At 40.8% G+C, this 288358-nt stretch overlaps 2 protein-coding genes and 1 pseudogene across 2 annotated transcripts in view; 2 read left to right on the forward strand and 1 right to left on the reverse strand.

The window, feature by feature from the left end:
* The first annotated feature begins 10956 nt into the window (after positions 1 to 10956).
* sntg2 (syntrophin, gamma 2) lies at positions 10957 to 232171 on the forward strand. The gene is made up of 16 exons (XM_080193249.1): positions 10957 to 11130; positions 40216 to 40272; positions 40372 to 40429; positions 59350 to 59393; positions 59512 to 59553; positions 61626 to 61713; positions 65673 to 65764; positions 108527 to 108654; positions 145674 to 145803; positions 149167 to 149205; positions 152416 to 152532; positions 175471 to 175542; positions 178163 to 178372; positions 215257 to 215349; positions 226949 to 227059; positions 232040 to 232171. Exons 1-16 carry the CDS (start codon positions 10957 to 10959, stop codon positions 232169 to 232171), a joined length of 1587 nt encoding a protein of 528 aa, XP_080049375.1.
* On the reverse strand, positions 98347 to 98602 carry LOC145345434 (large ribosomal subunit protein eL28 pseudogene; annotated as a pseudogene).
* A 50757-nt stretch (positions 232172 to 282928) lies between the features above and the next one.
* tpo (thyroid peroxidase) overlaps positions 282929 to 288358 on the forward strand; it is an 80723-nt gene continuing 75293 nt past the window's right edge. Inside the window, exons 1-2 of the mRNA XM_080193176.1 lie at positions 282929 to 282942; positions 283053 to 283195. Of these exons, the coding sequence (XP_080049302.1) occupies positions 282929 to 282942; positions 283053 to 283195 (157 nt within the window). The remainder of the gene's footprint in view (positions 282943 to 283052; positions 283196 to 288358) is intronic.

Here is a 288358-nt window from a genome sequence, read left to right on the forward strand (position 1 = left end):
GCTTTTCATCCTATTTTTGTAAGCAACGGATAGGAGGCAATGAACTGTAAAATGTTGGCATTGTTAAAACCTGATGTTACTTTAAAAGGAACTTAACTTAGAAACACTTACAGATTGAAGGTACTACTTATTTTCATAAGAAGCTACAGCTGCACAAATTGCAGTTTAAAGACAACAAAATATTCTTTGTGGGTGTGAAAATAAAAGGCTAATTATTGAATTGCCTACAGAAGGATTGGAAATGGATAACACAGTGCAGAAGAAGAGACTGATAGAAATTTCTGAGAGAAGATTATGTTAACTGGGTTCAATAAAGAGTGGTCAGAAGGGACACAGGTGGGATGCAGACTGTGGCGGTTACCAGCTTAGCCAGATGTTCTGCTTCTGTCCTGTAAATTCTGTGTAATCCTGCGTGGAATGTAGAACAAGAAATATATAGGGAACTGCAGAAAAAAAACATAGGCAGAGTTAATATGCCATTTTAAACACTTGTCCCATGTATCTTTTCCATTGACTTGATGTCAATTTTGTCTCATTACATCCCAATGAAAAGGATCATGGAGTGTTTTGCTGCATTAAAGATGCTGTATAAATGCAAGTTGTTGCCATATTTTACCTTACAAATATATTCTATTAATAGCTCAGGCATATGATTTGCAGTATATTCAAATAATTTGAAATTTTCTGATATTGTACATTGTATGAATTGTTAACTTGCAGTAAGGAGTAAGTTGGTGCATAGTTTCTTGATTTTTTTTTACATAAACTTAAATTGCTCCTACACTTAAAGTATTTTACCTTTGTTGCAATAATAATATTTTCCATCTCTTTTTAATTGATATTTCTGAATACTTCATTGAAAGATTGTTGTCATGATTTATATTTTTTGGTTTAGAATTATTTTCAAAGAATTAAGAGTTGTAAAGTGTTTGAAGCCTATGTTATTGATGCTCTTTTTATGGTTCAGATATTTATATGGTCAGAAAAGAAGATTTATCAATGATTTCATTTTTAAACCGTTCCACACATGTCAATATTACTGTGGAGTTCATTGGTTCAGTACGTAATTTGTACTGGGTAAATGGGTATTGGAGGACCATAAATTGGCATGGGGACTTCAAGGGCCCATGGGTGTGGGTAGAAGTGAGTTGACATGGTGGGAGAATGGGGAGCAGGGAGGGGGTATGGCTAAGACCTTTTGAACGTGCCTTCCTGAATCCTCTGAAGCACAAGACATAGAGCATCTGGCCTGACTCCATGAAAATTGGATGGCTAGGAGATGCCTACCCTTGCAATGGAGTACACCAAGTTCGGGGTACGGAGTGCTGGCTCATTGCGTGCAATCTTACTTCATGCCAGTGAAAACTCAGGATGTCAGGAATGAAGATGGGAATCCAAGAATCAGATCACATCCTTCTGGCATTTTTAAATGACTCAGGAGTCATTTTGAATCTGTGGAAAGCCAGACCACAAACGTTGAACCACAGGAGGAAAAATACACTCTTTCTGTTGCAACCTTGGCTTGCATTGGTGAAAATATTTTCTCTTGTGTATGGGTGGAAATCTGTGATAGAACCTACTGAGAATTCTGAGGTGTTCTAAATCTATTGTCTGAGCTTTCTGTTGGCAAAGGTGTTCATTGATTTCTGATTACTACTTCATAGTTATTAACATACAGAAAGAAAAGAAACACTATTAATATAATTAAATTATTTATTGTATGCATTTTATTATAGGCTTTATTGACTTCTGTTCAATTTGGCAATAATCTTTTTCCAACACTTGCTCCTTAGTATCACAAAGTACTTCACATATCTTGAGCTATTAGGACAAATACTTTGAATAGGCTTTGTATCAATTTGTGTTATTGTTACAAAATACAAGCGATAGAAATTCTAAATGAGCTACAATGGTGCAGCAACCAATATTTTTTTGCTGATTCACTACTACCCATTTTGCATTGCCATTCAATACCAAGTTAACCCCTGAAAGCAAATTATTTCGTTCAAAGTGAAAGGTTAGTTATAAAGCATGTCTTTGAACAGTAACTTAAGAAAGTGACAGAAGACGCAACTTTAGCTTTAAATTCCCCTCTAAGTTGGAAAGTTTTTAAATTTAAATCACTGTGCTCATTTCCAAGTCTCTCATTTCTTCCAAGCTCACATTTTCGTCTGAGAGGGGATGGAAAAAGCAGGTAACCAGATGTCAGGAAATCTCTGAACATAAGCAGGATAGTCGACAAAAAATATTAGATTATGTCATGTAATAACAAACAATTTTATGTAAATCTCTAAAACTAAATAATTATGACACCACAGTATAACAAAATTGAATCAATTTTAAAGCAAATAGAGATGGCTGGAGCTTTCTAAATAACTCAATAATTGTGTATTACAGGAACATATAAATGTATATACATGTTTGTATTATGTTTTGCTATGATGGCAGGTGAATGTGAATATTACGATTTGTCTTCACCAAAGGTCATATTACTCTAAGGTCAGTATAGCGTGTATACCCTTAGAACCAAGAAATTGAAAACACTGGAATCAGTGAGATTGAAAATTATCTACTGTCAAATGTTAAGATTGCTTGTTTTTCTTTTGGCTAGACTGAAATTGGCTTTATGTTTTGTCATTTGTTTTCAGTGACCCTTTGAGGTGAACAGCTCCTATCTCAAAGCTGCTGTTTCAATATATTATTGACTGAGCTTTGTGCGAGTTTGGTCTTTCTGCTAGAATTACTTGATATAGATCTTGGCTTGTGGGCAATTACCCAGGCAGCAAGTGGAGTTGCTGCACTTGGACCCATTTAATGTGCTGAAGGTATAGAGCAGTGACTAGACCAAGAAAAGAGATGCATAGATCATTCTTATGTACTAATAGCCATAGGCACATTGGAACCACTATTCGTCTAAACTTTCAACATATGTTTGCTTGATGGATAAACTAGTGATATTGGAAATTATAGTCTTTCCAATAGCTAAATTTGGTTCTTTTAAAAAAATGTCTGAAGTTTTAATCACTTCCAATATTACTGTGCTGGATTTGAAATAATAAATATCTCATGCAAGATTAAATTTACATTAAGAAAGCATGGGGACTGCAGACTCAAACTTATTAAAGGAAGTACAGCGCTAAAGTTATGCATTGATATATTTGTATTACTTTCCATTAAAAATATGGATTGTAGTACAATTTTTGTTACCAAAACAAAATCAATAAATAGTTTAGATGGTTAGTTGTCATGTCTGGACAATGTTTTAATATTGGGTTAAACCATGTAAATCTCATTGGACAATAGGCATGGTATCAAACTGAACAGACTTGCATTTGGTCTTGGGCAGCACCAATTCCCTGTCACACTTCAGGATGTAGTTTTAATATATCTTCAGAGATTTTCTAATTACAACAGTGTTACAATGTTGGTTGATAATGAGAGATTGCTAATTACTGGTATTAGAAATCATGACTTTTCCTTGCCTTGTAATTTCGCAGAGAACCGAAAAGTCATGATTTCTAATCCAAGTAACTCATCCCTTGCGGAATCACAGAATTGTTATAGTACTGAAGGAGGCCGTTTGGCCTGTGTCTGCACTAGGTCTGCAAATGAGCATCAAGGCTGAGTGCCATTTCCCTATTTTTCCACTCCCCCGTTCTCCCCCTGTCCTCCCATAGCTCTGCACACCATTTCTATTCAAATAATCATCAACTGCCTCTTGAATGCCTTGATTGAGCCTAACTCCACCATACCTTCAGGCAGTGCATTCCAGACCTAAACCACTGGCTGTGTGAGATTTTTTTTCACACAACACATTTGCTTCTTTTGCAAATCACTTTAAATCTGTGCCTTCTCAATCTTGATCCTTTGACAAGTCAAACAACTTTTCCCTATCCACTCTGTCCAGCTCCCTCATCATTTAAACATCTCTATCAAATCTGCTCTCAAAGTTCTTCTCTCTAAGGAGAATAGTCTCAATTTCTCCAGTTTATCCTCGTATCTGAAGTTTCTCATCCCTAGAAACATTCTTGTAAACCTCATCTGCACTTTATCCAATGTGCTTCTGTCCTCCCTAGATTATGGTGCCCAGAGCTGTACACAGTATTCCCGCTGAGGTTTAACTAGTGCAGTGTACAAGTTTAGCATATCCTCCTTACTCTTACTTTGTGTCCCTATTTATAAAGCCCGGAAGACTGAGTGCGATCTTATCACGCCTGTTCAACCATGTACCTGCTGCAGTGAAGATGGAGAATTTGGCGACAAGCCAAATCTCTGTTCACTGCAATAGGGTGGGAAAATCCCGCTGGCATAGATTGGAATTTTCTGAAAGTTTGTGTTTTATTAACTATTCTCGCCGCCCAGATCCCTCTGCCCTTGTACCCCTTTAAGAAATTTATCCCTTTTTTATTGTCATTCTATGTTCTTCCTACCAAAATGCATCAACTCACACTTCACACTGAATTTCATCTACCACCTATCTCCTTACTCCACCAATTTGTCTGTTCTTTTTAAGTTCTAAACTGAGCTCTTCACAATTTACAATGCTTCTAAGTTTTGTGTCATCCACAAATTTTGAAATTGGCCCTTGCATACCATGATATAAATCATTAATACTTTTCCAAGAAAACAGTGACTGGACCAGGTAGCGAGTTTAGCTGGCCAGTAAGGGCATCATCATAGTTAGCACTGCTGCCTCAGCACCAGGGACCAGGATTCAATTCTGACCTTGGGTGACTGTCTAGTGTGGAGTTTCCACATTCTCCCTGTGTCAGCATGGGTTTCCTCCCACAGTCCAAAGATGTGTGGGTTAGGTTGATTGGCCATGTTAAATTGCCCCTTAGTATCTGGGGGATTAGCAGGGTAAATGCATGCAATTATGGAAATAAGGCCTGGTTGGAATAGTTGTTAAATCAGGCTTGATGGACCAAATGACCTCTTTCTGCAATGTAGGGAATTTATGATTCTTTGTAAAGCAATGGTCCCAATGTCGAACCCTGGGGAACACCACTAAAACCTGTCAACAGTAGTTAACTGTTTTAAAAAAAAAACCATCTATGATAAAATCTAATAGGTCCTTGTATGATGTGTTGAATTTTCTTCAAATAAAAAAAATCAAGTCTTCCAACCAGGAAGAAGCAGTGGGGGATTTCCATGTTGATAGAATCTGCCTGCAGGTTATAAATGAAGTGAGACTGGCCAATTTGAATGGAACACCAATTATGGCTATCAAAGGACAAGGCTGCATGACAATGGAGATATCAGCCAGCTACGAACACGAACAAGAATGTAGGGTATGGTCTGTAAGTTGAGTAGAGAACCTTTTTATAAAGGTCAATAGGAAAGCTAGCAGGGCCTGGGGCTTTGCCACTTTGCATTAACTTAATACATTTTGGTATCCAGACACAAACGACTGTCTAAATCTCTGCTCATTTCCACATCCAAGGCTGAAATGTTCAAATTAGTTAAAAAGGCAGTCATTGTCTGACAGGGATTCAGCATTGTTATAAAAGTTACTATAAAAAGAAGCAAAAGTTGAATTAATATCAGAGGGGTCTGTAATAAGATTCTGGGAGGAGTCATAGAGCTGGGAGAAGCAGACTGGTGTCTGAGTTGGTAGATCAGAAGGTGGCCAGCTTCGTCTCCATATTCATAAAACATCCCCCTTGATGCTCAGCTTTATTTGTGGAGACTAAGTCAAATTGAGTCTGAAGTTTCCCTCTGACTGTAAATAACTCAGGATTAGGGTGTAACGGATATTGATGGTCTACTTCTAAAATTGAGTCTGCCAGCTCTTGTTTTAATATTCTTTGTTTGATACTATGCATTGTAAGAAATTATGTTCCCCTGGAGACACTAATGTGGTGGTAGAATCAGACTTATTTGTCCTGATTAAAAACACTTACGTTGGTGAATATAAATTTATAGAACACAGCACAGTACAGGTCCTTCAGCTCTCGAAGTTGTGCCGAGCTACGTCTGAACCTAAGATCAAGCTATCCCACTCCCTATCATTCTGTTGTGCTCCATGTGCCTATCCAATAACCAGCTGAATGTTCCTAAAGTGTTGCTGTACTTGCGCAGGGATATTTTGGCCTTGGAGGGAGTGCAGAGGAGGTTCACTAGGCTGATACCGGAGATGAGGGGGTAGGACTATGAAGAGAGGCTGAATAGACTGGGTTTGTACTCGTTGGAGTTTAGAAGGATGAGGGGGGATCTTATAGAGACGTATAAGATAACTAAGGGGGTGGACAGGGTAGAGGTGGAGAGATTCTTCCTGCTCAGAAAGGACAGCAGGACGAGAGGGCACAGCCTCAAGATAAGGCGGGGTGGGGGCGGGGGGTGCAATTTAGAACGGAGTTGAGGAGGAACTTCTTCACTCAAAGGGTGGTGAATCTCTGGAATTCTCTGCCCGTTGATGTGGTGGAGGCTACCTCGCTAAATATATTTAAGACACGGGTAGATAGATTTCTGATAGACAATGGAATTAAGGGTTATGGGGAGAAAGCGGGAAAGTGGAACTGAGCCACTTCAGATCAGCCATGATCTTATTGAATGGCGGGGCAGGCTCGAAGGGCTAGATGGCCTACTCCTGCTCCTATTGCTTATGTTCTTATGTCCGACTCCACTATCACAGCAGGCAGTGCATTCCACACCCCAACCACTCTGGGTAAAGAACTTACCTCTGACATCCCTCCCATATCTCCCACCATGAACCTTATAGTTATGCTCCCTAGTAACAGCGACATCCACTGAGGAAATGGTCTCTGAGCGTCCACTCTATCTATCCCCCTCATCATCTTACAAGCTTCTATTACGTCGCCTCTCATCCTCCTCTGCTCTAAAGGGAAAAGCCCCATTTCCCTCAACCTTTCCTCATAAGACCTACCCTCCAAACCACGTAGCATCCAGGTAAATCTCCTCTGCACTCTCTCCAATGCTTCCACATCCTTCTTATAGTGAGGTGACCAGAACTGCACACAATATTCCAGATGTGGTCTCACCAAGGTCCTGTATAGTTGCAGCATAACCCCATGACTCTTAAACTCAAACCCCCTGTTAATAAACACTAACACATGATAAGCCTTCTTCATGGCTTTATCCACTTGAGTGGCAACCTTCAGCGATCTATGGATATGAACCCAAAGATTTCTCTTCCTCCACATTCCTCAGAGCCCTACCGTTGACCCTATAATTCACATTCAAGTTTGTCCTATCAAAATGAATCACCTCGCACTTTTGTAAAAACCTTTATCAGATAGTAAAGTTGTGCTAAATCTCCATGGGGAGAAGAGCTTTGGAAGTAGGTTAGCAGGATTAGTAGGATTACCTGGGGTTATGAGATAGGACCTGAGTAAGATGCTCTGTCAGAGAGTTGGTGCAGACTTGATGGGCCGAATGGCCACCTCCCTCATTGTTGGGATTCTATGATTCTAAACTCCATAAATCTCATTGGACAATATTATCAAATTGTAGGAACTTGCTTCTGATCTTAAACAGCATCGATTCCCTGTCACCCAGCAACAAGCAGTTTTGATATATCTTCAGAGATTTCTAACTACAACAGTGTTGCCATGGCATAAAACCAGACTGCTGGTACATAAACAAGACAATTGCAATGAAAATTGATGAAGCATAGGAACCAGGTGAGATGCATCCATGTACAATGAAAGTGAGAATGGAAATGGCAGGGGAACAAGCCATAATCTTCCAGCCTTCTTCAGACTTAGGAAGTGCCAGAGAATTGCAAATGTTACGTCCTTGCTCTACAATTACAGCTCCAGCAATTACAGGCCAGTCAGTTTAACATCAACAGGGGGCAAGCTTCTAGAGGCAATTATTTGGGATGAAATTAGCAGTCACGTAGAAAAAATTGGGTTGATTATTAAGAGCCAGCATGGATTTATAAAGGGAAAATTGTGTTTAACTTGCTGGGGGACTTCTGGCTGAGCAATGCAGAGGAAGCATATGAGATGTTTCTCCTGAAAATACTTTTACAATGTAATTTTCACTACACCATTATATTTTTTATTTATTACTGCAAAAGCTAACTTAAACACTCAGGCACCAAGTCTACTTAAGCATGTCTAAGACTTTAAAGCGTACAAAGGGAAATAAAATTGTAAGATAAGGCGATGCCTGCCAAGATGGCTTCAGCTAAGATGGCAACCAGCTCTCCCACACCTCTGATAGCTAAAACTCTGAGTAAAATTCTTGTCACCGAGCTCAACAAATCCCAACAAAGTTTGGTTCTGGAATGGAAAATGCATTAGGAGATAAGCTGGATCCAATTTGATTCTTCCTTGACCAATTTGATTCTTCCAGCTGTGGATTCTCCCACTAATACGCTGGCCAATATTGGACCAGTCTCTCGGATCACAGCAATAGGATCTGTCCACTAGAGTTCCAGCGGATACAGCCATTAAACAGTGTGTCACCACAGGCCAACATCAATGACTTGCAAAATTAGTCAAGATGACAAACCTACATTTTGTCGGATACCAGAGGGGACCAAGGGCTGAAGCCCAACACAATTTATATCAATTTTATTTAGAGAGAGGAGATTTTCCCCTTACCTGGAGCAAGACAGAGCCTGTCAACCCAAAATTTGCCTGCGCAATCTCACATGAGCCATGTACGTTTCCATCACTACAAGGAGGAGGCGTTTATTCTTCAGTGGGTGAAGGAACATCACAATTTCACTTATGGTCAAGATTTACAGGGGCATGAGTGCAGATCTGGAAAGGAAGGAAGCAAGCAGTATCTATCATCAAGTCCACACTGCACAAGAAAGGAGTAAGCTTTAGGTTAATCCACCTTGCCTGTTTCTGCATCACACTCGAAGGGAGAAGATCACTTCTTTGACACACAGGAGGCAGATTCTTCCCTTCAGTGGAACAGATTAAATTCTTGACTAACTGAAAATAGTGACCAATGGAGACGTTCAAACACAAGATGACACAAAACAACGCCAAAAGCTTATCCTCATGGATAGCTCAGCAAATAGCATTGCCAATTCACCTAGCCTGCACACCTTTGTTTTTGATTTGATTTCTTATTGTCACATCTATTGGCATACAGTAAAAGTTATTGTTTCTCGTGTGCTGTACAGACAAAGCATACTATTCATCGAGAAGGAAAGGAGAGAGTGCAAAACGTAGCGTGACAGTCATAGCTAGGGTGTGGAGAAAAATGAACTTAATGCAAGGCAGGTCGATCCAAAAGTCTGACAGCAGGGAAGAAGCTATTCTTGTGTCGATTGGTATGTAACCTCAGACGTTTATATCTTTTTCCCAACAGAAGGTGGAAGAAAGAATGTCTGGAGTGTGTGGATCCTTAATTATGCTGGCTGCTTTTCTGGAGGCAGTGGGAAGTGTAGACAGAGTTAATTGGTAGGAGACTGGTTTGAATGATGGACTAGGCTTTGTTCACGACCCTTAATTGTTTAATTGTTAATTATTATTTAATCCAATATTTAAAACATTGTCCAAGCTGGCTGGTAATCAGCTAAACTATTTAAAGGTTTTGTTTCAGTAATGTTGCACTACCATCCAAATTTACAATGGGAAGGTGATGACATTAGCCAACTAGTCACCATTTTTCCTCCCTTCTTCTGTCCGCCTCTCTTACAGGATTGATCCTATAGAGCTCTTGGCCTACCTCAGGCGTTCTGTCCCTCTGAAGACAAATGGAACTCTCACAAGCTGAGCAGTGGCATGAGTTCTGTCAAAATCCAAGTGAATGTCGTAGATCAGCATTAGAGAAAGCCTTTTTACTCCTAGAACTATGATTACCTTCCTGAAAGAATTTTTTTTTCTCTGGTCGGGAGGTAACGATGTTTATAGTTCCCAGACATCTGAAGCACACCACAGGATTGGTGTGGCACCATTCCAGTTTTGCTGCCATCCTTATGTCCTGACGAGCACAGGCCAACCTTCCCCTTAGGTGATAGGGTCTACACCTATGTTTTTATGTGGAGGGGATGCCACTCAATGATATTTCAGCTCCCCATCCATGGATGCTCAAGAATTCCATTTGTCTGGCTGCCCCTCTCTCTTGTAATTTTGAGAAAATCAAGATATTCTGACTCCCATATTGATTGCAATTATTGTTGTTCAGGTGTTTCTTTGTGTATCGCAATTTTTAAACAACGGTGCAGAATGTTGTCCTGGCTTTAGTTTGGCTGCTGCTCATTATACTGGAGGAATATAATAGGCATCTTAAACCCAAACAGTGAATAACCTTCTTCGTTGGGCATAGAAATTCAACATTCCCCCAGGTCAGAGACCCATTACATCCAATTTCCACCCCTCTACACGACGCTCCCATTACCTGGGTCATTCACATTTGATGTAGGTCCTTTGCAAGCTATGTAAAAAGGTGAAGGGAAGGTGTTCCCAGCCAAGCAGCTGACTCTCTTTCTTAGCTTATATTGTAGCTTCTGGCTGGGCCCCCATAATGCAAGTGAGTCAGGGTTCGGTGAGGCAAAGATCAGCAAGTGCAATCTGCTTTGTGGTTATAAGTGGACAAACCAGTAGACTCTAAATTTCATCCTTTGATTTTACTGATTTTGATCTCAACCAGTACAGCATTGGTGTACCTGGATATGTGAAGGTGCCAATGAGCCAATGTTTGTACCGATAATCATTGTATGATCAATTCTGGAAATTGTGTCATATGTAAGGTGAGCACAGTACCATTGTGAAAAGCTCCATTTCCAACAGCCTGTATTAAAACTATACAGATTGTCTGGATTCAGGTGTGAAGAATGGCACTCAGTGAAGTGCTGCCAATGTCTGTACTCTCAGCACTATTACAGCCCAATGAGGCTAACCACTTTCGGAGGGCAAGGGAGAAAACTGGGATAAATTCATTTCCAAATCATGTGAATTGGAAAAGTGGGAATGAACAACAGTTGTGTTTTGTTAGCAAGATTATAAAATGATTATAACATATGTGATGTTTTACAAACAAAATCACTTCTTTGTTTTACAGACGAAGACTGGGATAGCACGTCTTTTTGATGAGGAGTCTGAAAATGCCTATGACATCCGACTAAAGCTATCAAAAGATGTTATAACAATTCAAAAGCAAGATGTTATTTGTGTCAGTGGAAGTGATTCTGATTCAAATGTAAGTAGTTTATTTTGATGCCAAATGCTTTGAAGCTATGTGTTCTCAAATGAACTAAATGAGGAAATAAAGACTGTAACAATTGTTTAAGTACGAACCTGCCCTCCAGACTGATGACAAATATTTCCCTCGCCCTGCTGTCTGTAAGGCCCAATATGAAATTAGTTCAAACAATGTTAATCCAACTTCCAGTGAGCATTGACCAGTGTTAATCGGCACTAAATTTTGACCAAAGAATAGCTGCAGTGCAAAATATGCAGGTTAGGTTGATGGGCCAGGCTAAATTGATCCTGGAATTGCTGGGTGCTCTTGATAAATGTCTGAAGTTCAACAAGTTCCACTTTCCAGCACCGTCGTATTGAAAGCAAAAGAAAACATTAATTATGTGCTAAAACATTATCTGCTCCCTGAATGTATAATTGAGTACATCTTCTTTCTTGGTATTAATAATATTAAGAATCGAGGAAACTGATCAATGTTATATTCATTGGATTTAAGTACCTAGTAATCATAGACCAATTAATATAATGGAAAATGAACAATCAAGTTGAAATGGATGAGAGTTATGAGTTGACATGTGAGGCAGATATTCTCCGTTCATTATTTGTAGCAGTGTTGCAATAATGCACAATGTATTTTGAATTTCATAAGTTCTGAACTGATGAAATTTCCCCTACCCGGAGCCTATTTAAAGCAAATAAATGGTCGCGCAAAGAGAGCAATCAGTTATAGTTAAAGTTGTTCTGACAGAAGATTCATTGCGCCAGAATTGATAGAATGTTTAATTCCTGACTAAATAATGTGTCATTCAGGCTAGATCATGCAAGCAATTGGCCAACTCTGTTTGGTCAGTACTTGGTGAGATCACTGCTGGACTTCCACCTTCAAGGAAGAAACTCTGATACTGCCTGAATGGGTAGCCTTGCGCTATTCCATCATCGACTGATATTGATGATGGTTCTGTTTTGTTTATGAAGTATCCTTTTGTCTGAACGACAATGGAGAGTCGTGCTGAGAATTAATGGAGTAAAAAATAGACTAGGAGCTCGCACAAGTCCTCTGGTGTTACTAATGATGAGAACTAATAACTGTAGCTAAAGATTAGTGTCCTTGTCATGTGAGAGTAAAATGAATAAGTGCAATGGGAGAGGAAAGAGGAACAGGATTCACCTTTGATTAAGCCAATTAATCAAGCTGGTTGAATTCTATCTCTGAAACTTGGGAAGTGCGAAGCCCTGTAGTTTGTTTTTTAAGGCAGTATTTTTTGGTAAGCTTTCCTTGCTCTGTAATTTGGACAGCTGTGGCTAAGATAAATGTGGCACTAACAAAGTTGATTTATGTCCTGGTGAACTGCTGGAAATGCCAATAGCAGAGAGGGAGGCTAGTGAGATGTTTGTATTCCACAGTACAGGGTAAATATCACTTTAGTTGTTACTGACTTAAGTGAAAAGTCTTTCAGTGCCTGGAGCTCTCTGTCTTCAGCTAACTTTTGTGAAAACACAGACTGAGAACAAAAGAATGTTCCGCTTTACTTTTTCATTGACCTTTTGTCTCAAATTAGTGTGAAAAAATATAACCCCTACCATTAAAGACCAAGATTGCCATGTAAATCTGAAGAAAATCTAACTGACAAAACCAATGGAGAAACTTGTGAGATAATTGCAGAAAATGAACTGTTGTTCTGAGTGTGTCAAACTAACCAAACTATTAAAACTTCACTTAATTGCGCAATTAATAGATTTTTTTTTCCCTGTTTAGCTTAAATGAGTATAATCATCACAGTATCTGTGGTCATTATTTTTTTCTGAGAAGTGTTGACAGCCCATGTAGATTATGCACATTCATTATTTGAGGTCACAGTCGTCTGCTTGTATATTAAACCCATTATACAAAGAACCCCCAGCTTTTGTCGCGACACTACAGACTTCCTACTGAAACTCAGCACACACGGAGCAGTTGAACCAGGGACACTCCTCGTCACAATGGATGTCTCAGCGCTCTACACCAACATCCCCCACGACGATGGCATTGCTGCGACTGCCTCAGTACTCAATGCTGACAACTGCCAGTTTCCAGATGCAATTTTACAACTCATCCGCTTTATCCTGGACCACAATGTCTTCACCTTCAACAACCAGTTTTTCATCCAGACACATGGAACAGCCATGGGGACCAAATTTGCACCTCAATATGCCAACATCTTCATGCACAGGTTCGAACAAGACTTCTTCACTGCACAGAATCTTCAACCAATGCTATACACTAGATACATCGATGACATTTTCTTCCTTTGGCCTCATGGTGAACAATCACTGAAACAACTATATGATGATATCAACAAATTCCACCCCACCATCAGACTCACCATGGACTATTCCCCAGAATCAGTTGCATTCTTGGACACACGCATCTCCATTAAGGACGGTCACCTCAGCACCTCACTGTACCGCAAGCCCACAGACAATCTCACAATGCTCCACTTCTCCAGTTTCCACCCTAAACATGTTAAAGAAGCCATTCCCTATGGACAAGCCCTCCGTATACACAGGATTTGCTCAGATAAGGAGGATCATGACAGACACCTCCAGACCCTGAAAGATGCCCTCATAAGAATAGGATACGGTGCTCGACTCATAGATCAGCAGTTCCGATGCGCCACAGCGAAAAACCGCACCGATCTCCTCAGAAGGCAAACACGGGACACAGTGGACAGAGTACCCTTCGTCGTCCAGTACTTCCCCGGAGCGGAGAAGCTACGACATCTTCTCCGGAGTCTTCAACATATCATTGATGAAGACGAACATCTCGCCAGGGCTATCCCCACACCCCCACTTCTTGCTTTCAGACAACCACACAACCTCAAACAGACCATTGTTCGCAGCAAACTACCCAGCCTTCAGGAGAACAGTGACCACAATACCACACAACCCTGCCACAGCAACCTCTGCAAGACATGCCGGATCATCGACATGGATACCATCATCACACGTGAGAATACCATCCACCAGGTACATGGTAAATACTCTTGCAACTCGGCCAACATTGTCTACCTGATACATTGCAAGAAAGGATGTCCCGAAGCATGGTACATTGGGGAGACCAGGCAGACGCTACGACAACGGATGAATGAACATCGCTCGACAGTCACCAGGCAAGACTGTTCCCTTCCTGTTGGCGAACACTTCAGTGGTCACGGGCATTCAGCCTCTGACCTTCGGGTAAGCATTCTCCAAGGCGGCCTTCACGACACACGACAGTGCAGAGTCGCTGAACAGAGACTGATAACCAAGTTCCGCACACATGAGGACGGTCTCAACAGGGATCTTGGGTTCATGTCGCACTATCTGTAACCCCCGTGACTTGCCTGGGTTTGCAGAACCTCACTTACTGTACTGTCTGGAGACAATACACATCTCTTTAAACTGTGATCAGTGCTCCTTCCACTCACATTATCAGCCACTTCAGGTCTTGAACAGCAGGTTAGGTGTAAGGATTCGCATTCTAATCAGTAATCTCTAAACTGTCTGTGCTTTATAAGCTCTGTCTGAGGCCAGAACTCTCCATTCACCTGACGAAGGGACTAACCCCGAAAGCTTGTGAGTATATTATCAAATAAATAGGTTGGACTAAAACCTGGTGTTGTCAGACTTTTTACTGTATATTACAGGCCATAACATTAGAGCGGTAATCACAGTTAGATTGCCACTTCAATCGTATTCCCTTTTAGTAAAATGCAGCCATACCTTTCTCATCTGACCTTCCAACTTGAACCGGGTGAGAATAATGCAGTGCAATGTCCAGGAAACCAGGGAGTCAGATGAAAGAAAGACATGCCTCCTTTCTCATGGTACTAGCTGGCATAAAGCAGGTATGTTTAAAGGTCCAGCTACTTGAGAAGCCATAGGGAAGGTCAGTTAAAAGGATTGAGTCAGCACGGGTAGGGAGGGGTGTAGGAAATTCATGGGGTGGGGGATAGGATGGTCAGTGGAAAGGGCATAGTGTGGTCGTCGGGGCTGGGGATGGTTGGATGATCGGGAATTAGCCAGTGAGGATAGTCAATGGAGTGGGGGGGGAGGGTCTGTCTTAGGAGTCAGGGTGTAGATGGGATTGTGGAAATCTGGTGAGGTGAGGGATAATGGAGCAGATGGGAGAATTCTCAGGGTGGGTTGTGGTAGTTGGGAGGTTGGGAAGGCAATCGGGAGTTGAGGGTGCAGTGGGGTGGTTAGGGTAGTCAACCGCAGTTCAGGAGCTAAAAAGTTATTCAGGGTGGTGGGGGATTGTGAAGAGGGTAGTCGGGGGTAGGAGAGTTGAGGATGGTAGTTGGCAGGATGGTGGGAGTAGGTGGGAATGGGGGAGGTGGTCCAGAGGGTACTATGAGGGTTGAAGGAACACAAGGATTGAGGGATAGTTGGATAATTGCCCAACTGAAGTTTGAATTTCCAGTAATATTTGCATTGCAACGGCCAGGTTAGAAGGTATGTGCAGTTTGACGAGCCCCACTATTCCCGAGGTAAAACATCATTACTTTAAAATTCACTCTCACAAATAGCCAATTATTTACCTTTGCTGCTATTAGACCCAAAATAAGAAACTTTAACTAAGCTTTGTTCAATAAACTCTGATTTATTATAAAACAAAACTTTTTTAAAAAAAAAGTTGCCATAATTGGTTAATGGACAATTATACTCTGGAAGTATAACTATCTGTCCCTGCACACACCACGTACAGTTGTGTGCCCAGACACAGGCACACAAACACAAACATGCACGCGCACACGCAGGCCACAGTCAAATGGAGGTTGCTACAGAAATTGACTTTGGTGAGTAGGCTTTATAAAGGATAAAGTTTGCAAGGTTTTGATGCTGTTGCTCTGCAGTTCCATCTTGTGAAGACAAGTCACTGGTAACAGTAAATGTCTGGAGGTTCTCTCCAATGGAGCTTCAGAGCTAGATCAATTTTTCCTGTCTCAGTTTTACAGGTTTCCAAATGCAGACAAGTTATAATCAAATAAGGATTTCATGGCTGCAGGTTGATAACAACAATATACTTAATTTCAGATTCTGAGTTTAAATCTCATCCTGTCAAGTGATTTCCAGGAAACCATCAAGCCTTTCTTTTTAAGCCATTTTTTTCCATAATGATTAAGACAATTGTAATGAAAACAAACAAACATCTCTCTCCCTCGCCCACCGCCCACCCCCCACCCCCACCACCAGCCCCCTCTCCCCTCCTCAAGAGCCATGGTGATCAGAGAGCTGAAATCAGGTGATTTCCTAGAAAAGGTATGCTTGTTGACAGTCCGTGGTGAACTTATGATCTTTTCAAAAAAAAATCCAAGTGTCCAAATGATGCAATGTTCTTCCAAACTTTAAATAGAAAATACAGTTGGTGAAGATATGATTTTCCCAACAGCTTGTAATCCTCGTGTGCAGACCTCTGGGGCAGGGGAGAGGTCTTTCAGTTACCTCCTGAGTATGATGCACTGGGGAGCACAAGTATTAGATCGATGTGTATCTACTGCTGAGAACAAAAGGCAGGAATTGAAGTTCTGGCATTTTAGGGTAGTGCCACAGCAGTCAAGCTATTCTCAACTGCTAAAATAATTGATGCTGTGAATCTTTAAAAAATAGTTTTCATCAAATCCTAAAAAGAATTTAACAGAAGATTAGATTTCAAAAAGGCAAGTGGGTGTACCAGTTACAGGAACTGTTTGTTCTTGTTTCAATTCATCTTTGATTTAAGCCAACTAATTTATTTTAATTCCCTTTCCTCATCGGCTTTAGCAGTGGGAGAGAGTTTCTCCAGCATTGGAACCTGTTTCGGTCCAACGCTAGCTTAATCCTCATTTTTCATCCGCCTCCCTTTTGCAAAGTTCAGATGGAGTGGTGGACATGAAAGCAACACAGAAGCAGTTTATTGTGACACAAGTTAATCTGACTAATCACCAGTATTGATTACGATAGTTAATTCTTCTGCCACTCAGGTTGTTTCAATCATTCATAGGATTGCTGGTTAGGCAAGAATTTATTGCTCATTCTTTGTTGTCTGAGAAACTGATGGTGGGGGTTTCTTCTTAAATTGCCACATATGGTGAGCGTATTCTTTGTGAAGTGTTTTGATCCAATGAGGGGCTTTCTCGGCCACAGCAGAAGCTCATCAACTAGAAAAGACACTTTGTTTTATACAATGTAACATGTTATGGTCATTTCTTTGATATTGACGCTGTTTTTTTTATAGCCAAATAATTTTAAGCTGAATTCAAATTCTCAAACCACTGATAGGATTTGAACTCCTGTTCTCTGTATTTTCAGAGCTATAACATAAGCATTACAGTATGGTGCCTGTATTTAACATGAATGATGCAGTTTGCAAGGAATTACTACTTTGAAGAGAGTGATTACATGGCTCAATGATAGAGTTTCCACTGTCGCAACAAAAGGTTGTGGTCAACACCTCACACTTAAGGCACTTGACTATATATGCTATAGGCTGAATAATCAGTGCGTAGCTGAAGCAATACTAAAGGTGTGTCTTCTTTCAAGTGAGACATTTAGTTTAGTTCAGACCAGCCAAATTAGATTTTGCCAGTAAAGACCTATTTGAATGATGATACACAATAATTTCATCCTTCCTGATCCTCCACGAACTGAAATTAATTGTCTGCATTTTCAACAGCAATCATTGAGCTCTATTTTTAACAGGAAGAGAATTCAAGACCATCTCATCTTTTAATTTGAAGAGACTGACGGGCCAAAAAGTGTTTATGAATTCCAACATTCCCTCCATAAGGTATTTGGACCTCATGGCACTATTTTGAAGGTTAAACCTCACCAATTTAGAGCTGGCAAATGGAAAACAGGCATCCAGGGCAACCCGCTGATTTCAACCTGCCGCAGCTTGCAGGCCTAAATAAAGGCAGATTGCTGGATGGGGTCGTCTACTTCAAGAGGGGAGAGAGTGTCAGCGGAGGCAAGTAAATTGTTAATTCAGGAACCTTGGGCTGCCTGGCCACTAATTTTGTAGACTCAGCAAAATGGTGATTGCAGGAAAGGGACAGTACACATTTTCCTGCAATTTTCAAGAAGCTACCATCTCATTTCTAACATCCCAGGCAGGAAGCTTCAGAATATCCCCCTTAGCATCACTTCACAATTTTTGAGAAGTAATTCCTTTTTTTTGCTAATGAAACTGTATTTTGTAATTGGGCAAAACTGATGAGACTACTCCATATTATTACATCAAAACAGTTAAACATCACGAGTAAGATTGCCCTATTTTCCACAATTCCATACTATTGGCTCTGTCCTGACAGATTTAAAAGTGTCAACATTATTGCTCAATGCGCAAGGACAATTGAATGTGTGAAGATGAGACGATCGTGAATGGAAAGGAAAATGAGAAAATAGTCGAACAGCTGTCTTTTATACTTTTTTACTGAAGTAAAACCTCCAAAGATGCTTTTAGAGAGGGATATGAATATAAACCGAATAGGAATCGGAGAAGAGATTAGCAAGGCTTTCAGTGATCAAAGGATTTATCAAGCAGGTCAATGTGAATTACTCTTATTACAAAATTGACAGATGTTAGATTTTATAGAAAAGGAGAACAAAGGAAGATTGAAACTGGTGGAGAATGAAATTTCTGAGAGACAGATATTAAATGTTTCCCAGTGAATTTGATAAGGGGAAAAAGCTGTGTCACTGCCAAATGTGACATAATTTCTCAAAACATGAAAGCAATATTTTCTGTACTTAGAATAATTACAGTCTTGTAATTAGTTTGATATTTATTCATTGCTGCTGCTTCAATTTGTTCACTCATTAATATGCTATCTGCAGCTTTTGAAAAGTGTTATTGGCCAGAAAGCATACATGGGAATTGCTTCAAACAGTAATATTCTTATTTTGAACATCTTTCAAGATTATTTGAATTCAAATTTGACTAAGAAAGAAAAAGTATGGAATTAAAAGCTAGACTCATTAATTATGTCTTTGGGAAAAGGTTAGAGTCCAGCATAAAGGATGCAATAGCAGATCATTTAGAAACACATAATCAATGGAGAGGTGATGGCCGAGTGGTAATATCGCTAGGCTATTAATCCAGAAATTCAGCTAGTTCTGGGGACCCAGGTTCAAATCCAGCCATGGCAGATGGTGGAATTTGAATTCAATAAAAAAAAACTGGAATCAAGAATCTACTGATAATCGTCAGGAAAATCCATCTGGTTCACTAATGTCCTTTAGGAAAGGAAGTCTGGCCTCTGTGATTGGCCGTAAGTACTGGCCAGCCAGCAACACCCAAGTCCCATGAGTGAATAAGAAAAAAATCAAGCAAAGTTAGCATGGATTCAAGGAGGAGAAATCAGGCCTGACAAATGTATTTGAATAATTTGTAGGGGAAATGAGCAGGATAGATAAAGGAGAACCAATTGAACCAGAATATTTGAATTTAAAAAAAAAATTTGCTAAGATACCGTAGATGTTGGATAGTATATTAGATGGATAGGGGATTGGCTAACTGTTAGAAGACAGAGTTAGGCATTCTCAGGATGGTAACCTGTAACTAGTGGGTGCCAAAGGGATCTGCTTTGGCGCCACAATTATTTACAATATATATTAATGACTTGGATGAGAAAAGTGAGTGTAATGTTGCCAAGTTTGTGGTTTACACAAACTAGATGAGAAGGCAAGTGATAAGGATAACAGAGTTTACAGAGGGATATAGACAGATTAAGTGGGTGGGCAAAAACTTGATGGATGGAATATAGTGCGGGTAAATGTGTCAGGTGACGAAGGGGCTAACCCCGAAAGCTTGCGAGTATATTATCAAATAAATAGGTTGGACTAAAACCTGGTGTTGTCAGACTTTTTACTGTGTTTACGCCAGTCCAACGCCGGCATACCCACATCATACTGACTCAGAGCCAGAGATGTAAGCCAGTATGGATAAATTTTCTACAGCTTGTGACAACTTTGGACTCACCATCAACATTAAAAAGACCGAGGTCATGCACCAGCCTGCTCCTCATGCACTGTACACAGAACCCATGATCACAATCAAAGGGCAGAAACTACAGGCAGTGGACCAGTTCTCTTATCTTGGCAGCACCCTCTCCCAAGCAGTGACTATTGATACAGAAGTTAACTGCAGAATAACAAAGGCAAGTTCTGCTTTCGGTAGACTGCGTTCCACTGTATGGGAACGTCGAGGAATCAGCCCAGCAACAAAACTGAAGGTCTACAGCGCCGCAGTACTCACTACCTGCCTGTATGCCTGTGAAGTGTAGACTGTGTATTGAAAGTATGCAAGACAGCTCAATTGTTTCCACGTGACTTGTCAACGCAGAATATTAGGCATCAGATGACAAGACAAAGTACCAAACACTGAAGTTCTCTGTAGAGCAAGTTTACCATCAGTCCACACACTGCTGATGAGAGCGCAGACCCGGTGGGCAGGTCATGTCATCTGTATGTCAGACGAGTGTATACCCAAGCAGCTCCTTTTTGGGGAGCTCTCTGCTGGAAGATGCTCACAATGAGGGCAGAAGAAACGTTTCAAAGACATACTCAAGGCCTCCCTGAAGTTGCTTGACATAGGCACGACCACCTGGGAAATGCTGGCACAAAACCGCCCTATCTGGCACTGCCTCATCCACAAAGGCTGTCAAGCTTACAAAGTAAGTTGTATTGCTGAAGCACAACTTAAGTGCAAGCTACGCAAGTCCAGAGCCACCAGCGCAACAACTACAGTGTCTACACAAGTCTGTCCAGTATGTGCCAGGACATTCCGTGCCTGAATTGGCCTGATCAGTCACATTCGGACACACCGCAACCGGCCTCAAAATGACTAATGGTGTCAAGGTCCTCATTGATGACGATGGACGAACAACAGCCTAGATGTGATTCCAGACCAATCGCAATGCGGCTGACTTTTAAATGCTCTCTCAAATGGCCTAGCAAGCCACACAATTGTATCAAACCACTAGAAATTCTAAAAGGAATAAAACCAGACAAACCACCCGGCATCAACTGAGGCACCAGAAATGACAACAGCAAATTAACCCTGTCGACCCTGCAAAATCTTCCTTGCAAATATCTGGGGATTTGTGACTGGGGATTTGTGGCAACATGGTGGCACAGTGGTCAGCATTGCTGGCTCATAATACCAAGGATCCAGGTTCAATTCCTGTCTTAGATCACTGTCTGTGCGGAGTCTGCATATTCTCCCTGTGTCTGCATGGGTTTCTTCCAGATGCTCCGGTTTCTTCCACAGTCCAAAGTTGTGTGAGTTTGGTGCACTGACATTGTTAAATTCTCCCTCAGTGTACTTGAATAGGCGCCAGAGTGTGGCAACTAGGGGATTTTCACAGTAACTTCAGCCTATGTGTGACATTAACAAATAAATAAAAAATTGGGAAAGCTGTCTCACAGGCTAGTCAAGTAATAGCTTGACACTCACTGAACCATATCTTACAATGTCACATCACTATCACCATCCCTGGGGATGTCCTCGCTCACCAGAGCTGCAAGCCGTCACCCTCCAACCTCCCTTCATTGCCTTCAGTCCCTTCTCCTATCCCTGCCTTGGGCAGCCTTGATCCTCCCATTATTATCCTTGAACAACTGTCACCCATCACCTACCATCTAGTACCCATGATTCTCGCCCCTCGTTACCTTCCAACTACCTGCCATCACCCTCCTCTGACCTTCTCCAGACAAAAAAAGGACCTCCTACTCGTTTCGATTGCACCTTGAAGACTGCCTTGCCTGCTTCTTGCCACCTTTGACCATTTGTGAAAGTAAAGGCATGCATTTCACATTTGTTCTTGACTTAATCACAAAGATATCATTTAATCTGGTGTGTTTTGATGATATAGCAATCGGTTCCTGCCACTTGCTGCTGGGATCCCAGATCCAGCTCTAAGCTGCTGCAGACTTGTGTTGAAGATTTCATCCTGACACCGGGAAGCTGACATTTTGCTTCCTGCCAATCAAGTTCCCCCACCTGCATTGTTTGTAGTCTTCAGCAACACTATTATATTCTGTCCACAGATATTAGAGCAGCCCAGTTTTCTCCCTCAGTCCAAAAGATGTGCTAGTTAGATGGATTGGCAATGGTAAATTCTCCCTCAGTGGTATCTGAACAGGTGCCGAAGTTTGGCAGCGAGGGGATTTTCACAGAAACTTCATTGCAGTGTTAATGTAAGCCTACTTGTAACACTGATAAATAAACTTAAATATGTTGTTCTAAACTTTTATAAAACATATGCTCTTCCTCAGCCAGAAGCACTTTGTCAGGCAGTCACATACATTAGTGATGTTATTGGTTCTGATATGATTCCTTTTGGAAACAGGTACAGCACTAGTCACCTGCATGTTCAACTCAGTGTGTTGCACATGGCCATGTACGTGTTCATATTAGCACCAAACACTTCTCTCCAGCCTGACCTTTTTGATTGAAAACTATTTTAACTGGGTAAATTGGGCTTTTCATCGCACTTATGAAGAAGTTTTGGTGGTGGTGATGAAGCAGTTCTGAGGTAATTGACAGTCTCTGTGCCATAGAACTCCTACAATACAGAAGGAGCTATTTCGCCCATTGAATCTATACAGACCACAATTCCACACAGACACCATTCCCGTTTTTTCAGGCCTCTAACCCTATAAATTAGTCCAGAGAGGATACCCGATTCTCTACACTAGTAGAGAATCCCACCCTCCCACCTCCTCTAACCTAATTATAAGTGTGGGGAATTTTTTTTTATATTTTTTACTTTTTTTTGCTGTTACCTGTTACAGGGATGGCAGTTCGGGCAGTGTGCTGCATCTCCTGTGGGATGTATGTGGTGAGGGAATCCAGTAGTGTTTCAGGGGATTTTACTTGTAGGAAGTGTCTTAGATTGAAGCTTCTGGAGGAGCGTGTTAAGGAGCTGGAGGTGGTATTAGATGAGCTCCGCATAATTCGTGAGGCAGAGAGAGACATTGATAGGAGTTTTAAGGAAATAGTCACTCCTAGTAATCAGTCTTGGGTCAATGTCAAGAGGAGGGGAAAGAAGCATGTGGGAGGAGAATCCCCTGGGGTTGTTCCCCTCCAAAATAGGTTTTCGGTCCTGGAGGCTACAGTTGAGGAAGCATCAACTGGGGATAGCCAAAGGGAGCAGGACTCTGGGGGTGAGCCTATTGTAAAAGCTCAGGTGTCTAGGGGATGCAAGAGATTGGGCCTCGTGATTGGGGACTCTACAGTTAAAGGGACGGATAGGAGAGTTGGTAGTAAGGGTAGGGATTCAGGGCTGGTGTGTTGCCTACCAGGGGCTGGGGTCCGGGATGTGTCAGAGAGGATATTCAAGACTCTTAGGGGAGAGGGTGATCAACCCCAAGTTATAATTCATGTGGGGACACATGACATAGGGAGGCTAAGGGAAGGGGATATTAAGCAGAGTTTCATGGAGTTGGGATGGAAACTAAAGGCCAAGTCAAACAGAGTGGTTATCTCTGGACTCTTGCCTGTGCCACGGGATAGTTTAGAGAGGAATAGGGAGAGGGAAAGTTTGAACTTGTGGCTGAGGGGATGGTGCAGGAGGGAGGGGTTTAATTACTTGAGCAATTGGGGCTCATTCTGGGGAAGATGGGATCTCTATAAGAGTGATGGTATACATCTGAACCAGAGGGGAACAAATATCCTGGGGGGTAAATTTGTGAAGGCTATGCGGAGTGGTTTAAACTGATTCAGAGGGGGGGTGGGATCCTGGGTAGAGGGGGTGAAAGTGAGGGGGGCATAGAAGGGGATGGCATTGCACGGCATTGTGAGGGTGGGGCGGAGCGAGGTTTGAAATGTATATACTTTAACGCGAGGAGTATTCGCAATAAAGTGGATGAACTTGCAGCGTGGACCAGTACCTGGGACTTTGATGTTGTGGCCATTTCAGAGACGTGGATAGAGCAGGGTCAGGAATGGATGTTGCAGGTGCCGGGGTACAAGTGCTTTAGTCGGAGTAGAGAAGGAGGTAGAAGGGGGGGTGGAGTAGCATTATTGGTCAAGGACTATATCACAGTGTCAGAGAGGAAGTTTAATGAGGATTTGTCTGTTGAGGTAGTATGGGCAGAAATTAGAAATAGGAGAGGAGAGGTCACCCTGTTGGGAGTCTTTTATAGACCTCCAAAAAGTTCTAGAGAGGTTGAGGAAAGGATTGCAGAGACGATCCTGGTTAGGAGTGAAAGTAATAGGGTAATTGTTATGGGGGATTTTAACTTTACTAACATTGATTGGAATAGCTATAGCTCTAGCTCGTTAGAGGGGTCAGTTTTTGTTCAAAGTGTGCAGGAAGGTTTTTTAACTCAATATGTAGATAGGCCAACTAGAGGTGAGGCTATATTGGACTTGGTGCTGGGAAATGAGCCAGACCAGGTGCTAGACTTGGAAGTTGGTGTGCTTTTTGGTGATAGTGACCACAATTCGGTTACGTTCACCTTAGTGATGGAAAGGGATAGGCATGAACCTCGGGTCAGTAGTTTTAGCTGGGGGAAGGGTAATTATGAGGCCATTAGGAGAGAATTAGGAAGCATTGGTTGGACTAGGAGATTACAGGGACTAGGAACGTCTGAAATGTGGAGTTTTTTCAAGGAGCAGCTACTGTGGGTCTGTGATAGGTATGTCCCTGTCAGGCAAGGAGGAATTGGTAGGGCTAGAGAACCATGGTGCACAAAAAAAGTTGATTTGTTGGTTAGGAAGAAGAAGGAGGCTTATGTTCGGATGAGGCTTGAGGGCTCGGGTAGTGCAGTAGAAAGCTTTAGATTGGCTAGGAGGGAGTTGAAGAGGGAGTTAAGAAGGGCTAGAAGAGGGCATGAGATGACTTTGGCTGATAGGATTAAGGAGAATCCTAAGGCGTTCTATAGGTATGTCAAGAATAGAAGGTTGGTCAGGGCAAGATTAGGGCCAGTTACAGACAGTAGGGGGAAGTTGTGTGTGGAACCGGAAGAGATTGGAGAGGCATTAAACCATTATTTCTCTTCGGTGTTCACGCAGGACGATATGAATGTAGCTGAGGAGGTCACTGGGGTGAAGGGGTGTAAAATAGAAAGTATTGTAGTTGATACAGAGGATGTGTTGGATATTCTAGATGGGTTGAAAATAGATAAGTCCCCTGGTCCAGACGGGATTTACCCTAGGATTCTATGGGAGGCAAGAGAGGTGATTGCAGAGCCACTGGCTCTGATCTTCAGGTCGTCGTTGGTCTCTGGTATAGTACCGGAAGATTGGAGGACAGCGAATGTTGTCCCATTGTTTAAGAAGGGGAGCAGAGACTTCCCTGGGAATTATAGACCAGTGAGTCTTACTTCTGTAGTGGACAAGGTTTTAGAAAGAATTATTAGGGATAGGATTTATAGTTATTTGGAGAGTAATGAATTGATTAGAGATAGTCAGCATGGTTTTGTAGCGGGAAGGTCATGCCTTACTAACCTTATTGAGTTCTTTGAGAAGGTGACCAAAGAGGTGGATAGGGGTAAGGCAGTAGATGTGGTATATATGGATTTTAGTAAGGCGTTTGATAAGGTTCACCATGGTATGCTTCTGCAGAAAATGCAGATGTATGGGATTGGTGGTAATTTAGGTACTTGGATCAGGAATTGGTTAGCAGATAGGAGACAGAGGGTGGTGGTTGATGGTAATTATTCATCATGGAGTTCGGTTACGAGTGGTGTGCCTCAGGGATCTGTTTTGGGGCCACTGCTGTTCGTAATCTTTATTAATGATCTGGATGAGGGTATAGTTGGGTGGATTAGTAAGTTTGCTGATGACACCAAAGTCGGAGGTGTGGTAGATTGTGAGGAAGGGTGTCGAAGTTTGCAGGGTGACTTGGACAGGTTGCAGAGCTGGGCCGCGAGGTGGCGGATGGAGTTTAATGCGGAGAAGTGTGAGGTAATCCATTTCGGTAGGAATAACAGATGTGTTGAGTATAGGGCTAACGGGAGGACTTTGAATAGAGTGGAGGAGCAGAGGGATCTAGGTGTAGGTGTACATAGATCCCTGAAAGTTGGGAATCAAGTAGATAAGGTTGTTAAGAAGGCGTACGGTGTCTTGGCGTTTATTGGTAGGGGGATTGAATTTAGGAGTCGCAGCGTCATGTTGCAACTGTACACAACTCTGGTGCGGCCGCACTTGGAGTACTGTGTGCAGTTCTGGTCCCCACATTACAGGAAGGATGTGGAGGCTTTGGAGAGGGTGCAGAGGAGGTTTACCAGGATGTTGCCTGGTATGCAGGGGAGGTCCTATGAGGAGAGACTGAGGGATTTGGGGCTGTTTTCACTGGAAAGAAGGCGGCTAAGAGGGGATCTTATAGAAACATATAAGATGATTAGAGGTTTAGATAGGGTGGATGGTGATAGCCTGTTTCCTCGGATGGAGAAATCTAGCACGAGGGGGCATGGCTTTAAATTAAGGGGGGGTAGTTATAGGACGGATGTCAGGGGCAGATTCTTTACCCAGAGGGTGGTGAGGGACTGGAATGCCCTGCCTGCTGCAGTTGTAAATGCGCCTAGTTTGGGGGCGTTTAAGGGATTGGTGGATAGGTTTATGGACGAAAAGGGATTGGTTTAGATTAGTGGGTCAATGTTTTTTTTTTAAAAATAAGACTGGTCGGCGCAACATTGTGGGCCGAAGGGCCTGTTCCGCGCTGTAATGTTCTATGTTACCCCACACATTTACCTTGCTAATCCCCCTGACACTAACGGTCAATTTAGCATGGAAAATCACCTAATCCAGACATCTTTGGACTATGGGAGGAAACTGGAGCTCCAGAAGAAAACCCACACAGATACAGGGAGAAAGTACAAACATATAGTCAGTGACCCAAAGCTGAAATTGAACCTGGATTCCTGGTGTTGTGAGGCGAGCAGTGCTAACTGCTCAGCACTCTGACTGGTGGGTAAGGCAACACAGCACTAGGCACAATGCAACTGTGCCATCCCATAGTGAGCGTTGGCTTATTTCTAGAGTACTGAATTCTTCAGTACTCTAGAAATTTGTACTTCAGTACCGGAACACCTGGAGGAAACCCACACAGACACAGGGAGAACATGCAAGTACCTTTATCGAAAAGAGTGAGAGAGATCAGTTTTTGTAATGCCAGATGGGCTTTATAGGTTCAAAGTTATGCCATTGGGAATGAAGAATTAATAAGCCACATTTCAAAGATCTAACAAACAAAGTTATCACTGAATGACTGCTGTTTATATATCCAGTTATTCAGCTTCCATGAAAAATATCCCACCAGCTTTTCAATTCGTGTTTCATCTTCTTGTAACAACGATAGCACCAACACTCACATCACTAGTCAATTTAAATTGTTTGGCGTATTTAGATACTGCTAAAATCGGAGTAGTCACCGACACAGTGGGATATTTTTCACGGCAGTTGAGTAATTGTGCTGGCGGCTTTCAGTCATGAGGAGCATTTACTACATCTAAAAGGACTGTTTGATCAACTGTGGTTAAATAAATTTATGAAGGCAAAAGTTACATAGTTAGGCACATCATTGGACATAGTCAGATGCTCCCACAAGACATGAAGGTAAAAGCCATTGCAAAATTCCCAGTGCCACAACACAACCAGAAGTTTTGAAATTTCAGGCACCAAGGGTTTTTACAGAAAATTTGTACCAAATTTTAAATGTTTGGTTTGCTTCACTGACTGAACTATTAAAAAGGGACAAGAAACTTTAATGAATGTCAGAGTGCCAGAATGCACTCAACAATTTCAAAACTGTGTTGGCAACAGCCCCAGTTTTAGCAGCACCTAATTATGCCAAGCAATTTAAATTGGCTAATAATGTGAGTGTCGGTGCTGTTATTACAAGAAGATGAAACAAGAATTGAAAAGCTGGTGGGATATTTTTCACAGAAGCTGAATACACATCAGAAAAAATACTCCACCAATGAGAGAAATTTTAAGTCTGCTTTTAACATTGCAGCGTTTTGAAGTTTATGTTGCAAACAATTCTTCAAAGCAGTTGTTTACACAGATCACAATCATTTGACATTTTTTAAGAAACATTTTGAGATTGAAATGCTCGACTAGTCAGATAGCATTTGTTATTGTAGCTATTGAACTTACAGATTATATACATCTGGGTGGGAAAATCTGATTGCTGAAGTGTTGTCGAGAATTTAAATTTCAAAGAAGATTGGACCTTTTAATATCTGGGGAATGGACTGAAATGAACTTGATTGATACAGCAGACTTGTCTATATTGTCATGTCAATGCATGCATCTTATTTTGTAATACTTTAGTGTGTATAGTAATAGTAACTAATGTGAAATGGGTTGAGGAAAGGAAACTGTATTTTATCATTATGACAATTAATTTTCCCTTAGGGTGGAGATGTGAAGAAATACTCAATTTTTCAATATTTTCCCAAGATCATTGTGGTATTCTGTGAAATAGAGTGTGTGTGTGTGTGTGTGTGTGTGTGTGTGTGTGTGTGTGTGTGTGTGTGTGTGTGTGTGTGTCAATAGCTTGAAATACAGAATATTGACCATAAGTTTTAGGACATCAACAAAGGGCTGGGTGTGAAAGCAAATAATTTAGAGGGGAGATGAGCAGAGCTAAGATGGAGGACCTGTGGGCAGTCTGAATAAAAATTTACATTAGGAGATGAGGGAGATTTAGCTTTTATATTTCAAATGATACATGCACAACTGATATATTGTGAGAGTAGATAGAGCAAAGCAGGAAGTTTACTTTTACCTGAGAAGTAATTGGCATGACATGAGAGACCTGTACATTCTGAGAAAATGAACTTCTAAAGGAATGTGAAACAGTAAAGTTAAAGATTTTAAAAAAATGTATTTAAAGAGATGTTGAAGACAGAAGGTAGACCCTGAAGCAGTGTAAACTGGAAACAGCAGCTTTTGCCATTCTTTGAGAAAAAGTGTTTGTGTCTGCAAGCTTTGATTCATGTTTTAGCTCCCAACATTGGATGTTTGAGAGAGAGAGAGTAGACTGTGTATGATGTCCTCTATAGCAACAGCAGATTTGTGGTTGTATTATTGAAAATGGTTATAGATTAAAATCTGAGGATTGTTGCTAAAATGGATGCTTAGCTCTGAGTTAATTAGGCAGAAATATTTTGGGAAATGTTTTGTAGAAGTACTGTAGAACTGTGTAAATGTAATGTGTCTTTAATTTTAAAAGTTTAAATTTACATTTTTAAAATCTTCACAAATGGTTGAATGTTCTTTTTTCTTGACATAACATACAAATTGCAAATGGTTGTGATAGCACGTTCAAGTGTTCTTTTGGGATTTGGGCGACCTTCAACTTGTCACCTGCCATAACACTAAGCTAAATAACCTGCATCAGATTTTTCCTTCACTTTGCACTCTTGTCTGTTGCTCGTCATAGTGCATCAGCAGTGGTGTGCATATATTTTTTCAGCAGATTTAAATTTGAGGTTTTAATTTTGTAGTCTGGTTATTATTCTTTGTATTCATTAATATCAGTCTTTTAAGAAGTAGAGAAATTAAGGTTTCCTTTAATATTAACTATATTTTGGAAAACTTAAGCAAATTTATTGCTAAATTGTCAGTGGTCAATGAGCTTATCTCATCTCCATATCAGCTAATGTTGGTCATAAATATTGCCATCAATTGCCCTATATTTGCATTAGTGCAGCTTCTATACAGCCTGTAATTCAGAATCATAGAAATTCAGAATTACCTGCTGCATGAACCCTCACACTACATGTTTCCAAATGACTGGTTCTATTTGGTCACCTTAAACATGTTTGAAACTGTCCTTCTGAAGGACATGTTTGGTAGTACAGAGCTTGTATATTATTTAAAAAGAGAGACATGTCAAAGCTTTCCATCTTGCACTCATCAGGACACTTTGCAAGAATGCCAGTGTGAGGGGAAATCAACTTAGATAAGAAAATGCTGATTGGTTGGACTCTGGCAGAGATGATGCCATAGAGAATGCCCCAGTTGATGGTGACTGACAGCTGCCAGGCATTGTTTGAAATTTAAACTAGGCAGCTTGACCTTGACTGGTCAAGACATCACCCCTGGGGAATGAATCAGTGATTGGTTGTCAGTTATTTGTTTAACTGAAACTAGTGCAATGTGTACACTGGGAAAGAGCACCATAGTGGGGCTAATTGGATAGCTCTATAACTTTACAAGCCAAATAACTTCCTTCTGTGTTGTTTCATTCTACAGCACTTCTGTGCAAAACCTTTCAGTTTGGACACCAAACTGAGGCACAGACTGCTCTTTCAAATGGATGTATAGGATCCTATCCCATTTCCTGAGGACCACAGAAGAAAGTCTCCAGTATACTGGCCAATGTTTAACTCTTAGCCAATACTAAGAAAACAGATTGTCTATAAATTTAACTCATTGCTATTGTGGGACCTTGTGCACACAATTTGGTATTTAGGTCGACAAATATCAATGACTTCCTGTTGGTTTAATTCTTTGAGTTAATCTTCCATTCTTGTAGGTTGCATTTTCATTCTTCCCCTGCATGAGTATGTTACTGAAATGATCTGTTTATTCATCACGACCTGATAATCCACTGGCAAACAAATTCATGCTTGAACTAATTTCGCGTAAATTGTTAGATTTGCCGTGTAATTTTAATCCTTTTAAGTAGCTTTTATCCAGAGCGAATTCTCATAAGCACTCAGACTTAAAATTGACTTTACATCTTTTGAAGCTTTCATAAATAATAACTTGTATTTAGTGCTCTTACACACATCTTTGGCATACACATTCCTTTCACTGGAATGTCTGATCTCGAGTTGCCTGTCCATTTTATTTTGGCCAACTGCAAATCTGCTTTTTACTACAGTCACTTGTAATCCGGTTCAGATATCATATTCACCCGTATAACACTTCTTACACATTATTGGAACTGTTTTATTCACTGCTAATGATACTATCTAATCTGTGTCATTTTTATTTTAATATACTACGTTGATGTAAAGTTCCTTAGGTGGCTTGTTCCATTGCATCATCTTGCAAAATGATTGCATTTGCCACCTTTAATGTCACATTGTCCACATAATATTTTCTCCCTCAGTTTCTATGATGTGTTTTAGATTTCTCATTTCAATGTTTTTTAATCTCTTATTTTAAATTATAAAATCATAGAATCCCTATAGTATGAAGGAGATCATTTGGCTAACAACCATTCCACCAAGGCCCTATCCCCATAACCCCATGTGTTTACCCTGCTGTTTCCCCTGACAATGAGGGGCAATTTAACATGGCTAATTAATCTAATCTAACCTGCACATCTTTGGAGTGTGGGAGAAAACCAAAGCACCCAGAGGAAATTCATGCAGACATCATGAGAATGTGCAAACTATACAACTGTGCAGCCAGACAATTCCATTTTCCTTTTTCCCATGGCCCTTTGCCCTCAACTTTCATGGTTTCTGTTGTCTTTCAATACATTGTTTGTGTGTCACATCAAGTCTTGATCCAAAAGCAACTTTTTGTTTTGAGACATTCCATCTTAGCATTGTTGTTAGTTATTGTTAGTTCATTAAATTCCTGTCTTTTACAGTGCCTCCTTGATTTTGTTGCATTCCAGCCAGTGGTTTCTCTCATATCCAGTTCTTCCATTCATTCATCATATTCAGGCAGCACGGTAGCACAGTGGTTAGCACCGCTGCTTCACAGCTCCAGGTTCGCTTCCCGACTCAGGTCACTGTCTGTGTGGAATTTGCACATTCTCTTCGTGTCTGTGTGGGTTTCCTCCAGGTACTCCAGTTTCCTCCCACAGTCTACAGGTGTGCAGGTTAGGTTGATTTGGCCATCCTAAAAAATTGCCCCTAATGTCCAGAGTTGCGTGGATTAGAGGGATTAGTGGGTATAATATTAAGGGAAATGGGGGTAGGGCCTGAGTGGGATTGTGTTTGGTGCAGACTCGGGCTAAAGGGCCTCTTTCTGCACTGAAGGGTTCTATGATTCTATGATATTATGTTTAGAATTGCCATATCTCCCAAACTTATTCATATTATATCCAGTGCTAGATTCCTGCCTTCCTCACAGCTGATATCATTATAAATATTTAGTATCTTTTCAATAATATGTCAAGAAATGGATGATTTCAAATATTCACGTTTCTTTTCAGGTCCTAGTTCTGTCAGAAATCAGTTGACAGCATCATTCAAGCCTTTCTGATCTTCTGCAAGATATCTCATCGTTTAACTTTGAAGAACATGTCGCTATTTCTTTATTTAACACTTTGCCAGCATGAAGCTAACTTTTCTAACTTTTCTAACTTTCACTTAGTGATTCATAATTCACTGTATTTTTCTCTCACAAACCATGACAGGAAAGGGATAATATGAAGATTAGAATATTATATACAAGAGTTCTTTGCTTACTGATTTCTGCATACTGTCTGTGGGATGAAGGGGAGGGGTGGGTGGAGATGGCTTTAGTATGACTTCAGCCCCCTCAATGAACAGCAAGTCCCACCCTCAGTCTGACTGATCAGTGGCTCTTGAAATTCTGACAAAGTTCAAGGTGGGTGAAATGGCTGCCTTTTATATACCGGGTCCCCAAGAATGGTCTGCCTACCTGTCCTATGCCATCCATGTTGTGGCGTGGGCTGTATAGTCTACTGGTCAACTGGCTTGGCAATGAGTTCAGTTGACTTTAATTATTTATTTATGTATGACTGTTGAGCTGTAGAGTTCAGCACCTGTCCACCTATCGTATTACAGAAGATCTCTTGGGGTTGTGGGCTGGACACCTTTCATTTTTTTTTATGTGCCCCTCCCTATTGAAGACATGTCCAGAGTGGGAGTACCATAAAACCCAGCCCAAGTAATAGTAAAACACTGAAAAGAGGCTACACCACCCATTGAGTTTGACCGTACTTCAGTCATAGGGGCCTGAGGCCAACAATGGAAGTAAGAAAAATCATTCTACTTCAATATTCTTTCATAGATGGAAGGTCACTGACACTTCTGTCCAATTTCTGCATTAAATGCACATTTAAGTTCTGCTGCTGAACTCTTTTTCAAATGGAGCTGCATGAATATCAATTTAATAAGATGATTGAAGGTTGGTAGGATAAGTATGGGCATGGAGAATGATTGCATTCACATTGAATTAAATCAATTAGATTAACAAATTTAAAGAATTGCCAGTCAATATATGCTGTAGTAGCAAATATGAAGCATTGGGCAATATGTATGTATATTAACAAAAATCAGAAGGGATTGAACACAAATATTTGACCAGTTATTAACAATACTTTACATATTGTTAAGGCTTAATAGGGTGTTTTTAAAGCCTTTGTGTATTAAAATCTACATAACACACCAATCTTAATCCTTAGAATTGGTATGAAAAATCCCTCAAAGACCCTGTTTACATGAATTTAAGTGAGAATATACAAGCATGTTAAATTGCATACTTCATTCACCAACGTATACTGTTCCAAAGGACTGAGTTATGAAAGCTAGAACTCTGGAGTCTGTAACAGATTGGAAACACATTATGATCTGCAGTGGGTTTTACCATAACTCTTTAACTGAGCCATGGCCTGAGTGCTCCATTTCTGGCTTTCCTGATCTATCACAAAGGGTGGGCAGGGTGAAGTGTGACTCAAAGATAATTTTTTTGTTCAGTTCAAGGGACCTTAGTGGTATTTCCCCCCACCCCCCGGCACTGAGACTCTTACCAGGAGATGCTGCTGAGCGATCTGAGAGACTAAAATAAGGTGAGGACTACCACCCAAATCAAGCGGGGATGAATGGTAGTGACCGATGAACTCAAGAGCAGGAGCTAAGATCTCAAACCTGGGGTCAGAGGACAAAAATAGATAGCATGTCACTTGCAGCAAACCAGCCCTGCTGAGATGGAGGAGGGATGGGGCAGGAGGTGGTACTAGAGTGAAGGATGTGCCCTGCAATGGTGGGAACTATATTGATCTTTCTCAGTGTGTGACCATCAGGTTCATAAAGGAAGAAATTGTTCGAGGAGGTTATTACTTGGATACTAATTTAAACACACTCCAATCATTCCAGTTTGTGATTTAGCAAAAACAGGAGCCAACTCTTAATTTATTCAACAATCTCTCTTTATTTAACATTTCAGGTACTAACTCAAACTTAAAAACAATTCCAACACTTTTTTGCTGAACTTTAACTCTTGTTATTTAACTGAAAATAGATACTAATGGGTTTTAGAACTAGCCAAAGTCTATCTCTGATGTGGAATCTACCTTTGCAGTCTTCTCTAAAGAAGTTCCTTCACAGCTCACTTCTTGCGATAGTGGATCTCCATGGAATTATCACTGAAGACAAAGGCTGCACATGTCTTTTATCTACAAGTTATTTCACATCCTTCCAGAGGATTCTCTGATATCCAGCCAATTGTGTAACTGGAAACTGATCACATGAGTTGAACAGCCAACGAAATTACTTGTAAACAACATAATTATGCTTAATTCAGATTGCATGTAAAACCCATTAACTCGATGCCATCAGGTCTACCCCAGAGTAACTAATTTTCCATTTTTGATCAATGCAGGAAGCTTCAGATCACAGTTCCCAGGCCAGGTCATGACTCAGAGCAATTTTATAACCTGCATATGATTTTAATTACAATGTGACCAAAAATCCCAGCATCCTTAACCCTTGGTTAGAATAACCATTTTAAAGCCAATATTGCTATTATTGTAATTAAAATCATTATTCTAGTCCTTCTTTCTGCATCTACAAGGTTCACACATCAACAGTGAGTTGTCTTGAGAGCCTGAACTCCCTAAGACAGTGAGACTCCAACATACACAGAGAATTGATCCTCCAATGGTAGACAACCACTGGGATTTTCTGGTTCCCACCAAAGTCACTGCATTTTTGACTCTGTCCAAATTTTCAGTTGCTGCTGTCGGTGGTTCCACCATGGCCAAGTCTAGAAAATACCAGCCCATGTGTTAGGGATCTTGCCTCCTTCGTGCTGAATCGCAATAACTACCTCCTCTGTCCTGTGGAGTGTATGCATTGCCTCTGTCTTTATCAGGGACTTGTGCTTATTGTATTGGTATAATAGACTGCAGTGCTAGGAAAAGGTATCTGCTATTCTTGATGATATTGATGCTACTAATACTACCCTCCCTATCCTCCCACCCTCTTAATCCTCATCAGAAATCCAGCAAAAGCTGCTCCTATGTTGCAGTGAGATCTGACAGCAAGGGAGTGCAGATGAAGGAGTGTGAAATGCATGTAAACTGACATCCATGAAGTTTGAAATTACCTGTCAAACTGTGAAAACAAACATTCAGAAGAAATGTTGAGTGTACCAGGCTCTAACCTAGAAAAATTGCTCTTCGGTTTCATGTTCACTTCTTGAAGAGGATCCAGCCATCCCATTTGATACACAATAATCCCCCCACTGCTCTCTCTTGCCTGTTTGCTCCTGTCAGGTTTTACACAGTTGCTGAATTTTAAACACTGGCACTGGAAGAATCTGATAACATAAATAATTTAACTGAGATCCAGAGGGATTCCCCTACCACTCTGCCTCTCTCCCCCGACCCCTTCATCCTCTGCTCCTGTCTCAGTGAAACCTAGCAGAAGGTGGGGATATCAGACTTCTGACAACAGCCCTTCATCCAGATCCCAGTCCCCCTCTCACTGCCACCCTCTTTCCCCATCTTTCCCTTGGCTTTTAAAATGCTGCCAACCATCTAGATTTAATAGTTTTTGCTCATATCAATTTTCTGTGACAGCATATTTACTGCTCTTCTAAGGTTTTCAAATATGAATTCACCTTCGATTTGTTGTCAGATACCACCCAAGTGAGCTATACAATTTTTCATTCATCAATCTTGGGTCGTCTCTAACTTTTAACCCTTTAGCAAGTATGGGGGTACAATGGCACAATAGTTAGCATTGCTGCCTCACAGTGCCAGGGACCAGGTTCGACTCCTAGCTTATGTCACTGTCTGCGCAGAGTCTGCAACTTCTCCAATGTGTGTGTGTGTTTCCTCCGGGTGCACTGGCTTCTTCCCACAATCTGGAAGATGTGCTGGTTGGGTGCATTGGCAATGCTAAATTCTCTATCACTGTACTTGAACGGGCACTAGAGTGTGGCAACTGATTTTCACAGCAACTTCATTGCTGTGTTAATGTAAGCCTACTTGTGACACTAATAAATAAACTTATCAGCCATCCCTTTTCTTCCTCTTTGTCTTTGTTTTAAAAGTTCTGTTAACCTTGATTTCTAAATATTTCTTGCAAGATGTGTGTGGTCAAACTGTCCTGTGTTTCATGATACTTGGCCCAGGAACGTCAGATGCATCTCCAATCAATGCAGAAAATTCTGTTTTTGCAAAGTTGTTTTTGAATTAGAGAATGTTGGATAAAATTGTAGAAATATTTATGACTTTTAATCATTTAAAATTTGTGCACACTATACCAACTGTTCAGATTTTTTGAAAATTCCCTAATTAAGCATAAAATTAAGCATAACATTTACGCAAGACTGTAAAGGATTTTATTCTCTCTACTGCACAAATTATTGCAGTGCACTTTTTAAAATATTTGAAGTGAAGCTTTACTTTAGGAATGAAATAAATTTTGATCAAGATCAATATTGGACCATTCTATTGTCCTGCTATTAAAAACATAATTATGATCATATCAAATCCACAATGGCTAGCACTGCTGCTTCACAGCGCTACGGATGCAGGTTTGAATACTGGCTTGAGTCACTGTTTGTGTAGTGTCTGCACATTCTGCTCGTGAATGCCTGGGTTTCCTCTGGGTACCCTGGTTTCCTCCCACAGTCTGAAAGATGTGCTGGTTAGGTGCATTGGCCATGTTAAACTCTCCCTTAGTGTGCCTGAACAGGCATTGGAGTGTGGTGACTAGGGGATTTTCACAGTAGCTTCATTACAGTGTTAATGTCAGCCTACTTGTGCCACTAATAAATAAATTTTAAACATTTAAAATGACCCAGAAGTAAGAGAGTGTCGGTTGCATTCACAGGGTATCCAGTTTTTGTACATTTATGATTGGTATAGCCAGTCGTTTCAAAAAAAAAGCAGCAGTCCATCTTTGAGATAGAGAAGCTGTACGCGCAGAATGTATGTTGCTGACTCCCTCTCACCATAGACACAATTATAGAAGGCAAAGTGTGCATCCTTCATGTATTCTGACATCAATAATCAGTAAACCATTCTGATGTGACTGGACTTTAATATACAAGGACTGTAAATGTCTAGATGCAGCAGACACTCTCTCATAATGGATATCTTGTCTACCAGTGTCATCCAGGTGTGGGAATGAATAAAACATTAGTGTATTTGATTAATGCATTGTTACAACATGCCCATTTAATGCTCCTGAATATCACCTTTTCGGATAATGGCATTCCTTTTTTCACCAGTTTGTTGGATCATGTTGAATAGCTGTCATTCTTTCACTCTTTTGGAACTGATTACTTTTCACTGAAGTAATTATTTTTCCAATGATCTTGTGTAGAAATCAGCCAGAGGACAGTATATAGATGTAACACATACTAAATGTTGCCTGTATCAAAGATTTGTTGACAAGCCTCCCACTGGGAATTTTTTTTTGCTGTTTCAATTTCCAAAAACGTAACAACCATTGTGTTTGTCTTTCTTACGTAATGCGGCCTGATCTTTATTTGTGATAAAAGTTACCTTGTCTGCTTTTTATGACTTGTTTCATAAATTTTGATCGTACTGTTATTAAATTCCATCCTTTTTTGAAAGTGTGTGATTGAGAAAGCTTATTAGAGGGAGGAAAACAGCGCAAACAGGAATTGGCTTCTATTCTTTCTCCCTTCTCTCTGACTAAGGGTGTAAGCAGATAGCCTGCTCTCAGTCCAGAGTGATTTGATGTTCATGTTTGTAGGGAAGCACATACTATCCATTCAGTACAGTTTTATATTGACAACAGAGTGATTGAGATTTTATTTATTGAATTTCATCATTGATGGCATTCTCCAATCATTCTATCATGTTGGCTGGGTGGCTCAGTTCCACTAAAAGCTCACTTTGTTAACATTTCACTGACAGGGGATGCAGTGTTCAATTGTTTGATTTATGAGAGTTAGGTAACTCTATATCCTATATTCACTGTGCTTTATGGGATAAGCTTGGATGCGAACTTAGAAAAGTGAACAAACGGTAGAAAGAGCTGGAAGCTAGAACTGGGGCAGTACGGTGGCAAAAGGGTCAGCAGTGCTGCCTCACACAGCCAGGGACCCGGGTTCAATTCCTAGCTTGGGTCAGTGTCTGTGTAGTGTTTGCACATTCTTCCCATGGGTTTCTCTGGGTGCTCCAGTTTCCTCTAACAGTCTGAAAGTCAGGCTCGATAGGCCAAATTACCACCACCTGTACGATAGGGATTCTATGATTCTACATCAAATGTACCATTTTGCACAATAAAAGATTATAGGCCAAGCTAAATTCTCCTTCAATGTACCTGAACAGATGTTGGAGTGTGGCAACTCGGAGTTTCACAATAACTTTATCACAGTGTTAATGTAAGTCTACTTTTACACTAAAGCATGGTGAATAAAACCTGTCACACACGTAGAAACTAGTGTCATCTCTACATGGATCTGAGAGATACACAATATACACCAGTGGACACCAAATAAGCAGCTCAGCTTCAGCTCCACTCTGGTGAAATACCAGGCCAACTGAGTCAGCAGCAAATGAGTTTAAGAGGATGGGGGGAGAGAAGGTGGGACAATGTGATGTAGAGAGACTGGAGAGGCAACTCCTTGCGTTAATCTTGTGGAACCTAGAGGAATATTCTTCTGGATCTTGCAAAAATTTTAAAAACTACCATCGTTGGTCATCTTCAGCTGTCCCACCATATAACTCTAGGTCAATGCCTCATAAATTGGGGATCAGTGTCCGGGGGCAGCACGGTGACACAGTGGTTAGCATTGGTGCCTCATAGAGCCAGGGACCCCAGTTCGATTCCCGGCTTGCGTCACTGTGTGGAGTTTGCACATTCTCCCTGTATTTCCTCTGGGTGCTCGGGTTATCTCCCACGCTCCAAAGATGTGCGACTTAGATTGATTGGACATGTTAGTTAGCCATCAAAATTTTAGGGGTTTGGCAGGGTAACTGTGTGGGGTTATGGGAATAAGGTGGGATTGTTGTCAGTGCAGGCTCGATAGGCCAATTTACCACCTCCTATACGGTAGGGATTCTATGATTCTACATCAAATGTACCATTTTGCACAATAAAAGAACCAAGTGCCTGAAACAAGTGGATGCTCTGGCTTCCCAAGGTTAGATCCTTTCCCAGAGAGGAGCAAAGCAATGTATTTCTTTTCCTCCAACTTTCAGGACACTGTTCTCATCATGTTCCCAGTTTCAGGAAAAATTACCCAGCAGAACTATAAGCACGGAGCATTCTGGGGGGAAAAAGGTTAACTCCTGATTATTGACTGCCACAGAGCACTGGAGTGTTATGTGTACTCTATTATACTCTTAAAATTTACATTAGTAGCTGGGAAGTTTCATAAGTACAGAGAAAATCTAGAAATATATCTGCTCTGAAACAATGTGTGTAGCGCAGGTTTGATCTTTGCACATAAGCATCCTCACTTCGAGCCATCAGCTCCAGATCAAGTCACCTAATTTTATTTTCCTGTCTACCTTGGCTTGGATATTTAATTCACAACATTTTTCAAAACTTATGTGTTGATTATTTGCAGTAGTTCTGATGTGTGGCATAGTAAGGAATAAAAGCAGAATATGTTGCTTGTGTACATGATGAAGCTGGCCTATGCCAATGGTGTGAATTTGCAGCTGATTTTTCATTGTGCCAGTCATTACATTCCAGTGACACTTTAACTTTAAAACAGAGGTGACACTGATGCTAGGAAACAACTCCAAAAAAAAGTGTTTGCAGTAGCATTCTGTCCACTTCATTTGAATAGGATTGGGCAAGGTGAAAAATTGGCCATTGGTACCATTCCATTCTCATGCTGCTGACACAGGCCAGTTTCACCTACATTATCTTTTCTCCTAACAATACTAAATTTAGTGTTTGTACACTTTTTTTAAAGCACAGAACTGTTACACTTCGCAGACAGCCTGTTGGTGGAATGGGTTTAAGTATTAAGGTAAGTGCCATCCCCTGTGTCATATGTTTTACAATGATAGCATTCTGTGTTAATGTGTGTAATGGCTTCTCATTGTGCGCTCTGTGTGTGTGTTTTTAGGGAGGTGCTGAACACGGTGTGCCGGTTGTCATATCAAAAATCTTTAAAGATCAAGCAGGTAAATCACGCAAACCCTTGTGGAAGCAACAGTTTTCTCTTCTGCGTTTCTCTTTAAACAAAACATTGATTTTTGTCCACGTGTTTGAGTTTGTGTGCGCCAGAGTGAAAGATAAAATGCATTCTAATCCTGCCGAGGCTCACTAAGTGAAGGATAGTTCACGTGGGCAGCAAATTGGGATTCAAAGCACTGCTGTGGTGATGAGAATCATTCTCCATCATAGTTAGGGTAATCCAGAGATGACCTTTAACTTGATTGACTAAGAAATACATCATTTACATTTTGTCCTCCTGCCGTTATGTTCTCTAATAATGGAAACCTCAAGAATTATATTAGCCACTTGTTCCTAATCCCTCTAGCAGGATGCCAATCAAAACAGATTTTTTAAAATCATTTTCTAACCAATAAAATGAACCCTTTTTCATAAACAGCTTGGATATCCCATGGTATTTGTTTATAGTAGTGTATTTGTATCTCATCTATTACTCTCCCATTTATAAATGGTTGTGTTAAAAGTTGAATCAATTGATGAAATTACAATAAAAACATGCTTTGGAATAGCGCTTTTTCTAACAAGAAATCTGAACATGACTATATTTTCAGGTATCATTGCAGTAACATTCACATGCTTCGTATAATCCAGTCCATTAACCCGTCTACATTTAATTAAACATTTATGCTACATAAATACACCAGGAACTATAATTAGAAAAACTCATTTATTGCCAGGGAAGTATTCTATCATTATAAGGGACATTTTCTTCCAGTCCAATATGCATATAAATAAACTGCTTCCATAAATTTTCAGCTTCAAAAGACTGATCCATTTATTGTTCAGCTCAACATGTCAGTTTAATACCTCATTAATCACCAGTTATTCAAGTATAACATCAGCAGCAGTGCTCATTCAAGCTGTTCTTCTGAAAATAATGAATTGCCAAGTCCCTCTTTGTGATATAACCCACTCCAGCCAACTTATGTTTATCCAATATATAAATAATCTGAGGCTCATTTCGTGTAGTCCATGAACAGAGAGGGACATTATATTTTACACACTTCTGGCAGGAAATTGTGAGGAGTCAGTGAGTTATTCAAGTGGGTCGAGTGATATAAAAATAATGGCGCAAGTCAGGAAAGGAAAGTAAATGAAATGGTCAGCTTTCTAATTTATTTTATTTTTCACCTGACTCACGCTCTGATCTCTCTGTCCATGTATTCCCACAAGTGTAGGTGACCAGACACCCACTCATCTCCAACCTATTTATCAGCTTCCCTTAAGTTCTTTCCCTATTGTTTCATTCAAAATTCAATGTGCTTAATTATTTGAAAAATATCAAAAGAGATTATGGAAGTGCAGTGTCTCTCTCTCTCTCTCTCTCTCTCCTCTCGCTCTCTATGCTTTACGAGCTTATACACAAGTTTTGTTTTTGGCTCCAAAATAAAGGCTTCAAGTGATTACTTGCTGCTTGATTGGCACCACATCCACTCCCTCCACCACTGACGCTCAGTAGCAAAATAGTAACTATTTACAAGGTGCACTGCAGCAATTCATCAAAGATCCAAAGTTTTTTGAAGGGATAACCAAGAAGGTGGATGAGGGCAGTGCAGTTGATGTTGTCTACATGGACTTCAGCAAGGCCTTTGACAAGGTACCGCAAGGTAGGTTGTCGCATAAGGTTAAATCTCTCAGGATCCAGGGTGAGTAGCCAAACAGATACAAAATTGGCTTGGTTACAGAAGACAACGGATGGTTGTAGAGGGTTATTTTTCAAACTGGAGACCTGTGACCATGGTGTGCCTCAGGGATTAATGCTGGATCCACTGCTATTTGTCATTTATATTAATGATTTGGATGAGAATTTAGGAGGCATGGTTAGTAAGTTTGCAGAGACACCAAGATTGGTGACATAGTGGACAGTGAAGAAGCTTATCTAGGATTGCAACGTGATCTTGACCAATTGAGCCAGTGGGATGACAAATGGAGTTTAGTTTAGGTAAATGCGAGGTGATGCATTTTGGTAGATCAAACCTTGGCAGGACTTACTCAGTTTATGATAGGGCACTGAGGAGAGTTATATAACAAAGAGATCTAGGGGTATATGTTCATAGCTCCTTGAAAGTGGAGTCCACGGTGGACAGAATGGTGAAGAAGGTGTTTGGCATGCTTGATTTCATCAGTCAGAACATTGAACCCAGGAGTTGGGACCTCTTATTGGAGTTGTGCAAAACATTGGTAAGGCCCCACTTGGAATATTGTGTCCAGTTCTGGTCACCTTATTATAAAAAGGATAAAGGATTAAACTAGAAAGAGAGCAGAAAAGATTTGCTAGGATGATATCAGGACTTAATGATTTGACTTATAAGGAGAGGCTGGATAGACTGGGACGTGATCTTAGGGAGGTTTATAAAATAATGAGGGGCATAGATCAGCTCAATAATCGATATCCTTTTCCACAGGTAGGGGAACCTAAAACTAGAGGGCATAGCTTTAAGGTGAGGGGGAGAGATACAAAAGGGTCCAGAGGGGCAAATTTTCACACACAGGGTAGTGAGTGTCTGGAACAAGCTGCCAGAGGTAGTAGTAGAGGCGGGTACAATTTTTCTTTTAAAAAGCATTTAGACAGTGAGGGATATGGGCCAAACGTGGACAATCGGGACAAGCTTAGTTGCTTCTTAAAAAAAAAAAGGCAGCATGGACAAGTTGTGCTGAAGGGCCTGTTGACATGCTGTAAACATCTATGACTCTATCCTTAGCATCTTCCAAATCTACAGCCACTTCCATCCAGAAGGATAAGGGCAGCAGTTACATGGGAACACCATCACGTGCAAGTTTCCCTCCAAGTCAGTCACCATCCTGACTTGGGAATATATCGCCATTCCTTCACAGTCACTGGATCAAAATCCTGGAATTCTCTCCCTAACGGGATTGTGGGTCAATGCACAGCACATGGACAACAGCAATTCAAGAAGGCAGTTCATCACCACCTTCTCAAGGGCAACTTGGGATGGGCAAATCCCAGCCAATGACACCCATGTTCCACAAATGAATAAAAAATATGTGATAGAATGAAGAAAGATTGAGATAAAATTCAACATCTCAAAAGGTGCAGAATAGGCAGTACAAGATCCGTCATATATTTTACATTGCTCCACCTTTAACTTAAATAGAAAACCATTCTAAAAAAAAAACAAAATCTTTCATGGGAATTGTGTATCACTGAATCAGGACAATGTTTTTGCCCATCCTTAATTGTCTTTGAGAAGGTGATGGTGAGCTGCAGCTTTGATCCGCCGTGCTCCATGTTGGTGTATGTAGGAACACCAATTTGCTTTTAGGAAAAGAGTTCCAGGATATTGATCCAGTGACAGTAAAGCAGTAGCATTATAGTTCCAAGTCAGGATGGCACGTGGCATTGGAGGGAAATTATCAGGTGGTGGTGTTCCCATTAATCTTCTGCTCTTGTATTTCTAGGTGATAGAGTTTTGAAAGGTGCTGTTGAAGGAGCATTGGTGACTTCTTGCAGTGTATCTTGGAAATGGGATACATTGCCACCACTATGCATCAGTACAGGAGTGAGTGAACATTGAAAGTGGTGGATGAGGTGCTAGTCAAGTGGGTTGCATTGACCTGGATGGTGTTGAGCTTCTTCAGCACTGTTGGAGCGTCAGCAGTGGCAATGCCATTAGTTGTCAAGGGGAAATGGCAGGCAGCCAATCCAATATTGCTTTTGTATGCCCTTGCCTAACACCTCTGTCTTTCTCCCTATCTCTCCACATAAGATCCCAGCCTTTCTTGCTCTCTTAACTCCCAGATTATTCCTACCTCCCCACCCTCATGATTCTCAGTCTCTCTGTTCTTGCTTGTTCTCTCTGGAGATTCATAATCATATACTCAATTCTCCTCTTTAAAAAAAAAGTTACCATCAATAGAGCTTTTGAGAATCGTCCAATTCTTCAAACTGATTTGAAGTAAAACTACTGAGTTAAGTTTCTAAAATTTAAATATAAATGTTTAATTGGACAAGTTTACTGAGCTGTGCTCCTGCAGCCTTGGGCATTAGGCTGTACTTTCTCCAATTGCACTACACGAATTTGAGCGATATTGGTGTTCAGAGTATGACGGGTCCAGACAAAGCAAGTAAACAGAAATTGGTTCTATTGGTGGAAGGTTCAGGATCTCAAGAGCACAATGTAAGGTGAATAGAAAATGAATTAAACATTACATGAGGAATTTTTTTTTAATGTAGTGAATAGCTGGGATCTGGAATTCACTGCTTGGAAGTGTAGCAGGGAATAATTCAATCATAGTTTTGAATTATCTGAAGAAAAAGTATTTGTAGGTCTCTAGGGAGAAGATGGAGGAGTGAGGCTGGCTGAATTGATATTGCAGAGAAATAGCACAGAATACAAATGGCCAACTGGCCTCCTCCTTTGTTTCGATGATTCCAGACTGAGTGTCCAAATTGTGCAATGATAGTGCAGCAAGTTTACATTGCAGTTTTCCTCATCAATATGAACAAAAGAGATGGAGAAATGTTGATAGGATATATTAGAAAATCAAAGAACATATATATAAAGCACTAAAAATCTATCAAGGATATGCTATTTTTTGATCTAATTTACAGTTTTAAAAAGTACATTACAATTCAAGTCACTTGGTGCAATAACATTAATCATAATGGTAAGTGTGCACAGAGAATGACCTGAAACCCAACTATTCCACAACCACTGCCTCTTCGTAGAGTAATTGAATATAATAGGACAGGACTAGATCATTTGGACAAGGTGTGTTTATCCATGAGTGTTCGGGCGCCAACTAGAATCCCAAGGTATATTATGAAACAATTTTTCCAGTTCAGCATAAATGTGAGAAAAAAATGTTTAGCCTCAGGTAATTCCTCTAACAAACGGGATTTTAAAAAAAAATCAAAACAAGCTTTACTCATAATGATACTTAAATATAACCCTAACAAAATGAATCAGCTTATATCTTAACCATTGAACAATGAAAATAAATAACTTTTAATTTCTAACTTATCATCATTTCAGTTCCAATTCAGCAGTGTTCCTCTTATAGACTGGAAACATCCTTTAAATGTAGTTAGCAACCCCAGATATAGTTTCTCTGACTTGGGTAGCAACTATGAAGGTCCTGGAGAGAACTTGCAGACAGATATTTCAGAGAGAGAGAGAAAAGATTTCTGTTTTTTAACAGCCCCCTCCTGTTTTCCAGCATTTGCTGCATCCCTTCCAGACAAACCAGCCCCATGTAACAAAACACACAATCTTAAAGTGGTCTCCCTTAAACATTAAATGTATTAATGGCGCAGCAGCATCATCACATGAGACAATTCATCTAACTCCACTGCTGCTCACATCCTATATGTTTAATATTTCCCTTGTTCAAGAAAAATTCCAACTTTCTTTTTAAATAGTTTGTGCAATGTGATTCAACAACAGTTTTTGACAAAGCATTCATATTCTAGCCACTTTGCAAGAAGACATTCTAACCTCCCCTCAAATTCAAGGTCTTTCTGCTCCTTGGCTCTATTTAAAATCTTCCAGGATGTGTGAATTCACATTTAGCAATATTGAATTGCATCTGCCATTTCTGTCTGTCAATCTGGCTAACTAAACTACAATTTTCTGCAATGTCACAATCCTCACCTCAGCTTTACAATCTCAGTTTCAATTTGATGTGCAATCCGATTTGTTGCTTCAATGAATTTTGATATTGTTCTTTTAATCCCTGACTGACACCATCTCCCTGGTCCTGCACTCCACCCTGGAACCACTAGGTAACAAAGACACCTATGTCAAGCCCCTATTTATTGACGACAGCTCAGCTTCGTCATCATTATTCCCTTCGTCATTATTATTGCCCTTAAAACTCATCTCCAAACTCTGTGGCTTGGACCTCAGCTCCTCTATCTGCGACTTGATCCTGAACTTCCTAACTCTCAGACCACAATCAGAAGGATAGGCAACAACACCTCCTCCACAATCATCCTCAACACTCGTGCCCCACAAGGCTGTGTTCCCAGCCCCGTACTATACTCTTATACCTATGACAACATGGCCAAATTCCCCTCCATTTTCATTTTCAAGATTGCTGATGACACCATTGTAGTGGGACAGATCTCAAACAATGATGAGACAGAGTACAGGAATGAGATAGACAATCTGATAAGTGTAGGAGACAATGTAGGAGAACATGCCCCTGTCTACATCCGATGACAAAATAGAAATGGTTGAGAACTTCAAGTTTTTAGGTGTCCAGATCACCAACAACCTTGTGTGGCTCCCTCCCATGCCAACTCTATAATTAAGAAAGCCCATCAATACCACTACTTTCTGAGAAGAATAAGGAAATTTGGCATGTCAGCTACAACTCTCCAACTTTTACAGATGCACCATAGAAAGCATTCTTTCTGATTGTATCACAGCTTGGCTCCTGCTCTACCCACGACGCAAAGAACTACAAAAGTTTGTGAATGTAGCCCGATCCATCATTTGTAGTTCCCATCCATTGATTCTGTCTACACTTCCCACTGCATTGGTAAAGCAGCCAGCATAATTAAGGACTCCACGCATCCCTGACATTCTCTCTTCCACCTTCTTCTGTCGGGAAAAAGGTACAAAAGTTTGAGGTCACATATAAAACCGACTCAAGGACAGCTTCTTCCCTGCTGCTGTCAGACTTTCGAATGGACTTGCCTTGCATTAGGTTGATCTTTCTCTACACTCTAGCTATGACTGGAACACTACATTCTGCACTCCTTTCCCTCTCTATGAATGTTATAACGCAAGAAACAATACTTTTCATTATACTAATATATGTGTCAATAATAAATCAAATCAAAGCCTTGATCATTTAAAGTTCTGGTGTAAACCACGACAAAGCTTCACGTGCTTATGCAGACAGGATCCTTTTGCTCTGCTTTTTCTACATGAGAAAAGCTTCTTTACCATTGACCGCAGCCTTTCATGTGCCTTTATTTTCGCATGTCTTATGTGATACCTCTTTCAATTTAAATTGGGTTAATTAGCTTACAGTTTCCTGGTATATTTTTTGAATAATTAAATTACATTTTCCACTCTGCAAATTTCTGACGTAGCTTTTCTTTCCACAGAATTGTTTCCAGCATTTCTTTGCTAGCTCCCCCTGCTTTATAAACCAATCATTCTCTATAGTTGGTCCACATTATATTTGGTAACTTTAATGATGTCTCTCATCACCAATAACTACTCTACATCATCTTTGCTGGTCTGATGATATCTACATCCCCTGTGACTAGAGACACTCTTTACTTCTTTAGCATTATCACCATTCCTCAATCTTCACAAGAAGTTTGTCGTCTTCTCTTTGCAACCTTATCCTTTTGACTTTTTTGTTGCTTATAATTTTTTATGCTTTCTCCCATGCGCCTTGTTAATCTTTCCAATCTCACTTTTTCTAACTTTACTGCATTCATTACATTTAGTTTGAATTTATTTATTTATTTCAGCCCTCCAAGGGGTTCCTTTTTTAGCTTCACATTTAACTTGACTCCTATTCAGCCAGGGAACTGAATTGACAGTGATCTTCTTGAATAATTCTAGTTTCTTTTCATCCACTTATCTATATAGAAGATGATTTCAGGTAATAAATGCACCATGATGTTGGTTCTGGATGTGCTTTGTACCTATTCTAGCCATTCTCTAGTAATTAAACATAGAAACTAGAAGCAGGAAAAGGCCATTTGGCCCTTCAAGCTTGCTCTGCCATTCACTCTGATGGTGATTGATCATCAAATTCAACATCCCGATCTCTTTCTCCTCCTCCCCCCTCAAAGTTTCAACGAGATCCCCTCTCATTCTTCTAAATTCCAGTGAATACAATCCTAACTGACTTAGTCTATCCTCATGTGACATTGTGGTTTAACATTAAAATAATTTTCTAGGTTAACCTTTCAAATTCTGTTCAGTATCGAATATATTCTGGAAGTACCTAATTCTGCTGTTCTGAGAGCTGGAGTCTAAGGGAAGAATTTTGTTGGTTGAGTGGATGGCCTGACATTGGTCAGAAATAGATCTTCTATGGGTGACCAGTGGGCATTCCATCTGAATTGTACAGGCAGCCACCCTCCTTCAGAAAGTAGCCAGTAACTAGGAGCAGATGGGCAGTGCTGAGGCAGACAAGGGCTCTGCAGCCTATGGAAGTGAAACAATAGTGTAAAAAATTGAGCATCTCAGTACTGCAGGGGGAACCTCCCCAGAGACGCTGTTGGGCCACGGGAACTACCTTCCCTACCAATGACTTCCCTCACACCTCTTGACTTTTGATACATAGGAAAACCTCCTCCCCACTCTGGGCTGTCAGTGGGAGGCCTCCTCCATTTAACAGGTGGCCTATATGATAGGAGGTCAACCCTGACAGCCTTGTAAAATGACCCTTAATAGGTCATTTCCATATTAAATTCATTGACTGACTCCTTGTGATGAACTGAATTGACAGTGATCTTGAATAATGCCACATTTTTTTCATCCACTTATCTATTCAGAATACAATTGCAGGTAATGAATGCTTCCTGACTTTGGTTCCTGACATGCCTTGTATTTATTCTAGCTGTTCTCTAGTAATTGTGACTTAACGTGATATCATTTTCATTATTAACCTTTTCTGTTCCTTTCAATAGCTAATATGATTCGAAAATCCCTCATCATTTTGCTGTTTTGAGAATTGGAGTCTAAGGCCTGAAATGTGTCTACCCCATTCCAGTACCACAGTTGATCAAGATTCTCCTGATCCACCATGGCTTCTTGCAATTTTATTGGCTCCATTTCACCTCCTGAGGGGCCAGTAAAATTCTGCTTGAACTTTACTAACTTTCCCTCAATGTAGTCCTCTGACACTGAGTGTGGCTTTTGACTGCTTTCTGTACAGTTTCCAAGATTTGGACTCTTTCCTTGTGCCTCTGTGACTACAGTTAAATACACTACTCAAGTTGTAATGAGACCACAGCATTATAAAGCTGCACATGATCACTTCAGAGTTATACTCTGATGATTTTGCTGTATCACTGAGTATTCTGTTTGTTTTGTGGCTGTTGTGTAATAACTGGCATTGGCAACTACTTAGCTTATTTTTATTTCCAGCGCTCTGTTAGCTGCTGTCCTAACCAGTTCAGCATCATTCATTGAAGAAGTATATTCTCTATTTTTCTTTGAGTACCCCACCATTGTTTAATAGTGGATACAAGTTGCCATGGATTTGTCCACTTGCATGCCCTTTAAGTTCTTTTTGTAGTATCCTGGTTTCTTCACCAGACGTAGTGGCTTCCCTAATTTAGTTCTATCTTTAAAGACGATCAACGTCCATTTCATTTATAAGTCCAGCTCATTTAGAATCCATATAGACTTCAACATCAATTTGTAAAGCATTTCACTCAGTAGATCTCCCCAGTCCAATTTCACTGCTCGAACTAGTTCCCACTACTACATCTCTTTCAGTCAATATCTTGTGAACATCCACATTGTGCCTTGATTCCCTAGTAACTTGACCTCATTCATTATTTTTCATGCAAGGTATTATCAAAAGCTTTCTTGATGGTAGTTGCAACACATCACTGATCTTTGGATGCCACTGGCTTATGTCAATTAGGAAGTTTGACGAGACGCAATCTACCCTTTTGCCCCATCATGGGCTATCATTTACTATTGGCGATTTAGTTCCCTAAAATCAATTTAATTGTATTAATGATATTGTTGTAAGGTTAATCAGCCTGTTGTTGTCTATGTTAAATAAAAGACTCACAATACCAGGTTTATGTTTTAGCACAAGCCTGATGATGTTTGTTGTCTATGTTTCCATCCTTGTGGATTTATTTGCTTTTGAGGCTTTTAAGCCTGTCTAAGATCCCCTTGCAAGTCATATTTAAAATCATGAAGTTTAGCTTAGATTTGACATGATGGTATCATGACTAATCAATAATTCCAAAAAGTAATCCATGTATCTGTTATATAGTTTTAGTTCATGCTTAGTTTCAACCAATTTGCATCCATAAAGAATTTCAGTTGATAACCACTATTATGCTAAAATAATTTAATTTGCTTTCAAGAGCTATAGTGCTGACTTGTTTCCTCATTCTATCCAATTACCTTGTTTTTTTTTTACTTTTCCTGAAGGTACTTTGGCTCTTCCTGAAGGTTTCTTTTCATCTGCTCAGGTTTAATAAACTTGGTTCAATTAATTATTCAACTTTCTATCCACTTGTTAATTCTCTTGGGGTCCTGTTTGTTGAGGGTCATCAGAGCTATAAAATTAATCCTACTTTTCTCTTCCCACAGATGCTGCCTGACCTGGTGTGTGCTGCATGCATTTTCTGATTTTTGGTTTTGTTTGCTTCCATTATTATTATATTGGGCATGCTCATTAACATCTCCTTTAAAGATATTCAATTTGTTCTCAGTAGAGAACAATGGGTTTTCCTGTGTATTAACCCCACCCAAATATGGTTTAAACCTTCCCTGCTGTCCCTGAAAGTGTTCTATTATATAATCGCATAGCTAAGCTCAAAGTATCTCAGTTCATGTGAAAATTGGTCATGTTATTGGTGTTAACATTCAGGGATGCTACTGCAGTTTGTTCTATTAGTTATTTTGGTCACTTGCCATTACCAAGTCACAGTATGAGTTGCTTCAAGTCAACTAACTTCCCTTTAGATTTTTGATGAGATAATTGAAAGGGTAGGTGAGAATAATGCAATTGATGTTTGTACATGGTCTTCCAAAAGGTATTTTATATTGTGCCACAACAGACTGGTGTGCATACTTAGAACTCTTTGATTCAAAGAGACAGCAGCATCATGTACATGAAATGAACTGACAGGAAACAAAGGGTAGTGAATGGTTGTTCTTCAGACTAGAACAAGATTTATAGCAGGTTCTCCGGACTTCTGTTCTTCCTGAAATTTATTGATTGTGTAGGCTTTAGTGTACAGGGCACAATTTAAAAATTTACAGATGACACAAAACTTGGAAATATTGTGAACTGTGATGAGGCCAGCATTTAACTTCAAAAGGATGTCGATGTCTGGGTGGAACAGGCAGACAAGTGGCAGATAAAATTTAAAGTGTGATGTGATTCATTTTGTTTGGAAGAACAAAGAAAGGCGGGATTAAATAAAGGGTACAATTCTGAAGGAGCATGGGAGCACAGGAACCTGGGGTACATGTGCATAAATCATTGAAAAGCGGCACAGTAGTTAGTAAGAGCTTGATAAATAGAAACGCAAAGTACAGAAGTAAGGAAGTTAGGATAAACTTACATAAAACACTGGTTTACCCTCAACTGAAGTATTGCATCCAGTTCTGGGCTCTACAGAAAGGATTTGAAGACATTAGAGATGGTACAGAAAGATTAATGAGAATAGTTCCAGGGTTGAGGAATTTAAATTATAAAGATTAGAGACGCTGAGGCTCTCCTCAGAGAAGAGAAAGCTGAGAGGAAATTTGATAGACGTATTCAAAATGATGAAAGGTCATTTAGAAACCATTTCTATTAGTGAAATAATGGAAATCCAGAGGCCAACAATTTAGGGTGATTAACAAAAGCAGCAATGGGGACATGAGGAAAGACTTATTTAGGTAATGAGTCGTTAGTATCTGGAATGGTTTGTCTGAAATTGTAATGGAGGCCAATCTATATAATTTAAATTCCTCAACCCTGGAACTATTCTCATTAATCTTTCTGTACCATCTCTAATGTCATCAAATCCTTCCTGTAGTGCCCAGAACTGAACGCAATACTTCAGTTGAGGGTAAATCAGTGTTTTATCATAACTTCCTTACTTATGCACTTTATGCTTCTATTTATCAAGCTCTTACTACCTACTCTGCCACCTTTCAATGATTTATGCACCTGTACCCCAGGTTCCTGTGCTCTAGCGCTCCTTCAGAATTGTGCCTTTATTTAATCCCTCCTCTTTGTTCCTCCAAACAAAATGAATCACGTCACACTTTAAATTTAATCTGCCGCTTGCCTGCCTATTCTACCCAGCCATCGACCTCCTTTTGAAGTTAAATGCTGATCTCATCACAGTTCACAATATTTCCAAGTTTTGAGTCATCTGTAAATTTTTAAATTTAGTGTAGTGAAGGCCAATCCAAAAATGATTTTCAAAAGAGACTCGGATTGAACTGTGGTCAGACTTCCAGGGGGCCAGTAAAGGCACTAAAGGCCAAATGGCCTCTTCAGTGCTATAAACATTCCATGATTCTGTAATTCTCATTTCAGCTACTGAACTAATTTAATTCTTATGGCCATTACTGTCCAAAATGCATATCAAAAAAGAATGAAACTGCCTAACAAGAACAGCACCTGGGCAGAGAATATAGTCTGGAGTGAGCTTTAAGTGCATAAAATACATTGGGAAAATCCCATTCGAGCTTTCCTTTTGTTAATTACATGTTAAGGGTAAATTCACAGACCTTGGGGCGATTCTTCCAAAAAAAATAAATGCACCACAGGAAGGAAAATGTCCCATTTTCCCGCATAGTTTTTAATGTGCTCCACAGAGTGCTGCAGGAAGATTTACGCTGGTTAGTGTGGGCAGGGCCTCATCTCGCTGGATTGGCCAGAATTGAGTGACTACCCATGCGCCGGGGAGATAGGCACATGCACGCTGCAAACCCCCCCCCCCCCCCCCCCCCCCACCCCCCGGCCTCCCAATCGTCGGCTATCTGATCCCCTTCCCAGCACCAGTTTGTCATGGCCAGCCCTAATGTGGAGCCCCAACCGTCTCCTCCCTCCTTCCCTCTCCCCCTCCCTCCCTCTCCCACCGATCCCATTGCAGAGTGCACAGTGGGTGGGTCCCAGTGGACAGTGTCAGGATGCCAGGTTGGCACTGCTTAAAGGGCACTGTCCCCACCAGCGGAGTGATCATGCTGGGGACCAGTGTAATCCCTGCTGGTGGGGATTGATTACGTTGAAAAACAATGCCTGGAACACTCTCAATTGGCTGGACCCTGGTTGTGAATCCCACTACAGGCCCCCCGCTAATGTCTCCCGGCCACTGTGCTACTCAAGCAGTGCAGCGGGCTGAGAGAATTGCCCCACTTATGTCCAAATTTCATCCCATAGCCCTGCCTCCATAAGAGTGCCCATGTGTGCACACCAAAAGCCTCCAAAGGAGCATTATGCTGTGCAACATGATGAACAAATGCCTAATTTGGAACAGGCATGGAATTTGTGCATCACTTCACAAGGATGAAATGTTGAGCTGCAAGATGGGCTCTGTACTAACTTATCTGAAGGGAGAAATATAAATCCTGCAGGATAGGTGACATTAAGGAACTCTTGCTATTTCAAAGTAGCATAGAATCCCTATAGTGCTGAAGGAGGCTGTTCGGCCCATCAAACCTGCACTATCCCTGTAACTCCATATATTGACCCTGACTAGGGACTAGGGGGCAATTCAGCATGGCCAATCCACCTAACCTATACATCTTTGGACTGTGGAAGGAAACCAGAGCACCCAGAGGAAATCCATGGAGAACAAGCAAACTCCACCCAAAACTGGAAATCTGGGTCCCTGGCACTGAGGCACACTGTGCCACCCAGACCATATCTGGAAGTATTCTGGAGTGTTTTGGAAAATGTTGTGGTGAATTCCTGAGCGTTTCTGCATCCTCACTGGGAAGGTAAAGGATTAGGTTATCTATTCAAACAAAGGTTCCATCAGGTATGGAGGCAACAGTCCTTTTGCCTCTAGATCTGCAGCATGACAGGCTGGTGAAGCTCCTCCATCTTCCTCGGCACTGACAAGAGGCTATTGGCAGGCCAGTCACTGAGGGATGTAGGGTGGGATGTTGAGCTACAGGTCCATGATCACACTGTCAGCAGCCAGATAATAAGGTGAGGGAGAGCTGGACGCATAAGGCATTCTCATTGTTTTCAGTAATGCTGGATGCTACATGCTCTTTGCTAGGGCCACTTTTATAGGGCCAAAGAGGTGCAGATATCTCTGTCCCTGGCCAGTTCTGTCCTTTATCATCGGCCACCTTGTGAGAGAGAGGGCAAAATGCCAGTGGTTGTGTGGAACTGTGTTTGAGTGATATGCCTGCCAAAGTTGAATAACTAGAAGTAGTGGAGATGTGTGTATGACTTTTAGAATTGGTAATTATGTGAGAGTGAGGTGGAGCACCTGGATGTTAGACATGACTCCTGAACAAACGCTGATGGCTATGTGATGAGAGTGGTCTGTGCAGTATTAGAGACTGGTGATATATTGGATAGAAGATATCTTGTGGAAATATATTCATTGACATCGGCCACTTGTTTGAAGTTATTAGATCTCTTGTAGCACTGCTGCTGAATTCCTGGGAGCCATCTCCAAACTCCATGGCCTGAGCCTTGGCATCTCCCTCTGCAACTCGGTCCTGAACTTTCTGACTCGCAGACCACAGTTAGTAAGGATAGGCAACAACACTTCCTCCACAATCATCCTCAACACTGGTGTCCCACAAGGCTGTGTTTTTAGCCCCCTACTATACTCCTTATACATCTATGACTGTGTGGCCAAATTCCCCTGCGATTCAATTTTCAAGTTTACTGACGGCACCACCATAGTGGGTCAGATCTCAAACAATGACGTGACAGAATGCAAGAATGAGATAGAGAATCTGGTGAATTAGCGTGGCAATAATAATCTTTCCCTCAATGTCAACAAAACAAAGAAGATTTTCATTGACTTCAGGAAGCGTAAAGGAGAACATGCCCCTGTCTACATGAATAGGGATGAAGTGGAAAGGGTCGAGAGCTTCAAGTCTTTAGGTGTCCAGATCACCAACAACAGGTCCTGGTCCTCCCATGCTGATGCTGTATTTAAGAAAGCTCACCAACACTTCTGCTTTCTCAGTAGACTGAGGAAATTTGGCATGCCAGCTACGACTCTCACCGACTTTTACAGATGCACCATAGAAAGCATCCTTTCCGGATGTATCACAGCTTAGTATGGCTCCTGCTCTGACCAAGACTGCAAGAAACTACAAAGAATTGTGAACGATTGTGATATGCAAACCAGCCTCCCGCCCATTGACTCTGTCTGTTGAGACCTTCCAGCACTTTTTGTTTTTGATTCAGTTACTTCCTCATTATTGCCAGGTAGTTAGTCACATTCCTTTCAGCTCCTCTTTCACCTCATGGAATATTGAGAATAAAACTCAACATTCATGTTGCAAAGAGCAACATGTATCTTGATTACCATTGTTACAAGTTTACATTTCAATTCAATCTCCTACACATATTGTGAAGTTTCATTTTAGAACATAGAACATTACAGCGCAGTACAGGCCCTTTGGCCCTCGATGTTGCGCCGACCAGTGGAACCAATCTAATGACCCTCTAACCTAAACTATTCCAATGTTATCCATATGCCTATCCACTGACCATTTGAACGCCCTTAAAGTTGGCGAGTCCACAACTGCTGCAGGCAGGGCATTCCACGACCTTGCTATCCTCTGAGTAAAGAACCTACTTCTGACATCCGTCCTATAATTACCACCCCTTAATTTAAAGCTGTGTCCCCTTGTGTTAGCCATCACCATCTTAGGTAAAAGGCTCTCACTGTCCACCCTATCCAATCCTTTGATCATCTTGTATGCCTCAATTAGGTCACCTCGTAACCTCCTTCTCTCTAAAGAAAATAACCTCAAGTTCCTCAGCCTTTCCTCATAAGACCTTCCCACCATACCAGGGAACATCCTGGCAAACCTCCTCTGCACCCTTTCCAATGCCTTCCACATCTTTCTTATAATGCGGCAACCAGAACTGTACGCAATACTCCAAGTGCGGCCGCACCAGAGTTTTGTACAGTTGTAATATGGCGTCACGGCTCCGAAATTCAATCCCTCTACCAATAAAAGCTAACACACCGTATGCCTTCTTAACAACCTTATCAACCTGGGAGCCAACTTTCAGGGAGCTATGCACATGTACCCCGAGAGCACTCTGCTCATCAACACTACTAAGAGTCCTTCCATTAGCCCTATATTCTGTACTCCGGTTACTCTTAGCAAAGTGAATCACCTCACACTTTTCCGCATTAAACTCCATCTGCCGCCTCTTGGCCCAGCTCTGCAGCTTATCTATGTCCCTCTGCAAACTATAACATCCATCCTCACTGTCTACAACTCCTCCAACTTTGGTGTCGTCAGCAAATTTACTAATCCATCCTTCTACACCCTCATCTAGGTCATTTATAAAAATGTCAAACAGCATTGGCCCCAAAACAGATCCTTGAGGTATGCCACTTGTAACTGAACTCCAGGTTGAATATTTCCCATCAACCACCACCCTCTGTCTTCTATCAGCTAGCCAATTCCTGATCCAAACTGCTAAATCACCCTCAATCCAATGCACCTGCATTTTCGGCAATAGCCTACCATGGGGGGACAATTTTGGAGCAATATTACGGATTGATATTTCAATTTATATATTTTTTGACAAACTTGCAGACTCTTTTTCCCTACACTATAAGTTAGAGCACTTTAATGTACGTTATCATCCTCTTTCCGTTATGACATTGCTTGCTCTTTAAATATGAACATTATTCTTTCTGTCCCACCTGGTTGAACCTATTTGTGGGTTGAATTTAAACATAATAAATTCTGATTTCTATGGTTAACTAACCACAGTTTTAATTTACTTCTGGCACTGTGGCACATGACCTTCATAGAATTTCACAGCACTGAAGGAAACCATTCTGCTCATTTGCCTGTACAGGATCTTTGAAAGAAGTTAGTCTCACTCTTCTATTCTTTCCCCATAACGCTAGAAATATTTCCTTTGAGTACACGTCACTTTCTCTTTGAAGCTGCCATCAAATCAGTTTCCGCCATCAAATCAGTTTCCACCACCCTGTCAAGCGGTATAGTCCAAATTATATCAACTCGCACAAAAAACAGTTCTCCTTTCACCTCTGTTTTTGTTTGCTAATTATCTGAAATCTATGTCCTCTGTTTACTGATACACCCCCACTAGTTAGAGCAACTTCTTGCAAACTACTTCATTTTAAACTCCAGCTTTACCATCTTGTTCTTGTACATCAATACACCATTTAACTCACTTGGGCCTGAATTGCATTGATTTAAAATAGATCTCTTTAGAAGAAGCAACGAACAGTATTTGTACTCTCACAGCAGTAGGCTAGCTTTTCCATCTAGCTTTATTGAAATTACAGCAATCAAAAATAATGTCTAGTCAAGTCAGGTGTCAAAACTGATCAACTGCCTCTCACACTGAGGCTGAAGTCCAAGCCTATGTTTCTTCTTTCGTAAACAATAAAGTTCAGTATTAAACACCTTCTTTTGAAATGAAAATGTGTTGTCATCCTATTCCACCAATGTCACGAAGAACAGATGAACTTAATAGGCATCTCATTGTTTGTCTTGTGGGTTGTGCCTGCTGCAGTATGGCTGCCATGCTTGTCTATACAATACCTTCAGCTTCCCCTCAACAAGTATTACACTGTGTCAAGTGGTTTCAGGTATCTGACATTACAAAATGCAATGTCTTTTTGATGAATATTGTCTGAGCAAGTTGTATCAGGTAACATTAGTCTTCTTCCTGCTCTCTCTCACTCGGTAATCTTGGAAGGAGTTAAGTTAATGAACATAAAACTGGTCTCCATTCTCATGAGGAAAATGCAATATGTGGGCTGGCTTTTAAAAAAAAACTTTTGTTCATTCTGCATTTTACAACATAATTTGGTACCATTTAATTCCACATACTTCAAATATTTGATTTTATGTTAGTAGTTCTATACATTCAATGTCTCTCTATTCTTAATAGCTCCAAACCTGCATACTTAGAGAAACCAGTGGTGAAAGATATGACTCCTAAATTGGTTCAGTATAATGGAGCATTATCTAAATTGTACTAACAATAATGAACAAGGCCAAACAGTTGTAGGAATAATAGTAGGGATGCAGAGTTTTTAAGAAATGGATTCTAAAGTCTATTGATTTATTTGCTACTTTGATTTTCTTTTTGCTTGCAAGCATGGAAAGAAATAATATTGAGTCTTTAGGATTGATTTATGTTTTTTCTCCCTGTTGAAAGTCAAATAATTATGCACTTTCAGCATTTATTTGATTTGCTAACTCCTACAGGACAAACAAAATAATATAACTTGCGTAATACTTTGTACAACTCTACACAAACTAGTCAATGCCTTTTTTCTCCGATTTTTGGGGTGTGTGTGTGGATTTTTGGGGTGTGAGGGGGAAATGTGGAGCTTCACTTTTCTTGGACATTAATTTTATTTATTATATATTTACCCTTCAAAAGAATAAAGCAGTCTCCAAAGTCTTGTGTTCATCTTTTCAAGTCAGTCTTATGGTCCTTGATTAGATGTAGTAGCGTAAAAAGGGTGATAGCGTCTGTTGTTCATCTCTCATTTTTTTATTTCCATCAATGTCAGCGGTCAATCAAGAGAGTGTGAAAAGGGGCTGCCGACTTGCCCATTATACATTTGAGCAAAAATTCTGGCTAGAATGCCTGATGCTGAAAATATTTGGCAATGCCCAGTTAAGTGGGGAATTAACACTGTGCTCTAAATTGTCCTTCGCTAAGGAGCCTTTGGCCTGTGTACATTCTTTCCAGCTCACTTTCTCACTGTAATAAGTCCTCAGAGGCAGAAGTCTCTTCACCAAAATCCTTTTATTTACAATTCCAATAGCAGTACACAGAGTGTTATAAGTCAGAATTTTCCTTTCAAGAATGCTAGAGGAACTGATATTCCTGGTTAAATACCAGAAAAAGACTCTGTGTGATTGAACCATCAATTGGATCCTTAATCGGGGATATCTTTCAATAGGCCAACCTCAATGACCTGTCATTACATTCACATGTGTTTCTTCTTTCTTTTGGTGTGTAGCTGACCAGACTGGGATGTTGTTCGTTGGAGATGCAGTGCTACAAGTTAGTAAAACATTTATATTGATTTTATATTTTGTTCTGTTGAAGAGTTGCTGTGTACATTTCACCAGCCTAAAATTGTATGTCGAAAATGTATGTTCATAGAGATTTTCTTTTGTAGGTCAATGGCATTAATGTTGAAAATGCTACACATGAAGAAGTGGTGAGTATTAAATGGCTTGATTCATTTGTTAAAGGTTATATTCCCTAAATTTAACATAATAAGGAACAAATCAGCAAGGAAATACTGGCGATCTATGCTAACATTGCACCAACTGAATATAGCTCATGAGCAGATTTTCAAAACAAGTTATCTGTTTTGTCCCATTGCTTAAAGAGTTAGTGGGTATGATTTATGATCAAACTGCCCTCATGGCAGGGGAGGAAGGCATCAAATTGGCAGGACCCACATTAGTGCTGCTCTGTTATGCTATGCACATTACTGTACATCTTTATTGATTGCAATATTGGCAACAAATGGGGTAAATCAGTGAAAATCTTGGCATTATCACAATAGTTTGCTTGCACGTGCCATTGAACAATCTATGTAAATAGCAGCGGCATAAGTATGAGGGCAGGAAGAAAACTAAATGGCCTAATTTTGATTTATTTTGAGAGTAAATAAATCAAATGACCTGAATAGGATAAAGGATACATAGCCTAGAAACTGATGCAGTCATTGCATAGTAAAGCATATACTATGGAATTGGGCCAGTCTAAGAAACTGGAAATAGGAGTGTGTTGTCAAGCTTGTCCTGCCACTACACTAATTCCTGACTGATCTGTAGGCCTACTGTATTTACTCACTTTAATACCCTTGCGGCCAAAAAACAAGCATCAGTCTCAAATTGCAATTGACCCAGTACAAACTACAGGGGTAAAACATTCCAGAATACCACTACCCTTTGTGTAAAAAAAAAAGTGTTTCTAAATTTTCCCATCTCAAAGGTCTAGCTGTAATTGTAAGATAGTGCACTCCCATTTTGGATTTACCAGGAGAAATTGTTTTCCCACATCCACCCGACTAAATCCTTTTAGATTAAATAAAGTGTGGATCAGAAAGTCCTGTCAATCTGCTCAATTACTTCTCAGCTTTCCTCCCTCAAACTTGCATTTAGACAGAATCTTTCATAATATCAGAATATTCCCAAGCATTTCAACATTAAGTGCTGTCACTCTAATGATGTGGGCAAAAAAAGGAATTTTGTAGACTATACTTTAAATTCCCCTGGTCTCCGGTAGCAATATGTTTACATATCTGAAACAAATAGGTTGCACAAATAGTAATGAGAAAAACTGACCAATTGACCTATTTTTGGTGATGCAGTTTGAGGGATGAATGTGAAGCAAGAAATCAGTGATGGTATCATGGGATCTTTCAAGTGCATTGAACCAAAACACAGGACAATAACTTAACTATCAGCAGGGCTGTAACTGGCAGGTTATGACAACATTTATGCCCTTTTTCATTCTGGTATAAATTTACAAGTAAAATTTCTAGCCAATTTCATTGGCTTCACCAGAATGTCATCATGACTGTGTAACAAGCAGAAGTCAGCATGAGGCAGATTAAGTGTAGAACTTGCACTATAAAATCCTCCTCCAAATTTGAAGATGAAAATTTGAAGCCATCAGTCTGTGCTGAATGTTTGGCAAAAAAAATGAAATAACGTAAGCTCTTCAATTTTGAATGTGCTTCATACCAATGTCATAAGAATACATTCAAAGAATCAAAGTACAGAGTAGGTCTCAGTGAAGATAAAAATAAAATGGCAATGATGCACTTTTTTTTAGAAAAGTACATCTAGGATAATTTTCAGCAAATGTAATTTCAAGAGATTCATGTGCACCACTCATGATCACCAGGGGGAGTTTAAAATTGGCATTAGCCTCTACTTTTACATATCGTAAAAGGAATAACACACCTTTCAGACCACCTGGGGCACTTGAAAAATATCTGTTTGGGTTGTTTCTGGTGTTTTTTTTGGATGCGGAGTATCCCTCTGTTTGAGGATTAATCTTCACCCCATCACTTGCTCTTCATGGCTTTTTAAGTGATCTAAGTACAACTGTTAAATTCAATTATCTTAATTTTGTTTAATCTTTGTGATAAGGTAGGGGAGAGTTGCCACTTGGTCAGGATAAATACACTGAAAGGTGGTTACGTTTTTGTTGCATTTGCTGTATCTGCTAGTTCCTTTTTAGTAAAGTTGTTGTTATAAATCACACTGACAGGTGCACCTCCTGCGAAACGCTGGGGATGAAGTTACTATCACCGTTCAGTACCTCAGGGAAGCCCCTTCCTTCCTTAAACTCCCAGTAGGTAAGAGATACAAATAATATAGATTGGTTTATTATTCTTTTGTGCTTTGATGCCATTAAATAAGAACAGCATTGGCAGCAGCAATCTCCTGTGAGATTGTCTCATTGAATGTGTTACAGAAGGCCTTGAGGCAGCACTGCATGGAATGTCATTATAAGTAACGGTTGTCTCAGTTAGCTGCTCACATTTGTACCTATATATTTGAAATGTCCTATATTGTTTCTTTTCAAACATTTCTGTAAATATATTTCCATTACCTTCTGAGGTATTATATGTTCTTGGGAGTTTACCAGCCACAATGTGAGTGCAAATCATGCAATGTAGTATTGGTAGTTAATAAATTGATCTGAATTTTTCTGTCCATAAGTTTAACAAAACGCTCATCCACTCAGTCCATTTACTTTCCTTAAACATTGTATAAATGCAAATTGTTGTTTGTACCATGTTTTTGCAGTTGTTACTTTTAATCAGTTAACATCTCCCCAAACAAATTAATTTTCTGTCCATTTGTATGTTGCCCTAGTATTTCTAAACTTTCCCCTAAGAAGTAAATGAGGGCGACCTGTGCCTGTAATAGTGTGGACCGAGCACTTCATTGGATGCGAGGCTGTAAGGGTCCATTAACTCCAGCCCTGCAAGCATGTCCAGAGCAGGGTCGCTTGGCAAAGTTGTCAAAGGGCCTTTTGCCTGAGTTTCATTCGCATCAGATAGGCGACAGCAATGGGGAAAGGCCTAAGAGATGAGGAAGAATCCTTGTTCTTTCTTTGAAAGAGCCTTTCATCAGCTACCTATCAGATCTACACTTTCTGAAGCCTATTGAGAATTGTTGCTATAGAGAAGCAACAGTAGGGATGTGGGAGGGATTGGGAAGCTTGGTGGAGTAAGGCAAGGGGTCATGTGAATGACAGTTTCCATCAAATTCAGGGTACGTTCTCTATGTCTGGTACTTGTTTGACGAGGGGGGGTTAGCATTTAAAATTGTCCCCTCTGACTTCATAAGAACATTAAACAAAGGTTAAAGGTAATGAAAAATGCTGAACAAGTTTCAGTGGAAGATACCAAAATTATGATCGGCAGTATGTTTGTTTATTAGTGTCATAAGTAGGCTTACATTAACACTGCAATAAAGTTACTGTGAAAATCCCCTAGTTAGCATACTTTGGCACCTGTTTGAGTACCCAAGGGAGAAGTTAGCATGGCCAGTCCACCTAATCAGCATGTCTTTGAACTGTGGGAGGAAACGCACTGAGACATGGAGAATGTGCAGACTCCACACAGACAGTGACCCAAGCCGAGAATTGAACCCGGGACCCTAGTGCTGTAAGATAACAGTGTTGTGCCACCCATGTAACAATTGTTTATTGCAGGTAATAACTAATGGGGGATATATTGGAATAGCCCCAAATGAGGGAGGGATATGATGCTCAGTTAACCAATGCTCATTCAGTGCAATCCCAGACAGGCTACTGATTGCAATGATTTCTATGTGCAGCCATGCTAAACATTTCATTTATTGATTACATGCATAAACAGGAGTTTGGACATCATAACTTTTCAGCTCTGCCCAAAATTAGCCTGTACCTGCTTATAGAGAAAATGCATTGTGATTGGAGTGATGGTTAGATTTGTGTTTCAAGATAATGTGACATGGGTAAAAGTAAATAATATCACTTATGTTATTAAATTGATAAAATACTTTGGGCTTATTTACTATACAAGATATAAGGCACCAATCACTCATAAAGGATTGGGTAAACAGTTGTGGATTTATTTATTAAGACAAGGCACGTGACAACAGTTATACATGGGTATTAAGTTTGTAGGCAGCAGAGCTATGTGCACAGTGTTCTGCTCAATACAGAAGTAAAATTAAGACTGAATCACTTCCTTTGAAGCAATGTAATGCTGATATCCCTTAAAGGCATATTGCAACAGGCACAACCTTGAAGAGAGGAGCTTTAAAATTTTCAGGCAAGAGATAACAATGCTTTTCACTGGAGATGACAATGGTTGGAGTGGGTGCAGTCATTCCCAGCACGAAGGAACTTGGTTATGGTGGTTGGAGGCCAACTATCTCAGTTCCCGGACATCACTGCAGGAATTGCTCAAGGTAGTGTCCTAGGCCCAACAATCTTCAGTCGTTTCATCAATGACCTCCCTTCTATCCAGAAGTGGGAATGTGCAATCAGTGAACAATGTTCAGGGGGGCGGCAGTGGGGGGCAGAATCTAGTTCGGGACCAATAACATTTTGTTCAAAGTGGAGATTCAATTCTCTTGCTTTTATAATAAAGCCAAAAGATTACATGGGTTTTGAATGAACAAAAACAAAATTTATTGTACAAGTTCAGAAAGATAAAACTATTTACAATATGCGTCTTACGAGTGAGAGATATACGTGACTTAACAGACAATCTCTTGTCAAATACAGTATACTACAGAGTAAATAACTTACGCAACCAAGACAGAGTCAATGGATTTCTCAAGAATCCACTCAGACATCAGTAAACACAAAGGCAAGCAATCTAGTTGAAACACTGTCTTACAAGGAGTTTGCAGCTCCACCTTCAAAGATCTTTACTTGGAATTCTCTCAAATAGTTATTTCCGGTCAAACAGCTTTAATGTTGGCCCCACCTGATAGGGTTTCAATATCGGCTTCTGAGATTCCTTCTCCCTGGATTCCCAAGTCTGCACTTGGCCTTAAAGCAGTTCAAGAAGGCGAGTCACCACTACCTCTTGAAGGGGCAGCACAGTGGTTAGCACTGCTGCTTCACAGCTCCAGGGGCTTGGGCTACTGTCTGTGTGGAGTTTGCACATGCTCCTCATGTCTACATGGGTTCCTCTAGGTGCTCCGGTTTCCTCCCACAGTCCAAAGATGTGCAGGTTAGGTTGATTGGCCATGCTAAAAATTGCCCTTAGCATCCTGAGATGCGTAGGTTAGAGGGATTAGTGGGTAAAAACGTTGGGATATGGGGATAGGGCCGGGGTGGGATTGTAGTCGGTGTAAACTCAATGGGTTGAATGGCCTCTTTCTGTACTGTAGGGATTCTATGATTCTACAGGTGTAATTTCAGCTGTTTGCTAAATACCTAGCTTCAATGAGCTAGCACTGCCTCTGCCCTGAGTTTCACTGATCTCCTGTGTCCAATGGTATCCAGCTATTTATCTCTGCCAGGGCTTCCTCTGAGCCCACGTTGGTTAGTAGCCCCTGAACCTGCTTTGAACGCCAGGGCTTCCCTGAGGCATCTTTGATTACTTGGGCTTCCCCTGAGCCCTGCTTGGGACACTTCTAGCCGACTCCCCCCAAATTTACTGCTTATAGAAAAGTTGTCCACTATCCCTTGAATATCCTAATGACTTACCAAAACAACCTATGTTACCAATATATCAAACATTGGAGCATCCTGTACCTTAAGATTTTCAGTCTCCACAGATGACTAATTTAACATCCAGGGACATGAGATCATTGGATTTCATGACCCTGTAAATAGTTGATGGTCCTTATAGTATAGTGGTGGGCCCATCCTGCTATTTAATGTGCATTTAGGTTGTCAACTAGAATATTGATGTCAAAATATCACAACTGATGTCAAATCAGTACTGTCTGCTAGTTGACATTTCAATCTGTCTACCCTGCAGTACTTGCATGCTGTCAGCACACTGAGGCCCTCAGTAAGATGGTGGCAACAGAAGCAGGCACATGCATGTTGAATGATATTTTGGTTCCCAAATTTTGACTTTTTGTTCAGCAATCGTAATGGCTCTGATGGGAATTTGTGCTTTAAAATGCTAGGGAGATAAGAAAATTCTTTCACATAAGAACATTACAAATTGTTTTGGTGTCATATATTCACTAGTCTGTGACTATCCTCACGGATAAGATTATAGCATCCTAAAGCCTGCGCTTGTTTGAAGTTCCTCAATATTAAACATGTTGCATTGTTTGTTTCTTGTTTTAGGCTCACCAGGGCCTTCAAGTGACCACAGCAGTGGGACATCCTCTCCGCTGTTTGACAGCGGTTTACATTTAAATGGAAATTCCACAAATACCGTAAGTTATTGCGCTAACCTTTTATTAGTTAGCAATTATCAGTGCACAGTGATGTACTCATTCTAAATTGTATGGCAGAGTGCTTTTATCCAGTTGTTTGAACATATATTAGAGATGTAGCTTTTGGATGAGATTGTAAACCTGTAGAATAAAGGGTTAACATGAGTGTGCTTACAGTGCCGTCAATGCATTGAAGTGGAAGAACACATGATCCATACCTAACGGTCAGTGTAGTGTTGCCCAGTGTGTAGAAGCAAGGATGGATATCGGTCCTAGCCTGGACCTTTATTGTATTTATGTATGTAGTTTCTAGGAGTTGATAAATAGTTGCTGTTCAACTCAGACGAAAAATACCTTAAACTGGCCAAACTATTTCCAACACCTTGAAACATACAGACATAAAAAAAGTACCATGGGACCATTTCAAAGAAGAGTTCTGCCTGCAACTTTGTGGCTCATAGTTACTTCTCAACTCATAGTTAAGCTAATGAGCTGGTCCATTTCACATTGTTTTTCTGGAAGCTGCTACATTCTTTGCATTGTACCATTGACTAAATTTCAAAGCTACTTAAACATCTGTAAAGTGGTCTTGAAAGGCACTATAAAAGCAAGTCTTGTTCCTGTTCCTTTCATTTGATATTCTGTGTACAGATTTTACATGTAAAGTCTTTGTTTATAAATGCTTATTCTTGGGAAAGATAATCTGAAGCAACACGGATGGCAATGTGAAGCTTGTAGAAAATCGCATGTTACAGTTGCTGAGCTCATGCTGATGGATGGTCACCCCTTAATAATGATGCCATTTCTTTAAACTCCCTAAAAGGATCATTGCACTGTGACCCTACCACGTCCCTCAGTCCTGCTTAAGATTAAATATCATCACCTAAATTGGAGGGAGTTGTATGTAAACTCCACTCTGAGCCTGGCTTTTTCAAGGGCCCAGTTGTCCTCTTAATTACAGCTCAGTCCGGGACAGCGCAAAAAGAAGATTGTGTACAACAGTGGTGAGTTTCTAAAACAAGGCAGTTTATTCAGCCCTTTAACTGCATACACCCAGGAGCACGTCGGGGTGAGAGCTCAAAGTACTCCATCAACTCGGATAACATGCAGCCTTTTATAGTACTTGTGATACAAAGGTTACATGCAGAATATGCAGATTCACAAAAACATCGAAAAATATGTTAGCTTTTGATTTCTTTAGTTTTTAAAACATTGAAAACATGGTAGCTTTTGATTTCTTTAGTTTCTACTTGTTATCATTTGTGATGATCATGCCTCTGTCTGATACTTCCTCACAAAGATTTATTATCTCTCTGTATCATGCCCTATCTGTACTTGTTTCCCTGGTCGCAATCTGTTATCTCTTCTGTACATAGATGACTCTAGCTGACTCTGTTTTGCAGTGTAAGCATCTATTCATTCATTTTGTGACTCTAATTTAAGCTTCTTATGTCAAGTTAGCCCATTTTCCATCACCCTTTTCTACCTCGCTGTTAAGTTGATTACATTACAAGCATATCCAGCTTTTACCCAAATTCCTCCTTCACTTTAAAATACTTGAGGCTGAATGTTTCATTGTGTCAAGAGGTAAAAGATTCCAAGCGTGGCCATGGATGGGGGATTAAAAATTCAGCACAGGTGCACCAGCACTCAGAGGACAGTCCTGTCCATCACCTCATCATTCACACTGCCATAACACACACAACCAGGTCATTTGCTCTGTAAATTTTTGGAGAAAAGTTTTATGTTTCTTCACCTGAGACTGGATCATCGAGGAATAGTCAACACAGGCAAATTGGGCAGTGAGAAGCCTGCCCAGCTTTCCTCAAAAGAATGGAGAATTGGGCAGCATGAGATCTCTTATGGTTATGTGCTCTGATCTGTCTGATTTTCCTGTACGCTTTAGATGCAGGTGGCCCAATAACCCCAGACACTGGAACCTTCTCGGACGTTTGTACTATCATTTACCAGGTTAAACAGATCCATACTGGTAATTCAATTCTATTTTTAACAGAGATTTAGTACCATGCACATCCCAGCCCAGTTCCCATGGAATTATATAACTTGAAATTCATTTCAATCCCTTAATAACTGGCACAGTTCTTGTCAGAAAATGTCAACAGGAGGAGGAAAGAAGTTTCTGTGAACCATTTGCAGTTTACATTACCAGTAATCTCTTGGTACCAAATGACATGCAACTAAGAAATTGATCCATCTGAAAAAATAACTTTACTGATATAAGCAGCTGATGCTTTATTAATAGGTCAACTTGTCTGTCATGCTTCATTTGCCATATAAACATACAGCTGAATCTAGTCAGGGAATTTTATTCATTGTTTTGATATTTTCCCATTTGGCCTGAACTTCCCTTCCTCATCTTTCAGTTATTGGAATTAATATTCTCTTTTGTTAAAACAGGCCAAATAAGCTAAGTATTTAAATGATACAGTGAGCATTTACAGCTGGGATTGGCAAATGCATCCAGCACTGTGTACTATGTCAGTAAGTTCTATGTCACAAATAAAGAATATTTTTGCAGGAAAAGCCTAATATGTGACATTGCTTAAGCTGCAGTGTTAATCTGAAGAGTTGCTCGTGGAACAAACTGAACATTGTGGAAAAAGGCATATTTAAACCTTGACCATGCTCTATCCAGAGACCATGTAAAATCTAAGCTATCACGGTTTTTACCTCATTTATTTAATCTTCTGTTCCCAAATATTATTAAGAGAATACAAATAGGTCAACTTGCCTGTCTCGCTTCATTTGCCATATAAACATACAGCTGAATCCAGTCAGGGCATTTTATTCAATACAAAGAATATTCACCTACCCTTGCCTATTCAACCTTGATTTCCTCTGCCTCCCAAGGCAATAACCTCTTCTCCACACTTGATTCCAGCAGAACAGTTTTGGGGTAGATGGCATATCAAATCATTTCAGACACTGGCCACAATATTTATAAATCCCAATCCCATTCTCAGAATAATATTCTCACTCACATAAAATGCAAGGAGATGGTGGATTACTTTTGTCCCCAGCACAAGTTAAACTTTTCAAATTTTTCAAATGTGTGTATTTGAAGAAAAGTGGAACACCAGGATTCTAGTCTGGGTGAAGATGAAAACCTTGTTTTTTTTAAATTTGGGTGGACCTTAGTTTCTCAAGGATTCTGTCTCTTTTTGTCAGTTCATTTTCCAGTAAAGGACTGGGGCTGCTTTGGGTGGCTGGTGTTGTTGGGGTGGATGCACCAACTGACCCCCTATGGTAAACAGTTCTTTGGAAGTTCCCAACTATCTTGGGCTGGTTTTTCCATTTGCATTTGCATAATTTCAATAAAATTTTCCTTTTGAGATCACTGGAAAGGCCAGTGGTGGAATGAGCCTCAGAAAATGAGCTGAGGCTCGTTCCAAATGGTCTGAAAATGTGCGGGCTAAGTTGATTGCCCATGGTAAGTTGCTCCTTGGTGTCAGGATGACTCAGTAAAAAGTCTGACAACACCAGGTTTTAGTCCAACCTATTTATTTGATAATATACTCAAAAGCTTTCGGGGTTAGCCCCTTCGTCAGGTGAATGGAGAGTTCTGGCCTCAGACAGAGCATATAAAGCACAGACAGTTTAGAGATTACTGATTAGAATGCAAATCCTTACACCTAACCTGCTGTTCAAGACCTGAAGTGGCTGATAATGTGAGTGGAAGGAGCACATATTATCAAATAAATAGGTTGGACTAAAACCTGGTGTTGTCAGACTTTTTACTGTGTTTACGCCAGTCCAACGCCGGCATACCCACATCAGGATGACTAGCAGAGTAAACACATAGAATGTGAGGATAGGGCCTGGGTGGAATTGTGGTTGATGCAGATTTGATGTGCTGAATGGCTTCTTTCTGCACTGTAAGGATTCTGTTATGTTTTATTTGAGCTGCATATCCCAGTTCTCACTCTCAGCTTCTCCAATCTGGAGAATTGCTTGTTTTTCAACTACCTCCATTCCACATTCAAAACTTTTGTTTTAGTCATTGACAGTGAAAACTTGCTTGAGCAGTAGAACAAAACAGCTGGCAGATGATCAGGAGTCCATTTTTCACACCTCTTGATATTATTTTCCACTGTGTGAAAGAAAATTGGATCCTAAAATGAGCTGTTGATGCACTACCAACTGAGACAGATTTCACTCCCATTATGTCCTTCTTTTTAAAGTGCTCTTCTAAAACTATCTTCTTTCATTCTTTTCTTGGGTAACAGAAAGGATCAGTGAGGGTAATGCTGTTGTTGTGGTGTATGTGGACGTTCAAAAGCCATTCAATACCGTGCAACACAATACACTTGTAAGAGAAGTCATAGCTCATGGAATAAAAGTAGCAATGTGGATGTAAATTTGGCTGAGTAACAGAAAGCAGAGCAATTGTCAGTGGAAATTTGTTTGAGCTGGAGAAAGGTTTGTAGTGGAGTTCCCCAGGGCAATATTGCGATCCTTGCTTTATATAAGTCAATTATCTAAATCCTTAGTCTACAGGGGACAATTTCAAAATTTACAGATGACACAAAGCTTGGAAATACTGTAAATTGTGAGGAGGACAATGTAGAACTTCTAAAGGTTGGTGGAGTGGCAGTTCAATGCGGAGAAGTTTGAATTTTTTTTTAAGATGACCATGGGCAGGTGATATAAAATAAGGGGTACAATTCTTAAGGGTGTGAAGGAGTAAAGTGAATTGAGTGTATATATGTGTCGGTCATTGATGGTGGTAGGACAATTGGATGAGAGCTGTTAAAGCATGTAGTATTCTGGGCTTTATTAATAGGGGCATAATATACGAGAGCGAGGAGACTGTGCTGAACTTATACAACACACAAGTTAGACCTCAATTGGAGTATTGTGTACAGTTCTGAGTGTGACACTATGGGAAAGATGTGATGCATTGGAGACACTGCAGTAGAGATTTGCAAGAATGCTTTCAGTGATGAGAAATTTCTAATAGTACAGTGGTTAGCGCTGCTGCCTCCCAGCTTTGGAGACCCAAGTTCAATTCAGGCCTTGGGTGTCAGTTTGGAGCTTGCACATTCTCCCCCTGGGTTTCTTCCCAAAGCCCAAAGATGGGCAGGTTAGGTGGATTGGTCATGCCAAATTATCACTTCACTAAGTTAAATGGATTAGCCTTGGGAAATGTGTGGGGATAGGGCAGGGGGAGAGGGCCTGGGTAAGATACCCTATCAGAAAGTCGGTGCAGACTGGATGGGCCCCTTGGCCTCTGTTGCAGTCTGAGGATTCAATGAATTTCAGTTGGAGAGACGAGGAAGAGGAAGTTTGGAAGAGATGATTAAATCATGAGGGGGCTGGACAAGTAGATATGCAGAAATGGAACCCACTCCTAAAAATTATTGAGAACAAGAGGGGACAGATTTAATGTGATTTGCAAAAGATGTGAGAGAAGTATTTTTCACACAGGGAGTGGTTTGGGTCTGGAATGCATGGCCTATTAGTGTAGTGGAGGCAGGTTCAATGGAGACATTCAAGAGGCTGCGGACATGATGAACCAAATAGCCACCTTCTACACTGTAATAACTCTGTGAAAAAGCCTTTTTAAAGCTCTTTGACTGTAACCATTACAAGTTGTTTATTTTTGATTTTTATACCAAGATTTATATGAATATTTACTTGTTTGTGATTACTTCCCATTCATAAATCACATCAGATTCTAGAGGCTTAACCATGTGGCAAGAAAGAACACTTTAGATGATAAATTCAGAAAGTTAATTAACCATTAAAAGGTAATAAATCAAGAAGACAAAAAGCAGTGTCAATTAATAGCAATTAGCAGTAAGTAACAGTAAGAGGAGAAAAAAAAATCACTGACAATTGAACAGACCGCTGAAGATCGTTTATTGACCAAGTTGTGCAGTGACAACTCCAAAAAATCAAAGACAACTCTTAGCACCTCTTTATAAGCATCACTCTCTTCCCAATACTTTGACTCTAATAAACTTCTCTTTTTCACCCTCGCTGCCAACATCTTTCTTTTCACATCTCTCTGCCTTACTTAGTCTCTCTCTTTCTGTCTGTTCTTATCCAAAATGGCTTCTTGAGACCCTTTCTTAAGAACATAAGAAATAGGAGCAGGAGTAGGCCATTTAGCCCTTCAAGCCTGCCCTGCCATTCAATAAGATCATGGCTGATCTGAAGTGGGTCAGTTCCACTTTCCTGCTTTCTCCCCATAACCCTTAATTTCCTTGTCTATCAGAAATCTATCGACCCGTGACTTAAATATATTCAGCGAGGTAGCCTCCACCACTTCAATGGGCAGAGAATTCCAGAGATTTCACCCTTTGAGTGAAGAAGTTCCTCCTCAACTCTGTTCTAAACTGCCCCCCACCGCTTATTTTGAGACTGTGTCCTCTAGTTCTGTTTTCCTTTCTAAGCGGGAAGAATCTCTCTACCTCTACCCTATCTAGCCCCTTCATTATCTTATATGTCTCTATAAGATCCCCCCTCAGCCTCCTAAACTCTAACAAGTACAGGCCAGTCTATTCAATCTCTCTTCATAAGCTAACCCCATCATCTCTGATATCAGCCTGATGAACCTTCTCTGTACTCCCTCCAAGGCCAATGTATCCTTTTGCAAATAAGGGGACCAAAACTGCACACAGTACTCCAGCTGCGGCCTCACCAGTGCCCTGTACAGTTGCAGCAAGACCTCCCTACTTTTATATTCTATCCCCCTCGCTATAAAGGCCAATATTCCATTCGCCTTCTTGATCACCTGCTGCACCTGCAGACTGGGTTTTTGCGATTCGTGCACAAGGATCCCCAGGTCCCTCTGCACAGTAGCGTGCTGCAGCTTTTCACCCTTTAAATAATAATCCCTCCTACTATTATTTCTACCAAAGTGGATAACCTCACATTTGCTAACGTTAAATTCCATTTGCTGGGTCCTCGCCCACTCACTCGGCCTATCCAGGTCTCTCTGCAGACTTTCTGCGCTCCCCCCCCACGCAATTTGCTTTTCCAATCATCTTCGTGTCATCAGCAAATTTTGTTACCCTCCACTCAGCCCCCTCCTCCAGGTCGTCTATGTAAATGGTAAACAGTTGAGGCCCCAGCACCGATCCCTGCGGCACTCCACTAGTCACCAACTGCCAACCAGAAAAGCACCCATGGATTCCAACTCTCTACTTCCTGTTAGATAACCAATCCTCAATCCACGCTAACACTTTACCTTCTGCAGCAACTTTTTGTGAGGCACCTTATCAAAGGCGCCTTTCTTTTATACCTTACAAAATGAAAGCCCACCTTCGCCAATTTTTAGAAAAGTAGCCAATTGGTTGATAACTTTTCAATAATAAAGTTAGAATTAGCCCATTGGCTTTTAGCTGGTTATGCATGTCATCTCCGCTTTAATACATTGCTTGTCAAACTATGGGGGTGATTCTCCCATCCCGCTGCACTGATTTATCAGGAGATTTAAGCGGGGCCAGATTAGCATGACTTGTGCTGGGCGCCTGGCTCCAAGTGTGTCTCTTAGTGTCATACTTCTGGCACCCTCAGCTGTGTGCGGGAAATAGGCTCAGAGTTGTATTATATTTGTAGCCCTTCATCTAAAGGTATTTTAAATATAATTAGCAGACTCAGGACTGAATTACATCCCCACTCCCTTACCCCTGCCTTGAGTGGTTCACTTACCCCCCCTCCCTTCACTCTAGCTGGGTCGGACCACCAGCTCCCTACTTGCGACCCAGCTCAGCTGGAGTAAAGAGGAGGACAATTGGACCTCCCCCAGAGAGTCAGGTGGTGGGGGAGGGTTCACCTTGGCAGTGCCAGCCTAGATCCCTAGCTTTGGCTGGATCCGGGCATACTTTGGGGAGGGGGGATGTGTCAACAATTGACCTATGGGGGGTGGAAGAGCCGGCAATGTGGAGGTCATGGGGCTGGCCAGCGATGGGAAGCCTGGTAGACAGGGTTGACATATCAGCGCATGCGCAGAGGCCAGCGCAGCACTATGCTGCCAGCCTCCTCAGCAGCAATATCCCTACCTACTGATTTTGTTTTTATGTGATTTATACTGGTGTACTCAGCACTGCAGTGTGCAGGAGATTCTGCTCTGAACTCCCACTTTAAAAAAAACGTGATTTACTCCAGTTTTCACGCAAATTCAATTCTTAGAATGTTTTGGAATGCACGGCCTTTAAGTGTGGTGGAGGCAGGCTCGTGTCAGTAGCCTCTTGAATGTCTCCATTGGTGAACCAAATAGCCTCCTTCTGCACTCTGTGAAAAAGCCCCCCTATCTCTTATCTTCAGGTATAATAAAACTTGTAAATATTTGTGTTGCAAATTACATTTCCAGTCTTTCTAACACATCTATTAATAAATAACTTATTCTTTAATTGGCTCACAATAAGGCTGTTTACTTAATTAATCTGGCTGGTTTTCTATAATTCTGGTTTAGTTTATATCAAAATGGCTTCCATCAAATTTAGCAGCAAATGTAAAAGAACATATTCAAAATGATAGTTACACTAAAACTAGTGATTGTCAAACTAGCACCACCAAAATCCATCTTTCTTGCTCTTCCCAGCTGCTTTCCCCTTGCCATCCTTTTTATCTTCTGGTAAAATACTTTCAGATGTTTCTCCCTAAGACTGCACTAAAAAATGCAAGTTCCACTGTCATTCCGTTAATTGATACAGCCTAAAGTGCTTTTTTTACTTGGTTCTATATATCCATCGCTTTGAGCAGCAACATGGTAAAGTAGTATCTGCAAGATTTGTTTTTCACAGCTGAGTCTGTTCATTTTAATGCCCATGCCCTCTGGTTATGTACTGACATAAGAAATCAGCAGGCTCACAAATTACTACACCATCAGTACCTCCATGAAGAGCTGGACCGAGTCTCTCTTTGGTAATCCTTTCCATATAATTTAAGGATCTTAAGTTCCTGAATCAATTGTTTCACTCTTACCTGATCCCTTTCCAAATGCATCAAGTTCCTCTTGAGGGTAATATGCTAGTAATTGGATCAAGTATTCAAGATATGACTTGCTCAGTAATGCGTCATGAGACAATCTGTGTCACACTGCTGGAAGAGTTGGCGAATTATAGAAGAGAAAATCACTATGCAAGTAACAGGAGTCGCTTACTACTGAATGTGTCATATTTCCATTCTGGCCTGAGGATTTAAAGCTGCAATGCACCATGTAAATGATTGCATTCCATACGGCTAGCCAAGTTAGTTGAAATGAGCCTCATTTAGTCTTTACTTTTATGCATTGTCAGCTAGATTTGATTGTTAAAGTCCACTTCGTGTTTAAAACGATATTCCACCCTGTGCTGCCACACGCAGATTTAATTTTTAAACATTGGCAACAGTTTGTTAAATCAGGTTGCAGACTTGCGATGGTCAGAGGGTGGTTTGTTCTGGTACATTCCTATTATTAAATATTTCGGCCACATTAGAATATTATGATAACTGAGATGCCACCTACATGGAAGTACCACTTTTTACAAAATTGCTGATTTTCTTGATAGCATTCATTTAAATGTGCTGATATAATCTGTTGCAGCTCTACCGTTAATAAGAAATTCTGCTCCTAATGGTCCTCTAGTGTATATAGTCATGGGATGTAAGTGTTGCAAGCAAGGACAGCATTAGTTACCCACCCATGTCTGACTTCTGAGAAGGTAGTGGCGAGTTACGTACTTGAACTGCAACAATCTGTGTAGTGTCAGTACACCCATAGTGCTGTTAAGGAAGGAAGTCCAGGATTTTGACCCAGTGACACTGAAGGAACAATAGAGTTGCAAGTCAGGATGTTGTGGTGCTTAGAGGGGAACTTGGAGGTGGTGGTATTCCCATGCTGTCCTTGTATTCCTGGGTGGTAGAGGTTGCAGGTTTGAAAGCTATTGTTGGAAGAAGCTTGGCATGTTGTTGCAGTACATTGTGTAGATGGTACTCACTGCTGTCGCTGTGGACTGGTGGTTAAAGGAGTGAATGTGGTGGATGAGGTGCTGATTAAGGAGATTGCTTGGTCCTACGTGGTGTTGAGCTTCACAATTGTTGCTGAGCTGTATTCATCTAGGCAGTGAAAAGTATTCTATCACATTTCTGACTTGTACCTTTTGTAGATGGTTGGCGGGCTTTGGAGAGTCAGGAAGTGAGTTGCTTGCCCCTGCACCTAACCTGTTCTTATAACCACAGTATATATATATGTTGCTGGTCCAGTTCAGTTTCTGGTTAGTGATAATCGCCAGCATGTTCTTGGTGGGGGTTGAACAATGGCATTCCAAGGGGAAATGGATAGATTCACTCTTGTTAGAGATGGTTATTGTTTGGCACTTGTGTGATACAATTATCGCTTGTCACCTCTCAATCCAAAGCTAAATGTTGTCCAGGTATTGCTGCATATGGACACAGATTGCTTCAGTGTCTGAGGAGCTGCAAATAGTGCTGATCATTATGCAACCATCAGTGAACATCTTCACTACTGACTTCATGGTGGCAGAAAAGTCATTGATAAAACAGCTGAAGGTGATTGGGTATACAACATAACCCAGAGAATCTCCAGCAGTAATATCCTTGAATGGAGATGATTGGCCTGCAACAACTATCAACAACTATCACTCACTAACCAGTGGCAAGATTTTCCTCTTAATTCCTATATACTTAGGAATATGCTGGGATTCTTCGATGCCACATTAAGTCAAATGCTGCCTAGATGTCAAGGGAAGTCATTCTAACCCCACTTGCTCTTTCGACCATGTTTGGTTCAAGGCTGTAATGGTAGATGGAGCTGAATGGTCCTTGCAGAACCAAACTGAACATCAGTGAGCTGATATTGCTAAGTGTCATTAGACAGCACTATTAATAACACTTTATCATTATTGATGTTTGAAAGATTGCTGGGTAGTAACTGGTCAGATTGAATTTGTCATGTTTTGTGAAGTGGACTTACCTAGTTAATTTTCCATATTGCTATTGTTGTAGCTATACTGCAATAGGTTGGATAAATTGCATTGTAGAGCACAAGTGCTTAAAGCTACGTTGTTGTTAGGGTCAACACAGTAAGAAGTCTGACAACACCAGGTTTAAGTTGTTAGGGTCCACAGTCTTTGCTGCATCCAGTACCTTCTGTCACTTCTAACCATTGTGTGGAATGAATTGAATATTCTGAAGACTGACACCTCTAATGCTGGGGACCTTGAGGGGGTGAGTAAAATTGATTGAGCAACATGGTGGCATAGTGCCTCAGTCCCTCACAGTGCCAGGGACCTGGGTGCAGTTCCTGCTTTGGTCACTGTCTATGTGGAGTTTGCGTGAGTTTCCACTGGGTGCTCCAGTTTCCTCCCAGAGTCCAAAGATGTGCGGGTTAGGGTGATTGGCCATGCTAAGTTGACTCTAGTGGCAGGAGGATTAGCAGGATAAATGTGTGGGGTTACAGGGATAGGCTTGTGGTCCCGATGGGCTGAATGGTCTCTTTCTATACTGTAGGATTCTATGATTCTCAGTGCATCTGGCACTTCAGACTGAAAATGGTTGCAAGTACTTCAGCTGAGTCTTTTGCACTGGTAATGTGGATGATTTTGAAGTTTCTTCTTCATTGTTTAATTATCCACCACCATTCCAGACTTGATTTGACAGGACTGCAGTGCTTTGATCTGATCTGTTGTTTGTGGAATCACTAATCTCTGTCTGTAGTATGCTGCTTCCACTGCTCAGCATACAAAGTAATCCTGTGTTGTAGCTTCACCAAATAGGTGCCTCATTTTGAGATATGCCTGGTGCTGTTCCTGGTATGCTCTTCCACACGCATTGAATTAGGGCTGGTCCCCTAGCTGGTTAAACATAGAGTGAGATATACTGGGCAATGAGGTTACAGATTGTGGTTGAATATAATACTGCTGCACTTAATGGATACTTAGTTTTGAGCAGTTAGACCTATTGAGTCTTCAATGCAAATTAATATAAGCACCATTATCGTCATTTTCTACGTATCTTTAAGTGATAATTTCATAGGAGTGAAGCCATTTCCAGGGACATGTTCAGATGTAACTTGTAGCTTTATGGTTTAAAGCATTTGATGAACATTACCTCGTAACTTTGCTGCTGAGTTTGCAGAAATAGAAGCAGATTTATTGATGTAAAAGCTATTGCCAGTCCTTTGTGTTTTCACTTTTTTTTAATATATGCATTATGCAAGAGGTTGATTCAGTCTCCAGTGGACAGTGCATTTGCCTGCTGAGAAACCAGGATAAAATGACTAGGTCAGGCCTCTTATTCTGAAGTCAGAGGCTCAAGAGTGAAGAACGGAAATGTCATTGGGTTCTTTTGAGGGCAAGGTTAAGTTGCAATATCAAGAAAACTTTGCTTCAGCTCTGATTTATTCTGCTAGCCTTTCACAGTGTTTTTAAATCACAAATTTTGGACAAGATTAAAATCAGCATTAACCAAATTTTATTCAAAGGCTGGGACTGAAACTGGGCTTCAAACCAGATGAATTGCTCTACAAGAAAAAACCCAAGGGCCATCAAGCTCACCTACCTTAATGATAGAAAGACAATGATGTTGTTAAATAATCATTGTAATGAATTTATCAGTGTGTCTAAAACAGACCAAGGTGCAGTGTGAGGAAATCTCCAGTGGTGGAGAACTTGGAGAACCATGTGTTTAAAGACTCCTGCTCCTTTCTTTTTATCAAAAAAAACATTTTGGGTTGAAAGAAAAATGGATGATTTGAGACACAGCATTCTAGGAATGAACAGACAACCTTGGAAGTAATATTTCCAAAAGATTCTTATTTATCTACTTTCTGTTATAAAGATTTTAGGGGATCTGCTTCCATCACAGTTTCTGGTAGGGAATTCTGGAAGAGATGTTGGACTCTGTAGCAATGCTAATGCTCAAAATAATAATGTCCCAGATATATGTGCAATCTTCAGGTGAGATGGGAGTTTGTACAAGTCATATGTAACAGTATGCAGAAGAGATAGATCATTATTATTATTATTATTATGATGTAATGGTCATTTCAGAGAGTAGTTAGGTGAATGCTAAAATTTTTTTATAAAATTTCTTTCAAAGATGCTAGATATGGGTAGCTTGGTAGGTCTTTCTTTTGGAATTCGGCAATTTGGGAGGACGAAGCCAGGGTATGCAAAATATAACCAACTGTTAGGAGGAGGAGAAGACATTTCAACAGGAAAGTATTTTCACCAAGGGACCTGAGGAAACTTTTCTCCTACTTCAGCTTCAAAGATGACCAATGCTTGAGGTATTGTTAATTTACTGAAGCATCTGTGACTGAAATCTGCTTTCTGTTTGCAATGTAAACCAGCAGAAGAATTGCATTGCCTGTGGCTGTCAAACTGACTGTGGCCCTTAAATGTTAATACCCATGGCTACTTCCAGGTTGCTACTAAAATGTGGGCAATATCTCTGTTTGCAGTGCATTATTACACGAAGGAAGTCACTGAGACTCTCTGTACACAAGAAGTTTAATCTAATTCTCTTTTTTTGTCAGCGACAAGCAGGCAAAGCAAGCACAAGTGTTTGCATAGATTGCGAGCTTCCCCGTGATATAGGATGTGATTGATTTGCACACTCACTACCCTACGTGTGTCTCATGTCAACTCAAACATTTTAATGAACTGAAAGGGTTTTCATTGTGCACTAGATATATAAACACAAGCATATATTTTCAATGCTGTAGTAATCATGGCTTCTTCAGTCCTCCCTGAGATCAGTATTTGAAACACATAGCAAGACACAGGCTGGTTTCTGGGTGACAAAGTTAATGACATGGCTCAAGACGCTGGACTGGCACCCACTCACAGCTGATACGTTTGCAGCTGACAGAGAGCGAGAGAGGTTGGACCAAGAGCAGGAAGCAGAAGACGCTATAAAATGGGTTGTATAGGATGAACTAATCACTGAACAACATTGACCTCAAACGTAACTACCTATTCATGATGGCGTATTGGTTAGTACTATTGCCTCTCAGCTCCCGGGACACAGATTTAATTCCTGTCTCGGGTGACGATCTGCTGTGTGGCGTCTGCGCAGTCTCCCTGTGCCTGAGAGTTTGCTCCGGTTTCCTCCCACGGTCCAAAGATGTGCATGTTAGTTAGGTTGGCCATGCTAAATTGTCCCCTTAGTGTCCCAAGATGTGTAGATTAGGGGGAATTAGTAGGGTAAATATGTGCAGTTATGGGGTCGGGTAGGAGGGTGGGTCTGAATAAAATGCTCAGTCAGTGAGTTGGTGCAGACACGAAGGGCTGAATAGCTTCCTTCTGCATTGTCCGGATTCTATGATTCACCTCAGCTTTCTATCATTGACCATCATGATATTCTCCTATCGATGCTGATAAACCACCAGGAAAATCCAAATTTCAACCCACACTTACTGATCATGTATACAAATTTAAACTAGTCACTCTTGTGTGTTTTCCCTTTTGCCTCCATTCTTTATGCCTTTGCCTGTCCTAATTCCCCTTTCAGATATTGGCCCGATGGTATGTAGGAGGAGGTGGCCCAGCTTTAAGAGAGGACATTGCAGATGACCTTTGTAGGAGACAAGTGAGTTTAAGCAGCTCTGGGGCCAGACAGCTTAACTGCAGGTTGCACCATCTGAACCTGGGCTGCAGCAGTTCTGGCTACCTGACCACAGCAGTGTCCCCACTGAAGTGGTTGGGGTGAGAATAGAAATTTTGGGTGGAATTTTCCCGTCCCATCTGTGGAGGGTTTCACGGTGAGCATAAGTGAGGAATCTAGTAGCAGGCAAAAAGTTGGAAGCCACTGGTGTAAAAACAGTTTGCAATTCTCCTGATTGGTTGGGTTGATGGAGAATCAGTTGACCCACTGTCAAGTGGCATGAATGCCATTTGTGTTCATTAAAATCTGATGCATGCTTATTTAAAAACAGCTGCTTGCTGGAATTTCCTCACACTTTCCAATCTCGCATCTTGCCAGCGGGTAATTACGTTGGCCTGTATTCAATTTGAAAATGAGCAGCATGCACAAGTCATTCCTCCATTTGTTTGTGACTTTGAGGTAAAAGCAATATACGTAGCCTATCTGCCATTCTCTTTTTGCAATAAACACCACATTGCTGGGGCTGCAGCATTGGTCTGTGCCCGCTCTTTGTTGACATAGTCCAAAAGGACACACAGTGAAGCAGCAATCATGCAAGCCTCTACTTTTGAACACTGACCACTAGTGTGGTCGAGGTTGGAGAGTGCAGGGGTCTTCTGACCGGTGGCTGGTACCAACATCAACAAAGACAAAACTCTGCTATGGTACTCAGGCAAGATTCCACTTTCACAAATAATTATTGCGACTGGGAGTGGGGTATGAGGTGGTAGAATTCTTTGTCAAAATGGATATTGATGTAGTTGAGTCCAGAGTCCGGAATCTCAGTAAAAGTAGTCATGGTGGTATGATTCATGAATTGAACGTGATGGACTGGGAAATATTATGGAAACGCAAGACAGTAGACAGGCAATGGCAAGTGTTTAAGGACCAAATCAAAGTTGTTTATTTCTGTTTGACACCAGAGTGATAAGGGAACTGTGACTAATCCATGGCTTACAAGGGAAATTAGAGAGAGTATCAGATTCAAGAAAGAAGCATACAAATTGGCAAGAAAAAGCATTAAGCCTGAGGATTGGGAACAGTTTAAAATTCAGCAAAGGAAGGTGTTAAGGGTAAGATCCTGGCATGGATAGAAGATCGGCTGGCTGGCAGAGCGTGGGAATGAAGGGTTCTTTTTCAGTTTGGCAGCCAGTGACAAGTGGTGTGTATCGGGGTCAGTGCTGGGACCATAACTTTTCGTAATATACATTAACGATTTGGAAGAAGGAATTGAAGGCACTGTCGCTAGGTTTGCAGATGATACAAAGATATGTAGAGGGAGAAGTAGTATTGAAGAAGCAGTGGGGGGGGGGATGCTGGTGGGGGCTGCAGAAGGAATTGAACAAGTTAGGACAGTGGGAAAAGTGGCAGATGGAATACAATGTGAAAAAGTGTGCAGTTATGCACGTTGGAGGGAGGAATGGAGGCATAGGCTATTTTCTAAATGAGGAAATGCTTAGGAAATCATAAGCACAAATGGACTTGGAAGTCCTTGTTCAAGATTCTCAAGATTAACATGCATGTTCAGTCGACAGTTAGGAAGGCAAATGCAATGTTAGCATTCATGTCAAGAGGGCCAGGATACAAAAGTAGGGGTGTACTTCTGAGCCTGCATAAGGCTCTGGTCAGATCCCATTTGGAGTATTCTGAGTAGTTTTGGGCCCTGTTTCTATGGAAGGATGTGCTGGCCTTGGAAAAGATCCAGGGGAGGTTCACAAGAATATACCCCGGAATGAAGAGCTTGTCGTATGAGGAATGGTTGAGGACTCTGGGTCTGTATTCATTGGAGTGTAAAAAGATGAGGGGAGATTTTATTGAAACTCACAGAATACTGCGAGACAAAGAACAACAGAACAGACAAAGAACAACCCAGCACGGGAAACAGGCCCTTCGGCCCAACGAGCCCGCGCCACCGCATCCTCCTACACCTACCCTGCCCTGCGTGTAAGCGAGTGGAACCCCTAACTTAGCCAGATTCGGGGAGAATAGTGTAGTGTCAGTTTGGTACACCAATCAGCCTAAGAGCACATCTTTGGGGTGTGGGAGGAAACCGGAGCGCCCGGAGGAAACCCACGCAACCACAGGGAGAATGCGCAAACTCCCACAGAAACAGGCCCAAATCCATGTATCTGCACAGCTAGCAGTGCTAGTCACCGAGCTGTTGCGGCGCCCGTCTACCGGTCCAGGATCAAGCACACACACCGACACGAAGTACTAGGCCACTCCCGGAACCTCCAAGCGCAGCCCACACATGACCCACCGTGTGCACGCCCCGTGTTTGACACGAGGTGGACCTCCACCTGCAGAATAAAAAGACAAAAACGTTAACATGTAAGTCTGCATTTCCGGTGTCTCCCGAGGCTCTGACCCTATTTAATACCCCCTACTATAACCCTCCATCCTTGTTTCGCTCATGTGTCTATCTAAGTAAACCTTAAACAAGTCCAACATGCCTGCCTCCATCACCCTACTCGGTAGCGCGTTCCATACCCCCACGACCCTCTGCGTGAAGAACCTTCCTCTCATATCCAATAGATAGAGAGGATGTTTCCACTGGTAGGAAAAACTAGAACCAGAGTACACGACCTCAGACCAGAGAGAAGATCCTATAGAACAGAGATGAGGGGGAATTCTTTCAGCCAGATAATGGTGAATCTGTGGAACTCTTTGCTGCAGAAGGCTGTAGAGGCCAGGTCATTGAGTGTCTTTAAGACAGAGATAGGTAGGTTCTTGATTAATAAGGAGATCAGGGGTGATGGGGAAAAGGCAGGAGATTGGGGATGAGAAAAAGATCAACCATGATTGAATGGCGGAGCAGACTCGATGGGCCAAGTGGCCTAATTCTGCTCCGATGTCTTATGGTCATAAGACCAATGGATTGACTAAGAAGGGGATTAAGGGAGTTTGAAAATAAGCATGTGGGAACATAAAAACTGACTGTAACAGTTTCAGTAGTATGTAAAAAGAAAAACATTAACAAAAACGAATGTAGGCCCTTTACAGTCAGAAATGGGAGAATTCATAATGAGGAATTAAATTCATAGTTTGCTTCAGACTTTGCAAAGGGAGACATGAATAATATAACAGAAATTCTGAGAAAAACAGGTTTTAGTGAGGAGTTGAAGGGAATCAGCATTAGTAGAGAAATGGTTTTGGGGAAATTGATGGGATTGAAAATGGATAAATATCCATGGCCTGATCATCTTCATCCCAGATTACTTGGCCCCGGAAATAGTGGATCCATTGGTGGTTATTTTCCAAAAGTTCCATGGACTCTGGACTGGTTCCTACAGATTGGGCTTACATTAGCTACACTACCACTATCCTAAAAAGGAGGTAAAGAGAAAACAAGGAACTGAAGACCAGGGAGCCTAACATCAGTAGTGGAAAGTTGCTAGAGTCCATTACCAAAGATTTCATAACTCAGCTTTTAAAAAGCAGTGGTATAATCAGACAAAGTCAGCATGGATTTACAAAAGGGGAATCATGCTTGATGAATCTATTGGAATTTTTTTGAGGATGTAACTAATAGAGTTGACCAAGGAGAACCAGTGCATCTGATTTACTTAGACTTTCAGAAGACTTTGAAAAGGTCTCACGTAACAGACTACTATGTAAAGTTAAACTGCGTGGGATTGCAGGTAATGTCTTGAGATGGATGGAAAGCTGGTTAGCAGAGAGGAAGTAAAGAGTTGGCATAAATGGGTCTTTTTCTGATTGGCAGTCAGTGACTAGTGAGGTACAGCAGGGATCTGTGCTAGGACCCCAACTGTTCACATTACATCATAATGATTTGTAAGAGAGAACTAAGTGTATTATCTCCAAACTTGAAGATGATACGAAGTTGGATGGAAGATGAGCTATGAGGAGGATGCAAAGATGCTTCAGTGTGATTTGGACAGGCTGTGTGTGGGGGCAACTGCAGTATAATGTGGATAAACGTGAGGTTATCCACTTTGGTAGCAATAACGGGAAGACAGATCAGTACATGAATGGGTGTAAATTGAGAGAGATGGATACTCAGTGAGATCTTGGTTTCCTCGTGCATCAGTCACTGAAAGTAAGCATGCAGGTACAGCAGGCAGTAAAAAAGGCAAATGGTACCTTGGCCTTCATAGCAAGAGGATTTGCATATAGGAATAAAGATGTTTTACTTCAATTGTATAGAGCGTTGGTGAGGCCACATCTGGAGTATTGTATGTAATTTTGGTGTCCTTATCTGAGGAAGGATGTCCTTGTTACAGAGGAAGTACAGCAAAGATTTACCAGGCTGATTCTTGGGATGGCAGGTCTGTCACATGAGGAGAGACTAAGTCAGTTAGGATTATACTCATTGGGGTCTAGAAGAGTGAGAGGGGATCTCATAGAAACTTATAAAATTCTGACAGGGTTAGACAGGGTGGATTCAGAAAGAATGTTCCCTAAGGTGGGAGAATCTAGAACTAGGGGTCGCAGTTTGAGGATTAGAGATAAACCTTTTAGGGCCGATGCAAGGAGAAATTTCTTCACCCAGAGTGTGGTGAATTCACTACCACAGAATGTAGTTGAGGCCAAAACCATTGTCTGATTTCAAGAAGAAATTATATAGCTCTAGGGACTAAAGGGATCAAGGAATATGGGGGGGGGGGGGGGGACAAGGGGGATCAGGTATTGAATTTGATGATCAACCATGATCAAAATGAAAGGTGAGGCAGGCCAGAAGGGCCAAATGGCCGACCCCTGCTTCTAGTTTTTATGTTTCTTTGAGCTGGTGGCTGCCCTTTGGCAGCCCTCCAAGTGCTGGAGACCTGAGCTGTCCCTGTCTCTGACTGCTGCCGGTGTTGAAATTAGAATCTAAGCCTAATCCTGAGCTATGTCCACAGATTGGGTGTGTGCTGTGATGGTTCTTCCAGAACTTCACCTTTTGGACATGGTATGGAGCAGGAATGCTCCTGGGCTGCCTGTGGGCCTTGAAGTTCTGATGCCTAGAAAATAAAAAAGAGGTTCTGTTGCAGAGCAAAAGCTATATAATACTGCATGTGACTCACTGATTGTCAGGATTGATGGCTGAGGGAGCTGAGATCCTTACTCGGTTGTTGGGTGAGACCAATCTTTATTTCCCCACTGAAGTGGTCCCTGTCTCAGCAAGCTTGGCAGCAGCCTCCTTGAACTTGAGGGCAATGATATCAGCCATCCTTTCCTGAGTCTGTGCTCATTCCTTGCTTTTGTGTTCCACCTTGGCCTTTATTTCGAATGAAAAAAGGCACGTGATGAGAAGGGCTGGAGCAACAGTTGGGTGTGTGGTTACTTCTCCCCAGAAGGGCCAGTGGATGGAGTGTGAGCAAGATGACAGATAGATAGGATTGTGGTGATATGATATTCTCTGACAGGCACTATTGATATGTGCCCCCCGCTGATGGTAATGTCATGGAGGAAGTAGCCATTTGACTTCATGATACCATGTGAGTTTGATTATAGAGGGAGCTGAAGGGCGTCTTACTCTAATGGAGCAGATGAGGTCATTTACCCTCTTTCTGCACTGATGGCACTCTGGCACCATTGCCAGCCATGTTGGACTGTTCTGTGATGGTCTCCCGGGTCAAAGATGTGCCGTTTATATGCTTTACGGAGCCATTTCTGGGAAATAGGACATACCCATGAGCTTACACTCCCTTCTGATCAAGGCCTTCAGGGCCTAGTGGGTGAAGCAGGGTTATGTTTTCTTGAGGCTAAGAACCATGTTCTTTTACTTGCCAGACATCTGTGACAGTCTCCTGAAGGCAGGTCAACTGGAGAGAGTGAGATGTATGAGTTGGATTGGTGTTTAAATATGGCACCCAGACCTTTGACTTGCCAGCTGACAGCGGGCAGACGAATCCACTTCCAACCCACCAGCTGCTTCATCCCAATCCTCACCTGTTCATAGTTCATGAAGAGACCCAAGTTCCCACAATACCAGCCCGGTAGGCTGGGTGCCACCTAAACTGCCCCATCATTGCCTTTAGCCTCATTAATGGAAAATTCCACCTGCCGTCTTCCTGCAAGAGGATGGTCGGTTCATGCTGTATGGAGTCAGTGCCTCTCCAATCCTAGTCATCTGCAGGAGGCTGCTCTGCGACCCTGGAAGTCGCCCTGAACACTGAAATTCAGAATTGAGAGGAAAAAGATCTGTGCATCCGTTGCAGCTCACAGGTCTTCAATGGAAACAGCTGCTGCCCCACCATCAAAAACTGTACAGTGGTCTTTTTCACAGGCCTGCAGATAGAATGTGAGGCTGGTAACAGAGATGTGCCTCTGACAGTGGGGTAAAACAAATGAATTGAGGGGATGGGCACTGATTGATAGAGATTTTTGATGAGCGGGTAATGGGACAATAGCCATTTGATCGCTGGATGATACAAGTGGTGTAGTTGGGAGGACATAGCATGTGAAGTTGCATTCACTCACCTTGTCAAGTCATGTAAACTCATTCAGTTTATTGCTACACTTCATCTATGTCCCTGGAGCAACATTCCTGCCACTTGCTTCAGCTGCTTGCTCCCACTGCCTCCTGAGTATCTACCTACTGAGCCTCCTGCAGATACAGGTAGCCCCTCCTTTCCATATCTTGCACCAAGAGCACCTGCGCAGTGTTTGTGAATGTTGCTGAATGCTCTCTCACAGATTCAGCCTTTCCTCAAAGTATCACACACAGATTAATATTTCAAATGACTGCCATCAATTGTAGCCACATTGCACCTTCCATTTACAAGATGCCAGATGTCTCTGGCTACTGTTAGCAACTCACGAAATTGGCCACTCTGCTCATGCATACAACTAATACAGAGCACGGGAGTGCTGGCTCATTGTGGCAACCACATACAGCAGCTGGCAGCGGCAATTTACAGTGCAACCTCCAGTGCAATGAACAGACACAGGTTAATCACAAACCATTGAGCTAGTTAACCAGCTTCTCCCCCTCGATGTCCTAACACCTCTGCTTATTTATATAAAACTCTAACCCTTCCATAGTTGGTGCCTATAAATGTATACATTTGGCAGTAATTCACTGACTGCCCTCAAATAACCTTTGTTTGACAGCAGACAATAAATGAAGGAAGTTTGCAAATCTCACCATTGATCCGTTTAACATGTTCTAAAATCAAGATGCAATTCTAGCTTTGGATATCACCAAACATCTGTGGACAATCTTCAGCTAAACGTTTTAGATGAACTTTCATCTGGACCTTGTGCTGTGGAGCACAGCTAAGAAAAGAATGTTTATAAGGCAACTGTTCGCCCATGAGAGGATGGTCGGGAAGCTGCACACTTAATCTCTGTTAAGAAGTATGCAGATCTAAAGGTGAAATGGAACACTGGGGCTATTATCAGTAGTTGATGCCATTGGAGGTGTGCTATAAAGGATTACTGGCTGGATCACTTACGATCTGTCTTAAGAAGAATAGACTCGTGGGAAGGCAATGGAGGATTATTCTTTGAAAAAGGGAATGTGCTACAGAAATGGAATCTCGGTTCATCTGGAAGGTCACAAGCCAAATTCCCATGATGTGATGGATGTGGCGCATAATGTCTGATAAGCCGTAGCCTTCATGAATGCATACCTTTGCCCTGTCTGAAACAGTGGCTGATTGGTCATAAGTGAAACTCATTGTAGTGGCTGTATGCTCATGTCAATCTTATTCCCAGAGTTATTACTTGGTGTTAAAATAAAATTGATTAGACATTAATGGCTCATTTCATGGAGTATCATTATGCAGTTGGAACAAACAGAAAAGACTTATATTAGTCGCTTGAGCAATGAATGATTTCTTCTCTGGTAGCAGTTTTTACCAATAATGGGAATGTCAGATGAATTGAGTTTAATGAAACAAAGTTTAAAAGCTTAAATGGAAATTGATACATAATGTAGCACTGGATCATTTAAAAACAATACTATGAACAGGGATATAACTTGGGTATTTAAAATGATGAAAAATGCGTATGATGTAGACACAAACAGACTAAATTCAACTAAGAACATAAAACAAAGGAAACGAGCTTAAATGCTTGCATCTTAAGTGAGGGAGCAGATGGGGAGCCTTTTTTCTTGAGTGGTAGAAGATCAAAACAATGCAATATTGATTTACAGCTTCAGTGAAACCAATAAATAATTGGTTCGTACTGAGCATGAAGCTTAATAGAGAAAAAAACAATGAAAAATCACATTCTTGTATTGCTAAGGACAGATGTCAGAGGTAGGTTCTTTACTCAGAGGGTAATAAGGGTGTGGAATGCCCTTCCTGAAGCAGTTGTGGACTTGCCAACTTTAAGGACATTCAAATGGTCATTGGATAGGCATATGGATAACGTTGGAATAGTTTAGGTTAGAGGGTCATTAGATTCATTTCACTGGTTGGTGCAACATCGAGGGCCAAAGGGCCTGTACTGCGCTGTAATGTCCTATGTTCTAAGCCTCAAGAGCCATCTTATGTGGAAAACAGTGAAGCATCAATAATAGAGATTGCTTTGGTGTTATTTTTCCTGGACATTCCTTAACTGGCTTGAATAACTAGATTGTATAGGAAGGCGGCAAAGCAGGTTAAGGATCCCTTATGGAGTTCTAAATGAACGTTCCAAAGATTTTCACAGGTGGGCTTTGAAAAGGACTGCTGAACCAGAAAAGGATAAAAATGAAGAGCGGGAACAGAAGGCTTGACTGAAGCTGACAGTTTTGAGATCATTTTTAACTGGAGCGAGATCTAGGGAGAGAGTTCCAGAAAACACAACTAAAACAGCCAACAATTAGCAAGTGAAATAGGAAGGGTTAATTCAAGGCTGTAGTCAGATCACTTCTTGGAGACATTTATTACTACACAAGAAATTAATCCATTTACTATCCAACATTAAACACACATTAGGACCATTTTTAATCTCCCTTCCATGCTAATAGAAATCTCATAATTTTGCATATTGCAAGCATCAGATTAGTTGCCTGATATCACATTTAGACATGTACTGGATTGCATAATCTTCCATTTTTGAGCATCCTGTGTTTTTTACTCCTATGAGTTACTCACTGCGCAAACAATTTGTAGAATGTTTGCACTACACATTATTTAAACAAAGGAATCTGTATTTAATTTTTTCATGAGTGGCATGCATGAACAAACTGAATTGTTTAACTGAGCAAGAAAGCAAATCAAATGTCAATTGATGACATTTTGTTCTTATCAAATTATAACTTGGAAATTTTAACAGGAAGAAGGAATGAGGTAGATTGTTTTTACACAAAGGTCAATAGTTTGACTTACTGAGTTTATAAATAGGTTACCCACCTTGGAGCTTTGCCTTTTGGAACCATGCGTTGTGGTACTTCAGTCACACCGTTCCACAATGTTTCTCTCAATTTAGATTTGAAGCTAGCAGTTCAAGAAATAGGTCGATGCACTAGACATTGAGGGATATTGTGTTAAACTGAGGGGGGTCAAAAAGGGACAGACCGATTTGATCCAATTGTTCATTGTCATTTGTTATATCTCAATATTAATTTCAAAAACATTTCCTCTTCATTTCCTTAGCAAGTCAATGTCTATTCAAACTCTAAACATACATGATTAAAGGGAATAAGCCTGATGATTTTAAGACCAAGTTCATATTTGAGCTTTTTGAAGGAATGCATTTGGATTTTGCAGATTTTCTTTTATCTCAAGATATTTTTGGCAAAGCATTCAATGGCCTGTAGCACTTTTTCTCACATCTGTCCAATTTCCTTGTCCTGCCTACAGCTTTCTTGTCTGTGCTTTGTTTTCGCTGCCAATTGAACCATATGGCTACATCCTTTTTTAGAAAACTGAGACAGCTGTGAAAGCTCAAAGTTTGAGCATCAGTAACACTACTTTGTGAACCTGTTGAAAAGGTTTGATCTTTGTTTAATTCTAAAGACTTATTAACAAAAAACAAAGGGATGATTGAATCCAGGAATCAGCATTGTTAAAACTAAGTGCTATTTATTTAGGAAGATATGTTATAGCAGCTTTGGCAAAGTAAAATTTCCAATTCTGTAAACTACATGAAAAAGAGGCTTAAGTTTTAAAGTTGTTTAATATAATCTGTTACTTTTCTAATTGTCTCAAAACACCTATTGGAATTCAAATACACAAATGTTGTATAAATATAGTCACATAAGAGTATAGATACAGCCTGGAAATTGTAAGTTAATGTGCAGATCAAGAGTTTACATAAATTTCTAATGATTTTCAAGTATGCTCATTAACCCCTCTTTTTGCTGTGCTGTAGCTTAATAATATATTCTATACTTTACCTCCCACACTGTACAGTGGGGCAATTAACAATTAGACCTAACACTTAATGACGACAAACAGCAATGCAACGATACCATAGAGTTGGGAAACTACTGCTGATGAAATATTGCTGTGCCATGCTATGCTTTGTCACATGGAGGGAAAAAAGCATTTCATCATGAGCCCTAGAAACACAAAGATGCTCTGGTTTTGTCACCAGGCTGAGAAACAAAGAGACCTTGCAGCAAAGCCACATAAATTCCTTTTCCATGGTCAATTTGCAACTGTAATCAAAGTTACAGCCTCACCTATCCAGGAGACTACAACTTCCCTCCAGGGTGCGAGGGGGGCTGGAAGGGAAAAGGGGAGAGCTGGGAGGAATAGGGTTGACGAGAAATCCCTGCAAAAGTGGGGCCAGTCCCATAGGGAAGTTTCTATTTGGAAATTGTTGTTTGATGAGCATGGGTGGAATTCTTGCCGCGGGGGGGGGGGGGGGGGGGGTGGAAGTAGTCAAGGCTCGAGGGAGACTACGGGGGGGGGCTCATGAGTGTGGGAGGAGTCCTAAAAGAGGTTGGTTTGGGTCTGTATAATAGTTATCCAGAAGTTAGGAGGAGTTTTTAGTTTTCTAACTTTTTCTGGGTAAATATTGAAATAAAATAATCAGAATCATTTAAAGTTTGTGATTTAAGTCACAAATGTGGATAGTTTCCTATGCAGGGCAATTGCCCAGAGGAAGTTCATACATCCAAACTGTTGCCTCAGATACCCTATTTGCATAACATCTTGTATCAGAGATGCCACCTTTGATGAACACCATGAGACAACGGGATTGGAAAGGAAATAAAGAATGACTAACAGTACATTGATGGGGGAAAGCAAGTAGTCGGTGTTGCCCAAAGTCAGACACTTGCTAAATACACCTGCTTTCTGCCAGTGCTGCACCACTTGGGATCCAAGTGATATGAAGTTATTTGTAAATCGAGATCAATTTCTGAGCAGGATTACATATAATGAGAAACTTGTATTCATGTCAAAGAATTTGCTAGGTCAAAGAAGGAGTATGGAGATTGACTTAACTAGATCTCTATAGTCATGGATGAAAGATTCATCTGCATAGCAGACTGCAAGGAAGCATATGGCAACTCCTGTGGCATCAGCAGTGGAAACCTCAGCGGCACACATCAAAAGAATAGTAGTTGCATCTCTCACGAATGCTTCTCCAGAGGCTTTGGGCTAAATCTTCAAAAGGCATTCTTGGCTAGCCTCACCACGTTGGGAGATTATCTAGAAAAAGTCTTGAGGTGGAGTTGCTCAAACTCCAAGACTGCCTGTCGGACAGAATGAGAGCGAAGTTGAGAGCTGTGATTGTGGACTGAGTTATTTTGACAATAAAGTTGCTGACAGATCCTTGCAGAAGTGCCAGCAGATCGACCTGAAAATACTTGGAGCAGGATGACCACAATGGCAATACAGTGCACAGCGCTAGTACCTCTGTGCACCACGGAATCCCAGTAATCTGTCAAGGAACTCTGCAGCCGACAGAAGCTATACATTCAGCAGCACACGATCACTTAGAAGAAATAAGAAATTGGGTGTTGGATGTTGCAGACAGTTCAAAAGCACAGTAACTACACTTGCATACCATACAATTAAATCAAAGATTGTATTGTGAACATTATACTGAGCATTTCTGTGCAATTGTTTGAACTTGAATGAAAAACAGGGTTGAAGGTATTTGTGGACCGACAGTGGCGCAATGTGTCCCTTGCCCAAGAAGGTTAGGATCCTCATTTCAATAAATTTCACAACAATTAACAGGCTTCCCTGTTGTATCATCTTGTTTCCACCCCCACATTTGGAATTGCCCCTTTGCCATCATGTCGGCAAAGTTTAGGGATCACGAAAGGTCCTTGGTAGACAGGATTAAAGAGAATCCCAAGGCATTATATACATACATTAGGAACAAGAGGGTTGTAGAGAGAGTCAAAACTCTCAAGAACAAAGGAGAGGAATTATGCTTAGAACCCAAGGAAGTAGGTGAGATCCTAAATGAATACTTTGTATCAGTATTCACAAAGGAGAGAGACACATTGATTGGTAGTGTCTCAGAGGGATGTGTAGACCCATTAGAACAAATCACAATTACATGGGAGGAAGTGTTAGGTGTTTAGGAAGCATTAAGGTAGACAAATCCCCAGGGCTAGGTGGCATCTGTCCTAGATTACTGAGAGAGACAGGAGATGAAATTGCTAGGTCTCTAAAAAAAATCTTTGTTTCTTCATTGAACATAGGTGAGGTCCCAGAGGATTGGACGTTGGCAGTTGTAGTCCCGTTATTTAAGAAGAGTAGCAAGGATAACCCGGGTAATTATAGGCCAGTGAGCTCCACGTCCGTGGAAGGGAAATTGTTGGAGAAGATACTTAAAGATAGGATCTATACACATTTAGAACTGAATAGTCTCATTAGTGATAGACAACATGGTTTTGTATGAGGGAGGTCATGCCTCACAAATTTGGTTGAATTTTTTGAGGAGGTGACAAAAATGATTGACAAGGGAAGGGCCATGGGTGTCATCTACATGGATTTTAGTAAAACATTTGACAAGGTCCCTCGTGGCAGGCTGGTGCAGAAGGTTAAATCTCACATGATCAAACTAGCTAGATGGCTACAGAACTGGCTTGGCCATAGAAGACAGGGAAGCAATGGAGGGGTCTTTTTCTGATTGGAGGTCTGTAACAGGTCTGTGACCTCCACAGGGGTCTGTCCTGGACCTCTGCTGTTTGTGATATATATAAATGATTTGGAAGATGATGTAGCTGGTCTAATTAGTAAGTTTGCAGATGACACACAGATTGCTGGAGTTGCAGATAGTGATGAACAATGTCAGAGAATAAAGCAGGAAGGAGGTAGACTTGAAAATTGGGTGGAGAAATGGCAGATGGAATTTAATCCAGATAAATGCAAAGTGATGCATTTTGGTATAACTAATGCAGGGGGAAGCTATACAATAAATGGCAGAACAATCAGGAGTATAGACACACAGAGAGGGATCTGGGTGTGCAAGTCCACAGATCCTTAAAGGTGGCTGCACGTGTGGAAAAGGTGGTGAAGAAGGCATATGGCATGCTTGCCTCTATTGGAGGGAGCATAGAGAATAAAAGTTGGCATGTGATGTTGCAGTTATATAAAACATTAGTTCGGCCACATCTAGAATACTGCGTCCAGTTCTGGTCACCACACTACCGGAAAGATGTGGAGGCTTTGGAGAGAGTACAGAAAAGATTTACCAGGATGTTGCCTGGTATGGAGGGTATTAGCTATGAGGTAAGATTGAGTAAACTTGGGTTGTTCTCCCTGGAAAGATGGAGGTTGAGGGGTGACCTATTAGAAGTTTATAAAATTATGAAGGGCACAAGATAGGGTGAACAGTTGGAAGCTTTTCCCCAGGTCAGAAATGACAAACACAAGGGGTCACAAGTTCAAGGTAAGGCGGGGGCAAGGTTCAATACGGATATACGGGGATGTATTTTACACAGGGTGGTGGGGGCCTGGAATGCATTACCAAGCAAAGTGGTTGAGGCAGACATGCCAGGATCATTTAAGACTTATCTAAATAGCCACATGATCAGACTGGGAATAGAGGGATACAAATGGATGGTCTAGTTGGGAGCACATGGTCAGTGCAGGCTTGGAGGGCCAAAGGACCTGTTCCTGTGCTGTATTGTTCTTTGTTTACAACTGCTTTCCCACAAAAGGAATCTGCTGAGAACACAAGTATAGCCCCAGGAGGAGAGGGACATGCCTAGACAGTGCCCTCACACAGCTCTCTGGCACTATTCCCTGGGGCACTATTGGTTGCGTGTATGTGTATATGTTGGGGGGAGGGGTTCACTTATGCTTCTGGAGTGTCCCTTCTGTCTGTTTTTCTCCAAGTATGTGTGTGGGGAGGTGGGTGATAGTTTGGAGATCAGGATTCCCGGATACTTGCTTTTTCCAGCACCCCTCTGCCAATGTGATGGCATGCACCATGCCACCAGATTTTTTTCTGTAGAACACTGGAATGTCTGGAGAGAAAAGCCAATGAGCTGCACACCAGTTTTTTCACCTCGGTCAGCACTCTGGGCCAAGAGTGGAAAGTGCCACCTGAGTTCTGCACTGAGCTTCAGTTAAGAGAGTTGGAAACACTAAACAGGCATGGCCCCCTGTTGAGAGCCCTCCTCAACTTTCTACCACCAGTTAATTCATGCGCTATTCCAAGGGGAATACAAGTAGGACTCCCACATCAGTGAGAATGGGCGGCACAGTAATGAGCACTGCTACCTCACAGCACCAGGGACCTGGTTCAATTTGTGGCTTGGGCCACTCTGTGTGGAGTTTGCACATTCTCTGCATGTCTGCATGGGTTTCCTCTGAGTGCTCTGGTTTCCCCACACAGTCCAAAGGTGTGTGGGTTAGGTTGATTGGCCATGATAAATTGTCCCAGGATGCGTAGGTTAGAGGGTTTAGTGGGATGAATATGTGGGGTTATAGGAATAGGGCCTGGGTGGGACTGTTGACGGTGCAGACTTACTGGGTCGAATGGCCGCCTCCGGCACTGTAGGGCTTCTGTGATTCTATGATTTCTATGAAAGTAGTATGATCAGAAACCTTACTGTCATCAAAAAGTCCATCAACACCTGCTACATCATTCCCTGTAGACCTTTGCAACTTGAAACAGTTATGCAAAGCGCCAAATACTTGTAAAAACATTGCAACATGCAGAGCAACTTATCACTTATTGATGATCCCTTTATATAGCTGGTAGGGGTCTTTTGCGTTGCTGATTAGAACAGATGTTCAGCTATGTGTGGTTAAGGGAGGCCATTAGCTGGAATATTGAGCTCCAAAATGGCACCATTAGAGTGAAATTAGTGTTGCATGCTAACTCTTGCCGCATCATGCCTGCTTTGCATATTGTTGGTGAACATTTACTCTTGCTGCACTAATGCCCTTATTAATTTCATGCCCTGTGATTCACTCCACAAGCATGCAAACATGCTATGGATGCTGTGTTCAAACACCAATGGGGGCACTAACCCAATCTCTTACCCATAGATTGCAGCTTTGAAACTGGGCAGCTCTGTCATTCAAAAAGCATCACCCTGAATTAATGCCTGGTATTAACGTTGCATCGCCGTTCTCACTTCCATCTTGTTTTTTTTTCCATCAGTATCAGTTTGACAATTCTAAGGCTTCTTTGCAGGATAAAGTTGAGGAGCAGGCAGTCATCAACAGTTATTCATGAAATACCAAGGAATCTCCAATCAGTCAACACGTCTGAAGTACTGCTGTAAGATAGAAATGTTAAGCTCATCAGCTATATGATTGTAGGATGAGTTTCTTTGTATTTGCATTGCTTCTGTCAGTGGCTGGTGCAAAGTATGGGGAGTGCAGCTCTGCTCATCCTGGGAGTCACTCCCTTGCTCTTCCCCACCCTTTTCAACTATGATACAGCATTCAGATGGCAGCAGTTCAATGGCTCCAGAAATGCCTTGCATTTGAGCTGCAAATTACATACCAGTTTTGGCACTGCCACTAAAATCCAGACTGGCTCAGATAGGAATTGGCATTTCACACAAGTGGTCGGAACCATAACATCGAATTGAGTGTCAGACTGAAAGTCTGTATTGTTGTTAGAGCCATAGAAAAGTTTCAGCACAGAAGGAGGCCATTTGGCCTATCTTGTCCATTTCAGCCTGGGGGCATCCAGGTGTTCTTCTAATCCTACCTTCATGCAGCCCATTTCCTGTAGCTTACAACACTTAAGGTGTAGATCCAGGTACTTCACTACCAATCCCAGCAACGGATTCCAGACACCCACCACCCTCGGTGCAAAAAAAAGGTTCCTCCTGATGTCCCTTCTACACCTACTGCCACCTATCTGAAATCCATGCCCCCGGTTCTAGAATTCTTCACCAAGTGAAGCAATTTTAACCTGTCTACTCTTATCTCTTCCCCACATAATTTTATACACCCCTATCAAGTCATCCCTCAGCCTTCTTTGTTCCAATGAAAATAACCTCAACTGATCCAATCTCTCCTTGTAGCCACACTTCTCTAAGCCTGGCAACGTTCTTTAAATCTCCTCTGTACTCGAGAGAGCAATTAGGTCTTTCCTGTAATATGGTTAGTGGAGAAGTTTAAGACAGTTAGTGACTATGTTAAATAATGCACATGTGACTTCATTGACACACCTTTGGAAAGTAGGCTGGTTGAGACTACAGGTGTCACCATTGCTGGACTGAACAAAGTTAGAGAAATAGATACTGAGAGGCCAAGATGACTTTTACAGATCTTGGCACTGCTGTTTGAACTGTCGATCATGTCTCATGGGCTTCATAAATAGGCATGTTAAGAACAGAGATTAATGAACCCACATTGCTTTTAAGAAATTTTAATTGAAGAGCTTGAGACAAATCGTTATTCATTCCCTTTAACTCTTCCAAAAAGAACCTTGTGAATTAATCATCCACATCTAGAAAAATACTGTAGTTGTTGGTGTCTTAGCTGAACTTTTGAAGTCTTGAAAAATACATCCATAAATGAAGATCAATTTGCACACCAAGTATAAAAGTGAATCTCCAAAATGGGTGTGGGTGCTCATCATTTTGAAATGTTGCAGACATCCTCGTCAAAGACTAAACATGTCTTAAACTCCCATCTTTTTAAAATTATTTCTTCAATTATTTGATTTGATTTATTATTGTCACATGTATTAACATATAGGAAAGTATTGCTTCTTGCGCGCTATACAAAACATACTGTACATAGGAAAGGAGAGAGTGCAGAACGTAGTGTTACAGCCATAGCTAGGGTATAGAGAAAGATCAGTTTAATGCAAGGTAAGTCCATTCAAGAGTCTGACAGCAGCAAGGAAGAAGCTGTTCTTAAGTTGGTTGGTCCATGAATTCAGATATTTGTATCTTTTTCCCGATGGAAGAGACTGTGTCTGGAGTGCATCGGATTCTTAATTCTGGCTGCTTTTCTGAGGCAACAAAGTGTAGGCAAAGTCAACGTGTGGAAGGCTGATTTGTGTGATGGATTGGGCTATATTCATGATCTTTTGTAGTTTCTTGCAGTCAATACAGCCTATATTATCTGTTTGACCCTTCGCACTCAGTTATTAGGTAATGGTAAATAAAATATGCATTTGGGGGTTGAAAAATTGCAGTTGACTACTAATGGAGGGCAGCCCATTGTGGCTGAAGAAGGTAGAGGTGGGGAAGTGCACTGAAATCATGAAATAGCATTTCTTGATTAAATTGGTTAAATTAATATCACTCATTAATTTTTTATGTCAACCATAAGGATATACAAAACACTCAGATAAATATTCTTCATTGGCAGCATCCATATCTAAGATTGCAACGACAGTACTGGCCTTTCACAGGAAGTCAACAACAGTTATTTGTTACAAGGTAACATAACACTTGAGTTAACATGGGGTCAGAAAACATTTTTTTTACTTAACACTCTCCTTTATTGTGAACCACGTCAAATCTTTTACAAGTTTATGCACTCTTGGTAGCACAAGTGCGCTTCTTCTTGACCATAACTGGTTTCTGATTCTTCAGAAAAGCACTAGCATGGCCAAGTGCAGCCATGCGGAGATCTTTTCAGTACTTGTTCTTACTAATGATATGTCGCCAACTGTTCGGTGTAGCATGGCCGTTCTTGTTGATGGTGATCTTTTCGTAGGATGTCGCTGGCTTACGCTGACCCACTCACTTCTTGAGGATGACCACCATTCCTTTTCCGTCAGCTGCTGGCTCTACACCTACAGTTTTGCCATAAGTCCATTGCAATGGAAAGAGTTTCTGGCCTTCAGATTGTTGGGCACAGTGTTATAAACCTCCTTGTTCCTTTTAATGAGGGAGCTGGAGCAGTTGCAAATGATCATCCATTGGAGATGAGCTGACATTGTGATCCCCTGCTCCACTCCACCACCCTAATGTTCCACTGAAGGAGTGGAGTGCAACCACACAGAAATTTGGAATATACTATGCAGTGTAAACAAACTGGCCACACCCGACCACCATTTCTTTTAGGACACAACCCTAGCTACACGAGGAATCACACTGTGCTACACCAGGCCATGTACAACAAAGAAAATTTTCTGATATTTTCTCTCTGTGGAATTAATCTTGCTTTTGTTGTGAGAAAAACTTTATTCTGGCATGGAAATGGTACATTGAATTATTTACCAAATTCAGATTAGCAGTATAATTAAAATTATATTTGCAAGTTCATTGGAGGACCCATCTCCAGCAAGAGAATTGCCAGACTCTTCCAGAACTTCAAGGATATTTGGTTATAGTGGGACTGTAGCAGTGGGGAGAGATATTTCCCAGTATTGTGACATGAGAAAATTTGGGCTCGAAGAATTCCAGTATCCTCCCTTTCTCTCAAGGGTATTCTGTTAATCTGAAATCATTAGATGTCTTTAATCTCTCCCTGAGTTTATCATTTATCAAACACATTTTTAACACCATGTATTCTCAAACTAGGCTTCTTTTCCTGAGTGACACCTTATTACAAAGGTTTCCTTCTTGGGATGAGCAGCTCAGAAAAGCATATACCAATATATGGCACATTGGTTCACACTGCTACCTCGCAGCACCCGGGTTTGATTCCCGGCTTGGGTCACTGTGTGGACTCTGCACGTTCTCCTTGTATCTGTGTGGATTTCCTCCAGATACTCCGGTTACCTCCCATACTCTGAAAGATATGCTGGTTAGGTACATGCTGAATTCTCCCTCAGTGTACTAGAACAGGTGCCAGTGTGTGGTGACCAGGGGATTTTTGCAGTAACCTAATTGCAGGGTTAATGGAAGCCTAATTGTGATGACTAATAAATAAACTTTAAACTTAAAACATATGGTGAGCAAACTTTAATTAATTCATAAAACCCCGGTCTGTTCATTAGTTGAAAACACAATTCTTAATTTTTCTGGCTTTAGATAAAAATGAGAGGGCAATCCAGATAAAGATTAAATCACTCCCAACTACTTCTGGCATCTACTTTTGGGAAAATTGAAATAAAAGCAGAAAATGCTGGTAATACTGAGCAGGTGAGGCAAGATTGTGAAGAGTGGAACAGATTTGACCTTTCAGGTCTGTGACTTGTCCAGCTGTGCCAAACTGCAAATATTACTTGGAAATCTGAGTCAATGCTTTGGATATGAATTGGATTTTAACACGTAATTGATCAACTTTCTCTGATTTTTTTTTGTTTTTCCTGTATCAGTTCTATTGCTGGAGTGTGAGTGCAAAATGAAATACCAATTACAGGAGGTCCTAGCCTGAGTAAATTAATCAAGGTTCAAGGAAGTGATACTACTTATCTGAGAATACAAAGAGAATATGGTGACTTGTGTGAAGTACTGATTGATGTAATGTCACAATGTTTTAAATGTGCCAATCACTCATAAGTAATTGGGTAAAAATGTTGTGGGTTAACTTATTTGGATGAGGCACGTGAGAATGGGTATACATAGGCACAGCGGTTAGCACTGCTGCCTCACAGCACCAGGGACCTGGTTTCGATTCCAGCCTTATGCAACTGCCCGTGTGAAGTTTGCATGTTCTCCCAGTGTCTGCATGGGTTTCCTCCATGTGCTCCAGTTTCGTCCCACAGTTTAAAAACATGCAGGTTAGTTTCATGGGACATGCTAAATTGTCCTTTAGTGTTAGGGAGATTAGTAGGGTAATATATGGGCTTACGGAGATAGGACCTGGTGGGGATTGTTGTCAGTGAAGACTCAATGGGCCAAATTGCCGCCTCCTGCACTGTAAGAGTTCCATGATTCTACATAGGTAGAAAGCTTGAAGACATCAGCATCAGAACAGTGTGTGATACGCTCTATTCAAAAGCAAAAGTGAAACTAAGGCTGGATTGCATGATTTACTTCCCTTCAAAGATGTAGAAGCTATTGAAAGGGTACAGAGGAGATTTACAAGGATGTTGCCTGGACTGGGAGGCATGCCTTATGAAGTTAGGTTGAGGGAACTGGGTCTCTTTTCCCTGGAGAGACGAAGGTTGAGAGGCGACCTGATAGAGGTTTATAAAATGTTGAGAGGAATAGATAGGGTGGATTCTCAGAGGCTATTTCCCCGGGTTGAAATGGTTGCTACAAGAGGACACAGATTTAAGGTGCGGGGAGGAAAGTACAGAAGTGATGTTAGGGGTAAGTTTTTCACTCAGAGGGTGGTGAGTGAATGGAATCGGCTGCCGTCAGTGGTGGTGGAGGCGAATTCGCTGGGGTCTTTTAAAAGACTTCTGGATGAGTATATGGGGTTTTATGGGATTGGGGGTTATAGATAGGTGTTGATGTGATCGGCGCAACTCGTGGGCCGAAGGGCCTGTTTGTGCTGTAGTGTTCTATGTTCTATGTTCTATATAATGTGGTGCTATTATCCATATAAGCACAGGTGATATTAATAAAAAGGAAACCGGCTAATATGCTGCCCATAATAGAAAAGCATGCTCCAAGTAAATCAGTATAATTATTTTATGGAGTAAACATGAGGATTAACTGTACAATTACCTATTAATTAATAGTCAGTATAGATTTATCCTGCTTGGCCAATCTCCTGGACCTCTTTGAAGAATGGCAGATTAAGTGACCCGTGGTAAACTCTATGAAAGGGTGCACCTAAGCTTATCAAATGCATTTAGCAAAGTTGCAACATAAGTCTATTATTTAAACTCAAAAGGCTCGATATGTAGGAGGTAAAGGAATGAAGAAAGGATGTTCAGTCATGAGTAAAGAAACCAGCATTGCAGGAGATGTGGAGTCCCTGCTCATTTTACAAAGTTATCCGCATTTCTTTAATGAAGTTTACAAGTCCCAAGTGAATAATTGACATATTCACTGAAAACTCAAACCTCACAAAACATGTGGAAGATATGGCCACCTGCAAACACCAAGGAAATGCCCAGTTTTCCAGCAGTTTGACAAGTCATGTGGCACAAATGTAGACCAAGCATGACCTACACATTGCAATGTCACATCTGAGAGTGACAACCTTTTTAAATGCAGTCTTGCTAAGGAAAATTCCAGTCTATGGGAGTATTCTAAATCAATAAATTCACAACCTCTAATGATGAGTAATTAGTGCCTTTTGATCATTATAAAAACATGACAATCATAGAAACCCTACCACACAAAAAGAGGCCATTCTGCCCATCGAGTCTGCATCAACCACAATCCCACTCAGGCCCTACCCTCAATATCCCTACATATTTTACCCACCAGTCCCTCTCACCTACACATCTCAGGACACTAAGGGACAATTTTAGCATGACCAATCATCCTAACCCACACATCTTAGGACTGTGTAAGGAACAGGAGCACCTGGATAAAACCCACACAGACACAAGGAGAATGTGCAAACTCCACACAGACAGTGACCTAAGCCAGGAATCGAACTTGGGTCCCTGGAGCTGTGAAGCAGCAGTGCTAACCACTGTGCTACCGTACTGCCCCCACTGTGCTACCGTGCCGCCCCCACTATGCTACCATGTCGCCCATCTCAACAATGTAATAGCTATAGCCTTTTTTTGCTGTTCCAACAGCTTAGTGTCCTGCCATATTCCATCAAGCTTCATGCATGTTGTTCATCATTTGCAAAAATAAAAAAAAAATTTGGCATGGTATCAAATATGCTGACGCGGTGATGTGATGTGGTGTGGTGAGAATTACCTCCAGTTTTCCACACTATATTCCTTGGGCTTTGACTAAATGTAAAATGTTTCTCAGTGAGAGATGATTGAAACATGGCCACTTTCAGACTGCAAGTTTACACAGCAGCCTTGGTTGAGGTCCGTGAATAAATTGCATTCAAGTTGTATCCAAACTGGTGGTGGACATGAGGAAGTGAGCAGCATTTTAGTTGGTGAGAGTTTTAAAGAAGAGGAAAAATAAGGCAAGAGGGAATCGATTAAAATGAAGTTTGTGACTTGGACAATTAGTCCATTCAGTGTACACAAATGCTATCTTAATAAATGCAAAAAATGCTTGATAAACTCAACAAGTCTTGCAGTGTTTGTGGAGAGAGAAACAGAATTAATGTTTTGAGTCCATATGATTCTTCTACAGAACTGCAATCCATGGTATTTTGCTTTTATTTGCTGCCTTAATAACATGGATAAATGATCATTTCTCTTGCATGGATATCTAAGTGTTAAGTTTCTGAGGCCGGGCTAGCATTTTTTTTTACTTACCACAGATGGTGCTAAAATCATATCTGTCCATCAAAGGAGAAAGCATAACTATGGTCCCCTGGCACTGATAGTTTATTATTGGAACAGACATACGTGGTCTGACTGTATAGATGGTCTTTCCGGCAGGATTCATTGTAATCTGAAAACTTAGCAAATCACTAATCCTTCATGATCCTCTTCATTTAGTTCATACATGGTCAAAGCACTGAAAATAATCTGAATTTTGAATGAAATATGCAGAAGCCATGCTGTTTGTAACCAAGCATGACCAAGATAGTCCCAGATGTTATTAACTCGGTAAGAGTCGATTATCTCAGTTGCATTATGTGCTAGCATACATAGTGTTCTCTAATTTGATGTTTAGATATCACTTTCCAATATCCATACTATAATAAAAATGACTGAGAAATTGTTTAGGTAAGTAAACATTACAAAAATGATTTTATATCTCAGCTAATTATTTATTATGATCAAATAAAATTAATTCCTCTCTTTTAAACTCAAATGTGCTTTGCATAATCACTAGAGGTATTAATGGTAGCACAGTGGCACAGTACTTAGCACCAGGGACTTGGGTTCAATTTCGGGCTTGGTTCACTGTGCAGAGTCTGCACATTCTCCTTGCATCTGCATGGGTTTCCTCCGGGTGCTCCGGTTTCCTCCTACAGTCCAAAAGACGTGCTGGTTAAGGGTATTGGCCATGCTGAATTCTTCCTCAGTGTACCTGAACAGACATGAGTGTGGCCACCAGGGGATTTTCACAGTAACTTCATTGCAGTGTTAATGTAAGCCTACTTGTGACACTAATAAACAAACTTCAAAAGTGCGCAGGTAAGAGCTTAATACTCAGGTCAACTTTTTAAAGGTTAGAGTCGACCAATCCTGATACTTATGCATGTATCTATTTAACTGTCAAACTCGTTGTATAATTTGTAATATGGATAGGCGTTACAAATGTATGGACCTTTATTTGTAAACCATTTCTCTTGTAAAAAGAGTGAGTTCTACTGAACAGATGGAGCATGAAATACCCTGGGGCCTCTCCTGATCCTTCACCACCACTTCGGTGAAAAATCAGCAGCAACCTGGGGGGAGTCTGGTAACATCAGTGGCCTTTTTTTAAATGACGTAAGCCATTTTGCTGGGTGTTCAGCCCATCGCCCACTGGACAACCTTACGAAAATTCCAGGCAGTACACCATCATGAAAATTAGTCAAATAACTAGACTTTTGAAATGCCATTGTAAGTACCATTAACATTTTTTAAAATAAGGATTTATGTGTGCAGCATACCAATCAGAATCATATAGTAGCGTTTGTCATCATTTGCATATCATACTAAACGATAATCCCATCATATTACTCTTCTCAGCATGAATAAGTCTGTAGAATTTCCCAAGTTTGTATTATTTATAGTATTGTGCAGTTTGCAATGACTGTATTCAGTTGAAATTCTATTGAAAGTGATTTCCAATTGTCAGCTTGGTGCAAAGAATATTTTATTTTGACTCCTGAGCATATTTATATATAAAACTTATCCTCTGCAAAAATCTACAGCTTTACTGACATATTCACTCTGTAACTCTGGAAGCTTGAGAGATTATAGCTTGAGTTATATCAGGATAACCATAAGACTGAGAATCTGTCACCATAAATGGTCAACAATGGAGGAGATTTCTAGAACTTTCAAATCTGATTCCCCAACTCTCCATTGCTCAATGGGATTGTGACCATAAGTGTGGTGAAGTTAGGCATACTCTGTCATCAACTGGCAGAAATGGGCACCAGTTTGGCACGTAGGCTAGAAGAACAAAGCATTAGTAGAGGTTAGGAAGAGAAAGCCAAAAGTTAAGAATTAGGATTGCATTTATTTAGCTCATGATGAATGTGCTACATCTTTCTCTTAGAATCAGGGAAGCAGAAGAGAAAATCAAGAAAGATATAGAAAGATCGCTTAAAGAAAGGAAATGTATTTTTTGATTCAAGGAATTGAAGGAATTTAGAAAATTCAGAAAGGCATGTTGATTATGTTTTCACTTAAGTTTGTAATGAACTTTGCACATGTGTAAATCAAAGGCTAGATGTATTGACAACATGAATAGAATTATAGCAAAAAGGTTTGAATTGCGACTATAATATACTCTGATATAGCAGTTTAATGCCAGAAAAATGTCAGTTTTGCAGATGGCATCATTCATTAGGCAAACTAAGCTTCATTTCATAACGACTGTTATGTGGCATTGCATGAATACGCTATGAAGATCTGTGTCTGGTTGTGTAAAGTTACAGAAAAATACTTTTGCTATATTGCCATTATAAACCAATAACAGGTTACTAAGGTGGTTCTTGAATTTTAATGAGGAAAATGCTCCCTCATAGCATCACTGGGTAGTTCAAAATATTAACTTGTAAATTTTTAATATGTTCATGGAGGCAGCAGATCCTATTTCTGACAAGAAGTTATCTTAAGATTGAAGGTCGTTGCGCTTGAATTACTGGTGATAGCATCTCTGATATAGCACCACTAAAGAACTGTTCAAGATAAATATACATAAATATAATACACACTCTCTCTCTCTCTCTCTCTCTCTCTCTCTCTCTCTCTCTCTCTCTCTCTCTCTCTCTCTCACAGAGAGACACACACACACACACACACACACACACACACACACACACACACATACACTCTTAGGTTGATGGATTACAAGATCAAATCCATGTGCAGCCTCAAATAATAAAAAATCTGTCTTTTAATGCTCCAATTATAGAACCCCAATGGCACTAAGATGGCGAGTTCTAATCACATCAGAGTTCTGTTTCATAACAAAGATGTACATTCTTAACTGTGGTACTTTCAGAGGGTGATCAATAGAAGTCATCAATAACAATGAAAGCAACTGTTCAGAAGTTTTAATTTGTAAAATTTGCTCTCTTTCCATTGCTTAATATACTTATACAATTATTGTACATATTAATTAAGTTGATCATTATTATTTTGTCTCACAAACATGGAGAAGTGTTAAACAATGATAATACAGATTTTTACAGAACATGGCAGTACATGTCACTGGTGTCCTGAAATTTAGGGTTCAGCCTTTAAAAGATTTTCAAGACCACACAAGACAGCATTAATTATGGTATATATGTTTCTCCTGTTGATGCACATAACATGAAGGCAATGTCATGCAACTGTACAATCTATCGGGGTTGAGAAGTGTGGGTCTAATCCTAATGTTTTAACCTTAAATAAAGGCATTAAACTGTTATGAAGACAGAACTGGCTAAAGGGAACTGGAAAATTAGATTAGAAGGTAAATCAAAGGAGATACAATGGCAGATATTTAATAACACTCAGCAAAAATACATTCCAGTGAAAAAGAAAAGCCTAGGAGAAGGGTGCACTGTTTGTGACTAACTGAGGAAGTTAAATTGAAAACAAAACAGATACAGTTATGCAAAGATTAGTGGTAGATTAGAAGATTGGACAGAACTTTGAAAATCAGCGAAGAGTGACAAATAAATAAGGAGGGAGAAATTAGAGTATGAGAAATAGATAGCCATTGTTAATGTTTCTGCAAGTATTATAAAATAAAAAGTGTAACTAAAGAGTATTAGCCAGTTAGTAGAACATCTGTCAAAGAAGAAATGAGAAGGTTAGAGCAGGGTCTCTGTAAAAAAAAATCTGAATGAGATGCAGGCAAAGTCAACATGGTTTTATGGAAGGGAAATCATGTTTGACTAGAGTTCTTTGTGGAAATAGTAAATAAATTGAATAAATAGGAACCCATAGACGTGGTGTACTTGGATTTCTAAAAGGCACTCAATAAAGTATCATATCAAAGGTACTATGCAAAATAAGAGCTTATGGTGTAGGGGGTAATATATTAGCATAGATAGGGGATTGTGTCATTTTTGTGTTAGCAAGCTGTAACAAGAGGAGTGACACAGACATTAGCGTCGGGTCCTCAAATATTTACCATCTACATCAATGACTTGGATGAAAAAACAGAATGTATGATTGCTAAGTTTGCTGATGACATAGAGCTAGGTAGAGTATGGAAAGGGTGCAATTTTATGGTCTCACTTGTCCGAAACCATTAAATCCCACCCGAGATCAACAGACCATCCCATTGTCTGCCCCTCACCCGCTCCAATTCTCATGGCAGGCAGGGCAGTAAAATTCTGGCCAAGGAGTCTGCAAAGGGCTACAGACAGGTTAAATGAGTGGGCTAAAATTTGGGAGATGGAACATAATGTAGGAAAATGTGAACTCGTCCATTTTGGCTGGAAGAATAGAGATTGCAGAAAACAGTTCGGGGTGTCCTGGTATGTGAATTGTATAAATAAAGTTTGGAATGATTGAGTCTGTGTCTATTGGCGTTTAGAAGAATGAGAGGTGGTTTATTGAAATGTATAAGTTCCTGAGGAGACTTGACAAGAAAGATGCTGAGAGGATTTTTTCCGTTATGAGGGACACTAGAACCAGGGGTCACTCTAAAACTCAAGGATCTCCCATGTTACAAAGAGGTAACGGGAATTTCTTTCTCTCAGCGGATAGTTGGACTGTATAATTCTCTTCCCCAGAAAGCATGTTGAGTTAGATTCTTGTTTGACAAGGGAGCCCAAGAATATAGAGGATAGGCAGGAAAATAGAGTTGGGACTGCAGTCAGATCAACCATGATCTTATCAAATGCTGGAGCAGACACAAGGGGCCAAATAGCCTCTTCCTGCTCTTAATGTGCATATTCATATTTACCAACAGATCTAATGTTCTTCTACAACATATAGGTTTCTCATCATTCCTCTTTTCTTCTCAGACTCTGTCAAGGTGTAACGTATCACACATATATTCAACAGGGAATCTAAGTTTACTGAAGCAGTCAGGTCAAGTGCCATAATGACACTAAATCATCAGACCTGTTACTGGACAACACCAAATGATTGCCAAATACCCTGGCCACCACCAGACAATAGGCACCTGGAGGGGGACACTAGAGCATTGAGGGAGAAAGCACATTAAGATTTGACTAAGTCAATCCTGGAATTCAGCAACTCTATCATAATCTTGAGCCACGTTATATATCTAGCCAACAAAAGTATTGATAATCATGAAAGAATTATGATGAAATTCACAAAAGAGAAAGTTTATTTCCTTATGTTGCAGAGCTGTTGGAAAGCTTCAATGTTGAATTCTAAATACGCGTGGGGGTGATGGGAGAACTTAACTTACAGTTGAACTCAAAATGATTAAACTTTGCTCTGTCTAAGGATCTTGCCTTCAAGTCTGTCCACATGCTGATGGGGAAATTAAATGAATGGATTAAGTACTTAATATAATAGCTTTATGTTTTGAATGAATACATATTACCAGACAAGTGTTGAGGCTTATTAGTATCCATTTCTGATTTATTTTTAGTTGAAATGATCACCATCAGTCACAACCCTCTGGGCTGTTTATGTTTTTATATTTCATCTGTGTATTCTGTTATTTATGAATTCTGGACATTAATAATGTAAGGTGCTCTGATTTATTCCTGACATAAGCTGATACTAGATGCACTGTAATATCTATCGGATTAGATGCTGCTTCTGCTAACACTTCTCATTTATTCTGTGCAGGCACCATCATCACCTTCTTCACCTTCAGCTAATGAACCAAAATATGAGAAGCGTTGGCTAGATACCTTATCGGTCCCTTTGTCGATGGCTCGAATCTCAAGGTACAGAGCTGGAGCAGATCAATTAAGGTTTGTAATCCAGAGAGACAAAGACTGAACAAATTGGAACATTGTTGATATTGCTTGTGAACAGATGTTTTGGTACAGTATGGGACAGAGTATTTACAAAGATGCAAAGAATCTTATATTTCCATTGCAGTCTATAAATTTACCGGATGACACAGTTTGCATTGGATAAATCATCCTTATGTTCACAAAGATGTGCAGATGTGCAAAATGAAGTTAAATACCGCAGTTTGTAAGCTGCACCAGGCAACAGCAGCATCACACGTACTATATAATCAAAAAGTAGTTCAATATTTTCTTTTGTTTGAAAAAAAATGTGAATTCAATTTTAGTAGGAATGTGCAGTTGGGTCTAATAACAGCATTATTTCCCAGCTCTTTAATGTTAACAAATCCTCTGTAAATTGCTCTCAATAGGTCAAGTCATACCCTGTTTTATAATGACAGGAAGGCTTTTCTTTCTTAACACACTATTGATTGTTTTGCATCTGAGATGCAGCAGTTCTTGTCCTGTTCTTTTATGGTTGTGAGGTTGACTTCTAAAAAGGTTCATCTTTTAAACCAATCAAAAGATAATTGCTGTTGGTGAGGAGAGTGTGCAGATTAAAGATGTTGGCTGGAATTTTCTGGGCCGTTCACGCCAGCAGGATTTTCTGGTCCCGTTGCAGCGAATGGAGATTTAGCTGAGCACCAAATTCTCCATCCTCACATGCAGCAGGGTGTGAATGGCCATAAAATTCTGGCCATTGTAAATAACCCCTGTTCACTGTATGGGTTTGGGGGGGGTGATGAGGTAAAGTCGGATGTTGTCATGTACATCTGGAACCTGACAGCATGTTTCTAAGGGGCAGTCCACAGATAACGAAAAGAAGATCAAAGATAGATCTTTGGGGGGAGCAGGTCTCAGGTGTCATACTTCACTGTTAGGTGTCTGAAAGTATTAAAAAGAACTCAGTCATTTTATGTTTTTCTTCCTGAGCACTCTATGTATACTCACACCAGCTTTCATGTTACAGTAAATTCAGACTGAGGAACAGTGGAGGTTAAGATTCATCAGGCTGCTTTAGAGTATTGGCACATGCTGTAGTTTGATCTACAGGTGAATTCCAGGATAAGCACAGCACCACTGACAGTTGTTAAAGCAGTGTCACTGTCAATTCTTGTGCTTCAGGCTCATTCCAGGTGGTCACAAGAGACACAGTAACTTTCAATCAGTTAGTAATGCACAGATGTTTCAAACAGATGACAAATGCATTGTTTTTCCAGAAATAGCAACTTTACACTTTCCCCATGGACAATCAACTTGAAACAACTTGCACTTATGTCAGATCTTTGTCTCCTAAGGATCTCCCAAAGTGCTTGCAGCCCCAGTAATGTTCTGTTGAAGTGCATTTTATCAAAATACAGGATTCCCTGAAGTCCAGAACAGTAATGATGGCATTTGTGTAGCCCTCTGTATTCCTGTACACAATTAATATTCATGAAACGTAAGAGTTGCCATCAATATGCAGCATGTCTGTGACTAGTTCCATGAGGTCAAGCAGCTGAATTTCATTTCCCATAATGCAGTCTTGACATTTTTATTTTTAAAAGTATCCACTGTGCCTCCACTACTTGACACAGAAAAAACAGTGCAAGGTCGGCTCCTAGGAGATGAAAGCTATCTTCTGCAACCAGCGCTTGAGACAATTCTACAACAGCTCTGTGCAACTGCAAAGCAAGTGCACAAAGAGATTTATGCATGCGCCAGTGTTATTGCCAAGTACTCAAAGGCTCACTGAAAAATGCATACAACTTGTGGGCTCCGTTCAGTATGTCTTACAGTAAGCCCCAGCCAAAATCTCTTGTATCATCATACTTTGTTCTAGTGTACAATTTGCTGTCTGAAATGGCATCAAAATAGAACAATCACAAGAGGAAGGGAATGATGAGCAGCAAGGAAATGACTAAGGTGAAATGCTGAAGGCTAAAAATCCAACTTCTTCCCAATCTTTGAGTTGATAGAGCCTTCTCATAACTACCTCAAGGAGAGCTCCCTACATCTTCACCATGTCCCCATGCTACAAGTACAAGATTTCATAAGATGTTATACTTTGGACTGTTGCTTTCAATTTAAGGTAATACAGGACACTCTGGGGGGAAAAAAGTGAGAGTGTGAAGTTGTATTGTGCTTTGCCAGGCAACAGGCTAGGTGTTGGTTACAATGGGAAATGACTTACTGAAACCCAAGTGCCCTATTTCACACCTGCACACAGAGAAAGAGAGAGAGAGGGACAATTATCCTTGCTTTGGCACAGACTTAGTAGTCAATTGGACTTTAAAAAAGCTAGACAGAGAGGAAGTCACAGAGTCAGAACCACAGCTTTTACAGTTAGCAGAGGGAAAATGGCTACTTTTCCCTCTATTAATTTCGAGACAGAATGCACTAGGAAGACTTTCCCTGGCTGCAGAGATAGACCATGTGGAAATTTAAGAACCCTAAAAGATTTGTCCGGGTGTGGTTGGGGGAAGGAATCACTAGAGTGAGATGTTTTGCATGAGTTTGGCTTTGGGTTTCTTGGAAGAATAAGGAAATTGACCTTTAATGTTCATTAAGCATTTTGACTAAGTAAAATGGGAAAAGGGAGCCTCTTGGAAGCTGACTACCTTTGAACCGGTTCCTGTAAAGACTGCAACTCCGTAAACTGCATGCTGCCATGTAAAAATGTTCTGGGATTTTTGAATATGCTAAACACTAATCAGGATTTTTTTCTGTAGTTTAAAATATTATTTGCCTACTAAGTAGCGCTTAGTTAATGCTAACTTGAGTTTGCTTCTTGCAGCAAAAGTCTTTCTTGCAATGTGATTCCTTTAAGTTGGTCACTGGGAATTCAATTTTTTTAAAGTTATCCAGCTCTATGAGCATCATGACACTCAGTAAATGCAGTGATACTTACCACTGATCTGCCAAAGATGGCATTCCTATCACATGCTGAAATATTAGAATTTTGCAAGTTTCTATGAGATCCCCTCTCACTTTTCTAAACTCCAATGGATATAATCCTAATAATAATTTGCCTTCACTTCCATAAGTGTCAATTTTAACTAAAGGTCTATCAGGGTGGGGGTGGGGGGGTGCTTTATCAAATGCCTTCTGGAAGTCCATTTAAGTAACATCCATAAACATTCCTCCACCCTTTAATTCAGTCACATTGTCAAACAAGTTAATCAAATTTGTCAGGTAGGACCTACCCTCTACAAAATCCATGCTGGTTCTATCTGACCAGTTGATTTTTTTTTAAAGGTATTCAGTCATCCTATCCTCTTAGACTCTAGGAGACAACAAATGTTAAACTAACTGGCCTTGAGTTCCTGCTTTTGCTCTGTCATATTTCTGAAATAATGGTAAAACATGGAATTTTGCAGTCTAAAGGAAAAGTTCTTGAATTGCAAAACCTGTTAGATCCCAGTTAAAGTACCAGAAATTATTTCAATTTTTCTGACTTGAAATCTCTGGCTTTCTCTTCAATGTTGTCAATTCCTCCACTGCTGCATCTTGAGTTGCTTTGTTGAGCCCTTGTCATTGATTCAGTGATCATTTCCATGGTATGTCTGACATGCCGATCTCTTCCTCCACTCTAAATGCTGATGTCAAAATAATCAGTCAAATGCTCACCATTCCAACTTGATTTTCAAGTTTGCTGATACCACCGTAGTGGTCGGAACTCAAACAATGACGAGACAGAATATAGAAAAGAGGTAGAAAATCTGGTGAACTGGTGCGATGGCAATAATCTCTCCCTCAATGTCAACGAAACAAAGGAGATCAACATCAACTTCAAGAAGCGTAGTGGAGAACATGCCCTTGTCTACATCATTGGGAGCAAAGTAAAAATGGTTAAAAGCTTCAAGCCTTTAGGTGTCCAGGTCACCTACAAATTCCTGGTCCCTCTATGCCAATGTTATAGTTAAGAAAGCCCATCAACACCTCTACTTTCTCAGAAGACTGAGGAAATTTGGCATGTCAGCACCTCACCAACTTTTGCACATGCACTATAGGAAGCATTCTTTCTGGTTGTACCATAGCTTGGTGTGGCTCCTGCTCTGCCCAAGACAGCAAGAAACTACAAAGTGTCGTGGATGAAGGCCAGTCCATCTTACAAACCAGCCATCCATCCATTGACTTTTGTCTACATTTCCCATTGCTTTGGAAAAGCAGCCAGCATAATTAAGGACCCCACGCACCTTCTTGCCTCAGGGTAAAAATACAAAAGTCTGAGGTCGCACACCAACCAACTCGAGAACAGCTTCTTCCCTGCTGCTGTCAGATTTTTGAATGGACTTACCTTGCATTAAGTTGATCTTTCTGTACACCCAAGCTATGACTGTAACACTACATTCTGCACTGTCTCCTTTCCTTCTCTCTGAATGGTATGCTTTGTCTGTACAACACACAAGAAACGATATTTTTCACCATATACCAGTACATGTGACAATAATAAATTAAATTTTGTTATTTTCATTGACAACATCACCATTGTCAGTTTGCAAGGTGTCCAGTATGTTTATGACCATTTTCCAAATTTTAATCTGTCATCAAACATAATTGCAAAAACTTTGAATTAATTTAAACATTTTTGTAAATTCTTTTCCTGAATCTCTTTTTGTAGCTCTTAATGTCGATTCTGCAATGTTTTATTGTTCTTTACATTGTTCCCATTCACAGGATCTGTACTATTTGTTGAATTTTCATGTGCATTTTCTTGTTTTATGTTATCTCTTCCCTCTTGTCTATTGCTGTCTGTTTTGGCAAGTAGATCTCTTACCTGTCAGATGTATAAATTGGCTCTGTATCACATTTTATTATTTTTAAAAAAAATTCCAATTGTCTGATTGTTTTTCTCATTAGTGGATTTGTGCAGTTTGGTTTGATCAGATTGTGCCTCATCTCATTGATATCCTTACCTAAATCTAGAATTTTAAGAGCAGTTTTATTTTTCCTACTTAAAGCAGTATTGCACTTGATCATATTATGACAGCTCTTTGATAAGTGTTTATTTATTGTTCAGCTGTTGATTCGATCTCACTTATTATTAATGATGCTATGGTGCTTTTCCAGTGGAGACCCTATCTGAATATTTTAAGGTGGCAACTGTTTAGTTGGACTTTCCAGGAGCCATCTTGATCTTTGTATGTGTTGGTTTGTTGAGCATCATGTTACATCAATGGAGTTCTTTTGGATTGCTGTTTCAGTTTTCTTTGTAATCTAGTAGACCGTCTACCCAAATGATTTCTCTCTCCCGCAGTTCACACAGCTGGTGAGGTTGTACCCTGACCCATGGCACTGTACTTTCTTTATTTTCTAATAATTAATTTGGTATTTGTCACCGAGACACTCCCATGCCACACTGGGCTAACAGGGAGCTTAACATAAATGGTGAGTTGTTGATTGAAATTTGATTCCATGTCATAGAATAATAGATTCCCTACAGTGCAGAAGGAGGCCATTCACCGGCCATGACAACAATCCCACCTGGGCCCTGCTAATCCCCCTGACACTGAGGGGCAATTTTGCATGGCCAATTAACCTAACCCGAATATCTTTTGACCGTGGGAGGAAACCCATGGAGACATGATGAGAATGTGCAAACTCCACGCATACAGTCACCCAAGGCCAGAATTGAACCTGAGAGAAATCATTCGGGTAGATGGTGCCGTGAGGCAGCACTGCTAACCACTGTGCTGCCCCTTTGCATTAATCTGTCAAGTTGATTAATGGAAATGGTACCATAGGGTGGCATAGAGGATCGCCCTTATTGCTAGCTCCTGTGTAGCACCACCTCCACCTTAGCAGCCAAAAAATATGGTCAGTGGCTAGGATGCTAAGTCATATTGCTCCATACCTGTGATGCATTGGGAAGTTTTGAGGTGCAGGAGATGTAAGAAAATGGGTTAGCTGTAAAGTTTCTAAATCTATCATTATGTTGTTATCCTATGTATTAATCATTTTAATCCCCAAACATCAGTAAAACTGTACACATTAAGTGAAAAATACCAGTAGGGACTTTGTTTTGAGCCATGTGGTATTTTGCAACATTAACCTTTAGCGGAGCTAGACTTTCATTTTGCAACAGTTTAATTAAGAAATAAAGAATAAAAATCTAAAGAAAATGCAGGAGCAGAGGGACTTGGGTGTATTTGTGAATTGTCGTTGAAGTTGGCAGGACAGGTTGAGAAAGCAGTGATTTATTAGGAGTTTAGATGACAGTTTGCTGCTTTAGCACTGAGATTTCGGACCAGTTCCTGTCATTTCTTCTAAAGTTGTTGCTTTGTTATCTTTTGTTTTGAGGACTGTTTTGTTCTGTCAACTCTCTTACAGCATTCCTCCCAAGTGCAGATTTCAGGGCAGCGCCACCTGCATTTCAGTAGTTGAGGATTGTGTACTCTGTTTGGTGGACTTCCTCCTTGGAGGAGGAGGAAAGGGAGAGGAGGCCAGGCATCCAAAGGCAGTGTTGCAGGGAGAAGCCTGTAGGAGGCGAGGCATAGACACAAGGAATGTAGGGCCTGCAGGGAGAGCAAGGCAGATCAATCCACAGAAGGTGCCACTGTCCTGTTGCCAAATCCAGCTACTTCAGCTTAGAGTTCAGTGCCGCAGGAGGGTCTGCCTTCCTAGCGACACCGTGACATCAATATGCTAAATGATTGGGCAGGAGATTGCCTCCAAAGCTGTGGGTGGAATGCCAATGCCAGTGACTCAGGTCACAGTAACCCTCAGTTTCTTTGTTCCAGATCTTTCCAGGTATCAGTGGGAGAGTATTCTAACAATCTGTCAACAGTTGCGTCAAGTGTGTCACTGATGCTGTGTTCAGTTCATCCATTACCTGAAGGATGAAGCTAGTCAGGCTGCCAGTGGCTTTGCAGCAATTGCTGGGTTTGCCCACGTTCAGAGTGCCATAGAATGTACTTGTGTGGTCACCAAGGTGACAACAATTCAGCCGAGAAAGATGTGAAGGTTTAAGGTGCAAAAAAATTTAACACATTAATTCTGAGGATGAGACTTCAGTTCTGTGGATAGATTGGCAAAGCTGGAGCTCTTCTCTTTGGAGAAGAAAGTTTGAGAGGAGATTTGTGAAATGCGTTCAAAATCATGAGGAGTCTGGACAGAGAAAATGAAGAGAAACTGTTCGTATTGGCGGGAGATTACCAAAAGAAATGGGAAATATGAGGATAAGCCTTTGTTCAACAAATGGTTTGGATCAGAAATGTAGCGCCTCAGGAGGGTTATGTGGGACATAAACACCAACATAGATGAGATGGGCCAGAAGTCCTGTTTCTGTGCTGTACATTCCATGTAGAGCTGCCAGCAGGGGATGCAAGAATTGCACTGTGTTTCACATCCTCAGGCCATCACAGCCAATAAATTAATGCGAGTCACTCACTCTTCCTACCCTCATCAACGCCCTCTCTTACCTCCATCTTCATACCGCGCCCCCCAGCCCAGCGCCCACCCTTTCCTCTGGCCGCCCCCCCTTTCCTCCGACCCCCCCTCCCCTCCTCATAGAGTCATAGAAGTTAGAGCATGGAAATAGGCCCTTCGGCCCAATTTTTCCATGCCACCCTTTTTGTTTTGCACCCCTTAGCTAGTCCCCTTTGGCCTATATCAATTGATAGCCATCTTACCCTTGTAACTGTCTGTTATGGTGGAATTAAAAGTGATGAACACAAAATGGTTACCTGGGAAGGGACATTAAGAGGCACTGGCTTTAGGCACAGACAATTACACAAAAGCTTAAACCTGAGGTAGCTGCAGGAAGCCGGTCAGAGCTTGACACACTCTAGATAAGAGCAAACCTAGAACAATGGGTCTGATAATAAGGTCAGCCACAGATAGGGACATAAATGTACCAAGATCAGCCACTGAATGTATAGATCGAAACCAGTCATTGATAGAAGACATAACTGCATAAATGTATCCATTCAATGAACAATGGTATGTTAACTGTCCATGTCCGTACCTGTCTGCTTGTAACGATGTGTTAACTGTCGATGTCTATATGTGACTATTCGACTTGTAACGATGTGTCAACAGCCAATGTCCATACTGCCTATTGTCTAAAAGGTATAAGAATGATCAACTACCATTGTGTAGTTGGGAAGATAGCTGCCAAGTACTGGGGAGTACCAGTGCTTTCTCCCAAAGCTTTGTTTGAAATAAAACTGTATTGTTGAAACCTCCAAGTCTGACTCTGAAGCAGTAAGTCCTGTCCTAATTTGATCTACCAAAATGCATCACCTTGCATTTATCTAAACTAAACTCCATCTGCCATTTGTCAACCCACTGGCCCAATTGATCAAGATCCCATTGCAATCCAAGATAATCATCTTTACTGTACACAATGTCACCAATCGTCTACAAACTTATTAACCATGCCCCCTAAATTCTCATCCAAATCATTAATATAAATGACAAAATAACAGTGGACGCAGCACCGATCCCTGAGATACACCGCTGGTCACAGGTCTCCTGCAACCACCCTCTGGCTTCTGTCATCAAGTCAACTTCGTATCCATTTAGCTACCTCACTTTGGATCCCGTGGGATTGAACCTTATGCAACAACCTATCATGCGGTACCTTGTCAAAGGCCTTGCTAAAATCCATGTAGACAACATCAACTGTACTGTTCGCCACACTTGCGCAAGGATATTTTGGCCTTGGAGGGAGTGCAGAGGAGGTTCACTAGGCTGATACCAGAGATGAGGGGGTTAGACTATGAAGAGAGACTGAATAGACTGGGTCTGTACTCGTTGGAGTTTAGAAGGATGAGGGGGGTTCTTATAGAGACATATAAGATAATGAAAGGGATGGATAGGGTAGAAGTAGAGAGATTCTTCCCGCTTGGAAAGGATAGCAGGACTAGAGGGCACAGCCTCAAGATAAAGGGGGGGCAATTTAGATCGGAGTTGAGGAGGAACTTCTTCACTCAAAGGGTGGTGAATCTCTGGAATTCTCTGCCCATTGAAGTGGTGGAGGCTACCTCGCTAAATATATTTAAGTCATGGGTAGATAGGTTTTTGACAGACGGGAATTAAGGGTTATGGGGAGAAAGTGGGAAAGTGGAACTGATCCACTTCAGATCAGCCATGATCTTATTGAATGGCGGGGCAGGATCGAAGGGCTAGATGGCCTACTCCTGCTCCTATTTCTTATGTTCTTATGTACTGCCCTCATCTGCCTTCTTCATTACCCCTTCAAAAATTAAATTAAATTTACGAGACATGATTTTCCACTCACAAAGCCATGTTGACTGTCCCTAATTCGGCCTTGTGTCTCTAAATGCCTGTAGATCCTATCTCTCAAAATACCTTCCAACAATTTACCCACCACAGATGTGAGGTTCACCAGCCTGTAGTTCCCACGCTTTTCCCTGAAGCCCTTTTTAAACAAAGGCACAACATTTGCTACCCTCCAATCTTCAGGCACCTCACCTGTGACTATCGATGATTCAAATATCTCGGCTAGGGGATCTGCAACTTTCTCCCTAGCCTGCCACAGAGTCCTGGAATACACCATCAGGTTCCAGGGATTTATTTACCTTGATGCATTTTAAGACTTCCAGCACTATTTATTTCCCCAAGTTCCCTAACATCCCCATGCTTTTCTCAACATTAAATACTGATGAGAAATATTAATTTCGGATCTCACCCATCGCTTGTGGATCTGCACATAGGTGACCTTGTTGATCCTTAAGAGGCCCTACTCTCTCTCCCTAATTACCCTTTTTTGCTTCTCCTAGTTACTGTTTTCTGCATCGCCCCACCCCGCGCCCCCCTGCCCCCTCCAGCACTTTTTTTGTTTCACTCCCTCAAATTCTATCTCTTTCCTTCTCCCCCACACCCATTCAATTTCTCTCTTTCACAGCCCCCAGTCACTCCCATACTCAAACACCCATTAGGGTTCGCTGCTTCCCTGTACTTACGCTCCAGCTGCCTCATACTCCTAGCCCTGAAACCTACCTTCAGTACTTACCCTGGCACTGTTTGCTGCTCGATAAATCTCAGGCCGGTTCCTCTCTGGTTTGTTGGTGAGTCTTTCAGCAGCAAATGAAGGGAGAAAGCAGCCTGTGGGTGGATCTGAGCAGTTTTGCAGCATGTTCCAAACATCAGTCACTCAAATGTCCGGCTTTGATGGCTACACCGAGTTTATAAGTCTGCTCAAGCTTGGTGGTGCTCCAGTGTGCTCTCAGCAGCAGAAGCACTACTCCTCCAAACTCATTCTTGCATTTTCAATCTTCCATTCTCTTCATTCTTGCCGAGCACACCCTATCCTCCTCCTCCTTTGGTTTTGCAAATAAATCTAACCCTTTTGTTGGTTCAGTTGTTCCTCTTCTTTTAACGTTCCTACCCTTTATAATCTTCTGCTACCATTATTGCAGTCATAATCATACTGTATCATAAATTCACAGGGTTCGGGGAATAGGGCCCTGGATGGGATTGTGGTCAGTGCAGACTCGATGGGCTGAATGGCCGCCTCTTGTTCTGTCTGGATTCTATGATTATGAATGTGCTCCTGTTTCTGCAGGAACGAATTAAGCAAACCATTTGAGTGAGTCTCGAACCATTTAAGCAGGATCTGAACAACATCAGTATTGAAAAATGTAAGCATTTGTTTTGCCATAAGCTGGTCCAGAATAGCTTGTTATTTATTTTACAGCAGTTGACAAGAGTTTTGTCAGCTCATCAATTCCTTTCAGCTTTTGATTTATTCGGAGCCACCTGGATATAAAATCAAGAGATTCGTAGATGATATTGATTTATCTGACAGCAAGGCGTTTGCTAGAAATCTGAACATTAAGTTGCTGTGTCAGCAATTCATTAAAAATTTCAAAGCATGTTATGAATCAACGAATTCATCCATATGAGCGATTGCTGCTAATTCAGGAAACAGGTGAATGCAAAGTTCATTTCAACTGGGTATATTGGATCTTGATGTTTGACATCTGTTCAAAGTGAATGCCAGCTCACTCAGATCCTTGGAGAGAATTCTGCAGATGGATTTTGATAGGCAAGCAAGTGATAAAATTGAGGAATTCTAATACATTAGCTGTTACTATTCAGACATGGACACTGATACCCAGAATCGTACCTAAATAAACTTGACGTGAAGCACCAGCTATCTCTCCTCTCCAGCCAACTGGTGCTGACAGAATGAAGGCTCACTTACAAAAAATGATTGTTAATTCGTAGCAAAATGTATGTACGAAATGGTGGGGCGTTAAGTCAATATGACAAAAGTTCAGCTGATTTCTCTGGAAGCAGGAAGTCCCATGCCCTGTGTACTTTCTTTATTGAAACCCTTTTGCAGATTTTTAACTGACTGACGAGGCCCGGAAGCAATGGGTGCACAAGGTGCAAAACCCTATGCATCAAGCCCTCAGGTTCAATTCACATCTTTTACTTTACCAGCAGCACTGTGTCTCTCTCAAGTAGCCACCTTATGCCTCAATGTGCTCACACGCTAGTATGTCCGCCCAAGTACGAGCACTCCGCTACGGGACAATGCTCCAGAATATGAAACCCGATTGCCTTAGAGCGAGGGGCTGAAATATGAGGCCGTTTGTTTTGACAATATGCATCCAAAATGATGTAGTTCATCCTTGGCCACACACTCGCTCACCTGTACAGGTGCTGGCCCACTAAAGGACTATGGACACATGGGCACACGCAGACGCACAAAGACCCACAGACACACGGACACAAGCACAGACACACCGATACAGACAAGGTTTGGACATAGATATTCGGGCATATGCTAACATGGATCCACACATACACAAACATAATTAAAAGTCTGAAGCCCAAAGTAACATCAATAAAGGGAACTTTCTTCCATTCATTGTGCAAAATAAAATCATAAACTATTTCTTTCTGAATGTCTTTTACAAATACCCTGTGCATCTGACACAAACATATTCCTGCAGGAATGTGTAAATGGACCATTTTTAATCAGAAGCACCATGTCAGTTTTTGCTCCTTATTGTTGATTAAAAATAAATATAAATAATAAATGGACTTCCTGTGAGGGTCTTTAGCCAGATACAAACCGTGAAGCTGTTTTCCTTCAATGGATACCTTAATCATTGGCCCCAGTCATGCCAGTAATCAACTATAAAATCTGAAAAACTGTTTGTAGCAGGCTGGTGTGCCACAGCCTGCAATGTTTATGGAGAGGAAGTAGCTTAAAGAAAAATTATAAATTTGCATACCTTCATCACCAGTAATATTTATAAATGATGGAAGTTTTTTTTTAACAGTACCATAATATCTTAAGACACAGTCACTATTTGTAGTGTCAGGTTCATAGCCTAAGTCAGTGATTTTAAGTGGAAGTAACTTTCAAAATGAACATTGCATCTTCTGACTTCAATGCATCATTTCATTCTCCACATAGCTAGCCTGAATCTTCACTCGTAGTTTCCTGTCTTTAATGTGTGGTGGTTCAGATGCATTTTCACATGGTGCTACAGATACTGTATACATAACTTCTCAGCCATCAAGGGAAGCTTTGTGCCTGACACCGTATACACAGGATTTGCTCAGATGAGGAGGATCGTGACAGACACCTCCAGACCCTGAAAGATGCCCTCGTAAGAACAGGATATGGTGCTCGACTCATAGATCGGCAGTTCCGATGCGCCACAGTGAAAAACCGCACCGATCTCCTCAGAAGACAAACACGGGACACAGTGGACAGAGTTCCCTTCGTCGTCCAGTACTTCCCCGGAGCGGAGAAGCTACGACATCTTCTCCGGAGTCTTCAACATATCATTGATGAAGACGAACATCTCGCCAGGGCCATCCCCACACCCCCACTTCTTGCTTTCAGACAACCACACAACCTCAAACAGACCATTGTTCGCAGCAAACTACCCAGCCTTCAGGAGAACAGTGACCACAATACCACACAACCCTGCCACAGCAACCTCTGCAAGACATGCCGGATCATCGACATGGATACCATCATCACACGTGAGAATACCATCCACCAGGTACATGGTAAATACTCTTGCAACTCGGCCAACATTGTCTACCTGATACGTTGCAAGAAAGGATGTCCCGAAGCATGGTACATTGGGGAGACCATGCAGACGCTACGACAACGGATGAATGAACATCGCTCGACAGTCACCAGGCAAGACTGTTCCCTTCCTGTTGGCGAACACTTCAGTGGTCACGGGCATTCAGCCTCTGACCTTCGGGTAAGCATTCTCCAAGGCGGCCTTCACAACACACGACAGCGCAGAGTCGCTGAGCAGAGACTGATAGCCAAGTTCCGCACACATGAGGACGGTCTCAACAGGGATCTTGGGTTCATGTCGCACTATCTGTAACCCCCGTGACTTGCCTGGGTTTGCAAAACCTCACTTACTGTACTGTCTGGAGACAATACACATCTCTTTAAACTGTGATCAGTGCTCCTACCACTCACATTGTCAGCCACTTCAGGTCTTGAACAGCAGGTTAGGTGTAAGGATTCGCATTTTAATCAGTAATCTCTAAACTGTCTGTGCTTTATATGCTCTGTCTGAGGCCAGAACTCTCCATTCACCTGACGAAGGGGGTAACCCCGAAAGCTTGTGAGAATATTATCAAATAAATAGGTTGGACTAAAACCTGGTGTTGTCAGACTTTTTACTGTGCAGTCAGGCATTTCACTATTGTTTCCCATCTGTCACTGTAGAACAATGCACATCTCCCATCTATACATCTTCCCACCTGTCACTTTACAGTGAGGCGAATGTACTCTCGGTCAAACTCATTCTGGAACCTACAGCAAATGTGAAGGCCAGCCAACCATGGATGAGAAAATTCAGATCACTGAATGAAAGTCTAAAACTCTACGCAGATGGAATATAACCAAAAATCATCAACTAAATGAGTCAGGAAATAAGTTCTGTTGATTATTTTTAGGAGTTCTGTCAGAACAGGAATTATGAATATGTATGGACTATGAAGTGCTTGTGTGTACAAATGGAGTCAGAAATTATGAAGAAAATTATACACTACTCAGTCTGACACTTGCTGTTGAGAAAATCCTCAAAGGCATACAGCCCATTTGGAGTACTCAACGTGGATGAAGGATTCATAGGTTATTCCTCACAAATCACAAGGAGTCATAATTGAAATGAGGAAGGCAATTCATTCTGAATCAGCTCATCCATTCAGAAAGTTCCTGAAATCTGTCATCATAGTATTTGTAATTGTTTTAAATTTCCATTGAGAGCCTGTCAATTCTTGATATACAGGTTTACCTTTGATTTCCACTTTATTACCTTGAAGTCAATTCCAATTTTCACTCATTCTTTATATTGACATGCACAGTTAAGACATTTCTTCTTGATAACTTCAGCATGAATTGCATTCAGTATATAATTTTTTGGAACTGATTTTCTTTAAAAAATGGACACTAAGCAGGCTACTAAAATGGTTACCAAGATCGTGATTTTTTTTTTTCAATTTCTGCACAGACATAGGATTAATTCTGGAAAGTTCTCAAATACAAATAATCTTCTTTATTTAAACCCACAAAGTTTTGCTACTGTTATTTAAATTGACTGCACACAATTAAAAAATACACACCTTTCCTTTTCAAAAACACACTGATTATGAATAGTAAGGGAAAGGGTACAAAGATCTCAGTTTTCTTGGCTCTGACCATAATGGCATGGAGAACTATTAGATATTAGCCCTAGATTTACTTTAGCTGATTGAAACCTGCCTCCATGACGAATGAATGAAGATATGCCCACGCTTCTAACAATTCATGAATTGGCTTGCTCTTGAACATGTTTTATCATTGTTGGGAATTGTGTGCATATCCAGCACCCAACATGAAATTTTTGATTTGATTTATTATTGTCACATCTATTAGCATACAGTGAAAAGTATTGTTTCTTGCTTGCAATACAGACAAAGCATACTGTTCATAGAGAAGGAAATGAGAGTGCAGAAAGTACAGTGTTACAGTCATAGCTAGTGTGTAGAGAAAGATCAACTTAATGCAAGGTAGGTCCAATCAAAAATCTGGTAGCAGCAGGGAAGAAGCTGTTCTTGAGTCAGTTGGTACATGACCTCAGACTTTTGTATCTTTTTCCCAATGGGAAAGGTGGAAGAGAGAATGTTCGAGGTGCGTGGGGTCCTTAAGCGTGAAATGTAGACAGAGTTATCGAGTGGGAAGCTGGTTTAAGTGATGGACTGGGTTTCATCCACGATTCTTTGTTAAATATGTCTATTTTATTATGATGTTGGACTGAGCAGGAGCCAGATCAAGCTGAACCTGTCTCAAGACATGAGAAAACTCAGGAAAATATCGGTTCACTGAGTCCAACCATGAAGGAGAATGGGAAAAAAGGGTGTGATATTTCAACACATCAAACCCATTCTGTAAAAACCCAAACAAATCTGGAATGAGATAAGTCTCCCTGGCCCAGTAGATCTTTTCCTTTCATGTTCTATATGCTGGGCTGGCATTTTATTTCAATTGTGGTCAAGATGTTGAAACCAAAAAATGTGAACATTATTTTTACAGTCAAGTCAGGTCTGTGTCATTAGTTCTCCAGCTGAAGAAAGGATGAAAGATCAGTAAATTCTTGTTGAATTTCAGGATCCCTGATTATGTTGTGGAAATATATCACTGGTATAGCAATGCAAATAGTTAGTAAATAGTTATGAAGCTGCAGTTTGTAATGAGCATTGTGTTTCTTGCACATGCTCATCAACTGATTTAATTTAAAAAATATATAACTATATATATATATAAGTTGCAAGTTGAAAATATGTTATTAATGCAGTACATCTTTTCTCAGCATTGCCCAAAGTGGGCATACAGCAAACATGTGTATTCAGATCACAGGTTACGTAACTAGTACAGGAATGTAGATTTCTCCTTTATAATTGTCAAATAATTACCAATAAATGTAAAATTTTCACGGAGTACCAGATGTCATGCAGCTCTCTGATAAGTATGACCTTCACATTGTACTAAAACTAATAAATAAATACTTTGTTCAGGGAGCGGGTTTATGGGGCGTATAGGAGGAGAGAATTGCTCATAGTAAGAGTGCCAGTAATCTTCTTGAGTTTTGCTCGGCAGTGATATGTGCCTGGAAACGCAAGGAATATGGTTCAGGATAGTCCATATGGGGACTAATGACCTAGAAAGGAAAGAGTCCTGCAATCTGTGTTTCAAGAGCTATAGTGGAAGTTAAAAAGGAAGCCACGACATTAGTGAACTTTCAATTATTCAATATCAAAACAGAAGGATAACATAGATTAATATGTGGCCAGAGAGATAGTACAAGGGATGCCTTCAGATTCCAAGGGCGTTGAGTCCAACTCTGGACTAGACTGGTTGAAAGGTTGCACCTTGACGGAGCTGGGACAGTATCCTCACTGAAAGATTAACCAGTATTATGGCGGAGAATTAATTAGCAAAGGGACCAACACCAGGATAAAAGAGAAGAGGAGAAACAAGATGCACAGAAGTAAGGAGAAGCAAAGAGCACTAGAATAACATATAGCTCATGGATAAAACATGGGGCAAAATGAAGCAATCTAAAATAGATTTGAATTTGTGTACAGAAATAAATAAGGTTGATGAACGACAAGCACATGATGCCACATGGAACTGTGATGTAGTTAACAGAGATGTGGCTTAAAAAAGTTGAAATTTGGAATCTTAATCTTTCTGTCTACTAGGTAGTCAGGAGATATAAGGAAAATAAAAGGCAGCAAATGAGGGTTGGGAGCGTTGCAGTATTGATCAAAGAAATTATTGTAGCACTGTAACTGTTGCAAGGTCAAATGCAGAGTCCATCTAATTAGAGTTAATAATAGAATCATAGAATGGCTACAGCACAAGATGAGGCTATTTGGCACATCGTATCTATGCTGACTCTCTATAATGCCACTCACTTAGTCCCATTTCCTTGCTTTGTCCCTGTACACCTGGTAAATTATTTCTTTTCAGATAGTGATCCAATTCTCTTTTGAAAGCCATGAGTGGATCTGCATTGACCATACACTCAGCCAGCACATTCCAGATCCTAACCACTGGCTGAGTGTCGGTGATACTTGTAGAGTCAGTCAGCTTAAATTGGTACCCTCTGGTTCTTGATCCTTCCACCAAAGGGAAAAGTTTCTTCCTATCTACTCTGTCCAGCCCCTCATGATCTTGAACATCTCTATCAAATCTCCTCCAAACCATGTCTTCCCCAGGAGTTAGCCTCAATATTTATAATCTACCCACCTAATTAAAGTTCCTCAACCCTGGAACCATTCTAGTGAATGTCTTCTGCATCCTCACTAAGGCCTTTACAATCTTCCTATCAAAGTGAGGTTACCAAAATACTCCCATTGGAAGTGAACCAGGATTTTAGGCAGTTTTATTAGGACTTTTTTGCTTTTGTACTATCATACATATAACATGGAGGATCCATTATGGTGTGTTAAACCCCTCTACCACATTCAATAATTTGTGCACATATACTCTCTATTCTCTCTACTCCTGTTCTCCCTTTAGAGAGGCACTCATTATTTTATATTGTTTCTCCTCACTCTCACTTCACACTTTTCTGTTTTAAATTTCACTTGCTAATAGAAAGCCCAAATTAGACAGACTCTCCATATCCTTTTGAAATTTAACAATATCTTCCGTACAATTCACCATACTTCCAAGTTTTATGACATAGGCAAAGATGGAGTAAGAGAAGAGCTAACGCATTCACTGGCTGTATACTCTACACCTCCAAGTGGATAGAGAGAGTTCAAGGGGCAGGTAAATTACATAAAGATGCAAGAACTAAAGTGTAGTAGTAATGGGGCCATCACTTATCCTAATATAGAAGAGAACAGTAAAGGAATAAAGGATAAATGAGGTGTGGTGGGATTCCTGAAATGTGTACAAGAAAGCGTTCTTTTATTATACCATTTTAGCCTAACTATGAAAGCAGCATTGCTGGATCTGGTTCTGTGAAATTAAGTGGTGCAAATAGATTATATCTCAATGGGAGAGCATTCAGAAAAGGAGGATTGCACATCACCTGATATGGAGTCCCTGTGGAAAAGGAGAAAAAATGATGAAGTCTAAAATACTTTAACTAGAGAAGGGTTAACTTCAGTGAGTTGAAGAAGGTTCTTACTCCAGTGGATCAGAATCAAAATTTGATGGGTAAAACAGTAATTGAACAATGGAAGATCATCAACACGAGATGGTTCAAGTACCAAATGTTGTAATGGAATAAAAGCAGAATACTGTGGATCCTGGAAATCTGAAGTAAAACAGAAAATGCCGGACAAACTCAATAATATCGTAGTGAGAGGAAGAGTTAACATTTTGAGTCTGTGTGACTTCTTCAGAGCTGAAAAATAGTCATACAGTCTTGAAACTTTTACTCTGTTTCTCTCTCCACAGATGCTACCAGACTTACTGAACTTTTCCAGCTTTTTGGTTTTGATTTTAGACATAATCTCATAAGGGAAAGGAAGGGCATCCAAAGCAGAATCTACCTAGATAATGAAAGTGAGACAGAAAAAGGTAGCTAATGACCAGGGTAAGTTCCACAATACAGCAGAGAACCAAACTGAATATAGAGAATCACAGAACACTACAGTGCAGAAGAAGCCCTTTCAGCCCATCTAGTCTGTACTGACACATGAAATGCCCTGACCTGCTCACCCAATCCCATTTACCAGCACTTGGCCCATAGCTTTGAATGTTATGGCATGACAAGTACTCATCCAGGTACTTTTTAAAGGACATGAGACATCCCAGCCTCCGCCATACTCCCAGACAAGGCATTCCAGACTGTCATCACCCTCTGAGTAACATGAATGCAAAGAAAATTGCATAAAAAGGAATAAGAAATGCCACATATTAGGCGTAGTAAGATTAAAGCCCTTGTGGCTCAAAAGAGGGTGGCAGCATGGTCCTAAAAATGTTTAAGGGACAGAAAATAAAGAGTGGATAGAAGTATATAGCAGTGTTTCCCAGGGATGGTATGAGGACCATTGCTCTTTTTGATATCCAGTGTATTAAACTTTACAAGTGACATGTTTGGAAGTGTGATAAACAATGAGACAGCAAAGGATATAAACAGAAAAGTGAAATGGGCAGACAGCGGCAGATTAAATTTAATGCAAAAAAGTGTGAAGTGATAAATTTTGATAGGACAAAGAAGGAAAGGCAATATAAAGAAAATACTATAACCTTAGATGGAACTGAGAAATGCAGAGCTCTGTATACACCAATATTTGAAGGTTACAGGGCACAATGAGAAGGCTGTTTTACAAAAAAAATGGGCATCTTGGCTTAAAGAGGAATAGAGCAGCAAAACAAGGCGATACTGCTAAATTTGTACAAAGCATTGGTTTGGTCTCAGCCAGAGTATTGTGTTTAATTCTGGGCACCACACTTTTAAGAAGGATGCCAAGAGAGGGTGCAGAAGAGATTAATTAGAAAGTTACCAGCATTAACAGGCGTCAAATATGTGGAGAAGTGTGGTTATTCTTCGTGGAGCAGGGAAGATTAAGAGGTTATATGCAGGTGTTCAAAATCCTGAAATGTTTTGCTGGAATAAATAAGGAGGAATAGTTTCCAGTAAAAAACAGGTTGGAAACCAGAGGATACAAATTTAAGGTAATTGGCAAGGAAACCAGAGATAACATGAGTAAACAGTTTTTTATCACAACAAGATGTTGTGATCTGGAATGCAGTGCCTGAAATATTGCCAGAAACAGATTCAACAGTAACATTTAAAGGCAATTGCATAAATACTTCTTTAATAATTATTAAATGGGGAAAAAGAAACACTGCAGAAAAGCGGGGGAGTGGGGGTAATTGGGTTATTCTACTGAAAAGCCTGCAGAATGAGCTGCATGACCTTCTGAGTGCTATACAATTCTATGATTCTAATAACAAAGAAACATTTTTGAGGCGATGCTTATTAATATAGATTCTTATTTTAAAATGTTCCCAGATAAACAATCTGATACATCAAGCAATATAAGCACATTCTTAACATACTTTATGGTACACAGACAAAACTCAAGATATTATTACCTGGGGCTTTTGAGAGTGTGCTTGCCATAGAACCATAGAAAATTACAGCTCAGAGACAGGCCTTTTGGCCCTTCTTGTCTGTGCTGAACCATTTTTTGCCTAGTCCCACTGACCTGCACTTGGACCATATCCCCCCACCTCTCATCCATGTATCCGTCCAAGTTTTTCTTAAATGTTAAAAGTGACCCCGCATTTAGCATTTTATCTGGCAGCTCATTCCACACTCTCTGCATGAAGAAGCCCCCCTCTAATATTCCCTTTAAACTTTTCTCCTTTTATCCTTAACCCATGCCCTCTGGTTTTTTTCTCCCCTAGCTTCAGTGGAAAAAGCCTGCTTGCATTCACTCTATCTATACCCATCAAAATCTTATTGCCTTGGTGTAGATCAATGTTGCCTTTTATAATTCACATATTTATGGCCAGATTGATTTTTTTCAGTTGTAACAAGTTGACAGATTCATGGGGCTTGCCCTTACTCCAAACTAAAATTGGTTTTGGAGTTCAAATCAGAACATCTTAATAAAAAAAATACAGAGATTGCATTAAGATCTATGAAGCATTATTGTAACAACATTATTTAGAATGGATTACTTACTTTTCTGTGATTGGCAGCAAGAGACGAAGGTGCTTTAAAGCAGCAGCATTGTATTTTATTTGAGGAAATAATTTAAACCTAGATGTAGTTTTCTTTGTTGCAATAAAGTGCTATTTTAGACTATGGCGTCTTCAAGTAGTCAGCCTCAAAGGTATTTTGGCCAATTGCTCTTGCTCTATTGCACCTGTGACCTGTTTCACTTATCAGCAAGTAACCGCTGTCTGTGATGGATTTGGAAGGGTGGGGTTTGCCACAGTGACATTCCTGCTACTGCGCTGAAACTTTGACTATTTTAGGACAATAGGACCATTTTACATGTAAAAGCCTCGATGCCTTAATCTGTCAATTATAGAAAAGCAGCATTGAGAATGTTTCAGTTCCTAAATTTCAGGTCAAAATTCATTTCAGCAACAGTCTATAGAAATTGGAATAATTCTGAAGAATGACTACCTATACTGCAGTTGTAATGTTATGAAGGTTTCATTAATCCCTAAACCTGACCTCTGGTTGTTGCTAGATATCATCATGTAACTTGTTCTAGCCCTGTACTGCTGGTGAGTTTTGGAACTGGAATTGTAAAATCCCTATAGTTCTGAAGGAGGCCATTTGGCCCCTTCAGTCTGCACCAGCTGTCCAAAACTATCGTCCAACCCTGCCCGACACCCCATCCCCGTAAATCTGCACATTTTTCGTGCCAATGCACCTAACCTGCACATCATCGGACTGTGGAAACTGGAGCACCCAGAGGAAACCCACACAGACAGACGGAGAACGTACAAACTCCACAAAGGCTGTCACCCAAAGCCGGAATCGAATCTGAGTTCCTGGTGCTTTGAGGCACCGGCGCTCACCACTGTGCCACATAGTGTGTTGCATGAGAAAGCTATTTGAACCATATTGCTTGTGTCGGTGCCAATGCTAACTCTTCAGTTGATCTATCCTTGACCTACTGTGATCTGCAGTAATAGGATAGATGTCTCGCTCATCAATATAGGTGGAGACAAAATAATAATATTCACCTTTCTGCTATTGAGTATTATATTCATAGAGTCATTGCAACACATGAGAAGGCAATTTGGTCCATCAAGTCCATGAGCAAATCAGATTTTAGTTTAATAGAAAATATAATAAATTGTGGTGGGGTTTGGGGCAGTTATGGGTGTTGGCATTAAAAGACAAAGCTTGTTTTAATAATATTCGTATTTTTAAATCTTAGTGAGGACAATGTAGCATCACAGATTCTATCTTGAAAGTATCCATTAAAGTTTTTTAAATTAATGTCTGCGATGTGGTTAGAGCATTTTATTTCCCACCCATAGTTTCTGAAAAAGAGGTGGTGGTAATCTTTCTTCTTAAGTTGTTGAAGTCTTGGTGTTATAGATAATTTCCGGACTTTGACCCATTAATGAATGGTGGTATGTGTCCAAGTTTTTTAAAATTCATTTTTACAAGATGTGGGCTTCACTGGCTAGGTCAACACCTATTGCCTGTCCCTGAATACCTTTTGAGAAAATGGTGGTGAGCTGCCTTCTTAAACCACTGCAGAACATGTAATGTCAGTAAGCTCACTTTGCAGTTAGCGAGGAAGTTCCAGGACTTTGACTCAATGGCAGTGAAGGAGCATGATATAGCTCCAAGTCAGGAGGATGAGTGGCTTGGAAGCGAACTTCCAGGGGTGGTGTTTGCATGTATCTGCTGTCCTTGTCCTTCTAGGTGGTATTATCCCACTTATACCCCTAACCCATATATCTTGGAATACTAAGGGGCAATTTAACATGGCCAATCAGCTTAACCTAAACATCTTTGCATGTGGGAGGAAACCAGAGCACCCGGAGGAAACCAACACAGATGCAGGGAGAATGTGCAAACTCCGCACAGTCACCCAAGACTAGACTTGTACCTGGATCCCTGGCACTGTTAGGCAGCAGTGCTAATCACTCTGTCACCATGCTATCTAATAGTTGCTGCTTATGCTGGCATGCAAGTGGTCCTATGTTGTAGCTTCAGGTTGTGCTGGTGTATTATGTAGAGAGGAACACAGAGGCAGGTGATGGTATTTCCACACATTGAATGTCTTTATCCTCCTCAGAGGTCGATATCGTAGCTCTAGTATATGTAGCTAACAAAGCCTTGGTGAGTTGCTGCATTATGTTTTATAAGTAGTATCACACTATCGCCATAGCTCATGGATGATGATGGGAATGAATGTTAATGTGATGGATGGAGAACCAATGAAGCTAATTGCTCCACTTAGATGGTATTCTTCAATTTGAGTTTATGTTGGTGGAGTTAGATCATATGTCAGCTAACCTGGGGAGAAATAGAAAAACAGTTCTTAACAAATGTTTATTTTTATTCAGGTTTGACCTCCCTTCTCTTCATTTATGAGATTAGAAATGAAGAAAATTAGTGAGGCAGCATTATCATAGAATTTCTATAATTTTGTAATATAGAATTTAATTTTGTTTATGCACAAGTACACTGCATTGAAACTAGTAGCTATAGGTTTGATTCCAGGTTGGCGATTCTTTTTGATAACGCTTAGCTCTGAATTTCTCTTTCAGAATCAGTAGAGAGAACTGTTTCATTGTAGGAATCTTTTTGGTGGTAATGTGCAAATATTGGAAGAATACAGAGAATGTATCTCTACTTCATGGTATTTCAGACTCTTGGCAAGGTTAGAAATGTGAGGCATCCCTGTCAGCATGTTTGAAGAAAGCTTTGTCGTCTCGTTTTTAGCTGTAGCCCATGAAGTGTCAAACCTCCCTGGAGGTAATCATATGCCTTGACTCTTCCCTACAGAGTCCTTTGTGTTACTGCAAAGAGATACCCAAAGCAAAACAAATACTACTTTTATTTTGCACACTCAGGCATAGAATCTAACAGCAACCGAAAGAAGCTTGTGAGAGGCAAACCAGTGCATAATGCAGCATATCAGAGAATATCGGTGGCTTACTGTGGCAGGCCATGAATGTGTTGAAATGATGTTAGTTCTAATTTCTTGTGAATGATGACCCTATCCTCTTCGCTGTCCACATGTCTTATTTCCCTCAGATGAAGATGAATCTGGTCTGAAGATGAAATGACAGTCCCCTTGATTAATTAATGAGTAAATCTACACCTTAAGTGGTTTTCTAGGTCGTTCGGTTCTGTGAATGTTAGAATTAGGAGTGAATGTCGATCCAGATTCAACATCCCAAATAATTCAAACAAGTTTGATTTAAATAAACTGGGTCAGAGCTAAACTTCTGCTCTTGGATCTTTATTTTATTAAATGCATTGTTGTTTAATTATAAGCTGATATAATTGAAGTTAGGTTTCTACGTTCTCTCGTGAGTTTCTATTATTACTGCGAGCTGATATATTACTACACTGCAGTGATGTTCACCTCTATGCACTTGCAGCAGAGTTATCTGGATATAAGTCTGCAATGGAAATCTGAACGTTTGTTTTGTTCCTTTCTTAACCTAGGAGCACTAATGCTAAATGTATCATTAGTATTGCCAATTGAACCGTGTTCAAATATTTTGGCACAGTCTAGGAGTTGGGGCTGTGACCTTCCTGGCATTGATAGCTCAGTTACACACCCTCCGTCAGGTTCAGTTCTCAAGTATCTGCCTTTAAAAGCTACGACTAGCTGCAATGACCCTACGTAAGGGTTAGAAGATCAAGGTTCATGATCTTGATTGTTCTGTGCCAAACCCTTTGGAATGTGAATGCTTCACAAAAGTGATTAGCCTGACTTGTAAGTAGGAAATAGAGTCACTGGGATGTGAATCTATTCTGCCTCACTGCCAGGCACCCAAGTTCAATTCCAGCCTTAAGTGATGGGCTGTGTGGGGTTTACAAGTTTTCCTCTGTGGAAAACTTTCCTCATAGGTTTCCTACGGATACTCCAGCTTCCCCTCACAGCCCAAAGATATGCCGATTAGATGGATTAGCTATTGTAATTGTGTGGAATTAAGGGGATAGGGTAGAGGGGAGAGCTTGGATGGGCTGCTCCTTCAGACAGCTGGTACAGACTGTATCGGCTAAATGGCCTTGTCCTGAACTGTAGGGATTCTATGGTTCTAAGAATCTCTGTGAATACTGCTGTTTGGGTGAGGTGGGCACCCAAGAAGGCATACTTCAGTGAATTGTCGGCACCCTCAGGATAAGGAGAAAAATTGGTGAGGAAAAATTCAATAACTCAATAAAAAATGTTCAGATTCATGGATGCCATACAACATTACGGCCATGCTTATTTCTTTATAATGGAAAAAGACATTTAACAGAAAAGAAATAGTTTACATTTATATGTTTTTATTATTTCATGGGATGTAGGATTTGCTGGCAAAGTCAGCATTTGTTGCGCATTCTTAATTGCCTTAACTGAGGGTTAGTATATTACTGTAGGCTGGACTACTAGGTAAGGATTGCATTCGTGAACCAGATGACTCTCTGACAGTTAGTGGTAGTTTCTGAGACTAGCTTTGTTTTCCTGATTTATCAATTGAATTTAAATTCCACCAACTACCATTGGGGGATTTGAACCTGCCCTAGAGCAGAAGCCGAGTCCTCTGGAATGGAGGTTAACCAGTGAGATGCTACCATCTCTCCATAAATACCATGGTTGGGACTTTGCGATCTTGCTCATCCTGAAACCATAAAATCCTACCTGAGGTCAACGGACCTTTGCATAGTTTGCCCCTTGCCCTCTCTGGTTCCTGTGGCAGGCGGGATGGTAAAATTCGGCAGATGTCTTCCACATCCTTCAGGATGTCCCAAAGTACTTTACAACATTGAATTAACATTGCAACACAAGTCATTTTTATGAAAATAGCGGGCAGTTTTACAGTCGTAAAAATGACCACTCTTTTCTGACGGCATTGGTTGAAGGATGGATATTGACCAGGACATCTGGAGCCGGAGAGCTGCCCTATTCGCCTTCACAAATACACCAGTGAAGATAAATAGGACTGCAACATGGAGTGCCATCTGAATGACTGCACCTCTGTCAATGCTATCTCTCAGTAGTACATTGTACAATAAATTTAGATTATGTACGCAACATCTGAAATGGAATGATCTTCTGACTCCCAAGGTGAGAATTCGACAACTGATGGTGTGTGCCATAAATGGCAATTGTTATAAAATTATTTTGTGGATTTAATATATAGAACTTTAGTTCAGTTGCTATTTATAGTATTCTTGAGATGTGTGGGATGAGAAGACAGATTTTTGGGTTGAATAAAGAACTGGTTGAGTCCTCTAGACAGAAGGTAGTTATTAATGGCAGTGGTTTTACACAGAGATCATTCATTAGTGGAGTCCTGCAGGAATAAATGTCAGGACAGTTGGTCTTCATTATTGTTTTCAATGATGTGGATGAAGGCATCAGGGGAACTGTCTTCAAGTTCATGGATGGATAGAAAAATATATGCAGCTGTAAGGACTTTGTATCAGAAAAATACATTTCAGGCAGATCAAAGGAAATGGATCCGTATCCAGCTGATGTCTTTTAATACATGCAAGTGCAAAGTTACGTGCTTGGATAAGGGCAACGAGCATTCCCTGCAGAGTTACTTCAAGGCTGCAGAGTGGAAGGAGGAGCTGGGATCAATTGAATCACCGAAAGTCTATGACTCATGCGGTCAATTTATTTCAAAACCTAAAAAATGTGAAGATTTATTGCTAGAAAAATTTATGTACAAAATCCTCTCTGCATTTTTACAAAAACTTGGTCTAGCCCATTCTGATATCTCCTCACAGTTTGACTATTAGGAAGACCCTTAAAGGGTGCAGAGGAGGGCCACCAGATTGATAATTTGAAGATATTTGGTCACCTTGATAGGTTCTCTTTAAGCCTAGTCAAAGAGAATAAGGGAGTATTTGTCAAAGCTAGGAGGTTGGGAACACACGAAGCAAGTGTAGAATACAAAGAAAGTAGAAAGAAACTTAAGTAAGGAGGGTTAAAAAGGGTATGAAAAAGCATTGGCCAACAAGATTACGGAAAATCCCAAGGCTTTTTATACATATATGAAGAGTAAGAGGGTTGACCCACTCAAGGACAAGGGAGGGAATCTACGCATGGAGCCAGAGGAAATGAGCGAGGTATTAAATGAGTACTTTGTGTCAAAATTCACCAAAGAAAAGGACTTGGTGGATGATGAGCCTGGGAAAGAACGTGTAGATAGTTTGAGGCATGTTGAGATCAAAAAGGAGGTGGTATTGGGGTTCTTGAGAAGCATTAAGGTAGACAAGTCCCCAGGGCCTGATGGGATATACCCCAGGATACTGAGAGAGGCAAGGGAGGAAGTTGCTGGGGCCTTGAGAGAAATCTTTGTATCCTCAACTGGCTACAGGGGAGGTCCCAGAGGACAGGAGAATAGTCAATGTTGTTCCTTTGTTCAAAAAGGGTAGCTAGAATAATCCAGGTAATTACAGGCCGGTGAGACTTATATCAGTGGTAGGGAAATTATTGGATAAGATTCTTTGAGACAGGGTTTATTCCCACTTGGAAATAAGTGGACGTATTAGTGAGAGGCAGCATGGTTTTGTGAAGGGAAGGCCATGTCTCACGAATTTGATCAAATTTTTCGAGGAAGTGACGAAGATGATTGATGAGGGTAGGGCAGTGGATGTTGTCTACACGGACTTCAGTAAGGCCTTTGACAAGGTCCCTCATGGCAGACTGGTGCAGAAGGTGAAGTCGCATGGGATCAGAGGTGAGCTGGCAAGGTGGATACAAAACTGGCTCGGTCAAAGAAGACACAGGGTAGCAGTAGAAGGGTGAGTTTCTGAATGGAGAACTATGACAAATGGAGCTCCCCAGGGATCAGTGCTGGGACCTTTGTTGTTTGTAATACATATAAATGATTTGGAGGAAAATGTAACTGGTTTGATAAGTAAGTTTGTGAATGATACAAAGGTTGATGGATTTGTGGATAGTAATGAGGACCACCAGAGGATACAGCAGGATATAGATCAGTTGGAGATTTGGGCAGAGAGATGGTAGATGGAGTTTAGTCCAGACAAAATGTGTTTCAGAAGGTCTAATACAGATAGGAAATATACAATAGATTGCAGAACCTTTAAGAGTATCGATAGGCAGAGGAATCTGGGTGTACAAGTGCACAGGTCATGAAAATGGCAATGCAGGTGGAGAAGCTAGTCAAGAAGGCGTACGGCATGCTTGCCTTCATGAACCAGGGCATTGAGTTTAAAAATTGGCAAGTCATTTTGCAGCTTTATAGAATCTTAAGGACACACTTGGAACATAGTGTTCAATTCTGGTTGCCACACTACCAGAAGGATGTGGAGGCTTTGGGAAGGGTACAGAAAAGATTTACCAGGATGCTGCCTGGTATGGAGGGCTTTAGCTATGAGGAGAGATTGGAGGAACTTGGTTTGTTCTCATTGGAATGACAGAGGTTGAAAGGCAACCTGATAGAAGTCTACAAGATTGTGAGAGGCATGGACAGAGTGGATAGTCAGAAGCTTCTTCCCAGGGTGGAAGAGTCAATTACTAGGGGGCATAGGTTTAAGGTGTGAGAGGCAAGGTTTAAAAAAGATGTACGAGGCAGATTTTTTACACACAGAGTAGTGGGTGCGTAGAACTCATTGCCAGGGGAGGTCGTAGAAGTGGATATGGTAGTGACTTTTAAGGGGCGTCTTGATAAATACATGAACAGGAAGGGAATAGAGGGATATGGTCCCCAGAAGGGTAGGTGGTTTTAGGTCAGTCGGGCGCCATGTTGGTGCAGGCATGGAGGCCGAAGGGTGTGTTCCTGTGCTGTAATTTTCTTTGTTCTTTGTCAAGAAAGCTGGAACATTTTACAATGAACTTTGAGGAGATTTGCTGAGTTCTTTAAAATAATGCCAGGAATAGATTTTGATCCTTGGTGTTAAGCTATTTGAGCTGGACAAGTTAATAAGGAGCAAGGAGCGCAAGTAAAAGTTATGGAAGTACGGAGCACAGATATTTGGTGGCATTTCTTTTTAGGAGAGTCGTTGGCTGGTGAATCAAATTGTCTCCATGCATAGTGAGTACAGATTCACTGCAAATGTTCAGAAGGGAGCTCGGCAAATGTGACAAATGTAACCTCATTAAAACATAGGTGAGCATTTGAGGATGTCTCTCCCTGTCACCATGATTTCCTAAAGATTTTTACATGTGTTATTAGTGTTTTCGAGTAGTAAGGTTTGTACATATTGAGTTAATTAGAGGCTGAATACACTACTGGTCACACAGTGAGGTAGGAAGGCACATGCCTCAAAGCCAGGGTTAGACTACAGAGGGACAGAGATGTGTAAAGACCTAGGTTGGAGTCGGCTTATATCTGTACCATCTACTGTAAATATGCATTGAGTTCTGGATTGTTAATAAAGATACTAGGGGTGCCAGGTGCACCCATTCAGGATTCACCCTCATGAGCAAGGACAGCAGGGCCCCAAGGTTGTGGCTCCTGGAGACGTTGTCATTTTGCAAAACCCAGGGTGTATAGGACACAAGTCTTTTCTTCAGAAGGAGAGATAGAGTGTCAGCAGAACACATGCCACAGATGCCTGGCATGTGTGTATCAAGCCATGGACGAATAAGGATGCAAGCTTGAGAGAGTATGAGCTGATGGAGATGTGAAGGTGTGGGTGAGTGAGCGATGATGTTCCTTGAGGTGATGGTGTATGAGATCAATGCAAAAGTGCGATAGGCTGGTGAGTCAATGAAATAAGCTTGAATGAAATGATAGATTTACTCTGGCAGACCAGATCAGTTCATCCTCTTTCTGCACTGATTGATGGACCTCTTGTATATTGAGTTGGCACTCATCATTCCCCCCTCCCCAAGCTGAAGAAGTGAGGTTGGTGGACCAATGTTGGAGGGGAGGGGAAGTGTAAAGGATATCTTAGTGGGCCTCAACCATGTCCAACAGGCAGTCCAGTGAGGCACTGTTAAACTTGAAGGCCGCAATCTTCTTCAAATTGGTGGAAATCGCCTTGCTAGGCAATAGCCTTGTGTGTGCAATTCCACTTTAAACACAGCGCCCATAGCGAGGCAGCAGTGACGGCACAGCAGAGTGGGCAATTCAGATGCCACCTGCGAGAGTTTCCCATGGATGAATATTTAATGAGATGTGGCTTGAAAACCCATCATTGCAGTTAGTGGGAATACCTCTGTCCATACCCGCCACAGCACATCATGCACAAATTGGAAAATGCCACTGCTTATAATAGCCCTTGTTTCCTCCCTGGTGCCATATGGGTATACAATATGGATGTGAGGAGAAAATCAATTGAAGATAACTGGAATCAATTGATTTGCAGAACCTATTTTTCAGGGATCGTGAAGAAGTCATCTGTGCAAGGAAGTAAAATCAGTCTTGAATAGTAGAACTGAAAACATTACAAACATAAACTGACATTTCCTGGATCCTGGTGAAATATGAGGTTGATAGAGTTTCCACTGCATGCTCCATATAATGATATTGTGACCTTTTCTTTACAAATGGATTCTGATTTTGCTGCATTTAAAAATGAAATATGTGAAGTGAGGCTCCCTATGCCTGTTCGGGCCTATCCAAGAAATCCTTGTGCAGAATTAAAAATCTGGGGATTTTCCAGCCTGGCCACTGGAGGGACTGGAATTTCACAGCTAAAGTCAACGTACCATCGGGCTGCTCTTAAAACTTCCTGATCTCATTTGTGCTGGATCCTGCCAACAGCAATCCCAGCCCATGTCCTGTGGATCTGAGTAGATGCTGTTGTGCTTAGAAACCTTTGGATTAGTGAAGGATGTTAAGTCATGGGTGTTCCTGGGATGTCCATGAGCACCATTTGTTAGGAGTAAGAACAAAGGCACGTTAATGGTGACTGGAACCTCAATTGTATCACCCCATTTGCTGATGATGACAAGTCTGTTAAACTGTCCTCAAAACTAAGTGAATAGAATTGCAGGACTAAAGCAACACTCACAAAACTGTGCGTCCTTACCCAGTTGCACACCACTAAAGATCAGCAGGGTTTAAGCAATACAGGAACTATGCATGTTCCAAACAGAAGTTAATGATTCCATCCTGATTTTATCACCACGAACAGATATTTAATCAATTCCACATTACGTAAATCAGTTGGAAAATCATTAGCTGCCTTTGCTGAGAGTCTGAACCTTGTATCCTCTCTCTGCTCCTTATATGTTTTAATCTTTTAATTTTACTTGGTTTGCTAATCGTGTACCCATACCCTTTAGTTCTGCTATTTTATTCAAGTGAAGAATCTGCTTATCATTATCCATTCTGCTTACTCTTCTTAAGTTTTGGATCAATCATTTTTTAATGCAGGCATCTGAGAACCAATTATCCACTATTGGACTAGGGTCAAGCAAAATGGTAGGACAGGGTCCCCAGAACTTTGGTCTCTGGCTGTTTACCTTTATCTTGTGTTTGTACTTGACAATTATTTTTGGTGTACCAAGTACTGAAGGTCTTGACAGTGTATCATTTCTTCTTGGTATAATGTAAATTACTTGCACTTGTTTCAATCTATTTCCAATATATTTGCACCTTGAACGATAAGGTGAGAGCACATACAAGCTAATACCATTACTGTTAGCTCTCAGCATAGAATGCACAAAATGCATCACAATACACATCCAAACCCACAAACAGTACAGAATGTACTGCTGCAGAAACTCCTACATTAATTATACCAGCAAAAACTTGAAAAGAAATTTAGCTCATTAATATTTAATAGGCTTGTTTTAGTTCAGATTATCGGGCCATTTACTATTTGTAGTGCCATTAAATGCATAGAATTAAATTGATTTCTCACCTATTACAAGGAACCCTACGAGCTTGGCTGTAAAACTGATTCGTTCACGTTTAACACCTACTGATTTCTGCTGTTATCGAAACTGAACCGTTTGGCAGTTGAGGCACCTTTCAGCTGTCATTACTTTGGCTTTGCATCAGCCCTAAAAGGTTATATTACTGTAGTCTCTTATTTGTCTCAGTGTAATCATGCTACTTAATAACAAAGATGCCCTTATTGTTAGCTCATCTCCATGGTAGCTGCGTTACCTCTGACTTGAATGTATAATCAAAGTTGACACTTCAATGCTTAACTGTGGAAGTGCTGCACTCTCAGAGATATTGGCCAGAATTCTCAGGCCATTTATGCCATGCACTGTTCATAAAATTTAAATGGGCTCATAAAATGTGGTTCAATTCAATGAACTTAACAATCTCTCAATCACCAGCTTTGAAAAAGCATACATTATTAGCACTTAACTTACCATCCATCACTGGTAAATGTGGACCTGGGTGTGATGAGATTTGTTCACCATTGCACCATGTGACTTTACAATCCTTGCCTCCAAGGCCTTCTGCTACAGAGCTGCAAACCCCAGCCCAGTGTTTCAGGTGGTTGACCTTGAAACAGGAGGAGATAGGATAGGGCTGGCTGTGATGTTTCTGGATACCTCTGTTTGTCAACAGTTACAAATGAAGAATGGCCAATTGGGTGAGGACTGTTAGCATACATGATCTTAAAAGGCTTTGTGCCTTCTGGAAAGGGAGTGAGAAAATTGGATCCAAAGATAGGATTTATGTGCAGGTACAACCAGAATGTGCTGCACAGAAATGCAATGAATTTGTGAATTTTTCATCCATCGAGCACACAAACTCAGCGGGTCAGGAAGTGGACGCAAAATGTGCTTACAGCCACAGATGGTCCCAGAGCACAATTTTGCACTAGCTGACCAATTAAAGGGCAGCTAGTGTGAAATACATGCTGGCAAACACCCAGCATTGTTGAGCGGGGCTGGACGAGTGTGGGCACTGAGAAAAAGGCACTTCAGATGTGCTCCCTCGGGTACAGTCGCTGCAGAGCTGTCTCAGAGCTGCTGACCTGTTTAAAAACAGTAATAAATTGCAATGGAAGAACTATGCAAAGAATGTCTAGGCATCACATTCAAATACAAACCTCAGTCCTCGGGCATCATTTCAAATTTTATTTCAGCTCGGACAGTTCATCCTACCCTGGATCAAGGTTGTTGCTAAAATGTAAAGGCTGCCTGGCCAATCGGCCTGCCTGCCAAACATAAAAGCAGATAAGTCACAAAATTGTGGTTCAAATGGCCCCTTAATGGTCTAATTAACCTGCTTGATTGTCAGTAGGTCTGCTTACAACAACATACTTTGAAGTACTTTCAGCTAGGACACTCACTTGCAATATAAAACTTCTGACCATGAACATATCTGAAATATTGAGGGATTTATTTCAGAGTGGAACGTTAAATCAAAGTTAGTTTCCAGTCAGAATTCAGTCCCTATCCCAAAAATCAGAATCACTTGCTTTATTCCTTCCAATATAAGCAGTCCAATTGGTATGGTGGCACAGTGATTTGCATTGCTGCCTCACAGCACCAGTGACCGAGGTTCAATTCCGACCTTGGATCGCTGTCTGTGTGAAGCTTGCACATTCTCCCATGTCTGCGTGGGTTTTTTTTCCAGGTGCTCCGGTTTCCTCCCACATTCCAGAGATGTGAGGATTGTTAGGTTGATTGGCCGTGCTAAATTGCCCCTTTGTGTCAGGGGATTTGTAAGGTAAATGTGTAGTTATCGGGAAAGGGCCTGGGTGGGATTGTTGTCAGTGCAGGCTCGATGAACCAAATGGCCTCTCCCTTTACTGTAGGGATTCTATCTGACCATACTGTAATTTATGAGTCGATCCATGTCTACAATCAACCTTTCTTGCTAGTGTTACCGTCCCAAAGTGCAGTACAATAGCTTTTTATCATTCTGGCAGTAAACCATAAATATTAATTGTAGAGTATCTTTGACAATAGAAGATGGACTGGATGCTTCAATACAAAACCTGAGAGTTAGATCTGAGTGTGACTTGAGTACATTAAAACTATCAGTGTAAAGCCCTATCCATGAGGTGCTCAGACCAAGAGGATAATGTGCAATTCTCCTCTGTTCTGAAGAGGAGGTTGAAAACTGTTATGGATTCACCTGAGGACTCTGCAATCTTTGTATTGGTGTCAGCTGGTGATGCTGCTGTTACTTTTAGAGGCAGAGGGTCGTAGTTTTAAATTCCACTGCAGAGAAATAAGAACAAAATCTACGGTGACAGCCCCATGCAGTAAGTAGTGGGGGAATTTGCATTATTAAACAGAGGCCCTGTCAGCCATCTCAAATGATTGCTAAGGAACCGCAGTACCATTCAAAAAAGAGTAGGTATGCTCCTTCTGGTGTTTTAGACAACATTTGGTCATTATCATGTTCTAGTTTATGGATCCTTACTGTGAGCAAGTTGCCTGCTGCATTTCCAATATTCCAACTTGGCCATACTTCAAAATACTTTGACTGTGAAGAGCTTTGAGGCACTATATTTTTTTTTATTTCTTTCTTGCTTTTTATTTTTATGAGGTGATAAATGCAGATGCCCAAGATACAAAATATAATCTTGGGAAGTGAAACCTTCCACACATATATATAAGCAGGTAAATGAACAGACCCCACTCGTGTCAGGCAGATTCTGAGTCATGGCCAGCTCGATTCTAAATATAATCTGGTCTAGCTGCTTATGCATCACAATATACAGAAACTGGTTTCAGCCTGGCTGTGGAATCTAACTGCATTTCAAGAAGAGTCTTTTTCATAATATGGAAACAACCCAAAGAAAGCAAATGGGATTTCAGATCCTTCCTTCCTGGGAAAATCATTATCTTTCAGGGGGGAGACTGATGTGATGTATGATGAGGCAGGAAGTCTCCTCTATTTTAATGCCTTGGTCTCACATAACATACCTACCAGCTGCCCACCCAAACTAGACATCTGGAAAGCGGGTCAACAGCTTTGGGCCTGGGAAGATGTGGAAGCAAGTTCCGCACACATGAGAACGGCCTCAACCGGGATCTTGGGTTCATGTCACACTATCTGTAACCCCCACGACTTGCCTGGGCTTGCAACATCTCACTTACTGTCCTGTCTGGGGACAATACACATCTCTTTAATCTATGCTTATTGCTATCTCCACTCATATTGTCTGCATCTTTAAGACTTGATTAGCTGTAAAGACTCACATTCTAATCAGTATTCTGTAAACTGTGTGTGCCTTTATATGCTCTGTTCGTGACCAGAACTCTCCACTCACCTGATGAAGGGGCAAACCCCGAAAGCTAGTGAGTTTACTATCAAATAAACTTGTTGGACTTTAACCTGGTGCTGTGAGACTTCTTACTGTGTTTACCTCAGTCCAACACTGGCATCTCCATATCAAGATATGGAGGCCCAGTGGCCTCCTTACTGGCACTCATGTTGCAGGGATAAAAGTTTGGGAGGATGAGACACCAGGGTTGAAGTGACTCAACTTTTGTGTGTGAGGCCCCACAGGAATGCTCCTGCTTCTCTTCGCTCCACAGAGATAAGAATTGCCCTTGTCCGACAGATCCCTGCTAGTTGTTAGCATTGCCAACCTCTTCCAGGCTGGTCCATTAATTGTAATTTCCATTGAAAATTCTTATCAATTATTTTTTAAAAAGCACACAGTTGGATAACTGTATTGAATTGGCTCAGTAAAGTGAGGCACCATAAGGATAGACATGCTAATAGTGGAGGTAGGTATTGAAATCATGTGATGAAAGCAGCAGGAATGCATCCGTAAAGAATTGGTAACTTTGCTGGGTGTTAAAAGCTGGCACCCCATTTAGTTAAAGTAGCAGTGGATCCATTGTTTAATGATAAAAGCTGGTTGGCTTATACGTGTAAGGCTCCCACCTGAATGGAGGGTTGTCCTTCAGTTGAACAAGGAAGCAGCTGGGCAGTGTGCAACGAGTGGTCTGTGCATTGTTTATGATACTTGGCTCCTGTGGTGAATCTTTACATTCCTATATTTTTGGATCAGGTCTCACTGCAGACTGACAATATATTAATCTCTGATCGTTAAAAGTGTTAGTTAACATCGCTGATGAAAATCTGATACATTTGAATAATTTTAGTTAATTGGACATTTTACAAGGTATGGCTAATAATTGATTTTCACATTGTATGTGTATTACTTTTTAAAAACACTTTGATGGTAAATAACTTCAAAGAGCAGATCAGTTTTTTATTTCATGATACAGATCCTTGTCCCATGAGGTTTCACATGAAGTCTCTGATGAGGTGATTAGAATGCCAATGCTGGATATTTCGCTACTTATTAAGGATACATTTTTCAAATAATGACAGATTTGGCACGGAAGGTTTATCTAGTGACTATGTAAAACTGTGTGCTGATCTCTGATGTCATAACTTCACACAAATGCTTAGCTGTGCTGCAGTATTTGAAAGGGCAAAATTTTAATCTTCAGATTCAAGGAATAAAGTAGGCCAGAAGAATCTTTCTGAAGTGTTCTGAGAAGTTGATTCTTGTCCTATCGAAGTGAAGGATTGTAATTCAGTTGTGGCTCAGTTTTACCAACCTTGCCTGTAAGGCAGAGGATTTTGCATTCAAATCCTACTCCAGGAACTCAAACAAACAATTGAAGCTAGCACTTAAGGAACTGCTGCTCTCACGAAGGTGCTCTCTCAGATGCAAACAAAGCCACAGTATGACTTGAAAAAGAACAGGGAAATTCTCAGTGCCGTAGTCCATGTTTATCTGTAAACTACCATCTTAAAATGGTTATCTAATAATCATTGCTGTTTGTGATAATTTGCTGTGTGCGAGTTAGCTGTTGTACACCACATTACAACAATGACCTTTCCTTAAGTGGCTTTATTGGCTAAAAGCATTTTGAGATGTTCTTGCTGCTATTTTTTTGAATAAAAGGGAAGCAACGTAAAAAAAAACTTATTTATGGGGTGTAGACCTAGACCAGCAATTATTGTCCATCTCTATCTGTCCTTGAGAGGACATTTAAGAGTCAGTCACATTGCTGTGGGTCTGGAGTCACATATAGGCCAGACTGGGTAAGGGTGGCAGATCTCCTTCCCTCAAGGACACCAGTGAACCAGATGGATTTTTATGTCAATTAACAAAGGTTTCATGGTCACCATTAATTCCAGGTTCTTTTTTATTGAATTGAGATTTTACCTCCTGTGGTGGGATTCAAACAGAGATACCACATTGTCTCAGACTGTGAGATCATTAGTCCAAAGTTAATCCCACTGCACCACTATCTCCCATCCCCAAAATAGTTGATATAGAATTAAGTTTTCCAATTCCATTGCAAATATTGTTATGATTTAAACATTTACATTTCAGGTACAGGATCTCTTCTGATAATAAAGCTTGGTGCGAGATTCTGTTTTATATTTTAAATTGATCTGATAAATGATTTTAGAGACTCTTCTCCTCTTGCTTTAGGCCTAACACTTTTGAGGTTGTGGCCCTGGATGGAGTAAGCACTGGCATCTTTCAGTTCTACACTGCCCAAGAGAGCGCTGACTGGCTGCGGGCAATATCTACCAACATTAATGATTTGACCCTGCAAAATGTAAGTCTTTTAGCTGCAACTAGTATATGCTTTTAATGAAAATTACGATACGGATAAAATATCCAGGATATGAAGTAGCTCTCCTACCTTCCTGTAAGGGCTAACTAGAATAAACTTGCCCCTAGGCATTTCAGTTTCAATTTTTAACCTGATCCCTGAGCCGTAATTACAAGAGAAAGACTTTTGTGGGGGGGTTCTCCCAGTCCGCTGCTCTGCTTTTGTAGCGCTGCGGGATGGGAGACTCAAGTAGAGAGCGTTTAGTGGGCACCCTGCTGAGCTCCACAGCCTCTGCCAGTCTCCAGCAGCTGGACTCCTGGTGCCCTCAGCTCCGCACTGATTTCTGGTGCAGAGCTGTATAAATTATATAAATTTTCATTTAAATCTATTTTAAATCTCATTAGTGGGCCTAGGGCCGAAATCTCCAGGCCCATTAACATCCCCTGGAAAGGTTCGTTCCAGCAGGATTTACAGTCACTCCCCCGTTTGGAGGGAGCTGGCAGCTAGACCCCGTGAGAGTGAAGCGCGGGCCATCAAGGCTCTCCAGAGGGTGGGGCACCAGGGAAGGGTTACCACCTTGGAATTGCCAACCTGGCTTTCCTGGCATTGCCCAAGAGGCAATGTGGCAATGCTCAGGGACACCTTGGCACTATCTATCAGGCATCGTGCAGGGCCAAGGGGACAGAGCCTAATTGGCATCAGGGCCTCGGGGGTGAATGGTGGGGATGGGGCTCCTGCTGCTACTCTGTAGAGGGATCGTGTGCAGAGGGAGAGAGACTAGCAATTGGGGATGGGGTGGGGCGGGGGGGGGAGCGGGAGCAGGTATCAAGGCTGGCCTGGATATGTTCGGGAATGGGGGGAGGGGCCAAGGATTAGACCCATGTGGGAGCTTGGAGGGCCAGCGATGCGGGATTGCTGATTGAGAGGCTGGCAGTGTGTGACCTCTGTGCATGTGTCGACCTCGGCACTGACAGATCGGCTCACGCACAGTTCCAGCCTCTCCAATGGGAATATATCTCGCCCATGATTTTTCACTTGATTCACACTAGGGCTCTCTGTGATGCACAGAGTGTGGGAGATTCATCCTGCAACCCCTGCTGGAAAAAAGTGGGATTTACTACATTTTTTTTTCTGCAGATTCAATACTGAGAATTTTTTTTTGCAAACTTATACCAATGATGTTGACTTAGGAAGACTGACCTGCTCTGATCTTCTCCATTTCTATGTTGCTTTTTGTCAGAAATCTATTTTAGAAATGGTTCCTCACAGGAAGCAATCAACATAAGAACATAACATAAGAACATAAGAAATAGGAGCAGGAGTAGGCCATCTAGCCCTTCGAGCCTGCCCCGCCATTCAATAAGATCATGGCTGATCTGAAGTGGCTCAGTTCCACTTTCCTGCTTTCTCCCCATAACCCTTAATTCTCTTGTCTGCCAAAAACCTATCTACCCGTGTCTTAAATATATTTAGTGAGGCAGCCTCTACCACTTCAACGGGCAGAGAATTCCAGAGATTCACCACCTTTTGAGTGAAGAAGTTCCTCCTCAACTCCGTTCTAAACTGCTCCCCCCTTATCTTGAGGCTGTGCCCTCTAGTCCTGCTGTCCTTTCTGATCAAAGGATTTGATCAATTTAAAAATGTGTGACCACAAAAAATACATATATTCGTGATAGATTTTTGCAACATTTTGGGGGGAAAGAGTTGGAAAGCTAACAGGAGACCTTATTGCCTTAGGTTCCCCTTCTCCTTTTACTTCTTTTCATCACACCTTCTGATTTTTTTTGATATGAAAATCATACAATCTTTAATACTGTGCCTTGTGGTATTGAACATAAATGTAAAGATGCTGTGCTTCAGTTATACAGGGCATTTGTGAGACGACAGGCTGAGTTCTCCGACCTCGCCTGCAGCTGGGATTCTGTGGTCCCACTGCAGTGAATGGAGATTCGGCTGAGCACTAGGTTCTCCACTCTCTCTGATCATGGCAGTGGGTGGGTGAATGACCGGAGAATTACAGCCCTCATCTCAAATACTGTGTGCAGTTTTGGCCTTCTTATTTAAGGAAGGATGTAAATGCATTGGAGGTGGTTCAGAGGAGTGTTTACTACATTGGTGCAACAGCAGGTTGTCTTATGAGAAAAGATTAGATAGACTGTGTTTGTTTCAATTGGAGTTTAGAAGAGTAAGCGGTGACTTGATTAAATGGTGTAAGATTCTGAATGGTCTTGACAAGGTGGATGCGGAAGGAATGTTTCCTCACGTGAGAGAGCCCAGAAATTGGCAAAACTGTTCTAAAATTAAGGATCACCTTTTTAGCACAGAGGTGCTGAGAATTCTTTTCACACAGAGAATTGTGCAAGTTTCTGAAAGCTGTAGAGCCAGGGTGCTTTTCATATCCATAAATTCTTATGAGGCAAGGGAAGCAAAGGTTATCAGGATAAATGGGAACATATAGTTTGAAACACAAGTAGGTCAGCCATGATTTTAATTGTATGGTGAAGCACATTTGAGGGACTGAATGGCCTACTTTTGTTCCTATTTCATATGTTTATGTGCTATTTTGTGTTTATTTATTTGTCTTTTTTTTCGTGGAAGTAAACAAGTTAGCTTATTTGGGAGGCAAACTGGGCTGGATAGATGGGGTACTGATATTAAACCTTATTTTAGAGAAAGGCCATGAGTTAGATGGACTACACAGTCTTGAAATTCATTGTCTGCTGGGTGTTCAGTCCAGTGGGACTGGTCCATCTGTTGGGTACCTGTGACTGATTTAGGAAGTGGTTGCATTGGATTTTTTAAAAAGTCTCTGTTTTAAAAGTTTAATTCAGGTTTACAGCCAGTGATTTATTTTTAAAAAGTCAGTATTTGGTATGGAGTAAGGACAAGCTCTCGCAGGTTCATGTGACCCAATCAGCCAATTTGTTCGGAGCGAGCAAATCCTGGCAAGGAACACTGCTTTTCCTTGCCGGTTCAGAATCTGGAGTCATGGAGTACAGTTGCCTTTATATCATTCTCTGTAGATAGTTACTTACCCTAATAAACTTGGTGGTCGCCCATCTTTGCAAGATACTGCATGGCGTAAAGCGTGTTTTCAAGACAACTAAAAATTTGAAATGACTGTGATTTTTATTGTGCTTTAATGCAATCTGGGGTTAATTTATCAGAGATTTAAAATAATTTAACATAAACAGATCTCTCTTAAAATAACGGAGGGATGAGCCTCAAAGGAGCACATTAAGCATTTGTGTGGTCAAATGACATGATTTGCATATTTTTCCAAATAGTCAACCATTAAATCCCAAAGAGTAAATAAAAATATTTGGGGAAATTATTTTAATTCTGTATATTATTTTAACCATACAGATGAAAATGGCGAATAAATGCTGTTCTCCAAATGATCAGGTAGGATATCTCTCTTTTGGACCAAAAGTTATATGAGTAATAAAAACATGTCTTTGTGGAAAAAAAAGATTCTCCATCAACTTAAAGGACGTTGAGAGTTGTTAGTTGATAATAAGAGCTGTTTAGTGGTAAAGTGTGTTGCATAAGTGGAACTAAAAGATGGGTAGACTACAGATGTCCAGTAATCACATTTAAAGAGATATGATTGCATAGTATGTACATGGTTTAATAATAGGTCCTGTTTAAAATGTTTGGACTTCAGTCATGTTTGAGATAGAAAAATTGGTAGGTTTCTTTTTAGCTGTTACTTTTCAGTTATTAAGAAGCAGCATCTGTTATTAGAGAAAGGCTTCTAATAATAATTGGATGTAGAGCGTCTTCAAAATCAGAAGTGTATTGAAAACAATGAAATCCCATAATTAGCATCTCAAATATGTAGTATGTATTAATTTTAAAAAGTCTAAAATATTCATATGTCAGTTTCTAAACACGATTTAGACAGAGAGAATTCATGCCTTTTCCTGTTGATGTTCTAATTTGTTTGGGAGGAACGGATCCAAATGTTCTCATCCAATGGAATTTATTGTAGTCGATCCAGATTGCTGACTGTAACACCTACAAGAATTCTTTAGGGGCTAAATAGCTTCAAATTGGCAAGCTGCACTGCCTAGATTATTATTTGCTTATTGCAGAAATGGTCTTCAGGAATACATATGTCCTGATATAAATTGTTAAATAAATTCAAAATTGAGCTTATATCAATGGTGAAAAATGTCTCTTTTTTCAGCTGTTATTGTGTAGAAGTTTCTTTTAAATGACAAAATTAACAAACTGTTACTTAGAAGAAATAAATATTATTATGGACGTTCACATGTAAATATTGAAACAGTAATGAAATAACCACAGTAAACTACAAAGATACAGCAGATGAAGGATGAGATAAAGAATTGATACTGGTGGTTAAAAACAACAATCTCAATAGAGAGTTGTCACTTGGCTTTTTAGCTTCCCAACTTGCCCAAGGCTAGCTGTCAAGTAGAGCGTTCAGCCCTGGCCTACATGTCTTCTTATTGTTATTACTGCTGTGTTCCATTTTTGTTGCTAGTCAGAGATCCAAGGGTAATGACTTGGAAAATTCTGCCACCCTTCAAACTATCTATCTTTGCACTCCAAGAATGAGATCAGTTTCAAATAGCGATGGTATGACCTATTTGAAGCCTGTCATCTTTTTGTAGGATCCGAGGGTTAAAGAATGTTCGGAATATTATATGGAAAATGTAGAACAAGAAAAGGACATTTGACCCATCAAGCTTGTTCTTTCCACAAGCTTTACTCAATTTATATTCATGAGAAAGGCACTGAAAAATTTCCAAGGAGATAAAACTGTGGATTTTTCCCAGGTTCTTACATAGAATATAGAACAGTACAGCGCAGGAACAGGCTCTTCAGCCTATGATGTTGTACTGAACATGATACTAAATTAAACTAATCCCTTCTACCTGTCCTTAGTCAATATTCTTCTATTCCTTGTACGTTCATGTGCAAGGAATAGACAGATATGGACCAATATGCATTCACTTAATTTAAGAAAATTCCAAGTACCAATCCGGTGCTGCCGTCTATATTAACCAGTTCCATGCCACAGATGACATTTGTGGCACAGGTTCTATCCAATCCCAAAAATTAGTTCATCTACTGTACCTATGTGTATTTTTATAACTTGCAGTTCCACTACCCAGATTTTTATCTAGGTATTTGTTAAAGGAATAAGACAACCTAGTATTAATTATAGTATTTTTTTAGAATTCTGTTCCATGTAATTTGTGCAAAGACAAAGAAAAATGTCCAATCTGGACTTTTCCTTTAGGACTTATTAATCCTCTGCTTCTGTGAGTAGTCTCAAAGTCAAATAGCCTGCATGCTACCAAAGGCTGTCTGAATTTTAAATCTTGGACTGTATCATTTATCAGTTTTTTTTTTCCCACGGAAAATAAGCTCTGCTTTCTGAATTTATCTTCATAATTTGCAGCCCCATTTCCAGAAATGATCACCTTCAATCTTCTAGAAACTTAAGAATGACATGCTCTCTATGAGCACGGAAGTGGATGCGATTGAGTTCTGCTGAAAATCTTTTTAAGATGAGAGTAGTTCTGGAACATGCAATTTTAATTCAAAGTAATGCTGACCAGAGACAAAAACAATAGCCAGCAGAAAGTTTTAAAAATCAGTTTTCTGATTGGTTGGGGGTCAGATCTTCCCCTCAGTTGGGACACTCTAGCAACATTGCTTGACAAACTACATCGGGAATAACTCCATCTTAACTCGCCCATTAAGCTACTTCAACATTGTTGGACCCAAGAAAACATTACTAAAGTCTCGGCATTTCCTCGTGTGGCTTCAGGCATTCTTGCCTAGTCTGTCAGGCCAGTCTGGTTTTTGCCGCAAGTCTAGCAGAGGAAACAACCTGAAAGGGAGACTTTTTGTTCCAACAAGAATGATGTGGCATTTTATTAAATAAAGAAAATGCCTTGAGGTCAATACTATCACTTAATAAAAAATAGCAACAGTTTGATGTTCTCATCTAATGTCAAAAGTGCACACACTTTTAAACAAAAAATGTTTCAGTTATCCTTTTAAACTGTAAGGAAGTCATGTGTGAAATCAACAGTCGGAACCCTCAAACTGTTGAATGGGGATAATATATAAACCAATTTATTGGGTCTGATTTGTGTCTGTCTCTTAAAATAGCCAGAGATGGAAAGCTGTGTCAGGTCCACATGTGTTTGTTGCTGTTCTGAATGCAGCTTTTAAAACATCCTGAAGTTGCTGGTGTCATGCATGAGGTACAACATTAGAAGTGAGGTGACATTGAACCTGCAATACTGCACATTCTGCATAAGTAAGCTGCCAACCCTGATGAATATTTTGGGCTTGCTTAGCCTACTGTTGTGGTGCCATTGCAGCGGTGGAGGTTGTCACTTTAGATTGGAATCAAACCCTCGTAATTCCACACAGAGCACCTTTACGAGTTGATTCCCTGATAATCTAGTTCAGCAATTTGCTGGCTGACTTAGACATCATATGCATGGCACAGAGCCCTTGAAGGTTTGAGTACAAAATTGATGGCTTTGTGTGCAAGAATCATAAAAACAATACAGTGTTTTGATGTTGAAGATTGACTTTTCAATTTTCTAAGATTTTCCTCTGCAGATAATTCACATGGGATGGGTGAGTGCGAAGCTGTTAGGATCTGATTCCAATCAGATTTACAAGTTCAAGTTTCTGGGACTGAAGGGTTCATCGCTTCACATTTTCAATGCTCCACCGGTAAGGAACAGAAACTCTTTAATGTTGTACAGATTTATATTCCTTTTTCTCATATTTTCCTCTGAGGCTTTACTTAAAACAATCAACTTAACTTCAACAGAAGGTTCAAATTGAAGCAGAGTGAGTGTATGTATAGTCCTGATAAAGTCACCTTTCTCACCATGGTTCCGAGCGCTCCAAGCTTAACTTCCACGATAGTAAGTGAGCTAGAGCTTACCATTAATTTGCCAAGTAATGGATACAGAAATGCACGGTGGCACAGTGGTTAGCACTGCTGCCACAAGGCACCAAGGGCCTGGGTTCAATTACCGGCTTGGGTCACTGTCTGTGTGGAGTTTACGCATTCTCCCCATGTCTGCCCAGGTCTCATCCAGGTGCTCTGGTTTCCTCCCACACTCCAAAGATGTGCAGGTTAGGTGGATTGACCATGTTAAATTGCCCCTTAGTGTCAGGGGGACTGCTAGAGTAAACGCATGCGGCTATGGGGATAAGGCCTGGGTGGGATTGTGGTCGGTGTAGACTCAGTGGGCCGAATGGCCTCCTTCCTTCTGCACTGTAAGATTCTATGATTTTAAGCTGTGCTACAGAATATCAAATCATTTAAAAGCAAATGAGTAAAATTACACCTTTGCACTATTCTCATCCAGCTATATCTCGTTTGGTGTCAAACCTTGGTCCAGTTGTAGCGCTCTCATCTCTGATTCTGGCCTCAAGCTCCATTGAGTGCATAGTTTAGGTTGACACTCCAGTGCAGTACTGAGAGAATGTTGCAATGTCAGAGGTGCCATTTTAGATAAGATCTTAAATTGTCACCTTAAATGAATTTAAAAATATCCCCTAGCACTATTTTGAAGAAGGGAAATTCTCCTGGCCCCCTGACCAATATTTATACCTCTACCAAAATCAATAAAATCATATTTATCTGGTCACTTATCTAATTTCTGTTTATAGAACCTTACTGAGCCCAAATTGGCTACCATGTATTCCTACATTGCGAACTTCAAAAGTGCTTAATTGATTGTGAAAGGTGCAATACTAATGCAAATTCTTTATCTCCAGCTGATATAGTAGGTTGTAACTTTGTTCTAAATTTAACTTTGTCATAGCTTTATAAGACCCTTGTCAGGCCTCATTTAGAGTATTGTGCGCAGTTCTGGTCGCCTCACTATAGGAAAGATGTAGAAGCTATTGAGAGGGTACAGAGGAGATTTACAAGGATCTTGCCTGGACTGGGAGGCATGCCTTATGAAGTTAGGTTGAGGGAGCTGGGACTCTTTTCCCTGGAGAGACGAAGGTTGAGAGGCGACCTGATAGAAGTTTACAAAATGTTGAGAGGAATAGATAGGGTGGACTCTCAGAGGCTATTTCCCCGGGTTGAAATGGTTGCTACGAGAGGACACAGATTTAAGGTGCAAGGAGGGAAGTTCAGAAGTGATGTTAGGGGTAAGTTTTTCACTCAGAGGGTGGTGAGTGAATGGAATCGGCTGCCGTCAGTGGTGGTGGAGGCGAACTCGCTGGGGTCTTTTAAAAGACTTCTGGATGAGTATATGGGGTTTAATGAGATTGAGGGTTAATAGATAGGTCTGTAGGTTGGTAGGTGTTGATGTGATCGGCGCAACTCGTGGGCCGAAGGGCCTGTTTGTGCTGTAGTGTTCTATGTTCTATAGCTGTTTATTCATATATAGCTGTAGACGTTTGTTCTGAGCCACATTTGATTTTACAATGTGACATTAATAACAATACATTTGTATAAAACCTCTTTAACTGCTGCTTCCACACTTCAATTCCCAATAACAAAATCACATTTGCAGAAAGAATTTTCAGAGGATCAAACATGATGACTTACTTTTGAGGTATTTATTTGAACAGGGAAATGTATACATTTGTTATGACATTTTAACTCTCTTACTGAACTTGTTCATACAAATCAGTTTCTTTCTTTTGTATGACAAATCAGTTTATCATACAAAAGGAAAGTGCCATAGTTCCTGGGAATCTGAAGTAAAAACAAGAAGCATCTGAAAATACTCAACAGGTCAAGCAGCTTCTGTGGAGACATTTATATAGATGATCTGGAGGAGGGAACCGAGTGTAGGGTGTCGAAATTTGCTGATGACACCAAGATTGGGGGAAAGGCAAATTGTGCGGAGGGTGTGGAGAGTCTGCAGAAGGATCTAGATAGGCTGGGCGAATGGGCCAGGAAATGGCAAATGGAATTTAATGTTGGCAAGTGTGAGGTGGTCCACTTTGGTAGGAAGAATGGTAGGAAGGACTATTACTTACGTGGCGAAAAACTGCAGCAGGCGACGGTGCAGAGGGACCTCGGGGTCCTTGTGCATGAGTCGCAAAAACCCAGCCTGCAGGTGCAGCAGGTGGTCAGGAAGGCGAATGGGATGCTGGCCTTCATAGCGAGGGGGATTGAATATAAAAGTAGGGAGGTCTTGCTGCAGCTGTATAGGGCATTGGTGAGGCCGCAGCTGGAGTACTGTGTGCAGTTTTGGGCGCCGCACCTGCGCAAGGATATTTTGGCCTTGGAGGGAGTGCAGAGGAGGTTTACTAGGCTGATACCGGAGTTGAGGGGGTTGAGCTATGAGGAGAGGCTGAATAAACTAGGCTTGTACTCGTTAGAGTTTAGAAGAATGAGGGGAGATCTCATTGAGACGTATAAGATGATGAATGGGATGGATAGGATAGAGGTGGAAAGACTCTTCCCGCTCAAAAAAGACAGTAGGACTAGGGGGCACAGCCTCAAGATAAAGGGGGGGCGGTTCAGAACGGAGTTGAGGAGGAACTTCTTCACTCAAAGGGTGGTGAATCTCTGGAATTCTCTGCCCGTTGAAGTGGTGGAGGCTGCCTCGCTAAATATTTTTAAGAAGCGGGTTGATGGGTTTTTGATAAGAGAAGGGATTAAGGGTTATGGGGAGAGGGCGGGAAAGTGGAACTGAGCCACGACAGATCAGCCATGATCTTATTGAATGGCGGGGCAGGCTCGAAGGGCCAGATGGCCTACTCCTGCTCCTATTTCTTATGTTCTTATTTCTTATGTTGAGAATGAGTGGAATTTTTCAATCCTGCCTATCGTGGGACCAGGAATTCCCACCCAAAGTCCATGGGCAATTTGTTAATCCATCAAATTATCTATCCCAGCTACATCAATTCCCACCCTGGGCAGGACCAAAATACTTTGACCAATGTTTCAGGTCACTGACCTTTCTACAGAAGTCTAAATTCTTCTTCACCTGCTGTGTATTTCCAGCTAATTATGCTTTCAATATCATGCTTTCCAATGCTTCAGACCTGTGAGGTATGTCCCAAAATGCAATACACGCAAAATACATCAGCAGTGAAACAGTAGATTATAATTCATAAGCAACAACTTTGTTGACTGATTTACCTTAATTCTGCATTACAAACTCCTTCAATTGGAATGTTCTGCTAAAGTGTGAGCAGTTGCAAGGCCTGAAATTAGGAACAGAATTGGCTGTCACCCATTTTTCAAAATGGCAAAAAATCTCTATAGATACATATTTGTGCACCTGGTGTACATTATGAGAAGCAAAGCTGGCAGAATGGTGTGATCTGCTCTAAGTCATGCAAACTCCCTTGCTCTGAATGAGAAGTGTGTTTGTAAATGTATGGTGCATGCATAGTTGCCTGCTTGGAAAATGTTCTGGTGGAAGTAAGCCCAAAACTGCTGGTCTTCTAATGGCAATCTGTTCCTAAAGCCAGCTCCAACCCACTTACTTTTCACCCAAATGGAGTGACAAGGCACCATGGGGACCAAAAAAAATCCCCTGCTACTCCCATAAGGAGAAGTCAGTCAGGAATGATGAAAAAGGGCACAGGCAGTCACTCATGCTCTAATTTTCATTTCCCCTTATTGCTACTTTGCTCTATTGACCAGTCCTTTCCCTTCAATTTACTACATCTTCCCTCATGTGATTTCTTTCTGCACTATTTGGTTTAAAACCTTCTCTACCATTCCTAGTTATATGGCCCACCAGAACTCGGCTGTCAGCACGTATAGGCGAGGACCACACCAACAAACAGCTCCCACTTGCCCCAGGACTTGGTGTCAATGCCCCATGAATTGAAACCAATTTGATTTTTATTCATTTAGGTGGATATGGGCATTGCTCACCAGGCCAGTGTTTATTGCCCATCCCTAATTGCTATTTTGAGTGACGTTCTAGGCCATTTCAGAGGGTACTTAAGAGTCAACCACATTGCTGTGGATCTAGAGTCACATGTCAGTCAGACCATGTAAGCATGGCAAATTTCCTGCCTTAAGTGACTTCAGACAACCAGATGGGTTTCTCTCATTGACAATAGTTTCATGGTCATCATTAGTCTTTTAGTTCCAGATTTTTATTAAATTCAAATGTCACTATCTGTCATGGTGGGATTTGAACATGGGTCCCAGAAGATTACCCTGGGTCATTGAGTAACAATACCACTACACCGCCGCCTTCTCCACTCCAATCTTTGAGACTCATATTCAACTCCCTAATCTTATTTGCTCTACACCAATTTTCCTGTGGCTTAGCTAATAATGCAGAAATTATTACTTTTGAATTTCTGCTTTTTAATTTGGCCCCAAGCTGTTTATAATAAAAGAACAAAAAGCTTTTGCTTGAAGCTTATACAGTGCTACGATACAAAATACTGGGGACATTAGGACCCAGTTTGAATCATGGAGAGTGAGGTTACACTTGCTGGAATGTCCCTTGACATTGGACATGGGAGATAAATCCCTGTAAAGCCCTTAAAATGAATTGGAAAAGTTAGAAATTTTCAGGCCAGATTTTATGGCTGTAAGATGTTGAACAATACAAAATAAATTCAACATGGAAGATTTAAGTATAAAATGTTGATCAAGTATTGAGCTTTATAATTATTATAATGTCAACACTATCTCAGGAAGTTGCTAAATATAATGACTCTTTAGAACAATGAATGGCCAACAACACAGAAAGCATTGTTGAGGTACAAAATATGCATTCACCCTTTTATAGACAGTAAAATTTGCTATTGTCAACATGCCATTTAAATGCTTAGGTTAAAATCATAAAGGGAAAATATATCATCCAGATATAAAGTGAAAATAAGAGTGTATTGGAAAAATACGCTATTCTCCAGTTCTGTTTACCATAAATTTAGTAGTTTTTAACAATAGTTCTCCACATCAAACGTTGCTATAAATAGATGGTGTATGCGTCAGGGATCAGTGATTTATGTGAAATGACCTACCCACTGGTACCTACCGCATTAAAGCTGGCACATAGAAGTGAAAGAGCTCTAATGGTCACAATTTAAGTGATTTTCCATGAACCGCTGGCCCCTGAGCTGTTTTTCATAAAATTGTTGATCCTTGAATTACTGCAACATAGAATCCCAACAGTACAGAAGGAGGCCATTCGGCCCATCAAGTCTGCACCGATTCTCTGACAGAGTGCCTTACCCAGGTCCTACCCCCATTACTCCACATATGTGCCCCACTAAAGGAAGCTCCTCAGCCCGCTTTGCTAAGTGTCAATTTAATTACACTTCCCCACTCTACGCTTGGTCTTTGTTGTAGTCTCTTACTGCCAGCATATATGCTGAGAGTTTCAATGTAGATTTCATGGGATCTGTTACTATGTTATCTATGCTGAACACGATATTGAGGCTGATGAGGATCCTGGCTGAACACAATTACATGAAGTTTTTTACTAGTGACAACCACACACAACTCCATGCCGACATTGATCTAGTGTGCAGGCTGACAATTGCATAGATTGTATGCCTGACTCACAGGGTATAGAGGAAGCCTTATTGTTACAGAGTCATAGACAGTAGTGAATATCTTCAGGCAATAGGAAACATCTAAAATGGAGGCTCTACCTGTTACCCTCCAGCCTTGCACATCGTAATGTCATAGTCATATCAGATGTAACTTAAAGATACATGTCACTATCTGCATTGTAAGAAGTCTCACAACACCAGATTAAAGTCCATCAGATTTATTTGGAATCACAAGCTTTAGGAGTGCTGCGCCTTCATCAGGTTTGATCACCCAATGAAGGAGCAACGTCCGAAAGCTCATGATTCCAAATAAACCTGTTAGACTTTAACCTGGTGTTGTGGGACTTCTTACTGTGCCCACACCAGTCTGGCATCTCCACATCATGAGTGTCTGCATTGACATGCATACAAATATGACAACAGTACTTTTATTAGTGCAACATATTTTGTCCTTAAAACGCTTGCTTTATTTCACATTTTAAATCAACTTTTTTTCATTTTCGGCAGAGATAATGACCATGAATCGATGCAAAATTCAGCTAAGAGGGTGTGTTGCCTATAGAAATGTTCTGTGGTTCAGCTGGTAGCAATCTGGCCTCTTGAGTTAGAAGATTGTGTGTTCAAGTACAACCACAACCACAACAGTGACTGTATTTCAATGGTTGTAAAGCATCTCTGGCATCTTGAGTTGTGAAAGGCTCTATATAAATGCAAGTCTTTCTTTCTTCTCTAAGATTAATTTTGCATGTTAATAGGTCCACGCTGCATAATGGCAGCGCACATTGCAAAGTGGGGCGATGAGATCACTCTGTCCAATTCATAGCCCATGTGATTTTTCAAACATTAGGTTTTAAGTCTTCCATTGGATCCCCTGACCACAAAGAGATGTACAGGCTAAAAACACCCAGCTCTTCCCAACAGAATTCCAGAATTAGCTTGGTTGGAGAGGGGCAGAAGGTCCTTGAACTAGACAAGTACCTGGTGTTATAATCCAGAAATCCAAAATTAAATCAAAAGATTCCATCAGCAATGCAAAGTGTTACACTGAGATAACTACCCTTTCTCCTCCAGAGTACCTCACAGCTTCTTTGAGGGTCAGTTAGTTTAGTTGGCTGGTTTGTACTGCAGAGTGATGACAATAGTGTGGGTTCAATTCCTGTACTAGCTAAGGTTATTCATGAAGACTCCATTTTCTCAACCTTGCCCCTTGCCTAAGGTCTAGTGATCCTCAAGTTAAACTCACAGATTGCCATCTGGGAATACGGTGACTTTAACTTTAGGGATGGCACGGTGACACAGTGGTTAGCACCAGGGACCTGAGTTCAATTCCAGCCTTGGGTGATTGCGTGGAGCTTGCACGTTCTCCTCATGATTGTGTGGGTTTACTCTGAGTGCTCCATTTTCCCGCCCCCCCCCCTCAGTTTAAAGATGAGTGGGTTAGGTGGCTTACACAAAGAGAATTTAGCATGGTCAATGCACCTAATCAGCTTGTCTTTTGGACTGTAGGAGGAAACCAGAGCACCCGAAGCAAACCCATGCAGGCACAGGTACTGATAGAACGTGCAGATTCCACATAGTGACCCAGACCAGGAATTGAACCTGGGTCCTTAGTGCTGTGTTAATCATTGTATCACCATGCCACCCAAATAGTTACTCTGCAGGTCATGGGTTCAGCATTGTACTCAAAGCTACCATGTAACAACTATTATCTCATATAGTCTGAGTGGCTAGACAACTAGTTCAACTGACCAATCAAGCTTTGTAATTGCTCTGTCTCCTCTTATTATAACCTAATCTATCTGTGATGATCTAGTACAATTAACAAGATGAATGTAATTTATGATCTAAGTTAATGTAATTAAAAGCTACACAGGTCTGACTATCAATTTTAAATTTACTTTAATCTTATTGATGAAGCATTTTCTTAAATTCCACAGTACTAACCCATAAGAAATGATCTTACGATGATGCATCAACATTTTACTTCATAACATCACCAAACTGTTGACAGATCTACTTTTACCTGAACACGATCCATATTTTTCATGTTTATATCTTCGAGACTATTTTGAGATCTCCTTGTACTGTAAAAGATTCTTTCTCTCGTTTGTGATTGTCACTTCCAGACTCACTATCACTGCTTGCACTATTTTCTTACTTTCCACTCCTTCATCATGTTGTCAGTCCATGGGCCTTGTGTTTTGGCATCCTGAACATTTGAACCTGCCAGTAGCATTTTCTGTACACCCCACAATTGTTTCACTTTCTATTCATTAAATCAATCAAGAATGCCTGTCACCTGAATATCCACGCATTTGGCCTGTGGATGTGAGAGCTCTGTCATTAGTGTCATGATTACCTATATTACTGCTACTTTTCACATTCTGTTCCTCAAGACCCTCAGCACAATACGCGGGTACTTGGAAGCAGAAGGTATCACATTTATTTTTATCAGCTGCTCAGAGTCTGAGATTTGTAAATAATTCCAATTCGGTTACGAGGAGTGAACCATAGCAGTTTGATTGCCGTGTTCAATTAATGCTGTTTGACCATCATGATGTATTAGCTTACTGGGTCCTTTTCATTCCCTATGGTCATCTTTTATGATTCATCAAATCTCCTGAATGAAGTATGGTCTTAGATGGTCTGATATGATGCCTTGGCACTCTCCAAATTTAGTCCAAGACTTGCACCTTGATAGTCCAGAATCCTGCATATAAAGCACTCAAATGTGGAGAAAAAAAGATGGAGCCAACAGTAGTGGCTTCTAAAACAAAAGGACAGTACAGATAAGGCAATTTGGGATTTCACCCATTGGGAATGAATTCTTTGCATGAACTGTCAATATTCTGAGAGTTACCATTGGTCAGAAACTCAGCTGAACTAGCTAACCGCTCTGGCCAGAGTGGTTGTCAGTCTGCAGCCTGGTCAATCAGTTTAATTTATGCAGCATTTCTTCCATCACTACAAAATTGCTTCAAGAAGTCCATTGCTGAAATAGAATTCTGTTGACTTGTACGTGATCATTGCTATATTCTCTCGCATGCCTCTGAACTCATCTTTGGAAAGTCCTCCTCCATTAGTAATCAGAAACTCAGCTGGCTTTCCAAGCCCAGTCCCTATCCATTTCTCTTGGTTTTGTTCATAATAGCCTTTTTGTTTGTACTACTTACTTTTCAATACTAAATCTACTTACTAAATCTACAAAACGTAGAATGAAAATATTTGCCTTTGTCTCATACTTTTAGATCCGTCACGACTACCCTCAATGAACAATGTAGGATACCTTAATTATGTGGCAAGTGTAGCTATTATATCACTTGAAGTTAATCTGTGTGAGAATATTTTTATTTGAGATATTTACATATTTCTTCTCCTTTTACATTTTTTTTCTCCTTTTCCCCGATACAGCAATAAAAGGATGAAATTATGTGGCTAGGTTACAGACAATAGTCTTGTATTCCCTTGAATATAGAAGACTATGGGGTAATCTAACTGAGTTTTGTTTACGATGAATCTATAGGGTACACAGAACAGCTATTACCTCTGGTGGAGGAAGTCCCGAACAAGGGGTCATAAACTGAAAATTAGAGCTAAACTGTTCAGGGGTGATGTCAGGAAGCACCCTATTCACACAGTGGCGATGGAAATCTGGAGCTCTCGCCACCAAAGTGTTACTGAGGCTAGATCAATTAAAATTTCAAAACTGACAATGCTAGGTTTTCGTTAGACAGGAATGTAAAGGGTTAGGAAATCAGGGCAAATAGGTGTATTATGATGCAGATCGCCTTTGATCTAATGGAATATTGGAGCAGGCTCAATGTGCTAAATGGCCTACTCTTGTTCCTGTGTTCCTTTCCCTCACTTGCTTTTCAGATGTTTACATGTTGCTCTTGTCAGTGGAGAAAGCAGGGGTCATTCCTCCTTTGACATGTATGGGGTGATGAAAGACACAGATAGAGGAATTGTCCCCATTATTCCATGAATGAGCTGACTTCTTCTAGGCTAGATTTATAATGGTACCAGTAGCTATCCTAAAGCTTGCACCATTCTCACCCAAAGATATGCAAATTAGGTGGCTTGGCTATGCCAAATTGTCTTTTAGTGTTGGGGGATTAATGGGATAAATGCGTGGGGTTACGAGGATAGGGCCTGGGTGGATTGTTGTTGGTGCAGGCACGATGGGTTGAGTGACCTCTTTCTACACTGTAGGGATTCAATTATTCAAAAATCATAAACCAATGGATGGCTTAGATAAGGACATGACTGTATTATTCGACTTTTTTTTAAAGATTTCACTTTTTTTTCTATTCATTCACGGGATATGGGCTTCACTGGCTAGGCCAGTATTTATTGTCCATCTCCAATTGCCCTTGAGAAGATAATGGCGGGCTGCCTCCTTGAACTGCTGCAGCCCATAAGGTGTTTGTACACCTACAGTGATGATAGGGAGGGAGTTCCAGGTTTTTGACCCAGCAGCAGTGAGTGGCTTAGAGGGAAAATTCCAATTGCTGGTTTGTCATACATCTGCAGCTCTTGTCCTCCTTGATGGTAGCAGTCATGGGAACATGCTGTTTAAGGGGTCTTATTGAACTGTCGCAATGCATCTTGAAAATGACATGTACTGCTGCCATTGTGTGTCAGTGGTGATGGGAGTGAATGTTTGCAGAGAGGCTGTCAATAAAGCAGGCTGCTTTGTGGATGGTATCATGCTTTTTCAGCATTGTTTAAGCAACACTCATCGAGGCAAGTGGAGAATATTCCATCACATCCCTGTTTCATAAATTGCTGACATGCTTTGGGGAGTCAGGAGCTGAGTAACTCACCACAGGATTCCCAGCCTCTGACCTGCTACTGTAGTCAAAGTGGCTACTTCCGTTGAGTTTCTGGTCAATGGGACAGTAGAGAATTCAGCGACGATAATGACATTGAATATCAAAGGACAATAATTAGATTCTCCCTTGTTGGAGATGGTCATTGCCTGGCACTTGGGTGATATGAATGTTATTTGTCAGCCCAAGCAATGATATTCTCCCTACTATTAGTCTTGAATCCCCTTCTTTAACTTTTGCTTGCATCTTTTGGGCAGGATTTTTAATCTTTGATAAGGAGGTTGAGCAAATTGCCAATGCAACTTTAGGACAACTTGTATTTGTTTTGTCTGATTCTTAACTGCTCAGGCCATTCATACTTGTCTAACATTCTCTTGAAAAACATTAGGTCATGTTAAAAAGATGCAATATTGTTCCAAATGTGTAAAGTGCAGATCAACTCCCCTCCAAAAACAATTGCCATATCATGCTTCATGCCACGTTTAAATTGTGCCTTTTCACAGAAGATTTACTCAACAGCATAAATATCTCACTTAACTACATCAGTCCTTATAAAATGACTTGTTTTCGTTGCTTTACGTTGGAGTGCAACTCTTTTTCCTGACTTCATGTGTTTTTACCACCAAACCTGAAGCAAGTAGCATTTCTATATTTCTTAATCTTGTGTCAATCCTCACTACTTAATGAATCCAGGGAAATTTTTAATCAAACTGGTACTATATACTGCTGAAGCACAAGTACTAAATAGCATTCCACAGTTACAGGAGTCAGTGACAAACATATTTATCATAGGATTAAGGCTCTTCATGACCAATGGAATTTGTTCAGATTAGTCAGCCTCTGCATTGTGTGTGCCATTATTGAGGATACTGTCCCTTTTCTTCAGGTATTTCACCATGTAAGTCATACCTGAAGCATATTAAACATCTTTTGGACATTCCTGGGATTGAATGGTCCAATATTTTTGATTCACTTTTGTCTTCTGCTATAACAGCCTTATCAAGTGCATTTAGTCTCATTCTGCTTATCTGTAATCCCTCTGTTGTATGGATGCCCATGTCTGGTATCAGGGCTATTTCAAATTATTGTGTGTGTGTTTTCTTTTTGTGACACAGCAGAATGTTTAATTTCTTCATAAAGACTGAAGGAAGTCATTGTTTCTCAAAGTTTTCTTTCGGGCAGCTGACATCTGATCCAACAGAGTCTCCTAAAAATAGATCACCAGTTAGAAAAGAAGTGCCTTGCCATATTAGGCATCTCGGCACAATTCAATATTTTAAAGATCAATACTTATCCAATGATTCCTCAGTTGAATTCTGTCAGTCTTGTGAGCAATCTGTTATCGTCCGTGAGATATTCTTCTTTGGAATGACTCCCTGTTTTTCACGATATACATCAAATTCTGACTTTGGCTCATAGACAATCTTTCTTGCAGATTTCATTCAAGAATTCAGATAGAAATCATCACTATCTAATTGATGGGCATCCATCGCGCAAATAGTTTACTTTTGATTTTACTACTTGTAAAAGTGACAATGTTACGGTCATATCTTGTTTTCTCTTTTGTAGGCTTGTATCCCTTGTCCACATGCTTACTTCATTCTTCCGCTGTCAGGGTTCAGGGTCTGAAAACACTGGACAACAGTCACACCCCAACAACGTCCAGTCACTTCCTGCCATTTTCCAGAATGGCAAGAAGAATTTTGGTTTCCTGTCTGAAACTCTTCTCAATTTTCAACCTTCACCTCCAGGCCACAGTTTTTTTTACTGCCGTGTTATAAGTCAGAATAACAGGTGGTACAGAATAGAACTGGAGCCAACCTTTACACAGTATTATAAGCATTTATTTATAGCTATACCCGTTACAAACATGCGCCACCTCACCCAGCAACTACAGTTTCAGTCTGTTCCTATTTAGAAACGCAAGTGAATCTGAGTTAATGACCACCACCTGTGAACAATTAAACATAATTAAAATACAATTAACGCCTGGATCTACAGGAGATTTCTCAGGGCAAGTACGAGCATTTTTTAGTGAGAGGAAGTTGACTGGCACACCATCTGGCCAAAATGGCCTCAGCTGAGGATCTAGGTCACAGAAAACTGAAAACCTAGCAAATCTTTCCCATTTCCTGCACACCTATAAACGCAACAAAGAGACTGCAAAAGACTTATTTTTAAATAAGGGGAAGATCAACCACTGTCTGAGAATGTCTCACATTCTGCTCAATCTTATAGCCTTTACCCTCCTGTGGATACCTTTTATATGCACTCCTACTGTAAGTGCCTGCCTGTTTTAATAATTGAGTGACTTGCTCCAAACTTTGTATGCTTAGAGTCAACAGTGGAAGTCGTAGAGAAGTTCATCTTGACCACTTATAAATCCATTTGTGCTGAGATAGATGGCCTACTCAATTTTAGCTTCTGAACATTGAATCTTTTTTGAACGTTCTGAAAAAGGGAATGTTCCTGGCCACGTGTATCTAACAGTAAAAGGAAACTCTGGTGGGGAGCAATGACCTGCATTGCCTTCTCTTGGATTGGAGATCAGATGGAGCCCACATTGGAAGCTTTACAATCTAGACCAACCAACCTCAGCAACGTAACAGTACATACAGAGCTTTTCAAATGGACATAAAAATGTTATTGTTAAGGATAAATTGGGTGCCACGCAAGCTTCAGAATCCCTTTCAAGGTCTTCAAATTTTAAGAAGCTGGGTGGGATTCTCTGGCCCCGCTCACCCCAAAATTGGAGAAACCTGTCCGAGGTCAAAGGATCTTTTGCATGGTCTGCCTCCCACTTGCTACGATTTCCATAGCAGCCGGGACAAGAGAATTTCCCCTCCACTGTTCGGTGAGAGTCCAGAAGACAATTTAACAATTTGACTTGATCAGTACACAGTCCATTCTACAATTAAAATATACAAGTCAGAATTCAATTAAATGAAAGAAAAGGTAAATCTTCTAAAAAGATGTAATTAGAGAGAGAGAATACTTGAGATTCTTAATCACTGTCTTGCTGATGCTGTGGCTGACTTGCAGTTTATAGACCTTGAGTTAAACCACGTGACATGTACATTGATCTTGTAAGCAATTAAGTTTAATTTGCCCAATATAGTTCCAGCTATTCCACAGCCATTTTGTGGGATAATTAAATTAATTGCAGTTCTTTTTAAGTCAAACAACCAAGATCTTAAGAAAAACCAATTATTTGCAGGAAATGTGAATGCCACATCCAATACAATTTCCCCAATCTGTGGGAAATATTGAGCTGAACTTATAATTGTAGGAATGATTGGGCAGCATGTGCGTGTGCATTGGAAATTGCCAGAGGGCATCACTGAATTCTGAGATCACTGAAGTGTGACACAAGTTTCAAAGAGAGGGCAGGAAAGAGAGAAAACCAGGAACCCACTCACTGTCCGGTTATTGATCTATTATCTCTGTGAGGAGCTTATTAACAGACCAGAGAGGGCCAAAAGGAGATTTTCAAAAAGAAAATTGCCAAAGCCCAAACAACCCAATGCAAATTAGTGCACAGCTGTTGGAGTCATCGTGGCAAGCTGCACCAAAAAGAAATTGGATCTGGAGATGTCATTGTAAGAACATAAGAAATAGGAGCAGGAGTAGGCCATCTAGCCCTTCGAGCCTGCCCCGCCATTCAATAAGATCATGGCTGATCTGTTGTGGCTCAGTTCCACTTTCCCGCCCTCTCCCCATAACCCTTAATCCCCTCTCTTATCAAGAACCCATCAACCCGCTTCTTAAAAATATTTAGCGAGGCAGCCTCCACCACTTCAACGGGCAGAGAATTCCAGAGATTCACCACCCTTTGAGTGAAGAAGTTCCTCCTCAACTCCGTTCTAAACCGCCTCCCCTTTATCTTGAGGCTGTGCCCCCTAGTCCTACTGTCTTTTTTGAGCGGGAAGAGTCTCTCCACCTCTATCCTATCCATCCCATTCATCATCTTATACGTCTCAATGAGATCTCCCCTCATTCTTCTAAACTCTAACGAGTACAAGCCTAGTTTATTCAGCCTCTCCTCATAGCTCAATCCCCTCAACTCCGGTATCAGCCTAGTAAACCTCCTCTGCACTCCCTCCAGGGCCAAAATATCCTTGCGCAGGTGCGGCGCCCAAAACTGCACACAGTACTCCAGCTGCGGCCTCACCAATGCCCTATACAGCTGCAGCAAGACCTCCCTACTTTTATATTCAATCCCCCTCGCTATGAAGGCCAGCATCCCATTCGCCTTCCTGACCACCTGCTGCACCTGCAAGCTGGGTTTTTGCGACTCATGCACAAGGACCCCGAGGTCCCTCTGCAATTTTGCCCCGTAAGTAATAGTCCTTCCTACCATTCTTCCTACCAAAGTGGACCACCTCACACTTGCCAACATTAAATTCCATTTGCCATTTCCTGGCCCATTCGCCCAGCCTATCTAGATCCTTCTGCAGACTCTCCACACCCTCCGCACAATTTGCCTTTCCCCCAATCTTGGTGTCATCAGCAAATTTCGACACCCTGCACTCGGTTCCCTCCTCCAGATAATCTATATAAATGGTAAATAGCTGAGGCCCCAGCACCGACCCCTGGGGCACCCCACTAGTCACCAACCGCCAATCCGAATAGCACCCATTGACCCCCACTCTCTGCCTCCTATTTGACAACCAATCCTCTATCCACGCTAACACCCTACCCCCAACTCCATGTCCCCTGACCTTCTGCAATAACCTCTTGTGAGGTACCTTGTCAAACGCCTTCTGAAAATCCAGAAAGACCACATCCACCGGCTCTCCTCTATCCACTGCCCTAGACACATCCTCATAGAACTCCAGTAAATTTGTCAGACACGACTTCCCTTTAATGAAACCGTGTTGCGTCCGCCCTATCAAGCAATTCCCTTCAAGATGCCTCGCAATTTCCTCCTTAATGACGGATTCTAACATTTTACCTACCACAGACGTTAAACTAACCGGCCTATAATTCCCCGCCTTTTGCCTGGCACCCTTCTTAAACAACGGCATAACATTAGCCGTTTTCCAATCTTCCGGCACTTCCCCGGAATCCAGCGACGTCTGGAAAATAACCACCAAGGCATCCACTATAACCTCCGCCATTTCTTTCAGAACCCTTGGATGCATTCCATCCGGTCCTGGGGACTTGTCCACAATCAGCCCCTCCAGTCTATCGAGCACCACCTCTCTAGTAACAGTAATGTCATTAAGACCCTCCATTCCTACCACCTTTCCATCGCTAACACCCGGCAAATTATTCACGTCCTCCTCCGTGAAGACAGAAACAAAAAAGTTATTCAAGACCTTAGCCATATCCCCATCCCCTACCACTAGCTCCCCTTTCTCATCCTCTAAAGGACCAACGTTCACCCTAGCCAGCCTCTTCCTTTTTATATATTTATAAAAACTCTTGCTATCCTTTTTTATATTAAGTGCTAGCCCAGCCTCATAGCTTTTCCTACCCTCCTTTATCAACTTCTTTGTCAATCTTTGTTGACATTTAAACCTTTCCCAATCCTCTTCTCGCCCACTGCTCTTAGCTACTCTAAATTCCTCCGCTTTTAATTTAACACTTTCCTTCACCTCCTTCGTTATCCACGGCTTATTACCTCTCTTCCTACTGTCCTTTTTAACCATCGGAATAAATTTCTGCTGAGCACCAAGAAAGATCTCCTTAAAGATCCTCCACTGCTCCTCAGCAGACCTACCTTCCAACGCGCTCCCCCAATCAACATTCGCCAATTCTTCTCTCATCCTACCATACTCCCCTCTATTCAAACAAAGGACGCGTGTCCGGGAACCCACTTTCTCCTCCTCCATCTGCACCAGAAACTCCACCATACAATGATCACTCTCTCCAAGAGGATCCTTCACCGCAAGGTCCCTAATTCTACCCGCCTCATTACATAGCACCAGATCCAAGATAGCTCGCTCCCTCATCGGCTCCAACACACACTGTTCAAGGAACTTATCCCGGCAGCATTCCAAGAACTCCTCCTCGAGCCCACCTCGTCCAACATGGGTCGACCAATCAATATGCAGATTGAAATCTCCCATAACTACTGCCGTCCCATTCCTGCACGCCGCACTTATTTGCGTGTTAACAGCCTGCCCCACCTCCAGATCATTATTCGGGGGCCTATAGACGACACCCACCAGCGTCTTCCTCCCTTTGCTGTTCCTAATCTCCACCCACAACGATTCCACGTTCTGCTCTTTGGCTCCGATATCATCCCTTGCTACCACCTTGATACTATCCTTAATCAGCAGAGCTACGCCACCCCCTCTTTCCTCCTGCCTATCCTTCCTAAACACTTGATAGCCCTGTACATTCATCTCCCAGTCCCTGTCACCTTGCAGCCACGTCTCTGTAATGGCCACCAGATCATATCCATTTGTGTCGATCTGCGCCACCAGCTCATCCACTTTATTCCGAATGCTTCGTGCATTCAGATAAAGCGCTTTCATCCCAGCCTTCACCTGGACCCTATTTGCCGTAACGCCACCAATTGGGACATCCTCGGCCTCTTCCCTTACCTGTACCCTATCCTTAACTTTAGACCTCGTAGCGTCACCTACCCTCGCACCCTCCCCCCCCCTAATTAGTTTAAAGCCCTGTCTACAGTCCTCTTTACTCGATTCGCCAACACTCTGGTCCCAGCACGATTCAGACCAACCCCATCCCGCCCGAACAAGTCCCACCTACCCCAATACTGGTGCCAATGCCCCATAAATTCGAACCCATTCCTCCCACACCAATCCCTGAGCCACCCATTCACTTCCTTTATCCTGTCAACCCTACGCCCGTCTGCACTCAGTTCAGGCAGTAGCCCAGAGATGACCACCTTGTCGGTTCTACTTTTTAATTCCATTCCCAGCTTCTCATACTCCCTCCCCAGATCCTCAGTCCGCACTTTGCCTACGTCGCCGGCACCCACATGTACCACCACAACCGGGTTCTCACCCTCCCACTCCAGGTTCCTCTGCAGCCCAGCTGCGACATCCTGTACCCGAGCACCAGGCAGACAACACACCCTTCTGTGCACTTTGTCATTGTGACAAAGGACAGTGTCAATACTCTTCACCCCACTATCCCCAATCACTACTACGTTCCTTTTCCCCTTCTCTTTGCCTATGTCCTGCTGCATCACTGTACCGTGTGCAGTTTGCTCACCAACCTCACCTGCCTCGTCCTCTTCCAGACTGGAAGCAAGAACCTCAAACCTGTTATGCAGATTAAGAGGCTGAGGCCTCCGCTCCTCACCCCCCTTCCTCCTCCCAGCAGCCCCCTTTTGTCCCTGACCCTTAGATTTAGCCAGTCTAGGGGCACCCTCTCTCCCCCTGATGAGCCTCAGTGTCTGTAGCTCAGAGGCCAGCTCATCCACCTTGAGCTGGAGCTCCTCCAGCAACCTGCACTTACTGCAGACATGGTCACTGGGAAGGACCCTGGGGTCTGCCAGTTCCCACATCATACAGAAACCACACATCACATGCCCCTCCATTATTCACTGTAATTTTTTATGGGGAAAAAAATTTTTTCTTTGTTTCTTGCTGTAGTAGTTTTGAAAAAATTTTTTTTTCCTTGTTTTTTTTCAAACAAACTCACCTGGTCTTTTTCCTTCCAGCCCTTTTTGATATTAAGCCCTATTAACTCACTCTGCTTCCCACTCACTCCGCTGCCCGCTGTCTACACCAGGCCTCCTTTTAAACCTGGCGCTGATTTAAAGCAGGCTGGTCCACAAATGCCTTTTCACCACACCCTCAGAATTCTTAAAGCAGTAAATACAATAAATAAATGCTTTAAACAGTTCTACAAAGAGTAAAGTGCTTTAAACTTATTTTAAACAGGTTTTTAACAGGTAAAATCGTGGCTCTCTCTCTCTGCTCCAGCAAACAATGGAAGGCTTCACCGTGTAATAAGCTACAGTAATGGATGACTGGCTTTTTAGCCAATTTCTGAGCACTGATTTCTGGCCTTAAGAATTCCTGCCTCCTCTCTTGTGCAAGACAGCAGCAGGTCCCGTCATGGCTGCCGTCAGCTCCAATAAGCATCTCAGGGATTTTTACAGCAACTTCATTGCAGTGTTAATGTAAGCTTACTTGTGACACTAATAAATAAACTAATCTCTCTCCTTGCAGAGCTCAACATCATTAATTGGTGTGAACTCACATCGGCCCAATTGGAAATTAACCTTTCAAATTGCAGATGCAGTGCAAGGTCGGGACCTGGAAATTATCCAGGTTTTGGTTCCCAAACCGAATTCAAAAATCAAGCTCATTATATCAGAAAACTCTGGTTCAGCGAACCACATTAGTCAAATGGTATCAGACGAACCTTCCTGCCTTCACCAATATATACAGTGGATATCAGATTGTTATATATCTTTTTATGCTTAAGGTTTCATACATGATGTTGTAATAAGTTCACTTTGAACCATGCACTGTAGTATTGTTTGTAGCAGGAGCCACAGAACGACACCGAGTGAAGTATAACTTGACTCTTGGTTGACAGTGGTTGGCAAACATTAGTTGAGTCATGGAGATGCAGCATTAATAATACTTTATTAGACTATGACAATGCAATTATTACTTTCCAGTTTTTTGGGTTTTTTCCTATTTGTCCATAGGTCTGGATGAGACTTTCAAGATTTCATACAGCAGGGTTGCCTTTTCTTTCTAACTCTGCTAATCTTATGTAAACTGATCTTTCATTGTTAATTGTGAAGTGTATTTTCTGTCTTGATCTTTGAACCTATGCTATGAAACTAACTGTTGGAATAAATGCTACATTCTCTATTTCAACTTGAATTTTTAAGAACCGTCCTGAAACTGACCGACAGTAATTTTTTAAACATTAAAGAGCATTGATTCTTAAATGGTTAAAAGTGACAGGGGGAAATGAGCCTAGTAGGTAGGGATATGATCGGTGCAACTTGGGGGCCGAAGGGCCTGTTTGTGCTGTAGTTTTTCTATGCTCTATGTTCTAAGTGTTGTAATTCTCTATAATTGATCAGGAAGCCTGACTGGAAAAGGAACATATTTTATTACCAAATTCAAAGTAAAACCACTAGTCCCTGCCTGGGACAACTATTCAACAGGCCCAGTCCTGGACCTGCCTTGTAAAAGGCCCAGCTAATGAGCTCTGGCTGGTCAGGCCACTCACTGCCTGTGATCAGGAAACTCATATTCAATGAACCGCACAGGTCAATCAATAATTCCCCATGGACCTCGTGGGGACTATCATACCCACCCACATCCCCCCCAACCCCCAAAGCACCCTCCGCTCCTGAGTCCAAGGGTCCGCCCTTGCTCCCATGACAACGGGACCTTCTCTGTCTCTTGGTCTGTAGCCTGATCTCCATCACCTGTAGGGTCTGGTCGGGGAGTGTGTAACAGATAGATGAATGCCTGTCCCAGAAAGAGGGTCAACCAGCCACTACAGAGGGCTCATCCTCAGGGGCAACCTGTGACGGGGTATCTAATGCCTTTGTCTCCATGTCTGAGCCAAAATCTTCTTCATCCAGATGGCTGGCTCTCGCATTTTCAGAAGGTGGAATTTCCCATCTACAGACCGGTGTGAAGGACGCTGACAGTGGGTGTCCTGATAAACAGTTGCCTCTGCAGAGGATTTCTGTGACGGAGGTGATCTATGTGCTTTTTTAAAGTTTTCTGCCCTTGGCCCTAGTGCCTCTAATTTTCTCAAGGCCTTCTTGGAGCACTTTGGGATATTTCCTAATTACTTTGTATAAATTGGCAGTACCCATTTTAAAGATCTGTTGCCAATCCAGGCAGACTTTCTGCAGCTATCCCAAAAGGGTGGGCCCTGGTCCTTGCATCAATATGAAGTGGAATCGGATTGTCTGTTGCCAGTGCAGAATTGGGGTAACAGTGGTCCCTACAATATGTAAGGGCTTCCTAATGTATGTGGTCACTCTAGTTTAGTCTCCCACAGGCTGAAAGACAAGACGCCCAATCAGGGTTTTGCTCCCCTATAATAGATGCAGCAACCCCTATGTCTATATTCATGCCTGGGCGGTGACCATTTACCTGGAGTTTAATCATGATTGGAGCCACTCTGGGTGCAGCGATGCACTCGGATTAGTTTATTTGTATAGCCCTAACTTGAGGTGGCTTTGCCCTTTGACTTGGGCAGTATGTGTTTTACCTGTTTCTCTGTGGTGGACCTCATGACTACAAGCGCCGCATGGATGTTCTCACTCCTCACTGTATTGTGGAAAGATATCCCATCTTGTTCTGGAATCTCGCAGTCTCTGACTCCAACTGCCCATTCTTGGCAGAAAATGTGAGACATGAGCGTTATCCATTGGGGACTTGGTTCTGCAGTATGGGGGTCACTCAAGGCTGAGAGTAGCATCATCTGTGGACCGCTGAAGCTCTTGGGCCCTCTTCAACATTATTGAGGGAAAGGGACAGTCCTGTGGCTTTCTTGAGGTCCAGAGTTTGTTCAGTCTGTGGCTGAATGTGATTAACTCCGCATACTAAATGATCTCTTAACATTTCGGGAAGTGTTCTCCAGTACTCAGTGTTCTGCCAATTTCTGCACTCTCAGAATTCAAAGACTGGTTCCCCAGAGAGTCTAGTTGCCGTGTTAACCCTGTAGCATTGCAATATAACAGATGGTTTAGGGTCATAGTGATCCGATACCATATCTACCAATTCATCGAAAGATTTTAAATCCAGGGCTGCCTTTTCATGATGCAGAAAGTCAGAGTCCCACAAGCAATTATGAAGATGACTTTTGCCAGTCGTTGACTTCTATCCTGTTTACCCAGAAGAAATGTGGCAATTGTTCAGCGTACTGAGGCCAATTCTCCACACCCACAATTACAAGATTCCAATTTGCCAAACAGCAGCATTTTCAGGAAACCCATGCTGACACTGGGAGAATGTGCAAACTCTACACAGTTACCCGAGTCCTTAATCGAACCCAGGTCCCTACTGTGTCGTAGAGTCAAAGAATCCTACAGTGCAGAAGGAGGCCATTTGGAACCCATCACTGTCTTGCCGGTTTGTTTGAAACACAAGGCTGTTTGAAACTTTCTGTTCTTCCTCATTGCCGATGTAATGATCCGGCAGCCCAAACTGGAAAGGAACATAATTTATTACAGAATGCAAAGGAAAATGACTTCTGTGGTGTGCACACATGAGTCCCTGCCTAGGACTAAAGTTCAGCAGGCTCAATCCTGAGCCCGCCTTATAAAAAGTTCAGGCACTGATTGACTGGGCAGTCACAGTGATTTCTCATGAACCTTGTAGGGATTATTACACTGTCACTGGATTAAAATAGTGGACTCCCTTCCTAAGAGCTCTGTGGGCCTTCCTACAACACATGGACTGTAATGGTTCATGAACAGGCAGCAAGGTGGCATAGTAGTTACAAATGTTGCCTCACGAGCCCTGGGTGGGATTGTGGTCGGTGTAAACTCGGGCCAAATGGCCTCCTTCTGCACTGTAGGATTCTTTGACTCTACATCGCAGTAGGGACCTGGGTTCGATTAAGGACTCGGGTAACTGTGTAGAGTTTGCACATTCTCCCAGTGTCAGCATGGGTTTCCTCCAGGTGCTCCGGTTTCCTTCCACAGTCCAAAGATGTGTGGGTTAGGTGGATTGGCAATGCTAAATTGCCCTTTAGTGTCGGGGGTATTAGTGAGGTAAATACATGAGGTTACTAGGATAGGATGGGATTGTTGTCGGTGCAGGCTCGATGGGCAGAGCAGTCTCCTTCTGCACTGTAGGGATTCTATGTGCATGACTTTTCAAGTAGGCAGTGCCCAAGTACTATGAACAAAATAAAAACAAACTCCGTAAGTCACTACTATAATTACATTGAAAGACAGTTATTGTTATTAATCAAATTAGGTTTATTTACAGGCTCATACAGCCAAAATGGGCTGAATGATCAATTACTGTGTCATGAATAAATAACATTTCTTTCTTTTCAGCCTCATTTTATTTTCCCTGATCCTATCTGCTGTTTTGCAGTGACCTCCTGTTCACAGTATTCATTTTTTTTCCCCCATTGCTGCTGGGTTGTAGCAGATCACAAATTGAAATCGTTATGTTGCATGGTGACAGAGGGCAATAAAATGTCAGCAATTAATTAGAGTCCAAAATGCAAATTGTGATAAAATGTGTCCCAAATGGTTAATACTGACTATATTACTCAGTCTTTGAGAGTCAGATTTTTAATTGCCTAACAATAACTAGCTATTTTACAAGAAGCAACTAAACATAACATTGTGTACAACACTATATTTTCAAGAGTTTTTTTTTAATTTTCACAGGTCAGCATTCGTGACTGGTTATGGGCTGAAAAGATCTATAACCTCTGTGAGATTCTTTGTAAAGTTCACAAGGTAACTGTCTCTGTGCGGCAATAAAATGAAACTATTCAGTCAGGAGTACAGAGCAATGAACAACAACAGGCTGGAACTCATACATGGGATAGTTTTGCTATATTTCGTGCAGATTAAATAGAAGGAAAGAAATATTAAAATGAGAAGGGTGATGTTCTCACCTAGATTTGGTCATGCAGAGTCACAATTTAACTCAGTTGTAATATTCTAATTAGTACGTCAGAAGGAAGTAGGTTCATTGAGCAAGATTTAAATTAATCATCTATTGTTAAATTTCTGGGGGAGAAATCCTTTTGATGAAAGTTTAAATTGCGCATTTGTTTATTGGGCCATTGAAAGCTGTAACTTCAAGATGGCTGGTTACCATTTTATAAGTATGTCATCAAATGAGTTGAAAGGCCTTTGGCATCCAAATCGATCATTACAAAATTATGGTACTTAGGTGTACAGAGTAATGTATATGGGATCTTCTGTCTTTGTGACTGTGATTGCAAATACTATATTTAGATACATACCTCAATTGCAACCGTACCTTTTCCAATTTAGAAAAAAGGCTTTTACATGATAAAGAAACCTTTGTGCTATTTTACTCAACTCTGGTTATGATTCTTTACGAATGAGTTGAGTTAGTTTCAGGGATGAGTCATATCCCTGACATTGTTTGACCATAGAAGAGAGGAGGCGATGTGGTATCAATCTAACTTATTATGCACTGCATATGTTTTAATATCTTAAAAATCTTTAATCTTCCTACAGTTCCTTCTCGCAGACATTAGATCTTAGCGTCACATACTTTTCCTATTATAAATTCTTGTGTGCACATCTATAATTGAAACTGCCAATGTAAATTTTCCACGGTGTAATCATCTGCTTCCACTAGTATCAGTTTTGCATTTCCCAGTCCCTCAGCCAATAATGTGGAAGTTCAATCAATTTTACTTCTCTGCTCCCCAAGTTACCTTAAGTTTGTTACTGAACTGCAAACAATATCAAACCAACTCATTATATAAAAATAAGGATCCAAACTGCAACGATAAACTTGAGGTTTATTGGACCATCTGTCCAGTTCAGTTATCCTCTATCTGCTAATGCCATTTCACCTGAACAATACATTTGGTTTTGACTCTTGTCTGTGATACCAGAGGAATATTGACCATTTTTTCTCAATTATATTTCCAAACATGCTTGAAGTGAGATCTGTCATTGTTTGAGCTAATAAGTAAATAGAACAGATTAAATCATAATTGCAATATATTGCAATTTTTTTTCTGAGGATCATTGATAATCTGGCTATTAACACAAACAGGCCGATAGTTTCCATTTTTTGCTGCCAGCAATCCAGGTGCAAATTTCACTCAAAATTGCTCAAATTTCCTGAAGTGACCTCTTTGCTCAAGGTTCCACTCAATCATAAATGCATATCACCAAATGTAAAATTTCCTGTGAGCTTGCACAATTGAGAATCATTTTAGAACTTTTTTGAAAGCATTTTTCCATTAAAAGTATTTTTTGATGTAGCTGTGAGTGGTAACCTTGTGCAGTTCTATTAATATAATTGAAACGGAGATTATCCCAAAAAAATGTATTAATATTCAGATGATCTGCCTGTGAGTGAACTTATAAGTAACTGAAAATGATTTTCAAATATATCATACAAATCATTTACTAGTTTTGTTGGAGTTCAGTAGATTGTCACTTTATATTGTAAATTCTTTATGAAAACTTAAAAGTTTTAATACCTATTAATATCCTTACATTTATAAAAATAAAAGCTTGATTTTAAGAACTTCCTCGTAGGTCCATAAAGGGGCACAATTAGTGGATATTTGCTAAGGTGATAAATTCAATTGGGGAGCATGACCAGTTTTGTGGGTGAGGTCGGCTTTTAACCTAATGTTTTTCAAACCAGCGCAAAACACTGAGGAAACTCAATTTGGACTTGATGTAATCTGTACTTGAAATTCATCCCTTTGCAGTATCCCATCAAGAAAATAATCTCAATTAATCATTTTCATGAATTAAATGAGGCATTTAAGAAAACAGAGTGTTTTCTTGATCTGATTTGCATATTCAAGGTCAAATAGATATTTTATCAGTTCTGTACCAAATGTTATGAGTGGTGCTTGTGTTGCTCTAATTTCTATTTTATGTATGGCGCTCACAGTGCTTTGGATGTTTATTTCTTTCCTGGTTTAATTCTGCAAGAAAATAATCTGAGTGACAGTCTTCCTGTCCCAGGAAAAGTGACATTAGATTTTGCATTAATGATCTCAAGGTAATTGATTGAATCTGTCCATGACATTCATTAAATGAACCCATAATATAATGGATAGACAAGTTAAATTTGTGCACTGTGGAAGTATTTTTAATTTCCCTTCATAATATACTTCTTTTTCCAAATTTACAGTCTGCATGTTGAGCCATGTTTATTGTACTTTAAAGGAAAAGCCTATGCTTGAAATGGCTAACTTTTAGAATACTTTGTGCGATCATTTTCTCAAATAAACATTTTCCCATAATCTTTGGTTGTAAGTAATAGCTAATTAAAATGCTTTATAGAGCACTATCTGCCTGTAGGATTAAATGGCTCGAAGGTAATCTACTGCAGAATATTTTACAGCTCTGGCTTGCTGATGAATGCTGGCTACAAGCAAACTTATATTTAGGTCTCCATCAGGACTGTGAACTTCAAGACCAGAGGCCGTATGGTTTCAGTGTCCTGGCAGGTCAAGGCGAGAATCACTACTTCTGCGTAGAGATGGGCAGCGAGCTTGCCGTTTGGGAGAAAACCTTCCAGAGAGCAGTTTTTATGGAAGTGCAGAGAACAGGGGTGAGTCAAACAGTATAAACTCTTTGTGTGTGGTTAGCTTTTACACAGTCACAAAACCAAAATGATTACTGTTCTAACTCAAAGTTCAAACTTCAAACAAAAAGGTACTTTTTTGAAGCCTTACGTGTTTTGGTCTTTGGCAGCGATGTGTGCACACATCAGTTTGTAAATTAATACCCAAATATGTTTATATATAACCATCAAGCTATAAAAAAAAATGCTGACAATACTTATGGAAATTAATGATCTACTCCGTATGAATATTGTTGTTTCTGCGATTCTAGAGAAATAATTTCACAAAGATGACTTTTGCGCAGAAACTGGGTCAACCACAAATGTTAAAATTCAACTTGTTAAATCTTAAATATTGAAACATTTGCTCCAAAAAATTAATAAATATATTTATATATATATTTGCTTAACTGCAATGCCTTAAATTGTTCTTTGCCCAGACAATGATATTTAAAGCAGCTTATTCATTCTGCATCATTTACTAGGCTTCATGCATTACACTAAGTTAATCTATAATGTTTAAAGTATTAATACAAAGAAAAATGGGTGATTTGCTATTATTTGTTTGCTTTTATTGCCCTCGGCCCTAGTAATTTGCACAGTACCAGAAAGCTAAACCTTAGGAAAAGGTTTCCTACCTTTGTTTTTGACAAACTTTTACTTCCTTGCTGGCACATCCACTACATGGTGCTGTGCTGTGGAATGGAAGATAACAATCAGCAACAGATTTTATTTCCATCACTCTGTGAATCAAACTGTGAAACATCAGAGAGATCATCACTGTTTGGTTTTGCATAAGTGGAAGGTAAGCAGCGAATGAATAGATTGGAAGCTCTGAAGTTGCTTTTCGGGTGTTACTATGTGGATTATTACTGGACTTGTTTTAAATTTTATTATGGAAAGAATGATTGCATACATTGCACAGAACAATATTTATACCACATCTCCAATAAGCAATAGAAAGCTAGGATGTGTTGAACTTATTTACTAGCAAATAGCTGTAGGATGACAGCTGATTGAATTTCCACATATTAAGCACCATTAATGCAGCAAGTATTCTTTTCTATTTCATATTACAGCCATTATTTTAAACAATGATCATTTAGTGACTAGCCATTGGGTGGCACGGTGGCACAGTGGTTAGCATTGCTGCCTCACAGCACCAGGGACCCGGGTTCGATTCCCAGCTTGGGTCATTGTGCAGACTTTGCACATTCTCCCTGTGTCTGCCTGGGTTTCCTCCAAGTGCTCCAGCTTCCTTCCACATTTGGAAAGATATGCTGCTTTGGTGCATTGGCCATGCTAAATTCTTTCTCAGTGTATGGAATATGACGACTGGGGGATTTTCACAGTAAATTCATTGCAGTGTTAATGTAAGCCTACTTGTGACACTAATAAATAATAAACATTCTGTTCATCGCTTCTTAGGGAAGCACTCCAAGAGATTTAAAAGAGGAAGCCTGGCTGCAGATTTATTAACGTAATTCATCTTTAGTGTGTATCTCTGATATGTATTCGTGCAAGTACAATTTGAGGTTAAAAGTGAAAAGCATTAAAATGAGTTTTGTGCCTAGAATATCTAAACTGGAAGCAGGTTGTTTTCTTATCAGAAATAACTCTTTCAGCTATGATTTTTGTTTGCTACAGATACCCAGCCCTTGAGCAATAATACCATGCTGCCACTTCCATGCTTACCCATCCGAATAATAAATAGGCAGCATTAAGGTGCTGATTGAGGAGGAGTTCTTAAAATCACTGATGAATCTCCATATAGTCTTACACTGTAGCAACATTACATGTTGAAAGGAAATAATTCCTTTAGCTTTTTATATCAGTGTACTCATTTATCCCCAATTCCACTCCACAGAAAGACTACACTGAAGCTTTTAAATTAGCACATCTGTTACTAATGTGTATATCTGTTCCATTCTTTGGAATATATGTTTGTATAAGATTACAATTCTATCATTGCCTCAGCAACTTACATTTATATAGCCCCCTTCATGGAGTAAAATATTTTGTGGTATTTCAAAAGCAATTAGTTTATTAGTTTAACATTGTTTCGTTTGCACAGTGACTCTAAACTCATGTAGTATATGTAACGTGAGGTAACTCGAGTAAGCAAGCCCTTTCCTCTGCTTCACTCTAGCGTGGATTTAGGGACAGCCACTGGATTCTGGCTGTATGTATTCTGTAGATTAAATAGGCTCATACACAGCTACTGCACATCAGAGAATCATAAGGATGCTGCCTGGAGTTTCAAATACATGCTCTGTGTGAAGGCCATGCAAATCACCCAAATAACTGTAGCCTTAAAGCAGTTCATACCAATCCTAAGATACACTCTTAACCATTTAGCGTAAGCACTCACCTGATGAAAGTTAAAGTGTAATTGATAGGGTCGAGCCTGCCTCCACTTGGCTGGCTCACCTAGCTTTAAATTTTTCAGTGACAGTCCTTTACTTAGTAAGCAGCAGGACTTCCATTTGCCTCCAAGAGGATGTTGCACCTCATATAGCTGCCATCCAATAGAAGGCCATTAGCTCTGCACATTGGTAGCACTAGCTGAAGCAGTGACATTCAGATTCATCTTGGATCTCATTGGGGCCAGGTTGACAGGCACAAGCAAGCTGGGAGTGGGGAGCATATTGAACATGGTGGAAGTGGGGAGGCAAAACTGTGGAGAGGGAAATCCAATTGGCACTGGGAAGCATGGCAATCCCCTTTAACTAGCTGGAAGCCCACCAGGTTAAACCCAGCGGGCTACCAGTTTGGCACCTGCCTCCCTCACTGCCAGTTAAATCAGAGCAGTGGTGAGATGAGGCCCACCATCGAGCATTATTGCTATTTAAGGGTTTCAGTTGGATCACTGATAGGTGACCGTCCCAATGCCTTCCCCGCTGCTCAAAAAATTGCCCTTTCACCCGCTTTCCTTCGCGCAGGTGGTTCATAAAATTCAGCCTAAAGTTAACACACTCTAAGGAAACAGCTAAGAATGATTGCTGAGAACAATGGGAGTACAACATGATAGAAAACAATAAGAAAGCTTAGAAAACCGGTATTGCAGCCAATTCATATGCTGTGGCTTTCTTACATAAAATGAAGCTTTTGAATTACTGATTATTCACTCTTTACAATGGAAGAATGATTGAAGTTAATTGTATGGAAGAATCTTTGCAAAGAATGCACTTACCCTGGTACCCCTTCCACCACTTTAAACACCCCTTTGCCACTGATGCAAAATGGTAGCAGTGTGTGTCATCGACAAATGTAATGTAGCAACTCAGCAAGGTTCCTTCAACAGCACCTTCTAAACCCATGGTCTCTATCACCTAAAAGGACAAGGACAGCAGATGCTTGGAAACACCACCACTTGCCCGTTCCCCTCCAAAGCGCTCGCTATCCTGACAATATCACTGTTCCTCCACTATTGCTGGCTCAAAATCCTGAAACTCCCTTCCCCGCAGCATTGGGGGTGTACCTCTGCCAGATGGACTCCACCCGTTCAAGAAATTGTTTCACCACCACCTACTCAAGGGTAAGGAGGGAAGGACAGTAAATGCTGGCACAGCCAGTGACACCCGCAATCATGAACAAATAAATTAAAACTAACTGTAATAGCATGGTAACAGAGCATTCCCTATTTGCTTTTTTAATTTTACATTCTGCTCTGGAATTGTGATTCATATACACATTAACTACATATCTTGTTCTGTCTCAGAATGTCATGTAACCATGTAATAAATTAGTTCAATTAAGAACAGAAATGCCTGTGGCATTTATGTGTAATGGCGCAATTCAGTAGTTTTCTCTACTTACTGTATTCATTCATTCAGGACCTTTCTCTGTGAGGAAAAATTGGATCTGGTTGTCAGTATTTATTTTTTGTTCCCATGCATAATTCAATTGTAGGTGGTTAATTCATGTCGTTCATTCAACATGAACTAATTTAATTATTGTTTTAATGTGCCATATATGTATCAACTGATTATCCTTCAAATGACTGCAGGCCCTGGAAACTATCCAATTGAGGGAGCAGATGTAAAAATAGAAAATGCTTGAAAAATGCAGCAGATTAATTAGCACTGTTTTCTAAAAAAAAAGGGATAAGCTAGTGTTTTAAAAACCCGGGTCTGACATTGGTTTCAGCATTAATGGGAGGGCAATAGCCTAGTGGCATTACCGCTAAACTATTAATCCAGAACCTCAGCGAATGTTCTGGGGACCCGGGTTCAAATCTCACCACGGCCGATGGTGGAATTTGAATTTGTTAAAAAAAATCTGGCATTAAGAATCTACTGATGACCATGAAACCATTGTCTGTTGTCAGAAAAATCCATCTGATTCACTAATTTCCTTTAGGGAAGGAAATCTGCTGTCCTTACCTGGTCTGGCCTCCATGTGACTCCAGAGCAACGTCGTTGATTCTGAACTGCTCTTGGGCAACTAGAAATGGGCAATAAATGCTGGCCAACTAGCGACGCCCAGGTCCCACAAACGAATTTTTAAAAAATTGTTTCAGTTCAAAAACAAAAGTAGGGATATTACGGCCGGGATTTGTTTGGGAACATGGCGGGGCTGCCAAAAGTCCATTTCAGCAAAACCAAAAGATCCCAGTGGCGGACAAAGCCTGAAAATCTCTGCCTGTCGTTGCCAATATTAGTTGAGTCTGAACAAAATTTGCACTTAATATGTATATGAATCATAATTCCAGAGCTGAATGCACAATTAAAAATGCAAATGAGGAAAGCTCAGTTTCTATGCTATTACCGGTAATGTTAATATATTTGTTCATGATTGCGCGTGTCACTCAATGCTCCTAAGTAAACATGAGTTGGCCATTCATCCCCTCAAGCCTGATCCATCATTCCCTTTGTGGTAATTTAACTAAATCATAAGAAATTAATTGAAAACATTCACAAAGGAATATCGCAGTTGTGTTAAGCATTCACCAGATCATATCAGCAACCACAAATTCTACCTTTGTAAAACTAAAAATTGTATTTTTACAAAGTGGGACAAACATATCCAACAATAATTTATTTACTAGCTAGTATGCTAACAAGTTCATTTTATGATCTTTTTAAGCAGCAAATGTGAAAATTATCTAATCAAGATAAGAAGATAATTAGATGCCTCTCCTGTAAGAATTTTGGAAAGAGATCACAATCCAATTGGTCTAAGCAGGTCTGCCCTTTCTTGATAGATTAATCCTAACTGCCTTCTCACCCTATCCATCTCCCTTCTCCTCATATCTCTCAAATCCTTCCCTCTTCTGAAACTGATCCAACTGCTTGTTGAACATTGCTTCAATGGTAATTCATTCCACAACTCTTTGGATGAAGGTATTCTGCCTGGCTTTTCTTATTCTTAATTTTCTAATGTTTAACTCCTTGGTTATTTGAATTTTCAACATGACCAAATAAGTGAAAGTGTCTCCTATCAATTCATTTCACAATTTTGGAAAATTGGATAATCTCGAAGACGTCTCTTCACTCAAAACACAAATATCCAACACCGGATTTATCCTTAAAGATCATCTTTCCATTGCCAACATCCTTCCTATAATCAGACACAAAGTACCTCATGAGTTGCAGGTCCTTTCACAATAGCAATGTCATTGCTGGCAGGCTTTTGAAAAGCAGTGCTTTTGATCAATTGATGAAACTTCAGCAGTAGATTAGCAGGACCAGCTTTGATGCACATATTGTCTGAATGTTAAGCACAACGAACATAGAATATTGTAGTCCATAGCTTCCAGCTGTGATTCCATAACCCCAGAGGCAGACTTACACTTTTGCCCCCTACACCCCATAAGATGGCACTCCACCTCAAGCTACCCCAAATGATATCATTGCCCTCCTGAGCACACAGACCCTCAACTCACATAGTTCAAGCCGCAGGAATGCAGATAAGTACACAGAACACTGTTTTTTGACTTATGAAAATAAACCTGTAATTGATGAATTCAAATCCATAATGCAAGTCACAGGGACCCAAGAAGCAGTACACAAATCACTGCTCACTGCTTCAGTGCTTTGTAACTGATGAAAACAAGCCTGTAATTAATCAATTGAAATCCAAGCTTATCTGTTGTCAGCATCACGATATCGTGAACAAACATGGAAGATCAATTAAATAGAGAAAACAGCTGATGATATGACTGCAGCACCGTACAATGCAGGATAGAATGATCCAGAAAAAATCCTGTGCAGGTACAAATACTCCAATCTCGTGGAGTTCAGTGAGTCCAAGTCCAATACCAATGGCTTTGCTGGCAACTGTCTGGCAGGATTCTGGTCTTTGTCCAAAAGAAACTTTCTAAAGGACAGAATTGAGAGAGATGAGGATGATGGCTAGTCGCCAGTTATAACTGCCTACATGTGACATCCATGCCATCAGAGCAGCAGATAGTGGTCTCATTTGAAAAATGGAATTTAAACAAAAGAATATGGAAGAAGTGTGGGATGAGAAAATTGCCCCTTTGGTCATTTTGAACTTTCATGACAAAACTTTTAACTATGGCTAACAATTGTGAAGTATTCAGTGAAGTTATTATCAATATTCTGCAGTGATTTGCTGCTGGTATTGATTCCTTGAAGTAAACAGTTCCACAAAACAATAAAAACTGTGGTATTGTACCTTCCAAACTTCTCTGCTGAGGAATTTGCTTCAATTTACGCAGGTAATTTCCATGAATTTGTTGTGGCTATGTCTGGTAATCTGCATGAGTAGACCACCTGCTCTCAAATTCTCATGCACATCAGTAAAATGTGCTGCAATCACGCTTGGAGCAGATGCATGGGAAACATTTGATGATCAAAAGAATTTGACACCAGGTGTCCACTCATGCAGATGTTGTTTCAGCTTTGAACTTGCACTTTGTTGCTATAAAAAAATGTTTTTCAGACATAGCCACATCAAATTCAGAGAAACCATTTGAAACCGCTTTGCCATTATAGTGCTGAATTCATCGTAGTTTCTGTGCTAAAAGTTAGTCTTCACTGAGTCACAGTAGTTCCATTCCCATTTCAGAGTCCACTTCTTGTTCTGAACTTCTTATTCAGCTTTTTTCAGGCAATGTGGTATCTTCAGGAATCGTCAAGCCAAAGTCATGAGATAATTCATCCTTACTTTTGGTGGAAAAGTATGAATGTGTAGTTTGTGCATTGCGCAACACTTCAAATTTTCTAGGGTAAAATGGCAAAGTGTCTTTTTGCCTAGTTTTATGCTCTTGCCTCTCCCTCAATTTTCTGTGCTTTTGACTGCCAGATAGTGTCATTTCACATTTACTAATTTTAACAAAGAAATTTTCTGGAAGAGCAGGCTTTTTTTTCTTTTGCCCTTTTCAGCCTGGAGGTTCAAGTTGTCCCTACTCACATGACAACTTTGCTGTTGTACTGGCTGACTGGCCGTCTGTCTATGGTATGGCCTTGGTCTCACTCTCACTTGCTCAATCCTCCTGAACTTTGGCTGGGGTTCAAGCTCACTCAATGATCTCACTGTTCTGCTGGTTCACTGGCTGTCTGCCTGGTCTCTTCAACCCTGGCAGCAACCCTTTAGCCCAAAGTCTGGAAGGCACAGCAGATACACACAAAATTAAACTTAAGATGCGAGAGAGAGTGAGGGGTAGAGGTGCCGAGCCCAGACATGGCTGAAATCATGAGGCTTTAGAACAAATGGTAAGACAGAATTACATGGGACGATCAGCTGTAATCAGCTTTGACACCGATTTAAAGAGACATAACCCAGCAGTCCGGTCCCAAAATCTCCCTCCCTATGTCATGGAGATTGTGAGCACTTCTCCACCATGGTATGATTGTGTGGGAGCTGGATGCTAGAGGTTGCTCTCCCCAAACACACATGACCACATGAAGTACTTGATTGCTTCTTTTTGTTTAGCGGATCTTCATTCAGAAGCTTGAATATTTCACCTATAGTGCATGTGTATGAATGTGGAAAATATGACAGTCTTTGACTCATTCAAACTACCGGCCAGCATGCACCCCCCCTCCATTGGTTGAGGCACAGTGTGTTTCATTGCAAGTCAGCCTCTACATAGCCCTTTTTAAAATTAACCTATTGCCAATTTTAAATGACACAGCCTACAAAAGAGCTTTGAGCACTTCATTCTCCATTGTGACCTCTATTATTAAAACATTCAGTAATTGAACCATATAAATCAACAAGGTCCCAGGTTTCAACACAAGTGCAATGTTTTTGACTATTATTTCTGAGAAAAAAAATTGCAGAAAGCTACTTTAAATGGACAGGAGCTAAACATTGATATTTTTCTCCCATAGAGTACATATTATAAGCAATTCATTAGTTTACCTTAGCAATCAATAAACACCTCACACCTATCTTGTTAGAAAGTCCCTTGCCTGTTCTGGCTGCGAACAAGGAATGATTAAATGAAAAGGCACAGGCAATCAGTCAGATTTAACACAGAACCTGACAGGGCAAGCTGTGGTCAGACCCAAGAAGAAAAATTCAGGAGGGTAGATAAGAGTTACTTTGTTTAAGATGTGAGGAAGCATAGGATCATCAGTACTTTGTATTATAACAAGAAAATGGTTGTATTTTGTCCGAACAAAATTAATCCAAGTGTAACTTGGAGAGGTGGAGGGTGGGCACGGTGACACTATGGTTAGCACGGCTGCCTCACAGCACCAGGGACTCTTGGGTCACTGTCTGTGTGGAGTTTGCACATTCTTCCCGTGTCTGTGAGAGTTTTGGCTGGGCGCTCCAGTTCCTCCCACAATCCAGTGATGTGTAGGTTATTGGCCATGCTAAATTGCCCCTAGTGTCGGGGTTAGCAGGTAAATATCTGGGGTTACAGGAATAGGGCCTGGGGGGGATTGTAGTCAGTGAAGATTTGATGGGCAGAATGGCCTCCTTTTGCACTGTAGGGATTCTATGAACTCTTGCTCCATAAACTCTATTACAGTGAAATAAAGAAGCTTAATGATTCAGACTGACTTTATTTTACCAAGCGTTACTTGGTCCTCCATTGAGTAGGTTAATAAAGCATGTTCAAATTATGTAAATATCTAGTTTAGGTTACAAGGTGGGTGTACTATTGTTACACGCTTGGATATTGTGATCATGTAGTGGGATATTGGGCATTAACGTTGGGCACACCCATAAATACAAAAAAAAACACTGCTTATGAGAGTAACCAGCACTGCTGCACCCAAGAAAAAAAATCTGAGGCAAGGCACTGAATTTGTATTGCTGGGAAATGCTGAGTTGATCAATCTCAGCTGGGGCAGTGCAAGGATACCACACACTGACTCAGGAGTGAGAATTCTACTATTGAGTGAAGGCTATACCTGGAATGTTAGATGCTTTCTAAAGAGGCGATTGGCAAATCATTTAACATTAGAGATTAATATTAGTTGCTTATAATAACTTATGATCTAAAATTTAAAGCAGAGGACTTAGACCATAGAATTAAGCCACTCACCCATTGTGTCTGTTCAATCATGGCTGATATTTTTCTCATTCCCATAACCCCTGATCCCCTTATTAATCAAGAACTTATTTATCTCTGTCTTAAAGACACTCAATGACCAGGGATGTACTTCTTAGGTTGTATAAGGCTCTGGTCAGACCCCATTTGGAATACTTTGAGCAGTCTTGGGTCCCGTATCTAAGGAAGGATGTGAAGGCCTTTGAAAGGGTCCAGAGGAGGTTCACAAGAATAATCCCTGGAATGAAGAACTTGTCTCATGAGGAACCGTTGAGGTCTGTACCCAGAAGGATGGGGGAGGGGAGGATCCTATTAAAACTTACAGGATACTGCAAGGCCTGGATAAAGTGGACGTGGAGAAAATGTTTCCACTAATAGGAAAAGCTAGAGCCAGAGGGCACAACCTCAGGCTAAAGGGACAATCCTTTAAAACAGAGATGAGTGAGAATTTCCTCAGCCAGAGTGGTGAATCTGTGGAACAGAAAGCTGTGCAGACCAGGACATTAAGTATCTTTAAGACAAAGTTAGATAGGTTCTTGATTAATAAGGGGATCAGGGTTTATGGGGAAAAGCAGGAGAATGGGGCTGAGAAAAGTATCAGCCATGATTGAATGGAAGAGCAAACTCAATCAGCCGAGTCGCCTAATTCTGCTCCTATGTCTTATGGTCTTATGGAATCATTGATTGCCCTAATAGGAGACCCCTGCTCTGTCTTTGTCACATCCACTGGGTCCTCCTCATGTGACTGACCTGCTGCTACAATCTTCCACCTAATTGTATCTGCTGGGATGTATACAGCTGTGGTAGTAAATGCAAATATTCATGAGAGAGACACTGAGATCTTATATGCCTTATTTAATCTTGTACCAACTCAATTGTGAATTTTGAGGCACTTCAAAAATCAGTACATTCATTTGAACTTGAATTACTGGCCAACACATGATGCTGCCCTTAAACCTGCATAGCATAAAGAGCCCATTTCCAGGGCAAAGTGAAACAATAAACAAACACTCTTATTGTATATGGAAAGGGCAGTAATCACAGCAGGTGACTTTCACAGCAGCACCCTTGCCAAAGATATTCTCATGGTAGGAGCACCTATTGGGAATTCAAATACAGAAATGCTAAATCATAAAGTATATTGAAATAATGTACCAGAGCACACAAGATGACCTAGGCTGGTTGGAAGATTGCCTTGCTATACTAATTGGATGGGGATCTGGGGAAAAAGATCTGTATCTAATTTCTCTGTCTTAGGAACATTCCACACTCATACAACCAAACCTATTAACTAGAAATCCACCCCATTGTGATCAAGATAAAGTTTAATTCTTGGTGGAGCAGGGGAAATAAACCAAATGCACCTTTTACCAAATGCTTGTTGGCAACTAATTTCAACTATTGATCAAATGCTAAAATTAAATGAATATTGATGAAAGAATTTAGAGTTTTCAATGATCAAATGGATACTGCATGCAAGTCACTTAAACCCTTAAATGGCTTCCTTATTGCCTTAATGTCAATCAGTCATTCAGAAGAATACAAAACAGACCTATTGTGGATACAACATTGGTGATGAATCTTTTTACTTAAGACGTGGCAAAAATTGTAGTCGAAGCCCAGCTCAGTTGTCAGATGTCCCAAATGAACCAAGGAGGAAGACATCCTCCCAATACCCTGAAATATTAACCCACTCCACACTCTCTGCAGTTGTGTCCTCCACACTCTCTGCAGTTGTAGCTGGTTTGCATGGGAGTTGCGTCAGTACTTCACTAATTTTTTGTTACCTCTTTGCTGATATTTTTTCATTAATGGTCCAGCATTTGTTTCCAGCTAAGCAGAACTTGTAGAGGGCTACATGCTCCAGTGTGCATTCCCCATAGCTGTCCCTACTGCCACTCATTGCTTTTTCTTTTAGTTGACTTGATTTAATTTATTATTGTCACATGCATTAGTATACAGTGAAAAGTGTTGTTTCTTGTGCGCTATACAGACAAAGTATGCAGTATATAGAGAAGGAAAGGAAAGAGTGCAGAATATAGAGTTCCAGTCATAGCTAGGGTGTAGAGAAAGACATAAGGTAGGTCCATTCAAAAACCTGATGGCAGCAGGGAAGAAGCTGTTCTTGAATCGGTTGGTACATGACCTCAGACTTTTGTATCTTTTTCCCACTGGGAGATGGTGCAAGAGAGCTTGTCTGGGATGCGTGGGATCCTTAATTATGTTGGTGGCTTGTGCAAGGCAGCAAGAAGTGTAGGCAGTATCAGTGGGTGAGAAGCTGGTCTAAGTGATAGAGCCATAGAATCACAGAGTTCCTACAGTGGAAAAGGAGGCCATTTGGCCCCTCAAGGCTGCACCGACAACTATCCCACCTAAGCCCTATCCCCATAACTCCATGAATTTACCCTGCTAATCCCCTAACATTAAGGGGCAATTTACCATGGCCAATCCACCTAGCCTGCACATCTTTCGATCATGGAAGGAAACCAGAGCACCTGGAGGAAACCTAGGCACACGCAGGGAGAATGTGCACATCCCATACAGCCAGTCACCCAAGGCGGGAATTAAATCTGGGTACCTGATGCTTTGGGGCAGCAGTGCTAGCAACTGTGCCACCGTGCTGCCTTAACCGGCCTTTGTTTGTGACCCTTTGTAGTTTCTTGTGATTTTGGACAGAGCAGGAGCCATACTAAGCTGCTTTCTATGGTGTATCTGTAAAAAATTAATGAGATTCTCATTTGTGAACTGTGAGCCATTTGGTGAAAGCCCAATCAGCTGCCCAAATGGACTCAGTGAAATCTGAGCCTCTAAACTGTATATGGTAAGCACGTGTCTTAGATGGTGGGACCAAAAAATTAATCAGCTCATTGGGATTTGCTAACGACTACTGTACAGCTGAAAGTCTCAGGCAGATATAACCAATATAAAGAAGTATTTTGATGACCGCACTAAAGCACATCCTCACAGGGTAGATGCTGAGAGTATGATTTCCCCCATGTGGGGAGTCTAGAATGAGGGGACTCAGTTTCAACATATGGGGCCTCTCATTTAAGATGCAGACGGAGGAATCTCTACTCTGAGCATCATCACATCATTGGCATTCTCTTCCCCAGAGAATGGGTCATTCGGTATATTCAAGGCGGAGTTAGATTTTTATTCTGGAAGGGAGCCAAAGGTGGTCAGGGACAGGCAGGAAAATGCAATTAAAGCTACCATCTTTTTGCGTAGTGAAACGGCTTGGAGGATCGAATGGCCAACTCATGCCCCTGTTTCTTATGTTCTTAGTATAGCATTTTAAGAACACTGTAACTTTATGATTATCATTTTTCACTGGAAGCAAGTCAAAATAATTCAATCTTGCACAATTTGTGGGTTGCTGATATTAGATTTCTCTCACGAGGTAGCTGTGAAATTCCAAGCTACCCAACCCTACTGAGATATCATTGATCTCCATCACATCTTTCTCTGCGCTGTAAGGGCTGTCTTTGTTTCTCTTTCTCCCCCCTATGTTTTGTGCTTGCTTCAGCAATAAACTAAAAAAGCAGACCTATAAGTGATTCGGTGTAATTGGCCTGGGTTTACTTGATGGCTGCAGTGCAATTGTTGAAAGTGACTCTCAGGGAGAGGCGTGATGTTGCCTAAGGATGAGGCTAAGTGGCAGTAGTGAACGAGTTGATGGGAATGTGAGGAAATGCATTGAAACAGAAGGATAGGTGCACTTGCAAGGTCATTGGCTGTGACATGCCAGAAGATTTTCTGGGCCTAACTGCCAGACCCTTCTCATACCCTTCTGATCAAGGTTCAGACTTATTATCGAGCCCAGAAATCTGCTTGTTCGGTAATCTCTGTCTTATCACCTATTGCATCAGAACTGACCAAGATCAAAATGTTGAATCAAAATGTCGATCAAAAAAAAAGGAACTAAAATAAATTGCCAGTAACTAGAAAACATCAAAGCTATGGAAAACGTTAAAGCCAAGGGTGGAATTTTCCAGCCAAGCTCACCTGAAGACTGGAAATTCCTGCTTGAGGTCAACAGACCTTTGCACGTTCTGCCGAATTTTCTGTCACATCACTATGATTTCCATGGCGGGTGGGATGGGAAAATTCCGCCCCCCCACACCAACCCCCTCCCCTCAATTAATTTGTCAGTATGTTGAAAGCAGTGGTTTCATCTTGTGTCAAATTGGGAAAATTTCTTCTCCCTTGCATTTTTTTTAATATGATGATGGATAAATAAGATAAGCATATTTTCAAAAAATAACTGGACTTCAGATGTATGATGTCTTCCTTTACGAAACTTCAAATGATGGTCAAAATTAGACTGTGGGAATTGCAGCTTGATTGATGTTGTAATTAAGCTGACTGTGGAAGGTTTTGTTTCAGTGGGGATTCAAGCCGCTCATTGTGTGACACCTTAGCAGGTGTGTCAGACCCAGACAACATGAGTCAAATTGTTCATTATTATACCATTACTTTTCCATGTTTCGGACCTTGTCTTTGATCAGCATTAATACAATCCATTTTTTAAGAGACAGAAATTTGTGCGATCCACACACTCCCTGTAATATTTAGTTCAGTTTTCAACTTTGTTTCAAGTTTTGGATTGACAGTTGGGCCTAATACTAAATATAAGGGGGAAGGAGGGAGAATCAGCAGCAGGGAACTGACTGCAGCCAGCCAGGTGGAGAGGCGGGCTGACTGGTAGTCAAGGAGGTGACAAGAACGATTGTTTGTCAAGAAGGTGACCAGAGAGTGCTACAAAAATGAGTTAGACATGGAGTGGGGAGGGAGTTTGATATTAAAGGTCAGGTGAGTTGGATATTAGGGGTTGGACTCTGTGTATCAAAACACAGGATTTAAGATTGTGGAGAAGCCCAATTACAGAGATGAGGAGGTCCAATATGTAGGACTTGGATTTTGAGAAAGGGGTTTTCATCTTTGATAATAGAATTGGTTAAGCTTGGTGAAGCATTCCTGCAACTTTTAGATCACAAGTAATGCTAGAAAGGCACTTATATGCTCCACCCAGCCATATTCCTGCTTCCCTTCAATTGCTGAAATTACTGAAGTCTGACTGGCCAGTGTTAAGTGTGGGATGGAGATTAACACTTGAGTCATGTGACCTTATTTATATCACTAATTTATTAGACCCACCTCTTGAAAGCAGATTTATGGCACACCCTCAGCATCTCCTCCTTCCCTCATTAAAATTAGAAATTGAAGTCAGAGTAGGGATCAGAACAGCCATTATTGAAATGTTAACCCTTAAAATGATTCTGTTCCCTAAATTCTGGGAATGAGTTATTTGCATAAGAACTAGGAGCAGTTGTAGGCCATCTGGACCCCTGAACATGCTCATCATTCAATAAGATCGTGGCTGATCTTTTTTGTGGACTCAGCTCCACTTGCCCGCTTGCCATTACCTTTAATCCCTTTACTGTTCAAAAATTTATCTATCCTTGCCTTAAAAACATTCAATGAGGTGGCCTCAACTGCTTCACTGGGCTGGGAATTCCACTTATAGCCCCAGTTTACTCAGTCTCTCTTCATAAGCCAAACCTCTCAACTTTGGAATCAACCTAGTGAATATTTTCTGTACCCCTTCTAGTGCCTTTCTCAAGTAAGGAGACCTAAACTGTACATAGTACTCCAGTCTCACCAAAACCTTATACAGCTGTAACATAACGTTACAGTTTTTAAACTCTATCCCTGTAGCAATGAAGAACAAAATTCTATTTGCCTTCCTAACCACTTGCTGCACCTGCAAACCAACTCCTTGTGATTCTTGCACAAGCATACCCAGGCCCCTCTGCACAGCAGCATACAGCAATTTTTTACCATTTAAATTGTAGTCCATTTTCCTTTTGTTTCCATCAAAATGGATGACTTCACATTTACCAACATTTTACTCCATCTGCCAGATCCTTGCCCACTCACTTAGACTGTCTATATCCCTTTGCAGACTTTCAGCATCCTCTGCACACTTTGCTCTGCCACTCATCTTAGTGTCACCTGCAAATTTTGACACAATACATTTGATCCCCAACTCCAAATCATCCATATAAATTGTAAACAATTGCAGTCCTAACACTTATCCCTGAAGCACACCACTAGCCATTGATTGCCAACCAGAAAAACATCCATTTACCCCCACTCTTTGCTTTCTGTTAATTAACCAATCTTCTATCCATGCTAATACATCACCCGTAACACCATGCACCTTTATCTTATCAGCAGTCTTCGGTGTGGGCAGCACCTTGTCAGATGCCTTCTGGAAATCCAGATACACCACATCCACAGATTTCCCATTGTCCACTGCGCATGTAATGTTTTCAAAGAATTCCACCAAATTAGTCAAACATGGCCTGCCCTTCATGAACTCATGCTGCATCTTACCAATGGGACAATTTATATCCAGATGTCTTGCTATTTCTACCTTGATGATAGATTCAAACACTTTCCCTAGTACAGAAGTTAAGCTTATAGTTATCCGGTTTTCCCTAGTACAGAAGTTAAGCTTATAGTTATCCGGTTTTTGTCTACCTCCTTTTTTAAACAGTGGCAGCACATTTGCTGTTTTCCAATCTGCAGGAACCACCCCAGAGTTCAGCGAATTTTGATAATTTAGTACATTTGCTATAAAAGGGCTGAGCACCAGCAACTCAAAGTGCCACTTGAAGGAGTGGCACGAAAAGGATGTTGAAAATTCAAATTTGACCCTCCTGTTGGAAGGAGTGATTGAGTTGTGTAACATTCTGTCGGAAGTAGCTGAAGAGAAAGAAAATTCTGCTTGGTAAGCAACCAATCCAGACAAACCTCACTGAAGGCCAAGCTGTCAATCATAGGCATATTTCAGGATCAAAAATTGCACGGATTGTAATAAGACCTTCAGTTAAAGTTTGTTTATTAATGGCACAAGTAGGCTTTTATTAACACTGCAATGAAATTACTGTGAAAATCCCCTCGTAGCCACACTCCAGTGCCTGTTCGGGTACATTGAGGGAGAATTTAGCGCAGTCAATGCACCTAACCAGCACGTCTTTGGGAGAAACCAGAGCACCCGGAGGAAACCCACATGGACACAGGGAGAACATGCAACTCCGCACAGACAGTGACCCAAGCCAGGAATCGAACCTGGGTCCCTGGCGCTGTGAGGCAGCAGTGCTACCCACTGTGCCTCCATGCCGCCTGCAGGTGTGTGGAGAAACGCAGATTTCTGAGATTTCCATGCACCTTCGGACTCACCCACTCCCAACACATTGCTAAGTAATATTCCCCCTGACTAATTCATGCTGACATAGACAATGAAGCAGAAACCTTTCTGTCCTGTACAGCGCAGCACTGATCTAATTGTTTATTCAGTGAACCTTTGTTATATCACGATGTACTCCTGTGCTTTGTTTTACAAATGTGAAAATACAGACAGTTCATTAATTCCCAAACTCCCAGCGGCTCTGAAGATTTCTAGATGTTGGAATTCGGATTTTTGTTTTACAGTTTCCAGCTCACCACCTTAAACACACTTTCTTAAAACCATTTTAAAGTTCCTCAGATGTCAGGAGTTTTTGTTGTTACTATAAAATTAGCCCCATAAAACATTTCCTTATTTCTTCTTCTGAGTCTTATCTTTCTGATTTTCTCATTTAAATTTTGGTATTACTGGGATTTTTTTTAGTGCTATCCCATTGACCTTGGAAAATAAGTTGGTATTTCAGTTATCGTCAGGGAGATGCTAGGAGCCACAACTGCCGAAACACCACTGTAACGTGGCAATTGGCTTCAGCACCAGAGAGGGAAAAATTACATTGAGTGGAGGGAAGCAATGTGAGACAGTAATAACAGAAAAAAAATTGATAGAGGACTGAGAGTGAGATGTCTATTGACCTGAATCATGTGAGTAAGCATTATTTGATTATTAATGACAAATATAAACCTTGATAAATTAAGACTATTTTTAATGTGTGTCAAGAAGCAAAAGTATTAAGATTAATTGAGCTCTCAGGCCATCTTGTCTCTAATGCTTGTCCCAAATTTGTCAAAAGTTGAAAACTCTGCCTGGGAAAAAGAAATAAATGATAGTGAAGGAAGGTTAAGCATGCAAATCAATCAGCACCTGAAAAGAGAGCAGAACCAAGGGACAGGTCTGGGCCAAGAATTATTGGCTTGTGCTGGACTTTCAGAATTTGCGATTTTACAATAACACGCTTGGGCACATTATATCATGGACACCACATCACTAAGGACATTGTGGTCTCCAGCATGATTATTGGGGAAAATTACCCAGTCATCGCCATTCAGCCAGGAATAGTGTCTCACTTTCTCCTGCAGCCCTCTTTCTTTCAATGGGAGTACGGTTTGGAATATTGGCTACGAATTTCAATATGCCTGGTTGTCAGATGCTGGACTTTAATCAGTGGAGAATTGTGACAGCCATGACCCCCACATTGTGACCCCCCCATCTGATTCTCCCATCCATCTCCCAGCGAAAGGCTCCATGCTGGAGCTGTGTGTAACTCCACTAAAACTTTCCTAGAAGTTAATGTACAGCAGTTTAATGGACTTTTATGATAATTCTCTTGTCTAGTACTTTGGCAGTGACACTAATTCATTTTAAATTAGCTTTCACATTTAGATTTAATACTTAGTGGTCCTCCCAAACTGATCTGTATCTAGACATTAGAATTCAAGTTCTGGTGATCCCATCTTCAGCCAATTAATGTTCCTCAAGACTGTTAAATGGCTGTGGGGGAAACTGTCATCAGCAGGGAAGCACTCCCTGCCGACTCTTCTGGTTGTTTGCCATGAAACCCCAACGTCTGAAAAATCCTGCCATGTGTATTGAAGTTTACTGTTACCCATTATGTATTCATGTCCATGTTCAATTTCATACGAGTTTCCCTGAAACTCTTGCCAATAAATTAGGCTGTGCTTTTTTTTAAATTATATTTTAAAGAAGACAATCTTAACTTCAGGAACTAATACAACGATTATTGCTTGCTTAGTATTTGTTCCAGCAGTAACTTGTTGCGCTGTGGCTTGTTTTATGAAACTATCTGAAATGGAAATAGATTAGATATTTAGAAACATAGAAATAGAAGCAGGAGTAGGCCATTTGGTTTTTTAAGCCTGCTCCACCCATTCATTATGATCATGGCTAATCATCAAATCCAATATCTTGATCCCGCCTACCCGTTCATATTCCCTTGATCCCTTTAGCCCCAAGGGTTAGATCTAAGGTGGCATGATGCCACAGTGGTTAGCACTGCTGCCTCAGTGCCAGGGACCCAGGTTCAATTCCAACCTCGGGTCACTGTGCGGAGTTTGTACATTCTCTCTGTCTGTGTGGATTTCCTCCTGTGGTTTTCTCCCACACTCCAGAGATGTGTGGTTAGGTTGATTGGCCATGCAAAATTGATCCTTAGTGTCAGGGTAAATGGGGCAATGGGGATAATTGTCAATGCAGGCTCAATGGGCTGAATAACCTCTTTCTGCACTGTAGGGATTCTATGATTCAATTCAATGATTCTAATTTCTTCTTGAAATCACACAATGTTTTGCCTTTGTTTAAGTTTAGCTTGGTTCTGTCAGAATAGGCTGAAGAGCATGGTGATATCCAAAATGATCTTCAGAGCACATTACAATTATTAAAGCAATTCATCATTGTATGACACACTACCTCATTCACAGTATAACAACACAGGTTTTAGTTCACAGGACGTCTATGGAAACTGCCTTTTTGCAGTGAACAAAACTTTTAAGTGTTGAAGGACATCTTCAATTATTATAGATTTTCAAAACGCAGAGCAAAGTATCTAACCAGTGGGAACAAGTCTAAACTATATTTTAAAGTAAACATAAAAGTAGGTCCAGAAAGATATTTGTGGAAAAGAGGAACATTCCTTTCTGAAGGACTGCAGTGAGTCACCCAAAAAGACCAAAAGTTACACAAAATGATTTCAAAGATGAATGAAGCAAATGTTATTGAATGGCACAACTAAAGTAAGTGCCAGCTTCATTAACAGAAAAAAACAAACTCAGAAGCTGCAAAATGACAAGAGAAACCAATTCTAAAGGGAGAACAGAAAGAAGTCTCACAACACCAGGTTAAAGTCCAACAGGCTTATTTGGTATCACCAACTTTCAGAGAGCTGCTACTTCATCATGAGTGATGAAAGCTCGTGATTCCAAATAACCTGTTGGACTTTAACCTGGTGTTGTGAAATTCTTAGTCTGCCCACCCCAGTCCAACATCAGCACTTCCATCTCAAAGGAAGGACAGTAAGAGAGTTTTACTTTTTTAAAATGTGTATCGGTCAGATGCTGAAAACTAGGTTTGTGTGTCAAGGGATTGGAGAAATAGAAATAGTGGCACAGTGTCACATTGGTTAGCACTGCTGCTTCACAGTGCCTGGGACGTGGATTCATTTCCAGCCTTGGATGACTGTGTTTGGAGTTTGCATGTTCTCCCTGTGTCTCCATGAGTTTCCTGCAGGTACTCCGGTTTCCTCCCACACTCCAATGATGTGTGGGTTAGGTAGATTAGCCAGGCTAAAAAATTGCCCTTTAGTGGTCAGGGAGATTAGCAGGGTAAATAAATGGGATTATGGGGATCGGACCTGGATGGGGATGGTGGTTGGTGGAGGCTCGGTGAGTTGAATGGCCTTCGATACTGTAGGGATTCTATGAAATATTATGGAACATCAAAGGGTTCACTTGTCACCCTAAATTGTTCACATTTTTCTTTACACCCACTTTGGAAGAATTCAGCAACTTTCAAAGTGCGTATTTACATAAGATATTTAACAGTCAATAAACAATACATTATTACAGGATTCAATTAATTCATTTTCCACGAGACTTGCAAAAAATGGAGATACCGTATACTACTTTGGGGGACAGGATGGAAAATAGATGAGGCTTATTATCATCTTTGGTGCTTCATAAATTCAGTTCTGAAGAAAAGTATGTCTTACTCTTGTAATTAAAGAAAGGAATGATATGTGAGCCAGAGAATGTTTGACTGTTTGTTATTCTGGGGACAGTGCTTGACAAAGTTAAATGGGTTGCTATCAGTTTTTATCTAAACATTTCAGAGGACAGAAATCATAGTCAGCACAATTCTAAGTATATCATACTTCACAAACTGACTGGAATTTTTGAAGAGATAACCAAGTCAGTGATTGAAGAAGATAAAATTTTATATGCGAGGTTTTGAGGTTGATTGCTTTAACAGCAAATAGTTGATAAGGACAATAGGATATATCACAAGCCTCTAATGAGGCTGACAAAAGGAAGTGTTAAAATGGCCCAGTGGCCCCATTAGGATAGTTTGAATGGAATGCAGGTGACATTTCTTGTAGCATGTAGAATAGTATTTGGTAGGTCTTAATGAAGTCTTTGAAATCTTAAGTAGGTTAACTGTGTATTTATTAATTACAAGAACTATGTACATATGTACAGTAAAGGGCTTAAGCTAAGATCTGTCTCCATGTTTGCTCGTATACATAGCTGTATCCAACACAAGACCGACCAGAAGTGTGGGTCATGTTTTCTCTTATATCTCTGTGTGGGATTACTACACTCAGTGACATTACTCTTATATATGCCAGACCTTTGTACTATACCACCACCAAATCTTTGTCCAATACACTTCAAGCTATTCTCATTTCCCCAATGAATTTATATCGCTACTGCTATCACATCTCCCCACCCCATAAAGTTTCCGAGTTCATACGTTAAAGCAGTTGGGAAGCCTCACAACCCTTCCATATCTCATTCACATCACTGTCAGAGAAGTAGCATGCTCTGTCATTGCAGGTTAAGTTCATTGATTTCGAGATTGTTCAGGAATCTGGATATCCTTTTAACTTCCTTTTCCAATCTTTGGTATTGAACCATCTTTTGTCGATTTGGCATTTGCGATAATGGGCAGTTGTTGATTTATTCCATTTTTTTTCCAGGATGAATGAACACTGCTCATTCTCATCACTTTTTCTTCACTTCTTTTGTCATACAGGTCAGTATGACGCATATGGAACTTCACATTTTAACAACAGAACCTTTAATCCAACTTATTTCAAATTTTTAACCAAATTTTTGATTTTTTTCCTCCTTTTTCAGTTGTTTTTTGAGTATGTGAATCTTTTCATTAAATTCAGCTGAGTTTGCTGACTTGTTTTTGTTTCAGAGTTTCTGCGGAACTCTTAGATGAACAACTTTGTTTAGACATTCATTCTTTTCAGAATCTTTTTTCCATGGTCATTAATTGCCCATTAGACACTTTCAATTAATTTGTTAGATCTTCAATTTTTTTTATTCATTCATGGGACATTGGCATCGCTGGCTGGCCAGCATTTATTGCCCATCCCAGTTGCCTTTGAGAAGGTGGTGCTGAACTAGCTTCTTGAGTCGCTGCAGTCCATGTTCTGTGGGTTGACCTACACATGCTGTTAGGGATCGGTTCTACAGAATTCATCTTTTCTGCTTTTAAAGTCTGAATTTGCTCTTCCAAACTGCACATCTCGTTCTTCATGTTGTTCAGATTAGATGCAAGTTCAAGAAGTTAATCAGTTTTAGTTGCAATTCTGCTTGCAAGCAACTGTTCTGATTCACTGGCAATCCTTACTTCTGTTCCAAGCATTTTGCACAATGTTTATTAGAGGCTTCTGATGCTTGGAATTCATCAAGTTATCTTGTACAAATCCTTCAGCTCTACAGTCTCTTTCTTGTACCTCTGTGACATCTCAAAATTTTGTTCATTCAAATCCTGAACAGTTGGGTTCATTGATGACTTTAGTGTCCCATATGTTTTCAAGGGTATATACTCAGATTGAATCTTGGGTTTCAGATCTTTCAATTCAGTCCAGATGCAAACATTTTCCCACCTTATTTAATTTTTCTTTTGCATGCTGTTTTATTTCTCATTTTGTTCAATAGCTTTCACAGTCAGCTGCTTACTCCACTCTGTTACCTGCTGTTACAATTCAGATAATCTGTTGGGATATATTTTTGAGACTTGCAGAAAATCCCCGTCCTCTCTGTGCACTTGTGTGGTTGATTCGAGTGGTGTGTTTATCCTCTTTTGACACTTTACTATGATGGGTGGGAGGGTTGTGGAGTTTCTGTGCCTCTTGCAACTCTGTGCACTCCACAATTTGAAGATTAAAGTATTCATCGAAGACTTGGAAAATTTCATGGAAACTGGTTGAGGATTCACCAATGTACTACATTAGGATTACTTCTTTAGCAAGTATAACTGGTGTAAAAAGATATTAATCTGAACTTTTTCTAACTTTCTACTGAGACCTGATGTACTCCGATAATTTAAAACTTCCCTTTTCCTGGACACCCAGTTTTCCAATAGGTCTGGCCTTGTGAGTCAAAATTGATCTGCTAAGTTTGATTTTTGATCCAAAGTTAAAATTTTTAAAGTGCATGTTCAGCTGCTGAAATTTACGATGTTCTACTTTTGTTTAAAGGCAAAGGGTTTAGCTTTCTGATTTTAGCAGGTTCCCACTGTAATGGCACTTGTGCCCAGTCTGGAAAAGTTTTTAAACAACGGCTGCTTTGATTGACTAACTGTGGACTTCTCTGTTTCAGCATTACGCTTTCGAATTGTGAAAGCATCAAACCATGATAATTTTGCTGGTAATTTAAACTGATTTTATAGTCGTGATTCTTTAGTCACGACTTTTCCCAATTATTAATTAAGTTTCTCTTCTCTGAGTAAGCTGAGCTCAGGTACCGATTCAGGAGTCTGACTTTTCCAGTTGAGTTTTTAAATGGCTATCGAACACTGCTGAACTACTTAGAAGTTTCTCAAAACTTGCTTTATCCTGGAAGTTAAAATTTTAGCTCATCCCTGCTAGGTCTGCTGACTCTGTACTTTGGGAATTGAAGTTGGATTTTCAAGCGATCATATGGAGCCTTTTGTTGCAGTGAGGAATTTTAAATTTCCACCTTCAGCTCCCACGCTTTTTGTTAGAAATTTTCCCTGGTGATTTCCCTCTGCACATTCTTTAGTCTTGCAGTGTTTGATTTCTTTCTCTCTCTACTTGTTTTGAAGTTTTGTATTCTTCCATTCATTTTGATCATGCTGTAGAGTGTTGGATACCACTCAGTAGATCTTATTAAAGCCTTGATAGTCTTAATTGGCTAACTATATATTTATTAACTACAAGAACTGTGTACATATATACAGTCAAGTATTCAAGCTAGGAGCTATCTCCATGCTTTGTGCAACACTGGATAGACCAGTGGGTCATATGTTCTCTTATATCACCATATATCCGATACTTGGTCCTACATTAACCCTATGTCTGGAATTCTCCAGCTGTTCAGTGGTATCTTTTCTTCCTGTCAATGGTGCACCCCCTGCTGTGGGTTTCCTGGTTCATGGGGTACAGTGAATGGGAAATCCCACCAGAACATTTCTGCTGCCAGAGAACAGCATTCCATCTCCCACTGTGAGAAACACGTGCTGGGCAGGTCAGAGAATTCCTCCCCCACCACTCCCCATTTCCACCACCCCCCCCCCCCCCCCCCCCCCCATCCTATATGTGCCAGACCCTTCTACTGCAGCATTCACAGCCTCACAAGCAGCTTATCAGTCAGTGGAGGAGAACAGCAAAAAAGGCTCTGAAGAAAACCACTTGCCACAAAGAAATAGAGGCACTAACAGCTATTTCAGGCATGCAGTCAAGGTCTTTTCCAATAAACCCCAATAAATTGGTGGGTTTGTGCACTTCTGGTGTCACCACTGTTTGAGTTTACACTTGCCACTAGGCATACTGGACCCTGAGGTGCTCATTTTACACCTGTGGAATAGTTACAGCATTGTTGACTTTTTTTAAGCTATTCATTTTTAGATGCACGTTACAAAAAAAATGCAAATCTTCCTAAATATCTGATTCCCATATAGTTCGCAACCTTTACATAACATGACTGAAAACATCTCCAGTAGCAGTATACGATTCTGTGTTAAATAAATTGTGTGGTCAGTTGAGCTATGCGTAAATAAAATTGAAGCAAGTGAAGGGACGAGATTAGAAAAATCTAATGTTATAAATGAGATAATCAAAACTTTAACATGGAACATGGATGTACAGTTTTTTGTAGAGCTGAGATGGGAGAATGAGTTTTGTGTGGTTATAACTCACTCAAGGTGCCCACTTAATCTGCTGCTGTTGTCAAAAAAGCTCATTTTCTGTCGACATCGATCCTAGGAGCATTGAATTAATCTTAAAACAAATTATTTGATTCTGTATTTTATCTGTGAGATCAAATTACATGCAATTTCAAGCATTCTCAAATTGTTGCAATGGAATTGTATTTAGGACAATTTTGATACTTTAGATTCTAAGATACAAACCAGTCTCTGGAAACTGAAATAGTTTTAAATGGCAGGATCCAGATTAGTTAAGTACTGAGAGGAATGGATACAATAGTTGTAAAAAGTGGAACCAAAGATTTTTATTTACGTTGGTTAACTCTTTTAATTGACAATAGTGAACATCCAAGAAGAACAAAGATTTTAAACTTTCCAGGGGTGGTGATAGGCACTAGTAATTAAAAACATAAGTACCAAGGGCCCCATCCCTCACCACTTATAAATGATGTGCAATGAAATACAACTGCCAAAGTTGTAAATGTAGGTTGTTGAATTTGCGTTATGGACTACTGTTTAATTATGCTTGTGGGTCATGAGCCTTTTGCATAATGGAGTTTTAGCCAAAGCTATAAAAGCAAGGCAAATTGAGGAAATTGTAGACCTAAGTGTGCCTAAGGACTTTTCCTTGCTGCATTTAAAACACAGAGAACATAATGTTCATATTTCAATCTGCCAATGCTAACAGTTGATAAAATTTGAAACAATCCATGAACAATGCCGAAGTGCTGTCATTTTTTTAAAAATAATTTATTCCTTTGCATTATTACCAGTTACCTCACTGAGAGGGAAAGCTACAGTATTCTTCCTGCTGAGCCAACCAGATAAAATTATAGTCTGTCCTAACAATTATCATTGATAGGCATATACCTACTCCTATTTCCTTTGTTTCTATGATTAAGGTAGAGCCTTGAACTGAGAGGCATTGGGGCAATTTCAATTTCCTACCCACATGCTGCAGGGTAAGACAGTTGACAATTGAAACTGTTCAGGTTGCATACATGTTAGAAATCGCTGTCCCAAATTTGAACTTCCTTTCCTGAGAAGGTGACTAAGGACACTTGCCTGATCCAATATATTGTTGGGACAGACTATAGTTTTATCTGGTTGGCTAAGCAGGAAGAATACTGTAGCTTTGCCTCTCAGTGAGGTCGGTGGGAAAAGGAGCCAAGGCCAGAAGAGGCCCAAACGGGAAACTCTTTTTTCATAGAATCAAGGAGGCCTTTCAGCCCATTGAGCCTGCGCCAACAATGATCCCACCCAGACTCTACCTCAGTAACCTACCCATTTACCTTGCTAATCCCCCTGACACTAAAGGACAACTTAGCATAGCTAATCAACCTAACCCACACCATAGAAGTGTGAAAGAAAACCAGAACACCCAGGGGAAACCCACACAGACGCAGGGAGAACGTGTAAACTCCACACAGTCACCCAAGGTTGGAATTGAACCCAGGTCTCTGATACTGTGAGACAACAGAGCTAACCATTGTGCCATCATGGTGCCCCCTTCTTCCCATGTAACTTCAGAAGGATCATGTGAGCTCCTCCAGGCTTCAAAGATAAAGTCTATGTTTCCCTTACCATGAACTTGCCCCACCTTCTTGAATACAACAAACCTGTGATGCAAACCCCTGAAACTGATCCTGCCATCTATCTAATGCAGTGAAAAACATTAGAGACACAGAATTTTATACTGCTTCCCACCAACCTCCCAGTCAGAAGTGATGGAATTTAAATGAAGTCCAGGAGTTAAAATAGGACAAGCCTCATGAACAGAATAGCGGAGAGAGTTTTCATCTCATCTCCCTACCCATCCATGCAGCTTTAAAATTGGGCACATTGAACTGCAAGCAAGAACTGGATGCAAATTTTAAAGTTTAATTTCAAATTGAGTGCAGTTCAACACTCTGATTAAGAAGATTTTGTTGAAAAGATGCTTCAATATTCAAATAATAGTACAATTGGAAAAATGTTCTATTATGCTATTAACTTTATTCTGCTTTGCAAAATTACAAACACAGAAGATTCTGATACTTAATGTAAATGATAGTTATATTATTAGGCTTTAAACTTGGTTATTATCATGGATGATATACACATTTGTTACAATGCAGTGTCATCTTGAGTGTATCAATATATGGGGCAATTCCACCATTATTGCACACTGTAAAAATAGAACCATTGTTGTTCTGTCAGTTTGAAGTGTTCTCTTGGCTAACATATAACTGTACCAGTAGACTGAGGAGGTTGTTCTGATCATAATGTCAGAAAAATGTCTTATAAGGTAACAATTGCCATTTCTCAAAGGAACACTGTCATATGGTAACTTAAAATAACAAAACATATATTTTATTTGCACAGTTGGCAGCTTTCCTCAAAACTACAAATCCTTCCTACTATCTTTTGGACAACCTGACAGGAGCCTCTGAATAGTAGTTCCTTCCAGATCAGTATATTAATATTGCCCATTTTATTGTCACATTTGCTGTCAAGAAGCCTTGCTGCCGTCAGTAAAATTTCCCTTTTCATTTCCTCTTGTGTCTCTCTCAATTTCCTTCCCAACCAAATTCACTGCAAGCACAATAAAAGAGACAGGTTAAACGTGTTTCTCCAGAGCGAGTGAGTTGCGTTATCATCTACATCAAAAAGTGCTGGATTGATAAACAGCATTGGATATCTATAATTCCCACACATGGAGGAAGAATTTTCCAGTCCCATCTGCACCACAGAAGTCATAGTGGGACCACCTCTGCAGATCATGTAAAGATCTGTTGACCTTGGGCGGATTTATTAGTTTTGGGGAGAGCACGGCCAAAAAATCCCACCCTTAGGCTTAGAGAGAAATTTTACTTTAAGTGTAAATTTCAACTTTCAACAGAGCTTTAATGAAAAGGACATATGGACTGAATTTTTGCAGAGTTGGACAGACTCTGTGGATCTTTAAAAATAATGGATCTGATTACACCCTTCCCCCCGCTCCCACCCTCCCCAAAACTTTTATCAGCAAAGGGTAAGGGTGTGATTGCTGTGGGTCACAAGCCAGCACCCTGCACTCTTGATGTGGCTGGCTCTATTGCAGGGGGCGCTAGACATCTCATAGCTCCTCCAGCAATTGCCTTGGCATTGGGTCAGCTTTTCAATGAGTATCATATTCCTTCAGGGATGTCAACAACCATAGACTTGGTGAGGGAACCTTTTGAATGATGAGTTCTAAAGGTTTTAACCCATTGGCCCTCTGCCAATTCATGCCTCTCCGTGAGAGATATGAGTTGGTATGAGTGTTGTGGGTGAAGGCCTGTCAGGAGTGAGAACTCGAGGCCTGCTGTCTTTTTTATTGTTTTTCATTGTAACTCGGAGAAGTCACTGAACTCTGAGGCAGACCTTTTAAACGGCCTGGCTCCATACCCAGCAACTCCTGAGGCTGCCTACAAACTGTTTTCTGGTGAGCACAACTCCAGTTATCACCCACTGTCCTGCCCATGGAACACTTGGGCCTTTAAACACTCATGATTTGTAGAGTTAAATCTTAGCTGTGGTTGACATATTGTGGTAATGTGCTCTCTCTGTCAGCTTAATGTCTAACAAGGAAGGAAAGTGATGTGAATTGAGGCTGGATGTTTCTCATGCCAATTAAAAATGCAAACACTGCCATGAAGGAAATGTGGGTCAGCATAGAGCTCTCATCCTGAAGTACAAGTGTTAGTTGGCAAATCCAGATGCACTGACAAATTCTCATTAGCCATTGCTATCATTTGAGGACTAATGATTGAGAGCTTACCCATCACTCCAAATAAAAAAATTATATACAGCGCCCTGACAACAGCAAATGTCCGAAATCACTGAGGCTGAAATCACATGAATGTTAATCTTAAAAAATTAACCTTAAAAGGGGACATTGAATGTGAGAAAGGTTGAACCTTGAAAGAAGGGGACTTTGAAAGTCTGCACACCCTTGCAGTGTTCTAAGTAGTGGGTCCTGGAGTGTCCAGCTGGAACTTATCCTTACTGTTGGTGCCAAGGAGATGGGTATGTGGAGAAAGGCCAAAGTGCATGGTCTCCATTTGGCTTGCATCCTGACTGGAGTGTGTGTCTCTGTGCTGGTGGAGGGTGCAGGTGAAAGCTGTTATAATTCTTCCTGAGCCCCTCATCCTCAGGTGTGTTCTGGACGCTCAGAGAGTTACCTGGCTGTTAAGCCAGCTCTGGTCTACTTCTACCTGCAAAAGACAAAAGGACAGTTTTAGTGAGTGAGTGAGATGAAGCTGATTCAGATTCAGAGCACTCGTATAAATTGCAGGATTGGCTGAAGTGATGGTGCTCAGATTGCCCTAAGTTGTTGCGGGAGACCAAACTCTGCATCTCCACAGGAGTAATTTCAGTCATTGGCAGCAAACTCTGCAGGAGCCTCACCGAGACTGATGATCTCTGCCGTCCCTTTCCATATCTGGGCTCGCTCATGCTCATTGGGTGCAAGTTTGGCCTTCCTTGGAAACAAAGGAAAAAGGTGTGATCAGAAGAGACAGAGCAGAGGTTGGGTGAAATGCATGTCTCCTGTCTGTGGTGAGCTCTCCCCAAAAGGGACAGAAATTGGAGTCAGAGCAAGAAAACAGATGGGATGGTGGTGTTGTGAAAGTTGTTAAGAGAGAGTAAATGTTGATGTGTATTTCCCATGAAAAATGTAACCATTTGAGTACATGATGCTATGCTGAGTGTTTATCAGTGGAGGGAGCTGAGAGACGACTTACCCTGGTGGAGGAGATGAGATTGTTGATCCATTTCCTGGACTGGTTGGTGCTTCGTGGATAGGTGGCAGCCATGCTGACCTCCTGGGCAAAGATGTCCCAGGCTGAGATTAGTGTGCCCCTCTGAAGCTGTCCCTGGAGGAGAGGAGATGCAAGTGAATCTGCACTGTCCAAATAAAGGTCTTGAGGACACTTCTTGAGGCTGCTAGCCTTTTGCCTCCAGGTTGCTGACACCCTGCACAGCCTAGTGAAGACTGGTGGGCTGGAGAGTTTGATGAGTGTATGCTGGACTGGTGTGTAAATATGATGCCAGGACCATCAAACCTATGAGCTGATGGGTGGACAAATCAACTGCCAGTGTGATAGGAGAGTTGCAGGGGAATTCACCTAGGCATAATTAATGAGGTTCCAAGTGTTGAATCTGGTATGGGAACCTGCCATTCTGATTGATAGTATAGGCACTGCCAGAGCTGCCCACCACGGCACTTTGTGACTATATATGTGGGTAGCTAAAGTGATAGATGTAATGTCTTTTATTCCTGCCTGCTCTTCGCCCTCTGATGAAGGGATAAATTCTAGCTGCCAAAAACTGTGGCGTACTGCAATGTTTCATTACCTTGTGATAGAAATAATTGCCTCAGGTTATCCTTTGTTTATTTGGGGACTCTTCCAACCAAACTCATCTTCCTATCCTGGATTCTTAATTACCCTCACAACTGGGAGTCTGTCACAATTCCAATTCGTAAAATCATCGAATGAGTGCAGAGGCAATTGTGAATTCTCATTGAAGTGATATTTTCAGTCAGATCTACTCTAGGCGATAGCTTTACGTGAGGATTTTATATTGTGACTTGTTGAGAACCTCAGCAGTAATATTGGCGTAAGTGCAGTATAAGTTTTCATCTTTCGTGTCAACTAATGCATAGTCTGTTCAACCTTCAGGTATTTGCAAAAAAAGTCTGTTTCTCAAGTTTAAAGTTCCTCGGTGAATTAATTCAAACTTTAAATTGAAATCCTAGAATGAAATCCCTCAGTGATCTGGGATATTCCTGCTTCAAACCTGAAAGGAACCAATACAGCTCATGGCAGATCTAAATAATTTATTCCTCAGTTTCCCCAAGTGAAAGAAATTCAAAAGCTGTTTTTGTTACAGGTGAAATGTTTTTTTTCTTCTTCAGTCGGTAAATGGCAAAGTTTGGGTTGTCAGCAGCTGCATGATCTTGTCTATCATCCTCGCGTAGTGCTAATACAAGTGACTCCCTTCAAACAACTTGTCCCTACTTCACAGAAAGAGATGGTACTACAGTGACAGCAGACTCTCTGAAGGCAATAGGCATCTTTGTCCATCTTATTCATTGTCTTCCCTTTTTAAAGTTCAAGTACATTCACTTGCAATAACCAATATTCTCTGGCCTAATTATGCATGCAACTTTCTATTTGATTCCACATTTACTCCGGGAATCTACAAAATAGTCTTCAGCCCTATAGAAGAAGGTGCACCTCCAAACAGTCCTCACTGCTTTCAAGATTCATTGCTCTGATACTGTATGAATATCCAATTAGCTGTGAACATGATTGCAGCTCAGTCATTTCTTTAGACCCTCCCCATTTTAATGAGGGTGAGCTCCAAAGAGTGTCAGGCCAGAATCCTCCAGCCTCCCATCAGCAGGTTTCTCGGCAGCGAGAGGGAATTTGCTAGCGGTGGGCTCTTCTATTCCTGTCACTGACAGTGGAAATTCCCATTGTAGCCGCCCACACTCCCAGGAAATGAGTGGCAGGGGTACACTATTAGCAGACCAGAGAATTCACCACTAGCAAATCAGCCAGACAATTCTAGCCTCAGGGTGCTGTCCTCTAGAACTTGCAAGACCTGGAAATTATAGAAGAAAACACCTTGCTGCAATTATTCATAATTTGAAAAGATCATCAAAATACTTCCTTTCCACCTACCAAACACTCCAAGGAGACAATACTTCAGCTGCTATTTCTCCATTGCTGGACCTTGCTTACTTCAGCCCTGTTTGTTCATAATGTGCTTGATGTCAAAGTTCAGAAGTAATGTTAAGGTTACTGATTGAATTTGTGACCTGGTCACAATCTGCGGTCAATACACATTGAAAAAGATATTTGGGATGTTAATTTCCCTTGCCTTACGCTACTCAATCTGATATTTCTGCAACAGAATTTTCAACTTTGGGATTTTGTACCCTTGATCATCCTTAAAATCTTGATGCTTGTCATTTACCATTGCTCGTGATGTTGCCATCATGATATCTTCACAATACTGTGGTTTCCCTTACCTGTTCTTCCAGGGTACAGTTGATCAAGATGTCATGATTGAGTGTTATCAGCTGCTTGCAGGACATTTGTCATTGGAATGTGTTCTCCTGATGCCAAATGTTCTAGTTAAAACATCATCATCATCATCATCAAAGGTATCAAATATTTGGAAATTATCAGTGATCTGGGCATTTTTCAGGAGTTGATTGCAACCCTCATTGTTAGCCAATAGTTACAATAGCAAAAATCTTGTTGCTGATTGGGGGAAGTCACAATCTCCGACTCTCTCAAAATTTGCTCTTTCTAATTCTCAATTCCTTGGTCAGTTGCTGGATCTGTCTCTTCAGAGATCCGCAGCCAATTTATAGGCTCTTAATTTATTTATTATTTATTTTATTATTTATTATTAATTAATTTATAGGCCTTCAAAACTTTGACTGTATCTGCAACAGATCTGTGCCATGGGATGGTGTGGATCTTGTTGAACTGGCTGTGTTGGCTTTGTAAAGAATGGGACATTGCAAGTTTAAAACTATTTATATGATAGTTATTCACCAGTATTGGATAAGAAATTTTGCCATACTTTTCTAACACCTTTTCACTTGAGTAATTGTGAATCACAATTCCCAACCATCTTCCCACTTCACTTGTAAGATTTTATAATTTGATCCTTGGCTTAGTGACGTCATCATGTTTGTTTCCTACGAGGAAAGCGGCTCAGTTGACTTGGGGAACATCTTTATCCTAACCAAGATTCTAAAGACTAGGACAAGTAGGCCACCTTCTGTTTGGCGAAAGCTGCTGATGAGCAAGAAGCTTTCCCGCCAATTTCCAGTGGTTGACTTCTGGCTAACTTGAACTTGATTGTCTCTCCAGTCATTGTCTTCCATCTAGAATGGGTTAACATTATTGAAGAAATGAAAGGCACGATACAATGCTATTCAAGCAAAATTTCATTTAAAGGTCTAGTCACTCTGGCACCATTTATTTTTCACCCTATCATCAGCTGGAATGGCAAATGGTACAAAATGGCAGATTTGCCTCATTATTATTCACACCTTTTGTTGTGAGCGCTCTTTGATCTGATGTGAATGTGCTTCACAAAAGGTAATACTCAAATTTGTTACTTAAGGCATGGTTCACTCGCTAAAATAAAACATAAAACGTAACTGTTCTATTAAGGGATGGAAATATCGTTAAAAGATTTACCATTTAAAATATTCTATTAAATTAGTTCATAGTTCCATGAATTTGTCCCAAATGTTGAATTCAGTAAGTCTTGTAATGAAGTGACATAAGAAGTAATATATGATGCTAGTCCAGTATTATAACTATTTTGTAATCAATCCCATTTTGCTTCAAAAGGACCAACATTTCAGCTCTTCATAGCTTTTTACAGAATATTAACTTTATTTCATTTCTTGCTACAGTGTACCCATTTGAGTAATGTGGATATTTAGGTATTTGGAAACATGTTCACAGGGATGGCATTTTTAACTGCCTTTCTACATTTTCTACATTACATATACATGTGGTCTTTCAGCCATTTTTGAAGTCTGAATTTACTTATGATTGAGGTTCTACTGTTCTGAGCAACCAGTTATCTCCCTAGTCTAATCATGGCTATCCCATAACAAATTGCTAAAGTTGTCCAACCAAATAGGTAAATAGGCAATAACTTTGCTCTGTTTTAAAATCATTGGAAAGAATATTTGATTTTGTTTTGCATATCAGTTCACACACTGATGTTGTGAAGCTCTATGTATTAAAAGCACTCTTTTTTTAGAGAAATCCAAGTAGCAAGGCAAATGAATGTACTGGCTTATTGTTCCACAAACTGATAAGGGACTGATTAGTGCTTCACTTCCTCATTCTCTCTCTCCCCTCTCCCCCCCTCCCCTTCCTCCTCCACAAAGTGAGTTGCTGATGACTGCCATGATCAAAGCAGCAGTGACTGGTAGACAGCAGAGCAAAAATCAGATGCTAACTCCTGATAATATGGCACAGCAGTGACTAATTATAGAACATCACCAAAAAATGACCTCCATGGGAACAGAGCAATCACTTTAATAACAGCAAGATATCAAAAGCAAGCAGAATAATTCATGCTGAACCATTTATACTCCTCATTATCAATTTACTGTTTAATAATGCAGTGGTGACATACTTAACCCAGTATAAATTATGTTGCCATAGATGTAGTTCCTCTTATTAATGACATTCTCCGCTTTACAACTGAGATCAGCTATAACCTGGTTAGGGATTTAAAGAAGTTGTATGACTCAGGTGTTTACTATATTGTTTCAATTTGAAATACTGTTCATAAATCTGTCTGGTCGTTCTCTCAAATTTATATTAAATCAAAGTGAATAGGTTTACTTTCAAAGCTGGTCAGTGGTCAAAGTGCTGGGAGGAGGAAATATTATTCTATAGTGCCCTTTTTTGGGACCGACAAGGATTCTTAAGCTGCAACAATTTTGTCTAAAAGTATGCACAAATCTGAGTGTTGGAGGCCATCTTTATAAAGGGGTTTGCCCACGCACACCTACCAACTAGAGGCAGGTTGCAAAGCAGGTAGATCATCAGGTCAATCAATGTGCAATGCTGCCTTGATATCAGCACTGCCATTTTGGAGCCCCAGGTTCCAGTCAAAATTCTCTATTATCCTCGCTGAATGTGACATTAAATAGTACAAAGCACCTTCCCACCCCCGCCTCAACACCCCTGCAGTGTTGATCAAAGAGCTCATCAAATTACAGTTCAGTTGTTGGGTTCTTGCTTCCTGTTGGCCAAACTCTGCGCAATTTGGATACTTTTCCATACTTGCCTATAGATGTTATCATTTACAGGGAGTGGCCTTGCTAGTGCTGAAATACCTTTCTGGTGACGTGAATGTTTGGGCAGAAATTACTTGCTTCTGGACAAGGTGGCCTATTCTTGGATTTAAGCACGGGAGAGTGAGTAGAGGCCACAGAGAACAGGACATTTGCTGGAAGAAGTGGAGGATATGGGATGGGGTCTAGGCAGGTGGCCAACCTCCAGAGGGTTTTTTTGGGGGGGGAAAAGCTCCCTTAGCTAAACATCAGCAAAGATCAGTGCTTACAACATTTCATCTTGTGATCAGGACTCAAGTCTGCAACTGCGGCAACCACAACTGCAGCTTTGGAGCAAAGCAAAGACTACATTTCCTGTGATCGTCAAGGTGACTCTGGCTCAGAATGTATCTAGCTTTGCCAAGATTGCTGCTGAAGATGTAGGCAAATTTGTTGACAATACAAAGACATGGAAAAGCAAGTTGTGAGGAAGATGCAAAAGGGTGGCAGGGTGCACATGGTCCTAGTTATCACTTGCTCCAGCAATATTTAATTTGCCTGGTGTCCCTCAATACGCAGATGAAGAGCATCATAGTCACCACCTGGAGGTGGTTGAAGTTCCATTCCATCTGAGCTCCAACACTATGACCAAGGGATGGTTCAAGAGTGTTCAGAGGTGGGCCAGAGCATTACAGATACCTTTACTTTACTATCCCTCATTCACTGGAGGATATTTCATTCTATTTGGCACATTCCAACTGTTGATATGCATCAGCAGCCAGATGATCCTGACCCCTGCAACCAAACAGCAATCACAGGGTTTAGGGCCCTGCAACTGCTCTGAGGTCTCCGCCTCCACCATCGTTTTAGGTCCTTGTTGGACTGGGGACAGAGGGCTTACAACCGCAACCATATAACTGACCCAAGGAAAGAAGGCTGCGGCTGGACAGGAACTGTGTGCTTTCACAGCTCCTGGTTAGTGTCTAGGTGGTGGTGGTTGTGTGTGTGTGTGTGTGTGTGTGTGTGTGTGTGTGTGTGTGTGTGTGTGTGTGTGGCCGGGGGGGGAATGCAATCATCCCCCTATTGTCAGTTCTTTATTATATTCATGGATTGACTGCACTTCCTAAACATTAAGCTGATTTCTTATTTGATATGAACCATGGGCGGAATTTTCCCGTTACGGGAATCATAAAGGGCAGGACAGGACAATACAAAGCTCCATTGACCTCAGGTGGGATTTTCCGGTCTTGGGACGAACAACGCTGGAAAATCCCACCCATCATCTTTACTTTGCCCTGTGTCGTCAGTCATGGAACAATGTTTGTCTTGTGTTAATTAGTAAGTAATTGCAAAACTGTTGAGTTTATTCAGTGTTGTATTAATAATGCACATATTAGTGCCATTACATTTATTTCATTGCTATCAAAGTAAAAGAGCTGCATTCATTTCATGCCACCTTCTTCAAAATATCAGGGAAATGAACGTCATGCAAAAATGTTAACGGGTTCAAATATTAAGATGCTGCGCTGATCAATTTTAAGTCAAGTTTTTCTGTGAATATTCTACAGCGGATACCCAAAGTTAAGTGTGCACCTACACAGCACAAAGATGCATCTAAAGTTCTAAATGTGCTGATTCTGATGTTTTACTTTTCCAGTCTTTTAAATAAGCCCTGAGCTGATTGTATATCGAATCACTGAACTTAGAAATAGTGCCTTATCATGAGCTCAGAAATGTCACAAAACATTTTGTATATAAAAAAACTACTTTGAATAGTGTAGTTTGCATGTTAAAAGGATAATGAAGATAAGCTTTTTCACTGTTTTAAAATAAAATCAAGTTGCAATATCAGGGACAATGAAGTACCAGCTTTGATTCACATGGGGCAAGTCAGAATGTCAAATTCTGATTAACATGAATCAGCTGGTTTGAATTTGTTCTCTGTTTACCCAGACTGGTCCATTTCAGACACTATTAAAATGGTTGGACATTTATTTCAAATAATGTTAGCACTGTCATTGAGCAGAGGGACAGTATATTTATTCTCAGCTGAATAATTGACATGGTTTTGTATCCTGCTATAATTCACCTGTTATCACTGCAGTATGCAAGTGAGTGTCTGGAATCACAGTAATAGAAGTAATTGTTTCAAAAATAGCTTCAAATATAATTCTTAATTTACAGCAGACAGTTCATTGTAAAATCTCCAATAGCTAGGAAATGGGAACGGAACCATTGAGTAATTTCTATCCTGTAATTTCAGAGATAATGCTGATAATATATTTATTTTGTTGCTTTTTTGCACAGTGATATGCAAGGCATTTGTCTATTTTTTGAAATACGCCTTGAGATGGATGTTCCTCTAATAACATACCTATCTTTCCTTTTACTAGTCTAAGACATATGGTTGTACCTGGCAAGGCCAAGCACTTTCCTTCACGATCGACTTCACTGCTGGATTTACCTGTGTCGATAGTAACACAAAGGTGAGGAACTAGCAAGTACAATATGAGGGTATTTTTAAAGTTGAAACAAAAGAATTGTAGGGATAAGTTATTGTGAGGTAAAACTCCTTAGTTTTATTAAAGGGTATGTTGGTCAATGAATCAACCTCATCTGATTCTGGAACAATTGATAGCCCAGGTTCCTGTTCAGCAAAATCCCTTGACTCAGAAAATTTACCTTAGAGTCCAAACTTCAACCTGAACTCATTTTTCACTTCATAATAGTAACTACAAATTGAAAGCAATGTAGCTTTTAATGCAGCAGCACTTAATTATTGGTGTTTATCAGATTGGTTAGACATGGCCACTAGCAAAAAATAGCAGATACAATTATGAGATTGCCGGAAGATTTTTTTTCTCAAGCTAAAGAAATGCACAATAAGTGTGTGTGTTGAATAAACACAGCACAATAAGCAAGACATAGTAGACGGCTGGCAATATTCAGCGTGGATAAGTCACCTGACATCCCAGGTTGCTAAGAAAGGCCGGGATGAAGATAATGGAAGAGCCTGCTTTGATCTTCCCATTTTCCCTAGACACAGGGGATGTGCCAGAAGATCAAAAAGCGGTAAATGTGACACCCAAGAACTGGTGGAAAGACATTCCTATTACCTACAACTGATCAGTTTAACACCGGTGGTGGGGAAGGTTTTACAACCAATATTCAGGGAATACAATTAACATGTACTTGAAGAGGTTTGACTTAATGAGGGAAAACAGGTATGGATTAATACTGATGTACCTGACTAATCTAACAAAGATGGCTGATGAAAGAAATGCGATGGACTTTGTCTATGTGAATTTTTAAAAAGTCTTTGCTAAAAGTGTCACTTAAAACATTAAGACCCATAGATTAGGAGGATCAGTGTCAATTTAGATTAAAAATATTACTTTAAGTACAGGAAATTGGAGCTCTCCCTGAAGGGAGAGGATCCAGAGATGCCACCTTGGAGCAAAATTTTTAAATTGCGTCCACACTGAGCCTCGACCATGCCACCATTTGAAAATCAACAGTACATAATGCAGTTAGCAAAACATATGAAATTGTGGGCTTCATGAACAGAAGCATTGAGTACAAAAGCAGGGATGTTTTGCTGAACCTGTATAAAACTCTGGTTAGTCTCAACTCTGGTATTGTGTTCTGGTTATTACACTTTAGGAAAGGTGTGAAGGCACTTGAGAGGATATAACTGAGATTTTTTTTCAGATTCATTCAGGGATATGAGAATGGAGCTACAAGGTTAGCTTGGAGAAACAAGGAACGTTCTCCCTGGAGCAAAAAAATGTTGAGGGGAGTTCTCATAGAGGTGTAACAATATGATAAATGTTTTGAGAATGAAAACTTTTTCATTAACTGGTTGTACAAGAACAGGGGGACGCAGTTTTAAGGGGAAGAGGTACAGGGAGTTGTAAGGAAGAATCTTGTCTGCATTGATATGTCTTCTGAGCGTGAAATAATCACCATTTAAAGAGGCTTCATTGAGTGTTTTTTAAAACACCTTACCATGTGACTGGTATACTGTTACATTGTTGTTTGACACCTGACACAAATGTGGCACCATGGATATGCACTCTTGCAACAATTAATTCCTATTACATTATGAATGATAGGACAATACACAATGTTCTCATCATTGACTTTTTTCTTCTATTATATCTAACTAAAGTTATTCAATCAAATTTTATAAATAAATTGGCCACCTTCCAAAGTCTTTAATAGTTTGTTTTCTTTTCTCGAAACATTATTTACGATATTGCTTAGATGGTAAGATGTTGTGGCTCCATCTTGTAGATTTGGCATTCTTTGTTCTTAGTGATGAGTTGGCAGTCTGCACAGGCGATGTTGTGCACATTGCTCCTGATGTTTGATTTGATTTATTATTGTCACGTATATTAACATACAGTGAAAAGTATTGTTTCTTGCACACATATCATTCATCAAGAAGGAAAGAGAGGGTGCAGAATGTAGTGTTACAGCCGCAGCTAGGGTGTAGAGAAAAATCAAGTTAATGCAAGGTAGGTTCATTCAAAAGCCTGATGGCAACAGGGAAGGAGCTGTTCTTGAGTTGGTTGGTACCTCACCTCAGACTTTTGCATCTTTTTTCCGAAGGAAGAAGATAGAAGAGAATACGTCCAGGGTGTGTGGGGTCCTTAATTATGCTGAGGCACTGGGAAGTGTAGACAGAGTTAATGGGTGGGAAGCTAGTTTGCGTGATGGATTGAGCTACGTTTATGACCTTTTGTAGTTTGTTGCGGTCATGGGCAGAGCAGGAGCCATACTAAGCTGTGATACATCAGAAAGAATGCTTTCTATGGTGTACCTGTAAAAGTTGGTGAGAGTCGCAGTTGACCTGTCAAGTTTCCATAGTCTCTGAACAAGTAGAGACATTGGTGGGCTTTCTTAACTATAGTGTCAGCATGGGGGGACCAAGACAGGTTATTGGTGATCTAGATGCCTAAAAACTTGAAGCTCTTGACCATGTCTATTTTGTCCCCATTGATGTAGACAGGGGCATGTTCTCCTTTACGCTTCCTGAAGTCAATGACAATTTCATTTGTTTTGTTGACATTAAGGGAGAGATTATTGTCGCTGCACCAGTTCACCAAATTCTCTATCTCATTCCTGTATTCTGTCACATCATTGTTTGAGATCTGACCCACTATAGTAGTGTCGTCAGCAAAGTTGAACATTGAATTGGAAGGGAATTTGGCCACACAGTCATCAGGGTATAAGGAGTATAGTAGGGGGCTGAGAACACAGCCTTATGGGCTGTTGAGGATAATCGTGGATGAGGTGTTACCATCTATCTTTACCGACTGTGGTCTGTGGGTTAGGAAGTTCAGGATCCAGTCGCAGAGGGAGGTGCCGAGGCCTAGGCCACTGAGTTTAGAGATGAATTTTGTGGGAATAATTGTTTTGAAGGCTGAGCTGTAGTCAATAAGTAGGAGTCTGATGTAGGCGTGTTTGTTATCTAGGTGCTCCAGGTTTGAGTGCAGGGCCGAGGAGATGGCGTCTGCTGTGGACCTGTTGCGGCAGTAGACAAACTGTAGTGGATCCAGATAGTCCGGGAGGCTGGAATTGATTTGTGCCATGACTAATTTTTTGAAGCACTTCATAATGATGGATGTCACTGGCCGATAATCATTAAGGCACGCTGCTTGGCTTTTCTTTGGTACCAGGATGATGGCTGTCTTCTTGAAGCAGATAGGGGCCTCACGTTGTTTTAAAGAGAGGTTAAAGATGTCTGCAAATACCCCCCTGCTGATCTGCATAGAATCTGAGTACTTGTCCGGGTAACCCATCTGGGCCAGTCGCTTTCTGTGGGTTGACCTTTGAGAAAGCTGCCCTGACATCTGCAGTGGTGACCCCAGATATAGGTTCATCCAGGGCTTCCAGGGTAGAGGGCATGCTCTCACTGACCTCTTGCTCAAACGGGCATAGAATGCATTGAACTCACCAGGGAAGACTGTGCTGGAGTCAGCAATTTTACATGCCTTCATCTTGTAGCCTGTTTTGTCTTGCAGACCTTGCCATTGTCGGCCGGGGTCCATGACGCTAGCCTGGTACTGTCTTTTGGTATCTTTAATGGATCTCTTGAACGGCTCAGACCTAGACTTCAGCAAGCAATGGATATCACTCTTCGTCCATGGTTTCCAGTTGGAAACATGTGGATTTGCTTCTTTGGCACACAGTCTTCTAAACACTTACTAATGAAGTCAGTTATTGTAGTGACGTACTTATTCAGGCTAATCAGAGTTTTTAAATATTGACCAGTCCACTGACTCTAAGCAGTCCCGTAGGAGATCAACTGATTCCTCAGACCAACACTGCACAACTTTCTTTGATGGATTCTCCTGCTTCGGTTTTTGCTTGTAAGTTTGCAGAAGCGCAGCCTTGTAGTCTGATTTGCCAAAGTGTGGGCGGGCGATAGAGTGGTAGGAATGTTGTAGGGTGATGATATAAGAATCTTGATTAATGTTTTTAATGTTGTGTCACTTACTGTTGATGGATGTTGCATCCTTGGTTAGTGATGTTCCTGATTTTGTTAATGATCTTTTCTGCTTTTCTAGCACGTGTAGGTAGAACATGAATATCGGTCCTTCTCACTTGCATTTGGTATCAGTAATGGAATCTTAGCTCCACCATCAACCTTTCATGAGTTCCAGGTTTTCATGATTGTATCCAGTACATGCATTGTTTGCTCTTTCAACAGGAATTCAGTGTGTTTGTTGGGTGTTGACCTACTTCCACCTATGCTTCAGTGACTTATTGTGTTACTTCCTTCTGGTCACTTGGAGCAAGTATCTTGCTGGAAAGAGTTGTCTTGTAGATTCCTCTATTCAACAACCTGCAAATGATTTCATGTTAGCCTTGAGAATTGTAGATTGGAGTGACAATAGGGCAACATGTTCCATTCTCTCGCTATTTCTTGACCACCTGGGTGCATCTTACTATAAACTGGTGTCCCCTTGGGTAACATAATGATAAGGTGATGATATTGAACCCATCCTGTTCAGTCAATTTCATAAATTAATTTGGTTCCATTGTCACATATATTTTTTCAGGAATAATTTGCTCGTTGAACAGAACCCATACTGCGTAGATGATTGTTACAGCTCTCAAATCTTAAATCCTTTGGTTAAAGGAAAACATTGAGTCTGCAACTATGAGATACTGTTCTTGATTTATTCACATCCTACTATGTGAATAAATAGGATGCCACAATATGCCATGGTCTGGGTGGTACTTCAGTAGTTATCATTTCCTCTTCCTGCTGTCTTTTCTGTAGTCCTGGTGTACATTATACATGGCACAGAGGTCAGTACTGCTGCCTCACAGTGCCAGGAACCCAATTCAATTCCAGCCTCTGGTCACTGTCTGTGTGGACTTTGCACATTCTTCCGTATCTGTGTGTGTTTCTTCCGGTTACTTCAGTTTCCTCCCACAATCAAAAAGCGTGCAGATTAGATTAATTGGCCATTCAAAATTGCCCCTTAGTATCAGGGAGACTAGCAGAGTAAATATGTGGAGTTATGGGGATAGGGCGGGATTGTTGTTGGCGCAGGCTCAATGGCCTTCTCACTGTAGGGATTCTATGATTCTAGATGTGTTTGTGGATGTAGATGCCTATCTAATATACAGCTGACCTGGCTCTGAACTTACATTTCTCCATTCCTTTTATATTCTGTTCATTTTGTTCATGTATCTTCTAGGGAGGTTATTTCTGAATCATTTTGAGTTTGGTTCTTTTGAATCCAGCCAGCAGAACACTATCTGCCTTTGAGATGTCAGCTGTGTTAGACCAATATTGCTGTATTTAGGCTGTGTTTTCTCTAATAACTTATCAAACCATCCCTTGATCTGCGAGAGCATCTGTACTCTTCATTTTCACTGATCTTATCTCTAATTTGACTCCACTTAGATGCCGTTACATTCAGATCTTTATACCTAGATCTTTTATCTCATGTTTTATCTCATGTCTATGGTGACAACCAAGATAGGGCATCTCGTACCATTTCTCTTCCTGGCTTGTATTTCAGCGTGAAATAGTAACTCTGAAACCTCAAGAGTTATCCCTGCAGATGTGTTTGTGCTCTACATAGATTTATTTTGTCAATACAGGCATACAGTGCAGAAGAGGATGTTCTGCCCATCAAGTCTGCACTGACAAGACTACACAGTAATCCCACTTTTTAGTACTTGATCCATAGCCTTGAATGGTATGACATTTCAAGTACTCATCCTTGTACTTTTCAAAGGTTGTGAGGTTTCACGGTCTACTACTCTCCCAGGCAGTGCATTCCAGACTTCCTCCACCTCCTGGGTAGAAAGGTTTTTCCTTCGATCCCCTCTAATCACCTGCCCTCAACTTAAAATTATGCCCCCTCATCATTGACCCTTCAACCAAAGGGAACAGCTGCTTCCTATACACCCTATTAGTATCCCTCATAATCTAATACACTCAATCAGGTCTCCTGTCAGTCTTCTCTGCTTTAAAGAAAAAGTGCAACCCTATCTAGTCTCTCTTCATAGCTCAAACCTTCCATTCCAGGCAACATCCTGGTGAGCCTTCTCTGCGCTGTCTCCATCTTTGTAAAGGTACAAATAATGTAAGTGGAGAGAGGGTTAAGCACAGGTTAAAGAGATGTGTATTGTCTCCAGCCAGGACAATTAATGAGATTTTGCAAGCCCAGTCAAGTTGTGGGGTTAGAGGTAGTCTGACATGAACCCAAGATTCCAGTTGAGGCTGTCCTCGTGTGTGCGGAACTTGGCTATCAGTCTCTGCTCAATGACTCTGCATTGTCGTGTGCCATGAAGGCCGTCTTGGAGAACACTTACCCAAAGCATTCTCTCCACTTGCATTGTCTGTACCTTTAAGACTTGATTACCTGTGAAGACTAGCATTCCCACCATTATTTTGTAAATTGAGTTTGTGTCTTTATATGCCCTGTCTGTGAACAGAACTCGCTCGCCTGATGAAGGGGCAGCACTCTGAAAGCTAGTGGCTTGTGCTATAAATAAATCTGTTGGACTTTAACCTAGTGTTGTGTAACTTCTTACTGTATGACCTGCCCTGTGGCCAGAGAGGAAATAAAAATTTAGGTCAGAACTCCTGTAATTTCCTTCCTTGCTTCCCACATCAGTGTGGGACACAATTTATCTGGGCCTGGGGATTTGCCCACTTTTAACCCCACCAAAACCTCCAATATCTCCTCACTCCCTTTGTCAAAGCGTTCAAGAACTCAAAGTTCATCTCCTCAAATAAAGTGCTTGCATTCTCCTTCACTCAAGGGAAGACAAATATGACGTACTCATTTAACACTCTACCAATGTGTCCACTGGCTCCAAGCACATATTACCCTTTGGTCCCAAATGGGCTCTACTCTTTGGTTAACCCCTTCCCCTTAATATACTTAAGAATATCTAGGAATTCTCCCCAGTTTTAATGGGCAGTGATTTTTCATACCTCCTCTTAGCTCTCCTAATTGTTTTCTTAAGTCCCCCCTGTACTTTTTATATTCCATTAAGTCCTCTCTTTGTACCTACCTTTTTCTTCTTTCTTATCTTTCTTAAATATTCCTCAACATCCAGGATTCTCTGAGCTTGTCGCTCCTACATTTCACCCAAAAAGGAACATGTTGGGCTGATTCTTTAACTATTTCCTTTTTGAGCCCACCCCATAGACTACTTTACTGTAGATTTTCCCACAGGAAGCTGTTCCCAGCCCACTTTGGCCAGACCCTGCCTTAGTTTAATGAAATCTGCCTTCCCCCAATTCAAAAGCATTTTTTGCAGACCATCTTTTTTTTTGCCATAACAAATTGCCCCACTGCCACATTGAATTCCTGTCCAGCTTCATTCCCCAGAATTCAATCCTGTATGTGTCATCCCTTGTTGGACCTTCAACATATGATATAAAAAGTTCCCTTAAATCCATTTCAAGAAATCCCCCCTCCCCACCTAAACCCTTTACACTATGACTATCCCAATTCATGTTAAGGAAGTTGAAATCCCCTAATATAATGATCCTACTATCATTTTTTCACACCTCAGCAAATTGTCTACATATCTGCTCGTCTATTGTCTAATGACTGATTGGGGACTTACAAAACACTCAACAATGCCCCCTTGATATTTCTATGCTCTATCCTCAAAGCCTCATTTGAAGACACTTCCAAGATTTTGTCCCTCCCTACTGCAGTAATTGACTCCTTAATTAATAATGCCACACCACCACCTCTTTTATAGTCTCCCCTGTCTCACCTGAAGATCCTATACACTAGAATGTTGAGTTGTCAGTCTTGTCCCTCCTTTAACTACATCTGTGATGGCAACAATATCACAATTCCATATGTCAATCCCACACCCTTACCTCATCAGTCCTACCTTTTTTACTCCTAGCATTAAAGTAGAGGCCATTTAATCTTGTCTTGATTCCTTGGAACTCAGCAGAGCTGAACTCCCTGTCTTGGTTCCTTTACAATAATACGTTGCATCCCCATTGTACTAATGCTCTTCATCCCCTCCTCTTGCCAAACTAATTTAAACTCCTCCCAACAGCACCAGCAAACCCACCCGATAAGGTGCTGGTCCCATTCTGGTTCAGATGTGGACCAAACTGCTGTTCTGGTGGGTGATGATAACTCTCCACTACAAATTTTTTCCAAAGAAATGTAAATGGAATTTCTCTCATTCATACATGATAGACAAAAGCTTTCTTTCTGTATTGGCATCTCTGGTTTCAGCTGATGTCAGAGTTTTGGATTTAAATGCTATCTTCCCTTTTGTACCAGAACAGCCCCAGTGCGAGGCTTCTCTCTGATGTAGTATGACAAACTTGCCTCCTTGCAGACTAACTTTTTGAGTTTGTTGAAACTACTGTCATGAGACTCCAGTCAGTGGTGTTCAACATCTCTCATCAGTTCTGGGGGGGTTTGATGTATGTTCTGACGTGTGGGATAAAAGAACTCATGTACTTTATCAAGACAGACAAATTCTCTGCTCTTTTTTGCCTCTTGAAGATTCCATCTCAGAGATAGCTCTGACATATTCAAGATTCGCTTGTCTCTGTAAGGTGTGTACAACATTCTGAAGAGCTGACATTCAGTCCCCTTCACAACACATTTGTCTGTATTTAGCTTTATCTCAGCTTTTCTATTCTATGGCTTCTTGTAGATGCTAATCTTGGTCAGTTCTATCTGCATCATAGATCTGGATATCAACAGCTATCAGCTGCTTACTCTTTATATCCTCTACACCTCATCTATTTTTCATCCTGACTGACTTGTGGGCCAATAGATCTAGGAATCTGTACAATCCAAAGGCTGTATTGAATATTTTTGACAGCGAAGATTCCTTGTCAAACTTCACGTTCCAGTAGCCATTTTTGGCAACTGGCTTGCTGAAAACAAGCATTGCCCTTGTCAATGCTGGTGTGATCTCTGCCGGTGTTAGAATAGACTAAATAAAAACAAGAAATGCTGGAAGACCCCTGGTCTGGCAGCATCTGTGGAGAGACAAACAGAGTTGACATTTTACATTGGTATGACTCTCCTCTTTATAGCTTGATTTAAGATCTTTGGAATTCTGGAAAATTCTTAGCCATTCATTTTCTTACCATAGTGGAATTAAATTTACTCAATCCTTAGGCCCTGTGACTCTGAAGGTCACTTTACTTTCTTCCATTTCTTGGAATTCTTTTTCAAACTTTCCTTTTGATTCCATTGATACTTCATGTGGGGGATGATCACTGCCTTTAATTGCAAGATGAATAGTGATGTGGTACTCAAAATCTTATTTATCAAAACACTCTGGGTATATTTATGCCAGATCTTCCTTCGGTGCTTTTCAATGGGTGTACCACCTTCAATCTTTGGTGTCATCTCCATCATCTTATGGTTTACTGAGATAAGCTACAGCTGTTCGCAAGTGCTCAAGTGACATGGACAATTTTTTTTATTCATTTGTGGAGCTTGGATATCACTGAGTGGCCATCATTTATTGTCCATCTCTAGTTGTCTGAGGGCAATTGAGAGTTAACCACGTTGCTGGGGCTCTGGACTCACCTTAGGCCAGACCAGGGAAGGATGGCAGATATCGTTCCCTAAAGAGCATTACTGAACCAGATGGGTTTTTGACTAAATTAACATATTTTCTTCCTTCCAACTTGAGTTGCTCCGAGCTTGCCAATCTCTATTTCCCCCATATGCCATTAGCACGACATTCAAAATATCTTTCCTTGGTAAACATTTCACTTCAAATGTTCAAGACAGATTTTCTGCTGCATAGTGAGCAGACTGTTGTTACTCTGTGCTGCGATATTAAGTTTCAGGTTTATGATTGTGAGCTTATTGCAGACTATTTTTCTGACCTTGTATTAATTTGTATTTTCTGGAAATTATCACATCCAGCCATTTCATGATAGTTTTGGTTTCTTTTCCATCTCTGCTACCCTATTGCTCGCTCTCTCTCTGGTAACCATTTGCCATCTTCGTTCTTTGTTCTGCACATCTTTTCCCCAAGCTTTCCTCAAGCCCTGTAGTTTGATCCATATGGATGACATTCATTTCTGTCTGTGAACTCGTGGGTTCTGCACATCTTGCACATCTTTCTCTCTGTTTGGTGTATATTCTTTTACTCTTTCAACCCCACTGCCTTTCTCCTGACTGAACTGAAGGCAAGCCATTTGAGTAGTCATCATCTGCATCAGTCTACATGACTTTATATATTCCAGCAGCGTCTGTAGCCTGCAATATTGTGAGTTTGTCATTTTCAATCAAATATTTATGTACTTCAGGTTGCATAAAGCCTCAAATGAGCTAATCCAGCATCTTCTCTTGTTGTATGTTTCCTTGAATTTACATTTTCTGGATGTGTTTTCCAATCTCATCAAGAAATTATCAATAGGTTCACCCTGGTCATACCTCAGACTTTGAAACTCATATCAGCTGATCTGGTGATTTGCATTTGGCTGGAGATTTGTGCTGAATTTTTTAAGAAGAATTGTTTGAGTTGTTTACTGTTATCCTTGCTCACCTCCCAGCTATTAAACTGTTTTAACCCTTTCTTTTAAGTCTGCAGAAAGATGTCACTGATCCATTTCTCTTCACTAGTGCCTTTGAGAAAGCCATTGAATGCCAGTCTGCACTTGTCAAATGCCGCCATGACACCAATAACCGCCCAATTTATCATGGGCTGGAGATGTGCATTCAGTGCTGTAGTGGAGGCCATTTTGTTTTTGCCTGATTCACTCAGTCTTTCCCTCTCTCCACCTGCCACTAATTGGGATTTTTTTTTCCAACCTATTTCAACATTAAATTTCTTGAAAATGTTTGAATCTTACTCACAGATATGGTTGTCGTCTTATATCCTCTAGTTCTGATTATTTCAAAATAATCACATTTTTCAATTCAAATGCTTCATGGAATGTATTTCTTAGCCCTGCGTGCTTGTGGATTGGAACAGTGTTGCTTAGCACCTGACTTCAATGCAGAAGTAAATATACATTCTCAAAACATTTAGTTTATATATCTTTATAAATAATGTAATATATAGCAAGTGGTAATGACCTGAATTTTCTCTCTACAATCAATAATTTCAAGAGGAAATTGGACAGGCACTTGAGGGAAATAATTTTTTGAGGCAATCGGTATAGAGCAGGGGAATGGGGCTGACTAGATTACTCTGCAGAGTCAACAAGGAGTTGATGGACTGAATGGCCTCCTTCAGTGCAAGGATGATGTTATGATCTCCCTCCCCACCCCGTGGTGTACTTTCTGGTGTTGGAGACAAGTCGCCATTGGCTGGCACATTCTCTGGCAGCACAGCTGGTGAACAATGCAAATGGCCATTGACTTCCCTGGTGGGACAGGAAGATCCTACCAATGACAAGCTATCTCTGCTACTGGAAAATTTGCTGCACAGGTAGGGGGAGGGAGGCAGAAAATCCCAGCCTATACTTTTGATGTGTTCATCCCTACCCTATAATTCCCTTTAAAATCGATGCTGGCTGTATAATGTTGCATTGTTCATTCCCCTGTCGGTAAATAATCAATAATCACACCCACTGTTATTTCACAGAACGTTATCTGGAAATTCAAGTTCTCGCAGCTCAAAGGATCCTCTGATGATGGGAAAACGTGTGTGAAACTGCTTTTTCAGAACACAGATACCAGACAGATTGAAATGAAGGTATCTTTGTAATATGGTTTATTATTATTACTTCAGTGATCTGATTCTGGTGGAGATTGTGACATATTGGAAGTGTGATTGGGCTGGTAATCCAGAGATCTGAGAGACATTGGTTCGAGTCCCAACCTGACTGCTGGTGGGAATTTAAATTCAATTAGTAAATCTGGAATTTGAAGCTAGTCTGAGTAATGGTGAACTATCATCAACCTCGTAAAAACTTAACTGAGTCACCAAGGGAAAACTTCTGTCCTTACACGGTCTGGGTCTCCAGACTCACAGCAATGTGCTTGACTCTGAAATGCCACTCAGTCCAGGCATAACTCACCAGGGCTCTTTCCTGCATCCACGGCTTTGGGTGTGGGTCGAGGGCTGGTGGGAATAGTTATCCACCCGGCTGTGGGGAGGTAACTAATTAAACCACATAAGTGCACTGGCCCAACATCAAGTGGATTTTCCAGTCAGCGGATAGGGCTCCTTTTGCATTAGTAGTCCATGAAATGTTGCTAGCCTTTCAGCAGCAGGGTGGATAGCCACAGGAACCAGATGCTCCATTCAGTCTAGAAGATGCCATTCCAAATATTGGCCTCAACTGGCCAAAAGAGTGAGGGCTTTTGGCTACAAGTGCCTATTTCTATGGGGGTTTTTGCTCTCATGTCCAATGGCCCTCAGCCTTTTGGCCCTTATATTTATCATTTTTGTGGAAGAAAGCATTGAATGGAGGCACCTTCATACCAACCTACATTCTTAAGTAGCGTGCACATTGACAGTGGGGTTGTTGATCTACGAATGCTAGATCGTCCTGTATTGGCCTTCCTGACGCGGGAACCCACTCACTATCCTTAACTAGACAGAACATCCAGACACAGTCAATGAGATGACCATCTTCTCCAAAATCATCTTTGGATCCTACTTCCAACTTTTGTTAGCCCCTGACCTCCTTTTCTTCCAAATGGCAAAGTCAGGACAAAGGAACAAAAATGTTACCCACATTGAGAGTTATGAGTGACCAAAACTTGTCTATTTATTTATGCACCTCTGCTATTTGGTTAATTTAAGTGGCATCTCACCCTTAGTCTTGCTGTTAATTTGAAGAGATTATTGGATTTTCACATTCATTATCCATTACATTTACCACTTGGCGATTAATGAGCAAAGCTACCTTTTTAACTGCGCATCGCATTATTTGTTAATGCAATGTCAATCAATCTGGTCAAGAATGGAAACGATAAGTGCTCAATCTTATGCTTGCATGTAATCATTATTGCTGGAGTTGTTTTAATGTAAAATTATTCTTTTAATTCTCACTTTTCCTTCTTGTCTTATTTATCCATCCTTGCACCTGATTTAACTCTCACCCTGTTCTATTATTCATGTTTCTTTCTCAATTCTTAAACACATTTGTTATGGAGATACGCTGTTGGTTTCATTAAGGTCCTAGATGCATCAATGCACTCAACATTTACCTATCATTTCACACTCGCAACAAGTTAGAGTGCAATAAGTATTTGAGTTGAAGGATGCTGTGCCACATAAGTTCCATTTCCAGCAAGATATGACCCATGTTTATTTTCAGCTATTCAGTAACCTGGAGGCTGGGAAATCATAAAGTATTTTTTAAAATGCAGCGGACAAACATGAAGACAGTTTGTAATCAATCTATCATTTTTTTCATCAAAATCCTTGCAAATTGAATCTTAGTCGTCAACTGAAAACCTCATCTTTTGTTTTCTGCCATTGTGAACTGGGTAATGTTCATTTTTTTTTCATTTCATAATGTGTTATATCTTTCAAGCATGAAACAAAAACTTTGTGTGATAAATTACTGGCATTTGGAGTAACTGTTGACTTGTTTCAATATCCCCCATCTTCGTGGAAATCACCCAGGTCAGCCTCATCGATGGCAGACGGTTGGCGCTTTTTTTTTGATCACCTGCCTCTGGTCTGCTTTGGAACACAAAATCCCAACCTCAGAATGGACAGAATCACGCACAGTTGCAATGCTTTATTTTCTGGACAACTAGCTTGTTGTGACTAGAGGGTCCACACGTTACTAATGATGAATCAGGAGAATTAGTGGGGTGTGGGTGGGGGTGAAAAGATTGGTAGAAAATATTAGAAAACCATACCTCTGTTTGACAAGTTGGAAATTAATTTATTATGAACTGCACATCACATTCAAGAGGAGTGAATATTATTAGATGTATCCCGCATGTTATCAGGTAAATAAATAAGAGGTGCATTTCTGTAACCAATGTGCTCCAAGATAATGTCAACTATGCATCATGTGTTTCTTTAACTGTCAGCAGGATTTGATTGCAAATGCTGAAAGCACATAAATTTGTGCTCTTCGCCCTTTTCCTGTGATCTTTAAATGATGAATAATTTATTGCATTTGCCTCAACAAATTTTGAAATATTAAAGATTTATTTTGCAGAGATATTGCAGCCAAGGTGATGTGTAGGATTCTCTGAAACAGTAGACCTTACTCTAGTTTCCAAGCAGGTTAACATGATAATTACTGTTCTATTACTTCAAATTGATTCAGACTGTCTGGCATTGGGTTTGCAGTCAAGATGAATGAATGCATGTTCTTTTATACTCTACCTAAAACTGTCAGCCCTGATTGGTGTTGTGTATCAGGTATTATTTTCTATGGAGAGTTACATGGGAATAGAAAACAATATAGGAATGTAAGGGAGCAGTGATACCTTGAAAATTAAATATATTAAGGAAGGTATAATTTGCTTTGCACCCATCACTTTGTGTGAATAGTATCCAATTTCTTTACTTCACTAGCTTCTGACTATGTTGCAAGGGTCACCAAATCAGAAGAATCAGACAAATAAATGAACCATCCTTGCTCATAAATCCTGCAAAATTGAAAATTGCCAGTGAACTTTTTCTCAAACATGCCTGGGTCTCACTTCTCAGGCAGAAAGGAGAGGAAATTGGAATGAAGAACTGTGACAGCAAGGTTCTCCCTGCTACTACCTCAGAATCCTGAATTCAAAGGAGAGAGTGTGGTTAAGCCTGCCAGAGATGCATGTTGAGAGCTATTACACAGAACCTGTCAGCCTCTTGAAATAAATTACTATACTTCCATGCTGTACTTCAGGGTAAAGGGAAATCTGATGCAAAACCTATTTTGTTCCACGTTTTAATGCTCATTTCTTAACTATTATTGATTTACATGTAAATAAATGTTCACAGTGACATTCAATTGGATGCCTTCCTCTACCTACGACACGAGTGTATCTAAATATTTTTCTGACTTTAGAAAGTATTAGTCTTATCCACTTTGTTTGTTACTGGTATCAAAGAACAGCTAAACGTAATCCTGATTTTTTGTTTAATTTGGGTAATAGTTTTAACATTATCAGAGCTATTGAGTAACTTTTCAAATTGGCTTATTTAATTTCTGAATGTCAGTGGGTAGCACACATGCCACTGAATCAGAAGGAGGCAGATTTAAAATCCTACACTAGGATTTGAGCTCAATACAGACGGACACCTCGGTGCACAACTGCAGGCACTGATCGAGAGTCATGAGGAAGGTGCTGTATTGGTTGAACATAGAACATAGAACATTACAGCGCAGAACAGGCCCTTCGGCCCACGATGTTGCGCCGACCAGTTAAAAAAACAATGACCCACTAATCTAAACCAATCCCTTTTCGTCCATAAACCTATCCACGGATCTCTTAAACGCCCCCAAACTAGGCGCATTTACAACTGCAGCAGGCAGGGCATTCCAATCCCTCACCACTTTCTGGGTAAAGAACCTACCCCTGACATCCGTCCTATAACTACCCCCCCTTAATTTAAAGCCATGTCCCCTCGTGCTAGCTTTCTCCATCCGAGGAAAAAGGCTATCACTGTCCACCCTATCTAAACCTCTAATCATCATATATGTTTCAATAAGATCCCCTCTTAGCCGCCTTCTTTCTAGCGAAAACAACCCCAAATCCCTCAGTCTCTCCTCATAGGACCTCCCCTCCATACCAGGCAACATCCTGGTAAACCTCCTCTGCACCCTCTCCAAAGCCTCCACATCCTTCCTGTAATGTGGGGACCAGAGCTGCACACAGTACTCCAAGTGTGGCTGCACCAGAGTTGTGTACAATTGCAACATGACGCTGCGACTCCTAAATTCAATCCCCCTACCAATAAACGCCAAGACACCGTATGCCTTCTTAACAACCTTATCTACTTGATTCCCAACTTTCAGGGATCTATGTACACACACACCTAGATCCCTCTGTTCATCCACACTATTCAAAGTCCTCCCGTTAGCCCTATACTCGACACATCTGTTATTCCTACCAAAGTGAATTACCTCACACTTCTCCGCATTAAACTCCATCCGCCACCTCTCGGCCCAGCTCTGCAACCTGTCTAAGTCTCCCTGCAAACTATGACACCCTTCCTCACAATCTACCACACCTCCGACTTTGGTGTCATCAGCAAATTTACTAATCCACCCAACTATACCCTCATCCAGATCATTAATAAAAATTACAAACAGAAGTGGCCCCAAAACAGATCCCTGAGGCACGTTGAGGTGTCATCATTTAATGTGACATTAAACCAAAGTTCTGTCTGCCTTCTCAGGCAGATATGAAAGATCCTATGGTACTACTCAGTGAAGAGCAGGGACTTGTGTTAGCCAATAACACTCTCAGGCAACAAAAGCAGATTAGCTGGTCATTCATCTTGTTGGCTGTCAATAAAATCTTGCTGTGCAAATTGGATGTTAAATTTGTCTGTACATATCAACACTGATTATCCGTCAAAAAATGTAATTAATTGGTTGTGAAGTGCTTTACCACATCTAGAGAATCGATAAAATGCAATGGTTCATTCATTCATGAAATAACCAAATTATTGATGATTTTCCTAATGGATTGGGCATTATCCAAGTATTAGTTTTATTATAAGCCATTCCTATTATCTAATAAAATAGTTTGTGTCTTGTTGCAGGAGTTGGAGTTCCCCGATCTGACAGCGGTGTTGCATTGTATACATTCATTCATAGCAGCTAAAGTGGCAGCAGTGGATCCCGTATTCGTAGACAGCCAGAGTGTTGCACGGAAATACATGTACAGCAGTTGAGAATCGAACTGCAACCACAAAAAATGTATTGTATTCCTTAATGTAAAATAACACTATTGTGTCTATGCTGCTGTGGGGCGCACAGTGGGCAATGGAGCCCAAACTAACAGGGGGTGATTTTGACTCCAGGCGAGAGTATGAATTGGGTGATTGGGTGTTGATACAGCTGTAAATAAAATGAATTGCCAGCTTGGGAGAGTTGCACAAAATGTGAAGTCACAATCACCCCCCACTGTATTTTTAAATGAAGCGCAATTAAGGGTTAAATCCTCTTTTGGAAGACATCTGCAAAGTAAGTATCTTTCTGAGGGAAGCGAACCCTGACTCGGTGTGTGCAGAGCTATTTTCCAGTTTTTTTTCCCTCCTAAAATGAAATCTGCAGTCTCCCAGCGCCGGTTTGCAATAATGGAAATCCAAACTTCAAAATATCATTGTACAATTCATAGTTCATACTAACAAAATATTCTAATGCAAAGTGTGTGCTTTTGCTTTTGGAAATGGTTTCTTTTTTTCATCAACTGCTGTGTTTTTGATGCCATTCTTTTCCTTTATCATTGTGCTCAAGTGTTTTATTTTCATTGATTTTTGAGACATGATGAATTTAAACTTACTGGATTAAATTCTTAAATTTGCAGTTAGGTTAAGAAAGTGTAATTGCGCTGTCATAACTGGAATTAGTTCCTAAAATCATTAAGCGGATAGCTTCTTCATTTAAGTAATCATATTTTTTGTGTGAAAAACATAGTTACATGAACAATTGTAGATATTCTAGTTTATTGTGAGCTTAAAAGGCAGTACTCCATTTCTAACAAGTTCAGCGGTGAATCAACCAAACAAAAATATTCACTTTAGTTATGTCCACGCCACAGTTTAGGTTCAGTAGTCTTTGTGAGAATCATCTGCTGAAAGTCCCTTAGAAACACATGAAGTTGACTTTTCTGATGAGCAGGATTGACCAAATATCGGAGGGCACTGATTGAAGAACAGAAAATAATTGGTAAAAGGCAGAACTGAATAAGAAGAGTTTGATCATTGCAATACCTTAGCTAATATCCAAAGTTCAGTTACTTTAGAAGGAGATTTGCTGTAGTATGCAAAAATGTAGTCCACTGACTGATCCCAAGGTTAATGTAGATGAAGGGTGCCATTCAGCCCATTTAACACACACACCAAGAATCGGCAAGGTCTCTCATATTTAGCTGTCCCTTGAATACAATTTTCATCTCAACTAATTTAACCAGAAGATTGTTGCAAGTGTGGATTAATTTTTGCACAAAAAAGCGTTTCCTGATATCCCATGGTACATTTTTCTTTATTCTGTAGCTGAGCAGCAAAGAAACACATGGATGCCAGGTCTCAATGAAAAAAAAGGGGAATTGATAACTTCAGCCAGGTGTAGAGGATCTATTTTCCTTCTTTTTGGAACAAATTTAAAGTTTATTAAAACTTCACAGAAATACATTTAGTAGAAACCATCAACCATTACATTCAAAACTGGAAGATCAGATAACTTCAATAATAAAATAAAAATACATCTCAGTCCAAATCCTAGAAGTTATAAAAATGTTCTGAACTCTGTAAAGGATTGAGAGAACTCTGTCTAGTGCCAAGATTTACATTTTGGAAACAAGATTACTAGTCACATACATCAATATGATGACAGATCTGACCTTTCACTTTTATTGGTAGTTGCTTGTTAAAAAGACCATCAAAGCTAAGACCCTCTAAAAGACCTGAAATGAATTTTCCTCAACTCTATGCACCACTGGTTTGCAAACATCATGGATTAGTTGATTGACATAGCCTCATTATATTCTTCATGCTGATGAAGACATAGATTACTGAAGACTAAGTTTCATCCATTGATGAAGAACTAGCAAGTGAGGTAAATGGTAAATGGTTTGATATGCTAATATGTTCTGGTAAAGACTAATGCTGACATGGGTGTCTTAAGTGGGCAAACGTTTCCATTTTCCAACACTGACATCCTTCATCTTAAAGCAGACTAGATCAAAATGATCATCTCTTATCTGACACTGATCTTTTCATTCTATTCAATTTATAGGCTACCACAAACTCCAAACAAAAGGGTAGGGGAGGCAGAAGTTCACATTCCCCAACACTCCAACCAGAATTTGACACACTTGATGCTCAAGTTAGAACAGTAAGGTAGTAGATCCAAGTTCTATCTCTGCCCCTTGCTCACACTCCCAACTCCTGGAATCTTGGGCCATATCTGTTGATAATATTTCCTAAAGTAAATTATATTAAGGTTGCAAGAGTTATTTGGCTATATTTTATTGAAAAAAGAATCAAAGTAGTGAAAATAGTAGTTCTTATAAATCATAAAAGTACATCATGGTTAACGGAAACTTGTACTTAATTTAAAAACCATTCACCAACAGAATCCCTGTTCTGATTTCCTAGCAATAGATGCTGCATTGTTCTTGAGTAGCATTATTCAGAATTGTCATTTTAAAAATTAGATTATGAAGGAAGAATGCTTGGATTATTATTCCTCTTTCTTCTGTTTTTGTGACTAAACAATGACCAGATTTTTGATGGAAAAGAAATGTCTGTTTTTGGTAGGTTCTATTCCTGATTACTTACTGTTCCAAGGTTAGTTGACTGGAGCAGTATTTGAAAAGTGTAAAGCACATATGGAATGAGTCCAGATATTTCCTCAAATTTACTCATTCTTCACCAGAGAAATTTTGTTGGAAAGGCAGTAGAACCTTGAGGAGGAGTTCATAGCATGTATCCACAATAGTTTCCTCAATGTAATGGAACCTATGAGGGAGCAAGCCATCCTAGATCTGGTACTGTGTAATGAAACAAGAGGAATTAATAACCTCACAATTAGGGATCCTCTTAGAAGGAGCAGCATGGTTGAATTTAAAATACAGATCGAGCATGAGAAGATAAAATCCAATACCAGTGTCTTATGCTTAAGCAAAGGAGACTACGATAGGATGACGGGAGAGTTAGCTAAGGTAAACTGGAAGCAAAAGCTTTGTCGTGGGATAATTGAGGAACAGTGGGGGACTTTCAAAGTGATTTTTCACAGTTCCTGGTGACAAAAAAAGACTGTAAGAAAAGGGATAATCAGCCATGGATATGTAAGGAAATAAAGGAGGGTATCAAATTGAAAGAAAACACAGGCGAAGTGGCAAAAATTAGTGGGAAACTAGAGGACCGGGAAGCCTTTAAAGGTCAGCAGAAAGCCACGAAAAAGCTATAAGGAAAAGTAAGATAAATTACAAGAGTAAACTAGTTCAGTTTAGAAAAACAGATATAAAAGTTTCTACAAATGAGTAGCTAAAAGTAAACTTTGGTTCCTTAGAGGATGAGAGGGGGGATTTAATAATGGGAAAGAGGAAATGGCTGAGGCATTGAACAGGTAGTTTGATTTGGTCTTCACAGTGGAAGACACAAATAACATGCCAGAAACTGATGATAAGAAGGCACTGAGAGGTGAGGACCTAGAAACTACCATTATCACTAAAGAGGTAGTGTTAGGCAGGCTAATGGGCTAAAGGTAGACAAGTCTCCTGGCTCTGATGGAATGCATCCCAGGGTACTAAAAGAGACGGCGGATGAAGTAGCAAATGCACTCATGGTAATTTACCAAAATTCATGGACTCTGGGATGGTTCCAGATAATTGGAAAACAGCAGATGTGATGCCACTGTTTGAAAAGGAAGGTAGACAAAAGGCTATAAGCCAATAGCTTAGTGAGGAAAACACTTGAATCAATCATCGAGGAAGAAATAGCGAGTCATACAGATGGAAATTGCCCCATTGGAAAGATGCAGCATGGGTTCCTGAAAGACAGTCATATTTGAAAAATTTACTAGAATTATTTGAGGACACTACGAGCATGGTGGACAATGGGAAACTGATGGATGTGGTGTATGTGGATTTCCAGAAGACATTTGACAAGGTGCGCACAGAAGGCTGTGCATAAGATAAAGGTGCTTGGCATTTTGGGTAATGTTTTAGCATGGATAGAAGATTGGTTAGCTACAGAAAGCAAAGAGTGGAAGTAAGTGGGTGTTTTTCTGGTTAGCGATCAGTGACTAGTGGTGCATCTCAGGAATCAACGTTGGGACTGCAGTTGCTTACAATTTACATAAATGATTTGGACTTGGGGGACCAAGTATAGTAGGTCAAAGTTAGCAGATGACATTGGGATGAATGGATGAGCAAAGTGTGCAGAGGACGCAATGCCTGCAAAGGGATATAGATAGTTTAAATGAGTGGGCAAGGGTCTGGCAGATGGAATACAATGTTGACTATCCATTTTGGTAGGAATAATGGCAAAATGGACTATTATTGAAATGATAAAAAATGCAGCATGGTGCTGTGCAGAGTGATCTGTGTGTCTTTGTGCATGAATCGCCAAAAGTTAGTTTTCAGGGGCAGCAGATAATTAAGAAAGCAAATGGAATTTTGTCCTTCGTTGCCAGAGAGATAGAGTTTAAAAACAGGGAGGTTATAGTGCAGTTGTATAAGGTTCTGGTGAGGCTACACGTAGTGTACTGTGTTCAGTTTTGCTCTCCTTACTCGAGAAAGGATATATTGGTACTGGAGGGACGCAGAGGAGATTCACCAGGTTGATTCTGGACTTGAGAATGTCGGCTAATGAGGGGAGACTGAGCAGACTGGGACTATGCTCATTGGAATTTAGAAGAATGAGGGGGGATTTTATAGAAATATATAAGACTATGAAGGGAATAGATAAGATAAAAGCAGGGAGGTTGTTTCCACTGTTGGGTAAAACTAGAACTATGGGGCAAAGCCTCAAAATAAGGGGAAGCAGATTTAGGAGTTAGTTGAGGAGGGTTCTGAATAGTGGAATTTCCTGCCTAGTGAAGCAGCTGAGGCTTCCTCGTTGAATATTTTTAAGGCAAAGATAGATACATTTTGGACCAGTAAAGGAACTAAGAGTTATGGATAAGTGGAGCTGAATCCATGAAAAGATCATCCATGATTTTAATGAATGGCAGAGCAGGCCCAAGGGGCCAGATGGCCTACTTGTGCTCCTAGTTCTTATGCTCTTTGTTCTTTAACCTGGTTTAGATATGCAAATGGGGAAATCTGCCTCACTAGAGATCACTATTCCTGAGAAAAGATGTTGAGTCAAGATATACATTCACTTGCACGGTGCCTCATCAAACGTATCTACTGAAGAAACACTAGGTACTCCATGAGAAACTTTATTCAGTCTTTCATCAGTCTTAACAAATGAGCATACGAATTTGGAACAGAGGTAAGCCACTAGGCCCCTCGAGCCTGCTCCACCATTCAATATAATCATGGCTGATCTGCTTGTAACTTCAACCCCACATTCCTGTCCACCCCCAATAACCTTTCACCCCTTTTGTTAATCAAGAATCTCTCTAGCTTTGCCTTAAAAATATTCAAAAGTTCTGTTTCCACTGCCTTTTGAGGGAGAGAGTTCCAGACTCATAAATTCTTGAGAGAAAAAAAATTCTACTTTTCTCTCTGTTTTAAATGAGTGACCCTTCAGTTTTAAACAGTGACTGAGATTCTCTGATGAGAGGAAACATCCTCTTCACATTCGCCCTGTCAAAGCCCCTCAGGATCTTAAAGATTTTGATCAAGCCTTGATGGAGGCAGGTTCGATTGAAGTATTCAGTCGGGAAATAGACTGTTACCTGAAAAGAATGAATGTGCAGGGCTATGGGGAGAAGATGGGAAAATGAGACGAGTGAGCTGCTCATTCAGAGAGCCAGCGCAGATGCCTTCTGCACTAATACAGTGCTGTGAAATCCTCACAAAAGACAAATCTCACACGTAGACTTCACAATCTTGAAATTGCAATGTGGAAAATGATTAATATTTTTAACTGAAATTCTATTTTTTGCCACCTTAATAGAAGATTGAACCTGTTTAAAATTAAAGGATTGGCACCCATGCTTGAATAATAAAAAATTAAATTTAAGGTAAGTGTGTTAAAAATATAATTTCAGGGCATATGATCTGCAACTTTGTACCTTGTGCAAACTTGCAAGAATACCATCAGTACCCTGCTGACCAACTTGATTGATGTACATTTGTCAGATTCAATATTTCTCTGAATCACAAATGAACAAAAATAAAGAGCTGGAGTTTCTATCAGTTTGCAGACTTTTCAAAACAATTCATCAGCCAAAGCAATACAAAGCTATCACAGAAATTCCAGCACAAATTATTTCAGTGCACGTGGAAGTTCTGTAATCGTTTGTGCTGGCTTAAAAACCATGCCTAGATTGTGGCCCTATCCACAATCCTGATCACACCTTCAATCAAACCACCAGCACTAATGAGGCTACTAATTGCACCCATTTATGACTCTTAAAATTCAGCTTTCTTTAGCAGACCTCTTAAAACAAATCTTCAATGTATTACATTTATTAAGAACCTGAACAACGTACACCAAATTAACCTGAAAATAGTCCTGCATAGTATCTCTAATTTAAAATCATGTTTCTCACAGGTGTCATGTTACACAGTCTTGTTGTAGTGGAGAATTTCTTGTTTTCCGAGCTGTGATAGTAAAACTTAAACCAGGTTTGCTTTGCAAAAACAACTAGCTTTTATTATCACAAAACTGCATGCAGTATATGGCAGAGTCTTGGAGACAGAGAGCAGTCCCTACAAACTGCTGATTCTATACCAAGGCCATACCAGCTACAAGAATCAGTTCCATGGTTATACCTTTTTCTTATCAGTGTACATGTTCAATTAGTAATACAAACAGTGATACATCATCAGTTGTATTAGGATCCGGTGACCTCTAAGACCTCTTTGTCTCATCATTAATATCATTATCTTGTCCTTTTGGTAGAACAGAAGGCCGATGACTTCGTCATTTCTGACCTTATCACGCCTCACTCCTCCAGCCCTAAGTTAGTGTGGAGTCAGCCTTGACTTGACCTTCTCTGATGTTCGTCATGTCTTAGGTTATTCAGAGTCAGTTTTACAGGGGTGTGGCAATTTGGAATAGCTTGGTCAGCTCTCCTTTATTTTATACCAATTACTTGACCAATTTTCCCATCATGCCACTGCTTCATTCGTACACTATCACATTCCCTCCTTTTGTCATATCATGACAACCAACTAAATAGGTATATCCATGACCCGATTAATAATGCATCTACACAAGCAATCCTATCCCAAGTAACAGTAATAGCAGCAAAATAAAAGCCTTAAAGATCCAGCTGAATAATCCGTGACCTAACCATCCTAACCAACCCGGTGGGTTGTAATCATGAAATTGAAAAGTCTGATTAAAAATAAATTATTTTTCTAATAAGTCCATTTTCAGTTGTAATAATCAAAATTTCCACCTTTTATTAAAACAAGGATTTTTTTTAGTGTAAGTATTTACAATAATGGATTAAAATCCTGCCCAATTGTGTTGGTTCATGGACAGTTTTAGTTGTTTTGATATGCAAATGAATTGGAGCAGAAGCTTGAAAAATAAGACATTTGTCCAACCTAGCACAAATTTGGATAAAATCTTTCACCCAGATCACTGATTTGCTGGAAATCTACCGCCCAGCCCGCCACAGGTATCGGAGCGGGCAATAGGTGGTTATTGTGAAGGTCCCTTGACCTTGGGTGGGATTATCTGGTCTCGGGTCGAGCAAGGCTGTAAAATCCCACCCATTGTGTTCGAAGTGGAAACAGCAGATCATCAGGATTAAAATCCATAATTCTTTTGATCAACAGTTAACTAATTGCTTTTTAACTGATTTAGTTTTTGCTGGTCACATCACAGAAACTTCTAATTATGCTTAATTAGCAGCATTCACTTTCATGCTAATATTTATTCAAGACAGGCAATGGCCCTGTCTCTTGCCCTGACTGATTAATGGTGGCAAGCTAATACAAGAGCTTAGGTATGTAATTTGTGATTAAATTGCACAGCGAAATGTTGCATTTTCAAAATTATCTTAAAACGCTTAACATGTAATTTTACTAGTTTCGTGGTGAGATGAAGTGAGTTTGAATAATACCTTCACAATAATTTTTGATCATTTATAAAATGAGAAAAATAAAGTCAAATGCAGTGAGAGCTTGAATTCAGATTTGGATAAATCAAGCTGACTTGGATGTTTATATTTGTAAGGGGCACTGACGGGAGGTAGATCCTTCAGAAGTTGCAATGGATACTCTGTTATATTGTTGGGGAGTAGGCTGACCTGGGTTCAAAATATTACTGTTAATATTGGATCAGAGCTCATCAAAAACACTGAAAACTAGCTGCAAGCTATTTGTCTTTCACTGGAATGAATTAAGGAATTATAAATACATGTAAGGTTGCCAGTAAAATCCATATTGGGCCCATTATATTAAAAATAATTTTATATGCACACACAGGTATTTTATCATTCCATGCATGTGCTCCATCATTTCAAGAATATGTGCATTTGGGAAAGAGCCAATCAACCAAACTAAATTGGATAGAAATCTCTTATCAAGAAACCTGAAACTTTTAGATCTGTCCATGTAATGACCTAGAGTGTACTCCCCGAATCCAATTTTGAGTTGTAGGCAGTTTTCAGCATTTTCAGGAAGAAATCATTGCTTATTCTCGTGCAAGGACAGATGCAGATGCTTAAAACTTTTGATAGGGGTGGCTCAGAGTTTTAAGATCCTTGAATGAAATTGGGTCCAATTTTGCTGACAGCAGCAAAGGAATGGCCTTCACCATTGGTCTCCAGTAAAAAAAAACTTATTTTGTGCTTCTCACTCTCATGTAGCATCTCTGGTTGTCCAGGGTTTGCTAATCATGGCCCTCCATACATATTTTAGCCATGAACTCTCATTGAAACAACAGAAGAGACAGGCCCCAAGACCTACCTCAGGTCATACATGGACTGAACTTGCACCAGGCCTAAGACATCGGAGTTAACTAGCCTTATATGGTGAGCTTGAAAGCAGTAACTTCCACCGCTATGGTATCTGATCCAAGTGGTATCCTCCAAGGAGTCTGTGATTTCACATACAATAGCAAGGTACTTCAACAAATAAGATTGAAGCATCCTCCCTAAAATCAAGAAGTAAAAAGGAAATAAAAATTCAATTTGAATCATTGCACAGGTAACTATTTAAAGATGGAGGCATACTAATGGGTTTACGAAAGAGAGATAAACATGAGAAGCAAAAATTTTTTGTTTACAAAAGTTTACAACATTTGGTAGAACCTGATTTTTTTTTTCCCAGAATATTAACTCAGGTGAGAAAAGCTGTGTGTGGTCCATTGGCTGTGTTGATGGCTTGTCCTACTGAATTTTTGAATATTTTTGAGAAAAAAATCCAAGAGGTAGGTCCCAAGGCTTCACGCTTTTGGGTGCCCTGATATAAAACAAATCTGAAAATGGGGAGGGGGGGAGATATTGGGGTGGACCTTCCACATGGTGGGATGTTACAGCATGGAGGCCCACTAATCATGTTTAAATGTATTCAGACTGGGTTGTCATCATTGCATGGCAAGAATCCTGTTACGTCACTGGCAGGTGGGCAGGAACAATCGAGCAGGGAAATTCTCTGCCACCACAAAAGCTGTTTTGGGACTCCCCTCTTGATTTTTCACCCCTTCTGCCATTCCCACCCACCAAAAGGAAGGGAGGAGAGAAATTCCCCTTCATTAATTACTTCTAAAGGTATGAGACTCCGCACTTAAAACTAATTTTCATGGTATGCCATTAAAATGTTACTCACTCCTGAATCTATCAGACATAACTTTTCCATCCATCTTTAGTGCAGAACTATAGGCCTGAATTATCCAAGTTCACACCATCATTTGCCAAGTTGAGCACACTAGGAAAGGGCAGAGTAGCTGTAATGGAAACAACTGGATTTCTGCATTTAAAGCTAGTGTGAATATCAGAAATTGCAATCAAATTTACCCTGTTTGAATGAGGAGCAGTAATAACTTCAGAAAATCAAGGTCAATATTATTTTGGAGAGCTTCACTCATGAACGAACACTATAACAAAGCCAAAGATCTGCATAACTGGAGTTCCTTTGAAACTCTCAAAAGAAACATGAAAATAATTCTGAAGAAGTGTACTGTACAGAAAAGGAAGCTGCTATGGGTTTGATGATTAAGCAAAGTAGGTGATCCACAAGAAATTAGTCTTGTGTTAGTTCAGATGATGGCTAGTGCTTCCAACTAAAACATTTTTCTGTTTTTTGAAGCCATTATTAGCGACAGAGATCAGACTCAGCACAATTACTGTAAAATAATGTTTCCGTTACTTGATACCTTAACCGCAAGTGCTCACTGATGAATCAAGTTGCCATCCCTCTTTCCCATACTAACCAGGTTTTATAATTTCTGAGAGAAGTTGAAGATTAGTACCTGTCATGGTCAGTTCTATGTTGCACTCTTAGGTACTGTCTAAATATTTCATTTAACATCCTAAACTGTAGGAGGGAAAGTTATGTTTCAATCTAGCTGGACTGAAAATGAAGGAAGGCTAAGAGGTGAAAAGATGATTGCGTTTTTCCATTTGTTTTCGATCCCTAGGATTTAACTATATTTAAAATTGATTAAATGTTAATGGTCTGTTTAGAAACAAAACCCTCTGTCAATTTATCTAAGCCATATGGTGAGTTTCAGCTTGTAACGTTGTCACTTTATTCCACTACGGGGAGCAATATTTTGCCTTCTAATCATTTCTTGTTTCCCTCATTGTGATTCTATTTACCAATAAAAGTTCCCTCAGGCAGTTAATTCTCGAGAATACAGCTTTTCAAAACATTGGCACTACGAATCGATCAGAGGAAAAGATTCATTTCGGACTTAACTATTTTGAGAAATCTTCTGATTATTAAGTTGGTGGGGAAGTAGAAGAAATGTATTATCCATGAAAGACTGAAAATGAAAACAAATCTTAATACCACAATCAAAGGTATCAAATTTGGTAAGTTTTATCTTTACAACAGACTTCCTCTTTCCTTACAAAATATGATTCCATCTAAATTCTCTTTATTCTCCAAAGGACTGGAATGGATAAACGCTATCACAACCTCACAGATCTATTCCCAACTTCTCTGCAACTCCCAGCTTGAATGTCCCCAAACAGCATTCACCCCTCACAAAGCAGCAACATAGCTTCAACCAATGTGTTACCTAGGGCATTTTGACTCTTGTGCATTATCAAGCCTATTAGCCTTTCACGCCATTTTCCTCCAAAGCCTCTCTTCTGTTGCCTCGCTCTGAACAACTTTGCTCACTTGGCTCTACTCAGACCAATCGTAACCAGAATATCTCTGTCAATGGTTTCACTTACCATTGCTGCATCATTACCTTGATTGTCTCTCAAACAAATCCTTGTTTCCCCCCTCATTCACATCTGCATGATGTTAGAAGGCAACCTCATCTGCAGACATGAAGTGGCCATATTCCACAGGTACACTCTTCTCGGCCGTCCTATCTCTCTGTCACTTCTTTCAACCCCTCTACTGCCTCTGTGTATTTAGATTGCTGGTCTGACATCCAGTCTTGAATGAGTTCAGTATTGGGAAGATCAAAGTCATTCGGCAGGATTTGCCGGTCTCACCTAATCTTGAGACTGGAAATTCTCACCCAATGTCAACGGATGTGTTGCTTAACTGTTGAATTCTCAGCCCTCCTTGTGATGATACCCACAGTGAGTGGGACCAGAAGATTTAGGACATTATCCTTGCCACCCGCCCAGAATGAATGTTGTCCCCCTATCAGTGACTGCCTGTCCTTTCTATTTAACATCGAAGCTGAGTTTCCAACCCAATATCTCCTCCATCACAAAGATTACTGGCCTTTACCTAATTAACATTACCCTTCTCCATTTTCACCTTAATTCATCTGAAGAAAAGCATGTTTGTGCTTTTGCTACCTTCATCTTTGATTTTTCAGATGATTAGTTTGGCTATCCTCCTTTCATCATCTGAAAATTCCACAAATTAGTTGTCCATATACTACTGTGCATCAAATCATTACCTGTCCTTTCTGGCCAAGATTATTGTATTAAGTTACTACATTAGCCAAATTACCTCGCATCAAGGTACTAATCATTCAAACCACCTCTGTTGGGCTGAACAAGCAGTTTGTCTGTTTGAGACTAGACTCCCAAAGCAACTTCGCCAATTGGAACTCTGCATCAGCAGACTCTAAGAAAGATGGTAGAAATGCCTCGGGGGTGTCCTCAAAGCCTCCCTGAAGAGGTCAAACATACCTGTTGATTTGTGAGAGATCCTCAGGCTTATGACTGACTAAAATGAGGGATTTCTGCCTTCAAGACCTTGCTCTTCCTCATCTTTGTACTCATCTCCAGCCCTGAAAACTCTTTCTCACAAAACTCAATTTCTCTGACAATGGCCTCCTGTGCTTCTCTTCTATTCCTCTACACCATCATTTAGTGGTTTAACTCAGCTTTGAAACTTTGGAATCCCTTTCTCAAACCAATCTAACTCTGTCCTTCGCTCTCCTCCATTTGGTCTCTTCTAAATATCATGTTTGACCATCCTTTTGAATCACCCTTTCTTCTTTTACCAAATATCCAATTTCCTAAACACATCTGGTATCTTCTTCCTATTAAAGCATGATGTAAGTGCACAGTGTTGTCATTTTTGACACAGTTGAAGAACAAAATCTCACTTGTGGCAATGAATATTTTCAGAACAGAGGTGGATTGTTAATCGACAAATGATTTTTCAGTCAGTTTTCTCTCGAAAATGATTAATGTGCTGTGGGAGAACATCATGCAAATTTTCAGCATGTTTGTTGAAATTGTGTTCTCCTTGCTGTTTTCGTAGAGGTATTAAATGGGTTAGATGTATCCACTGAATCCAGAGAGAGAAAGGAATTTAAGTGTTCATATGATAACAAACCAAAGGTATTTATTCATTTCCTTGAAGTTTTACTACAAAAGGTAATATTTTCCAGTCCTCCCCATGGTGTGTCTATCGGAGGCAGAGATGGCTCATCATTAGCTGCTGGCAGCATCTTCCAATCCCACCGATATCCATAGTGTCTTGCATCGCTTACCTGTCCCACCAATGGGGAGAATAAAAAAAATCCCACTCAATGTATCCCTTACATACTCTGGGTTTATCTGCCACATTTTCAAGTTGGTACAAGCTATTTCTGACTGTTTGAGCTGTTTCATGTTAAACCTATTTATTTATTATGTGATTTTTTTCTTAACGTTGCTGAGCCCAGTTTGCATTATATTCATAGCAGGAGAAGTGATGACTGCATTTTCCGCTTGGAGTGGTACTTACTGTTAATGAAGGAAGTTGCGGTTAATCTGACTTTAATCTTGAAAAGATTTAATAATGAAAATAAAGCAATATATTGGCACAGTTTTTTTTAACATTGGAATATAGGGTACAATGTTTTTCAAGCATATTACATATATCTGATGAATGTTACTGGCCCAATTTCTAACCGCAAACATTGTTTTTAAATCTTCAATTATTACCTGGATAAACCTACTCATAAGAGATTTGAAATTGTGTTATCTGAAGGTTAGTAGATACCTTCATCTTTTTTCTTGTTCCAACATCTTAACAAAGGTGCTGCTTTAATGAGCTAAGGGGTTTTAAGTGAATGAGCTCCTTAGGCAGAGCGATTTCATAGCCAAGGAGATATTGAACAAGTTATTATGATTAGCAAAGGAACTCAGATAAATTATACCCAAGTGAACACCAACAAGCGTTCTTCTTAGATGCAATGGTTGGCTGGGATTGCACCTTATAGATTTCATTTCAATCAGGATTTTTACATTGCACTGCAATGTAATAAGCTTGGCCTTATTTTGTAAATGCTAGGAGATTAGGAACTGTGAGGAGGCAAAGGGATTTGATCCTCTCTGTATACAAATCAATAGGAACTTGCACACAGATATTAAAAGCAATCAAAAAGGTTAATGGAAGGTTGCCCTTCATCTCAAGGGATTGAAATACAAAGGAAGAAAATTATGCTTCATTTGTATAGAGCCTTGGTCAGACCCCTATGGGCACCTCATTTCAGGAAGGAGATACAGCACAGATTCATCAAAACGATATCTGGGCTGAAAGGATTATGAGTACAATTTGTGTTCATGTTGCTTACATGTCATTAAGATTATAATGTTGAAGGCTGACATTATCAAGACATTTAAAATGATAGTGAGATTTGATAGAATAGATTCCTCTGGTGAGGTAATCTAGAACAAGGGGGACAAGTTTAGAATCAGAGCTAGGCTATTTAGAAACAGAATTATTTCACAAAAAGGTCGGTGGAATTCCCCTGAAAACAAGAAAGATGTTGCTAAAGTTTCTTGTCTTGTACGCATTAGGACGTATATAAGAATGCCAAATTTCAAACATTCACGACAATTTATGTGAAAGGAGAAAAGGGTGCTAATAAAGTCAATGCATGCACAGGGCTTTGACAATCAATCACCAAAGTGGTCTGTGGATTTGTCACCATCGTTTCAGGGAAACCTAACAGAAACCTTATTTGCATGTGTGTCCAGGGTTTCCATTAAAATCTGGAGAATGCTTTGATCCCAGTTGATATAAGTGGGACTGGAAGATCCCAGAATAGAACGCTGGCTCTATAACTTACACCTGTTTTTAAAAATCATGGTAGAATGGAGTCACAGGAATGCCAATTAGTTTTAACAAGAAAAAGAAACATTTATGAAAAATGAAGTTTGATTATGATACAATACTCCTTCACTTCCCCCTTAGCTTCACAAATATATACAAATTTTATAGTGTTAACACAAGTTTCAAAGTATACATTAGGCTATAGTGATCTCAGTGACACAAAGACCTTTTAAACACAGGCTGGCTGAGATAAGACACAAACTTGGTTTAGAGTGGCATGTAAATTTTAAGTTTATTTATTAATGTCACAAGTAGTCTTACATTAACGCTACAATGAAGTTAGTGTGAATATCCCCTAGTCGCCAAATTCCACAAAGGCAGTATGATCCAAGCCAGGAATTGAACCCGGGTCCCTGGTGCTGTGAGGTGGCAGTACTAACCACTGGACTACCATGATGCCCATGTTTGTGGATTTGTCCTTTTAAAAAGAAATAATCTCCCCAGATGATTCTTTTACTGTGAGCTACCTTGTCTCACTGAACTCTAGCTTCCACTCGAGTGACTTCAATTTCCACTTTCAGAAACTTTAAACTTTCCGCTTTCACACTTTAAAAATCCTCTTTTAAACAATGCTTTTTCTGAACTGTTCTCAAAATTTCACTTCAAGGTTTTATACCCTCCCTCTTCAAGGTTTATTTTAACATAAAGGCTTTTACACAAACGCCACTGATTTTCATAATTATTTCAAATAATGTTTCCCAAACTAATAAAATCTTTCAACCTGAAAAACTTCAGAAGTGTGAGGCCACATACCAACCAACTCAAGAACAGCTTCTTCCCTGCTGCCATCAGTCTTTTGAAAGGATCTACCTCACATTAAGTTGATATTTCTCCACACCCTAATTATGACTAACACTGCATTCTGCACCCTTTCTTTTCCTTCTCAATGTACAGTACGCGCAGCGTGCAAGAAACAGTAATTTTCACTCTATACCAATACATGTGACAATAATAAATCAAATATCTTTCCAGCATCTCATACTCCTGTTCAGATCTCCCTATCTTTATAGGCAGTTCTCTGTGTTAATACCTTTAACATCAGCCTTCTTGAAAACTTCTTTAGTTTCTTTAATGAGCTGGACTTTAGTTCACTGTGTTTGTTTTCTTAACCATTACTCGATGGTATGGTTTTCTTCTAACAAAGCTGAGAGAAATGTCCCCTCTCTAGCTTCCTTAACTATTTGCCTCTGGCAGCACTGAGAGAGAGCTGTTTTCTCTCCCACTACCTATTTGCAGCTGCATTATATCCAGCTTAAAAGCTAAACTGGAAAGCCTTCCCATCTTAAAAGGGCCCCAGATTGCAAAGCAACAACCTTATACTTCTTCCCAGCTTTTCTTTGCTCGACATGCCGTAATGTCTCTGGGCACAATAAAAGCACAGTTTGATTGAAACAAAAGCTTGCACACATGCAAACACCTTTGTCCAACAGAAATCTTAACTACAGCTTCAACCTTTCCACAGAAACACTAAATTAAACCCACTTAAAACTATACCTTATTTCTAATACATACCAATACAAATATAAATGTTCTAAAACTACTTTATTTTCCTAACTAAGAAGAACCTGTGAGGCAATCCCCAGTACTGCTTCAGAAACAGACTGAAGATTACATTATGCGGAGCCATGTGAGAACACCTTGAATAGATTAACTAACACATGTTATTAGCAACCCCAGGTGAAGTTCCCCAAAACCCTTCAAATTATTACAAAGCCAGGTGAGGAGGGGTGTCTTTATTCAACAGACCCACTGCTAGTAGCAACAAGATTTAAGCTTTGCTTTGATACCTTGCCCTGACCCAATAATTATGCTTAATAAGGAGCCAATTTAGCCAGGCTTTCTTGACTTAAGATGGAGTAAGTTTATTAATGACTAAAGTGGTGAGGAGAAATGGTAAAACACATGCATCTACATTCATATAGTTCAGAAGTAAGAATTGAGTACAATAGCAAGTAAGTAAAAATAATACATTATACAGAACAGTCCTTGACTGGTAAGGAGTAGATGAAGAAGTGTGCAGCCATTACAAATTGATTCCAGTATTGCTGACTTCTCCAGGTGAGTGAGTAATTCTTCAGTTCAGGTGTTCTGTGGTTTTTCCAATTGTGATTCTTTTTGCTGGCTGGTTGAGTGCTTTTAGGTATTCCTGCAAAGGTGGCTATTTCCTTTTTGGCAGGGCCACTGTAGCTGGTACTGTATCACACACCTTCAGGGTGGAAAAGTTCCAACTGTTTTTCCTTACAGCATGCACACACACAGACAGCACCAGACCAGACATAGGCAGGCCCTAGGCAGTTCCCTCATTTAGCTTTTAGCCTCAGGTCTGTGAGATAAAATGGTTATGTTCCTTTCTCTTTAATGGAAATTGCTCCATAATCAATCTATGGATGCTTTTAGAGGTACCTTGTCTGGAAACAGGGAGGGGTTCCCTTGTCCCTTTAAAACAAAACCTGCAAATGTTCCTGTTGGTAGCTAACTATAAATTGTCAAATATCTTTGGTGTTTGTGTCCATTTTAAAGTAGAAAATTTGGCTCTTTTAAAGTCCAATAATTCAGTTTTTATATTCCATGTTTTTTCCATCATCATAACACACAATATAATTGCAATCCAATAGAAAGCCAAATTTCAATAAAGAAATTCCAAGTGATTGAAAGGAGTTTCCAAAAATAATAACCCAATGCAAAATCTCCAAGAAAATTTAATTTGAACGTGGAGATTGAGCAGAACGCAAATCAAATTAATTCAAAATATAAAATATTGCTGTATTAATATGAATAAATATGAAATTAAATTTCCAGTTATGGACTGATAGGAATTTTCTACCAATATATTCTGTCTACTATAGAAGTGGAGAAGTGAAAAATAACATTCATAAATATGAAAGCAGAACTGACAGGTTATCGTAGAATTAAAGAATCCCTAGAGTGCAGAAGGAAAATATTTGGCCCATCAAGCCTTCACTGACAACAATCCCACCCTGTAACTTCACGTATTTAACCTGCTAGTCCCCCTGACACTAAGGGGCAATTTAGCATCGTCAAACAACCTAACCCGCACGTCTTTGGACTGTGGGAGGAAACCAGAGCACCCGAGGGAAACTCTCACAGATGTAGGGAGAACATGCAAACTCCACACAGTCACCCAAGGTTGGAATTGAGCCCAGGTCCCTGGCACTGTGAGGCAACAGTGCTAACCATTGTGCCACCATGCTGCCCTAGAGGTAATATCTATGCCAAACAAAAAAAACTGGACTTTTTTTCTGTAGAAAAGAGACAGTAGTGGCTTTTGGAGGTGGAGAGCAATAGGGGCTGAGAGGGGAGTTGGCCAAATGATTTTTTTTACAATCGTGAAGGATTGATGTTTCCACTTGTAGGGAAGACTGCATTAGGTGATTATAAACATAAGATAGTCACTGATGTACCCAGTAGGGAATTCACAAGAAACCTTGATCCCCAAGGAGTCATAAGAATGTGAAACATGCTGCCTTGGGTTAGCTGAAACAAAGAGGATTGATGCATTTAAAGGAAAGCTGGATAAATATGTAAGGAACTATTAACTGCTAGGATTAGATGAAGAGGGATGGAAGGTGGCTTCTGTGATGCATCAAATAACGACATAGATCAGTTGGGTCAAATGACTTTTCTCTATGCTATAAGGTGTATGTAAACCTGTGTAATTCAAATACTTCTTTCAGAGAGAAACAGAAAGACCACAATGCTAGAAATCTGAATTAAGAGCATAAAGTGCATTAGAATGCATGATAGAATGCCCAAAGCAGTTTATTTTCTAGATTGCATTCCTGCACATAACCAGAACATCTTTGTTTCTTTCAAATGTTGGTAAAACTTGCTATACATTTCCAGCAGTCACTTATTTGTATTTAAGAAAGATCAATTGTGCTGAAGTGCCCTTTTCTGTGCTACTTTGGCCTTTCTAATCCCACCAAGTGTACGTGCTGTTCAAGTAAATTGAAATTTTCCTTTCCAATCTGCATTTTGCTTCCTTCTTAATGCTGCACATTTTGAACTGACTCAGTATAAGCAATTTGTGATTGCTTACGATGTGCAATCCAGCAGGATTTAGATTAATTTTCATCTTGTGACTTCTCACTTAACTGTGCAGCTAAATGAAATGGTGTTTGTGTAATGTTACTGAGTACTGTGCAGGGTTAGACTTACTAATAGCAGAAGTTAACTACTTAGAGCTCAACGTGTATGAAACAAAGTACAGGCATGATGCTCCATTTATTTGTCATGTTTTGAAACATTTGGAGAACTACCCCAAAGTGTTTCACCTTTAAAATATTCATTAGATGGGTTCAGATAAAATAAATGATTTAATGGTCATGGAAGAATAAAAATCTGTATCCTAGTGTCAAAAAATGCATGCAGTCAACCCAGGCTTCTGTTTTTTATTTTGTATACCCGGCACTCTTTGAACATCACTTCAAAAGTTGCTGAGACGTAGTGGAATATCTGAAACTCTTACCAAATTCAACAGGAAAATACTTCTCACAGGTTCAGCATGGTTAACAAATTCACTCAACACTAACACACAGCCCACAACACTTCAGCATTCATCAAAACAACTCTGCTTTGTGAAAGCCTCCTCACTCATCTGTACTGCTTGAGTATCATTTTATACTTTCTTTTCTTTGCACCATGTAAAAGGTCCATTTCTCTTCATGCTTGTGGACAGCTTGAATTATGCACCAATAATTTATAAGCCAACAGTGAAAAGATTATTTTCTGCACATATCTTTGCTCAGATTAACACAAATACTCTGTATTCTTATGTCAAAAAAACATTGAATATCCAATCAAATGGTGAATTGTGGCAATGTCTTTTATATCTGCACCATAGTAATCTATTCATTGCTTGGGGTCTGAACAATGACAATTTACAACACATCGGATATTATTTTTAAGCATTCAGTCTATATTATTAAATGTAAATTCATTGGAAATATATATAACTTTTTGTACCCAAAGACTCTTTTATATAGTTCAGACTGTGTATGTATAGTGTAAATTTGGAGAAAAAAAATCATTAGTAAATGGCTTGTACTTTTTTGAAATTGAAAAGCAGCTTTGATGCTTATGAAAGAGCATTAATTTTGTACAATTGTTTTTCCAATAAAGTGAATTTTATAACAAAAATGAAAGATTAAATGCACCATTTCTTATTTACTGGAAATGTAAAGTAAATTCTTCATCATCAGTATGTGCCAGACTCATAGAACAATTCTGTCTATATGTAGTTAGCCTCTTGGGGATCTCTATGCTGAATGATTTTGAGATTCCATAATTCAGTGCTGTTGATGGACAAATTGAGGTCTCACCTATTGATTTATGAGCGGAAATCTCTTTCGGCAGTCACTGTAGACAATTGTCTGCATACGGGATACACTGTAAATGTGTCACTCCAATTATGCACCATTCTCATATTTCCCTTTATCTGTCATCTCTTTGAGTGAATTATTAGAATTAATGCCCTTTATTTACAAAGCATAGCATCAGTGTGAACTAAGCATGGATGCTGAACTTGAACTGTGGACTGCATGTGAAGGGCTGAACTGATTCCAAAGCAAAGCAGAATAAGACTCCCTCCTCCAGAGCCTTAGATCACCTCACTGTATGGCATAAAAGTTGCACTAACTCCAGATTCAAGCTGCATTTAAAATATTCTTTCAAGGTGTATTCAAAAGCACTAATCAAAGAAAAGCAGAATTGTGCCCCAAACTCTCATTCATGACTAAGCATCCTTTTAATCTTTTCAGTTAGCTCACTGCTGTTGCAGGTCCTTGGTATTTAGGATGACTTGGCATCATGGAAGATGCTATGTAAATACAAGTTTGTTGTTACATCCAGGATGATATCCCAAAAGTGTAATAACACTAGTGACTTGTAACTTCCTCAGAGAGGCAATCTCTGCTGAAATTGCACAGTTCCTGTTTCATCCAAGCTTCCTCACTCAGGCTGGGTCAGACAGGAGCTGCGCAGTGCAGCCCTGGCGGCATTGATGTGGGGTAACTGGGTCCAGAGATGTAAGTCACTCTCCTTTTCTTACATCACTAGCTGCTGAAAAGCAGATGTTTAAAGGGACGATTTAAAGGAAGCGGTTAAGCTTCAAAAGTTAAGTTGTTTGCTGGGGTGGGAGTGGGGAGGAGGAGATGGGGGTGAAGGGGTGGTGACCCAGATTGAAGAAGGGAACAGAATGGAGCAGACTAGAGGGGCCAGGGCAGTGTCCAGGAGCAGAGCGGGGTTTGGGGCTGGTCCCCTGGAGCAATGGGGGAGCTGAAGTTCGGGGCAGTGGGGGTAGCATGGAATGTGTCACAAGGGGGCAGGAGAATGTGTCCTGGATTCAAGGGGCGTGTGGTGGGGGGTGATGGTTGTGTTGGTGGAGGCGGGGGTGGGCTGGTGGGGGAGAGGAGGGGCTGCGGGCCTCAGGGTGCTATGGTGGGTCCCCTCAGGAGTTGAGTGTGCGGGCTGTTCCGTACAAGTCTGGGGGTTTAAATAGTTACATGGGAGTTGCAAGTTTTTTTTGTCCCTTCTAACTCTGAGTAACTGTCAGGGAGAAACTGGCAGAACCATCTGAAATTTTACTTATTTATTAGTCACAAGTAAGGCATTAACACTGCAATGAAGTTACTGTGAAATTCCCCTAGTTCCCACAGTCCAGTGCCTGTTCGGGTCAATGCACCTAATCAGCACATTTTAGATGCATTGAGTCCAGCAATCTTGGAGGAAACTGGAGCACCCGGATGAAGCCTATGCAGGCACTGGGAGAATGTGCAAACTCTACACAGATGGTGACTCAAGCCAGGAATCGAATCCAGGCTCTGGTGCTGTGAGGCAGCAGTGCTAACTACTAAGCCATCGTGCTGCCCCTAGCAAGCAATTCAAATTACTTCTGCTGGATAATTCCCAGCCAGCGCAGCAGTTGAGAGGAAGTTAGCATTTCTGGGCAATTACTGGGTAAACCCTTATATGAGAACTTCCTGGAGGGATTCCCCAGTGCATTATTGGAGTATCCCTGAATGCAACACTGGGGAACAAGGAAGTTATGATCCGATGTCTCTATGCACAGGCACTGACCTACTGCCCTTTATTTAACATTTTGTTTTTTATTACACGTTTTGAGAATGTTGACTTCAGCTCAACAGATAACTCAATTTCCTTCTATGCACATTGAATTTCTCTACATGTTTAATCCCTATACTCCTGCATGCTTCAAATATAAGGAGAGAATAAAATAATACTACAGATAGAAATTATACTTTGGATTTGACAGTCACAATCAATTGTTAATGACCTTCAACGTAAATCAGAAAATGGGCATCACCACTGATTCTATCAAAAACTTTACATTTATTTTGACTTGAGTGTTATATCCAACTGGGATTGTTATATTGCAGAAAACTGGAAAATACATCACCTTCAATAAAAAAAAATGCTGAGAGATTAACAAAATGCAATGTGGTACTAAATAAAATGAAATAAGCTATTATTTCTGGTGTACATTTGAAACAGTGCGAGAATGATATCATTATAAATCCTTCACTCTCATTGCTGTTGTCATGGAACAAAAGCCTGTTAACTCCTCAGGGGCCAGCCGTTTCAATGGAATAAAACAAAAGGGTTTGTTTCAATGGATGTTCGGATCTGTTTCATTGGCAATTCAATGAAGCTTTGATGAGTGCGAGTGACAGATATTTTAGTTTGATAATATGCTCATTCGGTGAAATGCAACTATATAGGAAGGCAAAGCCAAGAGAAGAAGAGGCATTGAGGCAAAAAAAACCCACAGGATGGATGGTGAAATGCTGGCGCTCAGGCACCCTGAAGAATGGTCAGAAAGAATGTGATGGTCACAACGTTGTGCAAGATGCATAGAAAGGCAAAGATTGTTCAGAGTACTAGTAGATAGCAAGAGGTAAGGCTGAATTTTATGGGGCATCATGGTTCAGGCTATTTTCCACCCCTTGTTAAAGTGTCTGGAGTGGCGGGAGTTTCTCATGATCCTGAGGCTACCTTGGAACAATTTAGCACTGGGAGCAGCCGTAATTACAGCAGGAGGCTTTATAAAATGATGGCAGAAAGGGTCAAGAGTGAAGCCTAATGTTTTCCTGCCACCACAGGAAATTGTGAACAATGGGAATGTCAGTGGTTCAGCTATTCATTGGTCAATGAATGGCCATTTCCTACATCCTGTTGACATTTTAACACGGTTGGAATGAGCTCCCATCACATGGGGACACTTCCAGATAAATCATAGCAGCCTCAGATAGGTGCCTAGGAATGGGCTTCCTTTATCATCACTTCAGGACCCATGGAGGGGCCCCAGTGATAATGGCCATTCCCTCAGTTCCAGCGTTTCTGATCAATGAGGCCTGCCTGCCCTGGCACATGAAAAGAATATTACCTGACCTTCAAGGGAGTTTCAACATGGAGATGTCTTTTTCCTTCCCCTGTGGCCTTGACAGCGGCAGTCTCTGTCAGTGGTAGGTCACCAGCTCTTAGAGATGTGCCATCATTCTCATTTGAATGGCAGCCCCAGTGGCTGTTGCTTAATTGGCCAATGCAGATAAAATCGCACCCCCATCCACGTGGGCTCAGAACCTGTTCTCAGTCCCTGTGGTGTGACAAATTCATTTGGTAAGATTTTGGCCAAAGAGTCTGCAAAATGATAGATACAGGATAGTTGAGTGGGAATGGGCAAGGGGGCAGATGAAATCTAATGTGTGGAAATTTGTTGTTCCCAATGTGGTGTCCTCTACACTGTAGAGACTAAACACAGACTGGATGAATGCTTTGCAGAACACTTTTGCTCTGTCTGCAAGTATGACCCCAACCTTCTGGTCATTTACCATGTCAGCTCAGCATCTTGCTCTCACCTCACATATCAGTCCTTGGCCTGCTACAATGCTCCAGTATTGCCCAATACTGCAACTTCCACTTAGGCACATTTGGACTCAACATTGAGTTCAACAAGTTTAAACTGTGAATTTTCCCCTCCATTTTGACCCCCTTTTTGTGTTTTTGGTTTCCTTGGTTTGGCCCAGTGCAATTTACCCCCACCCTCCTACCACAGGACCATCTGTCCTTTGTTTTTCAGTTTTGCTTCCACTGAATACTAACCTTTACTCTCCCGTAAAACACATTTTGCTATCTTACCTTAATGGCAATATTAGCATTTCTTCAGTCCATAGTGCCACCATTAGCATTTCCTTTGTTTTGTGTCCATTACTGCTTTGTCCATCTCTAAGTACCAAACTATCCCTGGCCTTCTATTCTACCCCATCTCATCCACCCCCTTTTATAATTACATAGTTCATTACATTTTGATCCCTCTTCAGTTCTGTGGGAGTCATATGGACTCAAAACATTAACTCTGCATCTCTTTCCGCAGATGTTTCAGACCTGCTGAGTTATCCAGCATGTTCCATTTTGTTATGAATCAGAAGCTATGTATTTTGTCTATGTTTCTACTTGATCAAAAGGTACAATTTAAAATGAAGACCACATGCTTCGGTGACAAGGGATCTGGATGTCTTCAATCATGAGTCACAGAAAACCAGCATGCAGGTACAGCAGGTAGTAAAGAAAGTGAATGGAATGTTGGCTTTAATAACTAAAGGAATAGAATATAAAGGTAAAGAAGTACTGTTGCAACTATACAAGGCATTGGTGAGCCCGCACCTGGAGTATAGTGCACAGTTTTAGTCCCCTTATTTGAGGAAAGATGTAATGGTATTGGAGGCAGTGCAGAGGAGGTTCACTAGATTGATTCCAGAGATGAAGGGTTTGTTGTACAAAGAGAGATTGAACAGTCTAGGCCTTTACTCTCTGGAATTTAGAAGAGTGAGGCAAGGTCAAATTGAGGTATATAAGATGATAAAAGGTGTGGATAAGGTAGACGTGGAGCAGATGCTTCCTCCTGTGGGACATTCTAGGACAAGAAGTCATTATCTTAGGAAAGGGGATAGCAAATTTTAAAACAGAGTTGAGGAGAAACTGCTTCTCCCAAAGAGCTGTGAAACTGCAGAATTCACTAACCCAAAGTGTGGTGGATGCTGGGAAAATGAGTAAATTTAGGGAGGAGTCAGACAGGTTTTTAATTGGTAATGGGTTAAAGGTTTATGGGGAGAAGGCAGGAAAATGGGGATGAGCATATCAGCCATGATTGAATGGCGGAGCAGACTTGATGGGCCGAATGGCCTAATTCTGCTCCTATATCTTATGAACTTATGTTTAATGAGTATACATGATATGTTAATAGATCAGAGATATGTTCCTGCTGATTGACATTTGGAAACATTTGCCAAAATCTTGCTGGGGATCTTACAGTCCCACCGATGGCGCACTCCTGCCACTGGTTTCCTGGCGGCAAGGAGTGCATTCGATGGGCAACCCCGTTGACTATGATTGGACCATAATATCCCGCCACCAGGGGGCAGCACGCTGTCTCTCACCATGCCGAAATACACAGCGGAAGGGGAGGCAATCCCACCTATTATCTACCTTTAATCTGCTGCTATCTTAATTCTCAACTCTCATCCCAACATTAGGAAGCTGAGTTTTCACCCTCTGCACAATTAAGTGCCTTGATCTGCCTGGTTTTCCACTCTGGGAGTTTTCATTACATTCCTCAGGTACTCTCTCAACTCTTTGTCCAGAACTGAGGAAAATATATGGCCACTGATGCTGGACAATCATTGTGGAAGTGGAAGTTCCAATGGGCCCTGATCAATCACCTTTATTGGTCTTTTAATTGAATGAACAAGTTACATGCCTTTGCAGGTGAGCAGCTATTGCAAACTTCACCCAGTCTCCTGGAAAATGGCAGGGAGTTGGGACAATGGAGAGAAACCAGCCTGCAGGCCAGTGTTGGGAAATACCATAACTCCCTACCTCTATTCCCATGTTCTCTATTGACACCAAAGCCCTTCTACTGGCCATGATTTTCCAGCTCCACCGTGGCAGAACTCACCACAGGGCCTGCAGTGAACCAGCCTAATGTCCATTGACTTTCTTGGGACCAGGAGATCCTGGTGGCAGGCAGGAAGATCCTAGCCGTTGTGCTTCTGGTTCTAAAGTCTAAATCAATAATATAAATTGTGAACAACAGTGGTCCCAATAATAGTCTGTATTGTAGCCCACTTCCCATCTTCTGCCACTTCGAGCATTTATCCTTTATCCTCGCTCTACAAATGGCCAATTAATTCCCTTTTGACATTGTTGATTATTTCAGCTTCCACCATGCTTGTGGGCAATCAGTTCTAGTTCATTACCACTCACTGAGTAAAACATTTCTTCCTCACATTCCCTTTGCATCTATCTTGCCCCAAATCTTAAATCTGTGTTCCTTGGTCCTTGTACCTTTAGCTAATGCAAACATTTTTTTCCCTGGCTACCTCATCTCAGTCTGTCATTATTTTGCATACCTCAGTCAAATCTCCCCTCAATCCCCTACGCTCCAAGAAGAATAAAACCCAGCCTTGTAACTAAAATCCCTCATCCCCTAGAACCATTCTGGCAAATCTCCTGCACCATCCTGAGGATGATCATATCTTTCCTGAAGTTTGGTGACCAGAACAGGACACCATACACTAGTTGGGGCTCAACTAGTACTTGATAAATGTTCACATATCTTCCCTGGTTTTGTACTCAGTGCCTCTTTTTATGAAGTGGAGATGCTGACGTTGGACTGGGGTAAACACAGTAAGAAATCTCACAACACCAAGTTAAAGTCCATCAGGTTTATTTGGTAGTAAAACCCACAAGCTTTCGGAACACTGTTCCTTTGCCAGGTGAGTGAAGGAAGAGCGTTCCAAAAGCTTGTGGGTCTTACTACCAAATAAACCTGTTGGACTTTAACCTGGTGTTGTGAGACGACTTATTCTTTTTATGAAGCCAAAGATCTTGTTTGTTTTGCTTACCACTCTTCAAATCAATCTCCAGTTTATGTTCTGTTATTTCAATTATTTTCCTGAACTGTATTGTATTGGTGAACAATTACTGAAGCACATGCAGATGAAATTCAAGTTTACCATTTTAACCCTTTATTTTGAAATGTTGGGTACCTCCATTGAAGTTAGAGAAGGAATTTCATACACTTATCAAACTCGCAATTTTCCAGCCATTCCCCTAGTGGGATCTTTTGGTTCTGCTGATGGTAACTCCCCACCAGTTGGGACAATGGAGAGAAACCAGTATGCAGGCAGAAGATGCAAAGAACTGGAAACAACAGCGGGACTGGAAGATGCGTCGTCAGCTCACGGGCAGACTGCTGCCTCAAAACATGCCGTGGGTAGGGTAGAAATTCCTACCCACCAAATTAATTTTGCCAACAGTGGATTATGTAAGCTTTTCAGTTAGATCTTAAAGCGAGGGATTCAACCATTGTTATGAAATTGTGTAAATAATATCACCTCTTCTTTCTAAATTGAGTTCAACCACAGCCAAACAATTAAAAGGAAAGAGAGGGAACTCTGAGGTTGAGCAGATCAAGGAATGTGCAAAGTGCACTGATTGTAGTTTCACACCAGGAAAGGATGCTCTTTCTGCTTTTAAAAACATTAAACTTTGAGGTTAGTGGTGCGGTTCAAGAAATCATTAGTAATGCAACTAGGGAACACTGGCGTTCATGGGTGGTGAAGGCGGCTGCATTTTCAAGAGCTGCATTAGCCTGTGACGTCTAAGCAATTTCCTTGAAAGGTGTTCTGAATGTGCAATGCACTTTCCTCACTCAAAATCACTCAATTCTCTGGGCACTGCAGATAAAAGCACAAATATTAAGACAGTTTACCTCAGCAAGTCAACACCCCTAAGCTTAATGACCACTGAGGAGCATAAGTAACCAAGGAGTTGAAATGATGGGCCAGATTTCCCCAACCTGATGGGGGAAAGTTTGGAGATAGATCTGAAGGACCAGGAAAATAGTGGGCAGCCATGTCAAGCCATGGTTCCAGTAATGTTCCTTGGGGCAGGCTGCTGACAGGACCTGCCAGTTTCTCTGCAGAGGCAGGAGACAAGTTAACAGTGCTAAGGACCATTTGGGGTAATTTTGCAACTGTGTTGGTAATTTCCCAGTGGCAGTCTGGCACATCACTGTGTGTATGTGGGGGGGCCACCAATTCATTGGAGATGGCCCCCAGTTGACCAATGGAGCCGGAGATGATCCCGCAGGCAAGAAAGGCTTGCCCCATGGCCCAAGAGAACCCCATCTCCTGGTGCTCCTGGAGGCTTTGTGGTTTCAGCCATGGTAATATTTTATTTTCAACCACATCTCTGAGGGTACATCCCCCTGTTGAGATGTCTGAATGGTCCCACGCTGGATTTGGAAACATCAGCCAATCTGTTGCAGTTGCTAAAGCTCTAGAGTGGCCAACTCCACTGGAACTCTGTCTGTTGTCCTTAATAGAATGGCAAGTGCGGAGGACACAAATTCAAAGGCAGTATCCTAGAATATTGCTGTGCCAGTCTCACTGCCAGCATGTGTGGCCTTGGGCACTCTATGTCCCAAAGCCCACATGAAAATCCAGCCCAATGCATTTTTGTAACTGGTTTAATTGTCTGTGTATTGCATTTATATTCATGTAGATGGGTCAAAGTTTTTTTTAAATAAATGGTGAAGTATCCATTTGGACAGTACCTTTGATCTCACATTTTGCATTATCATCAGTATCTTTGGACACCGATTAAAATATTGAAGTCAACAAAGTTCTTTAGAACAGCCAAATTATTTTTCTCAGGATGAATGCCAATTTTGATTTTAGTAGGTTTTAATTGATTCATATTGAAAAGAGCAGATTTTCATAACTAAAATCCATTGGGAATAGAATGCAAAAGTGTTGCATTTACCTATTTTGCTAACAGTACAGGTTTCAGTTTTGATCTGAGTGCGGCAATGCTTTCACTAACTGGATGATGTAACTTGCAGACTGAACTTGACAAGGTCACACTGTAGAGTGGAAAATAAATCTTTCCTGTATACAGGGCTCATTACCCTTCCGGATTTTGTATTGATTTAACCATGTAATTCGCCCAATTAAACAGGACTAGACAGGGTAGATGCAGAAAGGATGTTCCTGATGGTGGGGGTGTCCAGAACCAGGGTCAGAGTCTAAGGATATGGAGTAAATTTTTTAGGAATGCGATGAAGAGTAATTTTCTCACTGTGAGAATGGTCAGCCTGTGGAATTCACTACCACACTTGAGGCTGAACTGTTGTGTTTTTTTCAAGAAGGACTTAGACATAGCTCTTGGGGCAAAGGGGATCAAATGATTTTGAGGAAGGGGGAATCAGGCTATTGAGTTGGATGATCAGCACTGATCATAATGAGTTGCATAGCAGACTTAAAGGGCCAAATGGCCATCTCCTGCTCCTATTTTCTGTTGGTGTTTAAACCAGGAAGATGTGCTCTGCTCTTTCAAGCATGATGGTTGCCACCCCAGTGCAGCTCATTCATTCCAAAGTAAGATGATATTGAAAGATTTTTTGTTAGGTTTGGGTATCATGATTCTGGACTTGGCCACATAAATGGAGTTGATGTGTAGTCAGCAAAGTGGGGGTTGAATAGCCTAACTGTTCCTAATCAGTCTTGTGAATACTCTCAAACCAGAGCAACCTTTCAGACGCATGAGTCCTTCATGGTAAATCTCTTGCCTTTCCTCTTTTTCAGAGGTTTGAGTGAATTCACAGCATAAGTGTGAACATTTATTAGTCTAACTATTAAACATAAAATAAATAAAGGCATCAAATTTAACAAAAAATTAAATCAGCCTTACTGGCTACTATCTGAGCACATTTGTTTTACCTGGCTCTACAAAGGTAATTTAATAGATTACACTGACCCAAAACCCTTGCTCCAGTTAGTTGATAGCCACTTTGGGGGAATTTTCCCAGTTCTGCCTGCCAGGAGAATGGTAGTGGGAGAGAGGGAGACCATGTAAAGGCCTGTTGACCTCAGGTGGGATTTTCCAGTTTTGGGGCGAGTGCAGCTGTAAAATTCCACTCTTTGTTTCAATCAAATTACGTCTTTATTCGGACAGTGTAACAAATCTTGAAATATTCATGTCTGCTTATAAGACCGTCTCTCTTGCACTGTATCACAATTAAATGCTTCTATTTGCCATCTCCCACATCCCTCCCCCAGTGCTAATCTTTCTGTTCCCTTTTTGTGTGTTGATAGATATCCCCTCTCACCCTTCACCCATTTTGTGGTAGTGAGCTGCAGGATATGAGAAGGGACCCTTGAATGGGAACAGATTAATACTCTGACAGAACAGTAAGAGATCAAAGTATCAGTGGTGCAAAGGGAAAGACAAAATGAGTCAACTGGAGGAATTTATTGGATTGAGTAATTTAACAATAATGAGCAATAGACCACAAGGACAGCACGGTGGTTTGTGCTGCTGCCTCACAGCTCCAGGGGCCTGGGTTCGGTTCCCGGCTTGACTGTGTGGGGTTTGCATGTTCTCCCTGTGTCTGCTTGGCTTTCCTCCAGTTGCTCCAGTGTCCTTTCACGGTCCAAAGATATGAGGGTTGGGTTGGTTGGCCATGCTGAGTTTCCCCTTGGTTCCCGGGATGCATAGGTTAAAGGGGTGGATATGAAGGGTTACGGTGATGGGGTGTGGGTGGGATTGTTATCGGTGCAGGCTCGATGGGCCGAATGGCCTCCTTCTGCACTGTAGGGATTCTATGAAACTTCTATGAAATCTATAAATCTATTGAATCAAGTATGCAAACATAGATTTTAACCACTTATCCTTAACTAATGGGCGTCTTTCACCACTCATGCTGGCCAAACATAAAGCGAGATCAGACTTCATCAAGCTTGCTGCCTAAGGCTTCTTCTGTTCCTGATTTCAAAACTCCAATATTTATTACTTGAAACTAGCTTGGACAGGTGAAGTCCTGGCACATATAGGATAATCATAGGCATACCATCCAAAGTGACTTATTGCAATTGCCTGGTTTTAGGTCAGTGCCTTAAGCCTGTTTAAAACTTAAACATCAGTTTCCTGGTTCCATTGGTAATCAGTTCAGTCCATTTGATCGATTAGAATGACTTAATTACCATGCGGGTGTTGTTGCAGCTTTCTCTTTGAAATCAACCAGGTCTAGTATCCTACAATTTATGACCTATCATAAAACCCAAGCCATTTGTCTTTGCAACCACACACACTCAGCCTGGGGTTTAAAAACCTTTGTTCTGAAGTTGACCATATTTCCCAACAGGCTATAGTAGTGTCCATTTCTTATCTTGTCGTATTTGTACTAAACAATAGCTCACTGGCCAACTCATCTCTTCTGACAAAATAATTGATCCCCAATCCATTCAATAAACATGGATAAAGCTGGAAATTCATAGCATATCATTTCAAGATGGACTGGGAAACACCCAGGAATCCCCAGGTAATGATTGCATGCCGATGACTGGGTAGTTCAAACTTCCATTCAACAATTGCCTCACATTGGGAAACATCTGATACTCCAATTTAGATTGCAAACTTCGGATGATTTCAATGGCCTTGTAACAGTTATCCAGAACACAATAGAAGAATTAAAACTATTTATAGCTTCTAGGTAACAATAGTAATGACTTCCCCCACTTCCCCAACCCCCATGGAAAATCCCAACTCTCCACTGGACACTCCAACTACCTTGGATGACCTCTAGACTACCTCCTTGAAGTCCCATGAGACCCCCAACTACACCCCCCTGACAACTTCCCTACGGGATCACCTGACTACCACATGACCTCGTAAAAAGTCTGACAACACCGGGTTTTAGTCCAACCGATTTATTTGATAATACTCACAAGCTTTCGAGGTTTCCCTCTTCGTCAGGTGAATGGAGAGTTCTGGCCTCAGACAGAGCATATAAAGCACAGACAGTTTAGAGATTACTGATTAGAATGCGAATCAGTAATCTGTAAACTGTCTGTGCTTTATATGCTCTGCCTGAGGCCAGAACTCTCCATTCACCTGACGAAGAGGGAAACCTCGAAAGCTTGTGAGTATTATCAAATAAATCGCTTGGACTAAAACCTGGTGTTGTCAGACTTTTTACTCTGTTTACGCCAGTCCAACGCCGGCATACCCACATCAGTACCACATGACCTCCCAGAGAACTTCCTCACTCCCAAATTCTTCATGGGATCCCCAGCCGCCTCCTCCCCAAAAACCTCTCAACTACCCCACCCTCCCAAACTTCCACATGGCATCCTGACTACCATCCACAAACCAAATGCCCTCCCTAACCACCCCCCCCCAAATTCTCCCTCTTCCCTATGACTAAACAACCCCCCCCACACACACACACAGCCACAGAACACAGAATCTTACAGTGCAGAAACAGGCCCTATGGCCCATCGAGTCTGCACCGACCACAATCCCACCCAGGCCCTATCCCCATATCCCTACACATTTACCCACTAATCCCTCTAACCTACACATCCCAGGACACTCGGGGGCAATTTTTAGCGTAGCCAATCAACCTAACCTGCACATCTTTGGTCTGTGGGAGGAAACCGGAGCACCCGGAGGAAACCCATGCAGACACGAGGAGAATGTGCAAACTCCACACAGACAGTGACCTGAGCCGGGAATCGAACCCAGGTCCCTGGAGCTGTGAAGCAGCAGTGCTAACCACTGTGCTACCATGCCGCCCTCTGCTCAAGTCTTGGGTATTGAAAGTTGGGTGGGGGGGGCAATGCCTCCCTCAACTGCCCCATTTCTACATTGGGCACACTCTCCATTACCTGCCCCCTCCCCACCCAAAGTCTGCCCCTGGTTTCTGACCTCTCCTTTAAGAATGTCACTCCTCCACATGGGGCCTCCCCTCCCCATGTGAACCCTACCCAGTCCAGAAATCCAAGATGTAAAATCTGGCAAGTGTTAAATTCATTCTGACATTACAACCTTATATTTCGAATGTGTTTTTTTCCAGAACCAAAGATTTCTCCTACAATGGCTGGCAAGGCCTTTGGCCATGTCCATTCTATTTCACACACTTCTGCTCTCAACCCTTCCCCTTCCTCCAAGAACCCTTCACAGAGTTCCCCTTGCTCACTCCTCTCAGTCAGTTAGCCTCCATATTATCCACAGATCATCATTTGCCATTTTTGCCACCCCTGTATCACCAAAGCCATCTTCCCCTGTCCTCCACAATCCTAAAAGACCATTCTCTCCACAACACTAGTTCAGTCTTCAATCCCCAGAGTTCACGGAGCATTAAATAGCTGCGGGTGACTTTTAGTGTTGGGCGTAGAGAAATTCTGCCATCCAAAGAATTCCTTCCCATGATTTCTGATTGACTGACTGTGTATTTCCAGAATTTACTGTTTTTTTTAAAAACTTCAGATCTTCAGTAGTCGTGTTACTTTTTAAAAAATTCAGCCAGTAATGATAACCTCACCATCTGTGATTTGAACGTTGATACATCTGGATTAATTTCATATCGGTTCATGTTCCCTACCTTAACTCCATGTAGATACAGTTAACTCCTTGCATGAGCATGAATAGTGTGAATGATCTTAGGAGGAACAGCTCCACCTAGCAACTGCAGGTTATAACTTAACCAATATTTTTAAAACCTCTGTCCTCATATTTGTGTTGGACAACTTTTTTTGTAAACGTTTGAATGTTAATAAACACAAAACGCATCCCCATCTCCCCACATGCATTTCAAACCCAATTATACATTACAGGTACAAAGAGCAACTTCAGGAGTGAGACTGTGTCGATTTTGGACCTTGCCAGCTTTCAAGAGACAAAAATCAGAATCTTCATTCAATTTATGGAGGACACATGATATCAAGGTGAGAGCCTGTAACTTCTGAGCATCTCAGTGTCAGATATGGAGGGCACGACACAGATGAGCTGAGGAATCCCTCTCAGAACAAATAAGTATTTGCACAGCAATTGCCCAGAAGCACAAACTTCCTCCAGACAATTGCCTTGTGCTGTGAACCATCTGAAAATGCAATTTAAATCTCAAATGTCAAATGATTCCTTCTTCATTAGATTAATACATACTCAGAAAACTGAAGACTTAAAACCTCTTCTGAATTCCAGATTGGCTGTCACACAGGACGCCCCATGTACTCCCTGCACCCCCAGTTTGCCCAGGGGATGTTCCCATTTTCCTGACTCACTGCCTCTCGACAATATACCCCCAACTTCGGCACTGGATTTTTCTCACTTGATGTGGAGATGCCGGCGTTGGACTGAGGTAAGCACTCAGGTAAGAAGTCTCACGACACCAGGTTAAAGTCCAACAGATTTACTTGGTAGCAAAAGCCACTAGCTTACAGAGCGCTGCTCCTTCGTCAAGTAATTGGGAGTTCTGTTCACAAACAGGGCATGTAAAGATACAAAAATAATGGTAAGTCTTTACAGGTAGTCAAGTCTTAAAGATACAGATTATGTGAGTGGAGAGAGAGCTAAGCACTGGTTAAAGAGGTGAATGTTGTCTCCAGCCAGGACAGTTAGTGAAATTTTGCAAGCCCAGGCAAGTTGCGAGGGTTACAGGTAGTGTGGCATGAATCCAAGATCTGGTTGAGGCCGTCCTCACGTGTGCGGAACTTGGCTATCAGTCTCTGCTCAGCGACTCTGTGTTGTCGTGTGTCGTGAAGGCCGCTTTGGAAATGCTTATCCAAAGATCAGAGGCTCTGATAGTTGGATTTATTCATCCACCCCCAAGGCCCAGCCACTCCCCAACCCCAACCCAGGATTCCATCACCTGCCAGCACAGACCTCTGACCCACCACCCAAAATCACCCTGGACATCTGATCCCGCCCCACCCACAAAACCTATCTACTTAATGTTAGACACTTGTCTGCATCTGCCTGTGAATTTCAATGGGACCTTTAAACGTATCTGATATACGGCAACTATTGTAGTAAAAATGGGTGTTTGCCTCTTCAATCCAATGGAGCTGGACTTCAAATCTAGGCCTCAAAGACTGTTGTCCTATTTGGATTTCACCTGGCCAGAGATAGAGGATCAGATGAGACAGACACAAAAGGAACTTAGAGTAAGCAATTGTACTCATAGTGGCAATTTGATCCTGATTGCTATTCTGGGCAAGTTACAGAAAATGTTTATTTTTATTAAAGTTTGAAAAAATGAACACATAATAGTGAAGAAATAACTTTTAAAAATTACTTAAATAACACGCTGAATAAGGGTTACTTGCAAGCTGTGCCTGATTCAGAGTATAGACATACCAGTGAAGCCAGGTCGGGCAAGGTCAAGGATCATTCAAACCACTCGAGATGTGGGAAAAGATTGGCAATACGAAGCCAATAATCAGTCAAGCATATTATTGTGTCAATGTGGCACCCAGCCAAATTGTCCCAGCTAATAATATTTAAAATTGGTGCACAGTGGCTTATAAAAATGTACCATTTTCAGGCAGCTCTGGTTTTCTGATAGTTAGATTTATTCATCCATCAGAAAGGTAATGCAGAAAGCTAAAGAATCACCTGAAGATCATTCCACAATTAAAGACACAGATGAAGCCACATATTCAGATACATTTCAAATTGCTGAGTAAATTAATCAGTCCAATGTTCCTGATACAGACTCTCATCCGACTTAAGTGTAGATTGAAAGTAAATCAGGAATATCCCAACCCACTCCAAAGCCAATGAAGAGTCTTATCAAATAATGTCACAGTTGCAATGTAAGCAATCATGGCAGCCCATTTGTTCATAGCAATATCCAGCAAAAAGCAATGAGATAAATAATGACATTATTTGTTTAGGGAGGTTTAATGAGTGGAACATCAGAACTGCATTTCCTCATACCCTACCTCTTGTCATAACTCTATCCTCTTCCAGTTTTGCCGATCTTGTCACATCTGTTCTGATTAAACAAACTTATATATTAGTGTTTATATTATGTTTTCCTTTTTCCTCAATTTAGAATTTTCCCCACTCTGGTTACCAAAGCCTCTTGCTGTATCCATTCCATTTCACACATTTCTGCTTTCACCCCTTCCTTTCCCTCCCAGAACCATGAAAGGGTTCCCCTCATCCTCTGTCTCACCCCATCAGTCTCCATATTCACCAGATTACCCTTTGCCATTTTATGCCACCCCAGTATGGTGCCACCAACAAACATATCTTGCCCTGACCTCCCTGTCAGTTTTCCAAAGGGTGTGTTCTGTCCATGAGACCCTGAATCCTTCTCATTGCACCTTTCCATGCAAATGCAATAACTGCTCTTGCCACAAGGTCCAAGGCCCCAAATATTTCTTCCAGGTGAAATGGCATTTTACTAGTATATTTTTCAACTTGGAATAATGCATTCACTGCTTACAATGCTGCCTGCTCTATGCCGGGAAGACCAAATGCAGATTGAAGAGCCATTTGCAGAACACCTCTATTCAGTCTGCAACCATGACTTTGATTATCCAGCTGCCTGTTATTTTAATTTTCTCTCAGCCCTTTCTATCCTCACTCTCCTGAAATGTCTCAATGAAGCTTCAAATAATCTCAAGGAAAAGCACCCCTTCTTTCAACTGGCCACTTTACAGCCTTCTGGACTCAATATTGGTTCAACAATTTTAGATTATCACATCCGTCTCAAATTTCTCTCCTTTCTCTTGGCTCGTTTTGTTTTCATTCTCTTGTTTTCTTCTTGTTCTTTCATTTTGGTTCACTTTCAAACAGCAGACCTCCATCATCCAACCATAATTTACACCTCCCCTAGATGCATCCTTTACTTATCCCCTCACTGCTCCTTTGGTTTTGCATCATAAACCCTTTTGTCATTGAATCTCTGCTGCTTTCACAATATCACAGAACTGTATTTCCTTCTGTCCACTTCCACATTTCACTTGTTTAAGACCTCTTAGATCACTGAATGATTTCAGTCTAATGAAATGCCAGAAACATTAACTCTGAGCAATTCCACTTTTTATTTTCAATTTCCAGTATTTTGCACCAAGAGAACTTCTTTCTCCTCTTCAAAAGGTGTCAATTAGATCATTTACATCCAAATAAGAAGACAGTTACTCAGTATAACATTGCTGGTGAAAGCCAACAGCTCAAACATGTTTGCGCTCAAGTGTCAGTCTAAATTATATGCTCAAGTGCCTCATCTGAGACTTGAACTATCTGGCTCAGAAGAGAGGGTGCTACCACCAGTTCAAGGCTGACACCCTCAACCCCTGCTTGCAGTGGATACAGCTCTGTATCAGGAGAATCAGAGAGGAATTTGCTCTCACCTTTTTCAAAGACAAATGATTTTACTGAGTGCAACGTTCGCCTCTGTTAGGGACCATTCTTTCCCTATAGCTGAAAGCATCCATATTAACATTTATCACAAATCGATAAAGTAGTTCCTTATGAAACAATGATTGTTGACATTTCTCAGTAGTTTTATCATTTTCAATAGAAGCTATAGCTCAGTTGGTAGGATTCTTACCTTGAGTCATGAGTTGCTGGGTTCATTTCCCATTCCAGAACTTGAGTACAAAATTCAAGGGCAGAATCTTGTGCCCGCCTCCATAGTGAGTCTGCTGACAGAAGGATATTTAATCAGGCAGGAGAGTAACAACTAAGGATTGCACTGTTTTCCCATCTCCAACTCCATTAGTCAATGGCAAGAACGACTGTGGACAGCCTTCCCACCCATCAATAAATAAGGCCCTAAGACAATTAAGCCTTGACCCTTCATCCAGTGGAAAGACCTGTCAAGTGCTTGATTAACACAGGACGTAGCAGGCCTTCCAAGAAAGAATCAATGTAGGAGTATAGCCAATGGATAAGACCCCATTCGGCACCACTGAATTTGGTGATCAGCCATGATCAAAAAGATTGACGGAGGAGGCTTGAAGGGCCAAACTCCTGTTTCTATCCTCTATGTAAAACAAATTATGTAGTCATTATCACATTGATTTTTGTGAGAGTTTGCCATATGTAAATCAACTGTTATGTTTTCTACATCTCTGCAGTGTAGTCCTTCACTGGCTGTAAGACACTTTGAAATGTCCAGTGGTTATGAAATGCACTACATAAACGCAAATCCCTTTCTTACCATTAATCGGTTGAATATTGTAGACATTTTAATATAATCTGAAAAAATGTGTATTATTTAATACTGTCTGTAAAGGTTTATGAATGATGCAAGTACCAGGTATAATGTTTCTTGAAAATCTAAATAAGTAAAATGGTTGAAAGTAGAATGGTTTAAAAAGCTGCTGAAGAATATTTTCCATTAACTCTGGAAATATAAGAACTTCAAATAAGGAAAGGTTAGATCCATCTGGTTTATCTATTAATTGGATCTTCCCTCAGGGCCTGCACAGCTACTTTTACCATCCTACTGTATTGATACCAATCCTGTAACATCCCTCAGAAACCATTTTAGAAAGCAATATGTACAGCGTCAAAAATACTTGTAATCTTCTGGCAACATTGAGAGAATAACTCATGATATCTGTCCCAGTGTGACGCACAACAAGTTAGGCAGCATTTGAAAAAAAAATGCAAAATGTACATCTGCAAAGTGTGAGTATTTCTGTTGGAGCATCATATTTAAAATGATGTTTCGTTTTCAAATGCTGATTGATATGCTCTGTATTTCCAGCACTTTCAGTGTGGATTTTAGATTTCTAACATTTGAGGGGTTTTTTTTAAATATATTGACTCATAAATCATAGGTTTGATATGTGCTCTATATATCTGGTGTCACCTTGAGTTAATGGAGGAGAACTTTTAATGATAATACGAACATAGTTGTACTTAAGGGAGGTAAGATACGAGATGAATCGCAAGATATATTGATATGAAGTCAGCTGGGAGAAGATTTGCTTGCAGCATTAACACAGATACCAATCGGTCTGACTGGCATATCTCCCTGTTGTACATTCTATGTGGCTGCTGTGTGAAACATCATCTATTCTTGCTTACAAAATTTTCTGAAACATTGATAAAAGCTAACCACCCTTAACACAGTAAAATAACTTATCATGTAAAGCAATAACTGACTAGCAAACGCATGCCTGGTCTTAACGGATTATCTGTCAACTTCACATTTTTAATGGAGAGGTTTGATAGCTTCTATCTGAGGTATAAGTGCAAGGCGCAAAGAGGTTTTCCATTCAGTTTGCTCAGTGTGTTAAAGATTCCAATTTGCAAGCAGGCACACAAAATTGGAAAATAGCCTTCGCATTACTTAATTATAACCTGACAAAGCACAGGTACTTTCACTTCCACTCTCCACAGCTTATTTTCTCCAAAAGCAACAGTTCTGCTTTTATCCTAATAATGCTTCACCTTTTAGGGTTATTGAGGTGTCTTCTGCATCTTTTTGTGTTTCTGTCTTGTGTTTACTGCCAGACGTTTTGATTCCCACTTGCTTCAAAGAACTTCCTTGTAAAGAAATATTTTATTAAATATTTAAAGCCTTCTTCCTGTCTGGGAGTTATTCTCCTGTGTGTTTTCATCCCCTATCTTCTGTCAGTGATTAAACTCATTAACAAAGATCAAAGGCCTCAATTCAGTGCTGCAGCTGTTTCATTATGTCCCATTGCATGGATAGCTTAATTTACTGCTCGTAAATTGCCATGCTCAAAAATGGAAAAGCCATATTCTTATGATTGGGTGCCACCAAATAACCAACCATCACCGGCAGAGATTTTAATGCCCACTAAGTAAAAGATGATTTTTATTTGAATTCCAGAAATTACTGGTTTTCTACAGGGTTCTCTCAATCTCCTGTCCCACGTTTGGGACTCATCCATTGGAGCTCCATAGCAAGTAATGCAAGTGGCCATTACATTGTTTCTCTGGGGACTGATGTCGATCGGCTGCTGAAGTTACAGCAGATGATCAGGGCTAATTTAGTGTCTGTCATTAGACTATAGCATGAACCAGAGATAAATTAGACAATTAACATGATAGTCATAAAAACAATGATGCATGGTGAGTTCATCAACTGGTTAATACCAAAAAAGTGGAGAGCTTACTTTCTTTGCCTAAGTCTCTAGCTTTCACTGAAAGCTTGACTGATTGAAAATATGAATCGTCATTACCAGTGTGCGTTTGAACCCTTCTCTAATGAATTGCAACAACACACCAGACAAAGATCCACTATACTTAATCTATATATATCCCATCTAATTATAAAAAAGGATCTTCAACAGTGGCTTTGCCATGATTGCAAATGTTTCTATTTCAAATTTATTTCAGTAAACTATGCAAGAGTCTGTTTCTTCAGTAGCCAAAGTCCTGGGGCTTAATTTTAATCAGAGCTTAGTTATTTCAAGCTGAAGTGTTTCATTCAGATTTTATGTGAAATGCCAACTTTGACAGCTGTGCATTGCTCAGAACTTATCTCTCGTGTCCAAGTGCTGTCAATCCACTCTCCCTCCAAAGATCCTTATATAAGCAGGTTAAGAGTCATTAAATGTGATGATGTTACAATTTAATATGATTGCAGATCTTCTTTCAACAGGTGGCCACATCTAGTTCCTATCGTTCTATCAGCAAAGTCCATTAAAGGGAACAGAACAGTAAGAAAAGGCAGCTGATATCCAAGATAAAACATCATGTCATTTTACAGAACACTTTTTTAGTCGAAAGCACCATTGACAAAGCATTTATTGAATGCACAAGTTTAAAAAGAAAACCATTGACTTTGAATGAAAAGTTTTGAGTTTTTGTTGTCTTACTTTGATTTCAAATCTCAGTTTGAGATGAAATACTGCTTGTTTTCAATGATTAAAAAAAACTTGTTAATCAAGTTTTCCCCATTCCATTGTACGTTTATAAGTCACATTAAGTCAAAGAGAAAATTCTCTTGTCAATTAAATGTCTATATCCACACAAAATGGTAAGAACAAAGAATAATTACTGTGTAGCAATGGTTCAAACTAATTTAAGGCTAATTGGTTTCTTATTACAGAATGGTTCCACTGATGTAGCCCAGTTAGGATTTTCTTTTTAATTTTGTAAGCTAATTATAAAATGTTTCATTAAAGATTCTGCCCTTTGTGTCTTTTGATATCATTTCCACCCAGGTCACCTTATCCAGTCAAATTCTTACACTTTCCATCCTCATACCTTTTAATACTTAGCTCTTTCAAGCAACTATTTTAATCCCTTTTTTAAAAAATTGACTTTGCTTCAGTTGTGTCTTCTGGCAAATAATTCAACATACCCTCTGTGTAAGGAGGATTTTTCTAATCTCTCGACAATATTATTTGTAATTGGCTTAAATTGATTTGTGCCCTCAATGCCATTGTACTGATCAATGCAAACAACCTCTCATTTTATCTATACGCTATCATTACCAATCATAATCTTAAATACTTCATAGAATCCCTACAGTGCAGCAGGAGGTCATTCCACTCTTTGATCCTCCACAGACAACAATCCTCCCTAGGCCCTAAGCCCGTAACCCCATACATTTACCCTGCTAATCCTCCTGACACTAAGGGGCAATTTAACATAGTCAATTAACCTTGCTTGCATACCTTGGAGTGTGGGAGGAAACTGAGCACATGGAGGAAACCCACACAGACATGGCAAGAATGTTCAAACTCCACACAGTCATCTGAGGCCAGAATTGATCCTGGGTCCCTGGCACTGTGAATCTAACCACTCTGCCACCATACCATCTGCACTTCCATTGGGTCCCTTTCAACTTTCTAAGCTATAGTGAAAGCAAATCTGCAAAATATTCTATCACAGTCAGTGCATGTATAAGGTCAATGAACTAGCAGTAGTCTTTACCCTTGTGGCAGGGATAGATAACGATGAAGGTCAGTGGACCCTGTAGGCGAGCAAATTACAATAATCTATCTATGGTCACCTACCAAACCAGGTGCGACAAGAAATGCAGAACATAAAAGGCGGGTGGGTTTCCCACTTCCACTCCTGCTTGCCTTCCGTAGTAAGAAGTCTCACATCACCAGGTAGTGATGTTGTGAGATTTCTTACTATGATTACCTCAGTCCAACGCCAGCATCTTCACATCATGCCTTCCGTGATTTCAGAGACTATTGTGGTAACGTTGCATTGTCAACCCAATGTCATCATGCCCTATTTTATATTCGCAGGGATGGGCAGGGTGTGGTTGGGCGGGGTTTGGCTGATTTCCAAGACTGAAAAACTAACCCACAGAGTAGAAAGGCAACTGATTTGGCTTCGATGGAAAATTCTATCCAATTCTGAGTGTTGCACTTTAATGAGGAATGAAGGTTTTAAAGAAGGTGCTGATTTTCGGGAATGGTCCCAGGATTGAAGGTCTTCAGTTATGTGTATTCTTTGAGAAGCTGGAGTTGTTATCCTCAGAGCAGCAAAGGCTGAGAGGAAATTTCATTGCATTCAAAATCAGGCAAAGTAAATGGAGAGAAAGTGTTCACCTTGTCAAATGGATCACAAACTAGATGACTTCGATTTAAAGTGATTGGCAATTATGTAGTGAGTGATTAGGATCTGGTTGCATTGCCTGAGAGTGTGGTGGAGGTGATTTAATATGGCTTCAAAAGGGAATTGGATAAGCACATGCATGGAAGAAACATGCAGTCTTGTGTGGAAAAGGTAGGGCAGTGGGACAGCTGAGATGCAGCACGGATTCGTTAAGGGGAAGTCGTGTCTGACGAATTTATTGGAATTCTATGAGGATGTGTCTAGTGCGGTGGATAGAGGGGAACTGGTGGGTGTGGTGTTTCTCCATTTTCAGAAGGCGTTTGATAAGGTGCCGCACAAAAGGTTGTTACAGAAGGTTAGGGGGCATGGAGTTGGGGGTAGGGTGTTAGCGTGGATAGGGGATTGGCTGTCAAATAGGGGGCAGAGAGTGGGTGTCAATGGGTGCTATTCGGATTGGCGGTTGATGACTAGTGGAGTGCCCCAGGGATCGGTGCTGGGGCCTCAGCTATTTACCATTTATATAGATGATCTGGAGGAGGGAGCCGAGTGTAAGGTGTCGAAATTTGCCGATGACACAAAGATAAGTGGAACAGCAAATTGTGCGGAGGATGTGGAAAGTCTGCAGAGGGATCTAGATAGGCTGAGCGAGTGGGCGAGGGCCTGGCAGATGGAATACAATGATGGCAAGTGTGAGGTTATCCACTTTGGTAGGAATAATAGTAGGAAGGACTACTACTTACAGGGCGAAAAACTCCAGCATGCTACGGTGCAGAGGGACCTCGGGGTCCTTGTGCATGAGTCGCAAAAACCCAGCCTGCAGGTGCAGCAGGTGGTCAGGAAGGCGAATGGGATGCTGGCCTTCATAGCGAGGGGGATAGAATATAAAAGTAGGGAGGTCTTGCTGCAACTGTACAGGGCACTGGTGAGGCCGCAGCTGGAGTACCGCGTGCAGTTTTGGTCGCCGCACTTGCGCAAGGATATTTTGGCCTTGGAGGGAGTGCAGAGGAGGTTCACTAGACTGATACCAGAGTTGAGGGGGTTGAGCTGTGAGGAGAGGCTGAATAGGCTGGGCTTGTACTCGTTAGAGTTTAGAAGGATGAGGGGGGATCTCATTGAGACATATAAGATGATGAAAGGGATGGATAGGATAGAGGTGGAGAGGTTCTTCCCGCTCAGAAAGGACAGCAGGACTAGAGGGCACAGCCTCAAGATAAGGGGGGGGTGCAGTTTAGAACGGAGTTGAGGAGGAACTTCTTCACTCAAAGGGTGGTGAATCTCTGGAATTCTCTGCCCGTTGAAGTGGTGGAGGCTACCTCGCTAAATATATTTAAGACGCGGGTAGATAGGTTTTTGGTAGGCAAGGGGATTAAGGGTTATGGGGAGAAAGCGGGAAAGTGGAACTGAGCCGCTTCAGATCAGCCATGATCTTGTTGAATGGCGGGGCAGGCTCGAAGGGCTAGATGGCCTACTCCTGCTCCTATTTGTTATGTTCTTATGTTCATCTTCCAATGAGTCAACATGAACATGTCTCTCTTTGTGTGCTAATTATTATTTGATTCCATGATTCTAAAAGGATTCAGATCCATACTAGAGTGTTACTTGATTTGAGATTAACTATAAGTGGAGTGAAAATATTGATAGTGCCAATAAAAACCACTCAGTCTTTTAAACTTGCACATGTAGAGCTAATCATGAATTGAAAAATGCATCTATGTATTTTTGTTGGACCAGGAGGACTGAAATTGGTCCTCCAGTCTTGATTAAAATTGTTTGGACTACTATCACTCCAGACCTTTCTCTGTTTCTGGAACTCACCAGAAGACCTCCATTCAGGGGAAACTTGCAGGTTTTAAAAGCAAGGTCCAGCTGTTAAAATAGTGTACATCCCCTGCTGCACCTTTTAGTTTATCTGGTCTTCATTCAACCAGCCAACTATCCAGGAGTTACAATTGCCCTCAAACTCTGCTTCCTACCACCAAATCAGTTTTTAAGCCGATTTTCTCTCCTCCCAAATCCAAAACTCATTGATCTCCTCCATTTGTTTGCAATATATCTTGTCAAACATTTCTTGAAATCTCGCATCCACTGAATTTTCCCCATCTATAAATATATCCCCTCCCCCGTAGAACTCTCATTAGGTTTGCCAAGCATGATCTGAAATCTGCATTGACTCCAATAATCTTCTCTGCATCTTGATACTAGGTACTTCAAGATTCAATATAAATTTCTAACGTACCTGCACCATAGGAAAACGAGACAAAGGTAAAGGTGGGGTGAATTCTCTGGCCTCCTCGCAGTGTGTTTCTCATGCCAGAAGGTGGTGTGCTATTCGTTGGCAGCATGACCTTCTGGTCCCACTACGGTCAACTGGAATTCCCATTGACTGCATCCTACGTTGCCGGGAAACCCACATCAGAAGTGTGGAGAGTGAAGACTTCCTGTTGGGGAACACTTCAGCGGTCTAGGGCATTAGGTGTCTAATCTTCAGGTAAGTGTTCTCCAGGGCGGCCTTCGCCACACGTGACAACGCAGAGTCGCTGAGCAGAAACCGATAGCCAAGTTCTGCACACATGAAGACGGCCTCAACCGGGATCTTGAATTCATGTCCCACTATCTGTAACCCCCATGATTTGGCTGGGCTTGCAAAATCTCACTAATTGTCCCAGTTGGAGACAATACACATCTCTTTAACCTGTGCTTAACCCTCTCTCCACTCACATTGCTTCTACTTTTAAGATTTGATTACCTGTAAAGACTTGCATTCCAACCATTGTTTTGTAAATTGAACTTGTGTCTTTATATGCCCTTTTTGTGAATAGAACTCCCACTTACCTGACGAAGGAACAGGACTCCGAAAGCTAGTGGCTTAAGCTACCAAATAGACCTGTTGGACTTTAACCTGGTGTTGTGAGACTTCTTACTGTTTTTTGGGGGCACAGGGGTGGGGGTGGTGACAGAGTTTTTACCCAGAGGTTTGTGGGTGCCTGGAACTCACTGCCAGGGGAGGTAGTGGAAGCAGATATGACTTTTAACTTTGCAGATAATAACTTTTAAGGGGAGTCTTGACAAATAAATGAATAGGATGGGAATGGAGGGATATGGGCCCCAGAAGGGTAGGGGGTTTTAGTTCAGTCAGGCAGCATGGTCGGTGCAGACTTGGAGGGCCAAAGAACCTGCTCCTGCGCTGTAATTTTCTTTGTTCTTTGTTAGAGTACTGGGGAATGGGGTGGACAGAGTGTGGTACTGAGTTTTTCCAGCAGAACTCAGAGTGTTAACAATGTGATACATGGGAAATGTGCTGACAGAAGACAAAATGCAAACCAAGGATTCTTGTCACACACGGGTAGCTGCACAAACTGGTTTTACATCATGAGCTCCAATACATGAAGGTATTGAGATGCAGGATGGTGAGTCTAGGTCAGCACTGCCTGGCAGCAATGTGGTGGAGCAGCAATACAGGATTCTGCATTTCCATGTTCCACAGAAGGACAAGTGGTAGTTCCCTTAACCTTGCTACAGCTGTCTTCCGTGATCCCTTTACACACTGCTGTTCAGGCCATTGTAAAACAAGGAAACTAATTAAGTTAGAGCTTGATTTGCACATGCTTCATGTAGTTTCTCATGCATTTTGCAGAAGGGTCTTCAAACAGGCACAAAAGCAATTTTTGAATATTCAGATTGATCTATTGATGCCAAAAAACCAATGCGAACTCCATCCTTTTATATAAATGAAATTGAATATGTTGCTGTACAGATCTGGTGCTTGAACTCATGCCCAGGTATTAGCATCGGCTGTGCTCGTTTTATATCCATGACAAATTGTGTAATAATTTATACCCACTGTGACCAAATAACTTCTGTGATCCTCAGCTTCAACTAAGTGTTTTTAACGCTCTTAATGGTGTTCTTGTGCTGTGCAACCCTACACTTGTTGCTGATCAAGCTGCCTCATGATTTGGCATGATCTTATCAGCCACGCTCTGGTTGCCTGAGGCCTAGATGTTTCCAGCATGCTGAGGGGCTCTTACTCAACATATAAAGGGTGTTTGACACCTCTGCTGTGGAGTATAGTGTAATGAACCTCTCAGAAAGTTACTGCAAAGTAACCACTTCTGCCATGGCCCAGCAGTATTTACTCTTCTTCTGCCTCTAATCAGTAGGCTTTGCTTGGAAAGAAATGTATATTTTCCTATCCTTATATTCCAGTTAATTAATTCAGCAGCAAGCTTTCATGAGGTTAAAATAAAGCAGGTTATTTATTCACCAAAACTTACTCCAAATTAAAGCAGCAGCACGCATTTATGGCGAATTCTTCCAAATAAATTCTAAGTGTTGAATTTGCATGAAAACTGGGGTAATTCATCCCTTTTTCTTTAGTATGAGTTCAGAGAAGAATCTCCCACACTCTGTGCACTGCAGAGGCCACCAGCATCAATATCATTAAGTTTCAGGGGATGGGACCTATTCCCGCTGGGGAGGCTGAAATCAGTGTGCTGAGCAAGCTACTGCACATGCATTGATCTATCATGTACAGTGGACCCACACTGCCAGCCTCCCGATCGCTAACCTGCTTGATGACCCTGCAACACCACCTTTCCACCCCCACACAGCCCAATTGTTTGACCCTGTTGGACCCCCAACCATTCCCAGGCCCAGCCCTGACCCCAACCCCCAGCCTGCGCCAATCACTGGTCTCCCTGTGTTCCCCCACTGATCCCTATGCAGAGTGCCAGTGGAACCACCGCCCCCCCCCCAATTCCCATTGATCCCCCCTTAGGCCTGCCCCATCAGGCCTTAATCCCAGGCCCTGCCCCCATCTACAACATCTCCTTGGCACTGCCCCATGCCTCATGGACATTGACACTTTGCCCCTTGGCCACTGCCAGGAGACACAGGCAGGGACTGCCAAGGTGTCAATGCACAGGGGCACCCCCTACCACCAGGCTCTCAGGGGGGCCCGTAAAGCCCCCCCTTCATTCCAGTGGGGTTGGGGCAGCTCCTGGAAAGTGGGGAGCTACTGTAATCCCCGCTGGAGTGAAATACTCTGGAGGGATGGGAGATTGTTGTGGGCCCATAGACCTCAGTCCTGCTATTCAAATTTAAATTATATTAAAATGACCACATAAATGGTCTTTGCACTTCCCAATGATTTCTGTCATGGAACAGGCACCTCCAGAAATCCGGCACTGGGAAAAGCAAGCGGGGCACGAACGCTCACGTGAATCCCATGCATCGGCTGATGCGCTGAGAAATTAGTGCAGCGACATGGGAGAATTGCGGCCTTGGTCTCTTACACACACACAATGATTGGAGGTCTGGCTGAGCACTAAATTTTCCATCCTGTCTAGCAGCAGTGGTGGGGTGTGAAAGGCTGGAGAATTCTAGCCATTGTATACCGATAAAGATAATATACATCTACAGTATTCAGTTACTTCAGTCTCTGATTCACTATTTCCAATCTCTCATGAGGCTGACGTACGGTTTATTGAATGGATTTGATGATTTTAAAGTTGACGTAAGGGTTTGCTGAAGGGAAGGGTTAACAGAGGTTGCAAGGTTTTTTTGCAGTCAAATATCTAGAAGGTTGGTTCTCAGGTGAGCTTTGAAACTGGAATTGGTTCAGTCTTTGGGTTGCTTGATGATTTGTAGCTGGTTTCAGAGTCTGATTTGGAGTCCAGCTAATGAATGATGCTTCGCAAAAGGCAAAGATGGTACAGCCCTTCTCTCCAGATGTTATTTTGTTGGCATTCTTGTGAAGTCTGCTCAGGTCTCTTGTGGGACTTAGGATAGTAAAGGATTTCAGTGTAAGAAGCCAGCTTTAGTCATATGGTAAATGGCTATTGTTCATCCAGAATGGCTTAACACTGAAAGATATACAATAGGAGATAAGTGGTCATCTTTCACACCTAACTTGTAAATTATCGGTCTCTTTAACTTTCCTTTGTTGAACAGAAAAACCTGAGTTTCAGAATTCATTTGCTCTGTGCTTTCCGTAAACTTCAAACAAGTGGCAGATGTTAATTTCACAAATAACGTTCATTTTGGGATGACTATTCCAGAGGGCGACCCCTTAGCAGAAGTTGTTTAATTTGGACTTCCCTGGAAGTTTGACACTCTATGTTGAAGGAGCAAAGCTCACCTGACCTCTTAGCAATCGTCTTAACAGTTCATCAGTGTCACTTTTAAACAAATGAAAGACAATTCCAGAAGCTTTCATATGAGCTCAGTCCCTGTCAAAATTCTGAATATAACATGCTTTTACTGGGCATGACACACCTCTATTTCATGGGGAAAAATGGAATTTTAATGCTATTGCTTTCTTGTGAAGCAAGAAAATACAAATACATACTTCCTGATATCTAGTACCGCTACAGATTCCCCTATCTGTTACATTCATTTGCTGGCTTGCACTCTGGATAGTGCATCAGCAATGACAATGTTTTTGCCAACAATTTGTGTTAACTTTAGATTAGAAAGTTGTAAGAGCAGGCTCAATCTCACACTGGTCACTTTAAATTTTTCTAGGTCTACGTAAATTAGGGCTTCTTAGTTGTGATATTTCTTTAAGGCGGAAGAGCAGGTGTTTCTTTCTCCAGTCAAGAGTGTGGATCAAATAATGAACCGCATCTTGGGACCACCCAGTCCAGATCACTAAATTTGCCCCTGACAGGATCATTCATCAGTGGCCGCAGCTCTGGGACTTACGTGAACATCAGAGAGCTGTAAGAAGTTCCATGGGACTCCTGTCAGCAGTTTAAACATTTGAAGATTGAAAATGCAGCTATGTATACACTCTAAACGCTTAAGCCTAAAGGTTCAGTGAGCCCTTTGAGTACAGGGTGAGACTTCCGCTCACTGCTTTGATCTGTCATTAATTACATAACAAAGCCTAGGAAAGCAGTTATTTAAATCTTCAATATGCATTCTTGAAATGATAGCAGCAAAGTACATTCCACACTGCTGCTGTTCTTTGCCACTCTGACATGAGTGTAAACAAGGGCTGGGTAGTACGTAAGAAATACCAATGATCTTCATAGCACAATGCCCTGGAGAAGATGTGATAGGAAGATTTCTAGTGGATTTAGGTGTTGTTCCAATTCTTGCCCCCTCATTCCTTTCATAATAGCATTGCATTTCAAGAAAAATATATCCTCTAAGACATATAACTGCTAGGAGAGGGGATGTATTCATGCACTCTCCTAGCTAGCAGAACTGGTGTTTGTTGCCAAAGTGGATATTGTCTGGCCAAATTTTGAGCTGTAGTTCAGGCTGGTGCTAGCTGCACTGTGTGTGGTTACTTCAACAGGAAATTGGGGAGGCAACTCTTGAATCGTGCTTGCTTTCTGCTTATTCTTTGAACAAAGCAAACAGCTATAAAACTTTCACACAATTGGAGCTGAAATTTTATAAGCCCAGATCTCACTCAATGTTCGCGTACACTGCCCATTGGAAAGAATCAGCAGTCAGTACCCAGCCTGATTCTCCCAATAGCATGTCGAAAGAGGCTAACTTGAATACTCAACATCAGACTCAAGTCCAAAATCTGTAATATTCCACCATTGCACTTTTTTGTTTTAACATTCTCTGTAAAAGTAATTACAACTCTGATCAAAATAACTTTCTCTGATGAAGGATATATTATCTTTCTAAGCGCAGGTGTTCTGAGCAGTTAAAAGAAGGGAGCAGAAACATCTTCCTGGCTCGATGCTATTACACTTTCAGTGCACTTGATGGTCAGTACCAATAGACACTGGAACATTGTGTATTTGTATTAAAGAATCTTTTTCCCATTTCCAGTCATCACAACTAATCATTGGCATTTCGTGCAGCAGCCCAGCTGAGACTAAGTTCCCATAGAGACTCATTCAGCCATTACCAGGTATTTCATAAGATCCATGGAACGTATTAGCAGGTCCGCTCACACAATGGCTCCTGTGGCTGGGAAGGATCTTAGAGCACAAAGCGACCAACATCTCCTGAAAATGGAACATTGTGTCATTGTTACATGTAATACAAAAATATAACACCCAATCACACAAATAGAAAAATCCACCTCATTCGCCTCATGGGAAGATAGACAAAATTATTTTAGGATTTCATATGCTAGCCTTTAGCTCCTTCTCATCCAGATAATAAAACTGAGCTTTCCTTTTGTCTCTGCTCCATTCAGCAATCTCGATATTTTACAGTGTTAGAGGTGATGGTCAGTACTTTGAAATCCCTCTTTGCAATATGATTTATTTAGAAACAACTAGCTTCCACTTGAAAGAAAGATTAGTACTGAGGCCCAACTCATTTGCTGCTGTCCTTTATACTCATTCCATGGAAAGAATATGATGCAAAAAAAAAAATTGTTATTGCAAAGCAATTTTATTTGGCAGGGATTCCTAAGCATGTGGAATTTGAGGACAGCAGAAGGTAAATTTACAACAAAAACAGAAAATGCTGGAAAATCTCAGCAGGGATCTGAGAGTATCTATGGAGGGCTAATAGAGTGATGATCCTTTGTCAGAACTAAAGACAAAGAAAATAGGATGGGATTTATACTGTAAGTGTGGAGCCAGGGAGCAGAGGGGAGAGGGGGAAGGGGGTGTGGTTTCCGTATTTGCCCGAGATGTCATGGACGAAGAAAATGTAAATGGTGGTTGTAAAGGCTGAGAATGGTGCTAATAGTGTCCATTAAGAGATTGGAATGTGTAAAATGGCAGAACGAAGGTACAGAGTGTTGAAGGGAAACTGAGGAAAGTGGCGGATGAAACCAAATGAAAGTAAGATTTAGAAGTCAAATCCAATGAGATTTTCCAGCATTTCTGTTTTTGTTTCAGATTCGCATCAGCAGTATTTTACAATGAAGTTTACACTGGCATGCAGTCAAAAATAGGATGCAATGTTTCAGGGATGAAAACCCTCACTATCATGGAAGAAGTGAAATTTGAGCAAATCTGGAGCTGTAGTATTGATGATGTGGGTATGCCGGCGTTGGACTGGCGTAAACACAGTAAAAAGTCTGACAACACCAGGTTTTAGTCCAACCTATTTATTTGATAATATTCTCACTAGCTTTCGAGGGGACAGCCTCTTCGTCAGGTGAATGGAGAGTTCTGGCCTCAGACAGAGCATATAAAGCACAGACAGTTTAGAGATTACTGATTAAAATGCGAATCCTTACACCTAACCTGCTGAACAGCAGGTTAGGTGTAAGGATTCACATTTTAATCAGTAATCTCTAAACTGTCTGTGCTTTATATGCTCTGTCTGAGGCCAGAACTCTCCATTCACCTGACGAAGAGGCTGTCCCCTCGAAAGCTAGTGAGAATATTATCAAATAAATAGGTTGGACTAAAACCTGGTGTTGTCAGACTTTTTGCTGTAGTATTGGCCATAAATCCCAGAAGCGCAGGAGGATCTGGGGGAAATGCTAACTTTAAAGGAAGCAGCAATGTTCAAGTGCTAGACACAGTAAAAGCTGCACCAGGTCACAACCTCTGCATCACTTAACTATCGACCAGGTTTTCCTGATCACTAACTACCCTCACTGATCACCATCCGCCTTCCAAACCTGACGGAACATCCTCCTCTCTTCCCTCCCAACTGGACCAACTTCCTTTTCTTCCTCCTGATCTGACAGCCCTCCCTACAGCATGACTTCATTTCCCTCACTCCTTCCTTCTTTACTGATCACTTTCATTCCCAATCCAAGCACATTCCCTCTGGAGCTGATCACACTCTCCAGTGACAACAACCACCTTGCTTCCTGATAAACTGCAGGTTCTTTCTCACTCCTGACCATCCTCTCTTCCCCATTTTAAAAGGCTGTTTAAGGGGTGCTGCTGAGTCACAGCAACTCAGTCTCTGAGTCTTTGCCAGCGACCTGCCTGGCCATTTTAAAAACAATTGCAACAGACCTAGGGCAAGCATCATTTTACAGTGTCCTGATCGCTAGGCCAGCATACTTTTGTTGTAACCTTTTCCCAGAAATTAACGGTGGCAGAGTCAATTACTAGGGGGCAAAGGTTTAAGGTGCGAAGGGCAAAGTTTAGAGGAGATGTACGAGGCAAGTTTTTTACACAAAGGGTGGAGGTGTCTAGAACTCGCTGGCAAGAGGAGGTAGTGGAAGCGGATACAGTAATGATTTTTAAGGGGCGTCTTGACAAATATATGAATAGGAAAGGAATAGAGGGTTATGGTCCTCGGAAGGGTAGGGGGCTTTAGTTCAGTCGGGCAGCATGGTCAGTGCAGGCTTGGAGGGCTGAAGGGCCATTCCTGTGCTGTAATTTTCTTTGTTCTTTGGTCACATTCAACAAGAGAAGCAACCTAATAGCAATGTCAAATGCGTGAACTGCCTGTGAAGAGGCAGCAGGCACTACCACTGCTGTGAAAAATGTTAAAAGGCCTGAGGGCCAATAGCAGGTAGGCCTTGTATCTCCTAGCAGTGGAACACACATTTTCGGCAGAACTCAGATTGTGAACCTATAAAGGAATAAAAAACAGTTTCCATCCCACAGGGGACATAAATGTTTTATAAAATAACTTAAGTACTGCGATTGATGGAAATGCATATTAAAAACAGAAAATGTTGTAAATATTGCACAGATCTGTGGGTGAGAAACAAAGTTAACATTTCAGATCAATGACCCTTCATCAGAGATTTCTGGAAAATTGAGCATAACATTTTCAGAATATTTTCACAAAGATTAATAAGTTAAGTATTGAGACTAGAATCAAGTGTCTTTCTTTGATATGGTCCTATTTTTATCAATTTCCAGTTCTGAGACTTGAACACAGCTTAGACTACCAGATGAGAGCCTGAAGTTCTTCACAACTTCCACAGGCACATGCAAGTGTGGAATCTGAGAAGAATGAGCTGAAATAGGAGATGGTTAGATTTTAAGCATAACTTAGTTGTGGCCATAACCACTTTGCAAAATAGTATCTGTGATGCTTAATGCTGGGTCAAAAATCCCTTCACTGGAGGCATTCCCAAATACAAAACTGGGCACGCTGCCAGGCTGAAGAGGAGATATTCCACTGATTAGGCCTGTTCAGAAATGTTATCTCATTGTGCCCGCACGCATGGACATTTTGTTTTGAAGCTTCAAGTTTCTTTTGCGATTCTTTTCACTTTGATGCAGTATCCCTTTAAGGAACTGCATTTTTAATTTGTCCCACAGTTTGTTGATCTAGTTTATTTGGTTAGGGAAGAGAAACAGACTTGGACAGGTCCCACAATCATGTGAATCCAGCTATCATCACCTGACTAAACAGTAAATCAGTCTACAAACCCATTACTTCGCTGCCACAAATGCTTGAACTAATCAACTTTAAACTAGTTTAACTTCAGTCTATTTATGTGTCCTTACCAGCCAGCAGTCAAATGTTCCGTTCTAACTAATTTACTCCAGTGAATAGCAATAATTCTAACTATAGGGACTGTTGCTGCAAATGTCTCATTTCTTTCTCCAGCAAATGTTTAAAATATAAAAGTTGGAAAAAGTTTGCAGAGGGAAAGAGAAAAGTGTCTTACTTGTGATCTTCATCCTCACTCTGACAGGAACTTTTAACTTCATTATCTTTTATATCAGCTCATGCTAACCCCATTTGGCCGTATCAGCACATTCCAGTCACAAACCAATTATGTTCGACCATGGCTGCTCAGCTGTGCTAATTCAAGGGCAATGTTACATTTGGGCTTATGCTGATGAGTTTGAACGTCAATTGGAGGATAACTTTATCTCACTAAAACCAGCATAGATTCCACCATATGTTCTGGCTCATTTACCCAATTGTGTTCCCAGTGGAAACTTGATGTTAAACAGAGGCCCCATCTGTCCTTTTGGGGAGACGATGAGCAATCCTGTGATGCTATTCTAAGAGGAGCAGGAGAGCTTTCCCTGGTGCCTCGGACAATATTCAACACTCACCAAACACCACTGAAACAGATGATCTGTTTATTACTGCATTGGTCTTGTGGGGCTTGTACAAACTGACTGCTGTAGTATAAGGGTCTGGCACAGAGAGGGTTAATATAGGGTTAAAAACAAATGACTGCAGGTGCTAGCATCTGAAACCAAAAGAGAAAGTGCTGGAAAATCTCAGTAAGGCTGGCAGCATCTGTAAGGAGAGAAAAGAGCTGATATTTTGAGTCCAGATGACCCTTTGTCAAAGCTAAAAGGCATAAAAGTGGGAGCTATTTATACTGCAGGGTGAGGGAATGAAAGTTGAGCATATCTATTAATTTAGGATTAATGAGAGCAGAAATGTGTATTAACCTAAGCATGGAAACAATTCCTAACTTGTACACTTTACTAGACAGTAAATAAAGACTTACGTTGGAATTCTCGCAACTGAGGGCTAAGTCTCATTGTAGGGGTAGGAACGTGGAGTGTTTCCCATGAAAACTTGCCAAATCTTCCAAACCAAGTTATGCAACTCAAATTAAGCAACTGAGTGTTTTGAGTGTTAATTGAAAAAGTGCCTACAATCACTCACCCACTATTGAAGATAACAGATGGACCTGAGATTATGAAAGGTGCGATTTAAATGCAAGTTCTTCATTGTTTTTCTTTTTAATTCTCGTTATCTGCAGTAAGACATTACCTGTTTCTTTACATGGCTCTGCATATTAACACTTCATATGTTCTATGTTGAAATACATTGTGACAATCACTGCATTGATTTATAATTTGAGAGATGCCTATCAAATAACTATCATGTAAAGAAAGATAGTCAAGTCCCTGGCTTCAGTTTTGAATCCTAGAAACTCCTCATCAAATCTAGAATGAGAGTTGAAAAGGGTGGGATTTGAGCACAGAATTTAAAGGATTTGATTTGATTTATTATTGTCACATGTATTGGGATACAGTGATAAGCATTGTTTCTTGCATGCTATACAGTCAAAATGTACCGTTCATAGAGAACACAGGGGCGAAGGAAAGGAGATGGTGCAGCATATAGTGTTGCAATTACAGGTAGGGTGAAGAGAAAAATCAGTTTAATGTATGGAAGAAGCTGCTCTTAAGTCTATACATGTTTTTAGACTCTTGTATCTTTTTCCCTACAGCAAAAGGTGAAAGAACATACTTCCGGGTTGCTTGAAGTCCTTTTTTACTCTGGCTGTTTTTCTGAGGCAGTGGAAAGTATAGATGGGGGTCAATGGATGGGAAACTGGTTTGCGTGATGGACTGGGCTACATTCACAACACTTTGTAGTTACTTGCGGTCTTGGGTAGACCAGGAGCCATACCAAGTTGTGATACAACCAGAACAAATGCCTTCTATGGTGCATCTGTAAAAATTGGTGAGAGTCATAGTGGACATGCCAAATTTCCTTCGTTTCTTGAGAAGGTAGCGGCATTGATGGGCTTTCTTGGCTATAGCATTGGTGTGAAGGGACCCAGAACTCCAAGTTTGTAACGTTTCCTTGCTCTCCTGTAAAGCCCTGGAGCAGAATGAATTGTCTGTGGAGGTGGAAAGGTGATATATTTTCAGGAGTTTGAAGCAAGCCTGGATATAAATGGTCAGACTGAGTTGGGGATCATGAGCACAATATTCAAACAACATGGAAAGAGGTTGATCTACATTGAAAAAATACCTCTTGACGAGCCAGTTGAATCAGACAAATTAAAAAGTTAGAAAGCTACACAAAAACACTAAGTACAAAGAATACTTTCAACCATTATTATGTTTAAGCTGGTCATTTTGACTACACTGCTCTTTCTTGACGTCAATTGGGGCAAGGAGTCTGACTCTGACTTTGGTTGGAAGGGTCTATATGAGCACTCATGACACTTTGACAACATTTTCTGAAAAGCTCGGGCAACAAAGCATGAAGGGTGTTTAAAAAGTCAAGACATTTAGGCAACAGGAAAGGGCAACTCAAAGAATATCAGGCTTAAATTTGCGAGAGCCACAGCTGCAGAAAAAGCCAAAGGAATCCAAACGTTTTAAAGGAGAGACGTTGATTTGCAATCTGGTTAGTATTATTTTGGAATCTAAGTTCATATTTTGCCTCTGGTAGATTGTATTATTTCTAATGTTTAATAATATCAACATGGTTTATGATGTTATTAAAAGCTTGCTATTTTTACTAAAAGCTTTTATTTGGACTTAAATGTAGTTGAATCCAACTACTC

This window comes from Carcharhinus amblyrhynchos, chromosome 7, assembly GCF_965287045.1.
Source record: "Carcharhinus amblyrhynchos chromosome 7, sCarAmb.v2.hapA, whole genome shotgun sequence".
Taxonomy (NCBI): domain Eukaryota; kingdom Metazoa; phylum Chordata; class Chondrichthyes; order Carcharhiniformes; family Carcharhinidae; genus Carcharhinus; species Carcharhinus amblyrhynchos.

Coding starts and splice junctions, on each gene's coding strand:
- sntg2 (XM_080193249.1), top strand. CDS start 10,957: ATGTTTTACAAACAAAATCACTTCTTTGTTTTACAGACGAAGACTGGG. Junction 178,373..215,256: donor TGGAAGTGCAGAGAACAGGG/GTGAGTCAAACA, acceptor TCCTTTTACTAG/TCTAAGACATATGGTTGTAC. Junction 215,350..226,948: donor GTGTCGATAGTAACACAAAG/GTGAGGAACTAG, acceptor GTTATTTCACAG/AACGTTATCTGGAAATTCAA.